This window comes from Falco peregrinus, chromosome Z, assembly GCF_023634155.1.
Source record: "Falco peregrinus isolate bFalPer1 chromosome Z, bFalPer1.pri, whole genome shotgun sequence".
Taxonomy (NCBI): domain Eukaryota; kingdom Metazoa; phylum Chordata; class Aves; order Falconiformes; family Falconidae; genus Falco; species Falco peregrinus.
In genome coordinates this window covers 55,906,500-56,194,857 of record NC_073739.1, presented here as the reverse complement: position 1 = coordinate 56,194,857, position 288,358 = coordinate 55,906,500, and the positions used below count along the sequence as shown (strand labels likewise).

Below are 288,358 nucleotides of genomic sequence, written 5' to 3'. Positions count from 1 at the left end.
CTTATAGAAAACTGGAGCATTACTGCTGATATGATTCTCCCACCTTATACCTTCCCAGTAATTACATAGATGGTGATCTGTCTTTAAAATACACTTTGAGGGATACACAAATAATGAAGTCACCCGACTGACAGCTCTTTTGGTACCTTTATGACATGAAGCAAACATTGTCTTAAGACCATGGTGAAGTTTCATGCTTGCAGTTCGATTTCCAGCAGGGCACATTCCACCTTGAGTTAATTTTCAACCACTTGCCAAAAAAGAAAAATAAGCTGCTGTATTTGGATATGTAGTGTGAAATCACCCGGATGGGAGTAATGTGAGTACACATAATTGCACACCTGTTAGTTATTTCTGGGAAGCTAACCTGTTCATGCTACAATTAGGTACAGTGTAAATCATGAAGACAGAAAACACATTCAATCAGTTGGACATGGTGACAAAAAAAAAAATCAGATTTCATGGCTTGATAGAAAAATCACATTAGAGTCTAAATGAATTATTTCTATGACTCAAATAAATTATCATCCAGGCTTACGTTGGTATTAACAAGATGAACATTTTTTGGAGAGAGACTTACATACGCCAGGGTAAGGTGGGTGTAAATCACTGCAGTCAGTTGGTACAGGGGTTTAGCTAGGGTATGCACTGGGAGTGCTTCTAGAGGGGAGGCCAATGAGAAATATCCCTGATGTGAATGGTACCATATCTGGTGCATTTTCCAGACATAAGACCACAAAACTTCCATTTGCAGTGTCAAAAGGTGATTTGCTGGCATCACATCAGCAGCCCTGTGCTTTGAAGATAAATGTAAGCCAAGGCTGTGGCAGCCGCCTTCAGCACCATGTCAATAACACAGAAGGAGTTTGCACTGCAGTGTTTTTGTGCAATAGAGAAACGAGCAAGCCTCAAGCAGTGCCATGGAGTTTAAAACTTGACCATTCATTATTGACAACACCAAACACCACTGGCCTAGTGCCACTCTGATGCTGGCAGCTTGTCATCATGCCATTCCCATTCTTGGTGGCTGCTGTCTCACAGAATTCACTGGCCTGCTGTTGTGTGATGGATTGTGTGTCAGGGTAAGGCACCTGCATGCATGTGCTTGCAAAATATACAGTACCTCTACAAGAAGCTGTCTCACTCACTCAACATTTTTGCTCAAATAAGAATACATATAGTATGGCAAGCAACTGGTTTTGCAGGTTTCTGCAGCCTTAAAAAAATAATAATCACAGCTTACCCACATACTTTTAAAACGCTAACAATCTCCCATGGAGTCTCAAAATTTTTACATGAGAGTAGTAAAGAAGCTTGTATGTGTGAATACATAGCCATCACATGAAATATTCATTCTGTATTGCTGCCTGTCCTGAAATAATGGCCTGCATCAACATCGTATTGCTGTATGTGCTGAAATAATGACCTGCATTGACAGCAAGTGTTACGTTACAGCAAACATTACTAAATAATATTTTTACATACAACCTTTAGCTCAGCAAGCCCTGGGCTTTACTTTGACCACATAGCCCTTACTTCAAAGCCCCCTGAAGGTAGCAGGAGTCCTTCATTGTCTGCAGTAGCCTTGGATGGAGCATATAACTTTCTGAGTGTGCTTTCAGTCACAGTTTCTGTAACAGCTAGTCAGGTGCAAGGCCAATGAAGTCCATGGTAGTGCAGCTATGCCAAATGCGTAGGAGAAGAGCACAGGAGCAAGGACATGCAGCAGCTCTTATGAAATCATGGATCATTTAATTAATCCTAACAAATTTAAGTTTACTTTGATTTGGAACTGTTCCAAATGGAAAGACAATGGCACAGAGCCAACAACTTAAATATCACTTAAGACCATAAATATGATCCTCAGTCTTCACATATATCCACTATTAGTGTCAATTCCACTTAGACATGCCTTCAAGAAGCAGTAGATGGTCCAGATAAATATTCTCCTCTATTACATTTTCAGAGTACAGCATTTGGACTCCTGTGGAAACAGGTCTCTCTTTGACACAATAGGTGCATGTTTATGTATCAGCAAGGGTCAACTTTATCATTTATAAATCTTGCATAATCACTTCCTGATCCAGGCAGTATTGGGTGGCATCTTTGTTATGATAAATGAGAATAAACCAGTGAATGCAAAAGAGATCATCACAGCAGAACTGGTCACTGGGTAACTTTGGAGCTTTATTATGCCATGCTCACTAAGCATGTTCTAAATATTCAAGGTATTAAGCAAATTAGATTTAATTATGCTTTATCAGAATATTAAAAGATAACTTATTTATTAAAGTAAGGCTTTTAAATGACATCTTAATGTGCTGTAAGTTAAGACAGAGGATGGTCAGCATTAATTCTACTACAGCTAAGAAGGAAAGGTAAGGGAGAGTCAGATCAGACGACCTCTGGACCTTGTGCTGCTAGTCTTCTAACAAGAGGAACTGCCTGTCTGCAGAAGGAAAAGGGTGGAATGGTGGATTGGTGTGGCTGAGCTGGGGTTTACAGAGTCTATCTAGAATAAAAACTAATGGTACAACGATTCTGCTTAAAAAGAGAATGTTTACATCCCATATATGCTGAGGCTAGCTCTGTGATGCCAGTCTCTGTCAATGGAATATGCCTCAGCATTGGCCATCCTTGATCTGAGGGGCAGCAAGATGTTGGCCACCTCAGTGCAGCTGGGGCTGTGCCTTTTTCTGTCTCAAGCTAACTACTGTGCTTTGGGCAGCTGGCTACAATAATAAACTCTGAGGTGGATGGTGGGAGTGGTGAAGCAATCAGCTGCACTTTCTGCTAACTTCATTTTGAGGTTCAGTGCAGACTCAGTATTTTTGGTTTTGTCTTAATGCTGAAATCACAACTCCAGCAAACCTGGGAATTGTGAGCCAGATGAAATAAGTGTTAATTTGGTAAATTCTTGTACAAGATCCTCTTTCATGATTAGTAACTGAGGTGTGGACACAGGGCCTGCTTGAAGGGGTGCGTCTGTCACCATTAACAAGATTAGAGCACCCAGGCTTTGAAATGGAGGAAAGCTGATCTCCTAGTGTAGCTTGATGCCTTCAACACAATTTCCAGGGAATCAGCACATCTGTAAGCAAAACAGAGCAAGGACATGCCAGCTGAAACAGTGTGCAAAAGAACAGGAGAACAGACAAGGCTCAAAGTGTCTTTCTACCCTGTAGCAATGATCCCCTAGCCAGCTGGAAGGAATGGAGCAGAGGGAAGGATAGCCAGATGAGGCTTTCCCACAGGGAAAAATGTCCTTATGCCCTACAGGGAGACAAGCAACCCAGAGCCTGGAAAAGAAGAGTGAGTTCATAATAATTTTTGCCTTTGGCAACTGCAATAGTCATTGCACAATCTGTTGGACAATACCACACAAATCAGGTAATTGTGTAAGGTACAGTGCTAGTGCTCATGCCTTGCCCTTTGTTCCCAGGAAAGAGAACAGGAGATTGTGTGCTGGGAAAAAAGGCTCCTAGTAACAGAAACTAGCAACAAAACATTAAAATAATGTGGTTACTCCCCGGAAAATCTGAAGGAAGTATGGTTGCATTTCACCTTGTATGGGAGACACTGCTGTGCAGCTTGCCAAACATAGATGGAGACATAGGTGTGGACCTGGTTACCAGAGGTGGCAGAGACAGTGGAGATTTGTTGGTACTGAGAACCCGAGGAGTCCTTTTTGGCTATGCTTCGTTTGTATCTGGGCAGCCACTTCCATTGAACTGGGAGTCTGCAAGTTGTTCTTACACTGTCAGTGTCTCTGTGGTAAATATAAGATGTCAAAAGAAAAAAAAAAAAAAAAAGAGGAAAAAAAGTAAAAAGAAAAAAAAAGAAACTGACAATCTTTCAAAGCTCTTTTCATTTAAAATACATTTCAGCTTGGATTAAACTGTACATGGTAGAGGCAGAAAAAACTGAATGCAGGAGGATGAAAAGCAGACACCTATGAGATGTCCTGAATGATTCAGTCCTGAAAAAACAAAGTGATTTATAATGCTTACTCCTTGTTTTTTTTTTTAATGCTTTTCTCTCTAAATCTATTTATTGTCAAAGTCCAGCAAGTTCTCAATGTCAGACTGACATAATGATAGCTTTGCTCTGTCAAGAGAGAGAAAACAGTTTGCTACATACTTGCCTGACACTCCTCATTATCATCTGTGCAAAACGAGCACTGAAAGAGAAGAAGAAATAAAAAAAAAACCCTAACTCCCTCTTCCTGGAGTCATTCATCAAGAGCTTTAGTAGCAAATGTTCCCAAACTTGCAACACAACCTCTTGAAACAAGAGCTGACTTCTTGCTAAATTCCAATATTAGTCACAGTTCTGCAGTCACAGCTCTTTGTTTTTAAATAGAAACCTTTCTCATGGCTGTGACAAGTTACTTTGTGGAGGTAAGAAAGGAAGGTAGACTAGCTTAGGCTGCTGTTTACCATCCTCTGTCACAGGTGACCACAGAGGGCAGGGCCGCGAGGTGAGGAACAAAACAAGCTCTCCAGAGGCTGACAGACACAGGCTTTCTGGAGGGTGAACAATGCAGCCAGTGTTACTTGCAAATGGGACCTTTCAACACCCTTGGAAAGGAGAAAACTTAAAAAATCAAACACTGCAGTGGGTTCCTAGTGGCTTACACTCATGGCCAGCTATAGCCAAACAAGCCTTCTTGTATAAGCTTGTTAATGGGGAGAAATACATCTGATTGGTACGGCATTTGAAGATGATTAATGAGAGGGCTTCTGGCAGGATAAACTTTCCTTCCTTTTATGTGTCCTTGGCTTTAGGCAGCACCTGCTCACTTGCAGCGACGCGCTATCTGTAGATCTGTCACAGGAGCTAGCCACGTGCGTCAGCAGGACTTAGAGGGTTCCCACATCAGGCGATGCAGAAGGATGCATTACTGTCCGTAATAGTGGCAGAAAGACTTGGGGGTGCCAGGCTTAGTGCAAAGGTCCCACCAGACATGTAGCCTGGCTCCATGTGACCACGTGGAAGTCACTTAAAGGCTCATGTGAAATGTCTGATCTCAGCCCTGCTCCTGGTGGTCTGTATTCACACCCACCCACCCCTCCTGATCACAGCAGCAAGGCTGCTGACTCATAGGGGCTGGAGACCGAACTGCTCTGTCAGTTAATCCATACTGCAGCCCCATCTGCTCTGCCACTGCTGGTGTCAAATACGTGCAAGGCCCCTACATTTTGACTTTGGTCTCTAACAACCACCTGAACACCTGCCCACGAGTGAATTACTCTCCCTCCTGATGTGGGAGGAGGATGCAGGATTTAGTTACATCCAGGGGTAATAGGGTCTGAAAGGGTTCTTCTGTCTCACGACAAGGCAGGGAAAGGTGAGACCTGGAGAAGCAGAACCATGTCACAGTGTGCGATCAACATCCAAGCTTCCAGAAGATTTTGATCACAGCTCAACAAGTCTGATAGCAATTATTGAAAGCTACTCCCAGAGCCATGCAAAAATCTGTTAGACGTGCAACACAAACATCCCATCTGAGCAAATCTGGCCACCAAAGCAGCCAGGAAAGTACATGTCCTGGACTCCTTTGCTCTCATCCCAGGCGACAGTGCATTCCCCTTTGCCTGCTCATCAACAGGAGAGACCAAAGGCCTCATGCCATCCTCACCTCCCTCCTGGAGGGAATAACATCCTTTCAGACGTGCTCAGCACCAGGACTCCTCTCACAGTGCCCTTCCAGGAGCTCTGGCTGCTGCTGGAAGAGTTACGCTGGCAATGACCTGCTCTACTAGCATGGCCTTTCCCTCTAACATGAATACTACCACCAGTTTGGACCACACCAGCACTGTCTTCTTTTCAAAACACTTCCATAATGTAAGAGAAAAGAAGAGGAAAGCTAACTCAGTAAAACCTGAGTATTTCCAGGATCAGAGGTCTTGTCTTCTTTACCTCTAGTAGCTTTCCACAAGGAACATCAGTAGGTAGCACAATCCCTGTTTTTATTGTCCTTTTCTACCTTGCCAGCACTGCCAGCAGAACTGTACATGAAGAAAGCCTTCAGTGCGTCATAGCTTTGAGGTGAGATCATAGGGCTTTGTACAAAAATTCACAGGTTTGAGGTTCAAACTGTATGTTAAACATGGTCTCTCCCACCTACTGTGGAGGTGTACTGACAGAAAAATCAGCAAAAGCGCAAGAACAAGCATTTGCTAGCACCCACACTCATTCCATATCATTCTTGAAGTTAGCAACAGGGGCACCATCAACTCAGGCATTACTGATTTCAATCTATGGGAATTCACTGCTCAGCTGTAAAAACAAGGCATTTGTATCTCACTGTGTTACACTAATTGTTCCTGGAATGTCAATCCACTAAGAGCTGAGATAAATGTGAATGAGGAATGGTGAATATTGCTTGATTCAAAAGGACAGGACTGGAACTTTCATCAAGAAAAACAGAGAGGCAAATAACCACAAACATGCTTTATTAGCAGCCAGATCTTTCTTTATCTACAGTTGGACTATTAGTAGTGATGCATACACTTAACCTCAAGGCTCTAAAACTAACTAGTTGACCTGGTTTTGGTTGGAGTAGAGTTAATTTTCTTCTTAGTGAACATTGACAACTAGTCTGCAGTCACTATTTTAGACAGAAAACTACCATTTGTCAGTAATGGAATTATCACTGTATTTGTCTTTGAACTTTGGAACATAAAAAAGGTATTTTTTTGCTTATAGGAATGGGAGAATGAAAACCAAACAGCACAACTGAGGGAATGGATGTCAGGAATACTTCTTATCACACACTACTGCTTGCTTCCAAGGGGATGTGGACAAAGGTAGGTGTTATGGGAAATTAAACTGGGCTTTTCCACAAGACTAAAATGACCACGTTGACTCTGGACATTTCACTGCAGTTAGGTTCTGGAGGCAAAGAAAGCCTCTGTAACATTTTAATAACTACTTCTTAGCATACCTAATTTCTAACTAATTATGTATAATATGCCAGTAAAGATAATTAATAACATTATCCTGCCAGCAAGAACAGGGTAGACCCTTCCCTATTTTGTGGGTGACTGGTTCATGATGAGATGCTGGTAAAAAGCACTTAACTATGGCAATGTCTATTTCCAGCATAAAGACAGAAGCGATCACTAGAAACCAGAGTGCACAGCTGGCTTTTTGTATGAGAGATGACAAGATACACCAGCTAGGAAGAAGAGAAATGGTGATACAGGAACATACTCTAAATGCTGCTTCAAGCACACCACCCGGTTAGGCAACATCTGAACTGCTGGTAACGTACCTAGGAGATTACTTCCAAAGGATAGAAGCAGCGAGGCTATCGCTTTGAGGCAGAGGGACTTCTTGAAGAGAGTTTCTATGGTTTGCTGAAGTGCTGTGACTCCCCCAGGGTCAGTCAGGATGAGCACACTGCCCAGAGGGTAACACTCGGGACTGCTTTCAAAAGAACTGAAGATGATTAAAAAAGAATGAGTGCAACAGAGGGTGTTTGGTGGAAATATCTGAGCTGCCATTTCAGCTTTTCATTCTTTCTCATTTGAAGGTATGAAGTCCAGAAGCTGATTGTTATCATCCAGAAGTTAATGATCACACCCCCCCCCACACACACACCCCCCCATACACACACCCACACCAGGATACAGCAGCATGAATCCTTCTTTGGAGTTTTTGGAAAGATAAGAGGGACCATAAGGCACAGGCTGACTTCTCTTCAGCTGGTCCGTGGTAGCTGCAATGGCCTCTCTGGCATGCAGGCTGGGTTCATGGCTGGCTGGCACTGCCATGTCCAGCGTGTGCTGGATGTGCCTGGCAGTCTTTGTGTCCTTACAAATGGGAAAATGGGTGGATTGGCAAGGTGTGTGTGGGTTTGAGAAAGACAGCTTTTCACACTGCTCTTCCCTGCATGACTAGATTGGTGCTTTGCCTGGATTTGAATATTCAAAAATAAACCTGTAAATGGCTACACATTACAGGAAAGGCACAGAGCACATGTGATAAGGTTATCCTAGACCTGAGCTCGCTCTGCACATTGTCGGTCTGGGCTTTTGCATTGTGCTGCAGTGATTATACTTTGAAAAGCCAGTTGAAGAGAGGAGGCTGAGTCAAAAAACAGTAATAGCCCTTAGACTGGGCGTAGGAAGTGAGAGCAGAAATACTGTGATTAATTTTAAAAAATCCAGGAAGCCTCTGTACTCTGTAATGTATCTTCTCTGCCTCAATGTCTCACATGCACTGGTAGTTGCTGGAGTATTATAAAATAGTACTTTGATCATTGAGATGAAGCAATGGACTTTCTTTGTCCAAGAGGAGTTCCAGTAATTGTAGGTGCAAAGGATTTAGTATAACAGATCAGGCTTAACATAGAGCCATGTAACAACCTGGTTCAAAGAAGAAAATCTTTTATAGACACTGGAAAGTTAGAATCGTTTCCAGACACAGTATTTGTACAATAATCCTGGTTCACCAATTCGAGTTCTGCAGCAACAGCAACACAGACACACAGTTAATGCAAAGCTCTGGAAAAAAAAAAAAAGAATACTGGGTTCCCTGGATAGTTCTTTAGACATTAAGTAGGTACATACATTATTGCAATTACTGATGAATAGTACTTATAACAAAAAGATCTGTAAGTTATCAGTGTCTGATAACTATTTTCTTCTGAATGAGAGTGAGGGAGCACTTTATGTTTCATAGGCTGCGAACGCGTAACCTATGGCATCGTTACAGTGGTAAAGTGCAAAGATCAAGGAAACAGCTTGGAAAATGCCTGTTTGAAAGAGGAACTGAATAATCGTTGGGTGTGAGACTATTACAATTTTTCTGGCTTAAAAAGAAGTAAATAACACCTTTGCAAAGCAGCTCTAGGAGTTCTCTACACCTTTTCTTCATGTTAATTTCTGCCTCCTATAAAGCCAGCTTGTAGAAAAAAGACCTCCATAAAATGCAGTACCTTCATTATCACTGGGCAACTTTCAGTTCTAGACTTTTTTTAAGTTCTCAAAGCTAACTCCAAGCAAGGAAAAAGCCATTTATTCAAGTAAACAATAAACATAGAAAAAAACCCTAATTTTTTTCTATGTACTAAGCAATGTACATAAACCACTTCCACCCCACCAAAGGTAAAATCTGTAGCAAGATAGAGAGGGCAAAATCTTTAGGGAAAAAAAAGAAAAAGTATGTTAGACCCATTGTTAACAAACATTAGGATGTGAACTTAGAACAAAACAATTGGAAGAAATCCTACACACTTTCAAGACCACTTGCTAATAAAGAAGTGCTGATCACATTAGTGTAGACTCTGTGATTCCTTGTCTTCTTTTAAGTGTTAAACATTTAATATTGCAATTCTACTCATGAAAGAACTTCACATTTTAGACTTCTGTGATGAGGTGCTAGTATGTTTCCAACTCCATTTCACTGTCAAGGTTTGTGTTGCATATCATAAAGGATATGGTAGCAGTTACCTTGAAAAGTGCTAATGCTGCCAGCAAGAGGTCTTTTATGCAAAGACAGTCATGGGCTTCCTTAAACACCACCCACCTACCTTCAAGATACAACAGAAGGAGCAAAGTAGAAAAAAAATCTGCCCTGGACACAGCTGGAGAGTCAGCCACCCAGGAGACTGGAGGTAAATGCTGTGAGTGAAGCAGTCTCCCTGGGTGCACGCATGAGGATGTGGGATGCTGACCCCATCGCTGCTGTGGGGGCTTTCTGCAGAACCCTGACTTGGATTGCTGCATCCATGGCAGGCACTGCTCAGCTGGATGTGGCTCACCTGGCAAGAATTTTACAGCAGGCTGATTGATGTAGGCAGATTTCTTAGCTGGTTTACAGCCAATACTTTAGCTGCCCATAAGAGGCACACCAGCATATGATATCATCTTAAACAGAGTACACTAGCAAAAACTGAAAAACAAGCCATATTTTTTACCTTGATCATCCACTTGGTTCATGACCTCAGGAGATCCAGACACAATTTCTGCTAGCCCAGCATAGTCTCTGGTGTACTGATAAACCTAAAGAAGGTGACAGATCAGAACAGAGTCTCAAAGGTCTATTGTCCTAGTACTGCAAAGACTTTCTGTACTCTCAGATGACAGGAAACTTTTTGGGTTTTTCTACATATTTGCTTAAAATAAAGACATCAACTGTACTTTAGGTGTCCATGTAACAAAAGCAACCCTCACTGTTAGTGAGGAGAATTATGATCTTCCATATTTAAAGGCTAAAACCAAACATACCTGTTGTCAAATCTGATGAGAAATTTCCTGAAGTGTAATTCCTCTGCAGAGCAATGATGTCCTGCTCTGAAAGGCTGAGATTTGTGTCAGAAAGAACCCCACCAATCTAATGAAGAAAATGAAAGGTAGGATCTGATTTCTGTATCTAAACCCTTTCTCTTGTAACGGGAGCTGGGAGTGTTGCTGTGAGCTTCCTGGAAATGATTGAAAATGTGTGAAATGGAACTAGACCAGCCTACGGTCCATGAGAGGTCAGAAATGTCCATCTGCATGCAGGCATCACATTGCAGATGAACTAAGGAGCAGTGGCTCTGTGGTGACAGCCTAGTTTTAGTGTGGAAAGATCTAGTCATCCTACGGATTATCATGAGGGACTACAGTAGTCCCCTGTGTTCCTTTTGGGGATAAAGCTTGAAACTTGGTGATTTATGGGCTTAGGGCATCAGTTCAATAGCAGACATTTTAGAGGCCTCCAAATCCATGAACCTGAAGTTATTTTATTCTTAACTTAGAAACAAATTGCAGGCTATAAGATTAGGACAAAAGATCCAACCAGAGGCAATGACAAACTATGTCAGTTCTCTGTTGACACCCATTGCATGAAGACTCATAGTTGTCCTAACTGCTGTGTGTTTGCAGCTGGACAGAAACATGAGAATAGCAATCTCTGACCAAACAAAAATATCCACCTATCACAGCATCTGATAGTGACAAAACACAGATTCTGGGAAAGGAATGAGTTACAAGAACAAGCTTGTAGTGATATTCCCACAAAATAATTAATCAGCCTCCAATGAATTGTTCAGGTAATTTTTGAGTCAGAGGTGGTACCTTTGTATTTTATATACCTTGATGGATTTCTCATCTGCTTGCCTGTCCAGTTGTTTTTAGAGCTTGTTTAAATTTTTAACATCCGTATTGTCCCATTGCAATCTGTTTTACAGAACAGTCTGTATGGAAACCAGCTTCTCTTTTTTTGTTTGGAGCCTGACATATATTAGTTTGATTTGATACCCATAGATCTTGTGTAAAGACAGTATTATTTCATACCATTTAGAAAGTTATGAAAGAAAACTGCTTTACACTTAACAAAAAATACCTCCAACTACTTGAGGCTGACTTTAGAATATGTTCAGATTTATTTTTTTTGAACTGTCGGTTTAATAGCTTTCTAAGATATTATCACTGAATGATAATCTCCACATAACAGCAACGAAGAAGGAAGGGAAACAGAAGGAATGCATACCATGTTTTAATACTGAAGCTGCAAGGGAGCAAGCCTTTAAAAAATAGTCCATTAAGAGAACTCCAGTTCTGCAGAAACAAAGGTATTACTTTCTTCTTGCCCTGTTCCAGAAGATGGCATCCTGTGAATTTAATGGGAACAAGGTGAAGACACATAGAAGGCAGAAACATTACTGTACAAAGCAGACTACTGATACAAGATTTATTCACTTAATAAAAAGAAATATGTAAATATCTATAATGAAAAACAAGAAAGAATTTGAAAAACAGAGGATGTTAGTTAATACTTACAAATAGTTAAGAGACATGGCCTCGGGAGAAGGAATAGACACCAGAAATAGATGAAGCTAAGAAATAACAGTGTAAGGTCAAGGAGAGCTACATGGTTCATGAGACCAAAGAGAAAATTACTTGAACCGCGTGTGGAGTACCCCAGAGAGCATGCTAAAAGGTCCACCCCCGAGCAAAGAGAGCCCCCTGCTAACGAAGCCCCCTCCTCACAGCAGTCGCCTGTGAAAAGAAAGCACACTGTGCCTTTCGAGGGGGACGATGCTCGTGAGAGCCAGTGAGACTCACCGGTGCCCGAACCTGCCCGAGCACAGCTGTGCGGGGTGTCCCGGCACGCGCTGGGAGGTGCGGGGCTGTGCGGACCCACCGCCTCACCCCCCCTGCGCAGCCGTGCCGTGAGCGGCTGTCCCGGCCCGCGGCTGGGGCCGCTCCCGCGCACCGGGCTCAGGGCTCAGGCGCGGGGTAACGCTACCAGCCTGTGAAGTTCATCGTTCCAAGAAATCAAGAAGGCAGCTTGTTTTCACAGGGTGGGTGACTTTATAAGCAAAATAGCACATACTGCTATAGTAACCATGGCAACAAAATTCTGAGAAGATTGAGACTGCTCCTACAGACCAGAAGGGAAAACTCTTTGGTGCATCACAGTTATCATTATCTTGTTTTCCTTTTCCCTGTATGTTTTTCTATACTTATGAGAAAACGGCAACATCTGTGAAGTTGTTTTTGGGATTAGAATGTCCATGCAGAACCCATGAAAACAGTTGCAGTTCAGGAAAATAAGATTCTCACAGAAATCGCTGGAAACATGACAGAGGGAGAAGCAGAGGATGGTAGCTAAAGTGGAGCACAAGTGATTCTTAAACACTCAGATACTCCCCATACTTTATAAGCATCAGTGAGGTAAAACCACCTAACCTCAACTGGACGGGTATTAGAAGAAAGCCTTACGGAAGCTAATGATAATTAGGAAATACATACTTTCTATAATGATCAGTGAGGGCAGGCTGCTTTAAACATCACTGTTGCTGGCACACTTTGAATGCTGAGAATATGCTTTAAAAAGTGCCAAAACTGAACAGCAAGCTCCTGGACCAAAAGGTTTCTTCCTTACAGGTTGCCTGTGATCTACTGGCACACATACTTCCCAGCCTCCTTAAAACTAGGTCTTGCTTAAGCCCCTGCGCAGCAGAAATCTCTCTTCCATACCCTGAGCTTACATCAAAGCTCTGAAATAGTTAAACAGGCCAAGTGACACATGGGTATTTGCCTCAGTTTTGAAGTTTAAAGGAAGGCAGAAAACCTCCAACACTTGCAAATCCTAAGCAAGTTCCTGCAGGCACAGCATAAGGCAAAAAGGCCCTTCCACATCTGTGTTTATTATGACAAATACCATTTAATCTACCGGCCTGCATTGCAACTGCTGGTTATTTTTAACAGTATAACAACAAAGGGGGGAAAATGGAAGGTGTGTCCCACCCTCCACCCCTATGCCATTAACCGAACTGCTACTTTGAGCAAATTAACTGTTCTGGGTTATCTGTCAGCTCTCCACTGTCAATGTCAAACTAAAAAGAAAGACCGGAGACTAGCCCTGTGCTTTTTACATCTGAATAAGTAAATGCTTTCCCAGATATGTCAGCACAGGGATGAGAGAAGTCAACTGTTAATAGATAAACTCACTCATAGAGAAAGAACAAAGTAACAAGCAGGTTAACTTAAGCCTTAATTACAGGATTTCGTCTGTTGCATTTTCTCTGCTCAGAAATACAGGAGAAAACTCAGATGGAAAAGGGAGACTTGAAAATACTTCACTTTTTCTCAGAGTCCTCCTGCATCAGCTATGGGTACAACGAACAGGCAGCCATAGCCAAAAGAATCAGGAGGCATGGGGAGAAATTGTATAAAACTTTGCATAGTGCGGACAGCTATATGCTGGAACGGTTTAAGTGGGAATTTGGACAAAAATAATTACTGTGTGAAAACCTTTTTCTGTGGTATATTGTGCTATATTGTTTCTATGGAATCTGTTATGCACAGACCAGGTGTTTTTCTCCATCTCATTATGAAAGACTAGAATAACTGTTGCTTGAGTATCACTACAAGTCTGCACTCCTGTCTGTTCCATAGGTGTCTCCCCTAGTCAATACCCAAAGGCTCACTTTAAGACTCTTAGGGACTTGGTGTCTTTCAATAAACTCACTAGAAAATTAGATAATGGCTTTCCTCATTGCAATTTGGATAATTACTATATTTGTTTATTTTTTTAGCTTCAGTGGCTATCTGGAGCTCCTTGGTTTGTTTTAGAGTTATAGTATTTTACAATTAAAGCTACCCCTACCAGTTTGCTTGGAAAAAGGAAAGTAAATTTTTCTTTTCAAACTCCTAGTTAAATTACTTTATATTTAAAAGTTGCCTGGTGGTTTAACAAGAACATTTTTAAGTGTTCAGAGCAGGCTGAACCAATTTTGTGGAAGAACACTGAACTGGAAAGAAATTGAAACAGAATATCTTTCTCACACTAAACCACAGGAAAAGTAAGCTTATCAGTAATAGTTTTTCGCAGGTTCTGGGTACACGGGTAACTTCAGTCAGTAAAATACCTAAATTGCATGACAGAAAAGTCTATCTCTTTTTCTACTCTTGGGTTTAGACAAAAAGCACTGAATATTTCTTCATTTTCTATGAACCAGAATTTTTTTCCTTTTCCCTTGCCTTGCCTTGCCTTCCCTGCCCTTCCCTTCCCTTCCCTTCCCTTCCCTTCCCTTCCCTTCCCTTCCCTTCCCTTCCCTTCCCTTCCCTTCCCTTCCCTTCCCTTCCCTTCCCTTCCCTTCCCTTCCCTTCCCTTCCCTTCCCTTCCCTTCCCTTCCCTTCCCTTCCCTTCCCTTCCCTTCCCTTCCCTTCCCTTCCCTGCCCTGCCCTGCCCTTCCCTTCCCTTCCCTTCCCTTCCCTTCCCTTCCCTTCCCTTCCCTTCCCTTCCCTTCCCTTCCCTTCCCTTCCCTTCCCTTCCCTTCCCTTCCCTTCCCTTCCCTTCCCTTCCCTTCCCTTCCCTTCCCTGCCCTTCCCTTCCCTTCCCTTCCCTTCCCTTCCCTTCCCTGCCCTTCCCTTCCCTTCCCTTCCCTTCCCTTCCCTTCCCTTCCCTTCCCTTCCCTTCCCTTCCCTTCCCTTCCCTGCCCCGCCCCGCCCTTCCCTTCCCTTCCCTTCCCTTCCCTTCCCTTCCCTTCCCTTCCCTTCCCTTCCCTTCCCTTCCCTTCCCTTCCCTTCCCTTCCCTTCCCTTCCCTTCCCTTCCCTTCCCTTCCCTTCCCTTCCCTTCCCTTCCCTTCCCTTCCCTTCCCTTCCCTTCCCTTCCCTTCCCTTCCCTGCCCTTCCCTTCCCTTCCCTTCCCTTCCCTTCCCTTCCCTTCCCTTCCCTTCCCTTCCCTGCCCTTCCCTTCCCTTCCCTTCCCTTCCCTTCCCTTCCCTGCCCTGCCCTTCCCTTCCCTGCCCTGCCCTGCCCTGCCCTGCCCTGCCCTGCCCTTCCCTGCCTTGCCTTGCCTTGCCTTGCCCCTTGCCTTTCCCTTTCCCTTTCCCCTTCCCTTTCCCTTTCCCTTTCCCTTTCCCTGTAGTCTTTTTCTTGTTTTTCTATTCCTTTTCCTTTCCAGCCGTATGATTCAATTGCATTGGCTGCATTAAGCAAAGAGCAAGGCTGTTCTGAGATGGCATGCAGGAAATACCTCATCAAAAGAGAGTGCAACACTCTAAACATTAAGCAAGCTGGGCTTCCAAGCGCTCAGCTGGACACCGGTGTGGAACACCATGTGACCAGCAAGCAGAGTAAAGAAGCAAAAGGTCACAGGGCAGAGGCAATGGTAGAACTGAAAAGTGTTTTGAGGTCTTAAAGGGGGCTGGGCTTTCTCATTTTTACAACACCTTCACAAAAGCCTTCTTGGAAAGTAGAGTATCTTCACCTAAGTGGTACGGATTCTTGTGCTAACACGGTTTACAAAGATAAAATTGTTTGATCCATAAAATGATTAATATGGCCAGCCTGAGCATGACTGAGTGACTGTCTAGACCACTAAATCAAGTGCCTGGCCATAATGACATTGCTAGAACAAGTCTCACTGACTCCATCAAGGCTCAGGCTTTATCAACAGGTTTTTGGTTTAAAGGTTTTGCCAGATCAAAAGAGAGAAAAGTAATAGTAACCTTTGGGAAATTTTGATGAATACCCTGTGCCTTCTAGCGATGTGCAAGTGTCACTAATGAGCAAATCATTATGAAAAGGAAAATCTAAGACATTTTTCCTGGACCTGGTTATGTGTCTCTGGCTTAGAAAGTTACATGAATATCAATGGTACCTAAATACTATCCCAGGCATGCATGGTGGAGGGGAACACTCTGAATGCTGCTTCCTGAGTCAGCAATTGAGAGGACACTGGGATAATCCTCTTGCTGGCGGAGTTCCTGTCAAACACATTTGCTTACACATAGATGCAAGATACGGAAGAGAAGCCTTGCTAGCTAGCTACTTTCACTGCTGCATTTTTCTGTTGGCATATTTCACTGTTACAATGCAGCTGAAGGAGTGTTGCAGACACGTTAAACACTGACGTATCTGAAGACCTGCTACTTAAGAAATAATGAACTTCTACAAGAGTTTTTGTTTTTTAAAGAAACACTGTTTAATTATTGTTAACTGTTGTTCTGAAACTAATTAAAACACTTGCTGTGACAATATTTCCTGTTACTGTAGCTGAGTTCCAGTATTCAAAAATGTAGAAAGCTAGTTCTGTACATAATAATACTGCAACATGGGCTCTTGGGCAAAAGACTCGTACCAGGGTCCTTGCTCCCATTTGGAAGAGTACTTCAACTCTTCTCTACTGCTTCTCCCCAACTTTCTCATCTGCAGCACTATTAAACCCTCCAGAACAAGACAATTATGAGGTTTATTGTAAGCCATGTGGGCTCTGGGAGAGAAGAATTGTGCACGCCGAGTGTTTTGCTAAGCCCCTGAGAGAAGAACAATGAAACAGGAATCTTGTAAAGGATTTATGATGCCTGGGATTAAGGAAATGTGTGAATGCTCTTGCTTAACTAGTTTGAGATAAGGGAAACATATGGAACACTTCAGTGCAGCATTACAAATGTTTCAGTGCAGGTGCTAAATAAAACAAATACTTTTATCAAAGCTCTTGTTCCAGACATCAAATAAACAAACAGAGTAAAACATGTAATTCAGAAGTGATCTTAGGAAACTGTTTCAGTGGCTATAAACACAACGGCACTTGCTAGTCTGTTATGAGGATATAGGCTGCATTCCCATTCATGACTAAAGCTGACCTCATTTGCAGTCACAGGAATCCCATCCCAGCAGTCTTTGGACTGAAGTTTTCATCAAAGGGTGAAGGACCAGAGGCATCTATCACTGAACAGCTCACCAGAAGATGGATTCTGGTGTTGATCTCTTAGCTCTGAATCTATTATGTTTAAATTCTTGCTATATCTTAAACTTTCTGGAAGACCTCACAGAGGTTGTTTTGGGTTTATGCCCTGTCCCCTGAGCCACAAAATGACCATAATAACACTCCATGGAGTTGTATCTTTTTGAGTAGGAAGGCATCAACAGACCATTTAGCTTGTTATCAGGAATGACAAGGACCACAGAACATTTCCCTGTCCCTCTTACACCATCTCACCATCAAAGCAGTTTTTTTGGATTATATATAAAATTGTTGTCTTAATTGCAGAGATCTAGATATTTGACAGTATGGCATAAACATGGAGATGTCTATTGCACTTGTAAAGATATTTGCTGTATCAGAGACAAGAGCAGTAGCTTCTTGCTCACCCTCAGGTCTGCAGTCATCAGACAGAACTTGCAGGTTTCTCTTATCAGATTCTTATTATTTTGTTTTCTGTAGGTGCTGAACAATAATAGCAGCATTGCCCCTGCTTTATCAATGAATTTCTGTTCATTACTAGCAGTTACATATTTCTGATGTTATTGTTTTGTACCCTTGCTTTTAAGCCAAAAGATACACCTCTCTGCTATGTATACCATATGAAGGTATGGCAGAGCTAAATCAGTACCTACAGTCAGGTCACAGCTACTGGAAAGGTCACTGTTCTTGAGTGTGATTAAAAGACAGCTAAGGCATCTGCAACTGTAATTTACAAATGCAAATGCATGCCAAGAAAGATGAAGGCATTTCTACAGCCTGAGGTTACGCAGCTTCCTGCACCTCCACTCTTGCTCCTCCCTAGCCACCATTTCACTCTAAGCCTTCTCCTTCCTGTACACATCAGCTGTGCTGCACTACTCCTAAGTGATGGAGGTATGAACTTTTACAGGCCTGAAACAAATGATCCGACTGAGCTGACAAAATGCTGGCCTGGCATGTCTTTATTAGGCAGCAGAATCAGAGGCAGTTTCGTAAGTTATTGTTTCTGAACTACTGGAAGAAATGTGTGTACTACAGTATCCTTGACACTATCTGCATCTCTGATATGCTGTGCATGATGCAATACCTACACATGTACGTGCCTTTTCAGAGTAAATCGATTTACACACAGGTAATTATGAAATTGTCCTTCTAGGTAATGTTAAAAAAGACTCTTTCAAAGGAGGGGATGTCTGGGATAATGTAAGAGGTACCATCTGCTCAGGTTCTGTCCTGAAAAACAGAAGTGATAGTCTGATCAAAATGCTACTCATAAACTTTCCACCATCTGGCTATAGTAACTGTTGTTGAACACAAGTGGTCTACAGAGCCATGAACATCTTGGTTGATAAAAGCAACAAGATGTCACAAAAGCAGTAAAACTGACATTTCTGCAAATGCAGCTGCACTAAGATGGGGCACATACCTGGGAAAGAAACAGCTAAAGTTCCTTCACATTCCTAGTCCTTGAAGTTAGAAAATGTGTTATTATCTTGTGACAGAAAGAAGTGTTACAACAGACACCTCTTTTCAGTCCTTACAGTGATTTTATGGCATTGAAGGAACTAGATAGTATTTGATTATTTTTTTTTTTACCGTGGGAGCCCATCCCTCTGAAAGCTAATCACCTAGTTTTATTTACTGAGTGGAGAATAATGGCTTTCTGGGCAAAACTGACAAGTTTTGTTTCTGGCTGATCATCTGATACTCACCCCTTTTAAACTGAAAAGTGATATGTGATTTCAACTTGCTAACAATGGCTCTCGCAATAATGATGGGATGTGTCTGACACGGTGTCTGATGCATAGCATTTTGGGATTTGCTTTGTAAGGCAGTATCCCAGATCAAAAATGTAGTCTTTGGATTTTTACTAGTAATTTGTACTCAATAGACAGTATTTTACTTGCCTCCCTCCCATCTTCCTTGCATGCTTATTAGACATTATTACCAAAAAAGAGGCATAAAAAAATATCAGAATAGCTGTTCCAAGTGAACTCTGAGAAAGTATCCAACAAAACTATAAACTAAAGTCTCAATTTGAGATGGACACACTGTGTTCTGAATCTGGCTGGGAGGCCTGGAAAAAGAACTATTTGCTGTGTTAGGCTCTGGGAGCTTCAGAGCTGCTTCTCCCAAGTTATCAAATACCTGCCGTTACAAAGCCTCCTTAGCTGTTATTATAAAATAGTTCCTGGCTGCACTATGGTACCACATAGAAACTCCAGACAAAGATCTGCGCTCTGGACAGATACTGTCTGATGTTCCTCTTGCCTTGCATACGCTGTTATTTTCAGAAAGCCGTTTAAAAATTTTTTGTAATGGTAAATGTTAAAACATTAGATTTTGCTCTTTTATGTCTTTTCTGGGTACTGGAGCTTCTGATGTTGCAGTTGCCAAGGGGAGGGGCAGTGTGTCTTTCTCTTCCCCCTAAAGCAGATCCTATTAATTAAGTGTGAAGTCTGCTTTCAGCCTAGAGTCCCTCTTTCTAGTCTCTTGTTTCCTCACCCTTATGTCCCTCTCTTTTCTCCCGTGCATTCTTTTGAATCCGTGCTACACTCACCTGTCCTTCCTGGGCAAGCAGCCCATTTCCCAAAGCACTTTGGATCCCCAGTGTTAATGTGCATCTCTCTTGTTCCTACTGCCAAATAGGGGTTGCCTTTATATATACATACATATATAATGCATGTATTTTTTTATAAATATATAAAATGGCCTAGTTAGATGGTTAGTCCCCAAATGATGAAGAACAGGGAGATAGAGGTGGGAAAAGAAGGTTAGACATCTTCTATGTTTTACATATGTTGCAGGCTCTCCCACCACTCATTTCCACTCATGTGGCACCGAGTTTTTAAACTGTCTTTGAAACGAAGAATCTCCTGCTGTTCCCTTCCCATCAAATGAAATGGATTAAGCTATCTTCAGTCACAAACTTCAAAGACAAAATCAACAGATTAAGTCTCAGGTAGGATATTGATGCCAGTGGGTCTACTGGGATTGATGACTGGTACTGTTTGGAGGAAGGCATACAAACAGTGGTCTCTGAGAGATAAAAGAAGAAAATTATCATACAAAAACACGATACGGAGACACTTCCTTGAGACCAGTCTGGAGACATTCTCTGTGTTGAGAACAAAGACTACAGGACTGGATCTATAGCAGGATAGCTATAGCACCAGTTCCACAAAATGCTAAATTCTCTGCCACTCAGGCAGCTTGAACCAACATTTCCTTCCTCCCTAAAGCTGGACATGTTAAGTTCCCTGCATATGTAATAGTCCGCTTCCAGCAGTGCCTTCAACAGTGCCAACCAGCTAGGAAAATACTTCAAACTTGCTCCACTCCAAAATTACAAACTGACACAAGGAAGGACTTGAAGGGAAGCTTCTTATAGTCAATGAGACTGCACTAACTAGTACATAAAAATGGGTGCCATCAAGTTCTGCCATTGAGTCTGAAAAAGTAATGTGCACCAAAATAAAAAAAAAATCAACCCCACCAAAAAATATCTTTGCCCACCAGAGCTGACACGTCCTTGTCTTTGGCCTCTGGATCTGCTACCTCCTGCTTCTGAAAGGTGAAAATTTATGTGGTCCTGACCTGAGTGAAGGGTTTGGCATGTTTAGAGCAATAATGTTGTCTTGTATTTTTTCTCCTACATTGAAAGGTTATATTCTCCCCACAGGGAAAGGGATTTATTTAGTGAAAAGGTCAGATCTAGGCCATAGTAGTCTAAAAACCAGATGACTCTACCTTCACTTCTTATTCTCACAGAATCTTTGGGAAACAAATTTTCCTTGTTTGACTTTCCTAGACCACTTTCCTGACAGGCAGTACTCTAATTGTACAATAACCCTCTAAATTAGAAGCTGAGTGAGCTGATGAAGCAACTTTGCACCTGACAGTTTTATTTGGGTTCCTAAACAATTGTCGTTTTTCCCATAAAGCACACATGATGATTGCACAGAAGAGCTATTTTTCTCTCTTGATCTTTTTATTAACCTGTCCAATGTATTTCCTGAGGAAGTATTTATGTCAAAAGAGATTTGAATTGTTTCTCTCCTCAAATGCTTTAAGGAGATTTCTTTTCTTAATCACTCTGCTCTAATGAAAGATAAACTGTAATCCCAATTAACTACAAGAGTGAAAGTGACCCTGACAAAGCATGTTCTTAAGTACTTGGCTGAACTGGAGCCAAATAATCAATAGCTTCTGTCAGGAATCTCTCAAAAATGAATCATTCTGTTCCCAGATCATTTATGTTAATTTGTATTGAAAGTTTCATAGGTAATGTCTAGATTATAGCAATACAACATACCGCAGAAATGGCTGTTTATGCTTATCCGTATGAATAAAAAGAAAAAAAAGCAAGATATAGGCAGGCTCAATCCTCAGATCCCAATAATCACTAAAAGTGTGTGTGTGGTGTGGGGAGGAAAGCATTAAAAGAAAGCCACAAAAAACTACTTGCAGTAAACAAACTTTACTTGTGCCTACAGCTGTCATACACCTAAGAGTCAGGTGAAGTATACACTATCCATACACAGGAATAGGTTCAGAACACAGTATAGCTTAAAACCTTTTCAGGAGCAAAGGCATTAATTTGAATTTGATGTGATGCCTTTGCACTTTATTACTTCTAGTCAATGCATATGTGTTTTTTTCCAAAAGTAATTCCTTTTTTTTTTTTTTTGTGATAAAAATATTGACTTTCTGTTGTGTAGCTTTTGTATGGTTTATTGAGTGGTTGCCAAAGATCAAACACTGTTCAGTGAGGAAACGTTATTTAGTTTTGCTTTTTGCTAAAGGAAAGTTCTCATCCTTTCCCTTGTCATACACAACCCGCAAATGTAATCAAATCATCTGAGCACTGCCAAATGATACAGGTGTTTTTTCCACCCAAAACCCAGCAAGAATGAATGTGAACTTCTCAGGCCAGCTAGGAGTGTTATTTGAGTCCCCATGGCTCAAGAAGGACTCCAAATTCCTTTCTGAAAACATTATTGGTTGATGACCTTGCTTGAATGGGGTCTGGCATTTCTCTGATCTTTCTCCATGTGGTCTATCTGCAGTCTCACTAATTTAATTCCTTTGGTAGGCCAAAGCATCTGTATTGTGAGACTTTCTCATGCATTAAGTACTTTTCTAAGATAAATCTAGAAATAATTTTACCGTATCCAATACATTTGGTAAAAGAATATTTCTTCCACAAGGGAACAGAACTCTGGTGAATCATTTATTAACATAGTATGTAATAAGCCATTTCTCAGGGTAATACAGTAACAGATTTGTATCAATAACAATTTCCTTATAATTTATTGTTTCTTTTCTTAAAGAGAATATCTTATTAATTACTTCTGTTTGATGTGCTTTCAAAAAAAAAGTCCCTACCCATGGCAAAGGATCTTTAAGGTCTCTTCCAATCCAAACCATTCTATGATTCCATGAAAAGGTTGTAAAAAAAAAAAAAAAACTTTTGCTGCATATTGTATTGCCTCTAAACACTATTCATTTGGATTATTCTTTAATTTCCCTAGTAATTTGTATGGAATTTATCATTTTTCATGACCAGGTTGAAAAGTTATGAAACAGAAGTAGCAACAGTAACAAATAAAAATACATCAAGGTCTACACAAATTATATTTATACTAGGTTGTGAAGACAAAAGAAGAATGTCCTTTTCTACTAGCTTTACATACTGCAGTTGTTACCAAAGTGGAGAAAAATCAGAGCTCGCATACTGGGCAGATGACTCCCAGAAGTATGTGGTGCCCATGGAAAAAAAAATGACTGGTCTTAGGAATGGTTCATACACCAAATATTTGTACACTCGACTACCTTTCACTCCATACTCCCAGAACACCAGCTGATCCAAAAAGCCACCCTCTTTTTTCCTCCTGCTGAGGTTACTTTATAATGTAATTCATCACAATGTGTTAAGTTCAGAATGTGCAAAAAAGGCACCTCCTTGGTTAGCGTGAGAAAGGGAGAAAAGAAGTAAGTCAGTGGATCAAACCATTGATCAGATGGACAAAGCTCCTTTTCACTTCAAGAAGCAGGAGGTTTGTCAACCTGAGTGGTACCCAGCTGTGCACAACAGAACAGGAGCTGGAACAGTCCTTAGCAAGATCACTGGGCCACTGGGTCAGTGTATCTACATTACTCCAGGCTGGATGGCTGGGACTGGATGGCGTGCAAAACTTCAAGACAGCTCAGTACATCTGTGTGACTTTTTTATAGCAGTGATTTCAGTAGAGGACATAACCCATAGACTACTGCTGCATCCAGATGCTTGTGTTCCAAAGTAGCTCTAAGATGCTTTTTGTGTGGGAACAAATGATAAAAGCGCGTCTGTGCAGGTCACGGGACTGATACAAACTACCTTCCCTCCTCAAGTTGCTTCACTTCTCTTTTATAGTTGCAGGGAAAAAAGGAAAAAGCATTGGATTTAAGACACAGATTTTACTTTGTGGCACTTTAAGTTTGAACATGTCATCTGTAACAAAAATGGAGCAAGAATTTTCCACAACAGTGCCACATACACACACACACACACAAAAAAAAAAAAAAAAAAAAATCCCATCTCTGCCAGAGGCATGGTTTGAAACTGTGCCAAAGATTTCAGGCTGGCAAATCAGCAAAGGAGCCAGATAAATCAGAATGAGTGTAACAGATCTCATCTATTTCAGCACAGCTTAGCCTCTTTACTATGTCATTGTCATCAATACCCCAAAATACTTAGTTCCAGGAGTAAAAGTGTCTGGCTAATAAAGCAGAACCATTAAGAAAAAAAAAAAAAAAAAGAAAAAGTAAAGAAAAGCAAAATGAGAAGTATGGTCATAACTGTGTAAAAATAATATTACGGAAGTATTTAGAGGAAAGGAAGAATGTTTTGTATACTGAAAGCAGAAAAAGATTTGTTCCTATTGTATAAAATAATTCTGTTTCCTGGTTGTGATTTACATTTACTGGTAACAGCTGCTTACAGATCAGGTAACATTAGCATTCAAAAAGCAGCCCTAATGAAAGCAACTGTGCAGCTAATATTGGTGTTAATTCTATTTCATGCTCTTGGACTCAACTGCATAGGGAATTGTTTAAAATGGAAATGCCTTGAAAATGCACTCTACAGAATGCACAAATACCCACAATCTGCCATCAAAGCAAAACCTTGAAATGTATTTCTTCTCGCAAAAAATGTACAGTATGTACAGTATATAAACCTCCATCAAAGGCAAGCCTAGTCCTTACTGCTACAGAAAGTCTGGGCACAGCTGAGACATTGTATCTCAGCATTGTGGGAAATGTGCCATACAGAGCGCCCTTGTGCAGAATCTGCAAACATCTGCTGAGTCCTCTGTGCAGGGTTAGAGCTGGGTAACTCAGGGGAAATGATGCAGACTGAGGCTATGGTCAGGAAGCTTGTGTATCTGTTGGTCCACACACTGGGTAGACAGGGCCACAGCCTTTTATTCCCGCTCTATGCTCTAGTGCTCGACATGTGATTGTTGAGCTATGAGTCCTGCTTTTACCCTTTGCGCAAATGCATGCAAGTGTCTCCTCATCATCTGACCTGTGTCCTCTTGAATATCAAAACAAAAATTCCAAGTACCACCACTCCCCCAGGAGCAGACCTGCTTGGTGTAAGATGTGTGGAGACTGAGAGTGTATGTGATTTAAGAAAGCGATCGAATAGATTAATGGGACACAACACTGCAGGAGGGTTGGAATAAAGAAGATACAACCTGGGATCAGGATCGTACAGGAGTCTAATGAGTACAGACAGGGAAAATATCCTACTGTGTTCTTGCCTTGCTCTTACCCTATTCCTTGGCCATCTGCTGTTGGACACTGCCAGAGACAGACTACAGTGTTAGGCAGACCTTTTGGCTGGCCCACAACAGGCAGTTTATCCTCCTGTGTGCACCCACTGGGCTTTAAAGATGTGTATGGAGGGTAGAATCACCTTTTGTAGGACACGATATAACACTTCAAGCAGCTTTCAGATGACACACCATTTCTTTAATAAACCCCTGTGATCACAGGGTGCAGTCTCACCGGTCTGTCCTGTATAGCAGTTACTATATCCTTTAATCCCATACCCAGGCTGTGGATTGCGGATGACACTGTCTGCTGGAAGGTTGTTGGCTACAGTTCCTGTCAGAGAAACAACACCCACACTGTCATTCTGTGTGCAGGGAGAAGGCTCTGGGGCCAGTGGGGAGCCAAGGCCTTCTGAGAGGCTTCTACGACTTGTTCTGATCGGACACACAAGGCTGCCCCTTAATCCCAGCGCCACTCTGTCCTGTAAGGAGTGTCTTGATTCCCATGCTGCATGACCTCCCAGCACCCTGGCTCCTCTGTCACAGCTGGGCAGACAACAGCAGGCAGCAAAAATGGGTCATGAAAAATCAGCATAAAGGGAATGAAACTCAGTTCAGTTAAACATCATCAAGATGTTCTGAACTTGTGTTCAAGGTAAAAGCATGTGCTAGTTGCCATAGTAATGTGAGTAAGCTAATGAGGGGAATGAAATTGAATTAAGATGTGATCGACATCATCAAAAACTGAAAACCAACTAGTTCATGTAAATGCCTCCCAAGGATTGTTTTTCTATAGGTGAACACTGTCAATAACTCAGTCCTGCACTTTTTTCAACAAGATATACTTCCAAAAACACCAGCTGTTTTCACAGATGACTGTACCACTGGACAGTGTTTAGAAAATAAATATTATTTCCCTTGCTTTTATCTAAGTCAGTAGTGGCCCCTTAAACACTACAAAGTCTTTGCAGCTCTGCAATGGAGCCAGCAAACATTAAATTGGCTTAAGCTGTGTTTACACAGATACGGTATACTTTAGCAGTAGTCTTCCAGTTGGTGTAGTTACATACCTCTCCGTACTACATGGAGTAACTTAATAGAAACCCCTTGCTCAGACTAGCTAGGTCTCCCCAAGGGTGTGTGCCAGGCTAGAGTGTGAATTTTCACATACATCTCTTCTCCTGCATCTCCACAAAAATGAGAACAAGAAACCAATCCACAAGTTGAAATGAGGTACCCTCCTAGAAACCTCGCTGAAAGCTTTTGAGGCACTTGGAACATAGGGTAACTGAAACCCCCATGTAACCGAGGGCACATCTCCATTGCACATTAGAGCATGGTGCCAGCCGCAATGATGCAAACAGGTCAGGTCTGGCAGCTGGAGGCCCAGGAGACCTGGACGAAGGCACAGTGTAGCCACTTCACTGTGGTGCTTCAGCCACCCCTTCAACTGGTAGATTGGGCTTTGGTGTTTCTGCTAAAAATTCTCCATTTGGCTTTGAAGAAGCAAGTCTAATTGAACTGAATTCTCTGTGGCCATGAAAGGGGTAATTCAGTAAGGAAAGGCATTAATGGAGTTTAAGATTACTTTATTAGCAGCTTCCCAGTAAAGATGGACAGAAATCATTATAGTGCGCAGTAAGATATGTGTAATGAGTAACGCTGTCTTCCAAAACCTGGATTGTTGTGCTAAGAAGGCTACTGGTCATTAGGAAGCTAAACGGGTTGGGGCACTAAATAGGATGGGGCACTCAGTGAAGAGAAAACCTCTTCATAGTGCATATGTGTGATATTTGGGAGCTGTATGTTTCTCCTGTGAAGTTAAACCCACTTACACTGATTTTAGCTGCATTTTTAGAGCTGGAAGCGTGCACTGAGGCTCCATCCAGCTCTGACAGAGATGACAATTCAAGTGCCCAACTAGAAGGTGTGGCCTTTCAAGCATTTTTCTTTACGTGACAGTGCTAGAGTTTAATGAATGGTTTTACATAACAGAAAAGTCATTGCAATGCAGCAGACTCAGGCCCTTTTTTGTTATTCTTGGCATCCGGCAATGATTGCACTTCCAAAGTGAGGCAGCTTATTTTTTACCTGAGCTCATCAGTATCTTAAAAATCCTTTCATGACAGTCTTGCAAGACAGACTATCTGGAGTTCAGTTTTGATCTAGCACGAAGTTTGCACTAGCACAATCACAGTGACATTGGCAGAATTAAGCCTGCTTTGCACCTATAGACATGAAAGGAGAATTAGGGCCTCACTTTCCTTTGCTAATGGAATGGGAAGATGACAGGATAATTTCTCTGCAGAAGAGCATACTTGTTCACATGGAGTCCCTTTACCTTTTTACGTCTCAGCGATTTTCAGCTTATGATCTGTAACCTGAGGCAGGAGTCCATGAACTTCTCAGAGGACTGCGGCAGCAGAAGCAGCCAGCCTATTGCCAGCGGGCTTGTATCTGCTGACATCAGTTCATTGGAAAAGTTGAAGTGATAGAAGGGCAATGCCGGATGCCGTCCCTGCAGCAGCGCCCTGCGTCTTGCCGGACTCAGGGAAAATAAATGGGTCGAACCCCAGTTTCTGTCCTAGATCGTAACGGCGGAGGTGGCGCTACGGAAAGCAGCTGGACAGCACGTGCGTGTGTGCAGTTAGTAAAACAGCAGATGCGTGCAGCGGGACAGCGACCGGAGTCACTCGCGGGGGCGGCGGCGGGGCGGCGCGGCGCGAGGCGCAGTGCGCACCGCCACCTCGTGGCGGCGGCGGGGATCGTCCCGGGCCGCGCGTGCCCGCCCCGCGCGAGGCCGAGCCCGCCCCGGCCCGCCGGCGCCGACGGCCGCCTCCTGCGCCCGGCTGCTACCGGGTGTCGCTCTGGCAGCCTGTACCGTGTGCCTCAGAAACGCCCAGCGCCAGCCGGCAGCGAGGAACGCTGGGGACACGATGCTCGGCAGAGCGGGGGTACCCGCAGGCGGCGCCGCACAGCGCGTCTCTTTGCCTGCCCGTGGGAAAACCTTACGTCGTTTTGTGGGTTTGCCAGTTGATCTGTTTCTGCAAAAGCCTGCTAGCGTTACTAGCAACTACAAAAGCAAGGGCCAGAATACTGGGTTTTGACCATAAAGTTTTTCAAGCTATCTTCCAGGTGAAGCCGGATCTGGTATTTGAAAGGTAATTGGTTTGATAAGGAAAACTTGCATGAGGAAACACATACTTCTACATTCACAAACAACCTGCTTTCTCCATCCCCATTTTCACCCTGCTCATATGAAACAAACCCATTCATGACATCTTGGTTAGAAAAGGGCACATCAGTTTGAAAAGAACAATAAATGGCTGAAACCTGCACCACACATTTGAATTTGGCATTTTCTGAAGCTTCATAAGATTTGAATGTTTTGGTGCTGGCTTTTATGTTCACCTGCCTTTTCTCTGGTGTCATGAACACTGAAAGAATCGACACGCACTAAAAAAAAATAATCTTTGATACATCTACATGGTCGATATGAAGTAGACTAGAATGTCCCATTAAAACTCAGCATTTCAATGCTTCTGGTTTGCTGCTTCAGACGATGTCAATCCATTAGACTTGCTTGGTGTACTTCGCAGTTTGTCGTATAAGTAGAAAGTACCATTTGCAGGAAAAGAACTCACACCAATTCTTGAACCTGGGTCCAAGCCTGATTTGTACCTTCAGCATGGTTAAGATGCAACTACTAAACAAATAAAAATGGCAATGAGTCAGTCTTCGGAAAATGCTAGAAGTCTGGCTTATGATGTTTTATTGCTATTGGGTTTTCTTCTTCACTAAATAGATTAGGAAAGAAATCTTCAAGACATGTTAATCACCCAAGGACATGAAGAGAAACTCTCTGGTGGACATGGTTAGTGGTAGGTTTGGCAGTCCTGGGTTAATGGTTAGACTCAATGATCTTAAAGTTCCTTCCCAGTCTAAATAATTCTGTTCTATTCAGAGGTTAACCTTATTCTCCTGAATTGAGTCGAATCAGGACAGCCTTGTAGATAAGCAGATGTGAATACATAAGTTGCACATTTCAAGAACACACTTTCTTTAAAGTACTGGAGAGGGCAGCAAGTTCCTTTGCCCTGGGGCTGCTCTGAGGTCACCCTGACACTTTTCTGTCTATTTTCTGGGAACACATTAGTTGTGAAGTACTTTTGAATAAAACCAAAAATGTATCCCTTCAGTATCAGTGAAGCATTTGTAGGAGACTTATTCTCTTTTTTTTTTGAACCTTTTCAGAATGCACTCAGCTTGTTGTTGATCAGTTCAACAGCTTGTTACACATTTTAAAAGAATTCAGAAAGGCAAGCCTTGCATCAAGGATCCAAGCCAAGAACAGCTTAAAAGGTATCACTCCCAAGTACACTCCGCTTCTCTTGTTTCAATTATCTAGAAATCAGAGACATGCAACAAAGAACAGGAAAAGAAACCTTTTATCTGTGAGAGAGCCCCAAGTGACACACAACTTCAAATTAGTAGAGAACACGGGTTCACAGACAATTTGCTAGAACCATGCAGTGAGCTGATTTGAAACATATTTTTGCTTTCTTTACATTCAAAGTATTTGGCCTAGGGAACAGACATAAATATTGAGCTTGGTCTTTGCAGCAGTGACTTCATCATTTTGGTTTAATTTTTCAAAGAGCTTAAGAAACGTTGTGCTAGAAAGCAAGTGTTAAACTGTGAGTAACTTCCCCCTCCCCTTTGTCTCTAAATGTTGATATTTGCCATACATATCAACTGATCATGCTATTGGCTTTCTTTTATTGGTTTTATCTGAGGGTAAATTTAGTGACCTTGTCTTACAGGCTGTTATGAAGACATAAAATGCTATGTGAAGACTAGACATTTCAAAAAGCAGCGGGAGATTGAGTTGGCTGGTCCCTGTCTGTGTGTAACTTTGGTGCTTGCTGTTCGTTACCATATCCAAGGGACTATCTGATCTGGGAAATACAGTGTGTGTTGCCTGAACTGTGCTGCCTGGAAGGAAACGCTCAGGCTGTGAAATTGTTGACGTAGTACCTCTCTTGGTGCCATGTAGGAGGTAGGTGCTAAAATACAGCTGAAGATCTGGGTCTAACTCATGACAGCTGCAACCTCTGTTGCCACTGTAGGGCTGAATAATGAGGCATGGATCCAGTCACAGAAGTGACTTTGTCTCATGTGATTTTCGGTGTATTTCAGCATGACATAAAAGTTCAGTTGGAAACTCCCAAAACGTCATTCAGCATCCTAAAGTTTTCACCTGTAATCTACCTACGTAGGTGGAAAAGAGTTCTTTAAAGTGTTCAAAAGCTATTTCAGATCCATTAACATCAGAAGTATTCTTAAAGTAGACAGGTTTTTCTAAAAGCACATTATGCTTCGTATGGTAATTTCTTGAAAGACATTTTCGAGAATGTCTTAACATCTTAATCATAGCCATTTATAATATGATCACAAAACACACCTGTTTTTTGAAGTAATCAGATTTGCCTCTCTCACAGTGATGGATATGGGATAGGTGGATAGAGTTACTTTTACTGCTCTGTAACCCACTTCTAAGCAGAACACTTCGCTGCTTCTTTATTTCTGTGGCATGTCATATATTAGTGTTACTACTATCGCATAATATGCCTGTGTGTAGGTTTTTAATATATGCACTTAAAACAAACATCATCAGTTCATGAATACACATATTGATGAAATATTTCAAAATTATGTGTGCTTGTATGTCTGTATGTATGCACATCAATTTTTTAGTATTTAGTTGCTTTACAAACTTTGGAGACTTTTAAAGGAATACAACATTATTTATTTATTTAGGATGCTTTAATTAAAACTAAATGTTGCTCCAAGGTTGAAACTTCAATTTCCATGATTATTTGACACCAAATTTGATGTACTGCACAGTAAACATGTTTCCACACCTGAGAACAAAGATAGGAAAGACAGAGAGGGGTGGATTATTTCCAGTGAATTAAAAAAAAAAAAAAAAGAGAGAGAGAAAAAAGGGTATCAGAATTCCAGTATCTCTCTTCAGGAAAACTGAAACCATCATCCAACAGGAATAAATGTAGAAAGACCCTTTGGACATTTGCCCTGTTTATGCCTGCTGCCAGTTGCTGACCTAGTAGGAAAGGCTCAGGAGCCTTTTATCTCCCTGACACAAGGAATTAATTATTCCAGAGACAGCTGGGTAGCCCAAACAGTAAATTCCCAGATGTTCAGAAAGGGATTAATTTCTGCGCTAGTGTCAGGACCAGAACCAACACAAAATAGGGGAGGCTTAGTAGTTGCCCATCATAGGCTGCTCAGGATTTTAAGCTCTATGTCCATTTGCTCCCACCAAAGAGGTTGGTGTAGCAGGAATCACCTGTGCAAATTCTGACACCTCTACCACATTCCCAGCTCTGATACACCTTCCTCTCCTCCCCATGATCCCCAGTCTCCACCAGTAAACACTTCCAATATGAATGTGTTTCATACACCCTTTCACTAACAAATACCTTCCTTTTACTTACTTGTTGACTCTTACAAGTCATACGTAGGATCCTCCTCATGGTGCTCAGGACAGGCCCACTGACTTCAGCAACTGAAGTGGTGATTCTGGGAGCCCTTCCACCTAAAGTCTCCACCAACTGTCCATTGCAGCTGAGAAGCAATGAGTTGACTGCAGCCTTTCTGTTTCCATGACTTGCTGAGCTGAAAAGCATGTGGCCTGTTCCCTGAGACTGGTGACTGAAGAACAGTGCTGCACAGCGCTGCTTTCCAGCAGCTGACACATAGAAGGTCCAAGTCTTCGCTGTAGGATCAGCTCATCCCTACACGTAGTTCAGCCACGGTCTTCCACTCAGGGCATACCCATCTATCTGGTTTAGAGGCCCCAAACAACAACCACCCAGATATTAAAACTTGACCCTATACTTGAGAAGGGTTTTTCTAGGGCAATCAATGGCCATTCTGAGTTTCTTAATCACATTCATACCTATGGCACCTCTTAATGCTGCTTGAGCACCTGTGTGGCAAAATGAGCCTGATAGAGATAAATGAAGAAGCAGCTTGCTCTTTCCAGCTGTGGGAGAGAGAATGGGCTGATGGACAACTTGTTAGTCTCATTTCTGCTGGACAGTGAAAGTTTGTTTTAACTGATGGCAACTGTATGAAACACCAGTGGGAATGTTACTGACAGGTTGGCAATGAAAGAAAGGTCCTGGTAGCTGAGAATAAATCATTGCCCTCTCCTTTTGCAGTTGCCCAGCATTTCCTTATTTGCAGAACCCCATGACTTTCTTCACAGGGAGCTTTATAAGGGATCTGGAAATAAACAGTGCCTGGAAAGTATCCAGGAGGGTCTTATGGACTGTGGGAAGTAGAGGTCGGGGGGCAAGAGTTAGCATCAGAGATATGAATATTGTCTGAAAGATGTTTGAGGAATCCAGGTGACTCTTCAGGTCACTACCCTGTCAGGAACATTTGGCATAGGTAGCAATGGGTGTTTCTTGGATGCTCTTTCACTCTCGGCAATTTCTGCTCTGGAAACCTTGTGAGAATGAGCTAACATGAGACACAGAGTCTCTCACAGTCTGGACAGGAAATGTTCTTGCAGGGTTTTGGCTTCTTTCATTGTGCCCAGATGACATGCAGGAATGTGTGACAATGAAAAACGATGGAGCAGAGGTGGGGATAAACATGTTAATGAATGACAGTATTGTGTGTCTTAGAAGCTTTTTGTGTCTTAAAGGGAACCTTTTCTCAGGTTCAGATGAAGGAACATGAAAAAACTTCTTGAATTGTTCCCATATTGTTGGCTTGCGTTCACCTGCCCCTGCTAGGCGCGATCTGTAAGCAAAAGTCTGTGAGAAGAGAGATGCCTTTAAAAATAGGACAGCCCTCTGAAAGCAGACAACTATGCCAAGGCAGGAAATACGCTGCAGAACAAGCAATGTCCTGAAGAGTTGCTCTTGTGGTCAGCCTGCACTTTCAGCTACTTTTCAACATAAACTCCACATTGCAAACTTCGTCAGTTTGATCATACAAGCTTTCAGAAGTGGGAAAGCTTGTTATTTAAGGTAGCATACTGTGTCTTTGCAGCGCTGGAAAAAATATGAGAAATGCTGAGGGAATAAGCTTTCTCTTCCCTCTTGGACCCCTATGCAAAGATTTCAAGCTTAAGGTAATCTTCCCAGCATTAGTCACTGGAAATTAGTAGGTCCTCCCCAGCTGTTGCTTCTAGATGCTAGGCCAGACTGTAAAAACTAAAGAGACTTCAGTGGAATGCCTAAAATTCGTTTTCTCACTCAGAAGCTTTCATCTCACTCATTTCATTGTGTTTACAGGCTGGCAGGTTTCCTGAGGGCAGCCATGATTTAGATTTACAGTTCCCTGGCCAGTCTGATTCTGAAGAAAAGTTATAACACCTGTAATGTAATACTGTTTCTGAAAAGAGTGAAAAATGTTGTGGTCTGAAAAGGAAGCCTCTAAACTCCAATAATCACAGCATATCACATATCTCTGCACCCCGTTGAGGCAGCCGAGGTTGCTATTACTTCAAAACAGTTTCAATTCCCTTTTCCCTGTCTCCACCCACCCATTTTAAAGAAACCAAACCTGTCTCATCATGCTGGAGACTTGGCTTTGAAAATATCTCTGGGATTTCTCCTTTCTCCTATCCAGGTTAGGCTGGGGAAACTCTGTGATCTTTGGGAGGGAAGGAAAACAATTGTGTGATGGTGCAGTGCTTCTTCCCTGCTGCTTAAAATGGCTGGACATCCTTGCCATGTGCTGCTAAGTACTGGACAGCCAGGTTTTCACTCTTTCACATTTACAGGCTCCCATATGTGCGCTGAGGGACATCAAAATATGGTACAAACTTCACTGAGAATGATGCAAGACTTAAACTTCAAGCTGCCAAGAGCATGTCATCAGAATTATCACCCAAGGGTCACTTTCACAGACGACATTCAGAGGACAGATGTGCCAAAGAAAGAAAGGGCAAGTCAGCAACAAGCCAAACACCCCCGTTTTCCTCTGAGCAGGCTGCTATGGTGTCTTTTGTTTTATCATCATATTTACAAACTGTTCAATGGAATAATGACTGTTCTTATCCTCACACTCAAAGATCAGCTCCCTCAAGATTAGTTTGGATAATATCCTTTCAAGAATATGAGCATTTATATTTCCTGCAGCTTTTTAGCTTCCTCCTTTTCAGTTTTCCAATGCTTCTGCAATTCTTGTTACTAGACTGTTTGAGAGCAGGAAGTTCTCAGTATGTCTTAGAAAATGCTTTTGTTGCAAGATTGGCCACTGAAATGTAAAGATTCTGTGTTGCATGTCTCTTTTGGGTGAATCAGAGTTGTAAATAAACTTATACTGGTAAGTAAGATAAAAGAAATAGGCCCAAGCATAACCACCTGGTTCTGAATAATCACCTGGAATTTCAGATATAGATATAAATCTTTTTATTTGGGGATAGTCTGTCTTTGTCAATGGCAAACTACTTTTCAGCTTTCTAAGAAGGTATTCAGTAATAATAATTCCAGAGGATAGAAATAGAAATTACTGCTATTAAAAAGATACTTTGAGACTCAAATATGATGTTATTTCAGATCTGACTGTTCTCACTGCTTACTGTACACTCACTGGCTGCTTAAGAATCACAGACAACTGTGTGAAGTCTTAACCAAATGCCTTTTAACTTTTATTGAACAAAAGAGCTGCTTCCAAAAAAAGCAAGCCAACAGATTACTTTAATCCTCCACCCATGCCATTTTCCTGAGTAACCCCAAAACTATCTTTCCGTATCAAGCCTTAAGCTCATTTAGATTAGCTTCAGATCTGCAGCTATGCTGGGAAGCAACATATCATGTATCATAGCCCTTCAGAAGGGGAGAAAAGAAAGGGACAGCCATGTCACAAATGACTTCAATCACTGCAGTGCATGGGGAGCTCAGGCCAAGCCAAGGTCTGATCTACTTCTTTACGGCTGGTTCTTCTTAGCAGCTACAGCTGATGCCTAGGGAATATGTGGGCAGCTCTCGCCTGTAAGCTGGTAAACCCTGTCACATTCGTCTGTTTCTAACATAGGGCTGACAGGTTTAAACACTGCCTCCATCCTGTGTGAAGCATGTCATTTGAACACTGTCTTTGGTGTTCTGTGTGCTTTAAATAATGCAAAGTAAAGTAGTCCTGCTTTGAGCAGGAGGTTGAACCAGATGACCTCCTGATGTCCCTTCCAGCCTAAATTACCCTGTCACATCTAAGTCTTGGACATTGTGTGGTGCAAGAAGACAAGGTCAGCTAGGAAAACACCTGGATTTGTTATCTGGCTCTCTGCCTGTGTGAGTTCGAATCTATGTGTGAGACACTGAAAAAAATCACAGTTTGCCCTTTGTGTCTGCTGTAAAATACTGGCCAAAACTTGTGGGGAGTGAGAGCTGTAGCACCCAATATTCCGAGACACAAAATTGCCGTGGCACTGCAGATGTTTGGTGTCTCCTCTGTCCTGTGGCACATGCAGTGGTGGCATGATTTCTCTCCCTCTGTTCCCCTAACCGCAGCAGGATGAGCACCCTGTGTAAGGTAAGGATCAGGAGTCCATGAAGTCTTAGCCCTGCCAGTGTTCACCAAATGCTCAACCCACACGTGGTTTCTCAAGTGTCCTAGCCCTGTTTGAGGAGCAGAAAGCTCAAGGGAGATCTGAGACAGAGCAGAAGTGACAATGTAAATGAAGGTAGCACATGCTCCACAAATCTAAGCTTCAATGGAAATCAATAATATGCAAATCTGATTTTCTTCTGTATTTATGGGTTTGGGGATCCACTCCAAAAAAGAATCAGTGGGATGCCACCCTAGTTCACAGAATTTCATCTCTCAGATACCAGGCTGCTCTGCCTTTGTCTTACTTCATTTAGAGCATGCTTGCACATGCAGAACATTTGGCCTTGACAATACAGTTCTAGCTTAGGAATCCACAAAACCTGAAATAACCTCTCCTAGAGTATAAAAGAAAGAGATGGATAATATGCTGCAGTCTTCTGTGAAATATAATCCTTATTATTCCTACAGTAAAGAGAATAACCCTGTAACTCAGACAAGGCTGGGAAGAGACAATGTTTTTTCAGCTGACCTTTTATTTCAATAAATTATTTTATTTTTTATATCAACAGAAGTGCAATGTTTGAAAAGTTCATGCTGTTGAAAGTGATTAACAAGCACTTGCGACTTAGTATTGTGTAAACATATTAAAAGTTGGAGGAAGAGCAATACCTGCTTTAATTTGTACCGTTTAACAAGCATCTCTAAAGAGTTCCTCCCGAACAGCACTCCTTTCACAACAGGACTGTTAGCGAGTGGGGAGGGCAAAGTCTGGGAGCCTACACTGAGATGCAGCGTTCCTCTGTTGTGTTACTCTGTTTTCAGGTATCTTGTGCTTATGTGGTGTCAAATGGAATTGCTAGCAAGTGCTGGTAGGCAGTCATTCTAAAACTTGTATGTTTTTCCTGTAGACAGGAGATGTACAGTAGCATTCAAGGGAGGAGGAGACTTCTGATTACAGGAAAAGCTGGGGTACGATCAATCCTGTTATGGTTACTCAGTTGCCAATAAAGCCAAAGCCTGGCAAAGTTGACCATATGTAATTCCACTTCCCAGGTCACAGCTGAGGCTGCCACGACCCTAAGGGCACCTCAGATGGGGTGTAGAGAATATAGATGTAACCAGGACATTCATGAATCCCTCTGGGCACTGATTGGTATTGAAAATCACAGAATCACAGTATGGCTGAGGCTGGAGAAGACCTCTGGAAGTCATGTGGCCCAATCTCCCTGCTCAAGCTGGGTCACCTAGAGCCAGTTGCCCAGGAGCATATCCAGATGGCTTTTGAATATCTCCAAGGAGGGAAATGCCACAAGCTCCCTGGGCAATGCGTGCCAGTGCTTGGTCACCCAGTCACACAGTAAAAAAAGTGTCTCCTGATGTTCAGAGGGAATCTCCTGTGTTTCAGTTTGTGCCTGTTGTCACTTCTTGCCTTGCTGGGCACCACTGAAAAGAGTCTGCCCTCCCCTTGTTTGCTATCATTGAGTGCCCAAGCTGGGCTTGGCTAGGGAGAAAGGAGCAAGCCCCCACCAACCTCCATCTGGGTGAGGGCTGTCCATCAGGAAGTTAACTTGCTTAGGCTTCACTACTAGTAAATAAAATTTTTACAAATGGTGTATCTGTGCCAGTTCATGACATAGCTTGAACAGAAATTATGCAAACTTCTTAATTTTCTGATAGAATCAGGATTAGCCACGGTTATTATTTTCTTATTCCTAGCGGGCTGTAGGAACACAGCTGATGTTTACAAGCTCTGTTGTATTTTACCAGTTAAGGAGATGGATACCTTGTTTAGAAGTGGGAGATGACAGGGACTTCCCTGTTCACTTGTCTGCTACAGGGTCGACCTGACCTGGGGTCCAGACTTGGGACAAGTTGCAATGATGGTCTTAGCACCTCCTCATGACTTGATTCTTCTCTTTGCATGGAGTCAGACAGCCAAGATACCTGTGCCAAAATAGTCCCCTGCTATCATCTGCTATCAACTTACATGGGAGCCTGTAGTCAATTGACCTCAGCAGCCAAACACTTATCCAGTTGCTTCCTCAGTTCCCTCCAGCAAGTGTGGGAGAGAACTGGAAGGACAGAAGTGACAAAAACTCGTAATCGATTGAAATAAAGACAGATTAATATGTGAAGGAAAAACCCAAAACAATGCCAATTAATGCAAAGGCAATCACTCACCACCTCCCACCAGCAAGCACACTGGTGCCCAGCCACTTTCAGAGCTGGAGAAACTTTTCATCCCTGTTTTATTGCTGAGTGTGACATTACATGACATGAAATTAGTTAATTCAGGTCAGCTTTCCTGGCTGAGTCCCTCCTGACCACTCACCCACCCTAGCCTACTCACTGAGAGGACAGAGAAAGAAATAGAGAAAGCTTTCATGCTACACAAGCACTGCTCAGCAATACTTAAAATATCACTGTGTTATATCACTGTTACAAGCATCGTTTTGGTTACAAATCCAAAACACACCACCTTGCCAGCTACTGTGAAGAAAGTGAACTCCACCCCAACCAGACCCAGTATAGAACCACACAAACTACCTAAGGCACTGGAATCACAGTTTGGCTCTGTGTATCTTCAAGAGGTCAGTAGCATGGCATCAACAACACGGTAAGACAGGAATCTTTATTAAACTCCTGGTCTGTGTGGAAGTAATGTCACTGCAGATAACTTGCTGTGTATTTGTAATTACTATCTTCAATGCCACTGTAAATGACATTCCAGAAAAGAGTGTATACTGGAGTATCATCACTAAAATTCATCCATGCCTATTTCCAATTTATTGCATAATGTTCCATTAAGGCAAACATTACCCTTTGGTCTGCTGCTTCTCTGACATCTGCACCAGCACTCACTATTACTATCTGGAGTCATCAGTCAGCACCACGCTAGTGAAAAGAACCTTTTAAATGAGAAGAGTAATAGACAACTTACCATTTCCTTTGAAAGAAAGGTAGCAGAAATTGTGATTCAACTATGGCAAGTGATGTTCAGTATACCGTTTATAAAAGGCCAGTTGTAAAATCCCAGGTTTTGCCTTTGACAACTTAAGCCAGTTGTTAACCCACCATGCTGCTGCAGGAATGAGTTGGGCCTCAATGACAAAAGTACCCAGCTTGCCACTGGGGAAAATGCTGTAGAAGACAAAATAAAGCATAATAATGCTAGTTAGTGAAAAAAACAAAAAAATAAAAAAAAAGAAACCACAACAAAACCCCAAACCAGAAAATGATCAGTAATCCACACTTTACAGATTAAGAGTTGCGGAATTAAGGCATTTCTGCATTTCTTTAACTGCACAGATTCTAAGATCAGAGAAGTTTATTTCAGCTGGCCATCTCCACTCCATATACTGAAGCCAGTATAAACCAGTGTCATTTCACTGCAGAGTATCTTCTAGGGAGGTGGGTGGAAAACCCACCACTTGATTTGATAGCTTTCCCCAGCAGCTAAAGATCACAAAAAGCTCTGAGTCTTCTTTCTCATTTTCATATTTCTGGCTTTAACCAGCCACTGGTTCTTGCTGTGCATTTCTGCTGAATTAAAGGGGGGTTGAGTGTTTTATGTCCATAGAGGTATTTGTACACTGTAATTAATCTATACCATGATTTTTACTTTTTCTTTATAACTTAAAATGATTGAAGACTAAGAAAGGATCTCTAAATCCTTGCTGTAAGATACTTCCTCCACCCCATCAGATGATTTTATGGATCTTTTCTGTACCCTCTTCCTGTCTAATGTTTGTGTGTGGGGGCGTGTCTGAGAGTTGGCTGTGTGAACTTCAAAACAGTACACATGCGAAGCACACATAGTCATCAGCGTCACACTCAGAAGGAAAATCATACTTTTGGCTTCTACCCATTTTTCTTCTTTATCCACCCAAGAACTATAGCAATCCACTCTGCCTCTGCATTGACAGATGATGTCCCGTTAGGCTGTCTCCTACTTCTCACACCAACACCCACACTGCAGCCCATGCATTTGTTGCCATGACATTCAGCCCTTCCTTTTATGACCATGACCATGCACTAAATGGTCACGTTAAAGCATATTTTGCATAAGTGGTTTCAATTTTCCAGGTGTTCCAGACTGCAGAAACAAATATGCATGCATATTTCTGTATCTGTATACATAAACCTAATATATATATTATATAAACATACTATGAATTTATGTATGTTGTAGATACTACATGTTATATATTTTATACATATGTGATACTACACCCACTGAGTCCTCATGATTATTTGCCACCTTGTCAGTCTGTGTCATCCACATCTGTGCTTAGGGATCTCTGCCAGAGCTACAGCCTGATCATCTGTCACAGGCAGCTATCCACATCTATCCACAGGAGTTAAGGACCTACTGGAAGAGCTGCGCTGTCATAACAGAGAGCAGACAGAGGAAGTAGCAGGAGGTGAAAGAGTCCTTAATTTTGGTAAAAATGGAATCTTATTGTACTTTAACTCTTAGAATGTGTCAAACATGCAGACTTAGCTATTTTAAAGTCAAAAAGCTTAGCAGAAGTGGCACTCACACATTGAAGCTTTTGCACATTGTCTCCTTCATCATTTGTCTAGGCTGCAGTTCTAAAAGGATGGAAATGAACATATTGTAAATGTTTAATTCCCCACAGCCTGTTCAAAGCAACACTGCGAAAACCATCTCCTTAACACTGTGCTGTTCTGCCTGACTTATTTTGCTCACTCACTTTCAAGTCTTCACATCCAGCATTAGGTTTTCATCTTCACCTTCTAGAGTCTGCAAAAATCTGCTATGGCCTTCATTTTAACTATTCCCTCTTACCTTGTGCCAGCTGGGATTGGAACGCATACCTGCAGCCCTGCAGATATTTTTGCTTGAACAGCTCCATTAGCTTGTATCCACACACACACACACACACACACACCCTCTATACATGGTCCAGCCGCTAGAGGGGACAGAGCCTTACATTGGTGTAAAAGCGCCTTAGATGAGACTTTGCACAATGCCTGTTTCTGAAGTGAGGCTTGTCCTCTGGGAGAAAAGCAGGTCAGACAGGTGACTGGAAAACAAACCCTTTTTTTTAGAAGATTTTTAGGGTGATGGCACAACAGCTTGCCAGGACAGGCAGGTTTGTGTGCCAGGGTGTTATTCCCCTCCACAAAGCATTATTTATCTCCCAGGGTACTCTGCTAGGAATGGAAATAATTATGCTCACTTTGGTGAAGCACTTTGAGATGAGGCAAAGGAGTGTTACACAGAAAGCGTTGGTATTAATACTCAGCACTCCCACACTCCACTCCCTGTCTTTTGAAGGGCTGCAGATGCTTAACATGCTGCAGTAGCCAAACCCCTTCCTGGCTCTTTAGCTCAGTTTGGTTTGCTTTCTTTCTCTAACAAACTCATAAGCTTTGTACACAACCGATGTAAGGTAGGCAGAAAATTTTAATGAACTTAGTGAGAACTTCTTATGGATGTAAAATAATTAATGTCTCCTGTACTGTGTCTCTTACTGTTGGTTGGTTGCTCACACTCTGTGTGCTTTGGTTGTGATGCTCTACAGCCTTCCTGGCTAAATTTAGCTGGAAGGAAACAAGTACATTCTGTCATTTATGAATTGGCTGGAGGACATCTGGGAGTTTTGTAACTGAGTAAAATAAATCTTAAACTAGAAAACTTGAACAGTTTAGCCTGTGGTTTGAAGGCATTAAATGGGAACTCCAGGGGATGCAACAGCTTCTGTAACGGCTGTTGAAATGCTGCTTTGGGGGAACATGTCAGGTCATGCAGACAGCTGCACTTCAGTTGGAAACCATGAAAACTAATAGTACTGCATTTAAATTAATGAATATTTGGCAGTATTGGTGTGACTATGCTCCTGTGGGGATCTGAAACTACAGGGGAATAAAGAAGCTTTAACCAATCAAGATAATTCACTTTCCAGTTTTGTCATTCATTTAGATCAAGAGATCATGGTGAGGCTTTCTATGGTGCTGAGAGACTGATTAGACTTTCTGTGGTGCTGAGAGTGAACTGATCCCCAGGTTAGTAAAACATATTATTATCTGGTTAGTAACTTCTTGAATATATGACTCATAAAGCTGTACCGCTGTGTCTTAAAAGACTTGGTGAGATAAAAATAGTGTTTAAGCTTGAAGCTAGCAATGCTTTAATTCAGGTATGCAATAGAAATATTTATTAAGAGACCTTAATGGAATAATGATAAAAAATGACCCAAACTCCTTTTCCTTTTTTGCACAAAACACCCCTATAGCTGGTCTTTGGAGGTAAGGTGCTGTTAAACCAGAAGATGGAGGGGAAGGGGGGGTGTAGGAACAAGGACAAGTACTTCTGCATACACTGTGGGGAAAAAAAACCATGTTGCCTAAAGCAATTGTTGGAAGTTGCTCCTATAATCATTAGCCATGGAAGAAGAAAAGACACAGATCTAAAACTCTCCAGGACATGCCAGCCTTAAAGGGCACTGCAGGGACTGATCAGTAAGAATCACAGGCAACTGGCAGCACTGCAGTAGCCAAGGAAAGTCTTCATCATTAAATATAAACTTAGCAACGAACTTGATATTTGATCTTTTGATAAGTTTTTTCCATTATTGTGAATCTACACCTCTTAAGTGTTCTCTTATTTGCAAATCTTAAATAGTGTTAGGGCTGAAAAACTGATCTGACACAAGGCATTCCATTCCCAGGGGGATGGATGTCTTACAAACCCCAGCTGGAGACCATTGTCATAGACACCAGTATATCCTAGCTGCCCAAAGGCCAAAGGATACACCTAGTTGGAGATAGGAATAGGAGGGTTTCTGCATGAAGAGGTTTTTATGTTGATCATCAGAAGATGATGTGATTCAAGGTCATGGATTAAAGGTCAATGCCTCAGGAACCAGACTGTGATGGGTGAAACACCAAAGGTCGCAATCGCGTAAGCTTTAATCTGCCCACATGAACAATTGCAATGCATCCAGCAGTACTATGCGGAGAAGGCATTGATAAGCATGGATACATCTGCTGAGGAATGCCCTGTGTTCTTAAGACACAAATCCCCTTTTTATTTCCTCCTTCCCTTGAGTTTTGAGAGGACTACAGCCTGTACAGGAATACTTTGTTCAGTTGCTCAGGTGCTGTAAGTTTCTACTAAATTTTATGCTCGTTACTTCTCTCATAACCTCAGATTTTGGTTGGGTTGCCAGGGAGTAAATCAGTGCACAGTCTAACACAAAGTGTTTAAGAGTGGTTAATGTCTGAGCCTAAATGTTTTCCAACAAGGTACAGAACAGATTGGTCAGTGCGATAGTGCCACAGAGGGCACCCCCCTCTCTGTTACCTATGCCCCCTCCAGGGCTTGGCGGCTCATGCTCCAGGAATCTGAGGCACAGCTCTGCTCCCACCTGGCTGTATAATCTTGTCTCAGACTGCTGGTGACGCTGCTGACCTGCAACAAAGAACTGTGCAGATGTCTGTAGAAAATAAGAAATAAGGGTAACAAATGTAAAATTACCAGCAGGCAATCAAGGTAGCTCAAGAATTTGAGAGGAAAGATACTGACATGAGGAGGAATAAACTTCCAATGGAAAGAAATGGGGAGCTGGTTGCCAAGTTATTTTAGGTGCCCTTGGTATTGATAGAGCTGGTGGAAGATGCTGGTTTGTAATGGCGAGGATTTGCTTTAGGGAGCCACAGCCGTGGCTGCTTTCCTCTGGATGTTGCCCACTGGGCCAAGGCTTCTTGGGGTGGTGAACTCTGTCTTGTAGCTCATAAAATCATAGCTGTCTTGTGTGTGTGTCAGTCAGTAAATACTTCCTGTGTACTTGTAAAGTTGTGCATATCCTCTTTGCACCTGACTACAGACACCTGAGCAAACGGACCTTAAAGAGGGGTGACAGCAGGACCTTCTCCACCAAATGTCACCCCTGAGCCATTTCAGCCCTGGCAGACTGTATGTGAAGCCATCAGTATACATGGAGGAGGTTCTTACACAGACATTGGGGTTTACCTTGCACAGAAAGCCTGGAGTCCCTACCTGAGAGACTTAGATAAGAGCTTTAACTTTTACACCAGATATTCTGTGCCTTGCTTGTTCTGATTTATTAACAATATATATGATGATCCAATATTGGGCCACTGCTTTTAAATCATAGCATTTTCCATTCTAAATTACAACCTTTGCATTTTATTAGTGTGGCTTAGTCTTTAATAAGCCTTTACTATGTCCATATATCTTACCAACACTCTAAGAACAAGCTTTTGTACCTATTATAAATTACCTTGGCAGTAGCATGACCACATCCACTGGCATACTTGAGAATATGATGCTGCTGCCCTGGGTCTTGGCAAGCACACACAGAGGAGGAAGCATTTATATTGCAGTTGCACTGAGAGGGAAAGGTGTGGGCTAGTGGCATGGGTGCAGCCGGGGGTGATGGAGCCTCTTGAGTTCCACAGCCTCTGCTGAGACTGGATCTCTGTAAGCCATGCAAAAGTGTTTAGCTCCTCTTTCTCAATTTTCTCATTCCTGGAAGGAATGTTTTAGTTCCTCGTTCCCTGAAGAGACGCAGGGATTGATTGATTAATTGTAAAATGCCAAACAGACAAGCACTGTGTAAATACCACTGTTGATTATTGCTGTTCAGCCTTTCAAAGGAGCATGAAACTATGTCTAGCCTCTGAGCTCAGCTGGATATTTGAGGTGAAACAGAGAAGTGTATCTTGAGAGCTCAGGAGCTACTGCTTGACAGCCTCTGTACTCACAGCAGGCTAGTGTTTGTTACCCTGAGCTGCCTTTGCCTTACTCCCGATTCTTTTTGCTTTAGCTGGAAATACATCACTAAGTGCTAGTGTTATTACAGAGATTTGAAATGGCTGGTTGATATTACCAATTTGTTGCTAATTTCTATGGATTCCTCCTCCTTCTCCCTTAACTCAAATATCAGATGTCTGAAAAATATGTTTGTAGCCACTCAGAACAATGCATTACAAGTGTGGGCTCCCAGACCACCCCATTTACAGAATTCTCTGTCAGAACTGTGGCTAAATATAGCTGGCTGGTTGGTCCATCTGAGCAAGGACTAGGGAAGGAGACGTTGGTGTCCAAGGAAAGGACAAGACATCATGAATGTGTACTGAGCAAATTCCAGCAGTGATGCTGTGTCATCCCCTGGCAGTGGCAAAGGGCAGCAGACATCTTCATCAACACACAAGACACTAAGACTACTTCTGGTGGCATTTCTGGTAGCTTGTTATACTAATAATTTCTTCTGCCTGTATTGTACAACATTACATGATGGAGAAAATTTTTCATCTTTGAGCCTCAGACCCTAGATATACTGGATGTGGACAGCCTGCAATGTAGATTATCTCACCCAAGACTTGCTCCACTGGAATGACCCCAGTGAAAGCTGTCAAAGTCCAGGGACTGACTAGCTTGAGATAAAGATAGCATGAGTATTGTCCCTACCTAATTATTGTGTTCTTTTGCAATTTAATGTGCCTAGAAAGTTATTAACAGAGAATGAATTGCTTATCCTGCTAGCTGAATGGCACCACAAGGATTCCTAAAGCATGAATGTTGTGACCCAAAGAACCTTTGTGGGAAGAACAAGTCATTACTTAGTTGTGGTTGGGTGCCAGTGCTACTAATGGGGTCCTTCACAGGAGGGGATGGAAAAGTTGAATAGGACTCCATGATTTCAAGGTCACCTCATTTCATGCAACACTCCAGAAAGTTTCTAAGTAGCAGGAAAAGCAGAGTACAAGTCCCTGGAAACCTGCAGTAATCCAAATCCTCCAGGAAAACTCATAGGACATCCACAGACAGAAAGGCAAAGACTGATGCCTTCTGCAGTTCTACAGCCTTCAATCCTGCAATAACTGCAATCCTACCCTGATTCCTCATGTCCACTGAGACTGTGTTTCTGCAGAGGGTGGGCTATCTACTCCTTGCCAAAAGCTCAATCTAATGTCTCTGGCCGTGGGAGAAGCATGTGGTTCCCTAGCAGCCAATATGACAGGCTCAGCTCCTCACATCTCCACAAATGATGCTGTCAAGAGATCTCTCTCAGGCACATATCAGAAGAGGTTCCCCACAATTTGGAGCATGTCCCCCTGCTCCAGCAGCAATCCATAACCTCAGGCTCCCTACCTCCAGCCAGCTGTGCCTCAGTCTCCAATTCTTCTCTCTCTGACCCCAAAAGTCTGCAGGGGAGGGTGCCACTCCTGCATGCCCCAGTTTGGGATTGCATTTCCGACGTGATTACAACAGAGGCTTGATGAGCAACAAACACAAGTGCATGCCACACGTTTCGCTGCTTTTTCTTCCTCTGCCATCCCCTGCAGCATTGTGAAGGTTCATAACCTGTTGTCTTCCCTGAGCGGATTCTCTTCTTCAGCACTCCCAAACCTGGCAGTACAGCTAAAGTTAGACACTTCTGTGGGTTAGCTCCTTTGGTTCTCTGAGAAAAGATTTGTGCCGCTGAACAAACTGTCTCCTGGTTAGGAGCCATCCTCGTGACACTTGACTTCATCCCAGCTGCGTTAAGTACCTGCTTTACCAAAAGCAGGGATATAGCTACTCTACTCACTTTATAAAGGACAGTGGCCCCTGGAAGGGATTGAGGTCTCAGCTGAGCTACTTGACTGTGGAGGTACTTGTTTTACAGCTGTTGTCAGGGGGCTGCAAAACATACAGCAGGGGGCATAGGTGCCTGAAGTTAGGTGGTAATCCTAGGCCTTTTGTGACATGATGCTCTGCATTGCATGAACATACATTCCCATAGCATCCCTATAAAAGGGACTACATCGTTCGAGGCTGGTTTTAAAGAGGTCTATAGCCCATGGCTTGTCTGTAAAAGTAGCAAATAGACATACTACTTATGGAAAGTCTTATTCTAGAAGCAGGTGATTTTACAGCAAATCCAGATGTGGTGTTATAGTGTTCTCTTCAGCTGAAACCACATGTGGAAGAAGTTTCCCAAGACTCAATATTGAACATCAGTGGGTTTAGATAAAAACTGTAAGTAAAACCTGCATGGTTAATGCTGGTAAAACGACAAGTGCCGGAGCAGTTTGGATCATAATCTTTATGTGGGCTAGGTGAAAAAGTCTAGGCTAGTTTCTGCTAGTTGAAGTTTTTAAACTTTACTGTAAAAATTTTCTAATTCTGTGTTTATACATATACTTGATTAAGAAGTCTGAATGCCTGAAATGATCAGAATTATGTCTCTGCTGTTGTTTCATAGGGTAGTTGATATTACCCTACAGGCTCACCGACAAATTATTTATTTGGACTTCAGTTTTTGGTCTTTTTAACATCAGTTTGGATACTTTGTTTTAAGAGTCAAAAAACCTGACTCGGTGTAACTGAGTAAAACGCACCATTTATGGTTCAACTTCAATTTATTAGCAAACATAACACTTATTTTGAATTTGGCTAGTTTCCAAGTCAAAGAGAAATGTTTCATACTAATATCTGTTCAACTTCTACTGATTTGATACCAAACTAGTGCTACTTCAAACTATTGCTACTTCGAAGTATTTCTGGTTTTGTGCTGGTTTTTTGTTGTTGGTTTTGTGGGGTTTTGGTTGGGTTTTTTGGGGTTTTTTTTGTTTTTTGGTTTTTTTGTTTTTACTTTAAACAATCCTCTACTTTTTGTCTACTTTGGAAATGTAATGAGGCCCTTCTATTTTGGTGTTGATACATTATCTGACACTGCACTGCACCATCTGCTCTCTATGGCAAAAAAAAAGTCCTTGTTTACTTTTCTAGAAGTGTTTTCAACTTCATGTGTGGTATCAGATGACATCCCTGACCTTTTATAGCACTCTAAATGATTTGCCAGTATAATGAAAGAATACATTTTCTCTATGATTTATTACTTGTTGTACTTTAATTGATGAAGCAGAGTGGATCTCTGCATCTAGATTCAATTTTTGCAGCCTTCACTGATTTAAAACATAATGTTGATAATGTAGGACAACGCCGTGTTTTAAGTGATTTGCGAGATGGCTACATGGGCAGGGATATAATTTAGATGATTCCTATGCTTCTACATTCCGCCATGTATGTTTTATGAAAGCTCTTTAGTGCATTATCAGTGGATAAAACAATTAGGAAACTTTCAATCAGATCAGTATTTAGTGTTGTCACAGACCAATTCTCTTCTGTCTTTTGCTCCACCAGTTCATGACTTTTTAATTGTGTCAGTTAAATACCAAATCACCACTCAGTGACAAGCCAACTTTCCTTGCTTATGCAAATGTATTCAAACCTCCTTAGGTCTGGAAACAAGCTCTGAGATCTGAGATGAATGAGGTCTTTGGTTAGTTTTACCAGACATAATCCAGAAGGTGCACAGACATGCAAGGCTGCAAAAAAGAAGAAGAGCAAGACAACTTCCATTTTGGGCAGAGGTTCAGGTCAAAGCCCATTCCACCCAAAGCAGTTCACCCTGTCTTCCCCTCTAACCTGTATACAAAAAGGCAAGATTTTGCTTTGGAGGAAGGTTATTGCCCTTTTCATTAATGGTATGTGCTGAGGCAGGGGCCGGGTGGGACCCAGGTGTACATGACTGATGAGCCTTATGGCTTGCTTTGAGTGATTATCACTGCTTGCTCTGCATGTGAGTAACACGACATAGTTATGCAGCAGTATTTACTTGTTCTCTTAATTCTGAGAGAAACCCAACAGCCCCCTTGCCTGCTGACTGCAGTGGGTTCAGCCGCCTGCAGCCACATCAGTCAGGCAAGGTCTTGGCTAGGAGACAGCAACATGCACACTGCACTGCCCAGTGCAAACTGGGAGGGAGGTGCTGCTGCACCGGCAGCCCAATGTCTAGACCTCTCACCCAGCAGCATGCTACTCCCAGATGCCATCAGCCTCAGGGGCTGTGGGAGAATCCACGCTGTCCTCTCCTCAGCCTCAACCAGGGGTGAAACCTAATGCACTTCCATCCTTTCAGCTGTGCACACCATTGTCCCTCTACAGTCCAGGGCTAATTTTGCACCTGTACTAGAACTTAATACTGACCAAAACTTGATGCTAGTTCAAGAACATGTTTATGTACATTTTTGCCTCTCTCTATCATATTGTAACACCTCCTTGAGCACAAAATTAGTCCTGAAAGTATCTGTTATACTGTTGGCAGAACTGCATATCTGCTTTTTTTCTGTAGGACTAGGGACACCTGAAAGCATGGCTTTGTGCCTCAGTTTCCCAAAGCATATTTATCTGTTCTGGGCTGTCTAGCATACAAGTTCCTTATACCAGAATAAGTCTCTTACAATATTATTGAATGCAGTCACGGACAATAAAACACCAGTCTTATTTAAAGAGCTGCTATGGTAGCTCTAATACCAATACTACTACTACTACTTATAACTTCCATCTTATGACATGGAAATATTAGTTATGAGGTCCTTAGGACAGCCTTTCCCTTATGGTCCCAAAAGGAATGGTGACAGTAATGGATATGAAAGGTAGGGTAGCCCACACTGTGTGAAAGAGAGCAGATGAAAAACATCTGAGTGCTTCCCTACCCCCAGGAAGGATGCAACCTGAGATAGGACCATGTGTATGCTGATTTAGAATAACATTTCCTTCCTATGCTAGTCTCTATGAAAATGCAAACAGGTGTTAGACAGCTAGTGTTACATTCTGACAAAATCTACTCCAACAGCAGGCCCTGGCTTGCCCCAGCTCAGGGATGATGGAGAGAGCCAGGAAAGGTGGAACATAACTAGAGGCACTGGGCAGCTCACCCAGGCTTTAGGGCTCACTTTCATTCTTTGATTTGCTCCTCTCCCCCCCGCCCCTGGATAACAGTGTGTGTTGGGTCACAGGGAAAGAAATGAGACTTTGGGCTGTGTCAAGAGCTGCAAGAGTGCCCGCTGCTAAAGCAGAGGCAACAGGCTCCTGCTGGGGCTCTCAGCCTTCCCCTGCTGCCAAGAAAAGGTGCCAGGGAATAATCCCTCAGGTACCTTTACCTGCCCCAGGGGTGAATCATGGTGCAGGCGATGTGTCTGAACAGGAGGGCTGGGGAGTACACTTCATAATGCTCTTGCATCAGCTGTCAGCAAGAGAGTGGAGGAGAGGAGAGGCATCTCTTTGGGCTGGACCCTCCATGCACACAGCGAGGAGTTAACGAGGTGAGGCAGCAGCTCAGCAGACATTTGGGTTGGCAGCCTGTCCTTGTCTAGTGTTAGAGTGGTACCTCTGTGCTCATCAGGGAACAAATGTATGTGGCTCCAGATGTGTCAGGTGTATCTGTCAGGATGGACATGCTGGAAAAAATGCAGTATAACCTACCTGTCTGCTTTCCTAAGCCTTATGTAGGTAATACAACAATATACAGCCCCACACATAAGATAAATGCCCAAAATTTAGCCTGTAGTTCTAATTCTGATATTATTTTTTCTTTGCCTTCCCTAGCGAAGTAGTCTGCTGCCAGAGCCACAAAAAGAGGATAGGAATTCAGCCTGCAGGCTTCTGGTCTTTATCCACACAAAACCTGTGCAGACGCAGCACTGCAAACCTTTCCACACATCACATGAAGTTGAGCAACCCAGTAAGTGCCTGCATCCATGCATTCCATCGTTGGGGGTTAACTTGGTAAAACAGGGAAAATATGTTGCCTTGTGCACAAGACCTGCAGCTCATCACTTAGCAGTTCTACACCTAGACCACTTGCAGCATTCAGTGTTGTTTACAAATATCGGCTTCTGAAAAGTGTTTTTTTCCCTTGCAAACTTGTATCGAGGTATTTTGGGAAAGGAAGGAATAGCATTACTTCCCAAGATCTGAGTTTAAAAGGATCAAAGAGAGGTTACTGGACATGAAGCTGGTGAACATCAGATCTACTAATGGACTTAATACAGCTTTCCATTTACATAATGTAATGGCGAACAGAATTTAGCCTTGTTATTTTATTATATGAAAACTGACTGGAGTCCTGAATGAATGTCTGAATGCTTAAGCCAATTTTCCCCTAATTATCTCTGGCCAAAAAAAAGTGAAAAGGATAGTGCTTTAATAATTTGATTTTTTTACTCTAATTGAAACTTCTTGTGAGTGTAGAGAGAACAGGTGTCTAATTAGAGTGCATGATAATTCTCATACAGATATAATTAAGCAGGAAGATCAATAAAAATCTCTCCTTGCCCGGCTGCTGTTTTGGGGATAGATGTTTAAGTATGTAGAAATAAATGCTTTCCCTGGGAAGTACATGATAGTGTTGTTTTGAAAGGTTTTACTTATCTTTGTAGTGGCCATGTTACTCATGAAGAGTACTAGCCAGTGGTTTAGAAGAAAGAGTTTTGCTGTTACTGGAAAATTGTGTGAGTGAGTGAGCGAGTGTATACAGAGATTTTACCTAAAAGTAAATTCTGTAGGAAATTGTTAGCCATTCCAAGATCTTCTGGAACTTTTTAAAAAGTGTTTTACAGATAATGTATTCATGGGACAACTAGGGATGCCTTAAATGGGTGAGCATGTCTGGTTCTGTCCTAGGCAGGTACTGGCTGGCCAGTGAATCTGGCTACTGTGGAAGTACATGATTAATGCAAAGGAGAGGCACAGAGTATCATCATTCAGTGACAAACTAAAAAAAAAAAGAGAAAAACCCATTGCACTGGGACTTAACTGTGCTGGACACCTCAGTTGGAGGGCACAGCTAACACAAAAAGATTACAGAGATAACCAGTCAATGCAGCAAACCAGGTACTTCTCCTTTCTTTTCAGTATAGTCTGCCTCAATCCTTCATTTTTCTACCCCCATTTTGACAATACTTCAGTGAAAAGAAACCTCAATGTTGAAAGCGTAGTGACAGCAGATATAATGAAAGAAAATGTAATCACAAGATTATATTGGGCCACATCCTCAGAGGTAAAGGTATTTGTTTTTACAGCCAAATTTGGTTCTCTACCTACAATGGCGTATCCCATGTGTGTCTTGGATGACATAAGCCTAAATACATGGTTCACCAGCAGACAAGGCTCTCAGTTGCTAATGTATCTTCTGAAAGTATCTTCTTTGTAAAGTGCTGTAGCACTTCTGGCAATGGCACCAGAGTGTCTGAAAATGCACGGTACCATAATGATCCAGGTAATGAAGGCTGAATTACAGTGAAAATCCTGGAGAAATGTTATGACATCCTTTAGTCATGGCAAGTATGTTCTTCCTGGCTAATGCTCTTACAATAAAACACCATGATGATTAGGCCATTAATGTAAAAAATCCTAAAGTAAAAACCCAGCTGACCAACTGATGCTCTGTGGCATCATTTGCTAAAAGTCTTTTCTTCACTGAAAAGACAACCACAGAAATAGCAGCAGATCTTGTAAACTAAAAGGTTATTATTTCATTAATAAAAGAGAACCTAATGGTGTACATTAGATCCAAAATTACATTATTACTGAAATTGCTTTCTGCTATAAATACGCTTGGCATTGAATACAGTGCTGGTATACATAACATTCTCAAATACCTCATCAAATACTTCTTATTAACTCCTGTCTGTATCTTTTTGCTTAATTTTAATAATGTATTGGCAAGGAACGTAAAAAGAATTTATTTGTAAAATCTGAGATTTATATAAAAAAGATATATACAAACACTGTGAACAACATCACCAGATTTTGTTTCAGCTTGATTCCCTCCTGCTACACTCATATTCAAGGAGTGGTAAATAAGCAGCCTTGAAGGCCTGATCACTTTGCCTACAAATGTTGTGGTAGTGGGGTATCTTTAAATATAGAGATATTTGATTACTATTCTTACAGATTGTTTATGATTTTATCTTTCCTTTAACTTTGCCAGCCTTTGTTATGGGGTGACATAATCATCTTGCTTGTCCTTTATATGTTGTCTAGAAAACCCAAGGAGCTAGCATAGAATCACAGAATCTTAGAATGGTTTGGGTTGGAAGGGACCTTAAAGATCGTCTAGTTCCAACCCCCCAGCCATGGGCAGGGACACCTTCTGCTAGACCAGGTTGCTCAAAGCCCCGTCCAGCCTGGCCTTGAGCACTTCCAGGGATGGGGCATCCACAGCTCCTCTGGGCAACCTGTTCCACTGCCTCACCACCCTCACAGCGAAGAATTTCTTCCTATTATCTAATCTAAATCTACTCTTTTTCAGTTTAAAGCCATTATCCCCTTGTTCCATCAGCACATGCTCTTGTAAAAGTTCCTCTCCAGCTTTCTCATAGACCTGCTTTGGGTACTGAAATGCTGCTATAAGGTCTCTCCAGAGCCTTCTATTCTCTGGGCTGAACAACTTCGACTCTCTCAACCTGTCTTCACAGGAGAGATGCTCCGGTCCTCTGACCACTTTGTGGTCCTCCTCTGGACTTGCTCCAACAGGTCCACATCCTTCTTATGCTGAGGGTTCCAAAGCTGAATGCAACGCTCCAGGTGGGGTCTCATACGAGTGGGGCAGAGAGGGAGAATCACTTTCCTCGATGTGCTGGTCATGTTCCTGTTGATGCAGCCCAGGATTTGGTTGGCTTTCTGGGCTACAAACACACATTGTTGGGCCATGTTGAGCTTTTCATCCACTAGCACCCCCAAGTCCTTCTCCTCAGGGCTGCTCCCAATCCATTTTCCACCTAGCCTGTATTAGTACTGGGGGTTGCCCTGAGCCAGGTGCAGGACCTCGCACTTGGCCTTGTTGAACTTCATGAGATTTGCATGGGCTCACCTCTCAAGCCTGCCAAGGTCCCTTTAGATGGCATGCCTTCCTTCTAGTGTGTTGACAATACCACACAGCTTGGTGTCATCAGCGAATTTGCTGACGGTGCACTCAGTTCCACTACTCGTGTTGCTGACAAAGATGTTGAACAGCACCAGTCTCAGTATAAACCCCTGAGGAATGCCGCTCATCACTGGTCTCCACTTGGACATCAAGCCATTGACCGCAACTCTTTCAGTGCAACCATTCAGCCAATCCACTGTCCATCTGTCAGATCCGTGTCTCTCCAGTGTAAAGACAAGGATGTCATGGGACAGTGTCAAATTCTTTGCCTAAGTCCAGGTAGATGACAACAGTTGCTCTTCCCTCATCCACCAATACTGTAACTGTGTCATAGAAGGCCACTGAATTTGTCAGGCATGATTTTCCATTAGTGAAGCCATGTTGACTGTCACCAATCACCTCCTTATTTTCCATGTACCTTAGCATAGTTTCCAAGATGATCTGCTTCATGATCTTGCTGGACATAGAGGTGAGACTGACCAGCCTGTAGTTTCCTTGGTCTTCCTTATTTCTCTTTTTAAAAATTGGTATTATGTTTCCTATTCTGCAGTCAGCAGGAACTTCACCAGATAACCACAGCTTCTCAAATGTGATGGATAGTGGATGAACCACTTCATCACCAGTTCCCTCAGGACCCACCGATTATTGTCATCAGGTCCCATGGACTTATGTACCTTCAGGTTCCTTAAGTGTTCTCGAAGTTGATCTTCTCTCACAGAAGGCGGTCTGATCTTTAAAGATCCTTAAAATATAAGATCTTATAAATATATATATGTAATTTTATATTATGTATTTCATATTATATATTAAATATATATATTATAAAATACATATTTCTGTGGTAGCTGAAGCTCTGATCGAAAAATAGAAGTCAGTACTTCTTTTCTTACATCATTTCTATCCTCAGTGGGAGAAAGGCTTTTCTCTGGCTGTTGTTCCTTCTTTTGTTCTTGTGTCCTCCTGTTAGCAGATCCACTCAGCAGAGCAGCACATCTATCAAAGTGAATAAAATTCACCTGTCTGAGAGTCCAAGGTAGCCACTGAGCAGTGAATAAAGTCTGTATTGTCCTAATTAAAATGAGGCAAACACCTTTTACCCATATTTGTCCTCAGCTGCATTATTGCTTAGGTGAAGGCTGTCAGAATTTCAGAGGAGGTAATTACCTTCTCCACATCCTTCTCAGCCCAAGCAGATTAAGTTACCTCTGATACCACAAGCAACCCCTTAAGGTACAGAGGAAGAAAAAGAAAGAAGAGTTTGGTAATCTGCACTTCAAGACAAATGAAAGTCACGTTTTGCTGCTTTGCTTTTTAATGCTTCACCAAAATCTCTAAGGGGTATGCTGCTGGCCCTTTTGACGTTTGCTGGCAGATCGCAGCAACCAGAAATTGTGTGCATAGTGAGAATGATCAAGGCTCGTCTCAAAGTTAAGGCTGATGTTGCTGACGAGTAACTGTGTAATACCACCTTTTGGCTGTTACTACAATTGTCTCATGAATACATGAAGAACTGGGTTGCACTATCAGCAGATAAAAAACCAGTGCCTGCATTTGGTCCCTTCTGCTTTTTTTTTTTAAATTATTGTTGGTAACTATTTGACTGAGAGAAGAGGATCATGTAGAGAAAGAAATGTGAAGGGATTAACATGTAGGTAATGACTGCTGTGAGGCTGTTCTTAGCACTGATCATACTTCAGTTTTCTCAGCCAGGCTAGAGACTGTGGAATAATCTGTTTTAATGTTGTTATTGTGGTGTGGGGTTTTTTTCAAGCTGGGTCAGAAACTGTGGGAATGATTCACTTTGACAAGAGTATGAAAACTTGCTTGCTGTCTTTGTGCTGATGTCAGTTGTCTTGTGAGTTCTTTTGGACTCCTGTAGGGTGAAGCACTGGAAATATATTTTGGTCTTTTCCTATGAGTCCTATATGATTATTCTAGTCCCCACTTAAAGTGCTCATGTGTTTTGGGGAAGGAAGTAGTTTGCTTCCTCTTTTAATTTTTTTTCTGCAACCACTTGTTAGAACATACTGAAAATGTGTTCCTCTTGAGGGGAGATCTAAAAAATGAAAACACTGTAAAGATTCAGGTGGAGCTTTTCAGCTGTGATCCTGAGGAAGCATCATTTAGAAACTTCAGAGATGGATCCTGACCAACATAGAGGGTTTCTGTCTGCCTATTTGCAAAATTTAAGTTTTGAGAACTAACTTCTCAAAGTTAAGGAGAATTTGGGAATTAAAGGGTAGGATTAAAAAACCATCTTTTTGCTTGATACTATGTATTTTTATCTTAGTAAAGATTTTTCAGATTCACAGGTTTTATAATCTTACACAAGTGTATAAAGTGTGATGCAGCTCCATGAACAAGGGCCTCCAGACAGGCCAGTGTCCTCTCTGACCTGTGGCTTGTTTGCTCTGAATAATACAACTTAAAGTTGGCTGTGAGCCCAAGGATACATTACCTGGTCTCCTGAGGACAGTCAGTTTAGTCCCACATTTCTCCTTCAGGGGTGACTGGATTTCTACTTATGATGTCCATTTTTCTGGACAAAGCTCCCTAGAAGCTTTCGTTATCCTAATGGTGATTGTGGTCACTCCCAGGACCGTGGCAGCTAGTATGGATCAGAAAATCCCTTTGAACCCTGCCTAAAGGACAGAGAACAGGCACGGAATTTTTTTGATGATGATTTTCCACTGCTGCCTTCTTCTAAGAATGGAGGACAGAAAACAAGGCCACATGGTTCAGAGCTGAAAACATGAAGTTACTGCAACTTAAGTTTCTCCTTTGCTACAACAAGAATGTCCCTTTTCACAGCCCACAGCAACTGGCTCACATCTGCAATCTTTCTGCAGCTGACCTTCCTGAACATAAGCCTTCATCCCTCTCATCTGACTTGTTCTTCTTCACTTCTGGCAATGCCATCCCCAGGTAACCTTGCTGTTTCCAGGAGGAGGAAAGAGTAGTTGATTTGGATCAAAGTTGATCATCAATAAATTGATGGGCTTGCAGAGAGAACTGCAGCCAAAACACTGTGGGGGGTGTTAGACAAAACAGAATTTCATGAAGGGAAACTGGAATTTGACCTTTCAGTCATATTTTCTTAGACTTCATGCAGGCAGATGCGTGTTAGAGCACTATTTGCTTTAATGTCAGTTTGCTGGGTTGTCACCTGTGTCCACACAGAGCTCTGTCACACTCAGCAAAGCTGACAGTGGCCTCTAGAAATATTTGAAGAGTTAAGTTCAAGTGCATGCTTCTTGAGATAAAAGTGAGATAAAAGCATGCTGACAACAGTGGGAACAAGGCCAGTACCTCATGTGATTATTTTCTGCCCTGCCCACATGAAATACAAATGGAAGAACTGGCAAGCACAAAGGCAGATCAACACTGGAAGGTATGTTCAGCCTGGCTGTCATATTTTATTTGCAGAAGGATTACTAAAACCATTTGGAAATACTACTTCGTGGAAAACTGCAGATGAGGAAAGTGTCTTGACAGCTAAAAGAAACTGTGAACTCTTGGGTGCAGGCTCCCAAATATGAAACTGACATTGATACCCAGGCTCAGCCATTTAAATTGCCCCTCCTCTGATGGGGCATAAGCTGCCAGCCTCACCTGATGGCTGCTCATGGCTTGGACAGGTGTACTTTACTCTGAGATGAAAGCTGGCTGGATGGCTGAGCCTAAAGAGTGGTGATTCATCCAGCTGGCAGCTGGTGACTAGTGGTGTTCCCCAGGGCTCAGTGCTGGGGCCAGTCCTGTTTAACACCTTTATCAATGATCTGGATGAGGGGATCGAGTGCACTCTCAGTGAGTTTGCAGACTACATCAAGTTGCGGGGAGAGGGTTGATCTGCTGCAGGGCAGGGAGGCTCTGCAGAGGGGTCTGGACATGCCGGACCGATGGGCCGAGGCCAGCTGGATGAGGTTCAAGAAGGCTCCATGCCGGGTCCTGCACCTGGGTCACACCAGCCCCACACAGCGCTACAGGCTGGGGCAGAGCGGCTGGAATGGGCCTGGTGGGAAAGGGCCTGGGGGTGCTGGTCGGCAGCCGGCTGGGCATGAGCCAGCAGTGTGCCCAGGTGGCCAAGGAGGCCAGCAGCACCCTGGCTTGTGTCAGGAGCAGTGTGGCCAGCAGGGCAAGGGAAGGGACTGTCCCCCTGCACTGGGCACTGGTGAGGCTGCACCTCGAACCCTGTGTTCAGGTTTGGGCCCCTCACTGCAGGAGGGATGTAGAGGGGCTGCAGCCTGTCCAGGGAAGGGCAGCGGGGCTGGGGAAGGGTCTGGAGCACAAGGCTTGCGAGCAGCAGCTGAGGGAACTGTGGCTGTTTAGTCTGGAGAGGAGGAGGCTCGGGAGTGACCTCACTGCTCTCTACCACTGCCTGAAGGGAGGCTGTAGGCAGGTAGTGGTAGGTCTCTTCTCCCAGGTAACAAGGGAGAGGATAAGAGGAAATGGCCTCAAGTTGCACCAGGGGAGGTGTACGTTGGATATTAGGAGAAGTGCCTTCACTGAAAGGGTGGTCAAGCATTGGAACAGCTTGCACAGGGAGGGGTGAAATCACCATCCCCGGAGGTATTTAAAAAATGTGTAGATGCGGTGCTTGGGGACATGGTTGAGCCTGATCTCAAAGGTCTTTTCCAACCTAAATGATTCTATAATTCTGTGATTCTCTATTTAACAGGCTGGCAATGAAGAGCATAAAAGTGAAAATCATGACATAAGGGGCTCATTTGACTTGGTCACCAAAATATTGTCAGTTACTAGGAGCATGTCACTGCAGTTGCAGAATCAGTAATGGCACACTTTGGTAACATAATAACTGGTGCTTTGTTGGTAAAAAGCATTGCTTAAATCAATAAATGTACTTATATACACTGGCTACCATGCATAGCCATTAAAAACTTTGACTACCTTCATGGTATCATGCTTTGAAAATGACCAGTAAGCTGACTGAGGTATTTTACTCAACAAAAAACAAATTAAAATAGCCCTGGCTTCTGAAGGAGAGGAGGCTTGAATGATCACTTTTTCAGCCACCTGAACTCTGACACCTTGAGAATAGACTCAAGAAAATTTGATAGGAAAAAATTTCTCAAAAATGGCTGCGTGTATAGAAGGTTTGTAGCAAATTGAAAGTTGGCTGTAGGAGACATTTTCAACTGGTTTCTCCACTAACAGCAGAGAAAAAGTGAAGTTCAGCCACTATCTTTTTGGCTGTCTATCCACCAGCTGTCATCACATAAGTAACCTGGAATCATGTTGTCTCATTTTAATAGTACAGGGAGTGAAAGACATGTTCCAGGAATGCAGAGGGAATCTCAAGGCAGTGGTAGGCAAAGGGTAGAAGGAAGGAAAGCTAATTATTGTGGACTCATGAGACTGCAGAGGCATAGAACACAATATCAGGCTTATTTCCTTGATTTATGTAACTTCTTTTAAAAGGAAAATAATAGGTATCAGAAGCAAAATAACAGTTCCTCAGATGGTGCTTCATTTTTAAGGCACTACATATTTATTTAATGTGGAAGTTTTGCAGCTTTAGACTTTACCAGCACAGGTTTTTCTCATGTTGTTATGTGTCAGCAGAAGTTGCATTACTATTTTGTGATGTTATATTGACAAGTGTTAACCTTTCTGAGATTAGGAAATGCGATTTTAGGGAAGACGAAATGCTACTAGAAAGCTGGTCACGTTTTTTTTTTTTTTAAGAAAAAAAAATCATACATATTTCATTACACTTAGGCAGCTGAAGTGCATGGTTAACCTTGAATTTAGGTGATCAAAGGCAATATATCTCTTGTGTCAACAGTGTTCTGCTTTCCTTAGATGACTGGGAGCTGGAGATCCAGCATTCCACATCTTTGGAGAAAGGACCAAGCTCCAGCCTGTAGTCACTGCTGACTGCCCTCGCTCTCAGGGAAGACTGGCTGCCTAAACAAAGTGAACTGCCTGCTAAATGAATAATTGAGGAGGAGGCAAGCCTGGAAGCTTAAGCTCCTGTTTCTTGCAAAAAAATTCACATGCTCTGCCTCTTTCTTTTGAAGGGACAGACCCTCCTACTGCTAAGAATTCTGTGTAAGATTTGAATGTTCTGGAATTCTTTTCTGTTAATTTTATGGGATTTTAAAACGGCTTGACTGCTTCCCACGCACAGACAAACTTCTATAGGTATTAAGTGGTCTACTCCACTTGGGCACCAGAGCTGTGGCTAGCACTCAGTAGTCCTGACTGGGGAACCTGCAGAAAAGAGCTGCTCAGATCTAGATGTTCTTTAATTTTGTCAGTTTGACAATGCTTTTGTCATGAAATGTCTTATTGCTTTTACTTGTGCTTGTAAGATTTTTCTTTCAGCTACATCTTGCCTGGGCTGAGCTAGGTGGTCTAGCACATGGACTTGGATTTGAAGGAGGCTTGGATCTGAGTTTTGCAGCTAACCTTCAGCTATGTCTAGAGTGACAAGTGGGAAGTGGTGTTCAGATCCAGTGACATTTACCAAAGATACACAAATATATTTCCTCCTTTGTCTTGGGATTAAATACCCGTGGTTTTCATAATTTTTAAGAGATGGTTTCTAGAATGGAAATGGTGATGCTGGTGCTCAGCTGAGATGTAAGAAAATGCGGGAGTAAGTCTTGTGTTCAGACCAGGCCTTTGAAAATACTGTTGTGAGCTGTAATCTGAAAGTGTGTCCATACAGTATATTCACCTGTCTTCAGTGATTATTCCAGCCTTTCAAATTCACTTTCATAGAGTGATTCACAAATGAGCTCTCAGTCTTCAGGGTTTCTACAACAGAAAACTGAGTCTATCCTACTAATTTTTTGAAGTGCTGTCCCATCCAGTTCTTCAACCAGAATACCTGAAACACTCAAATTCCCTTAGTCTCTTAGCAGTAAACCACACTCACTCAGTAACCAGCTCTACCCTGCAAAACTCAGGCACATAAAACACTTAAAAAATGAGACGTATGAAATAACCTGGCCTAACTTCACTCCTTCGTTCTAGGCAATCAGCACCTGGGACTTTAAGACATTGTGTCCCTGAAAAAATGTAAGAAATGTTCTGTTCCAGAAGGCTAACTCTTCTTGGCAGCACTTACCAATGGACAGCAGAAAACCTCTTGTGTCTCAACCTTGCACTTCTTAACCTTGTATATGCTTTGTACACTTAGAAAATGCAGTATCTCCTGATCCTTTAAATAACAAATTACTTTATTCCTTTTAATGGGGTCATTAAGAACTCTAAGGTTCCAGGTATAAATTCCTGCTACTACTGTGCACCTTAATTTATTATTCATATGTGAATCCCTTTGGGTTCCTAATTACTATCTAGCAACAGCCATTGGCTCTTGAAATTATTCCCGCAGGACTGACTTTGTAAAGGACACTGCCGTTTACATCTTAGTTCCCTAATTAAAGACACAACGCTTGATAAATCTTGAACAACTAGTAATTGGAAACTAGCAGTTAATCTCACTGAATGCCTGTTGACACAAGTTTTGTTGCCTGATAACTGACCGCAAATGGGTCAAGTGAGGAGTGCAGAACGAATATTGAGGTCACACACTAGTGAAACTGAAAAAGTAGGAATCAATTGAAAAGCATCCTGGTGTCAATGGCACCTTAACATACACAGGTTGTTGCAACTCAGTGCACAACATCTGAAACACTACAGGTGCTGTAATTCCAGCTACAGGCTGGGGCATGAAATAGCAGGTGAGATTGGTGGGGGAAGGAAGGATGGGTTTCAAACAACTTGCCATCCTGCTCAGTGTGCTGCTCTCTTCTCTGCGAGTGAAACTTGGCCGTGCAACAGCTCATGTCAGTTTAATAAAAGTCTTAGCCTTGATGGTATTTCAAGATCGCAGAGTTCCTGTCGCCTTTTTTTTCCTTCAGATTCGAGCCCTTTAAAGTTACTAAGAGCATGGCTGGGATTATAATTTATTTGACTGTAGCAATATTCCTTTTCATCAAGTGCAAAGCAAAACATTTTTATCACAATAACCTTCATTCTGCCCTGTATTTAGTACTGTTCCCTCATCAAAACACAAGTGAGGCTCTCTTTGCAAAAAAACACATATAACTTCACAGATGTTCCAACTAATGATACAAATACTGTAAGATTACTAATTATAATGACTGCAGGTGAAAAGCAGTATTGAACAAGGGTCTGAGTTAAGGTTATTGTGCTTTGATGAAATGTGCTTTTTATGATATCAAGTAGGAAAAAAGTTTATGCGGAATTATACCCGAATTGCTATCCTGCTTTTGCTACTTTGTTTGAGAAAGAGCTTTCATAAATTAATCAACATTTAAGTGTCAAGTGAAAACAACAGTAATTTTAAATAATCCATAATTTCGATACTCCACCTATTTTACATCAATCCCTTTACTTCCTGCTGTTAGGTTTGTCATGATAAAAGGACTGTTGTGGTTTAACCCCAGCCAGCAACTAAGTACCACACAGCCACTCAACATAAGAAGGGCTGTGCTGTCTCTAAGGGAGGGCGCATTGAACCCAGCAACCCATCTCCTGCATTTGCCATTAGCAGGTGTCCAGAAAAGCATAAAAACAATGCAAGCATATCCCTTGCCATGTCCCCAGGACTCTCTCATCCTACATCTATTCTCTGCATAGGCCATTTTTTGAGCCTGATGCTATTTACTGGCTACGAAACATTCATTCCATCTGCCTCTGATGGGACACGAATGTTTTGTACCTACAGCTTCCTTTGGGAAGGAGCTTCACAGATATACTGCCTACTGAGTGATGAAACACCTCCTTCCATTTGTTTTAAACTTGATTCCTTGGATAGTCTGCATTTTCTGTACTGAAATAATGTTGTCCTTAGTTTCAAGGGGGACTAGTAACGTGTTTTGCAAGGGTCTGACAGGACATTTAATGGCTCTTGTACACCACCATGTATCCCTTTCTGCAGACATTCACATCTACAGTGTATGTCCTAGCTGGAGGCCTGTCACACATGCACAGCACTGCTGCACTGATACAAGAGCTTACACCAGGGCAGCAGAAAATAGGGCAAACCCAAAAACTCTCTCTGTCACACTTGCTCCTTCTAGCACTCCATCAGTTCTAGATACTGATAGGCTTCAGATGGCTTATCTGTTCGTTACCCTGGGTCCTGGACTGACCACGAGCAGGAATGCAGTGCATTGGCATCATCCTTCCCTGACACCAAAAGCAGTGCATATCCACAAAGTAAGGGCCTGTTCTTAGGTGGATTACCTTGGTTGGTTCAATCTTAAACAGTCAATGAGATGCCATGTCATTTCAGTGCCTAACCACTATGGAGAGGAGTACAGCACTATCATAAGTAAAATCACTAAAATGCTTTTATTCTTTAAACCCCAGAATTAGGCTCTTTAATGAAACTTAAAAGTAGAATGACAAACAGAAATGAAAATACTACACCTCCAGACGGTAATATAGTTCATTCAATTTGAGCACTTGAGGTACAAAATGAAAAATCAAAGATGGATATATTAAAAGATCACTGTAATTCTCTCTTTGCCTCAGAGAGGCTGTTCATTAGAAAGTAAAACAATATACCTTTAATAGCAAAAATAGCAAAACAGCACAAGCATGACATGAGCCAAGTGAGGATTAAATGGAAGTGTGCCAAAAGATCTGCTTTACTTTGTGATTAACTTGCAGAAGGATTAATTGAAAGAACAGTCACAGGAACGTTGCAGCAGACCTTTGTGCTGGGTGGTAGAAGCCACTGACATCAACATGTCTGCTGTCTTTTTGCCCGTTATATTTTTATCTATTTATACTTGATAGGTTGAAAGAATATTTTATCTGTGGTGCAGGAGTGCAGAGCTGGCTTCCTCCACTGTGCTAGGTGCTGTGTACACAGACACACGCACCTCCATGGAGCTTCAAGTCCAAACACCAGAGGGGACAGTAGCAACAGGGACAGCAAACAAAGACAAGGTCAGTAGGTAGTGTATGAAATATATAAGGACTTTTTCCCTGTGTCTCCCAAACAGTGAGGTGTTTGAAAGGAGCACCAAGTGCTGCTAACTATTCATGTGAACAGAAAGTTATTGTGTGGTACTGGAAAAAGGTGAGAAGAAAACTTTTTATAGATTGTAACGAACCTAGGTCTTAGGTCCAGATGTCCAGATACGTCTGGAAAGTCCTGTCTTGTGTGGTGGAGTTCCATTACTGGACAAGCCCGAGTCTGCTCTGACCAGCTGATAAAGGGACAGCTTACCAGACAGAAAACAGCAGGCAAAAAAATGATTCTTCTGGGCCCAGTGTAGATGCAGCTTCTCACATGTTTGCATGGTCCAACTGAACAAACATGTCAGGATGCTGGACTGAGGTCGTCCTGACCTACTCAGAGGAACTGCTGCCCTTGGAAACCTGAGTGACCTGTCAAGCTGGGCTCCAGGACCCCCAGAGGCATGCTGGCAGGACACATTACCTGGTGCTGTGTGTCAGCCACACACCACAACTGTGCTCACAGGGTGCCACACGGCTGCAGCCCATCTGCCAAGAGTGCCACTGCCAGCTCAGAGAGCCTTGTTCCTCCAGGAGGTCAGTCTGGGCCACGTTGTGCTTCAGTGATATGGGTCTTCTGCCTGACTGTCCAGACCCTCAGCCAGGGAGAAATAGCGACTTTGCATAAGCATAAGTGGCTGCTGTATTTTAGTGCATGGTCAGCAGCACAGAGCCACTGCAGAGTTTCTCCTCTTCTCCTGGTCAGGAGAAGGCAGGTCAGTGCTTCAGTCATGGCATGGAGAAAAATAACTATTCTTGCTGAAAAAACCAAACACAAACACAATTGTGTGCTCCTAGGGACCGACAAGGAGACACCTGTCTGCTGGCCACCCAATACAGCAAATGATGCCACTTTTAAATACAGAACAAATCTATTGTCTGGGTTGTCCTGCCAAATGAGCACTTTGGATGTGACTGACTGGAGTAAAGTTGGCTGTGCAGGCTACTTTGCTGAGGGGCTGCGCAGTTTGAATAGTCTGCTGTGTTATGAAGAGTCAAGGACATAACAGCACATGGTTTGACAACTAATCAGCAGTCCAACCTATCAGTGCTGTTCTGCAGCAGCTGAACACAGATCCCAGACAAGAGTTTGCTAACTGCCCACCAGCAATTTTTGAGTGATAACACATGCAGTTCCCCACATGTTTATGCAGATACTCAGATTTATCTGACAGTTTTATACCCAGAAGTATGATACGCAGTAATTAAAATTAAAAATGTTTTGACAGCCAAAACAAATGGCTAAATAAATTAGAAAGCAATCATTTCCAAAAATAAAGATCAATAGATAAATCAGAATGTTGCAACAGAGAACATTTTAATATAAGTGTGTTAATGTAAAACAGCTCTTAAATGTAGGCTCTGGTTCTGACTAGGAGAAGACTAATTTTCAGAACTATAGCCAAGGGAAGCTGTGAGAGATTAAAGGGGAAAAAAATCTTGCTACACAAGAAGTGGAAAGAAAGGACAGAGCCTTGCAGTTGGAGGTAGAACTTCCAGAGAGGTGATGGGGTGGGGAGGTATGCTGCTGTTCAGAGTTTTCTCCTCACTATCTTGCCAAAAGAGGTGGGGTGAGTGTTTTGGCGTCAGGAGAGGGCTGGAGGGTACCTCAACCCTGCATCTTCTGCAGAGGCGAATAAGGACCAGTAAAGTCACACCCTGTCTTGCCATGCTCCTGTAGCCATATGTTGCCCTGTGTTCTGTGCCCCCCAAATCTGAGAACGATGCTGACTCTGGTTCTCACTTGCACAGTTTTGCACCAGAGGGCAGGTGTGGGCAGTCTCCATCTAAATAAAATAAAACACCACAGTAACCAAGCTGTAAACCTCTCAGATAAACCCCTTCACCCTTACTTCTCTGAAGAGTTTGCGGCTACTTGCCACATTGAGTGAGCAAGGGCCTGACCCTGAGCTCTTCAGGCAGACCCTGTGGCACAGGAATAGCTCTGGAGCAGGTCTGCTCTGCTGCTGCTTCACAGCTGACATCAGTCATGCTGCTTGCAGTCCTCTATGTGCAGCTGCCTCTCTGGTCCTTGATGTCAGCCTGGGAGCAATGATCTTTTCAAGGCAGAGAAGTGTCCTAGTAAAGAAGTTTGCAAAGCTGAAAGCAGCATTATCAGCCATTTGAAAGAATATTTTCTCCCACAGTAATATCTGCACTTTTTTCTGTTTCTACCACAAACATGGGACTGTGAGGGCTTGGGATGGTGAGTGGGTTCAGGAATGGCAGCCTAGGAGGTGACTTATTGTCACTGCCTGCTTTAGTGGCATTGCACCCTGAGAAAATTACTTCCCACCAATGCAGATTTCTCTTCCCAAGACGCTTATTGTCTTGTCAAAACATGCTGTCACTCAATGGGCTCATCTCACCTTTACAAGTCGTATTAGAGTTATCTGGGGCTTCACGTGCACGGTTCCGTCCAGTTACAAAGGTAAGGAGAAAGAAGATACACTAAAAAGACATGAGCATGCTCCTATTAGGCAGGAAGGCAGCTAGCTTTCTGTGGCAATTAAAACATCATTATCTGAGATATACTCACTATCCTTCCACCTAGCTGTACAAAACCCATCCCCACCGCTTCCTCAAATGGGCCAAGTTCACTAGGATAGATATGGTGTGTCTCTGGTTTTCCCCATGCTGGAGTAGCTCTGGGTAGCTTCAGCAGGATGACTGGACTTACTCTAGCCACCAGTGAAAACAAAACCCACCACAGGCTATGGAGATCAGAACTGTTTGTGCTGAGCTGCAATCTGGCTGAATAAATAACAGAGGGCAAAGTCTGACTTTCCTAGTTTAGCCTCTCTAACCAGGTGTGGCTCTTGGAAAAAGCACAGCTTTCAGGGAGCAAGGCAGGAGCGCTGTGTGGCCATTCCTGGAGAGGTATACTTGTGCAATGTCTGTGAGGACAGACTTCCGTCCACTGAATAACATATATCTGCTTTGGATTTACCAGGAGAGAGGGCAGGGAATATTCGTCCCTTTTGGGAATGGCCAGCCCAAGATGCATTCATTCCTTTCCAGGCCATGCAAACAAATGACTCAAGCTTTTTAAAAAAATCGAACCCAGTGCTGGTTCTCTGTCTCCTGGAAAATGAACCTCTGAGGCCACAGAATCTCTTAAAACTGTACTGATGCTTTGGAAGTGTAAATTGTGTTTGTTTCTGCATGCTGTCAAACACGTGGGCACTAACTGACTACTGCATTAACTCCATTGGCATTAAGCTGCAATTTCATAGCACTGAGTGGAGCTTCACAGGTGTAACTCTGCAGGACTGCAATGAATATTTGGGTCTTCTGAGCCATGTTAACATGACTTTTTCCTTGTGCTCATAGAAACTATGGTTACTTTTTGCCTTGCACCCACAAATGCTTGATGTTGCAAAGCAAACCTGTATTGCCTTCTCTGCTTCTGAGCTTTTGTTTACTTGCTGGCAACAGGACCTACTCTGTGCTCACTGTTATGCTCATATCCAAGAGCAGCACTTCACTGTTCATTCAGATGTGTTGTGGTGATTGCCTTGAGTTCACCATCTTGTCTTTCACATGAGGCTTTCCAACAGCTGCGGCATTTTGAGTGTACATGATAGGAAACACATGAGGGGGACTTTTTAAATGAAATGACTGAGCAAAACAGGTGACAGTCTGTAGCTCAATGGTCCTGAGAGAAATGCTAATCAAGGTCTTCAGAAGATTCATGCCCAGGGCATGCAGCTTTCTGGTATGTCTATGCAGGCACAATCCGAAGCCCAGGGAGCCCTTTTACCTTCTACCATGTGGTGTCCTGGGTCCATCATTCCACAGGACTGAGCTCCTGTGCTGACAAAGGAGGTGGTGAAACGGCACCTCTTTGTGCCCTTAAGTAACCACCCAGAAATACAACACTAAACCGCCCATGCCAGGCTGCTCTACTCACTGCCCACCCAGAAACACATGTGGCAGGTAAAACAAAAAGTCAGGTCAGGAAAGTGAATAGCAAAGCACAACAGGGAACCTGACTTGGCACCTGTCATATTCAGACTGCAGGAGGAAATGTCTTGATAACACTAAGATTGTTTTCAGATTGTTTTCATTCTTTTCTCCAAAATGGTCCATGGCTTCATGCATTTGGGCCCTCCACTCTCTGAGGACTGTTTAGAAAGGAGCCCAGGTGAAGCTTCAGGGAGTTGGCTGTAATAAAAGCGGAAATGATTCACAGTGTTGGAAGGAGCAGAGTTCAACTGCAGCAACATCCTCAGAGGATGTTTTGAGTTTTAGGGTACTGATGAAGACACCAAACATGCTTCTTCCCTCCTAGTCCTTAACTCATCTCCTTGGGAATCACCTCTGTGTGGTTCTTCTACTAGGTGAGGTCAATATACACAGTTATCTTTGATGAGGCTTAGATAGGTACACACTGGAGAGAACACCTCTCTTCTTACTTTTTGACCAGAGATACATTGTCCCACCTGATCCCATGTCCTGTTACACCCATGCCACTGACCAAATGGCAGAGACCATGCCTAAAGGCATCAGAGCGAAGAAGATGGTCGTGCTTAATCTTACTCATCCTTTCTCCAAGAAAGGAAAACTGCACAGCAATGCTGGGTTGTGCCATTTGGTGGTACTGTCTCATGATGATAAGATACTATTCAGAGGTAATGACTACTGTGGGACAGTTTTTAATTAATAAGGATACGGAGAATGGATATAGACAGACCTCAAAATCCTTTCTTCAACCCTGACGGATAAGAATTTGTTCTGCTTTGCTCCCCAGCAATGCATCTCCCTAACTGCCAGATCTATAACTGAAACATCTGCCACATTTACCTGTGTGCTCAAACCTGCCATTGTTTTTTTATATTGAAATTCTATGAAGCGGCTAAGGTGAATGTGGAAAAATCCTAAAGGGGAATGCAAGAAAGGCTTTTAAAGATAAGGTCTTGATTTTGACATGAAGATTTACAACCTGTATATGCAAGCCTGTTCTTACAGGCTTTTACCTCTCTGAACAGGATTGACCATTGCTGGTCACTGTATCTGAAAAATTTCAGACACACACACCACTGTGGTGTTTTTAAAAAAGTCCCTGTCAAATACCTGCTGTCTTTAACTTCAAAGGAAGATCACATGAAATGCATGTGGTCTTTACCCTAAGCTTGGGTGCCACCAGATCTCCTGTAATAGTTTCAGAGAGTCATTATTTAAACCACTGTTCAAATTATTTCAAGATTAAATTCCAAATGGAAGAGCACTAAAATTGTGATCCCCATCTGCATAATGTTCTTCCAGGAATTACTCTTCCCATTTACAAAATACTTCTACTTAGCAAAAGGGGGTATGTGGGGAAAGGCCAGTTTTTAATTCTCTAGAGAGGGATTGCTTCATATGCACACATCCCAGAAAGTGAGAAACTGGCATTTCAGGCTCTGTAAAGTTAATAATGGGCTGCTGATTCACTTGGCATTAACAAATGTTTATTTATAAGCAAAGCAAATGACTGAAAATAAAAAAAGTGTTGAGTAGTAAGGTATGTGAAAAAGACATACTGGTAAAGTATTGAATTAATGAAATTAATTGGCTTCATTATTATTAATTTTAATTATTGATATGAATTATAAATACTTAATTGTTAATAATTATAATAATGAAATAAAATTAAACTTACTACAATGAAAAAATAAATCAAGGCTTTTTGTTAATGGATGAGTGATTGCTTCTATGTTGCCATGGAAGATTTTCCTTTAACCTGGCAAGATGAAAGGAAGAATTCCATGAATCTGCCACCTGACTTTTTTTTTTTTTTTCCAAAAAGTGCATTTTTCAAAACATTTTAAATACATATAAGAATTTGACTTAAAGCAGGAAGAAATTTCCCACGATAGATTCTGCAGACTCCTGTTAGAAGGAGCAACTATTTGCATGACAGTAACCAACACAGAGGCTAAAATAACCTTGAAAACAGACCTCTCAAAAGACCATTTGCCAATGAATTCTCTTGCAGGTATCTGGTGCCACAGTTGTCTGAGTAACACAATTTTCAAATAGCTGGATCATCTGCAAATTCCATGGGAACTGACAAAATATGTGGGTGTTTAGTACTTCTGAAAACTGGGTTATTTCTACTGCAGAAGCCTTACCCTTAGCTCCTACAGGCCACGTTAAACCCTGAAACTCATGCCTATTGCAGACTGACCAGAATGTTCACTGTGTGCAAATTTTATTACAGGTCTGTGAAACAGAAGCACATCTGAAAACTTTAGTTTAGAGTTCAAAATCACTTCCTTTGAACCCATACAAACAGAGTAACTGCTTGGATCAGTCTTGGCCTACTGAGAAATTATGTCATTTGTGCATTTGTCCTCATACTATTGCAGAGGCTGGAAGTGTTCACATCCAGAGTGTTAAATAAGACCCAGGACTTCCTTGTGGGGAAAATTTTCCTCCTGGGCAACAAATGGAAAACAGAGGTTTCTGCCATAGCTAGTATTTTTCCCTTCCCTTCCCTTCCCTTCCCTTCCCTTCCCTTCCCTTCCCTTCCCTTCCCTTCCCCTGCTGTTTTTTAATGGGTTTTTTGTTTGGGTTTGTTTTTTTTTTTTGAAAGCATGGCACATAGTACTCTTGAGGCTGCTGTTATGGTGGATAGGTACCTTTCTCCTGCTAGCATCCCAGATGTGGAAACTGCGTGCAGCAAAAAGCAGTGACTGGACTTCGGACAGCTCTGTTGACTTAGCAGGGAAGGATAAATGCTGATGCTGGCTCAGGAAGAGGGACCTTTGAAGGCTCAAGAGTAGGCTTCAAAGTGAGCTGATAAAATTCTTATTTCATGGTTTTTCTATTTTGTCCTTGGAAATTAAGAGGACCGGCTTCAGGAAAAGGGTGAACTACATGTGCAACTCCCTGTGCTGGCTGAGTCCCACTGAGCAACATAGGTCCCTCCACAAGGCAGCCTGCACAGCTGGTTCTGGCAAGGCACAGCAGTGTAATGCCTTTTGATGGTCCTGGGGTGGGGTGGTAGGTCTAACTGCAGCTGTCACACAAGCAGAAAAGGGTGACTGAGCAAAGAGCAGGGCAATCACCAGCAGCACACCAACAGCAACCAAAGCCTCCCTGTAGGGGAAAGAGGGATCTGTAGAGAAAGGGCTCTGAAGCCCTTTGAAGAGGGATACCACATGGGCCAAAGTTTGACCAAAGTCTGTTTCAGTGTCACATTGCTCAGCCCCACCAGTGGAGCCAAGCACCTTTGCCTACCATGTGCTACAGAGTGTTCCTCAGCTCCTGAGCCACCTCTAGCCCTAAGTATGCAAACATTTGGGGGTAAATGTTTTAAAAATGCACTCTGCAGTTGCCATATGTGATTGAAAGAACAGAAATTGAGGTGGCATGGAGAGGGTGTTTAATTAAATTGTTAATAAATAGCTACTAATGTTTGCATTATAGTAATTTAAACTCAGTATGTTATCTCTCTTTTGTATCTACTGCATCTGCTCTGATTTTCTGTTTCATTGTAAATGTATACAACACCCTAAGATAAGGCAGCTTGTTCATCATTGACAGGGAGAAATTAAATAGACAGTTGGTATTGTGGTGTGTCATTTTGTTGTTATTAACATAAAATAAAAAGTGGTTGACTGTATAGAGTTTTCACACTTTCCAGGTGCTATGGTAAAGATTCCGCATGGGGGATATTGCACCTTTTCAAGTGTGGTCCATTTCACAATCAGTAGCCAGGGACCACCACATTTGTGTCAGATCTGGAGTGGGGGGGAAGGGCTGTATTGTAATGGCACCTGGAATCTTCAGCTTGCAACAATGCTGTAATAGCAGATACCACTGAAAATGAGAGAGAAAAAAGAGACAGTCTGTTGCAGATAACTTAAAACATACCAGACAGGGATGGCAGCAAGACAGACAGGAAAGAGCAATGAGACACATGATGAGACAGCCTGGAGGAGCAGTGTCAGTAAGCCTGGTAACTTATTCCAGACTTTTAAAATGTGATTTCTAGAACACAATTGTTCTTGTTCTCCTCACACACACACACACACACACACACTCACAAAATAAATAAAGAGTCCACATGACGCTGCAAAAACTTTATTCAGAACTCTGCATGCAAGTTAGTCTGGAGAAATCAGCCTTTGCCTCTTAATGAAAAATTAAAACAAAGAAAGGGAGTATGAAGACATTTTTCAGTCCACCAAAAAATGAAGAGAAGAGGAATAGGAGCTTAAGATACTCCTGAACAATTGCCCTTCTAATCAGGAAACCCTTGAAATAAGCCCCTCCTTGAGTTCCAGTCTAGAAACTGTCAAATGGAGTTTTTCTAAAGATGATGTGTTAGGGTGAGCAAGGAGGACTTGCGAAGGTATGTCATGATACCAGACTCAAAGATCTAAAAGAGTAATTAGGGAGCAGTCAGCAGGGGATGAGGCCTTCACCTCTCTGCAGTGCTGAGTGGAGAGAGAAAATCAGGATGTAACTCACAGCAGCCCGTTGTCCATGCTCTGGATTACACTGACAGTGACCAGCAAAAGGTCTTGGAGGGTGGTGTGGAACCAGTCCCACACATGCATCTGCCAGGGACTTTCAGTGGGCTCCTTGCGACTGCTGCTTGAAGGTATGGTCAGACCCATTATCCACACTTCTGCTGGTCTGGGGCACATGGATTTGGTCCAAATGACTAGTCATCATGCTGATTTTGGGATATTCAGCTCAAGATGCTTTGTAATGACCTGAGTGCTCATCTTCAGAAATCAGGCCGCTAGGGACATTTCAGGCTGAGCAAGCCAGAAACACAAGTCACTTCAGAATCAACATAAAAATCCTGATTAGATACTTCAAAATGCTAACTGCTCATCTAATTTTTAAATTTCCCTTGAATTCATACACCTTGAAGATTTTCAGTTTTTGCCAGTTAAAAGTAGCGTGACAGGAAGATTTCTTCTAGTGTGTGTTTAGACCCCATGTGAGCTTTTACACCTGCATGCAAAACAAAATAAATGTATTTTGTTACTACTTTGAACCATATAGCCACTTCTATTAAAAGCTGCATGCAAATAGCTATCTTTAGTATGCCAGAGATTAGTCATATTTGTTTTCCAAGGAAGATTATAAATAGTGTTTAGGGAGGAAACAGAGTATTTTGCAAATGAACCCAGATGGAAAACTAACAGGTGGTCTAGTACTGTATTTTGTATGCTTAGCCCTACATTTAAATAAAGAATTTTCATAATTAAGATGAAGGTCTGTAACAACACTAGCTACTTTTCCTGTGGCAGCATCATCTATCATATATCACAGGTGTGAACTGCAAACTTTTCATAAAATAGCGGTAAAACATATATACAAATTCTGTTACATAGTTAAAAGAAAGGGAGAGAATAAAATACAATTCATGGAAATTAAAGACAGGGGGAAAGAAAGACCTTCTACACAAAGACAGGGCATATAATAAATATGTCTACCACCATGTGGCCTTTTTCCCTGCAAACTGAACAACCCACAACCTCATTGGAAGGGGAAGAGAAAAAGGATCACATTTTTTATGTGACTTCAGCCAAGGACCAGAAGGCCAGTAGGATTTTCCTATTCCATTGCCTGAATGAAATGGGGTTCTTAAATTTTAATAATTAGAAGATCAGGAGAACACTGTTGATGAACTGTGGCCCTGCACACACATATTCTGAGAATTGCATTAAGTAGTGATTTACATTTTCCTCCCCTACGGTGGCATGTATATATGCATGTAGGTTACTGCCAGAGACTCAGTTGCTAAAGCAAGGGCAGTACCTCGCATGTGGTCTGACAGGGAAGTGGGTACAGCAGGCAGAGCAGGGGCTCTTTTCTCACCATGCAGTCCCAACCTGTGCTCCCCACCACCCACAGATGTGGCATAGGAGAGATGCAACACCTACACACACATGAAACAGTGTCTCTGTATCTCCAACGTTCATTTGATGTCATCTGTGAAAGGGAAGAGGTCCTCCTTGTACAGCAGTCTATAAGCACACTGCATTGAAGTCAATTGCAAGTTTGGGCCGCCCAGGATTCAGGAAGAGTAAAAATGACTTCAAAGAGTTTCTGTCTTCCTGCTGCACTCTCCAAGGTGTTTTCCTCAGTTGTCCCAAGTCAGATGCCAACCATCCACGCATACCCTTGTGGCAAGAGGCTGTACAGGGCACAAACACCACTCAAATATACTTTCCAGGCATTCTTGAATATCAGCAGGGTTCAATAAAAATGACACTGCCAGGAGACCCTAGGCTGCAAGTCAGCAACTCACTGGGCTTACAAATCCGTTCACCGTGGCAGAAAATATGTGCTTTGCTATCAGATAGCTTCTTCTATTGCTCTCACAGTCATAACATTTAAGTGCCTTACCACAGCACATTAAATAGTGTGACTCAGAACTAACATCTGGCTTATGTTCCAGCTCAGCCTGTCCTCATGGAGCGAATTCAATGTACAGCAGAGAGTCTTGTTTTGCTAGGGTAAATACTAGTTTTTCACATATTTCTGTGTATACATCAGCAAAAGAAAGCCTGAACCTGCATGCCTTGTGTTAGAGCAGAGTGGGGGATGCTTGTGACAGTCATTTCCACCTGTGGGAGCTCATACCACAGACACAGGCTAGATCCCAAGATGGCAGAGACAGGCTTGCCCTTTTTAATTACAAAAACAGCTTGAAAAATACGGGCAAAGACACCAAGTGGAGAAACTTACTATTCTTGATCAACCAATCTGATAGCAGAGTTCCTAGGCATTCGTGTTACTATTTCTAAAACCAAGAGGCTGTTTCCTTCCTATGGAGTGCTGCTGTAATGCTGTCAGTCTCTGACTGCTCTTCCACAATTTTCTGTGCAGGTTTGACATTACTAGAAGTAAATCTTTAAGATAAATGCCCACTCAGATTCTCCCTCCCTGCTTTTCCTCATGTGTGTATTGCTGATCAGGTGGCTGCAGAGACATCTGCTGGTTGTTACACATTTTGAGGCTTAATTAATCATAAGGAAGACAGAAAAATCCTCAAATCACATTTAAAGTCTTTCATATCTTTTTGTGTTTCCTGAAATTTGTTGAAATCCGATTTGACTGATTGATGCAAGGGAGGAATAAAGAACTGAACTAGTCTGTTTCTGTGATGAGATTTAAGCTTTTTGAGTTGTAGAAAATACAGTTTGAGCTATAGCTCTGATTTTAGTGATTGGGCTCTTGACATTAGCAGTACCAGGGTTGGGTTTGTTTAGAAGTTTACAGTGCCCCCCACATCCTACGTGACATTTTCTAACATCGTATGTATGCCTCAAATACACTTTTGTCTTTAGTTTTGCATTGCAAGTGCAAATTCTTCCAATAGTATTTTTTATCTATTTGTGCACTGTTTGGAAAGGCCATACTGCCATGAATGTAGACACTACCTTCTACTTCAATAGTTTATATGGCTTATGTTGTGTATGTTTGTGTTTAGCAAGACACGCTTCCAGTTCTTGCAATAAACCACTACTCCCCTGATTCCATCCTGCCCTCCCCATTGACACTGCTAAAGTTTAAACCAATTCCACCTTAAAAGGTTGACTCCACAGTTATCAGCTAATTTACACTGTTCTCTGGTAAGCAAAGGCACTGGAACACCAGTTTGATAATCCAGCAACATGCAATCTAATCTGGGTTTTCAAGGCAGGTGAATTTGACTGTAAATCAGTTCTGCACACAGGTTTGTCTTTTCTGCTCTTAATTAACCCTGTGCAAATCTTTGTTTGTTTACCATTGCCAAATATATTTTGTGGGCTGTTTGCATTCCCAGAAGGCACATTTCCATACTGAACTCTTTTCTGACAATGAAAATGTCTCAGTCATTAGCTCAAATGTGACACACAAAATAGTTAATATTCTCTGTCTGTGTTACCTGAATTTTCAGCCTATAGATCTAAAAAATCTATGTGGCTATAAAAATAGCAGACTTAAAAATCCAGTTGCTTATTAAGGATGAAGGAAAATTAATTTGTTTTCACTTGAGTTTGCTTTGTAAATTTTTACTGTTTTGCTCTTTTTTTCGGTTCCAAAAATCTTCAAGACCTTGCTATTCCCATTAGCCATTGATTTTATCCTCACAAAAAGAAGTCAGTGGGATGTTTCCTCATGCACATTTCCTCAGCTGGGAGAGGACACACAGCAAGCACATGTGTTCAATAGGGCTTTAAAACGAGCTTTATCATCTATGTCACATTGTGTGGAAAGCTTGTAAATAAAAGTCTGGAGTTCAGTGCTATAACTCCTTGGCATGTGAAGGAGCTCCTGACCTAGCCTGAGGGCTCCAACAGTGGTGTGGTCACTGATGGCTGCCAGAAGGCACAAGGGAGACATGGTAAAGTCCAGCTGCCCGAGCCATGCACAGCCCTGCTCTACCCCTCCACAGCATGCTGCATAGTGAGGAACCCAGCTGGCATGTGGGTTTGGTACTGTAATAATATTTCTTAGAGGTACAATCTTTGGAAAATATTCAAGGAATGGATTGCAAGGGCAAATTGCTGAAGGCTGCTGACACATCACAAAATGTAGATAGGAAAGAAAAAAGAAAGGAAATGTCAGAATTTTGTAGCAGTAAGGCAGATGAAGGAATTTGTGATGGGATTTTCACTTAGCTCACGTTAAACTGAAGAACACAACATAAGCACAAAATATCCCAGCAACTCTACACAGTTAGTGTACCAGACCATTGCCAAGGTGACCCGCACAGATTTCTTTCAGGTAAAAATAACAGATTTATCTTTTTCTCTGCCCCATTCTTTATGAAGTATATTCTCTTTGTGACTGCAGGAGTGTGGCATTTCCGTGTTTACTGTCATAAATAAAACTACTCAACACTTCTAATAAAGCCTCAGTTCAAAGGGAGAAAAGTGGTCATCACTGCTAAGATCTAGACCTCAGGTATGTCAGTCCCCTTGGCTGATATCTCTGTAACTTGTATGGTAGCGGAACAGCCATCCCAGAACAGGCTGAAGCAGAGGTTAATAGTTGTGGGGATACCCATGCTGCAGGCACTTGTGCACCTCAGTCTTGAGAGCAGATGCCCGTAACAGCTTTTCCTCAAGAGCTGCTCAGAGCAGGAGTTTGATTTAATGCCTGCCGTGTTAGATGCAAAACACTGTTTTGGGAAATGTGTGCTGGGACATTGTATGGGAAGTCTCCAGCACTGGCTAACAGAAGGGAGGAATTACCAGTTAGTGTCTTTTCCCGAGATAGATTCAGAAATGGCTATTTTAGGACAGGTATGCAAATACTTGTTCTCACGAAGACTCTCCCACTGCCAATGGATCCACTGGGTGGAAAAATGTTGGTGTGATGAATATTGAGGGAAAGGTTGGTGACAGCTGCAGATTTTAGAGTAGTAACCCCTCACAATTGTACATATGGAAGCAGTTATGGAGAGGAGAGACACTGCTATTGCTGTGTGCACAAGTTTAATCACAGGAAAGGCATCAGGCTCATCAGCAGGTGAAGAGGCTTGGAGAAGGACCACTTCCTTAATTTTAGCCTTGGGATGTCCTTTCTCAAAACATTCCCCAGCTCCTTCAATTCACAAATAATGGAATGGTCATTTTCAAGCATGACCCTTTTACTGGAGTTCTCCACAGGAGAAACATTTCAGTGGCAACTAAAATGGGAATTATGACCTTGATCTTGGAAAAGGAGGAAAATGAGGATGAGAGAAGAGTTGCTTGATGACTTGAAGCAAAACAGTAGAGCTGTGAGGCATCTGCCTGACTCCTTTTCCCTTACACTCACATGTCCTCACCAAGCCTCATTGCCGATTTGAGAATGTAAATCTGTCATGATGGTCACTAAGTATTTTTGAGAGGAGAATTTTGTTTACACATGGCAACCGCATGCTGGTAAAGCTTTCTCTTCCCTGAAAAGATTGTTTGTTTTGTCTTGAGCAGGTTTGGGGGCACTTTTAATCATCAGATCTTGGACGTGTGGTTCAAGACTGTGTTACAAGCAATTTAACTACTGACAGATGAGAGGCACAATTCGTAATAAGTGGATTGTTTCATACTATGACACAAAACACAAATTCTAGGGGAACCATGGGGCTACTGCTTTGTATTAGTATATCTAAGAAAAAGAGGGTTGATTTCCAGCACTTGTTCTCTGTATACTGTGATGTCCTCCAGCTAATGTAGAAGTTTCTGCTGCTTGTGGAAAACAACAATTTTTAATTATTTTTTTTTAAATTCCTTTAAAGTGTGGCTCTGTCTGAATCATTTTGGTTTAGGAACTGAAGTCAATAACCTGTCTCTAGCAGGAATTTATACAATACATGACTATGTGCATTTGTCAAGGTTAGCTAAGGTGAGTAGAAGGCTTCCTATCCTGGCCTGAGGGGAGGGTTGTACCTTTGCAGTGGACAGGAATGCCTTTAGTCTTGCAGCTAATCTAAAATTCACCAGGGTTCAACCCTATTGTTGCCTGCTGCAGCCAACTCCAGTTCAATACACAGGTAGGACTGGCCACCAGTTGGTGTTAGAAGCACAGCCTGTGGTCGCAAGCAGGTCCAATAAGGATTCCCTCTCTTGGTGCACCATTTTGTGAGCCTGCAAATACCAAGTGAGGTCAAGGCAGAGAGAAAGACATGCTTGGAAACAGCAGGCTGTGTGACTGATGGGTAAGTGAGTGAGTGTTGTACTCCTAAGCTTTCCCTGTGATTGCAGAGCCCTGGAAAAGAGGGCTGGAGTCTGGTCACAGGGCTTATGATCAGTGCAGGGATCCAAGCAGAGCTTGATCTATAGGCCTGTCCTGTTCAGAAAGGTGAATGTTGCTCAGAGGGAGAGTTTATACCTTGAGCTGTTCTGCTTTGTTATCACACAGACACTGTGGGCATTGCTGACAATGAAAACTTGGTGCCATATCTTGAAGCAAGTCGCTGAAACTGAAACTGCCAAGGCAGTGAGGATAAATGCTGGCTAAGTGCAGCATTTCTAAATGTTCTAGAAATAATGTGGCATGTAAAATTAAGCACAGGAAGATTTACGCATCAAGCATTCTCCTGTTTAACAAGGACACAGTGACACTGTGGTTAGGATTATATGACCTGTTATGATACAAACGGAGCGAAGTTCAGCAGAGGGACTGAGCCGTTTTGTTTCCCTAAGCCGAACAACCAACCACTGGAAATGTGACAGGCCGACTGTGGCCAGGAAATAAGGGTTGCAGAGAAACATTTGTGGACGTGCTTTACAAATCTTTTTCAGTTTCTTAAAGCATTAAGAAACTTCTCCTTCTCTGTTGTTATGGGAGAAAATAAATTCCCTGAGTCAGATCCTGAAGCCCTTTTTGTTTACTGTTTGGAAATCTGCCTGTGGAAAGGCCATGTAAAAAAAGGGGTGTTAAGACAGTAGGATTTTACCCAAGTTTCAGTAAAGGAACGTTGAGGATCATCACAACTATCTGAAAAACTTCTTGCCTACCTTGGTCTACGACAAGCAGCTAAACAAATGGCACAGAATTTATGTCCTCGTTTCAAGGTCCTTGGTGAACATGTACACAATGCTTTTACGCATTTCCTGAAAAAGCGCATTCCTGGGCTGCTGACTAATGGCTCCAGAAAGAGCCCAGGGGTCTCCACAAAATTCACCTGACATGAGGCAGGCTGCATACTTGACCTAGGCTGCTGTCACCTCCTCTGCCTGCAGTGTTCTGCTCCTGCAGCCTGAACTGCCGGTGTAGCCTCAGAGGGCATATCCACGCTTGTCCTATGCTAGACCCACCCAGCTTCTCCTGTTGCATGGTAGGCTGGCTATTTGGCAAAGGCAGTTAAGCAAGGCGACATTGCTGTGAAATAACACTGCTCTAAAGATACCGTATTTCACTCTTGTTTCAAGTCACATTTTCAGTATCGTCCTTGATGCATACAGTTCCACCATTAGGCTTGAAGGGACCTCTGTCCTGACCTCCATCGTAGTGCAAGGCTGTGGGGAATAAACACACAGCATGCTGAATACAATTTCTTAAGGCTAGCACATTGTCAGGGTTACTGGACTCCCCAGTCTTCTGCAGTTAAAGAAAGCAAAAAATGAATGCAGAGTTTGCTGTGGGTTTTGGCTCTATTTCTGCAATAGATGTGTAATAGAATTGTATTCCTGGCATGGTGGGTAACTTCAGCTCTCTGTCATAAAGATGTCTTAAGGTTTTCTAAGTACCTGAGATAGACACCTTAGATAATCTTTCCACAGATATCTCTTAAATCACGCCTGCAGAAATAGTTTTCTATGTCCTGTGTCACAGCAGGGTGCTGGAGTTTGTAATAGGTAGAGGCTAAAGAGACAGGAGCAAGCTGTTACTTTGTCTTTGTTGGGATATTTTCAAAGAGCTGGGATGCTGCCTTTTTAAAAGCTGTCATTTTTTGTTTTTCTTAGAACTGACCTCTCAGCCCACAATAAGGAAAATAGAGATGATCCTCATTCTGCCTTGGGCAGCATCACCTCTCTCCAGGGCTGGGTCCTGCTGGAGGGGGAGTCAGGCAACAACTCGGCATCCCTTAATTTTCCCTTGTCCCCACACAGCATTACGGAGGAACAGCTGCCTGTGAAACACTGCTATTAGAATGCTATAATCAACAGAATGCTCTGAAGCTGGGAAAAAGCAGTCACCTCTGGCTTCCCATTGTTCCTTGGGCCTTGTGCTTTGCCCAATGGGTTACTTTGTGATTTTGCACCATTTCTTGACAAAATGTGCTAAACGCCTTAATAAGGAGCAGCCAGACAATCTCTTTTTGAAGGGCTTTTTTTCCTGCTGTTGTAGGCAGCAGCACAGTATCAAAGTGAAGTTCTTGCTGCTGTCCCTGACAGTGCACTGCAGCTTCACTACAATGCAGTCTGTGTTTTAGGGTAGGAGATACTGACAGAGCATCAGCTGCAGGGGAAAGCAGTGAAAGGACAATATCCTATTCAAAATTAGGTTTGTTTGTACAACTCAAGGAAAAGCCCCATTAAAAAAATAATAAGCACAGCTGGTGTTAAACTGCTCTAGTGTGCATCTTTCTCTCTTTCTTGTGGAAACTGCTTTTTTTAGTGAGCTGCAGTGCAGTCACACTCTGCACTGCTATGCCCTTCTCCTTGTGCAGATGGACACCTATGTTGAGCCCTCACTGCCACCATATAGAAGAACAGAGGCAGCACTGACCTTTGCCTTCTGTCTTGCTGCAGCACTTTGGCTTTCCTTGTTTTTGAGACTTTTGCCCTCATCTTCCACTCTCTTTTTTGTTCTAACACTGCACCCTGTTTCAGGATCTCCTGATTTCAGCTTCCTTGGCTGATTGTTCCTTTAACATTATGCTCTCTGCAGAAAAGGTTGAATTCTGTTTGTCTTGGTTTTAAGACTGCTACCATTCCCTCTTGTCCTGAGAATCACATCTCCCTTCTCTGCTCATCCTTCCTCCTTTATTGTCTTTCAGCATCTTTCCATCAAAGCAGAGTGGCTGTGGCCTCCTCTCTGATTCTCAGTCCCACCACTTTCATTTTCTTCCTGGCATCAGGTTTAAACCACATCTACTAAAGCAAGTGCCTTGGTTTTTTTTTAAATCTAGCCATCTATGCAGAGAAGTCCAACAAAAGGATACAATCATCCTGGTTGTTTCCTCCTCCTCCTCCTCCTTTTCCTGAGGCAGGTGAAAAACTATTTATATAAACTTTTTGCCACAATGAAACCTGGCTTTTTTTCTGAAGGATGTGCCACAGGCTGAGCCCATAGATATGGAAGACAGTCAAGTCCTTAAGGACTTAAACCTGTGAGCCAATCTGACTGAAGCTTTTGATTTCTGGGCCTTTTTTAATTATTATTTTTTTATTGTCTGCGAGTGTTTTGTCTTTATTCCTAAGTGGTAAAGCAATTTTGAAAATCTATCTATCTTTATAGGGAAACAAAAATGCTGATAGATCACATCTACCCTAGCTCTCAAAAGCAAAGTAGCAGTAGTGGAACATGATTATTTTTTAACCCCATCTTTCTGCTGCATTTATAAATCGGAGCAATATTACTGCTTCTGCAGCTAGATAAAGGCATTACAAGATCGTTTTCCTCTCTGCTTTATCACACATCTCAGTGCTTGACAAATTGTGATGAGCAAACTACTGAGTGAAAGCAGTCTTTTCTTCTGTTTGCAAATGCCTTACATTCTGACAGATTGGTTTGCTCATAAGAGTTTGAAACACACTTTGTAGACATGTATGAGTTCATGATTTGCCTGCAAACGGTTTGCTTCAACTGTCTGTAGGCTGATCATCCCTTAGTAGTAGGTCAGCAGTAAAAAGTGTAGGTGAGTAATTTGTTTTCTTACTCAGAAAGCAGGAAGAATAGCAAACCATGCACAGCACTGCTTAAATATCCAGATATTCATGAATACAGCTATGAAACACCTCTTCCAAAAAAAGGTAAGCTATATAGAAAAGTGAATGTGGCAGAATCATTGGGTGATTCAAGATTTAAGAAAATGCTCATAAATAATTACGCCTTCTAATCTTTTTCACCCTACTTTAGTGCACATGACACTATCTTTCCTCTGATCTGCTGCCCATCTCTGATGGACCTCCCTGGTTTGTTATGAAGTAAACCCTGTAGGATGGTGTTCTTGGATGGAGCACAAAAAAAGCTCTCTTTGTATAATAAAAACAATGTGAGGGAGTCATTTATTGGATTGGCATGTTGTTGTTATTGCTGCCTGAATGGCAGATTTATGGGCCTTTGCTGTGTAGGTATTTATTGCTGAGATGGGGGAGGAAACTGAATCATAAACATCTCAGTGACTTTGAATAAAAGCTAAAGAAGTGCGGAGGTCATTCTAGGAGCTTGTGTTTGCAGACTGCAATGGAAGGTGTTCAGCAGAAGACAAATATTTGCCTCATCCAGTTGCGCTAGAAATTAGCTTAATTCCATTATTAGCTATTAGTTTTTTCTATGGATGATGTACAGAAAAACAGTGCTCTTCTGAGTAAGCTACTTTTCCTGCAATTTACTCTTCCCAGAAAGATCTTTGTGATTACAACATTGAAAAAATGTGGTGGCCAAAGTGTAATTGAGACCTCGTCCCATTACCCAGCCAAAAATGTTATTTTCTATAATTAAGTCTCATTTTGAGAGACATAAAAATCCCTACATTAAGTTGCTTACCTTTTCAAATACTAGTGTAGGAGGTGGGATTAGGACAGGAGTGAAAGGAAGCCCACCAAGGTCAGAAGTTGCTCTACACCTTGGGCTTTTGTGTGCTTTCTTGGGACACTCTCCTCAACCACCAAGATGTGTCTCCCGAGAGGCCCTTGGCTGCACAAAAAGGAGAGAACAGACCTTTCTTCCAGTAGGCTGAATGAGGGCACTGAGGAGAAGGCTAAGGATTTTGATGCAGCATTAGCCCTATATAAAATAGAAAAAACTGCTTAGAAAATGTTTTAAAATCTACAAGTAGCTAATACATCAAGGTATTTTGCCAGTAAACATAAACACCTCCAAACACGTCTCTAAGTTTCTACCAGGAAGATCACAAAGTTCATGACTACTTGTTACACTTGGATTCTCAAAGGCTTCATAGTAGAACTCATTATCATCTAATGACAGCAAATGTTAACACCAGAGAAAAAAAATTAAAAATTGTAAGAATGTTCATTTTTGCTTAAACCTTTTTAATTGTGATGCCTTCACATACACACATCTCAACTAGTTTTAGAAAATACTGACAAATACTGTAATGTGATGTCTGAGCTGTGTTTTATATGCTAAGGAGAACAGCCCCCTCTGCAAACACAAGTCAGAAAGATACTTTGGGTAACCTAAGAAATTACTCAAGTTCGTATTTATTTATTCAAAAGTCAGTGTACAGTATACTCATTTTGTATTTACTGTCCGACCAATGTTCACCTGTAGCCCTTCTTCCTCCTGATGTAATCCTGATATAATCCTACGTAGAGATTATGACTTCTGTACATTTGGTATCTTCACTTTTCCATAGCTGCACTACAATAGTGATAACTTAATTTCTGCAGAACACCAGAATTTGATGTATAAAGTCCTTTCCTGAAGAACTGAATCTTCCACTGTTTTTTTCTGAAGGTTCTGTATCCCAGCACTTACCACACTTCTACTGATACAGGAGAGCAAAGACCCCCTTCAAATACAGAATTCTTTTGTGGCTACACTGGAAATGTATTTCTGCCTTTGTCCCATTCCTCTCTGATACTGCAAACTTATCCTTTTCTTGCTGACCTCACTAGGACATGGCAGCCATGTGTCCCCATCACATCGCAAGACTCACATGCCAGAAGCCAATAAGATTCCACAAAGGCAGTATCTTAGAGTTCTCACACTTAATTTCAACTCACCTTAAAATTCTAGTACCTGTGCTGCCTTGACTACTTGTAAAGTAACTGATGGATCCTGATTTGTGAGGCTCACATCCTCTTTTGGTGGCTGAGACCTGATGTGTACAAACTGCCACCTTAGCCAACTCATTCTTTCCAACTGGAGTATCTTTGCAATAGACCTGCTCTGAGCAGGATCTGGACCAGATGACTTCCAAAGGTATCTTCCAGTCGAGAATTTGCATAGCAGTCCAAGGGGAATACCAGGTTCTTGTGATAGGCAGGATTATGGTACCACACTATTCTTCTACCACCTGTGTGTCACCATAGCAGCCTAAACTGACATAGCTACCCTGAAACCAGCAGCAGTAGGGAGTTTTAACCATGTAACTCCAGTGCCCTCTGTTTGCTCTATGAAAGAAATACTTTATTTAGTTCAGTCCTCCTTCCAAGCTGCACCTCACACTGCAGGGACAGGTGTTGGGGGGAAGCTATATCTTTCTGATCAGCAATAGCATCCTTGGCCTTCCTGAAACTAGTATATCTTAAAGGGATGGACCTGTCAAGATTTGCAGGAACTGCCTGTTGTGTGTGATGTGTAATCTGCATTTGCCGTAATGACTTTGAGGAAGCCTGTTAAGCAGCTGCTGTGTGACTGTCATGTAACAGAAGAGAAAGCAAGGAGAGAATTTACCCCATTGCTCCCACCTCTAACCAGCCCTCTCAAATCCCCAACTGTCTAAATCAAGAAAGCATCAACCTGAGTTGCTTTCAGAGCCCAGGGGAAGCCTGCTGGAGAGATCACTTCTTTTCCCCCAGGCAGAATGTATCACTCACACTTCCCATCACAAGTGGTTTTTAAATCTCTTCTTAAGTGAAAAATACACCAATTAGCTCATTTTGTGGTTTACCCAGTCTTAATCCATGAGTGGCGACAGGTAGCTCCATGCCTGTAAAAGCTGATTTGTTACATAAAAAGCTGGATGCTGGACTCAGAGTCATGCAGAAAGTTTAGGAAACATCTCTTGTCCCTACCTCTGACATAAAAATAATCTGGCATAAAAATGACGTAAAAAAAAAATACTGACTCCTGAGGTGTTGTTGAGACTTGAGAAGTCAATTTCTATAAAAGTGCCTCTCTTGACCATGAAGCTTGATGTGCTTAAACCAAACTCCTGACAACCTGAAGAAGGGTGGTGCAGCAATCACTATAAGAAGCCCAAGTGCACCATTACAACATCACATGTGCCCAGCAGGATGGCTCCCAAGAGCAGACAGGTCTTGGACACACAGGTGTGTGTGTCCTGAGCTAAAGCCAACCTAGCACTCCCACACCACACCAGCTGCATGCTGGCACACAGTGATAAGTCACAGTGTTGTGCTGCTGCACCAGGCATAGTGGTTGGGTCTCACTCTGGATTTGTGCCCATAGGGCTCCCAATTCCCACTGCAAGTCCAACTGACCCAGCACTTGAGGGAGTCTGAGGGGTATATATGTTGTTTTCTGTTTGTTTTTTTAATAGTCTGACCTGTCTTGATGCTGGTTTGGTGTCCTGTCTCTGGAAATTTGTCTACGGAAAGCACCAACCTGCAAGGCCCCCACTCCTCTTCAGAAGGACACTCCTGAGAATCTGAAGTTTTGCTGGGAAATTCAATCCAGACATAACTGAGATGACACCTGGTCATTCTCACACTCCAAAAAAGCCTGACAACAGACAAGTTGTAAGCCAGGTATTCTCACTCTGGTATTTCTTGGCCCACTGCTTGTGGATGCTCACCCTCATCCTGCTCTTCCCTTTTCTCCAACACAGAGTGGCTGCCAGCCATACCAACCTGAAACTCCCTAATGCAAACTTCTCACATGGCGACTCATCTGCACAGAAACCCACTGTGCAAGTGCCCTATTGCTACTTCTGTACTGTTGGTCTCCAAAAAAACACAAGAGGAACAAAAGCAGTCCAGAGGATCACTGGGGGAACTGTTTAAGCTGGACTGAAAGGATTCATATAGTTTGTGTCATACATTCTTTTAGGATGGCAGACAGTTACATGGTGGTGAAGTTTCTGCAAATATTTTGTATCATGAGGGTCATGGCTTTCATCTAGAATAAAGGAGGCCATGTTAAATTCCTTCATCTATCAAAAGGGACTTGTAAGAGGTTGGTATAGAGAGTGTAGGTGTATGCTTTAGCTAGATTGCCCTTTCAGAACAAATGTCTCCATTGAGAGAGAGAAGATGGGAAAAGTTATGAAAATCATCATGGGCTTCTGACTTAATGTCAAGGAAAACTAAATGAGGAGGTCACAGGCAGCTGATTAAAACTGAAGAACAAAGCTATGTCTACTAATATTTATGTCCATAGTTATTTTGAAGGGTGTGATCAAAAAAGGTGTTGTTATTCAGTGGTCTATTCAGCAGCATTGCTCCACCTCAGCTACTGCCCATTTGCCCATCTGCAGCAGCAGATCCAGATGTGCCATGAGAACAACCTATGCCATGTCTGTGGCAAACCACTAACCCAGAACACTCAGGGAAAACTGCAGAAGGACAGAATGAGAATGGCCGTGGGAGAATGTTTGTCATGCTATAGCTCTACACAGTGGGTCACACAGACAGGTGTGACTCGTGCAGGGCTAGCCACATGCTACCCATTGATATGGCGTCCTTCAAATGCCCTCTAGTGGCTGTGGCTCTGCCTGGAGGCCTCATCCCCATGGCATAGCTGGGGCAAATCAAGCACTTTGCATGAACATGCAAAGCATCACCTGAAAGCACGTGTGGAAAATACCCAGTGCTCAATGACAGCTCGCAGGTCCCTCACTTCTGGTGGTGCTGTACACAGAGCAGTGCCCAAGAGCGCAGCTTTCTGCTTCGCCAAGCAGAAGAGCCAGGTTGGGAGGGAACCCTGAGACAGCTCAGTCAGAGGTCAATGGGTAAATGTTCCTAACAAATACCTGTGGGATCTGCCACAGACTCAAAAGAGTCTTTGGACGGCGAGGGTCTATTGCTGAAGGTCATAAAGGGTAACTGGGAGATCCTGTGCAAAAGGTGCAACCTGGTGAAGGGATTCAAGGTGCATTGGGAGCTGCAGATTTACTTAAGAGATGGGCAAAGGAATGACCACCCCTTTTTCCCATCATCATGGAGCACAGTGCTGGTTTCTGAGGTCTCTGATATGGCTGTGCAATCTCCACTTTCAGGTAGGGGCTCTGTCTGACCTGCATCTGAAGGCTTTAAAGGGGAAGAGCATCTTGGGTTGGCTTCTGCTGCAGAAGATCACAAGAAGTCAAATTGCTGTGACACTGACAGTCAAAACAATTGACAGGGAAGCCAACCAAAAATCCCCTCACACATCCTCTCTTGATTTTTCAAGACTTTTGTCCTCTTAGTATTACAGAGCTGCTATTTTTATCTTGCAGGCCAGTACTCACCGCTTGCTCTTTGGTTCCCCCCTGCTAGGATAACATTTGGGAACAGCACAGCTCTTGCTTTCGTGAGTCTGTGAATGCTGAGTGATTTTGTAATGCTGGATTTTGTACTGCAGACCTCTCACACCTGCTGCAGACCACCATAAATGATTTTAGTCAAGTCATTTTGAAAAGTTGCACTGCCTGTGTGTGAAGTGGCAGAGCTAGAGAAATACTGTCTCTCGCCCTGGTTCTTTGCAGCTGTATTGAGTGTGTAAACTATGTGGGGTGGAGATCACCTTCTAGGGCATTTGTGCAGCACATAGCATAATGAGGTCTAGGAAACGTAATATTTTCCTGCCCAGAAAAGCAGAGAAGAAAATAAGGCACTGAATCCTTATGTGAAGACTGCCCTGATCTATGCTGTGTGTATGTGTAAATTACAACAGATGATGCACTTAGCAATTATGTTCTTTGCATACATAAGCAGGAACAACAGCTCCCAAACTGCCAATATCTCTCTCAGTTCTCACTGAACGGCTGCGTGTCACATGGTCACACAGCAAGGGGGCTCGAGGAAATGAGAGGAAGGAATGACAGAGGAGGAAGCTTCAAATGGGGAGATGCATCCCTCTCCAACAGGGAAATGAACAACTGCATCTTTTTTTAAAGACTCTGAAATTCACCTGCATTTTAAGCCCTCTCTTGTTTAGGGAGTTTGGTTTGAGCAACAGACATTTCAAACTAGTTTTGAAAGCAGAAAAGTGTCTTCAGCTAACCATGCCTCGGTGTGTGCAGCCTGAGGCTGGCTGTGCAGTGGGCTGCCTTTTGATCAGCTCTGTTTTCTGGCCTTCGCTGTGTGTCTCCTGGATCATCACATAAAAGAAAAACAAAACACCTCCCTCAAAAAAAAACCCCAATGAAAACAGCACAAGCAAGAGCAACTCTTATTTTTCTTTTCTTCTGGTAGACCACCTCTGAGAATTTCTGTGCTTCATCCCCTACACTGAATTGCACATCTCCGTTTACACAAGAACCGTGCAAGACAGTAAGCACTAGTGCCAAAGATGTTACCCCTCCCATCCGTATTGGCTGTCTATCAAGCTCTTCCTACAAGCTCCCAGAAAGTTGGGGAGAGGGTACAGGAGCTTGTGTGTGGCTTAGGACTCCCATGCTGGCTTCTCCTAACAAAGGGTTACTTCAGCCCTTGAAAAGCTTTACACTGACATGCTGATGAAGGACAACTGCTGTTTCTACAAATGTGTTGATATCCAGATAATGTTTTGCATCACCTGACACACAGCCTTTCTGCAATTATGGTGTCTGCTGTCTTTTCATCTTCCCTGCAGGCTTCAGGAGAAAGAAACTCATGGCTTCATCTGCATGTGAAAATAGGTTGAGACCTCCAAATGCAGACATTTGAAAGATGACATAATTTGGCATGAGTCAGCATGATTGGCAGGTCAAAGCATAATGCTGGTTCTTGCAGCTCAAAAGCTCGTAGTAAATTGGTGGAGCTGTGAAGCTTACCGTGCCACAGCCTATGCGGTACATCTCTTGATATTTCCTCTCTACATGTACGCTGAACAGCTTTTTGATAGTTTATGTTATTCAGACCACATCAGGGCTCAGAAAGGGAGAGAGAAGACAGAAACAAAGGTGACCTGAGCATCTGACAGGTAGCCAGTGAAGCAATGACCCCAGGTGTGAAGTCACTTAGGGCAAGCTTTTGAAATGACACAGCCTGTTGGGTGGTTCTGAGCTCTGTTTAAAAACTGGGCTAGAATTATTGCAATGGAAACAGCTGGATACTGAGGGATTTAAAAAATCTGGCTCTTTTTTAGCTGCCTCCATGGGAACTGAGCTAAATTGAAAACCTGGCCTTGACTGGGCATGCTGAGCACTTTAAAATTGGTCCTTCTGCTCTTTGGAAAGTTCAACTGATGTTGTGTTCTGCCAGTATTTGAGATTTCCTTGTTTTCAACGGGAGACTTTCTCAAGTATTACTGCTCTGTTCTACATTTTTTGCTGCTGCTTTCTTTTTCAGCTGACACAAACATCAGTGCCTGTCAATTTCAGAATCTGTTCCAGGCTCTATATGCCAGTGGTTACAGCCTGTTAATTCCTTTGCTTACATACCAAAAGGCAGAAGCAGATATCTGTCACCTTGCTACTTGTTGCCTTTGAATTTTAGCCTGAATGGGTGTCTGCATCTTTCAGCCTGAGTTCAGAATAATGCTAAAATTCAAGTCTTATCTGCAGGAGGAATTCTCTCCAGCAAAAGGCCCAGCCAAATTTGGGGCCCTGTTGTACTCACTGTTGTGCAAACAAAGCCTGTGTGCTTTCTGCAGAGTAAACAGACAATATTGACATGGAGCAGCAGGAGAGACAGAAGGTATGAAGGGTTGAAGCAACTTAGATCACGATGCACAAATCATGGACAGCCAAGATGAGAACAATACTTGTATCAAATTGATATCCTTGTGTTTCACTCACAAACACAGCTGGACAAGTGTGTTTGCTGCTTTCAGCAACCAGTGAAGGGTTATTAACAATTGGCAATAAAAATAAGATGGGGGATTTCAAACATAGGCAGAGAAGCATATGATAAAAGTCTTTTATAGGGCTGCACCCAGTTATTTAGCATGGATGGCTGCCAGTTGACAAGTGAGCTCTTCTAACAGCATGCTGTGATGCTCTTGTGGGAATGTGAGAGGTGTCAGGACAGAATACCTCTATCACTCGTGTCAGCTGCACACTGCTGGGAAATGGTGATCGGTGCTGTGTAGTACATTAGTGCATTTGGATGCTCTTGCCTCCAGCACAGGGATATGAATGTACCAGCAGTGCTGGCTAGATGATTATGATGTGACTTCGGGGCATAGTACAAATTCCATGGAAACAAGCTGTTGACTGTTTTCAGCAGTCTGAATCGAAAGGGCCAAGGCAATGCAGCAGGCAGCAAGCTAAATTTTTTTTCCCATGAAGCTCTGGTCTTTGTATGGGCAAGGAGCCTTTTACTGCTTCTCTGAAGCTGAAGAGCGCTGGTAAATAGAGACCTTATGCCAGATGGAGAGTATGCAGATGTTTGTGCTTTCATAGAAAAGGTACAAGGCTGGTTTGAACCGCTTGACTGTCTGGGTACTAACAGGCTAACTCCCTGTTGGCTTCCTGAATCAAAAACGTCTCCTACTGGGCAGTGAAGTCAAAACTAAGAGTTTGGCAAAAGCAGGAGAGATACTCCTCCCGCCCTCCCTGAATCTGTGAACCTCTTGCTGCACCACTCATGTCTGTTCAGAAGAGAGCAGCCAGCTTCTCCTTCACCCCATACCTCAACAGACTTCATTCCTGTGGTAACACCATCTTCGCATTTGCATGCAAAATATTGTTTAAGCTACACTCTATGTTATTTAGGTTGGCCATTAGTGATAAAATCATTCTGGTGGGGTGGGGGGCTATGGGAGGGAAACCCCATCTTGTTTTGCTTCTTCTGAGTCCCGAATGGGTTTCTTAAAAAAAATATCTTGACAGAAAGAGGAGAGGGAAGACCAGCATTGATTGCTGCTAGGGAAAAGAGCCTTTTGTTGCATAAACTTCACCATGAATTACACACTTTTCTTCCCATATTAAGGACCATACTGCCTTTTGATCTTGTGCCTGTGACCACAAGCTTGAGTGCAGGAGAGGATGTCTCTCTGTCCTTTGCAAAAGCTGCCTCTCATCTGCAGTCTGTTCTTTCTCCTCTCTCTGGGTGGTAGCAAGGACAGGCTGCACCCTCCACAGGGCAGATGGTGTTTGAGTGTCTTTTTGGGATCTGCACTGTACCCACTGTCAAACCTAGTACTTTAAAATTAGAGCATTTTCTGTATGAGACACTAAATTCACTGTCTTCTTGATATTATAGTCCTACTATATGTCTTGTTGGTGAGTAAATCCTAATAAAAGCCTGGCATAGATTAGAACCTGGGCTCCAATACCAGATACTGCTAGTAGCCCCTTCCTGACTGAAGATTTGCTGTGGGTCACGTGGTTCCAGTTTGAAGGAGATTTTCCCTTCTGTTTCTTCAGCACATCCAGAATGGGGGGAGGAATGTGCTCCCTGATGTGCATTCTTTCCCACTGCTATTTCTGGCTGTGCACAGTCCGCTCCTTCACAGTGACTGGACCAGGGCATTTAGTTACTGAATAGTCTGTTATGGGAGACTGAACAGATTTCCCTACAGTGAGAGAACAATAATCTTGTGATCATTCAGTGGTTGTTTGGGTTTTGGTGGTGGTGTTGGGGTTTTATTTGGTTGGTTTTTATATGTGTGTTTTGTTGTTTGGTTGTTGTTTTGTTTTTTTTTTTATCCTGAATAGTTACATGCTACTAGAGTTACATGTATCTTAAGCAAACAGAGATCCATAAACGTGCTTCTGGTTTTGTGCAAATTTTTTGTTACAGCAAGAGGTCCATTTGTGAAAAGGGAAATACAGAGATTTGCTGCATACGCTGCAGCGAAACATGAGAATGTGACATGAAACCCAGCATCCAAGCTAAGGGGGAGAAATATCTCGGGCACAAACATCAGCCTCATGCTTCATCTTCATGCCTTCCTGTATTTAGGTGGTAGCCATTAGATATTTACACATGCAACCTAACAGCTTTCATTAGGATAGATGCAAGAATGAGCCTTGGAGGTCTGAGAGATAGCAAACCTCCCCCAGAAATGACAAGAAGACATGAAACAAAGTATGGAAAAGTTAATTCCTTCATCTTGAGAAGATTTACCACTCCCACCCTTGTGGTGGCTGGCAATGGAATTTTGTTTGTCCCCCTCACTTTGCTTTTCCACCCACAGTTTTGTGCATGTGAAAAAAATGGCCATCTGAACATCCTCAGAGGCACAGCAATCTCTGCAGTGAACCCTCCCACCGACGCACTAAATAAGGCGCCTCCTGCTCCTGGGACAAGGAAGGCAGCAGGGCGTGCATGTCCCTTCAGCCTGCATGCTGCTGACAGAGCATGCTGTTGAACAACACATGAGCAGCAAGCACCAGTGTGAGGGTGGAGGCCTGTACCACAGAAGCTCCAGAGGCTTCTTTCGTGCTCCCTCCCCAAGGTGTCCTCATGCACAAACACAGTGCTGCTGTTTCACCCAAATGAAACAGGCACCAGTACTGTAAAGCCAGGCTCAAACGGTCAGTGAGGAGGATGACTCATGGATGATGGTAGGTCTGTAATTTAAAAGCATAATTAAAAAAATAGTTGTTAAAACAGTTCTTAACCAGCTGCAAAAGCATCCTCATGAGGAGTGTGGCAATTAGGAATTATCTTTGTTTGAAACAGGGAATATTTTCCAGCAATGCATAAAAACCTGGATGTAAACTAGGCAGTAGGTGGAGAGATTTATTTTAATGACCTCACCTCTCTGTTTGCTCTTCTCAGTATACAGGTGGCACCAAAGAAAATCATTAATCCATGAATCGGCCAAGTCAGTGCTATTACAGAAATTAAAATCTTCTATCCCTATGGTGCAAACAAATTAGGCGGTGAAGTGCATAATCTAGCGTCTTCACCCCACATTGTATAAGGTACACGTGACACACAAGAACAGTCACCACAGTAGATCTCTCAGATTAATAATCTTTCTGTGCCTAACTGATACGCAATATAACAGCAAGAACATAGCTTCATGGATAAATAAAATGGTAAAAAATATGTCCATGCAATGAATTAACAGGGAAAATGAGGTGTGCACATATGCAGTAAAGTAGGCATATGTTGCAAATCTATCTCTCTTCACTCTGTTACTGCCCAGAGAAGTGTACTTATATTTAATCCAGCTCTGGTGCACATGACAGGAAATCTGCAGCTGTCAGTGGTGTTATGTACTGCAAACTCCACACATCCATTGTAAAACTGTGCTCATTATAAGAAGTAAAATACAGTACCTGAATCTTAACCGAGGTATTAATAATGAAAATGGATTACATGCATCCTGTTTGCTGAGCAATTATTCCAGGGAATGAATTGATTTTAGCTTTTGCCTTACTGACTGAATGGCAGAACATGTATTTGCATGCAGTTTCTCTGATCTGGAGAAAATGTCAGAAACTTTATAAACTTTAAGGAGAAATTGAAAGGGGCTGGGTTTTTTGCTTTAGCTATGTGCAAGTAAAACATCTGTGTTATTAATCAGGGAAAGAAAGTTCATAAATATTTACTATAATATAACATTTAATCAGAAGTCTGCATAATCATAAGATTTTATACACTGGACTGTAATACATTTCCAAATGTGTATCATTGAGGCTTTGTTGACAGGGCCGTTAATAAGAACCCTGATATTGTGTAATGGACACACATTTAGGTGATGCAGTAGGTTTCATTTTACTGCAAACTTCAGTTGTAGACTACTTGAACTGCTTAAAAAAGCTTTTGGTTCCTGCTGAGCTGTTATATGTGCAGAAAATATATGAAATACTTCACTCTTACCAGTGTGCCATTCTGGGCCTTCACCTGTGTCCAAGCTATTGGCTGTGCACAGGGCAAGCTCTGTGCACATCCCAGTGCAGGCAGCCTGATTCTTTCAACCTCTCCTCTGAAGAGCCCTCTTGCCTAGACAGGAATATTGAAATGGTGCATGGGAATTGGGCTCAGTCAGGACAAGGACCATCTTTGCTATACAGTTTCAAGGGGAACTTACCCTTGAAAGTTATCCCTTTGAAGGAAACTAGCCTACTTTAAAGAGCAGGAAATACAAAAGCCTGAAACTGTCAAGACAATAGTTGATTGCAAGGATCCTCTTGCTCTCCACAAGAGCCAGAATCTACCTGAATTCACTGGTGACATTTCTTGTTGTGGAGGGTGTTCTGGATTTTTTCTAAACAACCCCAAATGTGGTTTGAAACAGAATCATTTCACCCAGGGTCAAGACTACATGTGAGAACTTGCCTTCTGTTTGCACTTTCATGGTCTGAAGCGGCAGCTGCAGAGCAGCAGCATGCTCTTTGAAAAGGACAATTTGCACCTGAAAGAGCGTTTGAACCAAAAACCTCTGAAAGCAGGATGGAGAAGCACCTTTCTAGTACTCGCTGCCTCACAAGCAAGCAGGACAGGGCCGGCAGCAGAGGGTAGGACTGTCCCTTCTATGGTCAGTGCCTCGGGATGCATCTCATCACGCCTGCAACCAGGCTGCGGTATGCATGGCAATGAGTGGTTCAGCTGCTAACTTTTCAACACATAAAAAAGGGAATTACAGTATTTCATACTTAATGTAATGACTGTCTGGTTGAACACTTATAGCCAATAAATAATAGGCTTGGGGTCAGGTATTCCTTGGCAGCTAATGGCCACCTGTGCTAAAAGCTGACGGCTGCTGCAGTAATTCATTAAGCAATGGGAAATGGCCTTTACATCAGTCATTATGGCACCAAAAGAAAAGTTTTGTTTCAAATGTAATCAGCTTTATGACAGTATTGACACTTCTAAGTGAAAATGGGAGTAGGCTAATACACAGAGAAATGTGGTGGACACACAGCCAAACTTGTGCTCTTGCAGGGAAGAGACCCAGCTTGCATGAAGTGTGTTAATGTCTTGGTGCCAAAAGCAGAAGATTGGAAGGGAGAACTAGTATTATCTTTCTAGATAGAAAGCACTACATCCTTTACAACTTACACAGAAATCAGTGGTAATTTTATCCCTAATGCCAGCGGCCTAGGATGCTACCAGTGGCCCCCACCTGCACAGCATAATATTTATCATTGGTATGCATATGTGAAAGGAAGAAGGAGGTCCAGCACAGGTGAGTCATGAAGGACCAAGAAGACAATCACATCGGCACTATTATTTGACCTCAGGCTTCTTTCTCTAATTCTATTACCTTTTTAATCATTTGAATCCATGGAAAGGCTTTCACCACTGTTGCCAAGAAAGGGATGATCATAGGAGAAAGATAAGCAGCAGAATAATGAGGTAGCCACAACGGCAAATGGAAAAGAGCAGGTAATTTGAAATTTGAAACAGGGCAAAATAAAAGATTGAACTTGCAAACAGAAGCCAATGGAATGACAGTGTAGAAAGAATTAGAGCAAAATTAAAAGACAGAGGTGGAAGGTGGTAAAATATTGCTTTCATGTCCCAGTGCAAAATGTGTATTAATGTTTCAATAAAGGACAAAGGGTGGAATCATTACATCATACCATAACCTTAAATGAATCAGGGAACTCTTGCAGCAAATTATTATATATTTTGTGTGTGTGTATATGTAAAAAATATGTGTAAATTCACCCTCACTGCAGAAACTCCTGTCCAATTTCTCCACTTCTGCAGAATTGTTTCGAAGTCTGTCTCATCTTTACTAACAATGGTTTTAGTGCTCATGGTTTCTGAGGTGAAAATGAAAAGTTGAACAGTATGTGAGTCTTTCAAAGTTTGCTGACAGCCTGAAGAAACACTGAAAAAGTATGGACTTCCTGAATTCTGATATCTGAAGTTAATAGTCTGCATCTTATTAAAAATAAAGACAATATAAAATTCTATATAATACCCCATTAATATGAGATTTACTGAATGCATAATTACTCTACTGAAGTATTTCTGTATCTTCCACAGTGTTTTGCAAATTCCAGAAGATCCTCTATGAAGACAGAATTGGCTGCAAGTGGAGTAAAACTTTGAGACCTGGCTGTTTAGCAGACAACTGTTGGCAATTTTTGTCACTGTGCAATGCAGTGCCTTGGTATATTTACACCCACTGAAAACTGTGACTTTGAGAAGACATGATCACATGCATCTGCACACTCATGCTCCTTGTCTCCTTCAAGAAGATGCACCAGATACTTTTGCAGGAAGACTTTAAAATATAGAGAAAACCTATTCAGACTGGAAATTTGTTTTTATTTCCTTAAAAAAAAAAAAGGGTACTTAAAAGGTCATCTAATGGAGGCACATGTCATCCCATCAACAAAGAAAATGACTGAAGTAAATTATAACAGTTATTACAAAAGTATGAGGTCAAGTGCCAATGTTGTGGAAATGACTTATGCAAGAGTCATTCAAAGGGAAAATTTTGACCAAAAAGGAACTATGGAAGGAACATAAAATGTCAGATTTTTGAAAATCTTATGACCTATTTGTTTTTAAGCACAGATTAGGATAAATTTTTTATAACTACAAGAAGATATACATAGTTTTCTTCTCCTGTTCAAGGGAAACCACTGAAAAATAAGGTAGAAATTGATTTTAAAGCAAGATGGTGCTCCACACAAACTCAGAATATGGAACCATACCTTTTTCTAAGTGGTTTTATCCAGCTCTGAAACAGACAAAGCTCAGGCCATGCAGAAGTCCTTCTCATGAACATCCTACAAATTAATATAGCCAAGGAGAAGAAAATGAGAGCATCTGCAAAAAGTGATTATTGCAGGTGAGGAGGCATTTGGTTTAATTCTATGTGAAGACAAGAGTGGTGGGGCCATCTGTGTTGTACTAACAATAATTAATCCTAAAGAAAATGAATCCTCCAGCACCTTTAAAAATACAAGGTTTTTTCATGTTTTGGAGACCAAAACTGGACTCAAGCTGTATTACCTAATGGGCATTATGCACTACCTAATAGGCAAGAATACTAATAAGTCTGAGGTCCCTCCAGTCACTGTGCAGTGTTTTTAGTGGCAAGAACATCCTCCCTCTCTCATATCACTGATAGCACCAATTTCACAAAGAAAAGTAAGTAACGAGTAATTTTGAACAGCAGGTAATGACAGTACTGGTCTTTATTCTTACTTGTGCCAAAACCCCTTTTACACCAATTTGAGAGACTAGAGAGTCCTAAAAGCAGCACTTTACCACGTGTTGAGCAACCATAATGAACAGGAAAATCAAACCCATTACTTGAGAGAGGGTATGATAAAATGCCTGGCTGCCAATAACCCACACATGGGTGTCTCACTCACTGGGAGACTAAGGAAGAAACACATCAAAGTAACTAGGAAGAGAAATTATTCCATTAGCTGCAGAAGTGAGGGAAAACCACTTCCAAGTAAGGTGGCATTGTGTCTCTGGAAGGACAGAGAGCTTCTCTGCCACTCTCAAGCTGGTTTTGCAGACAGTAAAAGGTGGTGGGAATAAGAAAAAAGGAAAGAACAGGTTTTTCTAAAGCTAGAACACTGGTCATCTGAAGAATCTACTAACTCTGCAAGATAGGGCACTGTGCAGACAGACGCAGCTAAAGATGCCTGGAGAGACAGGAAAGAAAAGACAAAAGAGAAGACAAAAACTGAGAAAATATCACTAGGGGAAACTTAGAGGGGGGAAAGAGTCAAAAGCAAAAGGGAGAAAAATGAGAAGGAAAAAACCAAAACCACCAAACCTCAAACAGATGTTTCTAATAGGAGTCTGGGATGCCAATACAGCACAAGTCCGAGCCTAAGAGAAAACACAAAACAAGACATAAGAGGATAATTTTTCTTCCAATTTGTCCTTGTTTGTTACGTGTCCTGATTCCACTTCTAAAAAGGGAAACTCTCTGGCTAAGAAAAAGTCTTACCCTTTCTCTGCTGTTGCTGCTTACTTTCTCATCTGCCACCCCCATTATTGGAATTTTTTTCACTATGACTATTGACATTTTCTCTATCAACAAGCAGCTGCATTGAGGTACAATGTGATACACCTGGGCAGAGTGGGATTTGGGGGATGACACTGGGGAGAAAAGGGTGGTAGTGACACTCAAAGCCCACAGTGGTCTCAGAGAGATATTTCCCATGAGAAAGGCATGCAGGCATCATGCACCCACATGATGGCTGCTAAAGAACAGGGTTATAAGAGGTGTTGATTTCAGTTGCAATGAAACATTTCACAGATGTGCCCTATACGCAGGGCACAGAGACATTAACCTCAGGTAACTTCAGCAATGCTTTAGTAACCTGGTGCAGCATGGCACCCCTGAAGCTCTGCTGCTCTCTGCAGCCCCTGTGGTACCAAGCCTGGCCCCAGCGCTTCAATATCCAGCTCCACCACTCTGCTCTATCCACAGAGGGCAAGGGGAGTTCAGTCTTGCAGAGTGTTCCAGGTTGCGTGTCCCCAGCCTCTGTCACCAGAAACCCTCTGAGTCTGACCTTGGAAAATGTGCAGAACTATTCTCTACAGTTTTCCTAGCTGTGGGGGTGGCCTGAGGCCGCAGTTTTCACTGTGTGAGTGATATCCCCCACACTTGTAAAAGACAAGCATTTAATGGACCATCTGTCTATAGTCTCCTCATGGTCTACCGTGTTCCTGGCAAAACGGTGTTCCTGGCAAAACGGTGACTCCCATTATGTTTTGAGCTCCCATTCCCTCAGATTCATTAAATCACTACGTGTGCGAAGGTAAAATCTTGATGCAATAGGATGGGATAGAAACGGCTGAGAATTGAAGGGGAATTATAAATAATTCTGAAATGGTAGCAGCTATTGCTTTGCATAATGCCTACCCAACCCCAAATTGATGTGGCAGATGGAGGCAGAGAAAACAGGTTACATGCCTGCAGTGTCAGTGTACTGACAGGCTTTACTCTGCCAAGTAGCTCAATGACTTGCCATGCCTCTGTTAGAGTGGTTTCTAAGAGGACATGAAATTGCAGTTTAGATTGGGATTTATGACTGCTTTTCATGTCAGAAGAGTGTGTTGAAGCACAAATTTACCTGCAAGTATCAGCCCTCGGGTTAGAAAAGAACTACTTTGTAGAAGGCAAGATGTTTATTATTTGCATATAGAGAGCAAATAGTAAGCTTCAGTCTAAATCTTCTAATAAGAAGCACCCTGAAAAATTCCATTATAATCATGTTATTTTTCACTCTGACTTTAAGACAAAGAAAATTCAAATAAAAACTGCTCACTTTTATTTGCCTCCAAATTCATGTTGCTTTTTGCTGCTTTACTACTTCATTACTTTATTACTGTTCTGTTCTGTTCACACCAGTACACACAAGACCGGGCTATCTTAATTTTGCTAACTACACACTTAAAATCAGAACTTGGAACCTAGGAAGCTAGGTGTGGAGTTCCTCTCAATACCTGCCCCGAAAGGACTGTCCTGGGAGCACTGTATCATTTGTCTGAACAGTCAGCAGTCAATGATGTTTTCAGTCCTACTATAAATACTGGGCTGTGTTTGAAGAAACACCATTTCAGAGCTGCATAGTTTGCTACCAAAGCCAGATTTTTCTATAACCTATGCATGACCCATGGATCTGTACCTATGTTTCACCACAGGCTGCACATAAAAATAATTTCTGCAGTATTTTGATGAAAAAGTATATTTCACATTAAACAGTGATAATTACTTCAGCAGACTTTAATTTCAAAGGCAGGTATGAGATAGGATAGCTGAGGGCTGAAGCAATGTGAAACAGGCTGACATTCAGCGTGTACAGAATACTGGCCTAATATATGCTGGTTTATACCTGACAGAGTCTGTAACTAAGCACATACAACTAACACAGTTTATAGGTGTGAGGGTCTGACTATCCAGGAGCCAAGCTGTTTTCAAATTGTCTTGCTAATGTATTTTCTAAAGAAAAACACACCTGCATTCAAACCTAAATAAGTCTATGTACAGCTAATTTAGGCAAGGAGGAAAAAAATGCTTTTGTACCACCTTGAATTTCTGCTTCCCAAGAATTGGTTTCTTTCCAGTGTCCTGGACACTAACCACACCTACCCGCTCCATCCCAGGGCTATGAAACCTGTAGTCGCCGACAACCGACAACCGCAATGCACTATCAGGCAGGGGGTGCCAGGTCGCTGTGGCAGTGTGCTCCACACCCCTCATCCTGACCTGACAATGAACAACCGTATTCAGCTCCAGCTGGAGCCGGGCGTTTGACTGGAGCAGCACGCCTGTCTCACAGAACACATAACGGGTGCAGCCCAACAAGCAAAACAACTGAGTGACGGCCGGGCTGCGGCGGGGGCCTCTCAGCCTGGTGTTGCTTCTGTGAGGGCCAGGAAGACCCCGCACAGCTGTGACCATCAATCTGGGTCCGCACCCAATCCTCCCCGCTCCGCGCTGAACCATCGGGCCCAACCGACCTTCCCGAACTGACACCTTGCTAAGGGCCAGTCGGCACACAGTGACTGACAGCCCCACCTCACCACGAGTGTAAAATCTGGCAAGTTGGAAATTTTTTCCCCCCAGGGACAAGAACTCTAACTACGGGGTGGGTGGATGGGCCTGGACCTCTCTCCTCCCCAAGCAGGGATGCCTCCTTGGCAAGGTTTGCACCTCCGACTACGGTGGACGTTACCCGGGATAATACTACTAACAGCAGCGCTGTACTTTCAATTCAAGCTCAAATTTTGCAGTAAGTGTATTTATCAATGGCAATTCTGAACTTGTTCCATTTGTTGCCTTAATGAAACATCTGGGTTTTTTTCAACTTTGCCAAACAGTTTCAGTGAGAGTCCTTAAACTGGGCTCTGACAGGCAAACGTTAACTGGTGAGTGGCTGTATGCAGTTAGACTTAAACTCGCTGACCAAGTGTGAGACTAGGATTGGATCTAGCAGCACCTAGACTCCCCTCTGAGGAGAAATTTAGAAAGGAAGGGGACCCTCTCCGAACCTAATGGCCCAACAGGATATCTGTCCTTCCTTGCCCACCCCCTGCCACAGCCGTTCATCAGACTCAATGTGACAGACCCCATCGAAGTGGTGGGACCTCAGGCACAGGGGTGCAGCTGCAGGGCCTGGGAAAACTTTTGAGACCCTAGATGCATGTCCTGGTGAGCTGTCTATCTCTTGGGGGATGCCATCATCCCATACCACCATGGTTTTCACAGAAAAGACTAAGACAAGAGAGCCTGAAAGGAAACATCTGTTCAGATGTGGTCAATAAAGGATCAGGCCTTTAAGGTTCTTTGGGGTATGTACCCAGTACCCACCATCCAGTGCAGATGTGCCCAGAGAGACTAAACACATGCTGGCTCCACACAGTGCAGACGTGTTCAGATTAGCTCCAACCCCTGCTATCATACCTGTCTGTTACGGCTCAGAACAAGGATGTGCAAGCTCCATGATGAACATGATGAGGCTCCTTGTCTGAGTTAATAAGATTTGTCCTGCTTCTGATGGTGAAAGAGGCGTAACAGGTAAAGGGGCTCCACATCCCATCCCAAGACATGCACATCAGCACGTTCACACAGGAGCTGTGGGATGGAGCAAAGAACTGAAGGTTGGTTCAACTTGTCCCCATAAGTTTCACTTATTCTGGTGCATTTTGGATGTAGCAGAACTGCTTGTGCCTCTCTGACCTGTACCTGAAGTAATCTGCCATTCATTTAAATGGTACAGCTCTGTTGTGAGATGATTTGAACCAGCATTACAAAGAAGCCTGTGCTTGCCTGGGTCCATAAATCACTCACTAGTACTGGAATGGGTTTTCCGTAGGTGCCACTGCCTGCCTCACAGCTGTATGCCCACAACAGCCTCCCCACAACACAACGACTCAAGGACTGGGTGCTTTCCTGCCTGCTTACTATGGTCAGAAACCCACAATCACCATTTCCTTCTCCAGCGTTTCTAGATGTCTGTTGCTGCTCCACACAACTTGACAGCAAAGATGACGAACTGTCACTGTGGAATCAAGGTTCAGGCATTTCATCCAGGGTGGTAATATATCACGGCTCTCCCCAATTTCTGGTATTTCCCTCTCATTACTGTTGCCTTCACTGATCCTTTCCATGTCTGCCCTCTTATCTGTGTCACTGTCAGCCTTGAGTGACATGGTACCAGGTGCAGTCCCTCACAAAGACAGTGCACCAGCTCACTCCAATCTTTCCTGTCTTGATGTACTCTTTGTGCTTGTCAGGGACTTTAAATTCAAATTAAGTATACTTTCATCATCTTTCCCACCTTTCAGGGGATACTAGCAAGTGCTGTGGCACCAGCTTGGGGGCAGGTAGACAATTATGAGAAAGTTCATCTTAACTGATCCCTTGGAAACACTGCTTCTTTTTGCATTGTGTGTCACATTTAGCTCCTTTGTGTGTGTTTTGAAGATCTCCTCCTAAATTAAACAAATAAACCCTCTGGGATTAAAGTATCCTGTTTTTGCAGACCTCCAGCTGCTTACTGCCACTGCAAAAGGGTAGGTCACACTTCTTTATTCCTACACATCAACTTAGCAGCCACAATGGAGCCAAATGAAGTTTTTTTACTCATTTGGTTTCTGTGGTCTAATACCTGCCAAGTGTTTCACCACAGATCTTTGTCTTGCATCTAACAGCCTCCATGATCCTGAGCTGGCTTGCACCCAGCTACTAGCTGAGCCTGCAACAGCTTAGCTGCTGTGGGCAGCGCAGGCAGTGTGCATTTGGTTCACTGAGGCCACAAGCACATTACATTCAGGCTGGATCTCCACCTCTCAACAGGTCTTGGAGGAAAAAGAAATCCATTTGGGGATTGGTTTGCTTTTGCAGAAATAAGTAACAGCTCTTTTTTTTCATTTCTGTTGCTTTTCCCACATAATAATGAATTAATTAGTTTAGGGACATTTATAAAAACACTGGCATACTTCAAGGTGCTTTTGGAAACTGGGAGACCTAGCAGAGATCGTTTAAAAGGCACACCAAGGCACCAAATGTATTGAACTATGAAAGAGTAAAATTTTTTAAACTGATTTTAAATAGTTTCCAAGTCAATGGAGCATACTGCAAACAAAAATATGAAAGCAACAGAGCAAGAATGGACTTTTATGTTGCAGGGTCCAGTGGTTTCTTGGCTGCATCCACATCAGCCCTTTAGTTTGGATCAGAAGTGCATAGTTCTCCATCACCCCCACTTTTGTTTACACCACAGAGCATGGATCAGACTCCTCTTTTATGAAGCCAAATTGGAAGCTGCACACCAAGATTGCGCCTAATGCACTCCTGACTCAAATGTATGTTCAGTCTGGGGGATCAGAGCAAAATAAGTCTAAAGCAAAAAAAAAATATCTACCACCCTGAAACATACATATTGTGTACGTGCCTCCTTGGCATCAGCTGTTTCACATTGTAGAATCTCTCCTAGAGCAGTAGAATCATTCCATACCACTTTGTAATGCAAACACAGCCTATCACAACCTCTTCTGTTAAACGGAAAGCTGAAAGTATATACTGAGCTGTGCAGGAGTAACCCTTAGCATCTGCTATCCATGTGGCAAGATACAGCCAGCTCACCACTGTCATTCCAGTATTACTACTACCATGTATTTAAGTAGCACCTAGAAGCCCTTGACAAGGATTAGATCACAATTATAGGCACTGCTCAGACTTAATGAAGTAGTCCCTACCCCAAACAACATGAATAGAAAAAATATACTGAGCTACAGTCTAGCTGTAAGGGGAGCAAGACAGAGAAGTTAACTGCTGCAGCTATACAGTTCTCTAGACTAGGCATAAATGGGGTCACAAGTGAAAAATTACTTTGGTCTCATCCTTACCTAGATTTGAGCTCACCACTAAAATGCAAATAATCTGGCAGAATTAGTCAGCTTGTTTCAGCTGAGGCCAGCCCTGAGAACACAGAAAAGCCAGAGATCAGCAGTGAGGTGGGATGGCCAAACTGGGCAGGGAAACCTCCTGCAGCCTCTCTTTGCCAGCTGCTGGCTCTGAAAGCCTCTGCTGAGACCTGTGCCTTCCTAAGCATGAAATCCACCCCTGACAGCAACTGAATGTCTTTGATTTGTATGAATAAATTCCAACATGTCCTATGATTACAGCTTCGTAATATTCTGGAAGCAGATGGCAGGCACAGCTGACAGTGACAGCAGTTGTAAGTGCAAATAGGAGGTGGCGGAGAGGAGGGGGGAGATATGGAGTTGTCTTAGGAAAACTGTAAGAAAAGCAGCTCTTATTTTGAAGATGCAACTAAATGATGAAAGCAGGTAGGGAGGATTCAATTGCACTGGGAGAAAAACATCCAGCTCTGCTTCTTGACCATAGTACAGCATGTGCTTAAATGTCTTACTAAATAGACAAGACAGGGACAGAAAGACATTAATATATTCAACTGCATTTGACCCTTAGGAGTGCTGCTCTGCTCTCCTAGGAAATTAACAGTGGTAGACATTTCAGAAAGTAACACTCAGCACCTGGATAAACACACACAATAAATCCCAGCTCCCCCAGGACACCTCCTTACTTCTGGACCAGGTGAAAAAGTTCACTAGTCTGAGATAAAGCTCTTTTTGAAATCATGTTAGGAAACTAAGTAGCTGGCATTTATCAGCTGATCCTACCAATGCTTTAAAAATCATTACACCCTCACTGCAACCCATGAGGTGGTACTTGCTTCATTAAGATGCAAGAGGGAATGCGAAACCATCCATGGTGCTAAATGAAGTTCTTAAGTGGCTTTTCAGAATATTTCCATTGTCACTCCAGGCAGCAAGGAGAGATTATTTCCTTCTTTCTATCATCCAAAAAGTTAAGCAATAGAGAGGAAACCCGAAGGAAGACAGTCAGTGTGTCTTTTTCCTCTTCCCTCCCCTCTGGCTTTTTCTTAAACATAGGATACATCAAAGTAAAAACTGACACGCGGTGCCCTGAAGCTCTCTGCAGCATGCTTTTAGGTTTTGGAAATTTCATTTTCTACCTTATGATGATTACATGAGAGACTATGAAATGCTTGCTTTGAGGTTCATCTTAGACAGAGATGTAATAAACATTGTGGCTTTCCAGTGCGATGGAACAAATTCTTCTGTAGATGGGAGGCAGGGGGAGTATGTGGTTAGTTTATACTTGAGCACTTGGATATGGGTGGAGATGCCATATGGGGAGTATTTGGAAGAGCTTAAAGGGGGAGAAAGAGAAGAAAAAGAGGGATTGGTGGCTTAGCCAGTGAAGTACTTGCTTTTGCTCTAAATGCAGTCCACCCTAGTTTCTCAGTCCCCACTGAAATGCAGCTGTCCATACACACAGACACATACACACAGACACACACACAAATCCCAATGCTATAATAAAGAATCCATCATATTTTATAGTCTCTCCTCAGCTAGGTTCCACGAGTGAGACACCACGAAGACTGAGTTACATTTGCCTTGTAACAAAAAGGTTGTCCCTTCAGGTACACAAGACAAGATAGAGTTCATTTTAATCATGCCATGCTGTGCTGGATTACTTGTTTGCTTTCTGTCTTTGTGGGATGCTGTTGTTCAGAAGGAACCACACTGAGGCTGATAAATTCACCTTACTTCCAGCTGCTAAGTATGAAAAAATAGCCTTGTGTTGCCCTGATGTTCTTCCATGAAGCTTATAAAAACTGCTAAGGGCATCCATACCTAAAAAAGCGAAGGCCATCTGATCAAAACCTCTGACTTAAGACATGTTTTCACACTGATCCCTGAGTGAAGAATCCTGCTCAGTTTTATGTATCAACAATGTCCAGTGCTTTGCTTCTCCTTTAAAAATGTGTTTCAAATGTCTCTGCTGTCTTGATATGTAGGTCCCCCATCAGTGCCTGAATAGCCTTCCTCTGCCCCAGAGTGGGGAGGCATTAACCCCAGAGATGCTGGGGCATAGCCTGTCTGAGAACACAGGGTGGTCTGGGACAGGGCTGGGACCAAGACACTCTTCTGGTCTGGGATAGGTCTGAGACCAGGACACTCCACTCCTGGTCAGTGTCACTCGTTACCATCCGTCACACTCCTCACCCGCTCTGACTTACCCTGTATAGCCCAGTTAACTGATAAAAAAGTTACTAGACCACTAAAAGTGCAGAAAACAGGTATCTGAAGTACATATGCACCAAATGCGCTGAAGATCAGAGCAGATCAATCTGCTGTCAGACAGCAGCGTGCAAACTAAGGGACAGAGCAGAGTAAGGCTAGGCAGGGCAACTCTTAACACCTTGTTAGAGTTATAATGGTAATTGACAAAGTAAACAGCCTCTTCCATTCAGTTTTCTCTGTTTGCCACAGCAGCACAGCAGTATCACTATCATGCATGCCCTATACATTGTGTAAGGCAATGGTAGGCTAACAGGAAGGAAATAATGACCAACAATTTCATGCTTCATTAGAGGACTATCTGCCTTGAATGACCAATAAAGTAGAATGGAAGCTCTTATCTGAAATCTTATCTCTGCCAGGAATAAATGAATAAACAAAACAACTTTTGCAGAAGCACCTTCAACACCAAGAGAAACATCAGGGTGTTCACTGTACAAATATTTTACGGGGTATCAAAAATTAATCCAGAGTCTTTATTCAAAGTTATAACATATTAGGGCTCTGTGTAATATATCAGATAATGTCTTTGCTTGTCAGTGAAGTGAATCCTCCAGTGCATCCTTCTTACTCTTTACCACATTATATTCTCCTATATGCATATGTACACTCACCCATGTGTGCTTTGAACTGCCTGGTTTACATTATTTTCTTGATCTTCTGATTGTTAACAGAAGAGCCAGCTTTTTTTTCATGTTTTCTGGTGACACCATGTGTCTGTCTTACAATGTTCTTTTGTTGAAAGGAGTTCTTACTCACAAAACTGGGCTTATGAGTTTTTCTGCTGCCCTTCCTGTGTAGTACTCCTGTGTCTAACAGCCAGAACTTAATCATGGGCTTTTACGTCCAGATAAGAAAACCACAAAGAGCTGGGCTAAGACGAGTAAAGTCAAGTTCAACCATTTTTTCTGATTCCTACTAGACAGACTAGGCCTTAGCCTTGAGTTCTATCACCTCAGTGGCATAAGTACAGTCTGAAAAAGAGATTATTATAAGGATATATAACATATTCCCCATGCAGATGCATTATTTTTGTGTTCTGTTTCTTTGGAGCCCCACAAAGCCAAAACTACATTAAAAATATATTGGACTGAAATGATAGAAATATGAATAAATACCAGAGCCCTGGTCTATTTAAATAGAAAATCATGTTAGTTTTAAAATAGAGGGGGAATCTATCACTTAGGATATTTTGCAGTGTCACTTCCTATTTTGTCACAAGCTCTCACTGGAGTCACCAATAAAAAAGATCTCTTAAAAAGACACCTCCTACACCAAAGAAGCCATGCCAACAAACCAACAGCCTTGAAGCACAGTCCTTTCAGGAACTATCTTTGGACTGTGCAGCTGACCACAATGAGTAACACTGATCTTGTACAAAAAGGGAATGCTCTCAGCTTCCTCATTTAAAAGCAAGCTGTAGCTGTGGAAAACTGAAGGAGGAGCAGCTCATTTCAGATGTCTGTCTGTGGAGAGCAATTTAGCATCAGCACCTCAAAAACATCTGACTTAGGCCATATATAAATTGGTCCTGTAGAAAAAGTGACAGTAATAAAAAAAAAAAAAAAAGGTCAGGAATGTAATTTTCTTATTTCTTTCTTAATAGGAGTTTCCATGCCTTTTTATTTCAAATTCAGAAAGAAACATCTTGAGCTGTCATATTCCTCCCAAAATGATGTGGGCTCCCAGGAATAATCCACACTCCTTTGCAGAAGTTTTCAAAACATTCACCTTTAACACCTAGGCAATGTGGCCTGAGTGGCTTCCTCCATGCATTGTGCCCACAAGAAGGAAATAATCACCAATGCATTCACTGCTGAAGTGCTCTTTATGAATGAAGTCCTTATCTGTCATTGTGAGTGTGCATGCTGTTTCCAGAGATAAAAGAGACACAAGCCCTTACCCCCAACATCTTTACTACCTGACTTCAACTTACCTGCAGTGTTTCAAAATCTCGATAGCTCACTCAGGTAGTTGAGGGCACTCAGCATACCCATAGCTGTGCAAAACATACTGAACAGAGATGGCCATCACCAGTTTGGTAATTATTCCCCTATTTTGTCATTTCAATAAGCCTCTGATGTTGCATGGAAAGCTCTGCTTCTCAACTATATTTATGAGTATTCTCAGATGTTTGCAGTTATTGTGTAGCTCTGTTTAATACTTCCTCCTCTCTGACACAGAAGGAGCTGCATTCTAATACTGTCTTTATTATTTTCCATCAGATTCCACGCTTCTGCATTAAAAAAAAAAAAGTGTAAATCAAGGAAGTAGTGTTGGAGGTCCATAAAATGTGAGACCATGAAAATGTCATCACTGTACATTTTATTTTCCTGTCTACTCTGAATCTCCCAAATGTTGTTAGTTTATTTATGGCTGCATTGTTCATTTGGGATACCTTACTCTTCAGAGCTAGTCTGGCCCAGTCCTCCAGCTCCACTTTCATGGTTTAGGTTGTATTTGGAATGGTTATTTCAGCTTCCCTCTTCATATGCAAGCTCATGTCCATCTGTCAGTCCCTGTGCTAAGCTTAAAGCATGCATTGGGTGTTGTTAATTGCATTTTCCCCAAGTCTAGCAAAATCATCTTACCTTGGTCACACTGTTTCCATGTATTTTAATTTTCTTCAATGGCCTGTTTCCTTTGACCAGAGCAGGCAGTTACAGGCTTCATAGAAGACCTTGGCAATGAAAATCACATTGTACAACTGATTTCAGTCCAGCCTTGTGTGAATGATTTGTATGACTCAGTCTGCCTTGCAAAAAGATGTAGCAGCTACCACCTGGGTCTTTATTTTCTTTTATAATAAAATTTGTATCAGTCAACAGCCAGGAATTTTAGTCTTCCCTCAACAGGAAGTTGCAGCCTACTTCTACATTGGCCTTCTCTTGAATAACAGTGCAATCAGTAGAAGCATCACTTTCGGTTCAGCCTGCAAAAAATAATGGAAGTTATATCTGTGCATTTCAGTAATGAAATAATTGCTTTTTCTCTTATTCTATGGTCCTTAGCTTAATAACAGCCTATAGGACTCATAATTTCTGGTTGTGAGTTCTTTATAGGCTGAAGGAAATAATCCAGATCAATTTCAACAGTTTTGTGATGCCTCCATGACTAAAATGCTGCTTCCAGTATTATGACAAAAAGTTTTGCATGTGTGCTACTGGGTACTTCAAGGTAGTAACTCACCTTCTTTAACAGGAGTTGCCACAGGTTTGTTAGAACTTACCTGAAGGGAGGAAAGTGTTCTTTGTCCATCAGCTGAGGAGTACTCTGTGTGTGTGTGTATGTAAAAAGTCCTTTTCTATATTTCTGTAACAACTGTTGCTGGAGGGGAGCGTGATGGGAACAATTAAATCAGACAGAAGGTAATTCCATCAGGTTGCTCTTCAAGAGGTGGACAGAGCCATTGACAAACCATTGTGAGTGACTCTTCCAAATGCATTCATTGTGATAGCCAAGACAGGTATCACAGCTTACATCTAACATCTGAAATGTGAGGCCAAATAAAATGATGGATTAGTAAGGGCATGGGCATAACAGTAGAGAGAAACTGAAATATGATAATGCCAGAGCCTATCCAGGTTGCAGAAAATGAAACTGGAATGGAAATAGCAAGAAAGCTTATCACACATCCCCCAAATGGGGGAAAAAAAGATTAATCCTGCTGTTTAACCTTAGTGTATTAGTGTTTCATCAGTTCTTTGTTGGTGAATGCAGGGCTTACCTACACTGTTATCTTCATACAATTTGAGCTTTCTTTTGTTACCTGTACTGTAACTTGTATTTTGGGAATAACCCATGAAACAACAAACAATGTACTATGCACCAATATAACTACAGGTAGTAATATTCAGCACACAAATATTTTCCTTTCCTGTGGTAGATACGGTAAAGTTAATCCAGTACGTTCTACATGAACTGCTGTAACACATAAAGCAAAAGTGTAATACATTCTCAAGCATAAGTATGCTGATAGAAAATCTAGCATGGCAGACAATTTATCAGAATATGTCACCTGGTGGGTGATGTAAATACAGAAGGAATTGTCACAAAGGCACTTGTCACACTGTCAGTGATGTCTGATCCAACACATTACCTCTTGAAATGTGGTGAGTGTACAGTAATGATGAGTCACCCTGTGTAATGTGTAATAAAAAAGGATATCACCAGAAAAGGTTATATTATTACCATTTAAAAAAAAAAAAAATGTCTTATTCACACTGCATCTTTGAACCCTATCTTGACTATTTACAATGCATGATGCAAGAATGACGAAGGAGCAAGAAGTAGTGATTAAAACAAAAATCACAAGGCAGGGACCAGGTAATATTCAGATGCAGAGGATGGGAGGAGGATGTGCAGAGGGCGAGAATGCCCATGAGCCAGCCCCGACGCTTCACCCACCCTGGAAGGAGAAGCACAGGCTAGACAGCAGACACAAGCAGTTCTCTTTCCAGGAACAATGCTGTTGCTCAGCCTGGCAAAAACTCAAGACTCCAAGACACACTGTTGTCTGAAAGATTAAAGCTTTGTACAGCTTTAGGTGGACTGGCCTGCAGAACAAACATGTTCATTCCAGATCATGTAAAAGAAACAAGTCACTTAGGCTAATGCATGGTGCAGGCTCACACTTTTTCCTTCCAGTATTGTGGAGGTTCATCCAAATCGGCATCTTAGCTCTGCCTTACAAATGAAATGCATTTGCTAAGCATGCCTGGGCAAAAAGAATAATGAAGTCTATGCTTAATTCATAGCATGGACATACCTTAGCCCGAAGTGCATAATGCTACTCCCTTTTCAGTGCCAGCTTTCAGTGCCTGAAGCCAATTATTCTCCAGTTACATTTGAAGCAATGATGAAAACAAGTGTATTTCATCTTGTTCTTTCAGTAGCAGCTTGCATGGAGGAGGAAGTACCTTCTTTGTGGTGGTGCCATGGTCACAAGTATGCAACATTGCTTCAAAACCCTGAAGAAATCTGACAGACATTGATCCTCTTTCCTGGTAATTCAAGTTCTTCCATTGGACTCCCTTATACTCTTACCAGACTTGCCAACAGACTAACCTTGTCCATGAACATCTACTGAAATGCCAAAAAAAAATGGAAAACATTTCTAGTGCAATTCTCCACATCTCTTTCATGCATCCTAACAATAAATAAACAAACAAATATAAAAATAGCCTGGAAAGGCAAGTTCTCTTTTTGCATCTACAAGCACAGCAAGGGGGGAAATACCTGCTTTTTAAGATTATATCCTTGAAGTTGTTGCCATCTCAGCTTCTATCGCATCATCAGTTTAGTAGCTTTCTTGAAGGTTGTTAGAATTAGCAATAGAGGCCTCAGCTCAAATGAGCACATGCTCCAAGTCTCACTGAGTGATTGGGGATTTAAGCACATACTTAGAGTTAAACACATGCTTATGTCTTTTCACAGTGCCACATCCATCACTTCTGTAAGCAGGTATGTCTCCATTAGAAAAAAATAGATTTGCTTTCAACAGAGAGGGTTTGAAGCTGCTCTTCTGAGTTTTTATACCAGCATTGATTTCCAGCTCAAGCTGTTTTATCATGAGTGACTGGTAAAAGCATCATATGTCACAACTGAGTGGGAGGGGAGAGAAATAGTAAGCAAGTAATCAGGAAGATGTGATTTTATAGATTTACAGGCCACTGACAGGGAAATGAGACCAAGGCCGAAAACTCTTTGTCAGCATCTCCACCTCTTATGAACTGGAGCAGATTGAATATAACTTTGTCAGCTAAGCTCAGCTGACATAGGAAGGCACAGAAGAAGATGCATCTTCCAGGTGAGAGGCCATGGATCATTTTTATCTTGGTAAGTCAAGACAGAAAACTCTAACCATCACAAGTTCGTAACCAAGTTCAGTTCTGAACCCCTGATTAAAACCAGCACAAGATCTGCTGAACAACATCCACCTTGGTCTTGATTGCTTTTGCATAGTCTGATCTTGATTGCAATCACAAAACCTATGCAGCATCACTGGTTTATGCTATAATTCATTTACCTGCGATTTAACTGTGCCATTGTCCCAAGATTATATCTAATACTGTCTGACAAGTAGCAGGTTTGTCCAAGTAACTCCAATTCACCATATGGAAGTAATCACTGATATTAACAGATCTGTGACTGCCACTCCAGAGAGGTATTTCCCATGCTTACTATCCGTAGTCTTTGGTAAACTGTTTATATCCTATCTCTTCTTGATAGCATCAAAATGTTTATTTACTGACATATATATGCCAGTGTTATCTGCATTCAAATGCTAGTTTGGCAGAATGTTGGCTAGAGCACACACTAATTCAAGCAGAATAAGGGTAAGGTGATATCTCAGCTTTCCCAAGTAGGAAATATTTACATTTAAGAATTTTCTGTGATAGGGCACCCAAGGTTAAAGTATTAGAGGCTGTGTAACACATTAATGTAAGCAGTTACTAAGAAATGCTTCTTATACAGTGCTATACTACAGCAGTATCGCAGTGTAGATATTGCTGACTTCTCTACAGAACTAGAAAAAAGCAGTTAAATTCCAGTATTTCCCTCCTAAGTTCAACTTCTAAGTTTTCTAACAAATTATAGTGAAAATCTTTTTTTGAAATCCAAGTTAGTTCTGTCCATTGTTGTTGATACATGTTTTTTCTGTCCAGGAGAAATAAAATATTACAAGTCTTTAACAATATAGATGTCTTGGTGCCTTTTAAGATATCAGTCCTTGAGACTCACAGTTGTTATCATTACAGAGACACTGGTCACACAACTCAACAACAAAGGTTTCGAATAAGACTTTTCTGGGGAGAAAAGAGTGAAATCATTACTGGCAGATGGCTGAATGAAACCTGTATCAGAAATCACCTGTATAGAAATAGTTCTGTAGATACACAAGCTAAGATTTGCCAGTTGCCACAAAATTGTTTTGGCTAAATGTTGTAGGACTCCTCCATGCCATCTTCTCTCTCAGAAGGCTCAGTGCCTCTTTTCTGTTTTGGGGCCTCTTTCAATGAACACTTTTGCCATTAGTAACTTCATGTGTGTGAATGAAGATCAGCTTGTGTGTGAGTTCTGTCTGGCAGGTGTCACAGATTACTAGTATTTTAGGTAGAACATGTGTTGTGGGTTAACCCTGGTCAGCAGCTCAAGTTCCCACAGCCACTTAATCACCCCCATTACCACAGTGGGACAGGGGAGAGAATAGGAAGAACAAAAGCAAGAAAACTTAAGAGATTGAGATAAAACTAGTGTAATAAATGAAGGAAAGAGGAAGAAGTAAGAAAATGACAGACAAATCCTGCAAGCAGACTGATAACCAGCTAGCCTCCAAGCAATGGCCACTTCCAAAAAAACCCAACCAACCCTTCCATTTTTATTGCTAATCATGATATTGTATGGCATGGGACATGTCTTTGGTCAGTTTGGGTCGGCTGTTCTGGTTATATCCTCTCTCAACTTTTTATGCTCCCTCAACCTACTTGTTGGGGAGGCAGAGCTGGGAAGATAGGAAGCCCTGACCCCTTGCAAGTACTGCGCAGCAACAGCCACGATGCTGGTGTATTATCATCACCACTGCTTTAGTTACAAATAAAAAACAAGGCATCATCTACAAGAAAAGTAACTCCATCCTGCCTGACCCAGTATAGTATGTTTATCTTAGTATCTATGCTTCACATATTTAATCCTTTGCAAGCATGGGACCTGACCCCACAGTCAGATCATGCAGAGTGGACCTGCACTGGCTTCAAGGAAAGCACATCAGACAGCTTCTTCATGCAAGATCAGATCCTTGGAGAGTGAACATAATATAAACAATGTTTCCTACTTCCTTAACCAGCTTTTTATGGGCATGGCACTTCCCACTGGAAATAAACCCATCTAAAGCACTGTCCTGAAAACTAGTATTTGCATGAATTACACTAAAACACTATTTTGGGTTAACCCCAGCAGGAAACTAAGCATCACACAGACACTTGCTCGCTTCCCCACCACTAACCCCAGTGGTATGGGGAAAGATAAAAAGGAAGAGTAAACCCAAGAAAACTCATGGGTCAAGGTAAAAACAGTTAAACAGGTAAATGAGAAGAAATAAAAGAAGCAAAACAAAGCAAGTGATGCATGCTAGACCAATGCCCCACCAGTTCCTGAGCGAAAGACAGCCAGCCTACCTCAACCTTGCTCCCCTCTGTTTTGTTGCTGAACATGACACTGTATGGCATTGAAAATCTCTTTGCTAAGTTTGGGCCGTCTGCCTGGTGTGTCCCCTCCCACCTTCTTGTGCACACCAGCCTTTTTGCTGGGGGGCAGACTGTGCGGAGGCGGCTTTGACACGGTGCAAACGCTGTTCAGCAGGACCTAGAACACTGGTGTATTATCAGCACCAGAGGAGCTTCTACGGAGAAAATGCTCTCATCCCAGCCAGACCCAGTACAAATGCTTTAAATCGGTAGCTGACCACTGGCAGATGATCCTGACTCTGGCCTACCTGGCAAATGCACGAGTCCTTTCAGTCTGCCCGTTGGCAGCCCCAAGCTTTTCACTGTTATGATATGTTACATTTTCAAAACAAAGACAAATGCCTCTCATCCCTCCATGTATGCAGCGGGTCTAAGACAAATTGCTTTTGCAATGAACAAATGTAAATTGCTTGAAATTAGTTTTTCTAATATGGCCTGGTCCTGCTCTCCTGGATGGGATCATCTGTTTCTATGGAAGCTCTCTATAGGGATTTACCTGTAGTGGAGACATTTCCAACTTTCGTATCTTAATAAAACACTAAAATTTGATTGATTTCCCATCTTCAGTTCGCTTATCATTGCTATGACAAATAGGTTTAAATTGTCCAGTGAAGTTCCACCCAAAAGCTTCTGCAAGCAATTTGCACTTGATGGGTATTACTTTAATGACACTGAAATAGTAACTTCCATGAGGGTGACAGTGGGACAAACGCCTCTGAAGTCACTGGAGTTGCTATTGGTCACATCAGGCTTAGTGCAATCCCTAATGTTTACAGGAAAGCTTAAGTAGCTCTGGGCAACAGGATGGCTCAGCGTCTTGGGGTGCTATCTGTCTATTTATAAAGTAACAGCTGCCATGGTACACTGGAAAGGCAGCTTGTTGCTGCAGGCCTGCAAACAGCATCCAACCTAGCTGAGGTCTTAAAAGTATTATGTCAGGGCTGTTCAACAGCATGTATATACTGGCCCAAAATTAAAACGAGTTAATTTGAACTTGGGTTCTCTGGAAGCAGTGATTTTGAACTTCCTGAAAATGCTGAAAACCAGGAAGCCCCGTTCCTTGTTTGCTGGGCAAATACTGTTGGGAGAAAAAAAAAAAAAAAAAAAGTTACCTCAACTGCCAGCCATGTTTAAGAATGAAAATGACCACAGCCACTCTCTTTTGGGGTGATTTATTGACAGCAATATACATTCAGGTGTATGATGCATCCCTTTGGAGTTGTAGGAACAGCATCACTTATTGAAGAACCTCTAAACAGGCTCAGGCACGACCTGGAAAGCAGAGTGCTCAGACCTGCCAAACCAGCTGCAGCCTAGGCATGGACAGGTACCTAGAATGCCTTACAACAAAACCTCAGATGCCTATGTGCTTGGGTGGGTCTATGTACAAAATGGACATATGGGAGTCCACCACAAAGGGGGGCTACGCACAGCGGGGCTGAACAGCTGCAGAGCAGCTTGTCAGAAAAGGTGCTAGAGATCCTAGCAGACAACAAGTTGACTATGAGCGAGCAATGTGCCTTTGTGGAAAAAAAAGTCAATGGTACATTGGGTTGCACTAGGAAAAGTATTGCCAGTGCGTCAAGGGACATGATCCTTCCTCTCTGGTCAGCACTGGTGAATGCACATGCAGATGCTTGGTCCAGGTCTAGGACACCATGAACATCCTGGAGTGAGTCTAATGACAGGCCACACATGTGATGAAGGGACAGGAGCACCGTTCATAGAAAGAGAAGCTGAGAGAGCTGGGACTGTTCTGACTGGACAAAAGAAGGGTGTGTGTTGTGGTGGTTATAAATATACATAAATACCCAATGGGAGAGAATAAAGAAGATGGAGTCAGGCTCTTCTCAGTAATATTCCATGAAGAGAGAAGAGGCAGTGGTCACAAACCAAAACAAAAGACATTCCATTTAACCACAAGAAAAAAAAATACTGTGAGGGTGATCAAACACTGGAACAGATTGTCCAGAGGTGATGTGTAGTCTCCATCCTTGGAGATACTCAAAACCAACCAATCACAACCCTGAGCGAACTGCTGCACCTGACTCTACTGTAAGTGCCTACCAGCCACAGTGACGCTGGTTCTGTTACCCTCACGGTTTGCATGCTTTCATTTAGTTTCTAGGTGCTTAAACTTTGACATTACAAGACTTAGCCATTCTATCCTGACTGCCTACCTGCAAAACAAGGGCAATACTTGCTTATTTTAAAAAAATCACGATGAAAAGAGGAAAAAACCCTAGTTGATATCATATTTATCCCAATCTGTGAGTGAAATTTTACTATGAAACAAAAGTTAATATTAAGGTTGAACATTTTCAAAAGTTAATTAAATACCTGCCTAGCTTGCAAAACAAGGTGTAGCACACACACTATGTCATGTGATCAGAGAGACACTGTAAGTTGGATATACTTTCTATAAGGAAACTTCACAATAGAAAAAAATTGAACAGTACATGAAGCAATTTCTCACTTTTCAAAGTGTGTGTGTGTGGGGGGGTGGGGGTGGGTGTGTGTGTGCAAAAATAATCCCAGCAGTGGTGAAGAATTTCTAGGGAAGGAGAAATGGCTTGGTTTCACCTAAATTTAGTGAACATGTTTCAATTAACCCAACCTAAAGAACCTATTGAAAGTGCCCGTTAAAACATTCTATTGCATTTTCCCTGGGTACAAGCTAATCTTCAGAGAAAGTGTAAGTCCAGCACCTGTATCACTTCTCCTTTGAAAAAACTTAGACTTCTTGTGCAAATCTTTGAGATGAGCATCTGCAAGGATTGGTTTTCTCTGTTGAGGAAGCACTTCAGCATGATGAATGCCCAATTTTCAGCACTTGCAGAGTTGCCAGTGTTTTACCTTAGAGCTTGTTTATACATGCACCTTCCTCGAAGCACCACCCAATCTGCCATAAAACAATGGAACTAAGATGAAAGCCTATTTGTCTACTTCTACACAGTTTGCCAACTCAATTTAAATCACTCTGTGGGAGGGAAACCTTAATCAGTGAAAATGGAAACATCTGAGTTCTGGTCAGCTTTGAACTTGCACCCAGAGCTTCTCAATAAACTGTGCTTCTAAGCCTAGGTACCTCCCTCATGGATGAAGAGGTGAAATGAGCCATTTGAAAGATTTGTCAGCATCTATGAATGGATCACTTACGGAAACATTATAAATAATGTAACTGGAGCTGTAAAAATTCTGGTTAACAATGCAACTGCAAGTGAGTTTGAGTGTTATTACCACTGGTAAGTTGTGGATAGGTATCCCATGTTTAAAATTAGGTTTTGCCTCATTAGGTTGCTTCTCTGGAAATGAGAAATTTGCTTTAACTACATTGTTTTGAATTGCTGGGGGAAGAACCTGTCAGCCACAAGGTGCCCTTCTGCTGAACTCAGCCAAAAATACGTTAATAATCCAGCAGACGTTTCTGCTTTTTAGGCAATAGGGCTCCCTTTCTCCCACCACTCTCTTTTTTCAAAAGTAGACACCAAAATGACTGAATTCCAGATTCCTCCACAGCTACTGCTAAAGCAAAATCCATTGTTAGCCAGTCAGTAGTGATAAAAGTTCTGTGCACAAAGTCAGTGTTAGAGAAAAATTTGGTCTCAGTACATTTACTCTGGTGAGCACTGTTAGTGTAGCCAAGAACACTTTCCTTGTGAAAAAGATTCTAAGATTAGGCCCTGTATTTCCATGACTAATAGTTTGCACTTTTAAAAATATTGACCTTGGTTATCAGTATTAAGAATCTGGCCTAATTTATGTAGTCATTGTCTATTGTTGAGCACATGGACACTCATTCAACAACTTTCTCACAAAAGAGAATGGACCCCATTAGATTCTGAGCACAATATTTCTTCCTTTTTTCTTACTTCCAGATGTTTTTTCATGCTCTGGCCTTCAGGGTTCTGCAGTATTTAAAATATATTTTATAAACACTACTACATTTATGCTGTACTTAAGCAAGCCTTGGCACTCAAGCGTGCAGACACTTATTACCAGCATCTTAATACTGTTGTGAACCTGAAATCTTAAAACTAAATGTCTGTTCCATGCTTTTTCTAATGAGAAGGAAAAGTGATGAAAGAAAGATCTTTGTTTCCTTCTTCTTGGAGTACAGAACTTAACAGACATTCTTAAGGCAAGATGTAGTGGCCAAGGAAAGAGAGGTGTCAACATATTAATGGAAAAAATATATCGCATCCTTCACATCCATGAAGAAGGAATCAGTGTCTGGATGTTTCAAGAAGTGCAAAACAGAAGACTGATTCCTGATGCAGTATGCATTCTGCTGTTACTTATTTAAAAAACAACAATGGCCTGGGCTCAGTAGCACATCATCATTCATTAACTGTACTACTTGGACACCAAAGTGCTCATTTTATAGTATCCCGTCAGAAGTTTGATTATCTACCATACTGATTTTCAAACCTATGATCTTTAACTAAGTAAGGTCCACTAATCTATCAGAAAAGATACTAACCCACAGAGGAATACTTCTGGTAGTTGAAACTGTGGGAGCAGTAGCCTCAGTCTTGTAAAATGACTGTTGCCTTTTTTCAGAGATTTTCGCTGAACAACTTGTATTCAGATGGTGCTCAATGTCATTAACACTCAAACTCGTGCTGATTAGCATTCTTTGCTGTAGTCATAACAGGTTACATTTCCAATCATAAAGCCTAAAAAGGAAAAAAAACCCTGTGCACTGCTATAATCCTGTGCACTGGCAGGCGTATCAGAAAAAGCTAAATGGTATAGCGGATCAAAACCTACTGTTTCAGGCATATTCAGTTCTCTCCTTCATTCATAATGCTTAGGGAAATGTTACAGGAAAAATGCTAAGAAATGACAGAGATTAGGGAAAAATAGCATAGATCACGTTCTGATTATATCTGGAAGTACAGTTATAGCTGGAAGCTGAAAAATAGTTTTTTTCTAAAGACATCTTCAAGCTTTGAGAAACACACAGCACAACATCATATAATTACTTTTAGAAGACTGCAAATCCAACTTTTGGAGAAAAAGCAATTACAGTTCCTGGACAAAATGTGAACCTGTTATGGGCTGTTACACCAGCTGTGAAGCATTATCGTTATTTACATTAAAGAACTACTTCCATGTCATTGAGGGAAAAGCAGTAGCCTTATTGTGTCAGTACACTACCTAATTACACCACTTCAGTGATACACAAAATATGCCGGACCACCAAAATTGTAACGCAGTCTAAAGAGGTAACTTCTGCCTGCAACCAAACCTGCCATAAGGTGAAGAAACCAGAAATACCAAAGGGTTTGTAGCTCAGCTATTAATATTTAATATATAAATTCAGTTCCTGGACAGTTTAAAAAGCTGTATGAAAACCTGTGATATATCAGAAACATCTTTGACTTCCTACTTGCATTTAAAACGTGCTTTGCTCTCTTCTCTTACTTCAAACCATGGTGAAGGCTAAAACAGGCAGATTTCAGCACTTCTTTTAAACTCCAACTGCTTCCAGTATTTGCAGCACGTTACCTAGGAATGTCTGAAATACCAGAAGTTACAGGTATGGCTAAGTGACTGGATTGAAGAACTATCAATGAATCAAATAATTTTAATGTGCAAGAAAGTATAAATTACATTTAGAATTTATTATTTTATGCTAATATTGTTATTAACATAATATCAACGCTGGCATCGGTTCCCACAACATGTTACACAAGTGCAGTTCCTAAAATTGTATAGCATCTAGGCAAGTTAAAACAATGTTGTGCTTTGATTCAAGCTATAGAGACTTCTTTTTACATCAGCCTGGTTTACAAAAGAATAAGAAACAAGCAGCCCTTCCATAACTTTAGCAAGAAATCATGGGAATTTTACCAAGCAATTTCACATCTGTTGCCTGACTGTGGTTTGTAAGCTAGCACAAAGAACATTCTTGCCTGGGGAGAGGATCATGTCTTTCCTATTACTTCTATGAACTAGAAAGATGGGTCTGAAGTATCCATTTCTTCACTCTTATTCTTAGAGAATTTGTGAGACAATACTGTACAAGCAGATGAATGAAAGAAGAATACTATGAACAACTGGACTACCCTTTTGGAGAACAGCAGGCATTGCCTGCATAAAAATACTTGTTTGGATGGTGCTAAATTCCATTTTTCTAACAAGTGAAACACAATTTTAGCCTCAGAGAAATATATATATATAGGTATACATACTTCAAGTTCATTAGATATCATCCTTCATTGCAGAATGCGGAGCAGAAACGTTTTTGTTAGGGATTTTAGAGCCTCTTCTCTTTACTACGTATGATGCAAGGAACTTATCTGCATGTATTCTGTAATGTGCACTCAATCGATCTGCTACAAATTGCAGGAGCCTCACTACTATGATGTCAGTGGTACCATGATCACTGCTCTCATTCATATCAAAGGCGTCATCTCATTTCCTAACAACCTTATATGTCCTCATTATTCCTGGCTGCAATCTGCATATCAGGAGAATCTTCTCAAATAAGCAGCATATAAAATGGATGTTAATAACAGACTGGAAAGTATTTCTCAAAGCACTTATCTGAAACCAGACCATTTGAGAGTTATGGCCCCACATCATTAACATGCATCTTCTTAAGCATTCCTTTGTATTAACAAATGCTGGCAATTTATGGGTGAAACTGTAGACTCAGCTTTGAAATATGATTATTTTTATTTGGAATCAGGTGAAGAAGAATCTGGTTTGGGCAAACCAGATTGAAGCAGAATGGGCTTCAGCTCCAGGCTAGCAGCTATGAGGACTGTAAAACAGGAGAGGATGAACTGCTGAGAGGGAAGCAAGGAGGAGGTGTGCTGCATATGATCACCCCATGATGCTTTCTTCCAGAAAAATGGATAATGCTCTCTTGGCAATGAATAGACTTTTCATTTGAGACTTAATAAAGAAAAGCTAATCAAGCTTGAAAGGAAGGAAACTTTGTAATCACATCCTGGATTTCACCTACATTCCCCAGTGAGTATACAACCGAGTATACAACAAAGAGCTGATCACTGTTCCTAGGAGGATCACTGTGGGGAGGTTCTTCACTAGTGGACCAGTAGAGAAGCTGTCTTGGTAAGAAGTTGACTGGCTGCATGTATGGCACACTGGAGTTTATACTAGCACTTGGTGCAAATTTCTGTCCCTAACGGTTGTACTCGGATGAGTTTTCAGACAGTTATACCAGAAAGACATGGAGCGCAACTCAGCTCCAGCTGCTGTAAAGGGAAAAAATACTTACTTCTACTGAAGAAACGTTAAGTACAGTAGCGGTAGTGAAAAGCAAAATGAGATTATATTTATTTTTCAAAAATAATAGCATTAAGGTATTTTGCAAATTTACTACAGCAAGACAACTCACATTCTAAAATTTCTTCAACTTTGGAACTGAGTTGCAAAACACTACAGGTGTTTCCTAAATTTATACATAAGTATTTGCTGAATAACACAACTTGGCTTCTATGACAGAGAATTGTACAACCCTGTTGACTCCCTTAGTGACTCTTCTTAATAGGCATCTATTCCCACTGAAGCTTCTTCCAATTTAAGAGAGAACGACCTCATCCAGCAGTATTAAAACATGGAATCTGTATCTTACATGGAGAGTTACATTCTACACATTCAGATGAGTTTTTGAAAAGCTCAGTCAGCTGAGTTAATTCTCTAATCACACACCTGCTTCATTTAGGCTTCAGGCTAGAAATCTGTAAATGTGATGAGTGTTTCATACTGCAAGTAATCCTAATCTGAGGCCATAAAACTGCTTCCACTTGCAAATTTGGGTGGTTAGTGCAATCTAGGATAAGAGAATTCAAACTGCAACAGAAACATCTAGAAATAAGAATTGCAAATATCTTTTAAATGGAAACTGTTGACTTTGGATGATGTTTTTGTTTCTTGGGGCCATGGTAGGTCCATGGTTTTAATATGCAGTACCTGTTTTAGTTACATCTAAGAGTGTCACTAATTGGAAGTATGATTTTCTTTGCTCTTTTTGTGGAAGGTTATTTTTCAACCTTGACAAAGTTTGTCAGCTTCAAGCCAAATACAGACTCCTTTAAATTCACACTTACAAAAAAATTCCAGCAAAAAGTACTTTCTAATGCAACAGTCAGAAAACCAATATAGCACATGCTGTTGCTAGATCAGGCCAAGTGTCTGTACAACAGGAGCAGGAAGCAATGCCTCCTTTCCCTTAGTTCAGGGGGATGTTCCAGACACAGCACTTCTGAAAATCAGACTGCTATTCAAATAATGGATGAAGACTTCCAAAGCCTTATTTTAGAGAATTATGTCCTTTTCAGTGAAAGGCAGTAACTGAAATGTATTTCTAATATTGAATTACATTAGCTCTAGCTGTATCTAGACACATGTAACCACCTATTGGATCTGCCTTAGTTTTGTGACTGCAGGTCCACCTACCCAGAAACATTTTCCTGGGGCAAATGTTTGTAAAATGGAAGAATTTGGAATAGAGTCATTATAAGCAAATAATTCATTAAAAATATTTTTTTTAGGTTGGAGAGCATTTGGAGGTAGATGAGGCATTCGTTGTGCATACATTCTGTTCTTTATTTTGGAAGATGAAAAACTACTTTCAGAACAAATGGTCTAGTGAAATTACTAAAAAATCCTTGCACCAAACATAACATTTATTTTCATCTATTTTGACTTGCCAATAGAGTTCCAAGAGACGAGCATTTTCAAAGGAAAATATTTTAGGAAGGGTAGTTTTCTGTGGGTTTGTTTGGGACTTTTTTGAGGAGAAAGTGTTCTAAAATGTAGTTGAATTTTGAGAAATAAAAAATAAATAAATAAAGGCTTGTTGGTATTTACCTAGCTTTAGAGCACCAGCAAGTTAAGCAATCTTAGAAATATGTAGAACATTATAAGAAAGTAGCTCTTAAGTGTAAGGAAGTTTGTTACTATAGGATTTCACCTGAAGCATGAGCAGATTTAAACCTTTTCCTCTTTGTTAGACCTGTGCATGTTGCTCTTCAGATGGATCTGCAGCCAAGTGTGCCACCAGTAAAAATCACTGCTGGAGCTGCTTATGACAGACAAGCCAGTCTCTTGGAAAGATTTTATTAATTTTGTGCTTTTGGCTGAGTAAGAGGCATTACAAGTGTTAAAGCAGAGCAGTCATTAAAATTACAGTTGAGACATGATTAATTATTCCCTCTCTGTCACCTCTGCTTGTCTGTCACTTTTGCTTCTGACCTGTTTCTATTCTTACTTGCCCAGCACACTGTGGACCAGATTCTCACTGGTGACATCAGTGATGCTGAGATCAGAAATTGGCTCCTTGCCTCTATTTTTCCCTTGCCTTCCCTCCAAATACTCTTTGCTGCAACTCCCAGTGCTTTGCAGGTATCCTTGACTACAGCTTGCAATCCCCAATCTCTGGCCAGCTGGAGCAGCTCCCTGGTATGATATAATCCAGATCAAAGGCATGTGGCCAATCAGCAAATGAGCTACTGGTTGGCACAAACAAAAATGACTCAGCCACTATTTTGTCCCCTCTTTTCAGTCTTCAGTTTGACCAAAAAGTAGTTGTGGGCGGTGGATCTTGAAGACAGTGGATTGCAAGTAATGGTGAGCTGTACCAATTAAAAAGAAAAAATGTCTCTTCTAGAACTGGATGTAGTCACAGACTTACCCAATCAGGAATCCAGCTGCAAGGCAAAACCAGCACAGTCCAATGCTGCAGCAGATTTGTAATGCACTTTTTGGAGACAGCACCAAAATAACTTTGTAATGCAAAAATCTGTGATTGGATGGATAGCAGAATTTCTATGGGATTGGAAAGAAAACTGGGAAGTATCTTAACAAACCTTTGAAGATGTTGGTTGATTGCATAATAATGTCACTGCAACATTGTACTACTTTGTACAGGTTTGTACTCCATTTATATATAACCCATCTGGAGTAGGTTCTAGGCACAAACAAAGCCACTGTGTGCAGAGTTTTACAAAGCCCTGCTTGTATTTGAAATCAAAGTACACCCCCCTACAAACATTTTCACCCCATGAAGTTACTCAGCAAGTTGTTACAAGGATAAGTCACTATTTATTTGCACTATCTATTCTTGGAAGGCTTGTTTTTAAAATAATTTTTCACTAAATGGAAACCAAATTTCAAACCATAAGTTTTTAAACCTACCTGTCGTAATTCTTGTTAACTGTGGCTGTTTTGCAAAATGCCTTCAAAATATCCCTTTTCTTCCCATCAAGTAATTAATGCAGTCTATTGAGCTGCAAGGGGAAATTCACCATGCTAAAGATTCAGCATTTCTACCAGTTAGACCACAGGATAAAGAGTTGACCTTTGTGTGCTGTCCATATCTCTGCCACTAGTTTATTTTTTCTTTCAGGGAAATTGCATGCTGCGTTTGTGCTTTCAAAATGGGGATTTTCTAGCTTGCAAGAATTTGGGTGCTTGGCCAAATTACATTTGCAGCACAAGAATATTATTCTCCACAGTGTACTTGCAGACATAAGGAAACACTGGGGGAGAAAATTCACCACTGTGGCATGCTGAGTCATGCCAGGAATATATAGTAAGAAGGCTGGTGTTAGAGGTCTGAACAGGAGTGTTGGTACAGCTTACTCAGTTTAGCATCCAGTGCAAATTAATGTGCTTTCTTTAGCCCAAGGTACAAAAGAAATGAAAGCAGTATTTCTCAGGAAGAGAAAAATGGGGTAGCTATGCACAGTAAGGTTCCAGAATGCTTTGGCAGCAATTCATTTGCTGGTATTTAACTTAAAAATGAAGGAATTTCCAAAAAGGGACAAACCCAGATCACACATGCACATTCAGAAACAAGGGAGGAAAGGTTTCACATCTACACTAATATAATCTCCAGTTTTTGAAATCATTGCTTTGTTTTTCCGAAGGTTTTCTGTCAAAGCCTGGTCATCAGATACAAACCCAAATATAGCTGTAGATCTTCATTCCTGAGTGGGTTGTACTGGTCGCTTGCAGAGCTTGTGGTAACTATCACAGTCCTTTCAACAACAAATCCTCTGCTCATCAGTGCCTGCTAATAACCAGAATGTTTCTTAAGTAAAATTATCCAAGAATGTAAGAGAAACAACCCACCTACACATTAAATAACCCTGCCTGGGAAATGGCACTTTTGTAATGATGGAAATTTGAGACCTTCTCTGAAGGTAGACTTTCTCACTCCTCAGCTCAGCAGTAACCTCTCCACAATCACAGCAGTATTAAGGTATTTATTCCTAAAATTATTTACCACAGCCTTAACTAGAAAATAACAAAGTCTATATGAGACAAGACAGCATGTTAAGAGGAGTATTATATCTACAAAGTCTACTTTATCCCTGAGATCATCCCTAACCAACTACAATCGTAACTGCTTCCATATGAATTTGCTTAGCCAGGATGTTCCAAAAACACCTATCAGATGGAACAGTACATAGGATTTACTTTTGAAGTTATACACCAGCTACTAGCAAAAGCTGTATCAGTCATGAGGAGGCAAAAGAACTGGCTCAGTCAAATGTGCTTCCCAAATGAACTTAGAAGGAGCAACATCTTCTATTGGGATCCTTCATTCTTCAGAATGGCCAAAATGTTGCTTCTTTGGTGGTGAAAGACCAGGGAGCGGTGAACAGCTATGGATATATTAACAATTCCGGTAATGGAGCCGCATCTCTAGATTTGGTAGAGTAATATGGTATCACACTGTGAATGTTATTCTCTGTGGTTGCCTACCACACAGCAGTGATACCCACTGTCTGCAGTGTATTTGGGTAATTCCTCAACAGTCCATGTGTTTTGATAACAACTTTACTGTCAAGTTGCCCATGGGCTGAAATGAGATCTTGCTGCTGTTGGCCTTATGCATGCATATGGTCCAATCCCTTTCTTCCAAAATTCATAATGTGGTGACAAACACAGGTTTACAGGTCTGCTGTGCAGGCCAACTTGCCAGGCAACATGAATAGCTAAAAGTCTGTCCAGCCACAGAATTGTCAGGGTTGAAAGGGATCTCTGGATATCATCTAGTCCAACCCCTTACTAAAGCAGGTTCTCCTAGATGAAAACTCCACAGCCTCTCTGGGCAGCCTGTTGCAGCGCTCTGTCACCTTCAAAGTAAACAAGTTCTTCCTCATATTCACTTTTTGTGTTTCAGTTTGTGGCCATTGCCCCTTATCCTGTTGCTTGGCACTACTGAAAAGAGCCTGGCCCCATCCTCTGGACACTCACCCTGAAGATATTTGTAGACACTGATAAGGTCCCCTCTCAGTCTTCTCTGCTCCAGGCTAAAGAGGCCCAGCTGTCTCAGCCTTTCCTCATCAGGGAAACACTCCAGTCCCCTCATCATCTTTGTAGCCTCTGCTGGACCCTCTCCAGTAGTTCCCTGTCTGTCTTGAACTGGGCTGCCCAGAACTGGCCTCACCAGGGCAGAGCAGAGAGGGAGGATAACCTCCCTGGACCCACTGGCCACACTCCTAATGCACAGGATGATAACAGTCTTGGCCACCAGGGCACACTGCTGGTTCATGGGCAACTTGCTGTTCACTAGAACTCCCAGATCCTTCTCCACAGAGCTGCCTTCCTGCAGGTCAACCTCTAGCCTCTACTTGGTGCATGAGGTTGTTCCTCCCCAGGTGCAGGACCCTACACTTGCCCTTGTTGAACTTCATTAGGTTCCTCTCCACCCAGCTCCCCAGCCTGTCCCGGTCCTGCTGAATGGCAGCGCAGCCTGCTGGGGTATCAGCCACTGCTCCCAGTTTAGTATCATCAGCAAACTGGCTGAGGCTGCACTCTGTGCCTGTGTCCAGGTCACTGATGAATAAGTTGAATGGCAAATTGGTTTCAAGTGGATAATTCCCATCTAACTTCTGGGACGGTTTCAGAACTTAATATACTACCGATACCTTTAGGGTTAGCCTTCCAGTTTGGATCTGTCCTGTTTAAGGAGTTCTGCCACACCTTTGCTCTTGGGCTGTTTGGGAAAGTACCTGGTGTAGTGGCTTCAGAAGCAGCCATGGTTATGCAACATCTATTTGGATTACTCTGAATTTAGCTCTTTCCTAGGTTTTAAAATGCAGCCTGTTGAGAATCTTGCATGTGAGAAGGACTACCTTTTGGCCCAGACAAAGTAGGCAGAGACTTGGAACAGCAGACTACCTGCTAGGTCTGGGCTGACATAGCAACGACCAGTTGCTTCAGCAGCCCATACAACCTGAAGAGTCACTTTTACCTCCTACTTACATAATGTTGGCTTCTAAGGAAAAAGCTGGGTGATACAAAGCAGCAGTGGAAACAAAGATGAGCAACAAAAGTATCAAGTCCACCTTTGCCTGTCCTATGCCATGACAGAAGTAGTGAGCGTAGTCCCTTCTTAGAAACATAATAGTCAGGACAGTACCTGGCTGTAGAAGGAGGGATGTGGGAAGAGCAGCTGAAAGAAGGATGAGAGATACACCTCTCATAATTACTTCAAATCAATTTTTCCTTTTGCAAGGATCTCAAAGAAAAGAAGGTTGTGATCACAAATCCCAATTTATTAACAATAATGTAGCACTTTTCCAAGTACAAACAAAACAGTTTTGTTCACTGTGGTGCCACATAATGAAAGCCTTACAAGAGATTTCTAGAGATTGCCACATCTTTCATATCTGTTTGAGGCCTTACACAACTGCATCTCCAATTACACTGGTGCTAGCTTGCTTTATTTTGTTAAAAGTAGGGATATATCAGCATATTGTTGGTAACATTGTATTTGTTTACTTGCTCTTGGGGCTCTTACACAACAGTCCTGTACTGGTTTCCATACCTTTTAAATGTGACCTTATGCTGTTACCGTGGGCATGGTTTTCTATTATTTTTCTATCTCAGACTGTTTGCATATACCCAGTCACAAATTTGCTTTCTTCCTTGCTAATCACTCTCAATGCATCCAGTCTTAGTGGAGGTTCAGAAGTTCACCAGAAAAAAGGCAGCTTCTCTGTACTTTTTGAAAGGCTTCTGACCAAGTTTAATACAATCATGCATCTGTGCTGCTTACCAGTCCGTATACTACATATAGTTACTATGTGTAGCATACAGCTTTAAATGCTGCTAACACAGGAACTGAAACAGCAGCATACACTTATATCCAGGTGTAATTTTTCATAAACATCTTAGTAGCTTCCACAACACCCAGACTGCAAGCTTCCTCTGCTCAATGATTTGTTCACAGCACTGGGTCCAGTGAGAAGGCAGATGGCAGTCAGGGGCAAAAGGTGCGCAGCTATAGTCCCTAATGTTATTGTGAGTACATATCAGAACAGAGGAAGGCAATACTGAGGCAAGGGACTGTGTCCTTGACATCCCTTGAAAAATACATTTGTCCTGCTAAATAGGAGGTAAACAAAGGGCCAATAAATAGTACAGAAAATAGTTAACATAGTTATGTTACTATTACCTTGTCAATAATGCTCAAATCTACGCAGTTTCATCCTCCAAGATACTAATATCAGCCTCTTTGTAATTAAGGAACATAAGTTTATCTAGGTCATTGGCTTCCCTGGAGCGGGATCACTGTACTTTCAAAAGCTTCTAAATAGAGATAAATTTTAAAGCACCTCTTTTTATATTTACTGAAATTAGCAAGTGTACTAAAGTTAAAACCCTGTTAGACAAACGCCTCTCCAGTACAAATCCAGTCATCTGATGGTCTATTTTCCTTGATATTTGTTCAGGATTAAAGTAAGTTCTGAGCTTTTAAACTTACCTACTGTCACCCAGATACTAGCATGTAAAGATTCTACGGCATCTATCTCCTCAACATCTTATGGTAATATTTTTTAAGTACTTTCAGGTACTCTTTATGAACCCCTAAAGAAGCAACTACCTTCGATAACAAATGGTAATTGACTTTTTCCTACATTTCTCTGCCCTGCCCCAGGGAGTGACCTGACATCTAAAAGTCTTTGTTTTATTTTGTTATTGCATGTAGCACATCATTCTATACTAGTTTTACAGAGGAAAAAGTCATCAATAGACTAATTTCACTGAAAAGTCCCAGGCATTTTTAGGAAGTGGTAAACTGTCAGAAAATAAGGAGGGTTGGTAATTAATTGCATATGTTTTACACAGTCTAGAGGAAGCGAAAGGAAGAAAATAACTTCTGTTTCCTGGCAGTTGCTAACAGTCAAGAAAAGTATTTGAAAACCATTGATATCAGGCTGTTACACAGAAATTAACTCCTCTTGACTATCTTCTTATCAGAAATGGGTTGTTTTCATATTGTTCAAGACCAGTATCCAATTCTGCTCTTTTAGACACAAAAAGCATTAAAAAAAATATGTAACCTAACGGGGTGTTTTGTTTCGTTTTTTTTTTTTTTTTTTCATTAAAATTACTTCTGTTTATTCTGTCTTAAAAAAAAATCATGAGGCTACTTAAATCTATGTTTGAGACAGTTACAAGCTTTCAGACTGATAAAGGCTTTTAGAAGTCCTAAAAATCAAACAGGTGGACCAGAATGCAACAGTTTGAATGTGATAATGGTCTCTCACATATATTACATTCCACCTGAGCGTTAAAGAGTGCCTGGAAAGAGATGTAGGGGGCTCTGACTGTAAGCACTGCAGCACACGATGCAGCTGTTACAGACATTACTAACACAGAGACTGTTCTGCCTTCCACCAGTCAGGACAATGGACTGTCCCAGTCACCATGATTAAAGTCTCTTCAGTGGACTTCATTTTCAGTACAACAAAAGAGCAGGGCGACTTCATGAAATAGGTAGTAAAAGAATCTCTGTTCTCCTTTGGGTCAGACACCACTACCCTTTAGCATTCTAAGGAACAACTTTGCCTTTTAAGCTTGCATGTGCACCGATTTTCCTTTTTTAAGTCTTTTAAAAGCATATACACCCAGTTCCATCCTACGCCTTCTCAACTGGAAAGCTATTTAACTCCGTGAAGTCAGATCCCCAACCTATCCTGAGAACAAGGTGCTCTTCCACATCTTTGCAAAAGCACTGCAACCTGTTCCACATCCCTAGATATCCACAAAGCCCCACAGCAAAAATCACTACTTTATGGTTCTGGCTCAGAAGCAGCACCATGTCCACACCTCTGCTATCACAAGTTACACCGGAACAGCACAGTCAAGCCTCTGCCAGCAGTTTATCTCCACAAATATTTAAGAACCTAGCAGACCAATTCCAGGAACATGCTCTTTTCTCCTGGCCCTATGTCAAGGGTTGGTAATGTGGCTGATGGGAGAGGAAGCCTACCCATGGGGTATTGTCCTATTAAAATATTTTCTAGGAATCTATTAGAATTTGTGTCAAAGCTGTAATAAGAGGAACACTATTTCGTCTAGTGGAACCTAGCAGAACTTAGTAATTTCTCATAGGATGTCTCTAGCAAATCCAGGGAGAACAGTCTTCATTGCCAAGTCCTACTAGATTTCACCTACTGCCACTTTTTTCCTGCATTTATTCCTAATTTCTGAGATTAATAAACACTAGATTTTTTGAGGTACTAAGACAGTATGTAGCTATGGCTGTTCTGAGAACTTTCTTTGCCTGAGGCTAACTGCCCTTAGCTATTACAGCTATCTAACTTAACATTTGTTGCAGAAGATGAACTTTACAGTATCATTATCACTATCACACCCTGAAACTTTCAAGCACATCATTGTGACTGCCACAAGCACATGACTCAGGTTGATTAAAACATCTTGCATTAAAACAACATTTCATAAATGTTTTTAAGTTTAATACATACAAGTCACTGAACAAGATGGCAAAGGGTGAACAGGCTCTAATTCTCAGACAGCAGGCAAAGTCAGTGCAACAATTAACACAAAACCTTGCAAGCTAAGGTAGCAGAATTTGTATGTGATACAGTAGGAAACATGTATAAAGGCTGAACAACTCGTTAGGGTTTCTGAAAGCAGCACACACATCTTTTTGACACAGAGATGTCCCTGACAACTTAGAACAAGTGAATTTAAAATCATTTAACTTAATTGTTAAACATTTGCATGAATGAAAAATGAATTTATGGATGATGTCCTTTACTGGATTCAGCTATTTTGCCTTCACCTATCATGACATTTCTTGCAAAGAATTAAATTCTCTGTATGTTGAAAACACAGACTGTAGCACATTACTTGGGCAAAATCTGATGGGTTGGCTCACACTATTTACCTTAACCTGAATTTCTCATATTAGACAGCAGTCATGTGAACTGCCATGTCAGTAGATCACTGGAAGCAGTCAGTATTGTAAACAGCAGTCATAGACAGCTGACTACATCTTCTATTGGCATAGCTGAATATAGGTGTGTCCTGTACACTGTCTCATGGTGAATGATTTAGTCAAGATCAATTGACCAAAACTAAGCAGAAGCAAACTATTCTAATACCCTAACCAGAATGTGAACACTACACTAGAAATAGTCTGCATATTGACAAGGTCAGTATATTCTAGCCAACATGAAAACCACACCTTAAATCACATACCTTCCTTATCAAGCAGCCATATTTCATATTCATTCACCTAATTCAGTGATGAAAAAGTATAAATATAAAATAAAAGTATCTCCGGAGTCCTACTTATCTATAACTGTTAGCAACAAACTCTTAAGTAAGCATGAACAGAACAACCTTAAGGCTGTATCCTACCATTATTCTACAAGTTGAATGGCAGCAGAGATGGCCCCAACGGCCCCAGGCATTCGATAGCCTCTGGAGAAGGTTACATACCCCCGGGCTGCTATTTGCCTTTGGCCTTTCTGATCAAACTGTATAAGTGAGCAGATGGCTATCACTCAGAGAAATTGTGTTAAAGTACACATGACAAAACTGCCCTAGCACACAAAATTTATTTTAGAAAATACTGAAACAATTCTTTCTTAACTGACAATTCCCCGCCCTTTTTTAATGTTGTGTTACTTCTTGCCATCATACCCACTGGGCTGATTTTTGAGAAAGATACATTTCTGAGATACAAAGGCTAATGAAAAGCTCTTGGACTTGTCTCAAAAGTTCCACCTTCAGGTAGGAGGTAATCTCAACATATTCTGCTACTTGATACAAAATAGGCTTTTGCTTGTTTGACTTAGAACATATTGTTAAGTTTTATAATTTCATTTGATAGCTGCTATTGTATTAGGGGGAAAAAGCGCCATGATTCATGAATTGCAAATATCTTCTACTGATGAAGGAAAAAAAGGAATTGTATTGATATAACCTGTCCTTTTCTTGTGGATTCACAACTTTTTAGTCTCAAACCTGAACACACATGAAACAGGCAACAGCACCTCAAAGTAATCCCGTGAAAACAGAAAAAAAACATCCCACTTTTTTCTCTCAAAGAGTGAGACTCAGAGTTACCTTTTAGTCTGTGGGTGGTTTTTTTGGTTTTGGGTTTTTTTTTTCCCTGATTGCCAGAACAAAGATAACTTCATAGCACAAAAGATGGGACAAGTATGAAAAACCCCATGTATTTAGGAAGGATGAGTCCCATGATAGCAGCAATGTAGGCCAAATTCAGCCTTATTGTGATCCCACCTGGACAAAGTCAAGTCTGTATTTCAGGAATTGGAGACAGTACTCATAAATGGTTCTCACATTTTGTATTATGGTGAGCAGTAGCTTATTTAAAGGAGTATTCCTTAGGTAGTATAATTCCACCTTGTAGTCACCATGTGTAACACTGGCATAAACAACACTGATGAAGGAAAAAATGAACTGGAAAAAAGCATAACAAATGAAAAAAGTAGATAACTATAAAAATGCAGAAGCTGCAAAGTGAAAAGTTAAATACTTGTGAGTAAAAAGAAAGGAGCACAGCTCAAAAATTGGACTAGGGGAAATAAAAGTACATGGAGCAGAAAAGAGCAAGCTATGGCAAATTCCACTAATCTGAGGATCCAGGTTATTGTGATTGTGTTTTTGTGACCATCATGTTTGGAACACAGAACAGCTGTAAGATCTCCCTGGTACATAACTGTGACTTATCCAGAATTCAACTTCAAGTCACACTTTCCAAAGGCCCTGGTATTCATTGCCTAAATAGATTTCCTTCACACTGCAAGCTAGAATGGATCCTATAATATATGTAATTCTTTGAGTAGTAGCCTGGCTCTAGTTGAATGTTACCGGAAGAAGTCAAAATGGTCCTCTACACTTGTTTTTCACTTTGCCTAAATTGAATCACCATAGTTTTCATAATCATACAACAATTTTTTTCCCAGTCTAGTACATTCACAACCTTTGGTGCTTATAGGATCAAACTTCTACAGTGGTTTTCCTTATGTATTCCCCCACTGTCCTGTAATGAGCAGAAGTCTAGTACCAGGAACACTAGAATAAGCAAGTCACCATACGTTTCACTTCTGTTTCTTGTACTTATATACTCTTTAAAGTTGAGTAAATTCACATTTGCAGTAGAGGCACTATTAACCACAGGAAAACTGGCAAAAGGGACTCTTCAAGAACTACTGGCACTGGTTCAGAATTCTGGGTTTGCCCCACTGAGCAAAAGTTGTTTGACCACTTCCAATAGGCAGTTTAACAGGCCAGGAGTAGCCAAAACTATGAAAAGAATTACCTTACCAAAAACATACAAAAAGATAACTGGCTGCCAGAACAGGTTAGCACCCAAGAATGAATGCTTAATAACTGAGGAAACCTCAGAGAAATCTGTTCTGGGCATGGTTCTATTTAATATTCTTTTTATATTGCTTCAGTGATTAGTTTGTTTATAAAATGGGCAGCTGACAAAAAGCTAGTGGGATTTGGTGAGCACCTTAGAAGAAAGGATTAAAACTGAAAATATTGTTGAGAAATTGCAGAGAAGCTCAGAAACTGTTATGACAAAATTTAATAAAATGAAGGGTGAAGCAATACTCTTGCAAAAACACAAACACAAAACTGGGACCACCTAGTTAGGAAGCAAAATGACAGCCTGAAAAAAACAAGGAGACAGTGTGGTTCTCCTCTCCCTTAAAATATGACATCAAACCAAATTCTGGAATTTTGAGGACTGCAAAATAAGTAAGAACACTAACACATTGCCACTGCAAGCCAACCCGCCTTTCTCATAGACTTCATTTTGGAATGGATTCAGAAAGCTCTTTAGTCAAAAGAGATAATTACTCCCCTCCACTCAACCTTGAGAAGATCTCAACCAAATACTATCTTTTCAACATCAGTCACAAACACACCTTGAGAGCAAATGAAGCTACTTTGAAAGAGGCTGTATCTTGTAAACCTGTGAAGACAGCTAGATCAGCATGTATGACTCCATAAAAAATGCTGAGGGGAAAGTGCACAAGTACCAAGCACATTCATGAAAGTTGCATTAGAACAGAAATGTTAAATTAGAAAGCAATTACATCTTCCATAAAAGAAGGAAAAACTCTAACCAGCTCCAATAATTACTTTGTGGAAGTGGTACATCTCAGCCTGGCATGACTGGCAACAGAGTACGGCATAGTACTACACATTGCAGATCAATAGATGGGTAAAGAGTATTCCTCCCTCTAGTATTCACGTACTTCTGGAAAAGTACTGTTCTCAATATATAATGGATAGGGCATGAGAAGACTTTTGCAGAGATTACCAGCAAAACAGACAGTTTCCAGGGTTTCTTATCTCAGTGATTCACTTTATCATCACAGGGTTTGTCTTCACTGATTAAAAAGAAAAAAATAATTTTCCCCTGTGTTATTTACCCAAGATGCATGAATTATCTTGGTGTAAAGGACATACACTTCCACCTTATTGCAGCAGACTCATGGAGGCCAGTCTTCTTTCCCAGTCTGATGATGATCTCAATGAGTATAACTCACTGTAAAGCAGAAGTATCATGCCTTCACCCATTTTCACCTTTAAAGGCTTTGATTAAAGTTCAAACAAACAAGCTTTTTCTCTTGGCTTTTTTTGGGGCGAATACTATCCACCAAAGCAGTAGACACAAGCAAAAACATTACACATTTCTGTAAGACAAGTCTTAAGTTTACTTATTTATGACTTCTCTGCACACTTAAAATATTTTTATTCTGTTTTGGTATTTATATAGAAACCTGAGCACAAAGCTATTCTCATGGAATGTTCTAATTTAAACCCATTTTCACTGGCTACCTAAACTAGAGCAGCTGGACTTTGCTATGAACTGGCTGAAGCACTTAAGAAAAGAGCCATTTTTGCTGCTGTGGCTGCAACCAACCTCTGGCAGAGATTTGGTAGCTGAGATAAACCACCACAAACTCTTACAGCAGGAGTCTCCATGTGGTAATGGCGAGATTGCTGTAAACATCTGCAACTCCCTGACGGTAATGACCTTCTTATGGTGTGAGAGTGTCCCTGCAAGAGTTCCACTAATACACTGGGCTTCTACACAGTTTTAAATATATTGGCATCATTCCTCACATAAACAATGTTCTCAATGTTCTTTAGTTCTACAACATGACATCTAGCAAGTCAAAATGGTACCTCTTCTAACTGTGGTACTTTATCTAGTCTGAAAATTTTATGCACAATTTTACTGTTGTCAGCATCATCCAAAGCATTAATTCAGTTAAGAGTACTCATATTTTTTTCTTTTTGCTAAGCTAGACAAACCGGGGGGGTGGGGGTGGGGGGGGTGGGGTTGGCATCCATTAGCACATGCACCATGATTGTATATTCACTATGCATGAAGCTTCAGCCACCCAAGTCTCACATAGTGAGCCCTTAATGATCCTACCAATTTCAGCACTTTCACAGCAGCTGAACATGCCTGCCTTGACAAATAACACTTCTTAGAAACTCTCAGTACAGGTTATAATGAGATTAAATGATACTTCATCAAAATACAAGAGAAAACCTCTTCTGATTGACATCAGCAACATGCCTATTCAACTGGAGTTTTTGTTGCCCCAAAATAAAATTGGCTGCTGCAGTCACTTCCCAAAATAAACATAATTAACTAAACATATGTGCATTTATCCAAAAGCCATGAACATTCTATATTTTGCCTAAAATAAAACATTTGTTTTTCTTTTTCCTTGTCTGCGTGCCTTTTACCAAAAAGAATGGCTTGACCTGGTTTAGAATGGCTGAGTCCAACAAGCAGTTGAGCTGTCTTGCAAGTAAACTTTCCCTCCATTGCTTAAGGCTTGCTTTCTCTTCTAGAAAGAGAAAAGGCAAAAAGCCCTCAGATTTACTCAGGGGAATGGAGCTGGGGGAGCAGGGGGTAAAGACTTCCTAGTGAGAGTTACAGTAGGGTATGAAGAGGGGGGGTAAGAAAAAAAAAAGAAGGAAGAATCTCTTTATCTTTTTAATTTCCATTAGTGTACTTTTCCAAGATTGTTAACTACTTTTATCTTTAAGACACCGGGTTAGAACTCATAGTTTAAGACACAGCTAAAACCAAAATTATAACTAACTCGTGACTCAAAAGTTTTACGTAATGATATTGGCTATTTTGTATACACAGATTTGAACATTTCCATCTCTTTGATTTTGTTCCCAAGTAAGTGTTTTTCACAGACAATGGTGAACTGAAAACATAGCCTTTTAATTTAATTATTTATTGGATATTTAGTGCTGTTCAGTTAGCAGTAATTCTTACACACCCTTCAGCATTTTGGTAGTCATTTTACATAACAAATAAGATGAAGCTAACGATTAAGTAATAACACCTTGGAAAACTACAGAAACAGTAATTAGCACTGCAGAGCCAGCACTGTAACTTGGTGATTACTGCTCCTATTCAACCAATAAAAAAAGCCCCAAGCTAAACACCACGTAAACAATAGCTGTTACTTAATGACAACAAGGTGCATTTGGTGCTCCCAGCGTTACTTCAGGTCCTTAACTACTCCACCCCGCCACAACAGAGGGACTTCACGTTAAACACTGTCACCTAAGCATCTGTAGCAGCTACCGATTTTAATAGTGAGGTTCCTCTTCACGTTTTTTTCTCCGCAGCGCAAAGTGAGATGCACAGTAAGAGTCACACTACCTTCGGAATAGCAAATACCTCCCGTATGACATGATAAAAAAAAAATGATGATTACATATAACACCACGTAAGGGAGTTCGGCTCCTGTCTTGTCTGGGTTTTTTTTAAGGTCGACTCTACAACTGGTGTTCAAAAAAACCTCTCAGACTGGCGGGCCCATTACTTTAACGAAGAACTTGGCCGTTCATTACACAAACAGGCACAGAGTTTCTACAAACAACGTGAGAGCTCTGCAGCGCTTGGCTGCAGATCATGTAAACGATCTACGGCACAGACAAAGAAAAAAATAAAAAAAATTACAACACCAGGCACGGAGCTGAGAAGCGTACTTCTAAGCCAACTGTGGAAAAGCTCAAAGGATAGAGGCAAGCGATACAGAACCAACATAATTGTGCTATTTACCCTTCCTGTCCCTAAGAGGCAAGGGATCCAACTCCGCTCTTCACACAGCCTTAACTGCATCTGCGACCGCTCCGGGAGCCGCCCCCAGACCCGCGGTGGGCAGCGGCTCCCAGCCCCGGCGCTGCCTCCCCGCCCGGCCTCCGAGGCCCGCGCCCGCCTGACAGGCCGCTTCAGCTGGAATGTTCTCGGCAGCCTCCTCTCGTCCAGGACGGCACCCTCCGCCATCGGAAACCGGGAACAGAGGGTGCAAGTTTCGGGATGAATGACAACGCCCGGACATGCCTCCCCCTCTCCCCCCCTTTTTTTTTTTTCAAGGCTGAGAGACACCGACACACCACACACACACACACACCTCCACGCCAACCGCCAGGTAGAGGAGACCCCAACGCCCACCCGACTGTTTCCTCCCTGCCCCACACCTTCTTCTCCTCTCCCCAAACTACTCCCGTGAGTGCCGCCGCCGCCGCCGCCGCGCGGAGGGCGCCCCCGTCCCCCTCCCTCCTCAGCGCAGGCGGGCTGGGGAAGGGGACGCGAAGGAACACCGGCCAGCAGCCCAGGATGCGCGGGGGCGCACGGCAGAGCCCGCAGCGTACGCGCCCGCTCGCACACTCACACCACACTCCCGCACACCTCCTGCCCTCCCCAGCCCCTCGGCTGAGCGACAGTTAGCCGGCGCCAATAGGGCCGCCCCTTCCGCACGGGGGGGTGGGGGGGCGGGCATTCCGTCGCCAACGGACCAATGGGAATGCCGCTTCCTGAGCAGCGGCGTCGTTGAGGGGAGGCGGTGGGAGGGGGCCGGAGGCGGGGCAGGAGTTTAGGGAGAGGAGGGAATGGCTGTCATCAATGAAGTCATGTTCATAATCTAGTCCCTCGCTCCGGTTCCGGACTCGGGTGACTCACCGAGGGGGAAGAGGAGCGACATCCAGCACGGCGCTCCTCCCGGGCGGAAGGTAAATATAACTTACGGCTCGATCCGCCCCCCCCGCCCCGCTCCCTGGCACGGCCGGTGCCTGCGCCGTCCTTTATTGTTGGTGATCGTGCCGACACGCACCGTGCCCACCTCCCCTTCCCCAGGCACGGCCCCGCCGGCCGCGGGCGCCGTCGACCCACCTGCTTCCTCTCCCCACCTTCTACGCGCCCGGCCCTCCCAAATATTTATATCCCCCAGTGGGTGGCGAGAAGAAAGTTTTGAGCCGGTATTTCTGGAATAATCACGATGCAAATCTCCGGGGTGGGAGGGAAAGAACCCCCGAGGCGTCGCTGCTGGCTGACTTGTGAGTCACCGGCAACGGCGGGAGGGACGGCGGGGAGCCCTGCCCGCGCCGTGCGGCCGTTCGTCAGCGGCGCGGCCGGCGGGCCGGCGCGGCGGCAGCCACCAGCCCGTGGCACCCCGTGGCCGTGCCGCCGAGCAGTCGTGTCGCGGGCTGCGGGTGACGCGACCGGCAGAGAAATGGATCCGGGGGAGCGACAGCCTACACGCACCCCTACCGGGGCAGCTCGGCGGGCCGGGGGCGGCCTCTCCCGCCGCCCCAGCTGGCATGGGCCGCCTGGCAGGCTGCCGGTCGGCGGCTGCCGCGGGTCGCGGGGTGAAGTTCACGGTGTCCGGCGGCGGGAGAGCGTGTTGCGGTGGGGTCGTTTCTCCGCCGTGGTGCGCGCTGGCGCAGAATGGGGCGAGGAAGGGGAAGTGGGGAGACAAGACGAGGGAGAAAGATGGTGCGTGGGGGAGCGGTTTTGCCTGTGGGGGTAGCAGCGTTACCCGGCAGAGCTGGGGAGGCCATGATCCGGATAATCTCCCTGCCTGCCTGTCACAAGCGCTACACACACCCGGGAGGGGTGAGGAGGTGGGGGCTGAGGCTTCGCCCGACAGGCTGCGGCTCCTGTTGCTATTCAGACTCTGTTTTCAACTGTGCAGTCAGTCACTCCTGCTGTAAAGGTGTCGCGATTTACTTCCCAAAATAGCTTCTCGTCCCCCCGTCCCGTTTTCCCTGCAGAAATCATGTCTTCCCCCGCCGCCTTGCAGCAGGCGTCGAAACAGAGTAGCACAAAACATGCGCTTGCAATTTTGTAATCGCCTTCCAAGCAAAAAGCATTTTATTTCCGGTGTGCGCGGATTATTTTTTTTTTTCTGTTGGGGTGGGCGGGAGCGAGGATGCATACACACGCGGATGCTCAGGTAGACGCGGCTCGCCTGCCCCGTCGGGAGAGGGGGGCGGCGGTGGTCAGCACCTGGAAAAGTTCTCTCCCCTGCCGGAGGCGGGGGCAGGCGGCGGGCCGGTGCTGCAGCCAGCTCCGGGCGGGGCAGGAGAGCAGCGGAGCCCGTTCCCTGGGCCTCCGCGGGAGAGAGGGAGGCAAGCGCCGGTGGCGGCGGGGGGGGCGGCCTTTCCCGTTCGCTCTGCCTGTGCGAGCAGTGGCGGCGGCGGATCAGGAAGTCACCGCCGCCACACACAGGCGCACAGACATGTTTGGTCGCCGTGACATGGTGGCGGAGGGAAGGAGCGGCGGGGAGACGGGCCCAGCCCAGCCCTGAGGCATGCCCCGGCTGCTCGCCCGGCTGCCGCCGCCGAGGCTCCCCCCCCGCCGCCGTCGAGGTACGGGGCCCTGCGCGGCCCGCCGCCGGGAGCGGCGCAGCCATTGCTTCGGGGGCGGGGGGGGGAGACAGACAGCGGGGCTGGCTCTCCAGGCAGGGGCGTCTTAGAGCCTGTCGGCCGGGGCGAAAACTTTCCCGAAAGGCCGGGGGAGAGAAGAGGGCCCAGCTGGCCGAGCGCGCCCGCCCCGGCGGGACCGGCAGCGCGGCGCCGAGGCCTACGCGCCGCCCGGCCGGCCGGAAGGGTGCGCGGCGCTGCCGAGGCAGGGTGCTGCCGGGGGGCGGCCCGCGGCCGGCCCTGCGCCCCTGCCCCGCCGGCCCTGCGCCCCTGCCCTGCCGGCCCGGCCGGGCGGCCTCCCCTCCCCACCCCGCGACGGCGCTGCGATACCTCCGTGGTGCGTGGAGACGTGGAGTTTTGTGTCTTGTCCTTCCCCCACCTGTAAGTTTGTGATGGAGGAGCAACAATCTGCGCACGGCTGGAAAAGTTACAGTTCTTCTGAACTCCAGCTGAAGTTACAGTTAACTGAGGGGGGGCTCCCCCCCGAGTGTGCGTTATGGTCGAGTAAAGGGAGTGGTTAAATGTCAGCGTGACTGCATAGGTGGCACCGAAGCTGGTTTTCCTTGGTATCTGCTGCTTATGTTTGATATTCAGACTTCCCAAACTTTAGATTAACTCTGTACTTTTTAAGATGTCTTTAGATTAATATTTTAGATAGGTAAATAAATAACAAACTGAAGAACTGAAGCTATAAATTCTATTTATTTATTTACTTAAGTTACCTTTTTTTTTTTTTGGTAAAAAAAAAAAAAATTATATGGGATCTATGACATGGCACTGTTCCGCTTGATTTTTTTTTCTTTCTCTTTTGTTTCGATTTCTTCAGTGTTACTTGGTTTGTAACAAGTAACAAGACCCAGACAATAAACATTGTACAGGAATTTAATTGCTTCAGTAGTATACCAGTTACATGTTCGGGGTGGGGCACTCTCTTCTTGTGTGAGTTAGTATTGTTGTGCAAATAAAGGCACACTTTCTCTTCGGGAACCTAATTGCCTTGTGACTGTCTTTGACTTTGTTTCTTTTGTCCTTTTGTTATGCTAAGGAAAAAGTGGTGTACTAGAAGGATGGGATTGGAGGCAGATTTTTATGGCCATATATATCAGTAATACAAAGCAAAAAGATTGTGTGGATAATAAGCACTTAAAAATAAATTCTAAAGTTAGGTGTATCATATGTAGACTTGACAGAGGTGAGGGTAAAGCTTCATTAAATACAGTATTTCTCTCGTGAGTTGTGTCTCACCTTTAAGACTGGTATTTCTGTGGTGTTTCGTAGAACGTGTGCCAGAAGAGTGTGTTCAAAGCAGCCTTAGATCTTTTCCTTTGTTCAGTTCTGAAGTGGTCTGTGAGAGTTTCTTGTCAAGTTTGAAAAATGCTTTCACCAACACCTGAGGCTTGGGAATTAAGAAGAGAAAAAGTGCTCCAGCTAGCATTCTTATATTAAGTATGTTTTTGACAGAGGCCTATATGAAATTAATATCTGCAGATATATTTTCTAAATTTTTGTTGGACTTTCTAAGTTGAGGTCAGAATGTGCACTGTAGCAACTTTAAAAAATGTCTGCATTTTTACCTTCAGTTTCATGGTCCTGGTTAGTAATATTGCTGTGAACTAGTAATCCTTTTCAGAAGACTTTTCATTCTTCATATGACAGAACATTTTTGTAAATTACTTATTAAAATGCCTATTATATTTTTTGTGGTTTATGCTGCAATTGAATTTCTCTATGTATAAAGAGTGTTTCCTGTACCTTCACCTCTTTAGAACTTTATCAGTTTGATTTTTTTATTTGTTTGATCCTCTAGTGGAGTAGTAAACATAATGTTATGACATGAAGATCACTTGTCATGAAAATGGCAGCAGGGAAAAGCTTACATCTTACTTGCAAGTTAAAATAAGGAAAAAGGAAAACAAGGCTTACTCAAACGCAACTTTGGTAGTTTGCAAATATAGCAGAATAAGACAACTAACACTGAAAATTATTTTATTTGTTTCTGACACATGTAAAAGTCATCACTTAGGTGTAAACATTTTTGTTTGTCTTCACTTGGTAGAGAATATCTACTGCGTATCAGTCCAGGGTTTGATCACCAAGGTGGATCATTTAGAGCTGGGACCTTTAGGGAAAATGTAAACAATGTTTGTTGGCACAGAAACGATATCTCTTTTGTATCTTCACTGATATTTTACCATAAGTGACTTGTATTTAAAACAACCTTACCCCTTTTTCCTACTCTTTTTCCTTGTTTAAGGAAAGAGAAAGCCTGTCAGTAATATGGCAAATTCCTTCTGCATACTTGTAATTATGGCTTGCTTTATTTTATTTTTTTTCCCCCAGAATCTAATGTGAAGATGATGCTCAATAACTGATTAATACCTGTAGTAAAGGTCATGGTATGGAAACTTAATCCGTAACCTATCAGTGCTGTCATGAGTCATCTTTCTGTGCCCAAAGCATGTGGTGGAATCTATGTGGGTAGCAAACATGGACTTGATCTTGGGCATTGCCTGCTGTGGCTGTAGCTATGTGATTAAAGGCAATTAAACCTCTGGCTGCAGCTATCTGGCCTCTTCTCCTGAAGTCCATTGCCTCCTGCAGCAAAACCCTTAGAAAGGATCATATATCTATGCTGTAGCCTGTTCATTGAAAAGTCTGGCAGCATAGCTTACCCTAACTTGTGTGAACTCTTACTTGTGGTGATGCCTTTTGACTGTCTGTAGTATCTTCAACCCTCAGCTGTTAGCCAGTCATTTCTTGGTGCTGATTTTAGTTTTTTGTGAGAGGGTAGACTGTAAGTTAGAGTCGTTTAGAAGTTCCTTTATGAAAACCCATAATACCTACAGAGAAGGAATAAGGATTTCTAGAAGAATGTTTGTAAGGGTTTGAAGGTGGGGAGTATTAGGATTATCACCCTAAAGTGAGCTGTCTTTACATGTGTAAAGGAGCGTTATGCTACATGACTCCACAATGAAGTTTCTGGTGTAAGCATACCACCCATTCTGCTGGCATGCAGACAGTCTTTGGTAGAAGCTAGACAAGCAGCTAAAGCAGTGTCCAGAATTTATTGTCTCTGGCCTGAGTGTCTGGATAAGCAATTAAGGTGCAGCATTGCTGATTCTGTGTTTTTTAGTTTAAACTGCAGATTCCCTTCCAGAAGGTTGTGAAGTTACATGCATGAATATGCAAAGGCAGAACCCCTCAGCTGTTAGTGTGTTTCACTTCTCTTACGTGAACGGAATAACTCTGATTTATGTTAGTTGAAGGTTTGACTCTTACTGATTTTTTGTTACAGGTAAACCCATTTATTGATTGAATCATTGTTTGATGAAATGACAGTAGTTATATCCTGATAAATGTTAATGCAGTGTGTCCTCTGGGGTTGTACAAGACACTGATTTGCTTCTAAGTATTGTAAGTTATTTGGTTTAATTATGATGAGCTGCTGTTATTATTAATCAGTTCTTAAACTTTTGAACATCTTCATTTGATTATGGTTAGCAGATTAAGCAAATAGTACAAATCACTGACAGTATCATTTCATGTAGCGTAACTCCTTTAGCCTGTAGGGTATCACAGTTTCACAGTATATCTTTTCAAAGCCACACGTGAGTCATGACTTCAGCTGGAGATGTGTGGGGCAAAGCAGACTGTAACTATTTTTCTGTGAAGGCAAAGTTACTGTCTGCTTTGCAGTGTGTATGTGGCTGTTGTGTGGGTCCGCATTTCCTTTTCATCACATCTAAGTGGTGCAGTTTCCTTTCTTTCCTCTACCTATCCAAGGCAGGGATCTGGTCAAAACATCCTAGCTGAAGTTGAATTTAGGTTGACTCAGTCATCAAAAGGCAGAAGTTAGAGTGGATGGTGAAGGGAAACAACTGGAGGAACTATGAATACTTACTGTTCCATCTGTTCTTAGAATCATTGTGTGCCCTGTGGCAAAGCAGTCTATAATCTCTGGATCTTTTTGGGTGTCTAGGTGGTCTTGAATTCCAAAGTAATGCCTGTGGTTTGTTACCTGCTGTGTTTTACTTTTGGATCTACTAATATTGCATACTTTCTTCATGTGAAAGAAATTCATGCCTTTATTACCTTTGGGTTTGTAGCAGGTTTATACCAAAACATGTAATATGCTTGGATGCTGTGGGTCCTGAAACAGTGAGCTGATGGAGACCCTATTGTACAATGAATTAGCTACATTTACAGAACCTTCCAGGTGCATATAAAATGATAGTGCAGAAACATTTAGACTTTGGGAATATTCACTCAAATTTTTGTAATGTAGATATTCACTGTCCTAAACCATTTAATCTTGAAATAGTTAAGCAGAGATCCTAAGTCTCTTCAGTTTCAGCTCTTGGTTTTGTGACTTTTCTTGTATTTGCATCTGGCTGTTACTTTGATGATAGATATCTTTTTTTTTTCTTGTATCAACTCTGGCTGTCCAGCAGGGGTTGGAGAGAGATCTCTGAGATTCTCTCCAGGGAGAACTGTGTGACTCACTGCAGCTAATTCAATTGCCACTAGTCCCATTTGGGACTGTTCACAAACGAGATTTGGTGATGTCAATGTAAGTAAAAGCAAAAAGTAATAAGGGATTACGATTCAAGAAGAGGTATGTCTTACCTGAAGTCATGTGAATAACACTACTCCCATGAGTGTTTTGAGGAAATTCTAAGATTAGACACTTGAGAAACAATTAGGCAGCACATAATGCATTTGAGAATCAGGGCCGGCAGCCCTATCATTTGGGACAATGAGATGGAAGTATTTCCTTTCATTTTATTGAAGTCCTTATAATGTTAGAAGCATTTACTTCTTATTTTTCACTCCCTCCCCCTCACTTTGTAATTGTAACAGGCATTACTCCTTGAAAAGCAGTCCAAACACAGGGGTCAACACTAGCTTTGGCGGGGAGTTGGCTTCATTTTGCTTATTTCATTACAGGCACCAGAATTTACCTAAAGTAATACCAATGTTATCTGGTTGGAGCCTAGCTGCTGTTGCACCTGTTGTCTTTGTAGGTTTTTGCTTTGACTTCAATGATGCTTTTATAAGGGCCTAGAGGAATTAAGTATCTAGCTTTTACTGAATTTTAATGAGGGCAGGGCGCCTTTCTGTGTGGTTTTTTTGTACAATACTAAGCTTTTTCGAAAAATGTTAAATCTTAAGTTTTTCAGCAGTTCTGTTCTGTGAACAGATCCTTAGTTGGGAGGGCCATGTGTAATGTGTTTTGGTTTGTGGCAGTGACTTTTTTTTTTTAGTTTCTGTTGACTACTGCTGCCAGAGAAAATTGCTTTGTCTCTTAATACCCCCATGGATGTCTTTGGACAGGATTTATTACTTGGATTCAGGTGGTATTCTCTAATACTTTTATGTTCCCCTGGTATAGATCTTTATAATTTTTTTTATTTATTTATTTTTTTTTTAGCATAGAAGTGTGCTCTTTGACATACAAAAACCTCTGAATACAAATCTCTTTAAAGTAATTCACAATTATTTAAGATTGGGTGATTTATCTGCCCTTAAAGCATGATAATGAAGGGACTTGATATGGTGTAAGGGGTGCAGCATTGCCCTCTGGTAGTTACTGTTTTTCACAGGTTGGGGACTTGCTAGCCCATTTAAAAGAATGTAAAATTTTCCAAATTGGCATACAGGACATGTTTGATGTATATGTAAGGAACAGTGTAACTAGTGGAGTTGAGACTGGAGCCAGTTAATTTTTATGAGAACTGCAAGCTGAATTTGAAATAGTGTTGAATAGAGGGAGAGATTTTGACACCCATTTTAATGCATAGGTGTAGGTTGAAGCCTTTTGTGGAATAGTGTATTTTGGGATAATGTATACTGATAGTAGTTTTGTAATAGATTGTGTTGTGGTTCTGTATAAATTTTCTGGATAGTGATGGTGGTGCTAGGTTCTGCTTTGTTAAATGGACTGAACTTGATTTATAATGTGCAGAGAGAGTCAGCTATGAGAATGTCAACCTTATATTTTGCAGTGTAATGACTGGCTCACATAAACCCCCTTTGCTGTGTGGAAATGTCTGTTGTCCTTCATGCAGCCAAACTGCAGGCCTCTTACAGGAAGCTATGGCACGGTGTATGCTGCTGCGAACATTTGATAACTTGATTCCTTTTGTGGTAATGTCATGGGGTTGTAGGGGACTAATTAGTGACTGTAGTGTTTCGGTTTTGAACTGAGAAGCTTCAGAGGCATACCCCTATTTTACCTTGCAAGGAAACAGGATTCCAAGGTAGCTTATTTCAGGTAAGTGCACTTTATTTTGAACGAGTTGAGCATTGTTCTAATTTGTCTTTAATCAGAAGAGAGTAGTAGCTATTGAAACATCACAAAAGGGAATTTATAAGCAAAAGCTGTTAAGCTGGTTTTGATTCTGACAGAACAGTTAGGTAGCTGGGGGTAAATAAGTGAAAACAGTGTTGATGTAATAGCATTTTATCTTCTGTGTGGGTTCTGATAAGACCTTGCTAGTAAAAGGCGGCAGGCGGTCAGTTCTGTAAGCTTTGAACTCCCTAATTGCGAGCAGTAAGCACCAATCAGCTTCTTTTACAACATGTCTTGCAGGTGGGCCTCCTTTCAGCTTTGTTTGGAATCTTGTAAGGGTACTTTGTTTTTCTTGAGTGTCTCCAGGGTGTTTGCAGTGTTACAGTGTGGCTTTATATAGATAGTGTCATAGCAGGGTTACACCACTTACTCCTGTTAGAAAGTAATTACTGCCAACTATGTATGAATAGTGGTGAGCCCAGATGTGAAAGGTGGAACACTCTTCTGTGATACATTCTGTAAGGACAGAGGCTGGGACAGGGAGTCATCTTAGGTCTTGTAATATACCAATTGCATTGAAATTACCTTGTGATGTACCAAATGATAATGTTTTTTAATAAGACTCATTTTTTGTTGTATTGGCTTTATTATTATGGGACAAGCAAGCATGGGCAGGTAAGCTTACTATAAACCTACATGTAAAGTAAATAAAGGGAACAAGCTAAGCCCATCTAGTCATCAGCTATTTCTAGAAGTGGTGATCCTACTTGCTTCTTTGCACTGGTGCTGGGACTCATTTGTCTTTTCAGGAAGTCAGGTCAGTAACCTAAATCACTAGATGGTTTGGTGGATTTGGTTTGTTGTTTTATTTTGGTGTTTGGGGTTTTTTTAAGTGTAGGGTTACTTTTCTTTTGGCTTTACTTAAATAATGAGATCACTGTGTAGTCAAACACATGCAACATCAAACACATGTTGCAACTGAGGAGTACCAAGAAACATGGCTGATTTCGTTGGCAGCAACTGACCATCAGTTTTGGAAAAATATGGCAGCAGTGTCACTGTGTTACAAAACTCTGACATTGGTAAACAAAAAGTTCCTAACATCAGACATTGATAAAAGTTCTCAGAAAACTGAAGAATGTTTCAAGCCTGTAGCCTGCACCAATTTGTTCTACTAAGAACACAGAAATAAAAATATAGTAATAGTTGGTTTTCCAGCCTATAAAAAGCCTGCCGTTTGTTCTCAGGGCACTTACTGTTTTATAAGCCACTTGAGCTGCACTCTTCTGGTTTGTGACATCAGCAGAACCCCTGAAGTGAACTATAACTCTTCATTGCAAAGTAATTGTCTTTTCTGTTTTTTGGTTTGTTGGTATTTTTTCCTATTACAATTGCATAAAGAGATAACAAAAGAAGGCCAACATTAATATCTAACTTCTTTTTAAAAAGTCGGAAAATAGTCTTAATCCTTTAAATAGTTGTTTTGCTGCCTTACCCTGAATTTTGTAGGTACTAATTTCAGTGCAGTTGCCTGTGTTTAGGGAGAGGGTTTTGAACCACATGTTACAGAGGTGCTCAGCTATCTTCTCTGCCTTTAGCAGTACTGTGTTTGACCCCATGTGATATGTCTGGTGATGGCAAGTCAGTTGAACTATCGTCGTCTCTGGTAGATGTTTCTCATAGCATCAGTTGCTTTGTTCTGTGAGTAACATATAAATATCTAGAAACTGACTGAACTATCAGAATCATTATCCTAGTGGGCTTTTAGAAGGATGGTCAAACTGCTGTGCAACATTAAGGATCATTTAAACATCTGTTGCTGATGACAGCTTGCATGTGTATGTGCATGTGTGTGTAATGATTGCCAGTAGATTTTATTACATTTTTTTCAATGCCCCTAATGTCACATAGAAATTCTGGTTTTGTTTTTGTTTTGTTCTGTTTTTGTTATTAGAGCTATTCTGCTAATTGAAAAGGAGACAGAAAATAGATGTCCACGCCTACAGAGCCTGGCGCCATGCCTCATCCTGGTCCTTCCCCTGGACCAGGACCTTCACCTGGACCGATTCTAGGACCTAGCCCAGGACCAGGGCCATCTCCTGGCTCAGTTCACAGCATGATGGGGCCAAGTCCTGGTCCGCCCAGTGTCCCGCATCCAATGCCAACAATGGGGCCTACTGATTATCCACAGGAAGGCATGCACCAAATGCATAAGGTAATAGTTTATTGCAAGTGAACCTTTTCTTCTTAGTAGTACCCTCCACTGATTAAAAGAACTACTTACACTACATTTAGGCCTGCATAACTGCAATTACACGTCATGTATCACCTGCAAAACTGCAGCTACATTCCTACTTCTGTCCTTATTAATCAGATATATGGATCATCTTCAGTAAACAGTTTCCTGTTCTTAGTAGACTACTGTAGAAATCATCATTTGTAAACTGTATTTTTCAGAAAGACAGGCATTACTAGGGGAAAAAATAATTGAATTATAGTGTTAAAACCTTGGTAGACCCTTCTAACCACCTTTTTTGTTCTCCGCCCCCCCCCCCCCCTTCCCCCCCTGTTTGAACATATCTTGTGTTTTTCTCAGATGGTTTTAAGTTTTGCATGAAATTTGTCTTCTTCTTTTTAATTAGTATTTTTAACTCTTAAAGGGCTTGTGCTTACAAATTTGTTGACTCTTCCATGTTGATGAAAAATGTGGTTTCTAAGTTATTTTATAAAGGCTCCATTTTACTAAGGAATTGAAAACTATGTAGTGTAGAACATGTGAATAATTGGACTTCAGTGGTTGTACTCATACCTTAAAATTACACGCATGCTTAGACTATTATTAATGTATTTTGCTTTGAGGACAAAACTTGCTTGCACGGAATTTCCTCTGTGAGAACAGTCTCTCTATGTATTGTCATTTTTATTTGGTTGTGTACCAGAGATTTAGAGCTTAGGATAATTCCAATTTCACTGATGTTCTACTCTCAGAAATACACAGTCAGAACTTACAGAGCCAAGATACTGAAAACATTTTGGTAACTATGGTTGATTGCACTTGGAATTGTTATATGCACATTAAAAAAAAAATTAGTTTTAAAGTAATATAAACATATTTTAATTTTCCTCATGAATTGACCACTTCTTCATATTGCCATTTTCACATATGGATCAGTTTCATTCATTAAAACAGTGTCCAGTCAATAGGGACATGACACTACTGTCTTTCGCATGAAGAACTTTATCACTAAAACTTCTAGCAGCACAAAAACAGCTGAAGTGAAGGAGGCTATGACCCAGCTGCCCATTTCTACTGAACTGCTGGAATTTCTGAGACGTCAGTACATAGAATCATTTAGGTTTGAAAAAACTTTAAAGATCATCAAGTCTAGGACTTCCAAGTCCAGCCCCTAAACCATGTCCCTAAGCAACACATCTACATGTCTTAAATACCTCCAGGGATGGTGACTCAACCACTTCTCTGGGCAGCCTGTTCCGGTTCTGGACAACCCTTTTGGTGAAGCACTTTTTCCTCATATCCAATCTAAACCTCCCCTGACACAGCCTGAGGACATTTCCTCTCATCTTATCTCATGTTACCTGGGGAAATAGACCAACACCCACCTCTCTACAGTCTCCTTTCAGGTAGTTATAGAGATTGACAAGGTCTCCCCTGAGCCTCCTTTTCTCCAAACAGCCCCAGTTCCCTCAGCTGTTCCTCACAGGACTTGTTCTCTAGACCCTCCACCAGCATCACTGCCCTTCTCTGGACATGTTCCAGTACCTCAATGTCTTTCTTGTAGTGAGGGGCCCAAAAGTGAACGCATTCATAGTGTGACCTCACCAGTGCCTCGTACAGGGGGACAATCACTTCTGTAGTTCTGCTGGCCACATTATTCAGTAACTAACACTTTTGCATTTGAATCTTGGAGCATGTAATTTAGCTGTTAGCCAGATTAGACACTGGCATTTCCTGATTTATGGTGTCAGTTACAGCCCAAGATTCCAGTACTCTGGTGAATGCCCCAAACATCATTTTTTACATCCAGGTTTTTTACATCCTTCAGTTCTCTGTTTTCTTTCTATTTTTAAGAGATTCTGTACCTGCAGAAGAAGAGGGTGGCACCATGAATTTTGCAATAAAACAGTTGAATGCTCCATACATTATGTTTTCAACTATATATCCTGTTTCACCTTGGGTGTTCTTCAGACATTTAATGCTATCTTATCATTAGAAACAAACCAACAAATGTCATCCCACAAAGTTATTTGAGAGACTTTGGAAGCATCTAAGAAGTTCTGTGAGCCAGAGTAGAAATTATCTCATTCAGATGGCAGTGAAATGTTTTAAAGAATGCACCACGAATGTGAAGAATCTGGAAAGCCAATTCAGAGATGACTGTAGTCATTATAGTTACAGTAAAATTGCTTTCCCGTTCCATACCTTGATTCTGATAATGGAACAAAGGCTGTAATTTCACAAGTCTTTATTTTAGTAGCAACAGCCTTGCTGTCCTCTAGGTTGGCACTTCCCAAGTTCCAGCGTTCCTTTGTGTGTGGGTCACTAAGCTGGAAAATGGGTCTGTTGAAGTGATCCAGATAAAAAAATAAAATAAAATAATATCCTTTGTTAATTTTTCAGTCTAGATCAGTTTTCTGGTCTGTTTCCTGTGCAATGCCAGAAATCATGTATCGTGACAGCTGAGGGAAGGGTGTGTTTTAAGAAATGCTGTGAAAGGGTGCATCTAAACTGTTTTGCAAATCCTCCTTGAGTGTTGTTCCATGTAATCGAAAAACTGGTCATCCACCTGCAGTTTGACCAAGTAAACACTTTCTTTCTTCTTAGCATTATGTAAAGAAGTTTGACTTTCAAGTCATAATGTAACATAACACTTTTTTTTTCCCCTAATGAAATGCAGTCACATTGAGACATTACATAAAAAGTGTCTCAATTGCACAACTGCTCGTGAGATACACATCCCCTGTATGCAATGGGATGTGGTTTTTACTTTTAAAATTCACAACCTTAAGTAGTGAAACAACTTAATTCTGTTAGATGTTTGACTAGCTTACAAAGAATGATGTCATGCATAAAAAACCCTCAGAAAATCCAGTGTCCAACAATAAAGAAAACACTGATTGATGCAAATTGATATTGATAAAATGTAACTCCTAAAGTATGGTTTCTTAACAACAGTTAATATGAAAGTTAAAGACTACATATTTACTTATTAACCAGAAAACCCTTCCACAGGAAAATTTACTGTTGATTTACATAATGCAGTTTTGACAGAAACAATGAATTAGCTATCTTGCTACTTTCTTAAGTAATCTTTAGACTGTTAATCAAATCGTCAGGAAAATACAGTTCCAGATTTTACTCAAGTATGTGATGGATGCAAGACAGCTACATTTAAGGAGAAACACTTGAAATTCTGTCTGGGGAGGAATGCTAAACAGACAAACTAAGAGCCTCAGAGAGTCTCATGAGGTGAAAATACTTGGCAGCTGGGAAAGCTTAAAGCAAAGCAGTTACATGGTTGCCCTAATCTTACTTTTCCCTCAGCATCCACAGATGAGCTCCTCTGAAGGCAGAACACAGGGCTGGATGCTTTTATCTGAACTGATACAGCTTTCTGTGTGCTCTTACCAGCTGGGCCATGTGATTTTAACTGTTTAATGCTTAGTTATGACAACAGTATATCTGTGTAACTTGCATGGTTCTTACTTGAGGGACGGGAAGAGTACTGTGAGCTCTTACTTTCTCTTCCATTTAATCATAACCTGATGCATTATCACTTTGTGACTTTGCAATGGTGTGTACTGAAAATGACTACTGGCTGTGGAGGAATTATGATGTCGCTGGCAATATTACTGGTTTTGGTGAGTAAGAGAAAAAGTGAAAGAAAAAATTATTTTCCTACAAAAATGGTATTTTTTACTGAATATTATTTGTTCACTCAGATGGTCCATTATAACGGAAGGCAAATGGTTTCCCATTTCAAATATTGTTGGCTAGCAGATCTGTGCATGTTAGACATTCTGAGATTCTTGAAATTCTGTCATGGCCCTGGAAGTGATGCCTTTTTATCTAGCTGTCATGTTCTGTGCATTACTTTTGTGGTCTGTGTTTACATTAATGAAAAAAAGAAGTGGTGGTGTCAACCTTGAAAAATCAGTAGACATGTCATGTAAAATGATGGTTTCGTGATGTATAAGAGATTAACAGAGTTGTTGGCCAAGTGCTTGCTGCAAGGATGACCACAGTTCGTCTGGTTGTTCATCAGTGATGCATTGACTTATGCTGTGCAGTTTCATCTGCTGGAAGTACAACACAGCAGAGAGGAAACAGTCTGGGGGGTTTCTGGAGTGAAGGTAACTACTTGACACAGCCTTGTGGGTGAGACAGCCAGGGGAGATGCCCCACTGGACCTGCTGTTTAGAAACAGGGGGGGACTGATGGGTGATGTGTTCGGAGGACATCTTGGGTATAGTAATCATGAGGTGATAGAGTTTTCAATTCCTGGAGCAGTAAGGAGGGGCGTCAACTGAATGGCTACCTTGGAATTCCAGAGGACTGACTTTGGCACGTTTAGGACCTTGGTTGACAGAGTCCCTTGGGAAGCAGTCCTGAAGGGCCAAGGAGCCTGGGAAGGCTGGACATTCTTCAGTAAGGAGATCTTAAAGGCACAGGAACAGGCTGTCCCCATGTGCTGGAAGACAAGTCAGCAGGGGAGAAGCCCAGCCTGGCTGAACAGAGAGCTTTGGCTGGAACTCAGGGGAAAAGGAGAGTTTAGCACCTTTGGAAGAAGGGGCAGGCAACTAGGTAGGACTACAAGGATGTCACAAGGTTATGCAGGGAGAAAGTTAGAAAGGCAAAATCCCAGCTAGACCTCAGGCTGGCCACTGCCATAAAAGATAACAAAAAGTGTTTTTACAGATCATTAGAAATTGTTGGGGTTTTACCCCAGCTGGTAATTACATGCCGTGCAGTTGCTCACTCACCCACCTCCTCACCCCCCCACCCCCACCGCCGGGGTTTGGGAAGGAGAGTTAGAAAGGAATGTAAAACTGGAAGGTTAAGATAAGAACGGTTTAACAATTGAGATAAAAACAAAATAATAACAACAATAACAATAATAATAACAGTTATAATGAAAAGGAGTGAGAAGGGGAGGGGAATGAAATCCAAAGGGAAGGAAGATAAGAAAACCACTGACACACAATGTTACTGCTCACCACCTGCTGACTGATGCCCAGCTGCTGCGAATGAAGAGACGGGACGCAGCTTGATGCAAGCAAGATGTCAATTTATTGTACAGAAGCACGAGTTTATATACACTTTCAGAAGCTGCGCGTTTTAAACAGATTGGTTCTTGAAGCTAAGCATTGCAGGCTAGGCAATCCCTGATTGGTGGTTAACTGCCATCAATTAACAGCAAGGTGTTACCTTTCCTTGGTGCCATCCGTTCCTCATTCCCTTAGCTTCTCTCAGCATGACTCACCCTGTTGATTGTTATCTATTCACATTCCTTGTTCTCCCAGGGTTTGTGGCCTACAAGCTCGAGCACATTCCTTTCAGCTAACATGGTCCTGATTTCCAGGCCCCCTCCTGCACTCAGCCAGTCCCTGTGCAACAATCCGCAGCCCCAGCTGAACCCCCCATTTATATAATGAGCATGACATCCTGTAGTGTGGAATACTTCTGTGGCTAGTTCAGTCAGCTGACCTAGCTGTGTCCCCTCCCAACTTCTTGTGCCCCTCCAGCCTTTTTGCTGGCAGGGCCTGAGAAACCAAAAAGTCCCTGACCACACTATTCCCACACCAAGTCCAAAACACAGCACTGCACTAGCCACCAAGAAAATCAGCTCTATCCCAGCTGAAACCAGGACAGAAACAAAAGGAGGACCAAGGATAATCTGCATCCTTTATTGGATGCAGGAGGGAACATTGCCACAAAGGATGAGGACTGAGGCAAAGAAAGCATTAAGTACCTCAGCCTTTTCCTCATCATTTAATAGCAAGACCAGTTACCCTGAGAGTACTCAGCCCCCTGAGCTGGAAGACAGAGAGAAAGAGCAGAATGAAGTCCCCACAGTCCAGGAGGAAACAGTTACTGACCTGCTGCTCCACTTGGGCACACACAAGTCTATGGGGATGGATGGGACCCACCCGAGGGTACTGAAGAAGCTGCTGGAGGAGCTCACCAAGCCACTCTCCATCATTTATCAATAGTCCTGGTTAACAGAAGAGATCCCGGAATTCTGGAAGTTAGCCAGTGTGATGCCCATCTACAGGGTCTGGAAGAAGGATCTGGGGAACTACAGGCTTGTCAGCCTGACTGTGGTGCTGACCAAGGGAAGTTTATGGAGCAGATCATCCTGGGTGCCATCCTGCAGCATGTGCAAGACAACCCAGGGATCAGGCCCAGCCAGCATGGGTTTATGAAAGGCAGGTCCTGTTTTGACAAACCTCATCTCCTTCTACAACAAGATGACCCGCCTAGTGGATGAGGGAAAAACTGTAGATGTTGTCTACTCAGACCTTAGTAAAGTCTCTGACACCATCTCCCACAGCATTCTCCTGGGGAAACTGCTCATGGCTTGGACAGGTGCAACTCTACACTGTGTTAAAAGCTGGATGGCCGAGCCCAAAGTTTGGTGGTGAATGGAGTCACATCCAGCTGGTGGCTGGTCACAAGTGGTGTTCCCCAGGGCTCAGTGCTGGGGCCAGTCCTGTTTAATATATTTATCAATCATGTGGATGAGGGGATTGAGTGCACTCTCAGTAAATTTGCAGACTACATCAAGTTGCGGGGAGAGGGTTGATCTGCTGCAGGGCAGGGAGGCTCTGCAGAGGGGTCTGGACAGGCTGGACTGATGGGCTGAGGCCAGCTGGATGAGGTTCAAGAAGGCTCCGTGCCGGGTCCTGCAGCTGGGTCACACCAGCCCCACACAGCGCTACAGGCTGGGGCAGAGCGGCTGGAACGGGCCTGGTGGGAAAGGGCCTGGGGGTGCTGGTCAGCAGCTGGCTGGGCATGAGCCAGCAGTGTGCCCAGGTGGCCAAGGAGGCCAGCAGCACCCTGGCTTGTGTCAGGAGCAGTGTGGCCAGCAGGGCAAGGGAAGGGACTGTCCCCCTGCACTGGGCACTGGTGAGGCTGCACCTCGAACCCTGTGTTCAGGTTTGGGCCCCTCACTGCAGGAGGGACGTAGAGGGGCTGCAGCGTGTCCAGGGAAGGGCAACGGGGCTGGGGAAGGGTCTGGAGCACAAGGCTTGCGAGCAGCAGCTGAGGGAACTGGGGCTGTTTAGTCTGGAGAGGAGGAGGCTCAGGGGAGACCTTATTATGCTCTGTACAACTTATGTGAAAGTAGGTTATAGTGAGAGTGGGGGTAGGTCTCTTCTCCCAGATAAGACGGGATCAGATGAAAGAAAATGGCCTTAGGTTGTGCCAGGGGAGGTTTAGATTAGATATTAAGGTAAAAGTCTTCACAGAAAGTGTGGTCAAGCACTGGAACAGGCTGCTCAGGTAAGCGGTGAAATCACCATCCCTGGAGGTGTTTAAAATATACATAGATGTGTGCTGAGGGACATGGTTTAGTGGTGGCCTTGGCAGTCCTGTGTTAACTGTTAAACTTGATGATCTCAAAGGTCTTTTCCAACCTAAACAATTCGGTGTTTCTATGTGAGAACACATTCCTGTTTGGTTTATGTAATTTTTCTTGGTATAAAGGAGGCATAGTATAGAAGAAATCTAGCTTGATACTTGATTTTAGTCTCTGATTTCAAGGCTGGTGTTTTGTTTGTTTGCTTTTTTAAGAAGGGGGAAGGAAACAAAAGGAGACACCATAATCTGACAGTTTACCTGGAAATAGGTCAAACTGTGATGCAATGCTGTCTCTGGGAAGACCTTAGTTACTAAATTCAGAGTAAAAGCAGTGTAGGCAAAATGTTCCTTATGTGTTAGGCATTGAAGTCTGTAAGTCTGCCAAGTTTGTAGGTGTGGGCTTACATACAGTTGAAGTTCAGTCCTCATTTTCTGTAAGCACTGTTTATATATCTGGCGTGTTCTGTGGTTGTTCTGACTTATGGGGACCAATGAAAATAGTAAAGTGTACTCAAAGTTGAGTATGTCTCAACCTCCTGTTTCCCTTCTGTCACATTAAAACAATAAAAAAAAAGTATCCCAACATGGTAGTGGTGCCTTGCTTATAGTGTAAGTTACATTTCTCATGCCAACAATGTCGTAGTGGAAGATAATCTTTAGTAATTTATACAGTACTGAAGAATTTACAGAAATTACATTGTGTGTGATCCGTTCTGTAGTTTTTAATCTGTTACATAGATTTTAAGTTATCATCTAACTCTGTAACTATATGATTATTCAAAGAAGTTATGAAGAATAACTGGTTTTCAGTTCTTGTAGTCTGCTGAATTGTCTCACTTACTTTATAGGGTTTTTCCATAGACAGTAGAGGTGCCTTTAGATTAAAAACATTCTTGGAAATACAAGTCTCTTTGCATAAATTAGCAGTACTGTGATCATTAAAACTAATTTTGTCTTGGAAGAAGTTTATGCCATCTTCACCTTTTGTAGCTTTGCTAGTAAAAAACCTGATTAATGAGTTCTACCTTTCCTAATCTGTTTCTAATGAATTTCACTTTTAGTCTTTTCACAGCATAATTTCTGCAAACACACAGAAGCAAACCCCTTTCTTGCTATATTTAGGCTCCCTTCCATTAGACTCGAAGCATTTCAGTTTGCTGCAGGTTTTGGTTTGTTCTTTTAAACACTTATCTTACAAAAACCTGTTCTTTAGATCAATTCTTTCCATAGAAGCATTCCTTCAATTGATGTATTCTTGTATGGTCGTGTCATTACTTTTCTGTTCCTGTTTGATTATTTTTTTTTATTCTCTTTTTGAAAGGCCACATACTTGTTTTCCTACTGACTGCTCTTTGTTAATGCTAGCTCATTTCCCCACCTTCTATATGCTGGTACTTCTGATGCCCAGGGTACGCATGCTGTGTCCCACCTTAGTCCCATCAGAGCTGTCTGCATTCACAGAGGTTTCACGGTTGCCACCCATCAGTGCAGTGACACCCATCCCTGCAGTCACACCACGGATGTGTACAGGTACAGTCCTCTGTTGTGGAAAACAGATCCAATTTCCTGCACAGTCTTCTCCTCCTGGTGGTAGTCCTAAAGATTTAGTCTCCGACACAAACCATGATAAAAGAGGAATGAATCTGGCTTTACAAGTGTTTCGATTTCTGTAGTAGTCAGCTTCTGCAGGCAGAACTCAGTGTTTTCTTCTGCATTGGTTGTCTTTGTAAGCAGGGGTGAAGAAAGAAGGAGGAATGTTCATGCCTCAGAAAAGGGCACTGGGATTTCTTGGTTAGCACAGTGGAACTATTTTTAATGTGTCAGTCATCTATCTCTACATTTCTGCTGCATGTCCCAAGTTCTTGTAGTCAGAAATAACTTCTGGACTAACAGGTATTTTTCTGATATAGGTTGTTTTGACAAATGTTTTTATACTGTTGTGACAACTAAATGATTTGATGAAACATGAAAAAAAATTACTTTTCTGTAACTTCTCTTCTTTTAACCCATAGTTTCTGATAAAGAAAAATGAAATTAAATCCTTCAAAAATTCTAATAAAAAAAGCCACCCGTGTGTTTAAAGAAACTTTCAATCAAATATTATTACTGCAATGGAAAGTGGAAAATTTATATGAACGGTTTACAAATTAAAATTTAGAACTAGGTGTTCCTTTGTACAAAGGGTGACCTGTTTAGTTCTGCTTAAGTTGATTCATGTGCAACAAATGGCTTGAGAAAAAGAAATGTGACAGCACCTTTTTTTTTCCTGTGACTTCATGTAGCTTCTTTCACACTCTTTTTGTTAACTGTCTGTGTTTTCCACTGGAGTAAGCTTTCTTAACTTTTTTTAAAAAGAATTCTCAATAAGTACATGTGCATTTATATAAAACAGACTGTGAGGTCTCCATTCACAGTAGGCTTGCAGTGCTCTAAGTTAGGAGTTAATGAGCATAATCTCTTCCCTAGTTAGGGACCTGATGTAATTTTTGCTTTCACATAAAACTTCTTATTTTTCTTAAGCCGTCTTCCTTCTGATGTAACTTTTCCCATATTTTCACTTCCAGAGTCCTTCAGTTTCTATTATGGAGCCTTTTCCAGTGCCCTGTGTGTACTCAGCATGTTTTTCTGACACCAAGCTGTCTTCTCTTAAATCTCTGAAGAAGGCACTTGGCCCTGTTTTGTGTTTCAAGTACCACAAGAAATGTAGGTTTTGAGTAGCAAATGAGCTGACGGGAACTGTAGGGAGCACAAGTATTTGAGTAGAACTGTTTTCCCTTCCTTGAATGCCTTGTCCCTGTTTTAGCTTGCAAAGAAGAGGTTACCTCCTGCAATGTCATCTCTGTTTTTGAAGAGAAACAGTGTTTAGGTCATTCCAACAGAGTAGTGGCTGAAAGGGCAAGGTTTGGGTTAAAAATAACTCTAGCCAAGCCACAAGCTATATTTTCATAAGTTGGTGTGTGTTACACTGCTTTGTAATATGAGGCCAATAGGGTTCATGTGTTGTATTTGGACAGTTTGCCTCCCTGGCATCGCCAAACAGTTCTTGAGGAGAAAAAACAGCAAAAAGGAAACAGAGGGGATGAGCAGTCTAATGGTATTCTGTGCTTCCCCAAATGTCTGATTGCAGGGGTAAAGGTTCCCATTGTATTTTAAAGTTTGTACTTTTGATGTATTTGTTTTAAAGTTTGAGTTAAAATACTTTGGATTTTCATAGTGGATTTATATACTATATCTGTATAAATCCTTATTTTGTTTTTACAGTCTATTGATGGCTTGCATGAAAAAGGAATGGTTGAAGATGTTCATTGTGGCTCCATGAAGAGTATGCGACCTCCTCACCCTGGAATGGGCCCACCTCAGAGTCCAATGGACCAGCATAGCCAAGGTTTATACATACTTTGCATGCTGTATAATTTTGGGGTCCCTTTGTTCCACAAAGAGTCATTACTTATGTGTAACAGATTTCCAGTATTTCCTTTGAGCTTTTTTTGGAAAGGCTGAACTGATATCACAGGGCAGGGTGAATAATGGAATCCCCTTGCTTTCTGGAGTGTCTATCAGTCATGTATTGGGAAAAAAGCTATGGTCCAGGTTTGCGGCTGGGGTAAGTACCATGTAAGAAATACTGTGCTATGACAGATTTGTTCGCGTCTCTTAAAAATCCCCACCTAGTTCTTGCCTATCTTTTGTAGCTATTTTAAATGTAAATGCATTAGAATATGATTTATTTTAGTCCTGTGGTGAAGGAATGATAAGAGAGAAGAACCCAAGCAAACCTGAAGAAACCTTCTTTAACATTTATAATATTTGATCAAGGGCTGGCTGATCAAAGTTCTTTCCAAAATTTTTTATGCCAGGAAATAGAAACTCTTTTTACCATATTGCTACGTGCCTTCTTTGTGTTCTTTGATTTGCAACATAAGAGGACAAGCATTCTGTAAGTAGCTCAGTATATTGGAGATTTAACTGTTAATATCTACTAGTATTAATTAGTTCAACAGATAAGGCTTTGTATGTTGCCTAGTTAATTGTATTCCAGCAACACCTGAAGAATCCCAACTGGAATTAGGGTCCTGGTTTGACACACTACGTATAAATGTATTAAGAGGTGGTTGCTGTTTGATGTATTTAGCTGTTTCTTACATAGGATAAGAGAAATGCTGGAAGGAGAAAACAGGTACAGATCAGCAATATGACTCTGCCTGAACTGCTTTGTGGCTTTTCGGTGGGCTGTGACTGTAATTTGTCAGCTGAATCCCTGTCTGGGACCTTGAACATTAGAAAGTACTGTTTTTCCATTTACATCTTTTAACATCAGTTAAGTAAAATAGAACTGACTTTACAGAGACTAATGCAGAGACATCAGTTAGAGCTTTTCCACTGATTTCAATGAGATGCAAGCATGGTCATCCGAGAGTGCAAGTTTACCTTTGCATTCAGAGACACTCTTTTGCTTGTTATGAACTTGTTCCTTGTAATGAACAGAGCATAGTCTGAAGATGAAGATGGGCCCAATTCAAACATAATGTGCTCAAAATATAAGAGCATAGGTTGCAAATGCTTCAGGTGAAAGTAGCTCTGAGTTTTCTTCTTTCCTGTGCTGGCTGAGATGAGACTTCAAGGTTGTGTTGCTCTGCGAGAAGATGATTGTATTAGTAGCAACTGTGGCAGGCTAAAGACTACAGATTCCTGCTCTCTTTTTGGTCAAAGTCGGCAACTATTGCAAGGTAAACAGAGAATACTGGAGTTCTGATGTAAGCAGGCTTTTTAAAGAAATGATTAGACACACCCTCTCTCCCCGCCCCATTCTAGTGTTTCAAATACTCTTGATATTATCAAGGAGTGTTTTAGCTTTCATTGCCTCTGTGTGTCCTTCTTTTATTATGCAATTTTTTTTTTTCACAAAAAATGGTGATAGCAGTTAAGGCTATTCTGATACACATTGGGCAAAGTCCCATCTGCTAACCTTGTACTGTCTCCTCATTAGTGTACAAATTCAAGATAGAAAACCAGGTTTCTTAGTAGCCTGTCAACCTATTGGATACTCACAGTCTGATTTACCGTGGTATTAGAGTCGTGTAAGACAGTTGTGTTTCTGCAAGTTTTGTGGAAATAGGCAATGTGTTAAAAGACAGGGAGGTTGCCCACGCCCACACTCATAGTGAGAGGACAGTGTGAGTTCTTTAAGAATTCATGGTAAATCTTCTTATCCTGACAAAATCTTCAGTTGTGTTTAGTATACTATTAGAAACCAAGACTTATGGTAAGGTTCACTTCGTTGTAGAATCTTGGATATCTGATAGTTCAGTTTACCACAATTTTTAGCAATATGCATGTCAAATAGAAATTGCACTTCTTTAGTTCTAGGTCTATTTTTTTCATGGTTTATTGTTTGTAGGCCTCAATATACGCTAGTTAATTTTATTATTTCAGACATTAGGTGGAAAGTAGCTGAAGAAGTTCAAAACCCCAGGGAATGGATGACCCTAAACTCCTGCCATTAGTTTGAAAGCATAAGCAGATTGGTGATGTATCAGTTAAATCTTGTTTAGTGTAGCACTGATTCTAAGTAAAATCAAGGAACATTGTCTTTTAATTCTGTATGGCCTTGTCTGTTATTCAGGCCATTGAGAATAGTTTTGTGGAAAAAACATAGAATCATAGTATGGTTTGAGTGGGAGGGGACTTTCAAATATCATCTAGTTCAACTCTGCAATGAACAGACACATCTTCAACTAGATAAGATTGCTCAGAGCCCTGTCCAACCTTATCTTGAATGTTTTCAGGAATGGAGCATCTAAAACCTTTCTGGGCAACCTGTTCCAGTGTTTCATCACCCTCATTGTAAAAGATGTCATCCTTATATCTAGTCTGAATCTACCCTCTTTTAGTTTAAAACTAATACCCTTTGTCCTATCTCAGCAGGCCCTACTAAAAGTTTGTCCTTATCTTTCTTCTAAGCCCCTGTAAGTATTGAAAGGCTGCAATAAGGTGTCCCTGGAGTCTTCTCTTCTCCAGGCTGAACCAGCCCAACCCTCTCAGCCTTTCCTCATAGGACAGGTGTTCTATCCCTCTGATCATTTTTTTGGCCCCATTCTGGACCCACTGCAACAGGTCCATGTCTTTCTTGTACTGAGGAGCCCAGATCTGGAGGAGTACTCCAGGTGGGCTCTCACCAGAGCAGAGCAGAGGGACAGAATCACTTTCCTCAGCTTGTTGTCCATGCTTCTTTTGATGTAGCCCAGGGTATGGTTGGGTTTTGGGGCTGTGAGTGTGCATTGTTGGCTCATGTGAATTTTTCACCCATCTCTGTTCCCAATTGCTCTGCAGGGCTGGTCTCAACGCTTTAATCCCCCAGCCGGTATTGATGCCAGGGTTTGCCCTGACTCAGGTGCAGGACCTTGCACTAGGCCATGTTGAACCTCTCCAGGTTCATATGGAACCACTTCTTGACCCTGTCCATCTCTTTCTGAAGGTCATAAAGTCAACCTTGTCAAACAAATTTACTGTTCTTTTTGTGGAGATCATAAGCTAAATTGATTTATTAAAGTGTAGACAGGTGTCATACAGCACTTAGTGCAGTACAGTATTTGTAGAGCTGTCAGGCAAATGGATCCCGACCCATGTATGAGGTTTCTTTATGCATTTTTGAAACCAGTGGTAGTAATGATAGACACAGCTTTACTTGATAGAGTTATACAAGGCGCTTGGCTTGTTACTGTATGACATTCTGATTTAGAAGAAAGATAGCACTAAGTAAAATCAATATATTCTATATCAAATATATTAAGCTAGTTAAATGACAGATTATAAAGCTAACTGTAAATAGAAGATAATCATCCAATTGTGGATTTTTCTAGTTAGTCTTGTAGGACACTTTTGGTTCAGTGCAGTTCAGTGTATTTTTCTAGAAAAAAGTGTAAAGTCAGCAGTGATAGAATTTGCAGATAGCACAGGGGTTTAGCAGTAAGTAACAAACAAGTTGGCAGCAAAGGCTGATGGGGACATGCCACAGAATGCTTTTATTTTGCTAGCACAGATTTTAGTACAGCCAACAGTATCGTATGTCTAGGAGCAAAATAGTTTATTGTGTAGGTGGTATGAGACTGTATCATACGAAGCAGAAAAGCTGAAAAGAGTTTGGTTGTTCGGGCAGACTTAAATGTGTATTGCCATATACAGTGTTTGCAACCATGAGATGGAATGTACTACCTGCATACAGAAGCAGCGGCACATTAATAGAAGGGTTGTGTCACCTTCTCTAATGAATTGGCTGAAGGCTGTATCATAGTATTGTATTTCATTCTAGTATCTACAGTTCAGAAAGATGTTGAGAAATGTTTAAGGTAGCATCAAATGTTTGAAGCATCTTTTGTGAGAGGAGATGCTAAGTGAGCTGAAACTGCATAGCCTGGAAGGCTCAGAAATACCTAATGGGACAGAGTGATGAAGAGGGAGGCAGACTCCTTGCAGTGATTAACAATGACAGAAGAGGAAATGACTGGCACAGAATAAACTACATGAAATTCCATTGGAACATAAGACAAGATGCTTTTATTGTAGGTGTGGCTGAACAGTACGGTAGGTTGCCCAGAGAGGTTGTCTTGTTGCCATCCATGGAGATAGTAAAAATTTGACTGGATGTGTTGCTGGGCAGCCTGCTGTAGCTGACACTTTTTGAGCAGTGGGTTGGGCTAGATGACTTTCAGAAGGCCCTTCCAACATTAATGATTCTGTGGTTCTGTAAAATTGTGCTATATTTAGAAGACAAATAAAGGAATTATTTGAAACTTGGAAGATTTTGGGGGCGGTTGTTGCTGTTTTTTGGTTTGGTTTTTTTTGGTTTTTTTTTTTTTTCTTGGAGAATGTTAAACTCCATTTTTCATTCTCTCTGAGACAGAATTAAAAGATGACTTGATCAGTCTTCATATTCCCAGGTGGCTGAAAGGCTTGTAATAGATGGATCCTTTATCTTCAAAAAAACCAACAACCAAACCACAAAAAAAATGAAAAATGCAGTGAATTTTGGTATCTGCAAATTTCAAATAGGTTAATTCAGACTGTATTCATTAACTGCATCTTACTTAATGAAGATAATTAACCTTTGGGACAGGGATTACTTAATACATGTTGTAGGTTTTGTGTCACATGAAATTTAAGTCAACACTGGAAGTCTTTCTCATCTGTTTTGTGGACCAAAGGGAGGAGATTGTTTGGAGGTCTTTGGTTTGTTTTAGACAACTTAGGTAAAATGTTGTAGCTGTAACTGTCCCTTATTGCCAGAAATCTGTGAGCCTGTAAATAGGCTCCAAGATTCTGAGAAGAGCTAGTAAGCTAGTGGAGGAAACAATGTATTTAATTCTTTGAGATGGGAAGATGAATAGTCTTCATAAAATGATGCTGTTCTTAGAGCTCTGAGTGGAACAGTTGTGATAAATGCATAGGCAGTAGTCCTGTATGCAGTTTACAGTTGGAACTGATTACAAAAATAATTTTCATTTCAATGTCAAATGTTCCAATAGCAGTCTCTAGTAATTTTTAGAAGAAGAAGGTCTTGCAAAAGTGTGTCTCAAGTACAAAAGCAGGAATTTCATAAAATATGTGCTTATGAATGTGGGTGATAAATTAGAAATATATTGGCAAGCTGCACATGCAGTTATAGATATAATTTATGTACATCTGTCCTGGTTTCAGCTGGGATAGAGTTAATTCTCTTCTTAGTAACTGGTACAATGCTGTATGTTGGATTTAATATGAGAATAATGTTGATAACACACTGATGCCTTAGTTGTTGCTGAGCAGTGCTTACCCTAAGTCAGGGACTTTGCAGTTTCCCCAGCTCTGCCAGGGAGCAGGTGCACAAGAAGCTGGGAGGGAGCATGGCCAGGAGAGCTGACCCAAACTAGCCAAAGGGATATTCCATACCATGGAACGTCATGCTCAGTATATAAACTGGGGGAGTTGGCCAGGAGGGGTTGAGCGCTGTTCAGGGACTGGCTGGGCATCGGTCAGTGGGTGGTGAGCAGTTGTATTGTGCATCACTTGTGGGTTTTTAACTCTTGGATTTTATTCTTCTCTCTCCCTCCCTCTTCATTACAATTGTTGTTGTTGTTATTATTATTACTCCTTTATTTCAATTACTAAACTGTACTTATCTCAACTCATGGGTTTTACCTTTTTTCAGTTCTCCTCCTCATCTCATGGTGGGATTGGGGTGGAGTGAGTGGCTGCATGATCCTTAGTTGCTGTCTGGAGTTAAACAACGACAAAATCAAATGTGCAGTTGTGAATGAACAATCTTGAAATAGAGACCACTGAACTTACAAAGAACAAATTAATATAGAATTTTGCAAGGTTTGATTCTTACAGTCTGTATTAAGAAATAATTAACTGGCCCTTTATGAGGTGAGGTGACTTACTTTAATGAGCAAACCAAACATTTTTAAGCTAAATCTGCAAGAACTTTGTCATTTTGCTTGTAAATGCTTATTCACTGTTTGAATGGAAGTTCAAGAGATGCTGCTCTGAGATTTTTTTACAGGTTTTTAACTAACAATAATTACTAAAATAAGGTATGCAACTTTATTATTTAGATTCTGGTGGGTTTTTTTCTTGGTGCTCAGTTGGATGCTAGCCATGGAGAAAGAATCTGTTACTAGTTTAGGCAGACTGTCACATTTTTATTGCAGTCATACTGCAATAGGATGGTTTTCAGAAGTCTGATGCCAGTGTATGAGGAAAAATATTCTGACTTGGTATCTTTCTACTCAACAGTTGCTCCTTTCCAGTCTTGCTGCCAAATTGGAGAAAGGGTAACATTCCTGAGTATTTCTGGTGACCAGTTTTCTTTTCTTGAACTTAGGCACAATGATGTCCCTGTTTATTCTTAATACCTTTCTTTTAATGCTGATGGGTTAAATGAAAGGAGAATCCGTTGCTCCAACTTTATATCTAGCTGTTTAGATAGCAATCTTACTACACTTAACTGAATTTGAATTGTGTTAGAAACTGCCTTCAGCCTCTCTGAATGAACTGTGCTGAAAAACCCAGTATTGGTATGAGAAGTATGAAAATTACTGTAAATTGTTAAACTGCTGAACAGAGTTATCCAGAAGATGAAAATTATATTTAGATTTGACTCTGTGAGAGGAATGGGGAGAAACTGCAAAGACAAGCCAAGTATTTATATAAAATTAAATATTTTTTGTTAGAAAGAATTTATAAAAACATATAAATGGGCTGAAATAAAAAAAAAATCTGTGTTTTTCTGGAATTTGGAGCAAATTAAATACAGTTACTTTGATACAGCAGTGAAATGCAGGCCAGTTTCAACACTTTGGGTGTATTTGATGGCTATTTGTAAGTGGAAACATAAGCACTGCAGGCATTTAAGGTTCTGGGACTTGATCTGTATATTTTTTTAATTATCATGCAGTATTTGTTGGACTTGTTACAAAGATACACTGATTAAGTTTAACTTACAGAATTCACCAAATTACTGCTAGTACACAAACAATGTTCATTGCCCTACTGTTGTTAAATTAGCTGCACTTACTTTTCTGATCACTTTCAGCCTTTTAAAGATGAGAAAAGATCTGTCACCTTATCCATCTGCCTGCCAGCATAAGACCTCTCAACAGTTTACTTCTACAGGCCCATTTTTAAATTACTTTGAATTGCGGGGTCTCTCTTTCTCTTTGTGGAGTTTCACAAGAACTGGTGTTAATCCTGGTCACATTACCAACAGGGAAATGTTATATTTCACTTACCTTAAGAAAGTTTGTAGTCTCAGTCTAACATGAACATATTTTCCCCTGTGTTCCAAGACATTATGCTTTCCTACTGTGTATTGTGGCCATGTACTTGATTCCTTATTTTTCTAAAGAATTAACTTTAATTGGTGGTTGAAGTGATAGTTAACATAAATGACTTACACAACTAAATTTCTTCATTCCTACCTATATCTTTCTTATCCAAAAATTCTCTTGCAGTCACATTTTTGAGTAAAAATATACTCTTGCTATCAGTTTTAGCAGGAAGATTTGACATATATGGTTCTCGGACACTTTCATAATTTAGGTCTTCCTGATTTTTAGTGCGGAGTCCAGACCTCTGTGAATATTCCAGTTTTTGAACTAGTAAAACCTTGAAACTTTCTAATGTTAATTTCCAGGATTTAGAATTCATATGAGTTCTGCTCTCTTTTGTTATAGCATTAAAAGCTGACAAAATAATAATCTCCCAATTTTTAGCTGTCTGGATCTTCAGCTTTAAAACAAACGAGGAAGATGTTCTTTTCTTCTTTTAAGTGAAATTAAAAGCAATTAAAGCAGAAACTTTTTATCCAGTCTACCCTCCAGTAATACTTGTGTTTGGTAAAGTGTTAGAATTAGGATTTCTTCCAGTGTCAATACTGTAAAGAATATATATTTTTTATGACATACTGTGATGTATTTCTGTGGAATAAGTTGATACCATAGTGGGATGAAAATAGTGTTGCTAATTATGCAGGCAGTGCTTCTTAACTGCTGAAAATTTGAGAAAGATTTCTGATGTAGCCTTTCTGACAACCCATTGAAGGATTATGGAGAAGACAGAACCAGACTCTTCTCAGAGGTGCATAGCAAAAACAGAAGAAGTAATGATCACAAATTATGTAAGTGAAGTTCTGATGGGACTTAAGGGAAAGAATATTAATCATGAGAGTGATTAAGAGTCGCCATCATTGGAGATTTTCAGAACTTACCTACATAAGACCTGGAGAAACCTCTCATAAAGCTTTGAAGGTACCATGACTTTAAATGGTGGGTTGGGCTGTTTGGCCTCCCTTTCCTGGTGTTGGGTATCCTACTTCATGTATTTTTCAGAACTAAAGGTTATCTGTTGCCCTTTGAAAGCACATAGAACTCTCCTGTTGTGAGTGTTCTACAACTTTATTATTCACTGCTTGTGCCATCTTTCATTTTGAAGGTTAAATTAAACAGAAATGGTTTATGCAGTATAGAAAAAAAATCTGTGGAAATTCTAGAGTAAGGTGTACTCAGCAGTGCAGCAAGTAACAATGAGGTAGGTACTTAAAAACCTGCTGAATACTTACTGTGGAAAAATGCATTTGAAGTGCTTCATAGCAGATGAATGTGTGTTTGCGAAGTTCAAAAAGTGTCTGTCTTTGCCTATATAGTAAAAATTCTTGTGGACCGTGTCTTTAGGGTTTTTTTCCTTTTATGACATATGCAGGTTAAACTCAATATTTGTGATTCTTCATGTGTCCTTATTCAAAACCCATGTGTGCATGCTCACTTGTATGGAAGTATGTGTAATAAGATAGGAAAAATGCAAGTGGTATGGAGATTTTATTAGGACAGCCTTGTGACAGTGTGTATCATCACACCACTAAATCATCTGAAAGTTTTCAAACTTTAAAAGGAAAATTTCCATATAGCATCACAAAATTTTTGTTCTATAAATGCCACGTTTTAGAGCCCTTACAAGAAGTTTGGAAGGCTTTTGTTCTTTCCTGAGATATTTTATTGGAATTTTGTTTTCATTCTTACTCTTGTCAAGCCTAGTTTCCTATTATTGCCAAGAATCCTGATGCATAGGACTTTGGGAGAGAGAAAGTGTAAGTAATATTTAATCTAGAAAGCTCAATATGCCTGCTTCTAAAAACTCTCTGCAAAACATAGTCACAGACTTGCAGCTGGAACTGTCAGCATTGAAAACAAGTGCTCAATATCTTGCACCACAGTTTTAGATTTTTATAGTCCAGATGGATTTCAAGATCCTGGGTCTGACATCCGGCAGTGATTGAGGAATATATAGCTTGGACAATGTAACTTCAGGGGGGAAAGACACCTTTGAAAGACAATTTCGAAACCAATGTAATTCAAAGTAGGTGCTATTTAATGTAAATTCTGAGATTTAGAAATGTGATAGTAATGGATAAACATAAACCCCACTTTACAGCATAAAACAATAGTGCAGTTGTGTATTTTGATTTTTGTTGTGACATATTGGTTGTTCTTTTAAAGCAGTGTGCTCAGCAAGAGGGATTTGTATCTTTCACTCTAAAAAAAAATGAGGCAAAGGTAATTTAGTGGAAGGAGATGAATAATGGAGTGAACTTATGGTTATTTATCATAAATTTTATCACCACCAATGAATGTATAAACAACTTTTATATTGACCTGGTCAATAACTTCAGTAATTTTAACTTTTTAAGGTCTCTTTCTCCTTTTTCCTTGAACTTCTCACCTCACTTCCCTATTTTTCTCTTGAACTGTTTAATTTTTCTTATTCTTGCTAGAGTCTTCTTCCTTTCCTGTCATCATCATCTTTAGTTACAAGATTGACCTCAATGTGTTTGTTTCTGTCTTGTCTGGTCTCTTCGCATCCCAAAACCCTTTTTTCCCTGCTTTACTTCTACCTTATTTTCCTTTTATACAAGAGCTGAAATCCTCTTTTTGTCCTTTTTCTCAGGCATTTACAACCTTTACTTCATTGTAGAATATTTTCATCCCCAGATTTCAGTATTGATGGACTTTGAGTTCTTTAGCTCTCTCATCTACCCACTTGTATAAGTTCTAGTGACTTACAGGTGCTGTCATCTCAGAAGACTTGAGGCTACTTTGACGTATTGCCTATGTTGCCCTTACTGAAGGGTTGATAAGGACAATGAAGCTAAAGAGAGGGCAAAATTACTTGTTTCTGTGATCTGGATAGATGAAATTGACGTAGTTTCACTTCAAAGTGTCAGGAAGAGTGGAGGAAGAGTAGATTTGGTGGCACAGAACTGTGAACTGTGGCATGAACTTTGGAGTTTAGTGATCTGTGGCTTACTAAGAATCTGGAAGCGAGCCAGAAGATTTCTTGATTTTTGTTATGAGGGGTTTTTAGGCTTTTCAAATTGGAGTGGGCATTGTGCTCCACAATGCCAAAGTAAAGCAGGTAGATACGTTTTTCCCTCTTGGTGGACATCTTTGAAATGTAGTTGTTTGTTGTGCATTACCTGAAGGATTGCTTTTCATATTTTTTCTCTGACACAATACATATTCTTGGAAATCTCACCAAAAATCTATGCCATCTCTTTTCATGGATGCATTGTGAAGCTCAAGGAGATATATATGAAGTGTAATTGAACTTCAAACTCTGCATTCACAAGAGCTATAATGAGATACAAGCATTGTTCACTTCAGGACTGTGCTTGCTCTGTTGGAGCTTTATAGAGTAACACAGTCTTCAGCAGCTTCTTCAGAAGGTGATTTTTGTGGTTGCAGTTGATGTTCCAAGTTCTTGAGCATGCTGATGGTAAAAGATATTGAACATTCTTTGTTGGGCTCAAACCTTTATTCTGTATAAATTAAAGAGCAGTTGTACAGAAATACCATCTGTTTCTATTTCTGTATGTTGGTGAGTTTTGGCAATGAGGTTCTTTATCAGTGAATGGGTATTCCTTGATGTGTGTGTGTCAAAATAAATGTACAATATTAAGCTGCAAAATAGGCAGAATTCACTGCATATGTTCCACAAGGAAGTATTTGTCCAACATTGTAGTGAAACAGTACCACATCCTCATGCTTCTGTATTGTATTTCATGTCTTAGTTTGTCTTACTCCAAATTTGAGGGTAATTGTTATTTTTAGGAATTAATGGACTATATAATCATAGTTCTTCTCAAAGAATAGCTCATGAGGCTTTCTTGATATCCCAGGGAACTTCAGATTGTGCTTTTGATCTTGCAGAAAATACTACTGCTATCCTGAGTTCAGAGAGACATTTTTATACTCTATGTACTGTTTAAGAAATTTGATGGAATTTATATTTGACTAACCAGAGAGGTAAGTTTGTGATCCTCTTACCTGTTCTAGGTTATATGTCTCCACACCCATCTCCACTTGGAGCAGCAGAGCATGTGTCCAGTCCAATGTCTGGAGGAGGTCCAACTCCACCCCAGATGACTCCCAGCCAGCCAGGACCCATAATAGCAGGAGACCCACAAGTTATGAATCAACCTAACAGAGGGCCTTCCCCTTTCAGCCCTGTACAGCTGCATCAGTTGCGAGCTCAGATTCTAGCATACAAAATGTTAGCTAGAGGTCAGCCTTTACCAGAAAACCTCCAGCTTGCTGTTCAGGGGAAGAGAACTCTGCCTGGCATTCAACAGCAGCAGCCTCCCAGTGCCTTCAACAGACAGTCTGGTAAGTGCATTTAAGCCTTGTGTCATTGCACAGGGAATTCTCTTTTAGTTCTTTCTTGAACTTTTACTTGTGGAAAATTAAAAAATGCGTGCTGTGCAGGGCTCTAACTTGGGACTGTATTCTGGCATCTAAGTGAACAGCAGCCTTTGTTTTTAAGCCTGAGCAAGTGCATAAAACACATGTATTTATTAATAGGTTATTGTCGAAACTGAAATGAGAGTGATTTCACTGTGCAATACTGCGTCCATCCTGATTTTGACATTTTTTGCATGTTAATTGTACTTTACTGATGGCAATTTTACTGTTTTCCTTGGAGTGAATTTTCAGTCTCCTGTCACTACGCAGAAAAGTAGATAAAAAATCTGCAGCAAGTTGACTGGTTATTTAGGTTGTTTAAAGTAAAACAAACCATGTATAGTGTGCTGTCAAGTGAAAAACATAAGGAAAAGAAAATGTTCTTGTTTTTTCTCCTGGTGAAAATACATATGACAGTGCAATAAGCAAGTGCATTTTGGTCCAAAGAAAACTGTTACGTTAAGCACCCTGCACCTATTAGTTTCTGAACACTTCCATTACTGAGTTTGCATTAGAAATCGAGGGTTAAGATGGCACTATTTTATTTTTAGTAGTGATTTTAATATTTTCACTAGTCACTTCATTTCGGTAGACATGGCTTTGCTGCTGAATAAGGGTTTTTTGGGAGATTATTTTAATATGCTTTATTACATACATTTTTTCACAATAAAATCTACTTAAATCCATATTTAATGAAGAAAAATACTACTTGCCTGAATACGCTAGCATGCTAGAAAGCAAAATAATTTTTGAATACTTGGAAATGCTTTGTAAGTTAGTAAGTTTCTTTCCTCTGTCAAATTGCAGGCATTGGGTTACATACAATGACTGGTGCTGCAACTGGACCAGGGCCTGCTCCAGGGATGCCTGGACATACAGCTGCCATTACCCCTAAAACTTGGACTGAAGGTATAGTGGAGTATAATGCTAATGTCACATACAGAGTTATGGTTAAACGTTGTGGGTAGAGTTTGGGGAAAAGATGCAGGGGGAAAAAAGGGAAGGTAGAAAGGTGTGCAGAAAATTAGCGTAACCTTTACTGTGCCTAGGACTTGAATTGAGGAGAGTCTGACCATTTGTTCATGCATGAATGATTTGACCATGTGAAGTTACTGCAATTGCTAGGCAGCCTGAACATGAAGCACCTTTTTACAATCAGAATGAAATACTTAAGCTGCCTGAGGGACATCCATAAAATCTACTTAATAACTTATGTTCTGAGCCTGCTTAGTTGCAGCAAGCTTGTCTTTCAACCATGGTTTTTGCTACTGTATTTTCAAACCCTGGTAGAGTTAGGTTGCTCTTTTTTTTTTTTTTTTTTTTTTTTTTTTTTTGTATTTGGATTGCTTTGGAAGTTCAGTGTAGTCTTTGAACTCTCATGAACAGTGTAACTTTATTTCCCCCACATGATGACCAGATTTTGAACCAAATCATTCAGATTTTGGTTTACTGGCTGATTTTGTTGTTTGAAAGTAGAGTGGAAGAAGTATTGTACTGAAAAGAATTAGAAATCCCTAGTAATATATATTGTTTGAAGTTTTGTGGTTATTTTTAGAGAGATTTAAAAATAAATACAGTAACACAGGATTACAAATAACAGAGGGTTCTCATACTGTAGAAATGTTATGCCATGTTGTTGTTTGTGGGTAGATCTGGGGAGTTATGACTCTGTGATAATTGAGGCCATAAAAAAATTCCCTGTCATTAGTTACAAATAACAGATTAAATACTAACATATAATCAGATGTAGAATTACTTTTCTTGGAATACTCCCAATGAATACTTAGAATTTGAGCAGGATAAGAATGAGGGGGAAAAGTGTTTCTTGAGAGGTTGTGTATATGAGTTTACCTGACACAGTGCATTCTAGCTTAAACTGCTACTAAAAATGCTGGTAGTTACACAGAATTGCTAGATGGATAGTTTTGTCTAAATAATCCAGTATGCAATAATAATATCTCTGTCCTGTTTAACTCTAAGCATCTTACAGCTTGTCTTTTTTCATTGCTTGTTTTTTTCATAAGAAAAAAATTGTCTGTCCTTACTTTATTTGTTTGGAGGTTTTATTTGATACATTTTTAAAGATTGTACTTATTTCTTTATATTTATTTTTTATTCATTACGCAGTTGTTCATGGTAGTGTTTGTTTTACAATTCAATTTGCATGATTCCCTGAAAACTGAGACTACAGAGAGCCTTTTGGTGGGCTTTGTTTTACGTATTTTTTATAAGCTGAAATGCAGTGTTGCTAAATACAGAATCTACAGCTTGTGCTCAAGTGCCTTTTCTGGACTTTGATGCAGATAGGTGAATGACATATGGTGATCTTTGAAGGAATCTTTTTATATGGATTTTAGGATATTAAGGTTTGAATTAAGGTTCAATTAAGGTTGATGACTAGATTGCAGGTGTACTTTGTAGTTGTTTTTCCTAACATTAAATTACTGTGACTCCTCAGACAATAAAGTAACATCTTTATTGTTGCAATGTTTATTGTCAGTGACAATTTGTGAACATCTGAATGTATGGGTAGCTTGTTGTCATATGGCATGCTGAAATCTATGACCCTTAGTGTCCATCAATGGCAAATACTATTTTCATGTTAACTGAGGTGTTAATTTTTAAGACTATTAGAATGCTGTAAGATAAAACAGTAATTGAATTCCTGGTATTTGAAATACTTAAATACTATTAATAGGGGATCATAGCAAAACAAAGGCTATTCATATATGATAGGTACTTCTGAGTACAGTTGTAGAAATTTTATTACAGCTATCTAGTTCTGATAGAGCTCTAGAAGCAGACCTGCTTGTTCTTGTTGTCAGGTTGTGATTATAGATGACTTTTAAGTGGTGCAAGGGTAGTGAACATGGGAATGAAGTCCTAAACTTGCACAAAATCAGTTCTAGAGCTGTTTTACTTCTAATGCTAGAATTAGAAGTCAGCAGGAATGGGAAAAAAATTACATCCATCGTTAAGTTTCAGGTGTTTTGTTTTTCTTTGCAGGACTTCCTGCAATGTGTGCTATACTTGCATTTTAGTATGTTTTTTTAAAACATGGAGTGCAGTCTGTCTCAGTGTGCTCTTACTGGTGATTTTGAATGTTTGCCTCAGCTTCACATTCTGTCTTTAGAAGCCATCTTGATTTTCTTTCTGTGTTCTGTATTTCAAGTTATGAATAAGTACTTTTTATGATTCAGGCCAAGCCCCAGATGTGAGCGTCTCCAACGCGCAGCAAAAGCTTCCCGCACCCCCCCCTAGCGGGAGGCCTTCTCCTGCCCCCACTGCTGCCCAGCCTGCTGCTGCCATGCCTGGCCCTTCTGTACCACAGCCACCACCTGGACAGCCTTCACCCATCGTTCAGCTGCAACAAAAGCAGAATCGCATCAGCCCTATCCAGAAGCCACAAGGGTTGGATCCTGTTGAAATACTCCAAGAACGTGAATATAGGTAAAAGAGAGTAGCATGAATCAAATGCTTATGCAGCCGGTTGTTTTTCACTTTCTCAGCTGAAACTCCTTGCAATCAGCTACTGCAGTGATAATAGTATAATGTTGAGTCTGCAGAGAAAGACCATATCAAAGCAAAGTACAAAATGTCAAACCAAGTAGTGATTTAGTTCTACCCCAAGTTACGAACTACTAAAATGTACAGGCAGTATCACTGAAAACCAGATAAGTTCAAAACAGGCTCAAGGGCTCTGCTGGGTTAGTGTATTACTTGGATGCTGCAAACAGCGAAAGTTAGGAAAACAAAATCGTTGTATACAGTCTACAGAGAAACCAGTTCTATGCAGGAAGTTTTCAGAATTATAAACAGAAGGGAAGCTAGAAATGGAGGTCAAAAGGCCGATGAGTTAATGGGCACAGCAAAACCAAATTTTATTAGTGATAATGGGGTTGGTTGGACTACCAAAATGTAGAGACAATATTAATGGTGTCACAGACAAGATTTAAAAAGAAGGTTAACAGGAAGAATGATCTCTAAAAGTTGCCTCCTGAGTGCCTTAATTAGGTGGTGAATTATATTCATTACAAAGTATAGAGGATGGCGTTTCTTGTGGTGTTAGAAAGAGACTTCTCCCCTCTTCCCATCAACAAGGCTGTTAAACAGTTGACCGTGAGAATCTGCAGGGCAGAAGGATCTTGACCTGCACCTAAAATATGTTCTTGATCATTATCAGTCAGAGGAAAGAAACTGCACTTAACATATTTGCTTGTTTTGGATTGATGATGCTGTCACATTATGAGTCTGATGAGTAGCTGGGGGTGGTGGGGAGACAGCCCTCCATTGAGTCACAAGGTTCGGAGAGGGTCCCCTTCCTTTCTAAATTTCTCCTCAGAGGGGACTCTAGGTGCTGCTAGATCCAATCCTAGTCTCACACTTGGTCAGCGAGTTTAAGTCTAACTGCATACAGCCACTCACCAGTTAACGTTTGCCTGTCAGAGCCCAGTTTAAGGACTCTCACTGAAACTGTTTGGCAAAGTTGAAAAAAACCCAGATGTTTCATTAAGGCAACAAATGGAACAAGTTCAGAATTGCCATTGATAAATACACTTACTGCAAAATTTGAGCTTGAATTGAAAGTACAGCGCTGCTGTTAGTAGTATTATCCCGGGTAACATCCAGCGTAGTCGGAGGTGCAAACCTTGCCAAGGAGGCATCCCTGCTTGGGGAGGAGAGAGGTCCAGGCCCATCCACCCACCCCGTAGTTAGAGTTCTTGTCCCTGGGGGGAAAAAATTTCCAACTTGCCAGATTTTACACTCGTGGTGAGGTGGGGCTGTCAGTCACTGTGTGCCGACTGGCCCTTAGCAAGGTGTCAGTTCGGGAAGGTCGGTTGGGCCCGATGGTTCAGCGCGGAGCGGGGAGGATTGGGTGCGGACCCAGATTGATGGTCACAGCTGTGCGGGGTCTTCCTGGCCCTCACAGAAGCAACACCAGGCTGAGAGGCCCCCGCCGCAGCCCGGCCGTCACTCAGTTGTTTTGCTTGTTGGGCTGCACCCGTTATGTGTTCTGTGAGACAGGCGTGCTGCTCCAGTCAAACGCCCGGCTCCAGCTGGAGCTGAATACGGTTGTTCATTGTCAGGTCAGGATGGGAGATGGTGGGGCAAGAAGGGAGCATACTGTCACAGATGCATCTTCTAGTTACTGTAACAGTAAGTTTGTAGGGAAAAGTAGCTAAAAGGGATGGTGATCTCACTGAAGACTGGTTTAATGACTTCTGCTTTATGAAAGTAAAACACCAGGAAGTGTTTTAGCATGTGGTGCTGTGTCCAGAGTCAAGGTTTTGATTCCAGAGAAGCTCTTACTTTTTGTGTAAGATAATGCTTAAGTAATGTATTATCATGTTGCTGTGGCATCCTCTCTTACCCTTTTTATCTTAGGACTGAATAGCCATTGAGCAATAACTTGTTTTCTAACCCTTTTTTCAGAAAGCTTGTAGAACCACCATTATATGGTTTTACAGTTGCTCTGAGTGAAGAATTGTAGCACTAACCTGAGCAAGAATCATGTAGCCACTTCAGTATAACCTTCCCTGCATCAGTTAACCTCTAATTGTTACTCCTCCTCTTTCCAGTCCTGCTCCATTTTACAATGTGTTCCAAACTGTTATGTCTTAGTATGCATAAGTAGAGGAAAGTGAGGAGTGACACAAAATAGCAGTGTTGCATTTACTGCTCAGGAGAACCAGTTGCAGATACAGCATGTCCATTAAATTCTAAATAACTTGATCTTGTTGGCAGAGTAAGTGAGGTGGAAGTTTGGTAGGAATTCTGCATCAGAAGGGTTTTATTTTTTATGGTAGCATATAGATAATGATCCAGGCTTCTTTTATCTTTAACACTGCTGGATTTTGTTTTTGCTTTGTGTACCAGAATGCTTAGAAGTTCTGGAAGTCTTTTCATTATGTAGAACGGTGTAAGTAACATCAGACCAAAGCTTTGAAAAAAGCAATTTAACAGCTTTTGTGCTTTGGACAGTACTAGACTTAGCTTTAATATAGGCAAGTTTAATACAAAATTGTGATGTATTCACACTTTCTTCGTAAAAAGGGAGTAGAAAAAACCAATACAAACATTTGTATCTTGAAACCAGTGAAGTTAGCAGAAGCTTTATGAAATGGTTTTCTATTGAGATCTCTCAGTAGTTTACTTCTTTAATAGAGGGGCATTATACTTTGAAATACTTAGAAAACTGAATTACTCGTTTTTGTGAAAAGACAGAATTATCATACAGGTATTTTAGGGAGTCATATTTCAAATGTAAAGTTAGACGCAAAAGAAAATTTTTGTTATACTGCCTTACTGTGAGAAAGTGTAAGCTTTGAATACTTTAGGAATTCTTGAAAACAACAGATTAGGTTTACTCAAGGCATGTACTAGTTTTGGCTGGGATAAAGTTGAATGCTAGGATAGGGCTATGTTTTGGATTTGTGCTGAAAATGTTGTTGATAAGACACTGATGTTTTGGTTGTTGCTGAGTCCTTCTTATGAAGCCTGAAGGCCTTTTCTTCTTCAGACCACCTGGTCAGCAAGTAGGCTGGGGATACATGGAAAGGTGGGAGTGGACACAGTTGGGACATTTGACTCTAACTTACCAAAGGGATACTCAGTACCTGAGCATACCCCTCATTTTATTGCTGAGTGCGTTGGCAGGGAACTGCTGCTTGGGGACTGGCTGCACATTGATAGTTTGATGGTGAGCAATTGTTTTCATTTGCATTGCTTAATCTTTCTTGGGTTTTATTTTCCTCTCTCTTTGTTTTTGTTTTTCTCTATATTCATTAAATTTAAAAAATAATTTCTTTTTAAACTGTTTTTGTCTCAACCCATGAGGCTTTTTTCTCACTTTTACCCTTGTGATTCATCCACCATCCTACTATGGGGGGCATGGGGAGAGAGAGCAAGTGGCTATGTGGTGCTTAGTTGCTGGCAAGGGTTAAACAGCAACAATGACCCAAACGTGGTGTTTCTGGACTAAAGGTGCAAAGTGTGCTGCTGGGGAGACAGTAATTGAGTGCTGATTCATGAGCTACATGATAAAAAGTTAATTGCTAAAGTGTTTGGCCACCTCTCTTGTATACATGCGTCCGAAGTACTAATTGGCAGATTTTTGGGGAGCTTGATTTATGTATTAGAGCATGTCTTACAGAACAATATTTTAAACGTGAAATACTTTAGTTTTGCTGTTAAAACATTCCACTTATTTTTTTTTCCAGTCATAGCATTTTTTTTTCCTTTCTTTGTTACTAGGAAGTTAGATAGTTTGTTTCATCAAACAATTAATCAAATAGGTGCTTAGAAGTACAGTATAATGTTCTCATTCATTAACCATGTGTTAAATAGACCAGTACCGATGGAAAAGCAGTAATACATCTATTAACAGATTGTGGGACCTGAAAAAGGTTTGAATCTAATGAAACACTGGCAGACTGCTTTTTCTCCCTGAAAAGCCTTCATCTGATTATAAAAAAGGCTCCAGTGTATATTAAGAAAGAGAAAGAAAATGGGGAGTTAATGTTACTCTCAAATTCACGGGGTTGTGCTGAGAAGCTATTTGTAACATATGTTGATTTGAGATGAGTTTATATGATAATTGTTGTTAATTTCTTTATAACTAAAGGTGGATAAAAAGAAACTTAGATATGCAAAATTCTTGTCCATATAAGAAATTTAAATTATTCATGTGGAGAGCTGTTAAACTTGTGTTCCTTGAAATCTAGCTAGAATGAAAAATTCATACTGTGCTTTTATAAAACTCTTCTTAACAGTTTCTTAAAAACAAAGTGCTGCATTTGATTTCACTGAATAGATCTCTTAAAGCTACTAATGTGTGTAATTTAAACTTGTTCTATTATGTGGAAGGGCTTTTTTCCATCTTATTGCTAATTAAAAAAAAATAGGCTTGCTAGTGTCCTACAGATAGTCGATGGTTTCTTTCTGTTACCTGCAAAGTCTTTTCTTATGTATCTTCATGGCTTACTGCATGGCATCTGTGCAGTTTTGCATGGATGTTCAAGTGTTCAAGACGTCCAGGTTTGAATGTGCAAGCGTAACCTCTGCTGTAATAAGGAAGAGGTGTGCATCACTTCTTTTGTGAAGAGGTCTCTGTGTAGATGCACTAGCTGCTTTCTGCATGGATGAAGATAAATTGCTAACTGCAAAGATTAGTTAAATATATCTTTAAAACAAATGGTGAGATTATGTCCTTCAAGTGCTTGTAAAAAGCATGTAGGAAACTTTTTTCTTTGGATTCTGTTTACCTAATAGTTATTAGTATGTTTCTATGAAGATAGCAATAGCCCAACAAACTGCAGTCATACTCTTTAAGGATTAGAGGGTGGCTGTGGTGGGAAACACCTCAAGTAGTTATTGCATTCACTTGAGTTGGGATGTCTGTAATAGAGCTTTCTCATATTAGGACATAACCCTTCTTGATTTAATTTTCAGTCTGTATGAAGAGCTTAACTAACCTAATTATGCTTCAATTTTCTGCTGTGTTAAGGACACCAAAGTTAGTCCCTCTGCAGTAATGCACCATCACCTCCTTTTTGTTGTTCCAGGAACTTCAAAAGTCTTTCAGTAATACAAAAAAAATGCATAGTTTTAGGAAGTTTAGAAGTTTTAGGAAGGAGTACTGTTACAGAAGAGATATTGTCTGCAACTGTACAAGTGATTCCATTTGCTTTTCAGGTTATACATAAATCATAATACTTACAGTTACTGTGAGATACTAATATTTTGATTTGTTCTGACTCTGTATCAGGCACAGCCATTTTACTTGATGTGTGATCTACTTTCCAGCTGTGCAGCTGATATGTTGAGTGTATGAGAGTTTATGTCACTGTGCTAATACTGTGGAGTGATGAAGGTGCAAAAGGGCAAGGTGGGAGTAATCACTATATGCAAAGAAGCCATATAGAAAGCATTTTCTTTCTCTCTTTAGGGCAGTTCCAAAGTCCTCATCACAGGAAAACAGCAGCAGACATCTTTTCCTGACATGATCTGATGTTTTGTGCTATGTGACAGTAAAGAAAAGGGAAATTTTGAGGCCTGTGCAATGTAGGAAGATGACATACCTTCCTATTCCTGGGCCTTTAAGTTTTTGATTTTGGGAGAGAGAGGACTCTGGTTTTGGGGGAGAGGGCATGTGTGTGTTTGGTTTTGATTGCATTTTGGAAATGGAGGGCACTGATTCAGTTGAACTTAGATGCAACTTTTGGATAACTTAAAATTTTGGGGTCTGTTGTTTTAATACCTTGGCAAAATTTGCAGTTCCCAGAAATACTTGTAAATAAACCACAAAAATTTGTAATGTTAGCTCTTTGATCTTGGTTTTCAATGTAAAAAATAGCAAAGAAAAAGTTCTGTCTGGCTTGTCCATTATTCTTTCTCTTTCTCTTGAATCTGCAAATGAATGCAAAATTGACTTGTAAAGGAAGAATGAAATAGAATCTGATTTATAATGTAACAGCTATGTATGTTTGAATACTTTACTAATGAACTTTTCATTTGTCAATAAAATAAGGAAGCATAATTCCAGATATTAAAGAAAGTTCTGTCTGTGTCATCACTGACTACACTGTGCATAAAATAGTACCCATGCAAGAAGCTTGAAAGCAGAATCCTGTATAGTATGAATAAAATAAAATTCCCCAAGTTTCTTTTTATATGTATAGTTTTAGTCAAAATTAAAGGAAGGGCCAAGGGGTATATTCAGTTTTTGACAATTTATTTTCAAAGTGGAAAAGGTTACCTAATGTCATGTCTGCAAAAGCCTGTTAGTTCAGAAACAAGTAGTAAAAGTGAAATAAATGCCTGAAATAAATTGCCTATTTTTACTGTATAATTTTGATAACCACTTACAGATTTCCTCTGGTGTCTTATCCTCTTTTCTGTTTACTTAGGCTTCAGGCTCGAATTGCTCACAGAATCCAGGAACTGGAGAACTTGCCTGGTTCTCTGCCCCCTGATCTGCGAACCAAAGCTACTGTGGAGTTGAAGGCACTTAGGCTGCTGAATTTCCAGCGCCAGGTAATGCCTTTTGCTTCAGGAAAATTCTCATAGAGGTCACAGCCAAATGTGTTCATGTAGCAAAGAGTAAATTGGCAAGAGATTTTGCAGTGACACTGAGCCTAAGCAGGAGACTTTGCATGAGAGCAAACTTGACTGATAAGCAAGTCACAAAATGCTCAAGTTTTATTTTGTTTTAGATACAGAATGTTCAACAGAGTTATGTTAACTTTCTGCTTTGTCTACCAGTCTAAAATGTAACATAGAACTGTGTCTTCCCTCATGAACATGGCATTGGTGCAAAGACAAAACAAGAGCTGGACAGATGGCAAGATGATTTTCAACACAAATCCCAACTATATCTTTCTGGATATAGTTCATATAGTTGTCATGTGTCCCTTTGTTTGAGGAAGAGTTGTATGTTGTGTATGCTGTTTCACTGTGATCTGTTTCCAGGATTTCCACTGTGGCACAGAGACTTTGAAAATTAAGTGTAACAAGATCAGACCTAAGATACAAGTTGGATGTTGAACGCATGTATCACCAAATGAATTTTAGAAAAGGAATCACATTGCCAGAGTAATGGGCCTCTTGCCATTGGAAGTGGCAAGAGACTTCAAGCTAGTTTGGAAGAACAAAGATGTGATTTGGCAGGTCAAGCAGAAATACTTCCTGACAGAAGCCTTGGCAGTAGTTGTACCATGATGTCCAAGTCTTCCTTCCCTCTACCCTTGGCATTCCTTTGTAATGAAGTTTTGTCAGAGGTCAGATGAAAACCAGTAGGCTCTCCCTGCTGTACTGCTGGGGACTGTGGCAATACTGTTCTGAGCCCTTGACATTTGTCTCTTCCTGCTGACTCCTGTGCAGCTGACCATGAAATGAGTTGTCAGCTACATTCGGGTCCAGCTCAAGAAAATATGTCATGTATTACTTTGATGGTGTAACATCTTGGGTAGCCCCTTTTGTTGCAGCAGGACAGTCACTGGCAGCATCATTCAGGAATAAATGATTACGAGTGTTTAACACTTGGCCATCATATGGAGACTTAAGATTTGTTTAAGGAGACAGATATAGCTGGTGCAACTGTATAGATGCTGGATCTTTTCAGAACCATAATGGAAAGGGAAGAACAGGCTGGTACATCTTCTGGACTGTTACTGCTTTACTCTGCCATACTAGTGTTTAAAGTTGTTCCTCTGTGTATTAAAAATTACGTATGTTTTTTTTAAGTATTTCTTTTTTCCCAATGGTAGCTAAGACAAGAGGTAGTAGCTTGTATGCGTCGTGACACAACGCTGGAGACAGCACTGAACTCCAAAGCCTACAAACGAAGCAAGCGCCAGACTTTGAGGGAGGCCCGTATGACGGAAAAGCTGGAGAAACAGCAGAAGATAGAACAGGAGAGGAAGCGTAGGCAGAAGCATCAGGTATTTTAACTTACTAGCTTTGTGCCTCATGACAGAAATGCACCTTCCTTTGCTGTGTGTCTTCTCTATTAAATATTTTATTTACCTTTGAAGTTTCTAAGATTAAAAAAACCCTAAATCATGTGATCAGTAATTGGAAAATTGTAAGATTAAAACTTACGTGTTTGTGATTTTAAGTCTTGTGCTTTGCCCAAGCATCTGCACTAACTTGTTTCTCTTCCTAGGAATACCTGAATAGCATACTGCAGCATGCTAAAGATTTTAAAGAGTACCACCGGTCAGTTGCTGGGAAAATTCAGAAACTTTCTAAAGCTGTGGCAACTTGGCATGCCAACACTGAGCGTGAGCAGAAAAAAGAAACTGAGAGAATTGAGAAAGAAAGAATGAGGAGACTAATGGTAAGAAGTAGAGGAAGGAATATGGTTATTTTAGGTAAAATTACATGCTGCTTCCTTTCAATATTTCATATGCCATCTCAGTCACACACATATTTTTTCTTTGAAGAATAAAGCCTCTATAATGCAACAAGTATAAATCTGAAACTGCTACAGCTTGATTACCTGTATTTCTGTTGATGGTAGTGAATGTGACACTTGATTTTCACTTATAGCTACTTCTTTTTTAAAGGTTTTTGATGGGAGTAATTGTTGTTTTCTACCAGCATGAAAACTTAGCACGGCCACTTCTGTATAACATCACTTAATCTCATTAACTACATATACTAACACTGTTATGTAATTGCAGGGGTATTGGTCCATTATATAAATACTGGACTGTGTTTTATTTCTAGGTTTTTAGTGTTGAAGATTCCATATAATTAACATGTTCACGGCATTACACCACATACTTTTTTTACATAAAGCTGATCTCACGTGTGAAAGTACATAACCAATAGCAGTAATGAATATATCTTGAAAATTCATAGCAGCCAGTTCTACCCATTAACACTGCAGGACCATATTCCTTCCTGCAATTTCATAGTTTTCCCTTCTGTGCACCTGCACAGTACTAGTTGTATCACTCTTAGGATGGAGTAGAATGTTTTTTTGTATAACCATGTCTTTTCAGAATGGTGTGGAACCAATCAGTGGGCTGCCTACATTTCAGGAATTGAAATAGTTCTGGAATTTAAAGTGTAGGCAGTTTAATGCATATGTACAAGTATGTTAGCAAATGGGGTTGGAAAAATTTCTTCAAGATATTGGTTAGCTCTTTTTTAACATTTTATTAACACTTTACAAACACAGAATTGAATTAGAATTGCCATGCTTACTTTGAAACATGCTGGCAAAAAACAGTAAGTATCTAATGTGGGTGCAGACATAAGACAAAACTCTAGTTCCTTTCCAGAATCTGTTCCCACCCTGAATAAGGACTGAATTTAAATAAGGACTGATTTAAAAATCACAAAACAAAATGTAGACATAATTAAATATGATTAAAACTTTAAGTGCATTGCATGTAAAATGTAAATGAAGGGCTTGCATAAGAGAATAACAAATGTTTAGGCCCTAGAGCATTTCTTAAAATTACATAGTAATCAGCATTATAGACTTTTTATAATTAATAATTGCCAGCAGTCTAACTAAGCTTTTAAAAATGTTAAGTATTAGAGAAAGAAAGAGCTGGTTTAAAAAAAGCTAAACTTGATATTTTAGAAATATTTTTGTTTGTTGTAATGTTGAGGTTATGTCAGCCCAGCATGTAGTGTAACAAATAATAAAGATCTCCACTGCTGAAACGTACAAAGTAGATTTGAATGTCCAGAAATGGCACAGGATACCAGTGCTTCCAGAATAGCAGTGCTTTGTCCTAAGACTCCTTCATCTAGGCTGTAGTTAGGTGCTGTCATAGATACAGCAATTCATAGGCATTTTCAGTTTGGGGCTTTGTACTCAGAAGTCTTTTCCTCTGCTGCTCTATTAAATCCTTCTGCAAAAGCAAACTGTGTGTTATGTTAGTGGGGTTATTTGGCCCATTTTTAGTCCAGTTGTGATAAATTCTGAACTTGCACATATGTATTAGCGGTTTTTACAAAAATCTTTTACTCTCAGACGTTTGGTGTGGTCTAGGAAAATGTGCTGTGGCTAAAACTCTTTGAATATCTTTTCAGAATGTTGAATTCATTCCACAGAGTGTCCTTTATTGACTGCGATTAGAAATGGTGATTGTGTCACAGCTCATTAATAGTAATATATACCATATGCAGGGATGGGCATCGGGTATGATTTTAAAAGATACTGTCAGGAGAAGCTTGAATGTGTAAAGGCAGTGCCTTGGCTAGATTACGATGACTGCGTATCCACTACTACTGCTACTAGTAGTAGTAGCAGTAGATTGCAATGACTATATTCAGTAGTAGTAGTAATAATAGTAATACTAACAACAACTTAGGTTTTGAGTGTTGTAGTTCTGATGGTTGAGCATTACAACTGAATTTTACAAGCAGTTTTACCAGCTCAGTTTGAACATTACAGCTGTTCTTGTCAACTTTCTGCAGTTCTTATGTCTCTCCACAGAGGCACAAGGGTTTTTTAATCTCCTAGCATGCTGTCTTCTAAAGTTATCATCTTTAAAATGTTTCTGACTCATGTTTGGTTTTTATAAGGCATCATGTACTTTATTTTTTTAGCCAAAATTGACAAAGCTGTCTCTGCTGCTTTTCTTCTGTTCTGACATGCTCAAATGCTGCATTATTATCTTCACAGCACATGAAAGTAGTATTTCCTTGTATGTCTTACCTTTAACATTTAACACAGTGCCATAAGGATGCAGAGTTGCCAAAATGACTCAGAGATATGGCTTATCTGGTGAATCCTGTCTCTGATAGTGACCTGTGTCAAAGATGAAATAACATCAGAGTGGAAAGATAACAGATGATTATCTGCCCAAAAGAAAATTCTCTTCTAACACCTAAAAGAAAAAGATTTGTATTGATATTGGAAAAATGACTAAGTGCAAGTTCACATCCAGCTCCGATGTTCTTCCTCTGGGTATGGGCTACCTGCACTACATGTTCTTGAAAAATCATCTCTGTAGGAGACATCTGTTTGATGTGACTTCCTCCTCCCTTACCTGTCGTAGCTGCTCTAGATTTTCTGATCATTAGGCTGTGAGAGTAGGAGATATTTAGAAACATAGAGTCCCTGAATCCCAGCGTCACTCAGGCTGACAGGGAGTGCTCTAGTCCAACGACCTTCCCAAAGCAGTGTCAGATCGAGTTCAAAGCAGGTTGCTCAAGGCTTTTTTCAGTCAAGTCTTGAAAACCTCTAAGGTCTGAAATGGTACAACTTCTCTGCCTGTTCAGGTCCTTCTGAAGTGTAGCCCAGCCCTTGCGCATATTGACTAGCTTCCCCTAGTTTCATGTCATCTGCAAACTTGACTAGGGTGTCCTCCATCCCTTCCTCTGGGTCACTGATCAAGATGTTAATATGCGCCAGGATTGACCCCTGTGATAATCCCTCTTCTTACTGTCTCCAGATAGTGTAACTCTCAGCCACCCTGGGGAGAAGGACTTGAGGGTATTGGTGGATGAAAAGCCGAATATGAGCCAGCAGTGTGAGCTCGCAACCCAGAAAGCCAATTTTATCCTGGGCTGCATCAAAAGAAGCATGACCAGTAGGCTGAGGGAAGTGATTCTCCCCTTCTGCTTGGCTCTTGTGAGAGCCTTGTGTGTTCAGCTCTGGAGCCCCAGCATAAGAAGCACATAGGCCTGCTTGCGCAGGTCCAGAGGCAGTCCTCGTAGATGATCAGGGGACTGGAGCACGTCTCCAAGGAGGACAGGCTAAGAGAGTTGGGGTTGTTTAGCCTGGAGAAGGGAAGGCTCTAGGAAGACTTTATAGCAGCCTTCCAGTACTTAAAGGGGGGCTACGGGAGAGATGGGGAGGGGCTCTATCAGGGAGCGTAGTGATAGGATGAGGACGTCTGTTTTACATAGAAAGAGGATAGATTTATGTGAGATATAAGGAAGACATTCTTTACTGTGGGGGTGGTGAGGCACTGGAACAGGTTGCCCAGAGAAGTTGTAGATGCCCAGTCCCTGGAGGTGTTCAAGGCCAGGTTGGATGAAGCTTTGAGCAGCCTGATCTAGTGGAAAATGTCCTTGCCAATGTAAGGGGGGTTGGAACAAGATGATCTTTAAGATCCCTTCCAACCCAAACTGTTCTGTAATTCTGAGATTCTGTGAGCTGTTAACATAAATGTATGACCCTGTGAGCCTGATCATATGATCTTTACCCATCTAGTTGTCCCCCGATGCAGATCATAATGACCTAAGATAACACATGATTGTTGATAATGGGAGTAGGTTGGTGTTTCTTTGGAAGCATTTCTGTCATGGTTGGTGTCTATTTTGTATTGCTAGGCTGAAGATGAAGAAGGCTACCGCAAGCTGATTGACCAAAAGAAAGATAGACGCCTGGCCTACCTATTGCAGCAGACAGATGAGTATGTGGCTAACTTGACTAACCTGGTATGGGAGCATAAACAGGCACAAGCAGCCAAAGAGAAGAAGAAGAGAAGGAGAAGAAAGAAGGCAAGTAATTACAGCTGATATTTTTAGGCCATGTCTCCTTCAAGTCCAATTTTAATATTAATAAATGTAGAGATACCCAGTTGACATACACATACCAAAGTATCTAAAGTCATTTACATGGCCAAATTCTTCACACTGAAGGAACTCATCTATCTCCACTGAAATATGTAAGAAATTTGCTATCATTAATTCCAAAGAAGGTGAAAAGGAGGCAGGATTAGAAAATCGTGGGCTGTTAACATTGATTCACTGATAAACTTTCTGTGCTACAGGCAAAATTGGCTGTGACATGTAAATTAGGATTGAAGTACCCAAAAAGGATCCAGTGGATCCAAAACATTGTATGCAGAAGATGGGAAAAGTCTGGTCTGTATAACTGTTTCATACAGAGTAACTTTTTTAAACCTCCACGTTCTACACTTGGCTCAGTCCATTTTGTAGGACCATTGGAAATGACTAGAGGGAAAGAACTTGCGTAGGTTTATTATAGCAAATGGGTATTCTGCCAATAGTATTATTCATAGCGCGTTCTTAACATTTAATTGAAGCTTTTCAAAATTGCCTTTCTTCATATGAAATATCTTACCTTGTGAGAGACTCTCATTGTGGAAACCGAACAGTGCTATTTTCAAAACAGCAATTGTGTGTGTGAAATAATCATTAACTAATGATATGTCATTTTTGTGACCTCTGAGTACCTTTCTTCTCTTGCAAGTTGAATAAGAGGATTTTTATAATGCTTTTCCATGCCTGATTTGCTATTAATTGTTAATGCAAATATAAACTTCATATTTACATGGTTTACAAGCAGCACTCTAAATATGCTAATAAATTCCAGCAAATGAAAAATTCTAATTTTGGAAATTAAAATATGCTCCGTGTTTTCTCCTGTCCCTCTCTAAAACCTCCGTACTTTTTGTTGAGAGCATGTTCTTAACATAGGAACAATCCTTGCCTACAAAGTTAAGACATAACTTAAATGGGGTTGTTGACCTACATTACCAGTGAGAACAGACCTGATTTAATGTATGGAATTTTCAGTAGAGATAATCCTTAATGAGATAGTGTCTGAAGTAAATGCACTGCTCTAATGAGAAATACTAATTCCTTCAGCAATTTCTATGTCAGTTTAGCTGAAGTATGTATGAGGAACACAGAGTCTTTTCTGGCCATGTCAATAAAGACATAATTTTCTGTCACTGAAGTAAAGGGAAATATGCCCCACAAATATTCAGCGCTTATAAATATCCTAGTCTAAAATGTAAAGGAAGATAAGCAGAAAAAAAATCTCAGCTCTGTCTTGATCATCTGTAGATTTTTGTTTGTAATTAAGTTATTTCCACCAAGCTTTTGTTCAGCTGTCAAGGATATAGGAATGTACATAAATATTATTCTTTGTTTTAATTTATAATTCTCTGAATTAGTTGTCCGTGGCTGCAGCACTCATTGAAATTGGTGGGCACTGTGTCTTTTTCCAAGTCATACACTTCTAATACACTTTTATGATTTGCAGTCCATGTAAACACAGTTTAATCTACTAACACACATAATTAAATGTCTTGTACTTAAAAGAGATAGATAAAAGAGTTCTTAGGTTTTTCTCGTAGAAATAACAATGAGGCAGTAGGTGATGAAGAAGTACTTCTTGTCTTTGCCAGGCTCACATTATATAATATCCAAGTGAACCCTACATTCTTACAAGAATAAAATTTCAGCTTAGTCCACTTTTTCTCTGCGATACAGCTTGGGGAATTTTAATGGTAGATTTTCCCTCTTTGCTTTTTTCACATTCCTGTATTTGTGTCTTCTGTCTCCTGCCTCCTATTCAGCTAGTGTTCCACATTCTCACTGCAGTCATGGATAAATAAAAAAATACTCCAGATGAAATTTTCATCTGATAGGATAGTTTAACTTGCATGTTGCTATGCAGCCTTTCACCTTTATACATAGGAGTTTTTCCTGTCACTATACAGAGAATGAAGAAAATGTAGCTTTCTGCTTCCATAAAATTGGTATTTCCTTGTCAAGGATTAAATTGTCAAGATTAAAGACGTGTTTGCATAGCCCAAAATATAAGTGCGAGATATCTGTCATTATTTACATTTATCTCCTTTGTAGCATAGGTTTGTGCTTTCCAAAATGTTTGTTAACTGTAAGTCGTAAAAGTTTCTGCTCTCACAGCAAGATCTGATCTTTGCACAGTGACTAACACTGATGCTTACTGTTCATTTGTGGTGGTGTGTTTGAAACACCACGTAGATGATCAGGGGACTGGAGCACATCTCCAAGGAGGACAGGCTAAGAGAGTTGGGGTTGTTTAGCCTGGAGAAGGGAAGGCTCTAGGAAGACTTTATAGCAGCCTTCCAGTACTTAAAGGGGGGCTACGGGAAAGATGGGGAGGAACTCTATCAGAGAGTGTAATGATAGGATGAGGACATCTGTTTTTTGGTTTGAGTTGTAAAGTCCTTTCCATTGATTGGAACAATTATTGTATGTTAGAGGGCAGTGTCATGTGCAAAAGAATGGACCCCTCTCCTTTTGTTTATCCAAGATAAAAAATACCCTCACTCGATGTAACTTGTTCAGCCAAGACCAGATATGTGGTACCGTAATTTATTCTGCCCCTCTGTTTAAACTCTTCAGTTTTGGTAAAGTTCCTTTCTTTGTCAGCAGACACATCTGCTGCCCAGGAATGCTGAAGAAAGTAGTCTGCAAGCTTATTGCATTGGGCAGGACCAATGACATTTGTGTAGCTCAGTGAAGTATTTATAAGCCTCAACTGCAGGTTATTTTTTGTATATTAAAAAACTTAATACTTCATAAATATTTTAAAAGTTTTAGACTAGAATCAAGCTTAGCCAGATTTCCATTTTTGGTAATACTAGTGAAAGGGTACAACAAAGGTAATTAGGCATGTGTCCAGAAGTAAAAAGGCTATGCAAAACGAATAAAAATAAACTTTTTTAAAATGTAGAATTGACCCATATCTGCTGCTGCATATTCATTTGAAGTTCATGCCTTGGGAAATGGACTTTAATGGCAAAGACAAAGGCTCAAGGCTTGATCTGAAGTGGATATTGAGGATCATCTCCATATTCGGAAGTCAGCTTTTCCTGAAGTATACTTCTTAAAAAAAGAAAAAACTGGATTATCTGAATTTATCACACACATTAATGATACTTGGTGTTGTTTATCTATAAAACACGATTTAAGAGATCTGGTCTTGTTGTTAGTCTGATCTGTTTACATTGGTAACCAAAATAAAACTGTGCCGTAGTACTACAAACCCAGCACTGTGACAGGAGCAGAAGTTGTATTCTATACTTTCTTGCTCATTGTCAGAATTGTTTAGGAAAATTCCAATTCAAAAGCAAACTATGTCTTCCATTTTCAAATACTATCCTGACATTTTTAAGTAGGGTAAATGAGGACAGACTTTGATGAAGTTACTGCTTATTTCTTGCGGGGGTGCCTGGCGAGAAAAAAAAAAAGTATCTAGCTTACTCCAGTTAAGAACTCCAGCATTCTTTTCGTTTGTAATTTGAGTAATTGTGGTCTAGACTTTATTGAGATATAGTGCAAGGAACGCCCAAAATACCCATTCTCGTTAGTTGTCAGACACCCCAAAATTGTGTCCATACTCGAAAGTGCCTACACCAATATACAGTTTGTGATATATGGTAACACCTCTGAAATGGAGATTAAAGCACTTTAGAGGGAATGAATAGTAAATCACATGAAAAATAATTACTATTTTATTTGTATTAGCACAGTCTGTAAGCAACTGAGCTTTAGGTCCAGACCTACCAGGTAGTAGTTCTGAGCCTAGCTCTACCTATATTCACCCATGCCTTAAATTACATGCATCCCAGGCTATTCAGAAATGGAATGAAACGTATTCATGGTCCAAAATGCTTATATTATTTAAAGTGTTCTCTCTATGCTTGTAATCTGACTGTGATATTTTCACTTCTTTATTTGATGTAGAAGGCCGAAGAAAATGCAGAAGGAGTGGCATCTGGTCTTGGTCCTGATGGAGAGGTATGAATTTTACAGCGTAGTTTTTTTGGTTGGTTTTTTAAAACTTTGTAGTGATTGTTCTGTATGCCATTGCTATAGCTTAAAAAAAAAAAATCATGACCACAAATGTTCTAAGAAGAGCTGTTTATGACCAGAAATAAAATTTATCTAGATTAACATTTATACTAGCCTGTTTCTATTCAGAAAGTTGAAGACTAAAAAAAAATATTGTATCTATCACTGAGTATGCTGAAGAATCCCTCTTACCTTTATTAAATGCTTAAGCAGTCTGTGTGTATACATAATTTACTCACTAAAATGAAGTTATAAACACTATATATTCTAGTTTTTCGTTTTTGTGAAATATATTGTTGACATTGCACATAATTACCTTTCAGAGACAGGACAGACTATACTATTGTGATGGCTTAAGAGATCTGAAAGTTCTTTCTTCCTCAGAAGCAAATGGAAATAAGTAATTTTTCTGTGTCATTCTTTGAATAATATTTTTCATTCAGTACCAGAGAATGTGCTGCCTCATGAAGAGCTATTTTGTCAATGTCATTTTTCTGTTCCATCTTATTTTTATATAAAAACTTTAGAATTGTATTTATTGTTTTACTTTTGGTCTTTTTTATACTTGCAAGTAATACTTCTGCTGATTAGTTCAAAATTATAGCAAAATCCTTTAATATAGTTACCGTTGCACAAGGAAAATGCAGCTAATGTTCCTGTAACTTCATTATCTATGGAAATGGAGTACATTTTATACTCTATCAGTCACTGTATTTTTAACTGTTCAGAATTATTTTTTCTTATTCACATATATGTACTAGGAAAAGATTCTTCAGTAGAAGCGGTAGTAGAAGGCAAAATGTTTTTCAAGCAGAAAATCTGTGATTGAACAGGGCAAAGAAATAACAGAAGTAATTATGCTACTCTGGTTTTGTTAGAGCACCAGAATAAGTAAAAGTTTCTGTTATTGCAGATGCTTTATCAGCTTAATTGAAGAAGTGAGGACAGTGAATCTTTAAAATAAGCATTCTTTACTTAAAAAGTTAGCTAAATTGTAACGTCCTTGTTTCTCCATGTAAGAGAAAAAGTCATAAGGTTAGCATATGCTTTCTTGTTACAGATGTGTATTGGTATAAATAACAGAATTAAATGCCTATAAACATACATACCTTGTGTCTTGTTTCACAGAAGCCAACAGTGTATTCTTTTCCATGCTGGTCTTGTTAATTTATTTGTAGTACTGTTATGTATTTGTAGATGTCACATAGACTATGCTACATACAGAAATACTGTGACTCAGCATTTGCTTGATAGCTATGTGAGAAGGTGTGGCTTCTAATAACAAAACTACACTGCTTGTTCAGATCTGGAATTTTGAAGGTGCTATTAGTTCTTTTAATTGTATATGACCAGCATGAAATTCAGTTGCCTTATGTTATAAAATTTCATTTTAATATTTAGCCCATAGATGAAAGCAGTCAGATGAGTGACCTTCCAGTCAAAGTGACTCACACTGAAACAGGCAAAGTTCTTCTTGGACCAGAAGCACCAAAAGCAAGTCAGCTGGATGCCTGGCTGGAAATGAACCCCGGGTAAGTAGTTAGGATACAAGTAGGCTGCTTTTTCTATTTACATTAATATTTTTCATAGGCTTCTCTTAGTTATTCTTTTTCCTTTTTTATCTCCCCTCCCTTCCTTCCCACTCCCCCCTTCATGTATTATGTGTAAACTGAATACGAGATCTAGTGAATCTAATCCCTCCTCTTGTTATCTGTAATTCATAATCTTTCTGTCATCTTTTTACAGCTATGAGGTTGCTCCCAGGTCAGATAGTGAAGATGAGAGTGGCTCTGAATATGAGGAAGAGGTATGTATCTTTAAAAAAAATAATGCGACCAGTCGCACAGTAAAAAAAAATAATTACTTATTCTATGTGATTTTCTCCTCTTTTTTGTAAGGAAGGAAGGGAAACTGGTAGCAGATGTGTAGGTGTTTTAAGAATAATACAAATAGGAAAATAAACTTAATCAAATTCTTTCCAGTTCAGAGCAGTTGCCCTTTTTATATGCCATATATGCCTAACGGGTAATCAGAGTTAGGAAAAATAAATATTTTACTCTGACTGTTAATGATCATTAACCAGAGAATATAAGCAGATTCCAGAAAAGAGTGTTTTGTGGCATTGTGCTGAATGAAGTTAACATCTCTAATGTCTATGTATTGGAGCTTTTATTGGCAATCTTGAATAACACAGTTATTTATTATGTTTATTGAAATGTTTGGGATTATGTCAGGGATTTAGGTTCAGACAGTTCAGGACAAGCTATTTGATTCAGTATTTTAATGGTGATTTAAATACTATTATTACAAAAAATCTAAAAATAATCTTAAAATTAACACACACAAAGATTCCAGCCCTGCAGGATCATAATGTTAGATAATATAAATAATCAATACTGCCACTTGCATAGCATTTTTCAGACAAGTACTTTCTAAAGGAGAGGAAAACTGAGAAATGGAGAAGGACCGTGTTCAGTCAACAGGCTGGTAGCAGACTGAGGTATAGAATTCAGATATAAGTCCAGCAGGCTTTACAATACTAGACCAGTTGACCACTGAAACTGACTGGACTGTATGATGTTAAGGTACATGCCTTTGTAGGACTAATTAGTGGTAATGTAATTCTGCAAGACTTGTAGTATTAAGATAGGAAGGGAGGGTCTGATACCTGTCAGATTCTAGAAGGAATGTTAAAAGAGGTGTGCCCACATTTTTAGCAGACTCTTCAGCAGCAGTGTTTTCTAGGGCTGGCGAGTTCATTCTTAGGAAAATACACTTGCAGAAATCACAGCAGTATTTTTTTTAGCTTCATAAGTGAGATTTTAAATTGTTGGTTATCAGTTGCAACTGTAGCCAGAGGACTTAAAAGTTATTTTTAAAAAAGTGAAAAAGTGGTGTGTTTTTCAAAAATTAAGAACCTAGAACCCTAAACCAGCAGTTCTTGGCAGTTTTTTAAGCTTTATTAAATTATCACACAACTGGAATATGATATAAACATATATATGGTATTGGAATCCTCTTCATGAATGCAGTAAACCCAATAAGGCTTTTAAAAGTAAGATGTGAAAAGGGAAATTGCTTCTTATTTCAAAGTATCATGACTTCCTTTTGGTTAATGCGTGTCAAAATTTACCTTCCTGTTATGCTGCAGTGCAATTCTGTTGCAGAATAGGTGTAAATTGAACTTTGTGCTTCAGGTTTCTGTCATAAAGCATTAACCAATGAAAGCTACCAATATGTGAATGCCAGTTGAAAGTATGACTTAGGACAATGCTGCACTTCCCAGGACCTCTGTTCTTTTTCTGTATTCTGTAGGATGATGAAGAAGAATCAAGCAGGTTAGAAGCAGATGAGAAGATACTCCTGGATCCTAACAGTGAGGAAGTTTCTGAGAAAGATGCAAAGCAAATCATTGAGTGAGTGTTCTTTATATGCTGTTTTCTGTTAGGAATTGTGATTTCTTACAGTGGCATTTCTCAAGAGTAAATTGCTGTAGATTAAAGGGAGTTGTGGTAGCTTCTCTGGCATGAACACCTGCAGGAAAAGGAATATGGTCATTTGGTATTAATTGTGTCCTACTTATAAAGAGCTTGCACCCTTTGGTGTACTTGCCATGGTTGGGGATTTGCACTTTCTTTAGACATACATATGTGAGCTGTGGTCAAAAAAGCTGTTTGTGGGAATTCACTTTAGTTCTTTTTCTGCTTTCTAGGACAGCCAAACAAGATGTGGATGATGAATATAGCATGCAATATAGCGCTAGAGGGTCTCAGTCCTACTACACTGTTGCTCATGCGATCACAGAAAGGGTGGAAAAGCAGTCTTCTCTTCTTATTAATGGCACACTAAAACATTACCAGGTGAGAAATCATTAAAGCATAAAAATATTTAAAATTTAGAATTATGCTCAACATTTCAATGTGGTATTTCAAGTGGCAAACTGAAAATGTGTTAAGAAATCCAAGATCTCTAGTAGGTTAGAATTTGGGAATTACATGGACAAAGCAATGGCCATTACCTATCATAGATAATGTTTCATACACACTGCTTGAATAACAATACCAACTTTCTGTATATACCTGTAACTTTTTTTTCATTGCAGACCAATAATATTTTGGTTTTGCTATCCTCATTGACTGACCTGGAATTTCAGTTCTGTTCCTTGTTTTCATTTGTGGTGTGTTAACAATATTTTTCTTCTTCCAATGTTTAAAAATTTAGCATTTTATTTTTTAAGATCCCAGTATTTCAGTGCAGTGATAGATGAAACTTGGAAACAAAATACTTTACTATGGAAACCGATGTCTCACATTCTTTACAGACATGCATGGATTTAGTAACTAGGAACTTGTGTGCTGACCTAAGCTAGATTCATATATAATTGAACATGTCCTTGGTACATGTTTTCAACATTTCTTCTATTGTACAGCTTTATAGGAAACTCCAAGAACCTGTATCTTTTCTGCAGTCAGAACATTATTTCTACATCCACATACAAGAAAGAATAATACTTACTGAGATGTCATAAAGGTGTATTGTGTATCTGTCTCTACTTCCAGAGAACTAGGAAGAAGACTGTTTCCTAAGTACAAAGCATTACGATTACAGCCCCCAGCTTCCTGTGCTCCTTAGCATTGCCATCTATTACAGTAGCTTGTTTAAATAATACAAAGTTCAAGAGTTAAGGTGGTTTGTCTTTCCAAAGCATTTTAGTATGTTTATATTGGGTTCCTAACTGTGGGACATAGTGGGATAACAAGGCAAATGAACAAATGCTGAAACAAGAGTGTTCATACTGGGTGTACAGAAGAGAACAGGGCTGCTGTAGAGCAGGGCCTTAAGAGGTTTTCATTCACTCACCATATAAAGCCTTGAGCAACCTAGTCCCAAGGCTAGACCTGCTTTGGGCGGGGTATTGGCCTAGAGACTGCCTGAGGTCTATTCCAAACTGAGTAATCCCATGATCCTACTTGTTCACAGCAAAACTCCATCTGAATTTGAATTCTGTTCTGAATCCTTAGCACTTCCAGGTGTCTCACTGTGAGCCCTCAGCAGAGAGGAATATGTCATTCAGGGGCTGATTTTGAATACAATAGGTTAACTAACTTTTCTGGCACGACTGAGGAACATCATGACTAAGACAAGATAGAATCCGACCATATAGAGATATATGCCAGATTGTCAGCTATGATGCCCTCTTTATTTCTGCTGCCTCATTGTCAATATGTTATCCCCCTTGTGCACCCAGTGAAGCAGGGAGCCAACAGACACAGTCAGACACCACCTTTACTGCATAATCATGATTCATTGTCTGGGAAAGTTTACCTGATGTACTAAATGAATAGTGTGTAACAGTACTAATTTGGTGGTCATATTGGCTTAAAGTGCTCATGGATGGGAAATTAAGATTGTGGTAATTCCTTTACTTCCTAAATTGTAATTACTTATGGAGCACAAAAATATTCTTAAATTATGCAGATCCGTGTTTTGCAATGCAATTTCCCTGTGTGCCACAAAGCAAAATAAAATGCAATTACACAGACACTCATACAGGGCATGCCAGTTAAAGCAGGTCCTTTGGCTACTCACTATGATATCTAGCAACTGAATAATTAGATTTGTTCTTTGTGGTGTCTGTTCTATATATAATTGCACCAGAGGTAAGAGGTAGACTTGTTTAAGGAGCTTTATGTCAGGAGCATTGAGGCTTGGCTTTGGTTCTAGCAAGAATGTTCTTAAGGAGACTGTTCTGTGACTCTCTCCTTCACTCCTTGTATTTCCCTGTCCTCTAGATTTTACATACTTCTTCCTTCTCAACTTTTTTTTCTGATTTTCCATGTTTCTTACTGTCAAGTTTGGTCAGATTGTCTCTTCCTTCATAGCGGTATATGTCAGTGGAGAAAGTTCAATGACATAGAAGAGACAGTTTTCTTATTCCCAATTCTTAAACTACTTTGAAAGTGGGACATAAAGGTGCAGAACAAATTCAGAACAAACTCTTGGTGGCCTGAGTATTTCATAACTAAACAGAAATCAGCCAGCAATGTACATAGAGCTAGTAAATTGGCAACATTATTTTGGATACTCTCTTATAGGAGCAACAGGTTACTTCAAGCATATAGTGTTTTCTCTCTGAATTTTCTTAGGCTTCTTAATTTACTTCTCTCTCCACGCGTGGGACACGGCAGAAGTCTGGGTCTTAGAAGCAAACACTTACTTTGCACTTGCATCAGTAATGAGATACACAGATATGTGGAAGTCTGTGTGACAAGGGAATGATCTGAGTCAGTGCTTTCTAGCAGTATTCCTTGGAATGTGAAATTCTGTTATGTAGACATTTCTTAGCTACAGTACTCTGGCTTCCTTCTGGCTCTGGGATTTTCTGCAGAAGGTGTAACTGAACAAAGGGGGCCTACTCTGACATGTGAAGGTCTGGACAGCAGACATAAATGGATGTGCTCCATGAGTTTTAGCATACCAGTGATGCAATTGGCAAGTGTGAAGCTTACATGTTTTGCCCAGACTTGATGGATTTGGTTTTGAAAGATTTTAATTGACACAGGGAAATGCCATGAAATACACACAGAAAGTATTACATGTGTTAGTACTGAAATTGAAGAACAAACTTATGATGTGAAGTGTTTATCAGCCTTACATGTGAGTGCCTGTGTTGCTTTGTATGCAGTACACAAAAACCTCCATCTATGAAATCTGACTTCATATTATGGGCTTTGCTAAACAGGAGTGATGATTTCCATATAGCTGTTACAAGAAATGTAACTTGTTTTGTTTGATTGTTTTTTCTTGTGGTTTGGTTTTGGTGGTTTTTGTTTGGGTTGGTTTTTTGGGGGTTTTTTTTGGGTTTTTTTTATTTTTTTGTGGCGGGAAGGTGTTAAGATAGCTGGGGATCCCTGTGCATATAGTATTTTTAAAGGAAATTGAACATCTAAGTAGGCAGGGACATCAGAACTTTGGTTCTGTAGTACTGGTATTAATTAGTGTGGGGTTTAATAACTGAAACTACTGCTCTTCATTTCAGCTCCAGGGACTGGAATGGATGGTTTCGCTCTATAATAACAATCTGAATGGAATTTTAGCTGATGAAATGGGCCTGGGAAAGACAATACAGACTATTGCACTCATCACTTACCTGATGGAGCACAAAAGACTCAATGGCCCCTATCTCATCATTGTTCCCCTTTCGTAAGTAAAGGTTCCCTCTCTGTTAGTCGTTCTAAGCATTGCAGATGTGTGTTCTCAATACACCAGCTTGTTTTTCAAGTAATGATACTACCAGAGATGCACAGTGGCATTACACTGAGCATGTAGTCAATGTTTACTTTGACATTTCTTCTCACGTAATTCTCTGGCTTTGGAAGGGTGAACAGAAGGCTGATAAAGCGCTTGATGCCGTTAGTTTCTGTCCACTCTTTTCGCAAGCTCGTAGTGAATTTACTGTAATTCACTCTTAAGCCACAAGAGGGGGATATTTTTTTCATATTACAACCATGCGGTTCCCCATACAACTTATAACTGATATTAAAAATCTGTTGCTTAATTCTTTAAACAACTGGCACCTTGATGATACCAAGTAGTCATGCTTTAATGAGGTTGGATGATCTTTTAAGTACTGTTTAAGTAGCCCGGGACGTAGCTTTGGTGAATGATACTCACACTTTGGTCAGGTGTCCAGTTCATGATTGTTTATGGTGCTTCCACCTTTTGCTTTTCCTTAGCTTTCCAAGATGCTGCTTATTTTATACATTTCTCTTAATGCATTTTCCTTTCTCCAAAGGTGAGGTGTGGGTTTTAGTGATTTCTAGTGCTGTGTTTAAAATAAAAACTGTCAGGCATTATAAAACTGATGTAGCATATTGAGGGGTTGTTTGCATATTTTTGTAAGTGACTTGATTGATGTGCAGAAGCTCCCTGGCCTTTTGTTAAATAATTTGTCTGCTAGTTGTGCTGAGCGTGCAAATGTGTTGTAGGACTGGGATAAATTTTATTCGTGGCCATCTCTTTTGATTTCTTTTGAGGTATCTTGTCTTCTGGCTGCAGTAGTAACTGATTGACTAACATAAATACCACAGCTATGCATAATTATATGAATGCAAATTATGAGATCTAGTGTGAAAAGAAGTGATTGGGAGAAGAAGTATCTATACAAGTAATACAAAGTTAAAAATAAGGGGGAAATGTTATTCATGTTTGATTTCACATGGGCACAGTAAAAAAATGTGATTTATTTTAAGTTCTTGGTAATGATTTTTCTTATGTTCTAAAAGAAAGCAGCAGAAATTACTTTCCTGTATGTATTTTAAAAGCAGCCTTTCCCTGCCTTTTCTTAATAGCTGGCACTGTTGTCATCACAGGTCCAGTAAGAGAAATTAAAAGAAAACAAGGCAAGCAACTGAAAAAACTTTGCTGCTATATCATGATAACAACTAGCCTAGCTATTAAAACCTAACTGTTGTGATCAAACAGCAGAAACACTGTGCAAAACCAGACCTGTATAGTGGCACTGGGTGGCATTATGAGTAGTTTTACTTGAGTAGAACACAGATGAACTAATCAACTTCATGAGGCTGTATCTGAAAAATTGTAACATCAGGTTTTGGATGATAGGTAGTATAAAAGAACTTAAAAATCTGATTTTTGTTCCTTTGTTATCATTTTAATATGCTCCAAAATACCAAGATGCATGCAAAATACTACTCTGAATTGCTTTCAAAGAGGCCCCTGAATGTGAGCTGAAAACACTTTTTTCTGTTTACTACCTTCTCAGAGTTGCTTGTATTTTATTACAGTATATAAAAGGCATTTTTGAAAACACACTTGGAAACATTTATAAAGTATTACCTGCCAATGCTGAAATATATTACGTTTTCTTTATTATCTCTATGATAGGACTTTATCCAATTGGACATATGAATTTGACAAATGGGCTCCTTCTGTGGTGAAGATATCTTACAAGGTTTGATTTGCTTTTTATCTGATTATAGAGTTGAAGGAATGAGAATAGAGCCAGTTTTAACACTGCCTCTGCATACATTTCTAAACTGCTAGCGAAGTTTTGTCATGTATATCAGGTACTAAGCAGTATCATAAGACTGTAATAAACTGTAATTACTTTCACATAGTGAAGTGCAGAATCAAATTGTTAATTATCACATTGCAAGGCTTCTGATAAGAGTAATACAAATGATATCTGCTTCACATTTTATACATAGCTGAATACTTTGCTCTTTGCTCACTATAGTAGTGTTATGGCCAAGCAATTTGTAAGGAGGCTAGACTGCTAGCTACATGTTTCCAGTGCCCCATAAACAGAGCTCTACAGTCTAGTAGCTGTTTAGGGAAAGTACTCTGAAGAAGTTTGGAATGCATTGATGTATTGTTTGCAGTACTGTAGGATTACAAGTTCATGTGGTTGCTCTTTATCTGCTAATTCATAAAAATTATATACTTTCTTCATTAGAAGAAAGAATAACTATTCACTTAGCTCTCTCTTCTAGGGTACACCTGCAATGCGCCGCTCACTTGTTCCTCAGCTTCGAAGTGGAAAATTTAATGTTCTTTTAACTACTTATGAGTACATAATAAAGGACAAACATATCCTTGCCAAGGTAATAATGACTGTCATCTCTTAGCAGCAAGACCTTCAAAACATGTTGAAATAGTGCCTGGCACAAAATGCATTTTTGTTTTATAGGGAAGTCCTGAGCTGTTGTTCTGTCCTTCAACAGAAATGAAACCTTTCATTTACTTTTCTATTACTCTGTTTATGCTTGGACTTCTCAGTCACAGCTCTTCTCCCTGTAAACATCAGAATTTCCTTGAATGTGGCCAGGACAGTAATTCCTTTGTGTAATTCTGTCAGTACTATATACCTGCCAGTCCTTGGAAAAACATTGCTTTTCTACCCTCTGCTTAATGGCATTTTACCTAATCTGCAGTCCTGACTTTATTTTTTTTCCCACATTGTTTCTGACTTGAAGCTCACTTTTATTAGAGCCTTTCCCGCTGTGTGGTCACTTTTACCCAAATGACTGTTACCTGTATCATCAGTCTGGTATCCAGAGTCTTTACCACACATGGCCGAGTTCCTAAAGGCTCACAAAGTGTCAACAGGAGTGCCTCAATTGTAATGAATTAATTTGAAATTTGCTGTACTGTAAGACTATGTTATGTGCACACAAAGCAGACTAAAGAGGCATTTTGACACACAGAGAAACCATACGCTCCTACTGTTTCTTTGTTCTTCATTTTCACTTTATTTCACTCTATTACATACTGCATATTTACATTACTCATGTTTCCTCTCTCATGCAAAGGCAGTGCATTTTCTTAGCATAATTCTGAACACCTGAGAACAGTTTGAGACTGCAGAGTTTTCCTTCCCCTATCATTTTTGCCAACTCTTCCTAAAAAGATAGGAAGGACAGCACTATGCCATTCAACCTTTCCTGGGAAATGGAATTAGTTAGCACCTGTGAAAGTACAAACCAAGGCTTTCCTAGTCATATGTCAGTGTGGCACATGTGTTTACTGCCCATGTAGTTAGTACACATGATAACAGAGAGCTTGAGCAACTTCCTTTCAGCATCTGCTGTGACTGAATAAACTGAGTAACTTGAGATGATTGTAATTATGCAGCTTCCTTCTTGAGTAAAAACATAGGATTAGCTGAAACAAAACAAAGTTCAGAGTTGCAGGTTTTTGTGAGAAGTTCTTTTTTCTGGAAATGGTTTTGTCTCCTGTCAAAGTTTGTGTTGGAGATAGGTCATCTGGAGTTCATGTGGTCTCTTTCTTCCCCTGTGAATCATATTCTTGAAGAGCTAGCTAATCACCCTAATCTGTCTCCCAGAAATGGGAGGAATCTGCTGTTTGCTGGAGCAATTCAAATCAGAATTCATCATCAGATCCAGCAAACCTAATGTTTTTTTCTATTTTTGCTGCAAGGGCACTGGTACTTAGCTAATGCTTGATTTGGCTTTTCTCATAAATGAGAATGAGTGATGTCTCAGGCTTCAAGTATTATTGTTCTACGCCTGTTGGGAGGAATTTGACTAAGTCTGACCTGATCTGACTTTGACAATTTTTCTTTTTCTTTTAGATTCGATGGAAATACATGATAGTAGATGAAGGCCATCGAATGAAGAACCATCACTGCAAGCTGACTCAGGTCTTGAATACTCACTATGTGGCCCCTAGGCGAATACTGCTGACTGGGACTCCATTGCAGAACAAATTGCCTGAACTTTGGGCTCTTCTCAATTTCCTCCTCCCAACCATTTTCAAGAGCTGTAGCACCTTTGAACAGTGGTTCAATGCTCCATTTGCCATGACTGGAGAAAGGGTACTGTAGCAGTTTTTTTTAAAACATTAGAAGCAAACTATTTTTGTAAAACAGAAAGGAGCTTATACAGAAGGATTAGTGTTTGAACTCTCCCTGATACTTGGGAAATTAACATAACTAAAAGCCACCTTTTTTATGCCAGAAAATTTTAATATCAGTTTTCTGATATTAAAATATTATGAGTTGGTTTGCTTGTAACATGCAAGCAATTATCAGACATGCTTAACCTGTCATATAAGCAAAGATATTACCTAATATACTGAGTTACCACGTAGTGACTTCTATAAACTTTTGTAGGTGGACTTAAATGAAGAAGAAACAATTTTGATCATCCGTCGTCTCCATAAAGTGCTCCGACCCTTCTTGCTGAGGAGATTGAAGAAAGAGGTTGAGTCTCAACTGCCAGAAAAGGTTTGCAATGAGAGGAGTTGTGGAAGGGGTTTAATAGTTTTTTTAAGCATTATGTAATGTTCCTGTGGTTTGTTTATAACTCTGCAAAGAAAGTTGGCCATTGAGGAAGCCTGAATACCTGAAGTTTCTGCATTCTCAGGATTCCTCACTAGTCTTCCAGCTTTATTTCTGTTTGTAGTCATCCATATAAGGCATGCAACAATTATATTTCCCTAATATCTGGTTTCAAGTTGTGAGCCAGCCATACACTGACGATTAGATTCTGTCTTGTCCCGTCATCCCTGCATTGGGTAGAACCCTTGCTCCCTTAGCTAGTTCACTGAAATTCCTAAAGGACTACTGGACTTTATAAAGCAGGCGGAACTTGATCCTGTGTTGATATTTGTGGAGTTGTGTGAAGTGTCTTGTTGAAATTGCACAGTTTTTTTGTAACTAGTGGCTTTTTAATTTGGAATATAAAATCATTTTCTGATTTGAAAGGTCCTTGTTTTTATCTCTGGCCAGCTCATCTCACCCCACCCTGTTGTCCTCTGCAATCCTGCATCACTTCTCCCATTCACCCTTCCCAGAATAACAATAGCAACTAAACAAACAAGTAAATTTGAAGGTGGTCTAGGGAAAACTTGGTGCTAAGGTCAACTTGGTTAAAACCATGCCAAAATGAAATTTTTGTAAGTTTTGTTATGAGTTGACTAACACTGGCTGCATGAAGAGCTCTGTAGAGATGCTTAATGACAGTATTCAAAGAAAGGCTTTAAAAAAATTCTTTCTCATCTTTATAATGTTGTGAACACTTCTACTGTTGTGACTTTCTGTTCCTTTGAGTGTGAGACTCTCAGTATCCTCAGAAGCATTTATTTCAGAATGAAACATACTTCTAAAAATATTACTGAAATCTTTATTTCTATTCAAATTTCTGCCAGGTAGAGGCACTGTATCTGATAAATCCATTAACAGGCATTGGAAGAGGAGGATTTAGAAGTTGCATAAACACTGGTACTCAGGGGACCATGTTTCTTTTTGTTTCCATTATCTTGTTTATGAAAAAGGCAGTTAGTACAACCATGAGGACTGAACTTGTTGACCAAAGCCTGTTAATCAGTGTAATTTCATCGGATAAATCTTGGTAAAGAAGCCAATGAAGGAATAGTCACTTCTCTCTAATGAGTTCATCCTCCTGTCTTTCTGAGAAGAAAACCTGATAATTTTTATTTGATGTATTTATTAAACATTAGGAAGCTTATGCTTTTTCTTTTCGTCACCACTTGAAAGATTTCTAGCCACTAGTGTGGCTTTGTTATGTGACTTTTTATTTTACATAACTTATTAAAAACATAGTGGCTGTAATCTGGAAATTGAATAACAGGAAAAAATGGGTTAAATTGGGGTATGAAGTCTGTATTACTGGATTTAAAGATAGTGTGCAGTCAAAACCTGCTGTAATAAATAGAGTTTTACAAAGCTGAACAAGAAGTCAAACTGCATGTGAGGATCATACAGTACTTTGTTCCCTGAGGTTTTAGCTAATGTTGAGAAAATGGCATATTTCTATGCCAACCTAGGTAAGGATAATGCTAATTAGATACTGTAAGGGATGCTTATTTACTAGGTATACAATTTTTTTAAAATGATATTTTTATAATGGTTTGCTTGATATTTTTGTAATGCTTTACAGACATAAAGTCCACAGGTTATTAAACATAATTTTATTTTTTTAAATAACAAGTTAAAATGTAAAATAAAACAAAATTGCTTTCTAATTATTTTTTTAAATTGTTAAAATTACAGAATGAGTAAAAAATATATTTGGCAATTCTGCAGTTACGTTCTTAGGATCCAACTGTCTCATAGTGGTTATGATTCTCACAGAGAATCTTTTGAGATACTCATTGCTGTGGTTGCAGTTGGATTGCTGCTCACTGAAATCATATGTGGTGTTAGGGTACAGACGAAAGATGAGTAGTTTTTTTGGTTTCTGTTTTAGGATGACAAGAAACTGCAGTGAGATCCTACTAACATGTCAGTGTGTTTATGGTTGGTTTTTTGTTTTTTTCCCACTAGGTGGAATATGTGATCAAATGTGATATGTCAGCTCTTCAGAAGATCCTGTACCGTCACATGCAAGCCAAGGGAATCCTTCTCACTGATGGTTCTGAAAAAGACAAGAAGGTACAAAAGAAAGACTAAACCATGTAGAAAACAATGTATTATGATTGAACATGTTAATATGATTTCTGTTTTATAGAATAAGTATGTAGACTTATTCTATAAGTCTATAGACAGATACTGCAGGTATCTGTCATGGGAAAAGAAATGTCTATCAGATATGCTTTTATTTTAGAAGACTGCAGCTTGTGCTTTCTGTTCAGAAGGAAAAGATGCTTTTTGTATTCACTGTAGTTACAATGGCATTCTGCAAACAGTCAATGTTTGAAAAAAGCCAGCATTTCCCTTAGCCAAGTTTGATCCAGTAATGTACCTGAATAATTGTGATTGTGGCAATGCAGACTACAGAAGGTTATTCATCTTATCTTTAAGAGCTATTAGTTCAGTGTAAATCTTGTTTCGGCCAGCTAGGGCTTTATGCTTGCATTCATATTGTAAGATCTGTTAATGACAAAGTTATTTAAGAGAACAGTAGGATTCAGAGTCTTGTAGTCAGATTTAGACTACGTGTTAGTAAATTTTGATTATACCATCATGGGACTTGATCCAGTTAATATCAACAAATTGCCATTCATCACCTTGTGTGTATATACTTTCCACATTATAATAAATGTAAAATACCTTGAACAGGCGCTGCAGAACAGTTGGTGTGTCACAGTATGTGTTTGCACCCTGTTATGTGTTGCACTGCAATCATATACTTTCTTTCCATGATCCTTTTGCAGGTTGCATTGGTACAATGGGTTACTTTTTTATTCAGTATCTTGTTTTGTTTTGTTATGTGCAGTCAAATTGTTTCCTTTCCTGGTGCTTTTTCAAACTCCAGGCAAAGCTGATTCTTACTGTTGGATATTAATACTCATCTTCATAGTTTAAGCACTTTGTAAACATTCATTTGTGTTCCTTTGTTGTATTTTTAATGTAATTCTGTAGTTTGATGTCTTTACTTTTGTCCTACAAATCTCATTTTGTAACGGAGTCTTCCGCTTCCTTCTCTTTCTGGTCTCTTTCCTTTCTTTCACCAGCTCACAATCTTCTGTCAATTTTCCCTGACTTGATTCTCAACCCAGCTTTTTGCTTATCCAGTTCAAATTGACTTTGCTGTCTTCTGAACACCTCTTTCTCCTTTCCCTCTCCCCAATCATCTACAATTTTTTTCTTGCTTGCTTTTTTTTCTTTTTTCTTTAACTGCTTCATCAGGCTGTCTTATCCATGCTATCTGTTTTCAGCAGAGGGGCTTGGGTTCATTGATCAAACTACTACTGTGTTACGAACAGTCTTTCTGCAGCTCTAGCCTGGCACCAGCTCAGACTAGAGAGAATTCATTAAGCTGGGAAGCTCTAGGAAGTTACCTAATCTTAGAACAAAATTGAACTGCATTCTAGGCCAAATTAGGGAGATTTTGAAAGGAAAAAAAACCAAGTTTTAGATGTGTGGGGTACCCCCTTCAAAAGTAAAGTCTCTAGATGGAAGTTATGATTTCACTGTTCTTTCCAGGAAAGAGTAGAATGTTACTAGTATATAATACGATCAAACAGTGTACTTTTCCTGTAGTTTTACTATTGGAGATTGCTAGATTGTTTTGGCTGAGATTTTTAAAATAAATCTGAAATAGTCATGCAGTACGCTTGGAATATTGTTGTCACACTGATTACATTTTCATAAAATCATAGCAAAGCAAAATGGCATCTGAAAGCAACAAGTTTTTGTTGATGTTCATATGATATAATATTCTCAAACTTGTATCCACCAGTTTTTAGTCTAGCACAATTGTGTGAAGTCTGTCCTGGTTCTAAAAAACCTTCACTGTAGAGTAGATTTTGAGAATATACTTTGTAAATACTCAAGTAACTCACAGGCTTTGGTTATCTCTAGCTTTTTAGCTGCCTGTGGCCTTGTGTTTTACTTGTCCTGGAAAGAGTAAACCCACATATCCAGTTAACAGATGGGGAGACACTGTAGAATTGAAAGGCATTCATCTAGAATTGTTTCCTGTTAGAGGGTTCAGACCTGATGGAGTTTGTACCGTTTCATAATAAACAGTACAAATAAGCAGTGTGCAGGACAGTAGATGCTCCACTTCCCACTGTGAATACTGCAGGTAGGTACATAATGCACTTTGTGGATTTTTCAGGTCTTTCTTTTTTGTTATGGAGCATCCTTAATGATAGATGAATTTATACAGTAAGAGAACTGCACAGTAGCTTCTGAGGTTTTTTGTTGTTTTAGATTTTGTTTGGTGGGTTTTTTTTATCAGTGATGCGTGTTCAGGCTTGGGATAGAAGCATTTTTATGCCTACATGTAAAATATCTTTCAAAAGCTTCATTAATTAGCTGAGAAATTAGACATATCATTTAATTTGGATTGTTTGTACCCATAGGGAAAAGGTGGGGCAAAAACTCTGATGAACACTATCATGCAATTGAGAAAGATATGCAATCACCCATACATGTTTCAACACATTGAGGTAAGACTGACAGGTTTGATTTTGAGAGTTGTTTTTATGCAGAAGGCCAACATAATAGAAAACTGCAGCTGAAGCTTATGTGTGTGGAAGGGGACATCTCTGTCCACATCATTTTTGCTGAAAAGGACACAGTTGAAAAAGTCATTACGGTCATTGTTTTAGAAACAAATGGACCAACCGCCAATTTTTTGTTGGCAATCTGAAGTCTAGTTTTAAAGCATTTAATCTTATGGAGACATCACCTTTAAAAAATGAAGTTTTTTTTTAACTTAAGACATTCCAGAGCAACTTAATCTCTACTTAGACCTGATCTATGATGTAGAGACTCTAGTTCAAATGTCATGTGCAGGATCTTTGTAATTAGCAGGTTGCTAATCTTTTACAGTATCAGCCAGAATTGTCCTACTATATACACCTTGTTTTTTCAGCAAAAATGTACTTATCTATATAGTATCTCTCATTAGGACTCGAAGTACATAAATGTAATAATATATCTGCAAAGATAGAAAGCATCATAAATATCGGGAGTGTAACTACATTTATGAAAAGAATAATTAAGTACCTACTGTGATGTATTATCATTGTAGTTTTCACTCTTTGTTCTCTTGTGTGCTAACTAATTAAACTGAGTGATTTCCAAATGGATCTTCCAGTAATTAGTATAAATTAATTAGTTTCTACACTGTTTGTAAACTGGTAAATTGTGTGTGATGGAAGTTACTTCTGCAAACCATGAATTTAAAAAAATAGTAGTACAGGAAAATGTTAAGCAGAGCACTGTTGCTACAAGGTAGATTCCAAAAGTGTGAACATAACGGAACTCAAGCCCCAACAGTCATATATTTAATTGATATAAAAATGCATAATTTTGGGTTACTTTGTAGTTCATAATAATCTGTTTATTTCGTATAACTCTGCAGGAGTCCTTCGCTGAACACTTAGGCTACTCAAATGGTGTCATCAATGGGTAACTTTCAGTTTTTCCTCCTGTTCATAATGTTGTATTGGAACTAATGTATCACATTACTTTTTTAGAAGGTACATGCTAAAAATTTACAGGTACACGTACAAGGCACATACCCTTGTACTGGAATAGCTTAGATAGCATCTGAAATTCTTTGGAATGACTCTTCAGAGGTATCAGTTGGGGTTTTCTTCTCTTTCTTGTAATTTTTGCTTTCTGCTTTTACCTCTTTACCATCTTTATTCCAAATTAAAGTAGCATTTCTTCCATTATTTCAAATTACATAGATTTAAATTTTGTCCTTGGCACTTCTTTGTGCAACTGTCTAGAACTTAATGCTTTCTCTAGGAAAGGTGTATATCTGCCATGTGATTCCCTTCTTGTTCAGGTGTTAATGATACTTCTTTTTTTTTTCCTTAACTAGTGTATGAGACCACTTGTCTCCCGAATAGTTTAGTCTTTTGCTGATTACATATGTTTGCATATCAGAAAGCCATGTGTCTTGTGGACTTCAGTGTACTGTTGCTAATGATAAATCATATTTTGAGAGTACAGACTTAAGCTTGGAAAAAAAGTTGTGTGAAAATTATTTTTGTAAAGCATATTGCTGTGATGCTGATTTAGACAACCTGTTTACTTTTCTCAGTTATGAGTTCAGTTTCATTCCTAAGAGTCTTGTTTTGCATAGAAGACAGAAGAGCAGCTAATCAAAGCAACCAAACATTGTTCAGGACTACTAAGGATATATGGCTGAAGAGTAGTATATCCTCTGTCAGACTCTTCCCATTATCTCTGTACATTGGTTAAGTTTGGAATATTTCACTTTCATGTACATAGTAGTTGAGTGGAAAGGGAATTGTTTCTAACGTGCCTGATTAAATACAACTTACAGCTGCAGTAAATGCCAGTTGAAAGCAAAACTAGCAGGTGAATGTCTTAACTGATAAAATGCTTATCTAGCTGAGAAATAATGTCTGTTTAGATAAATAATGAAACAGAATTTAGTTTCATAAAGGAGGGTATTCTGTGTGGCTGAAAGTCCACACAGTTTTCATAATTGAAGAAAAATCCTTTGCAAACAGGAATTCACATAGGTGTTTATTTTTTATTTTAATCAATATAAACAGTTTAAAGAGAGAAAAGTGCTATTAGTTTTATCTTAAGTAAATTCATCTTTCTGTTATACTCTGACATGATAATGATTAAAAACTTTTCTAAATGCAAGCTTATTCTGGCATTTGCTGTGCTTTTTCTCTTCAACAGAGCTGAACTTTATCGGGCCTCAGGGAAGTTTGAGCTACTCGATCGTATTCTACCAAAGTTACGAGCTACTAACCATCGTGTGCTTCTTTTCTGTCAAATGACATCACTTATGACCATTATGGAAGACTACTTTGCCTTTCGAAATTTCCTTTACCTGCGTCTTGATGGTAAGCTAAATGAAAAAAAGGATAAATAATAAGGAGGTAGCATGCTTCAGTAATTTGGGCATGGAAGACCTGGGTTCTCTTCCTAGTGTCTTCCTAGCACAGCAGTGCTGTGATGTGACTATACAAAAGTGTACACATGTTCAAAAAATGATTTGACAGATCCATGAAGGAAGAGTCTGCAAGGGTAGTATCTTGAAGTTATGGCGGTAGACTCTTAAGCTGCAGCTTACTAGAATTTTCCCTGTTCCTACAGAGAAGGTACTGAGGAAGATGTACTTCTGCCTCTCTTGGCAGAGTTGATCTTAATTAATTCTCCATCTCCCTGGCTCTTTGACTGTTTTCTTTCATCTGTTTAACCTGCAAACCATTCAGTGGAGGGATTGTTTTGACATACACTGAGGTCTGTTCCTGGAATGCAGGTTATGTAGAGATTTGATATTTAGGGGCTGATCTCTTTTCTAACAAGGTTTAAAATCCAGGGTTCCAATGAGTTGTCACCATCTAAGTTGCCTGAAAGTATTCGCATGATGAGAGATGATAATGCCAGTGTTCTGCTGAAATTCCAGGGAATTAATTAATTTGTGCCTGTTTAAAGTTCAGCTGCTGTTCTCCACAGGACAGCTGAATTTCAGTGACAGGTAAAGTAGTACCTGTGATTTTCTTCCTGAATTTCACAGGAAGGTCAGTAGCCTCGATTACTTTATGTATAGATATGTTTTATTACCTTTGAATGAAAAAATGTTTTAGAAACATAGTGGGGTAATATTGAAAGGAAAATAACTAAAAATAGCATCTGAGGATTAAACCGGTTTGAAACAAGTTTTCATTTTGCCTTCTTTCATGTTGGTGATCTCTGCCTCATACTGACCTTCTTAAATATTCATTATTTTTACTTAATGTATTTATCTCACACATTATAGTATAACATAGGGCCAGCAGCATTTATCAAAATACAGCTTTTTAATAGAAAAGCATTGATTTAAGAAAAATATAAAGAATGGCATGAATAAAGTGAGAGTTTAAGGTTCTTGAATAAAGTGAGAGTTTAAGGTCCTTTTGGATATCCTTTTTGCAGCATTTTAAGTAGACTTTTTGCTTCATGCTTTATTTGGAAGAAAAAGTAATGATGAGAAGTGTTCTCATCCTTTACTAATATTAATGAACATAGACTTGAAACACTGTTATCCTCAATTGTAATATGGAGTAATGAATCTGAGATGCAAACAAGCTGTCTCACTGCCACAGGATGTCTTTGTCAAAACTGGCTAAAGAACAATAGAACTGTGCTACCCAAACCCTCCTTGCACCTCTGGCCTGCAGATGTTTTAAAGCTTCCATTCAGGAAATATTCATTATATTGCATTTAAAATGTTTTAAATTACCTTATACCATGTATTTTAAAATTAATTCTTTTTCATGCTAGGATGTCTATGGTAATATGCAGTGTAGTAAATACAGTTCCTTGTTTTCTTTAAGGTTTTGCAGGTAATTTCTTAAACTAGTGAGATGAACCCTTTTTTCTTCTTTTTTCAGTTTTTTATCAACAACTTTTTTCTTCTTTTTTTGTGTTTTATCAACACAAAAAAAACCAGTTTTGTGATGATATCTTCCAGTCTGGAATGTAATATGTATGTAGATACTATCCAGCTGTCTGCTTGCATAGAGTGTTTTCTACCCAAGTCATGTGCTTCTGAAGGGAATAGGTTTCTGTGGGCTAGCCATTTGGCTCTGTGACTGTACTGGGTCTGACCGGGATGAAGTTAACTTTCCTCCTGACAGCCCATGTAGTGCTGTGCTTTGCATTTCTGGCTAGGCAGGATTGATAACACTGCAGCATTTTGGCTGTTGTTGAGCCATATTTGCACAGTGTCAAGGCTTTCTCTCCAAACTACCCCTCCACCTTCAAGGCTAGTAGGCTGAGGGTGAGCTGGGACCCAGCCAGGACGGCTGACCCAAACAGACCAAAGGGACATGCTCAGCAGTAAAAGCTGAGGTGAAGGAAGAGGATGCAGGGACATTCCTCATTTCAGCATTTGTCTTCCCAAGCAATCGTTACAGGTGCTGAGGCTTTGCTTTCCAGGACATGGCTGGACATCTGCCTGATGTTGGGAAGTAGTAAATTAATTCCTCTTTTTGCTTTGCTTGCATGCACAGCTTTTACTTTTATTAAACTTCCTCTATCTCAGCCTAGGAGCTTTTCCATCTTATTTTCTCTGCCTGTAGTGTTGAGGATGGGTAGCGTGGGGGGAGAGTCTGGCAGCTGGCTGGGGTCAACCTACCACAGTAACAGAAAAACATCCATCTTCTGTACATCTATCAATACCTTCCTAAACCAGCAGACTTTCTTTGGCTTTCAGTTACAGACAGAAGCGTGAAAAAGGTGAGGAAAACAGTGGACCAGGCTAAGATGATGCATATACTGTTGTCGAAGTACATGAAATTCATCTCATTGTCAGAGTGCACAGGGCTTGGTTTTTACTTAGAACTTTGTCTATGGTTTCACCAGTATTTAATTCCTTGCCTGCCCTCCCTCAGCCATTGTACACTATCACCCTCAAGATTTTAAGAATTTTCAATCCCTTTCATATTAATTATGACTCTGAAGGCTACCACTCACATTTTGATAAATCTGTATTTTAAGTAACTTTTGAAATATTTAGATGCTGTTGTGTCCAGAAGGCATTAATAAAAACTGTAGCTCTCTTCTGTTTGTGTGTAGCAACTTCAGTTGACATTTATGTGAGTTATAAAAAAACAATGTTAGCCAGCATTTTAAAGTCCACTTCTGAAATGTCAGAAGAAATACTTAATAAGAGGTATTTAGAAGTCTGCCTCTTAGATGTGATAGGCAGTTGACCAAAACATTCATGGCCAGTGTTTATTTTGTATTATGGAAAATGTGGCAGATATGGCAAAGAGCAAGTGAGCTAAGATTTCCCTTCTAATACGTACCTTTAGCAGCTGACATTGTATTTACATTATTTTAGTTCACATCTTTATTGTAAGGTTGGGGTTTTTTTATATCCTTTCAGGCACAACAAAATCAGAGGATCGAGCTGCTCTGTTGAAGAAGTTCAACGAACCTGGGTCACAGTACTTTATCTTCTTGCTGAGTACAAGAGCTGGAGGGCTAGGCTTAAATCTCCAGGCTGCTGACACTGTTATAATCTTTGATAGTGACTGGAATCCTCACCAGGTATTTTTATTTACTTACCTTCATGAAATCTGCAAAGAATATCATCATGCTTTTTTGGGTTCCTTTTTAAATTGGGGATTATATCACCTGGGGTGAAAGGAGTAGATCCAGATAAGTCATAAAATGCTGCTTTGAGTGAAGAAAACTGTTACAAAATTAGTGAAGCAAACTGCTACAACCAGGAAACATTTCGGTTGTAATCAGTAATTCTGTGCTTGTATATATACTTTGTCTGAGTCTTGGAATCCTGAGAGCTAGGGGCCTTATAGGCCTGCTTAATTTGTATAATTGTACTCATTCTTTAACTCTTAGGACATAAGTAACTCCACATTTTGAGTCTTCAGCAGATAGGTTGCCCTATTTTAGTAAAGGCTGTGCAGAGCACTGCCTGTCTCAGGAAATTATTAGCCGTATGAGTGCAGCAGTCTTGGCCTGAGACACTGAACTTAAACTGTTGGTGTAGGTGTGTAGGAGTGAGTATAGATGACTAGTAAAAGAGGTTATCAAACTGCTTGGCTTATTTAAAAAATCCAGAAGAGGTAACTGAAATCTTTGTCACTTAGTGCCTTTTTTTTTAATGTACTTAAATATCTCTGAAAGTACTTAGCTATCTGTATGTTTTCAGCTATTGTGCAAATATATGCAAATCACATCGTAGTCAATGGCCACATGTAAAAGTAAGGGAAGTGAGTCTAAAGAGAGTTTTATATAAAAGTTTGAAGGCATTTGAACTCCCATAGATGCCATGGTGACTCATTTAAAGCAAGGCTTAAGAAATTTTTGTTTATATAAGAAATTATATTTAGAGGTTTTGAAAGCAGCGTAGAAAACACTTCATTCTTTGTATTTTTGGTTGTCTTCAGGTCACTTTCACAGACAAGTTTAGTGCAGAGTACTGTATATTTCAACAGTTTGATAGCAATAAATCCTTGCGGTATAGTGAAAATTACAGAATATTTTCTGGAGTGTTCAATTGGCAGATTGCTTAGAATCATTTAGGTTGGAAAAAAATCCCTAAGATCATGTAGTCCAAACATAAACCTAACCCTGTCAAGTCCACCACTAAACCATGTCCCTAAGCACTATGTCTATACATCTTTTAAATACCTGCAGGGATGGTGACTCACTTCCCTGGGCAGCCTGTTCCAGTGGTTATTTTTCCTAATATCCCATCTAAGCTCCCCCTGGAACAATTTGAGGCTGTTTCCGCTTGTCCTATTGCTTGTTACTTGGGAAAAGAGAACCATCCTTGCCTAACTACAACGTCCTTTCAGGTAGCTGTAGAGAGTGATAAGGTCTCCCCTCAACCTTCTTTTCAGTGCATGCAGTTTCTCTTGTCTGGCAGATGGGACTGAGCTGTTCATTTTAATGAGCAGTGTGCTAAAAGGGGATAACTGAGGGGGAAGAGGAGGTGAGGGAGAGGTAGCACTTAAACAGCATATTTCCAGAAATACTTACATTTCCTGGCTTTACCATTTTCCTGTGCTTCTGAGAATAATTATGTAAACAAATTCATATTGTAGCTTCATCTTTACTGTTAATGCGAACTTCAAATACACCTTTAGGTTGCAGCAGCCTCATGGGATGTAGTGCTTGGGAAGGGAATTGTGGGAGGGAAGAGCTAACCGGTGGCAAAAGCAAGGTGCTGGACTGAAACAGGCACACTCATTGCCTGGTTTTTTTCCCTCTACATTAAGAAATTTCTGTGTTGTGTGGTAGCACAAAACTGTGATACATTTTGAGGTTAAATACCCTTTATTATCTGACTATGCTGAAGTAGAAACACATCATTTATAGGAGTTAATGGATTTCTCTTTTCCCCAAAAAAATAGATAAGATTTTGAATTAATAAAAGAAATTCTTTACCTATGACCTGCAGTATACTTTTTATTTTCACCATTTCTTAAGTGCAGTCACCTGACCAAAAAATAGTTATATTGATTCACATTCTTGTATGTATGAACTTTAAATCGGGAAGATCATATTTAAGCTGTTTTAATGCAAATATTCCCAGTTAAAAGCCAATTCAACAGATCAAATAATTTTTAGTTCATGTATTTAAGAATTATCAATGGTCTTTAATAGGTAAGTTTCTGTATGGTTTTTTTCCTAGTAATTAGTTGCTTTCTTTTCCTGCAGACAAGACATGTTTTACTTTAGGGTTCATTTTGGCTTGGAAGGCCATGAGATTTGAATGGAAGGGAAAAAATAAATACATCAGCCGTTCTCAGTCACTGCACATGCTTTCAAGAAGTTTTTGGTTTACTGCATGCACACGGTACAGAGCATGTCCATGTTTTTTCCTTTTATTTTTCCCTTTACCTTGGTCTGATGAAGTTTGATGATGAGGAATGAACCATGTGAATTGTGGTGGACTGTTGTTTGAGTACTTCCTTTGTATAACAAAAAGAATTCAGCATTATAATGTCCTTTAAGCAGAGAACAATTTCTGTAGCAGACTTACATTATAAATCATTCCTTGTATTTTTTTGCCTAATAGGACTTGCAGGCCCAAGACAGAGCTCACCGAATTGGTCAGCAGAATGAAGTTCGAGTCCTGCGACTGTGTACTGTGAACAGTGTGGAAGAGAAGATACTTGCTGCTGCAAAGTATAAGCTGAATGTAGATCAAAAAGTTATTCAGGCTGGAATGTTTGATCAGAAATCTTCAAGCCATGAAAGGAGAGCCTTCCTACAGGCTATATTGGAACATGAAGAAGAAAATGAGGTAAAGTGGTGAGAAGGAATCAGTAAGGGAATGTTCCAGGAAGTACTTTGCCATTTTTTTCCTCAGATCCAAAGTTTGTCCTGTCCTTTGAAATCAGAAATGTCATCATGTTCTTGCCGTCCAGTCAAAGAAACAACTTAATTTTTCTCTCTGGTTTTGTTTTTGTTTTTTTTTTTTTTTTTTGTTTGTTTGTTTTTGGCTCACAGTAATAGGTTATAATGTAATGGTTGTGATGCAATTGTTAGAATTAAATCTTAGTGTAGAATTAGGCATTGTAACTTAAACCCTTTCTGCTGTCTCATAATTTTGGCAAAGAATTTTATTCAAAGATTTTTTCCAAAACAGATTATAAAACAGTTCCTAAATCCAGTTGAGGTGTTAAACTAAGTAATCTGATTTTCAGACATGCTGAGCAACTAGTACTACCTAGGTTCAATCTTGAAAGACTCTGCTTATTGTGCTTCTTTTGGATCCTTTGGATCCAAAGAGTTAAGATCTGCTTTGATATGCTCTAGGGTTAGGGCAAGCCAACAAAATAACTCTCTTTCTGGTGCTGTGTCCAACCTGGACTTCTGATTACCACTTCTTCTTCAAGAAACAATTAGCTGTTAAAAAACCAGCTGTCAAGTCTTTCCTTGTAATAGTGAGAAGTGAAATTATAGAATCACTTGACTGTATGTCCCTGTCTTTTCATTGTATTCTTCTCTGAAATTGTGATTGTGGAATGGTGAGCCCCTTCTTTTGCCTGTCACTGCAGACTCTTCTTTTAATGTGAACAAAATTCAGCATTTGGATGAAAGCCATATTTGGGACAGAGTGTATAAATGTATCAATTACACTGAAGACACAAAAGAATCCCATTCTGCAGTACTTTTTCCCCACCTCAAAAATAACCTGTACTGGTTAAAGACACAGAGATTTAAAGTCTAATTTTGCCTCTGAGTGTGCCTTTTATGTCTGAACAGGGTGGACACTCAAAGGAAAGAAGATTCTATAGTCTGTTTTACAGGCATCCTTCATTATGTGGGGTAAAGTTTCAAAGACCAAGGAGTTTACTTCTTCAATAGTTAAACAATTGTCTAAACTCTTTGTCTTCTGGTGCATTAGAAAAAGCTAGTATATCATTAAGATAGAATTTTGTATTCTTGCATTTGTATTTTTCATAAGAAATGAAGAAGACTGACAAACTGTTTAGCAGTAATTTTCTCTTATTTAGGGTTTGAATGCAGAAACAGGATGTTGTATATGTACCATTTTTGATAAAGTAAAACTGTAGTTCTCAACCAGCCAATACCATCTATATGAGTAGACAGATGAACTTGAAATCAATAGAAGTTTTCCATAAGCCGATTTGTTTTTAAAATTGATGTAAATCTGTTATGTTTTCATAGCTCTAGAAAATATTTTTCTGAAATTGTTTCAGAAGTCAAGACTCTAGTTCAGGCCTACTTGACATGCCTTATTTCATAGATGATTTCAGAGCAATCTGCTTCTTGGGTGTTGTTCAAATACTCTTGGTCTACCATCCTGAAGCAAGCACAAATTTAACCAAGGTTTGCTTGCCATAACTCAGCATCAGTCTTTAAAGCAAACATTGGTGTTGCATTGGCATGGAATGGTGAGCCCCTTCTTTTGCCTGTCACTGCAGACTCTTCTTTTAATGTGAACAAAATTCAACATTTGGATGAAAGCCATATTTGGGACCCCTAACATTCAGACTGAAGCTGAAGCTTTCAAGTAAAATTTCTTTGTAAACAGAGACAATGCAAAACTTCACCCAAACACTGAAACTGCTGAGGGAGTAAGAGGGATTGAATTTGCACCATCCTGCACTGGTCAGCCATTGCTTCTTCATTGCAACATCACTGGAAACAAAATTTGAGTATCAAATGAGACAGTGACAAGAAAAAGTAAATCTTTCAGCTGAAAGTTACTCATCTCAAAACAACTTTGACTTGCACATACACACTAGAACACCTAATAAAGAGATTGTGTAGTGACCACCTAGTTAAATATTCCTATGCTAAGCATGGTTTAAACTTGCATATCAAAGTTTTTTGCACTTGTATGTAGAGCACTATATTCTTATTTGTACCTTCTCAGTAGTTTTCGTAAATTCAGTATCAAAACTCCTCTTATTTTTCTTTCTTCTTTCCTCTCCTATTTGCTCTGTTTTTTCTTTCAGCAGTACTAGATAAAGCAAAGATTTTCTGTGTATTTAGAAAGATACATTGGAATAATAGGAAAGTATGACAGGTGATTAGAAGTAATTTGTTCATGGAGGTATTTTTCATTGGCACTGGTGTTTATAAACTTTTCTTCTGCCAAGGCTGCCTGGTTGCAACAGGATTATTAAGACTAACCACAGATGTTGTGGGCACTGTTGTTACAGCTTCTGCAGTGGGATCCCTTACTGTTTTCAGATCACAAGCTGCTGTCTGAGATGATAGGATGAATATGAAACTTTCATTAAGGGTCACATTCTTCATTGATCATAAAAGAAGGGACATATACTAGTCTGTCTGTGTGTGTAACTATGTTCCTTTTCTTGAACATTAAAGGTGCACTGACTAGAATTGAGAAGAACTAGCTCTCTGTCATTTTCCCAGCTATTTTTTTTCATGTTAAAATGTAAATTACATGTACATTAAGGTACAGAGGTGTTCAGTTTGTTGGGAATTGCATTAATAAGAACTGCATTTTTTTCTGAGATACAGAAATATTGCCAGTGGAGGGTAAATAAGATGTGTGGATAGAGATAAAGACCTTTTCTGTTTGTTTCAGGGGGAAAAAGCTACAGAACATTAGGGTTTTTTGGCTGCTATGTGCGGCATTCTATACTCCCATTTCACTAAGTACAAAACATGAGTTTTCATGAAAAATTCTAGGACTGCAGCATACTGTAATATAGGTTCAGTAAGCCCTGTGTAGGAGCCAGTATGTGGTTTTATTGTTTCGATTGACCTGTTGTCAGATTTGAAATGCCACGTGCTTTAAGAACAATTCAGGAGGGGAACTGAACATTGTGGACTCTGATTGTATTAAAATGGGTATCATAGCTGTTCAGCTTTAACATTTTTAGTTGAATTCTACTGTTCTAAATTGTTTTACCAAGGACTGTTTCTGTGTTTATGGAATAATTAATTTTGTCTGAAGTCAGAGGTTCACATCTCAATTTGTAGGCAGATAATGGTCCAGAGCAAGAGGGATTCAGCAGGGCTTTTTCCCAGTATAATGACTTTTTTCTTCTTTTTTCATTTAACCAGGACTTTTGCACTATCCTTGCTTTGACAGCAAAGACCTCATAATGCACAATGGTATTTCTGAGGGAGTACTGCAGAAGAGCAGAACGGAAATGCATGTATTTTAACTGAAGCACTAACTGTGCTTCTGACCCAGGAAAACCACAACCCCAAATTTCCTGGTTGCATATTTGCTCATTTCCTCATGCTCAGTTTATGAAGGGGGTAATAAGTCCCAGTCACCTCTCTAATGATGTCTATTTTGCATTACTACTTAATTGCTTAACACTTTAAAAGTTTCAGTTTTGAGTGCTTCACGCGTGTTGTGACGGAAGGAGGGTCAGTGCAACACTGACCTGATGGAGGCTGCTACTTCAAGTGGCATGTAGCTTCTTCCTGATACCTTTATTTATCTGTGTAACTAGGAGGAAGATGAAGTTCCTGATGATGAGACTCTGAATCAGATGATTGCCCGACGAGAGGAGGAATTTGATCTCTTTATGGTAAGAATGATATGATCGTAAATGGAGTATTTCTCCAGTGTTTTTAACAAAGGCCTTAGCCTTTTGTTGTTCAAATTTTGGAGAACTTTATTGGAGGAGTAGGCTTTATTTACTTGCATTGTTCACCTGAGCAAAGAAAGATAGTGTACTTAAATACAGAGCTGCTCACGTGACAGAAAGACTTCAGAGGTCCTTGTGGACAGTGCTGTGGGGCAGTGCCGATCTGAAGAAAGGGTCTGGCACGACCTGAGAAATCTGCAGTGTTTGCACAGTTCAGCCTGCTCATTTTACAACATGCTTTTTATTTTTCAACGTTTCTTCTGACTTTTGGGCTGTGATATTGGCAAGGACAACTCCAGGAATGTGGCAAGATTAGCAGGCTGACAGTGCTGTTTCTGTGTGAGTTCACTGGGGTTTGCCGATGGTTCTGTCAGGGGCCTAGTCAGCTGCATCTCTGCTGCTACAGCTGTTGAACAGTCAGTGAAGGAGAGCTAGTGAAGCGGATCAAATGTGAGCAACTAATTTTTATTGGTACTTCCCATTTTTGCTAGTGCTGCTACAGTGCTGGTGGAGTAATTACTAAATTGTCAGCGTAGGCACGTCTCTTGCCTTTTAGTGTGTGTACAACGTGAGGATTGCTGGAGGACCTTTGGGAGCCACTGTCACAGCAACAGGAGAATACTTCAGTAGTGAAAGTAAAGCACGCTGCCCTCTAATCCTACAGCAGCTGTACTAGCAATCCATAGATTGAAAGTAGCTGATGAATTTATGCCTGTTTGCAGGAAAATTCTACAAAGTCACATTTTTGGATTAAGTTTGAAGGCTATTAACAGCCATTCAATAAAACAGTTGAGGGGCCTAGAGTGAAGACAGTTTTAGCACTGTGTGGGCTGAATTTGTGTTTTCTGCATTAATTTACATGAAAGTTGTTAAGGGATAATGAAGAGTTGATAGTAGGTAATAAAAATTTGAAGATGCAAAGCTAACATGCTTCAAAAGCCAGGAGTTTTAAAACACTTGAGATAGAAACAGTAAAGTTAAATATTAATGGCTAAGAAATAATTGTTAATAAAGAAATTGTTTTTCATTTTAGTAAACTGTTTATAAAAGAAAAGTCTAAAAAACAAGTTTGCAGTCAGGTTTTCTGGTCATCTTTTTATTAATATTTTAGCTCTTGCATAGTCAGATACACAGGCATCTATTCTCCTTTCCTCGGTGATACCTATGCCACCTTATTGTCTCTTTTAAGGTTGTGCAGATATAATCAGAATGCAGTAAGCTGCAATAACCAACAAATGTGTTTCGATTTGTTCATTCACTGGCTTAGAGGTGTAAAAGCATGTATTTTGCTTATTTAAAGAGAGCAGTTCCAAAACAATAGGCAAGAGAGCACATAAGTTCCTTAAGCAGCTGTTCTGCTGTCACTTTTCAGGTTAGAAGCATTCCTTGGCATAGATCCTGAGATGTAGCTATAAAACTAACTACACTGTTCAGAAAGAGGATGTGTACAAGTAGACTTTGTTCCCCTGACTTTTAGAGGTTCCATATGTATAACAAGAGATAAAAACTCCAGATAGCCTCAGACTTCACACTGTCCTCCTTTTGTATTCATTGCAAATGATGGCACCTCATCACATAGTAAAAAAGTTTAGGAAATATTCGTAGAAAAGTCAGTGTTTCAGTGTTTTCTGTACAACTCTTGTCATTTTATAATAGTGTGCTTCAAAAAGTGTTACTCTTCCTGGGGAAAAAGAAGTTATGTTTAATGTTATATTTACTTAAATAAAAATTTCTGATGTAAAAAGAGCCTTTCAAGTGGAAAGCTAAATGTGTGCTCATACTCTAGCTGTGCAAATACAGTTTAATTCCTTGAATCCAAAATGGCAATATAGCAGCAACTAAGTATAAATTACTGGTTTTATACTGAGTAGCTTGTATGTTTTTTTTCAGAACAGCTTTAATTATGATTTAGAAAGTTTAAGATAACAATTCATAGTTCAAAGGACAGCAATGCTCTGTGCTTTTTCTAAAATGGAAGTTTTAGGCCTTGAGTGTGCCAACACTTTTAGTTCTCCACTTATGTATAAGCATTGGTTTTTCATTTCCAGCATTTAGGCCTCATTGAGGACAGTCTAAAAACAATTAATTTATTAGTTACAATATAATATGGTATCTGGTTTAGAAGCAGATGTTTTGGCAAGACATGGGAAGATAAGGACAGAGCTTTCCCAGAGATAAAAGTGGTTTGAGTACAAATGGCTGTTTGTATCACTTACATCTCAGATTAACTTAGTGTCTTGTAATTTTCCTTCCCAGGCACATGTATTTCAGAAAACAGCTGTTAAAATATACTACCTTACTGTTCAGTCTTTGCCTTAGAGATGGAAACATGGTCATCAGCAAAACAAATGAAGCTTCTGCATTCACTTCATATACTTAATGTCATTGTAATATGACGTCCCAAACTTTACTGAAGTTCTCTGCTAAATAATAGAGAAATCTACCCTGTCTATCCCATTTGGGCCTTCTCTTAGTGCAGCTTGCTAGTTGCCAAGTTAGCAATAAAACAAGCCACATATCTGACTTCAATGAGACATTTTTTGAAATTAATTCAGACTGAATGAGATGTTCCTTGAAAGGTGAAATCATGAAGTCTGCTATAAAAAAGTAAAGACTATGCAGCCCATTCATCATTGTCTGAGGTAATGAAAGATGGAGAAAACCCACATGTATTTATAGTTGCTTCTTGGATGTAGTTGGACCCGCAGAGTGAAGACACGCATCTTAGGTTCTGCGTTTCACTGAGTTTAGAAATCAGATAGGGCACCAGGTAAGGTGATGTGCCTGAGGAATTATTTTGGAATGCTTGTATTTGAGAAGTGCCAAGATGAGAGAAGATTCCGCATATTCAACAGTGCAGTCAGTAAGCCTCAGTTAGTAATCTGGCTGGATTTGAGCTGCCCCAGTAGGTAGATAATACCTCTGCATTTATGCATGTCTGCATCTTCACTAGGGATGTAAAATGCTGGCATGTCTAGTTGGCATTCTGTATAAGCACAGCATCATGGACACAAGGGAAGGGTTTGTGCATAATTGTCTTTCAAACGTTAACTGGCCAAAGCGGTAGCCTGTTCTGATGCTACAGCCAATTCTGGCGTGAGTCTATTTATGTTAGTTTTTCAAACATGAAAATTAAATGCTTTATGGCCACCTGTTTGTTTTCTTTGCTTAGCAACTGATTACTGAGTGTTTAAGTGCTATATAACTCTTCAAAAGGCCTATTTGAAAAGGCTGTTCATATTACCTGTTTTGGGCTACTTAAAAAAACCCGCACATTAGATTCACAGGACCACAGGAGCATAGGTCAGTGTAGAGTCGAGAGAGGTGGATGCTGGCGATGGGAATGACCTGAATACTCAGGAATGAATCCTAAGTATCCATATCTGTTTTCTGAGGTAATTGTTCACCACACTTGAAATGAATTTATGTGATTATTTCAATTTCAGCTGAAAGTCTTAACATTACCTTCTAATATTCTTAACACTTTACCTAATCTTATTTGGTATTTTTGTATGTGTTCTGATATTTGCATAGTACAGCATTAAGTTCATGGTTTAAGCATGTTGGCTTTCTGGCACTGTGTAGGCAAGCTTTTCTCTGAATTTCTTAACTCTCTGCCTTGATTCCTTTTTTGTCGTACCAGTTTTAAATCTTCTTCTGATATTCAGACTCACAAAACTAGTGTGGTTTTGGTTATTCTTTTTGGTAAGATAATAACAACAACTTAATAAGAAGTTGTCAAGGAATGATTAGAATTTGCAGATCACAGTTATGAATACAAAGAAATTATAAAACCTGTGCAAAAAAGGACGAGAGTTTTTAATTAACACAACCGTGTTCTTGTGATCTGTGTTGTATCACTTAGCTGCTGTGTTGTCTTATTTACTTCAGTAAAAGCTAGTTCTGGAGTAGTGAGCTTGACTGAAAATAAAGTGTAGCCTCTTCTTTTTATAGTTGCATTTTAGAAATACTTAGAAGTGTTGTGGAAGGGAAGTACCTGTGAAAGACTTGTTTTAAAGTTTCAAGTATCATTAGCTAGCCACGAGTTTCCATGGTTCACTTAAAATTTGTCCTTAAAACTGTTTTATCCTTTCCCAACTGCCACTGCAGCGCATGGACATGGACCGTCGCAGGGAGGATGCCAGAAACCCCAAGCGTAAGCCCCGCTTGATGGAGGAGGATGAATTACCATCCTGGATTATTAAGGATGATGCTGAAGTTGAAAGGCTTACGTGTGAAGAAGAAGAAGAGAAAATATTTGGAAGAGGATCCCGTCAGCGCAGGGATGTGGACTACAGTGATGCTCTCACAGAGAAGCAATGGCTGCGGGTAGGTTGTCCCTTTTTTGTTTGTTTCTTGGTTGTTGGGTTTTTAACAGTTGAAAATTATTCATTTGTGGTGTTTTTTTTTTAAAGAGTGCACAGTTGCACCAGGGAGAGCACAATATGGTAGTTAAGGCCAAATATCCCAATCCAGCTTTTGCTGCTGTGTTGAAGGCATAAATAAGTTTTAAGCTGCATTGCTGAAACTTCAATCAGTGTTATTATATGCTGAATCAGGACTGTGATAACCTTCTACTGCAACTATTCTCTTGCTGTGGACCCTGACATATTTCTTATGTCTTTGGACACTTTCTTACGTGTCAGCTTTAGGATACATGAAGAATTCTTTTTGATGGAGAAGACCAGTTATCAGTGTATATTACAGCTTTCTGTGCTGCAGAAGCTTATTTTATTATTTTTTAAAATACCTGAATTTAACCCTTTTAAGAATTTGGAAACTTTCAAGTAAGTCTTCTTACTCTCATGCTGCTTCATTTCCAAGTCCTGAGCATTTCTTTGCTCTACTGAGATCAAAACGGTTAATAAACAGTACAAGAACTTAAGACCTGAAAGTAAAGATTCTAAACTTAATTTACAGCAAATCTATGATTTTGTTGTACTTGAGGATTCTTGATATTCTTCTGTGAAGTACACATCTAATGAACTGTAATGCATGTCCCCTTTTCAGAATGGTAGTAACAGGGGTAGTAAGGAGGTGAGGATTGGTTGTTGGTAAGTCTTTTCAAAACCAGGAAATTTGATAATTTTAAGACTTCCAAAACATATAGATAAAGTATTGTATGTACAAAACTAGTCTACATGGTTTGACAGAGCACGTTTTTACACAGTATAATTACAAACATGAATGTACAGTGTACTTTTTGTGTATAATTCGCTAAAGACAGGTGGAAAACTTACCTGCTTACGTTACAAACATCATGTTTGTGAGAGTGCATTGTGCAATACTGTGCTAAGAGCTAGTCCAGATTCTGCTGCTGGATGTAAAACTTAGGGAAGCAAAGGTTTGGATTATATATCAGCTGTAAATCTAAGCAAGTTTATGAAACTACAGGAGTTTGATACTTGACATTGTCAAGTAGTCAGTGGAGAAGAAAGACCTGGAAACATAAACTGCTGTCTGAATTCTCAAACATTTTCCCTTTCCTATGATGGAAGTGCTTGCAGTGCTTGTCTACTCAAGGTCATTTTAAGCTGATTATTTTAAATGAAGAAATATTCTGGCTATAGCAATGTAAAAGTTAGCTTTGGCTTGTACGTTTTGTGTCTTGAGCTGGCTCTGATATTTGTGTTAAGTGCGTTACTGTCAAAAATGGCAGCCCCAAAAAAATCATCCAATTCATCTTCCTACTCAGGGTGGAATCAGACAGCCCTGTGTCATTTATAATAGATGCTCACCTGGTGTATTCTTCAAAGTCTTCATTAGCAGTGAATTTAGAAGTCCACAGGAGAATGTATTTAACTGTTTGGCTTTCTCTTATATTTTATCTGATTTTTCTTATTGGATTTTAAACCTATTATTTCTTATTCTAATCACTCTGGCTATGCAGAACAAGCTGCTACCTTTCTTTATGCCATAGAAGAGTTGTCTCCCTGTTCAGTTCATTGTTAAGGTTAACAACCACTGCTCATTCAGTCTTTTCCCATAGTTCCTGTTTCCTGGATGTCTTGATTGTTTTCAGTGATTTCCCCGAGCTGTTCTACATGTGACTGACATCTTTCTGCAAGTTTGGTCAAAAGCTAGACATTAAAATTCCAGGCCTCATTTGAATGATGATGAGGAGTTCTTTTGTATAACTTTTACACCTCATGATCCAGTATTTCATTTTCTTAACACTAAAGGTATTGACTCGTGTTAAATCTTTGATCCAGTATAAACCCTTAATCCTTTTCTGTGAATCTACTTCCTAGCCAGTTTTTCAGAATAATGTTTTGTATAATCAATGTTTCCCTCCTAGTAAGAGGATTTAGCAAATATCTATGTTTTCTTTACCAAAATTATTCTGATTTTTAAGCCTGTCCTCAGGTGATCTTCTGATTGGCTTGGTGTTCTTTGAAGGGTTAGTAGACATACTTTCTTTTTAAAGACATTAAAACCACTGAAAAGCACTGAACCATTTGATAAAGAGCCATTAAGGTCGATTCTGAAAACAGTTGATTAGCAGTTCTCCATTTACTTGATAGTCATTTTTTTCATTGTTCCCTTCTGAGACTTGTGTGAGGCTAGGTCAGAAACCTTGCTAGTCAAGATGGTACATATACTACCCCTTTTTCAACATGGCTTGTTACTCTGTGGGGAAAAGTTAGTTTCCCTCTTCCTCCTTATTGACTTGTTAAACATGTTCTCATATTAGCTAAATTAAAACTAAGTCAGATTGCTTTACAGTGAATTGCAGTCACTACTGTGACTCTATTGTATACATCTTTTAACTTACAGGTGAACTGGAGAGTGTGTTGAAACAAATGCAAGTGTAGGAACTACTAATATTTTTTAGACTCTTTACTCAGAGGAATTAAGTGTAACACTGCTTATGCAGGTTCAGAATACAAACTCCTCTCTATTGTGTGGCTACTGAAATCTAAGGCAAGTTTTCTGACTTTTTTCATGATCTTTTCTTCCGTGAGTGTATGTAAGAACAAGTTCTTTGTCACATCCATTGTCTTCCCACAACCATCGCGTCTGTGTATTCTTTCAGAATTTAGGTGTTTGTTTTTTCTGTAATTACTTCTTTGGAAGATTATAGAAAAAGTGATAATAATCTTGTACAAGGTTTTCAGGGGAATCTTTATATAAGCATATAAAATTGTGGTAGATAGTTTATTGATTCGTGTGGCTTTGTCATTGTGACTTGTAACAGTATGGTGCATATTGTATTAAAACTGAATTAATCATTTCATGTTAACTTGGATGCAGTGAACTACTTGTATCAGTAGAACTGGAAAAAATAGAAGAACCAGTAAGTTCTGAATTAAGAATGGTACTTTAATTCATAAGACACACTTTTTCCCATGTGCTGTATCATGCCACCCTTCAAAATAGATACTTCTATTTTATTACAGTGTTAAAGAAGAGTGAGATTTATTTATCAGCAGCAACGGATGCCCCTCATTTCTTCTCTCGCTGTGGTTGGTGTTGCAGCATTATAGCTATCTTCTTATGGGGTTTTCTGGAGTAAAACTTTGCATTTCTGGCTGATAAGTTGGTTTCATAATATCAATATCTAGTCCTCAGCTGTCTCTTTTTCTTTATGTGGCTTGTGGAAGTTGACTAGATCTTTTCCAAGAAGTTTTGCCTCAATCAGCAGCCACAACTTGGACTGTGGAGATCAGCTACCTGCTCCTTTTCAGTTAGACCCTGACCCCTCTGCTGGTACACCCAACACTGAATAGTCAAGATCATAACACATCCCCCAGGATCTGTCATACACCTCACAGTCTGTATGCATGATCAAGTCAGGGTTGGAAGGGACCGCTGGAGGTCATCTAGTCCATTCAAGTATACTGACAAGTACCTGAGTTTGGAAACAGGAGACAAAATAATTACAGAAGCCAAACCTATGGACATACACATTGTTCAGTGAGATTGTGCTGCTGCCGTGATCAATCTGTAATTCAGTAACAGCCTCCCAGGGAAGCTGTGAGACATAAACGGTCTTCATCACTAGCTGTCACTGCAGCCTGCTGTTCTGTAACTGTTGGCATAACAACCATATTTCTTTATAAAAATAAAAAAAACCCCAAACAACCAAACACAAAACAGGAAGGGAGGAGTTTGCTTGCTGATCCTACAAAGCATTTATATTCTGGGAGTATTTCATGCTCTAGCAGATTCTGTCCCTGCACCACTTCTAACAGGACTGCAAATACTTTGCTGGATCCCATGGCAGATTATTTTCTAGAGGGGTCATCTGCTAAGGACTCCATTGCTTAGGGCAAACTTCAAGAATCAGAGGATTTTTTTGAGTAGTTACAAGACTCTTAAGACAGCTGCACCTGGATTCAGCTTCTCATTTGATTTAATTGCTGGCTAGGTGACTTGAATAAAGTTTTATTCCCTATTTGTTCAGTTAATTTGAAATAGTTTTGCATGTTGGGCAGAGAAACATACTTGAGCCCGAAATGAGCAGTGGTTCCTTTACTTCAACACAGACATGCAAAAGTCAACTATTGTGGACTGCTTGTTTTGCTGATCTTAAAATTGTAAGTGAAATTCAAGCATTTAGTCTGTAATTAGTCAATCTTATTTAAATTTAAAAAAAACCAATGCTGGCTTTCATATCTGGTGAATACTGTTTGACATAATCATGACATAAATTTTATTTGCACTTATGTTTACTAAGGTAAATATGTTGTGTAATAAAACAAACTACTTAGCAGCAAAATGTTGTGCATGTTTTCAACTGTTTTCTCATTAGCTGGAACTTTACATAAGTTTTTGATTTTACACACTCTCTAATACTTTGTTAAAAGTTAGGTCTAACATCAATAGTAGTAAAGTTGGGCCAGCTTGTTACTAGAAATTGACATAAATTACCAAAAGTTTTTCAGTTAGTTTTGTGTTTTCTGAGAGCTTCCCTTTCATGTATACAACTTTTAGAATCAGTACTAAGAAGATCTTTTAAGATCTGGTTTCCTAAACTGTGATGGTAAAATTTGATCTTACAGTAGTCTGTTAGATACTAAAATAACTGTGTGGAAAATCAGCATTACATTCAATAAGTGTTTTAGCTTTACTTTTCATCTGCTGATTGTAATTTTTAATTGTAGTGGAGGTTTTTTATATAGTCTATATTGGAGACTGAAGTGAAGGAGGAGGAAAGAAACAACCTTTTACGTAGTGCATAGTTTATGTACATTATAACTCTCCACCCCTGGTTTTCTCTCTTCCTTACTCCTCTATACCATTTCTACTTAGAACTGCAAAGTTTCCTGACTTGCTGTTAAACCTGTTTAGTAAGTGACTGTTTGCCCAGGGCTTCTGATCTAAACTATTCTGTCTATTATTGAATTGCAGATCCAATTGAATTTCTAAAGCTGTAGGGGAAAACAAGTCACATTTAAAAGACTTGGTCACTGGAGGCTTAAAAAGTCCACTGTCCCAGGGTGTTGTTTATTTTGTGACCTGCAATCATCAGGATGCCCAAGTACTTTTTTTGATGTGCAAGATGAGATTGTTAAGTTTCGTGCATGTGGAAGCTGATTTATTGAAGTATTAGGAAATGGGACATGACTTTAAGGCTTCACAAAGCCAAACGTTTTTGTGTTCTCAGTATTACTCTACCCATCATGCACTTTTCAGGAAATTCAGTTCAGAATCTATTCCAGAAAAGGAAAAAAATGCGTACTTCTAAGTTACAGTGAAATTAAAACCAATGAAGCAGTTCAGATGAAAGGGGCTTGTCTTGACTTTTGATTTATGACAAGGAATTTAAATGCACCTACCTAATAGCTTTGGTTCTTTATTTTGGCAAGATGGGTTTGTAAGTTTATAAAGAAAAGAACCTGATTTACACTCTGGGTATCTTTCTCAGAATCTGGAGGCAGGATTGAGCGTATTAGTTTTGGAAACTATCAAAGTACTTTGAAATACCTCTTCAATATTTGAGAGATATTCTCAATAAGGCATTTTTTAGTGTTGAAGAAACAGTTCCGGTGTGAGAAAGACCTCAAGTCAGGAAAGCTGAACAGCTGTTCAGAGTACCTATCAGTAAAATATTTTGCCATGTTTTCATGGGATTCTTTTTTTTAGTCTGTGATTTTGTCCATATAGGTTACATGTAAAGTACCATAACAAATATTAACACAATTTCAATTGGAATTGTACCTATATTGTCCCCTAGAAAATATTAGAATAGTGCTTATAAACACCTTTCTGTATTTAAAAAAAAATAAAATCTTAAGTATTGTTGTTAACATGAGGCTTAAATAAACTGCATTTTCTTTGAAATAGCTATAATTTTCTGACATACCAAGTTTATATAGCCTAGCAACCATGAGTTAAAACTCTGGGTTTCATGCTTAGTTATATTATTACTGTTTCAAGTGCAAAATTTTGCATGAAAAAATTAGGCCCTGTGGTTAAGATGCCCGAAATACTCTTCACATGGAAGTTCAAAACTCAAATCAACTTCCAAAACTGAAACCCAATAACTATTAAATACTTTACAAAATCCACAAAAAAGGTCTGCATTAAAATTTAAAACATTACTGTTGCTAGGGTCATGTGGCAACAGAAAAAGAAGCAGCAAACATTTTAACACTTGGGTCCACTGCATTGCTCTGTTCTCTGACATGCCTTGACAGTAATGATGGTAGGTCACATGCAGTAGATGGCCTTTTGTCACTTATCTAACTTGTGACTAGAGGCAATAAATTTTCTTGTGTTGATTTGCATTTCTGATATGTGTAAATTACCCATACCTTTCCAAGTATACATTGTGGCCAAAGTATTTACTCACTCTGCAAAAAGGGAAGTATTTAATATTTTGCCTTGTTATCAGGGGCAAGGTGAGGGGCAGCAGGCATGGCAGGCAAAAGTAATCATTTTGATGGATCAGTGTATGTATGCAGAGCTCTGCTTCTGCAACTTGTATAAAACCCCACAACTTAAATGAAAGCAATTTGTCTCTTTTTGTATGTAAACATGTGTGGAAGTACTAACTTGAGAAATATGGAAGAACAGAAAAGTTTCAGACTGAACTTGTCAAAAATTGCTCAGCCTATCCTTAGGCATATCGTGAGTGGAAGGCCTTAAGCAGTTGGCTTCCTGGGTCATCTTACCTTGCTTAATGAGTACATCAGTGTATTTCCTTACTCTAACAGTGGAATTTTAACTTTAAAAAAGGACATCCCACAAAAGCTTTCCAGTAATCATAACCTTATAATTTCATCCTGTACTCTGAAATTGTTGAGAATGTTACAAATTAGTTTGATGGATATCCATTATGTACTCTTTTCAGTTGCATCTCACAATGTAATAAAATATTTTTAGCTGGATTTCAAACTCAGAACCATAGGACTTTGTTGCTGCTTACAGCCTTGCTTTAGTTATTTAATAAGTGCCCTTATACTATATTATATGTTATTCTGTTGAGAAATTTAAGCCTAATGGCCTTTCCAGGAATCTTCTTTGTATTCTTCAGTTGGTCTTTACTTAGCTAATAGTTTTTCCTTGTCAGACTGATTTGCATTGCAATGTATCCCAGAAGACCCAAAAGGCCCGCTAGACAGATAGTGTTCACATTAGATTTTTACTTTTATGCTGCGGTATGCATATTGAGGGTCAAGCTGTATTGTAAGTCCTGCCAGTCTGATTAACTGCAGCTTTAGAAGCATCCTGAAAACATGGAACTCACTGCATCACTGCTAGAAGTTAGCCTCACAAAATAGTGTTTTGCTATAAAATACATAAAAGATACATAAAACTTAAGTATTCTCAGCAAGCTGTCCAAAGTTTGACTAGGTTTCATTTCATGCTATCTTCCTCCATATTCTGCAAAGTTACTGAAAAACTCTATTGGATTGTCTTAAAGGGCTAGCTCCCACTGTTTATTCTTCAAACACCATCTATCTCAATGAGTAAATTTTTTTCCTCTGTTGGCATTGAAAGTGAATAGTCAAGTCTGATCTCTTGCCATGCGTTTTCTTATATTATACTCTCTTAGCATTGCATGGTTCCTATTCCTAACTACCTCAGAGTACCTGCATTAATAGTGATAGATCTCTATAACCAATTTCCCATGCTATTAAAAAAATCCTTAAGCTGTTTGCTGTGAATACATAGATACAAGAGATCCTGTGAACATCCCCTTGAAAAATAATGAAACTATAATGGTTTCTGAAAGCTGAGGGTTTTTTCATTTTGTTTGTTTTATGCAATATATTTTATCTGGTTTGTATTGAATTTATTTTTTCCATTTTGCTCCCATTTAGCCATCTTCCACATTTTAAACTTGGAATGAAAAAATGCCTCTTTAAGAATGTGTGGATATACTTGAATGTAAGGGAGAAGGAGGACATATGGAAGAAAGTACTTAATTGTGTGACTACTGGCAGAAGCTGTGTTTACTTTGACATGAATAAAAGTGACAGTTTAAGCTTTGTACTATAAGCTCTCATGCTATAGTATTAAGAACAGTAGTGTTTCAGGGCATGTGCAAAATTTATGCTCACCTGTTAAAAATGGAAGCCTTTTGTTAGTCTGTTGATCACAAAAAAAGAAAACACTTTTAATATTTTCTGAGCAATTAGAAGGCATCACTGGATATCTGTTCACTCGAGAGCCAAATTCACTTACTCTAAGGCTAACGATTTGGCTCAAAATGAGTGATTTCACACTGGAAATCTGCTGATCATACCTTTGTTTTACAGCCCTCAGCTCTGTTGTTTCCACAGTAGAAGAGGCAGCTTGTTCTTCATAGGAAACTTTCTACTATGATATGGTATCCAGCTGTTGGGTGTGTTGCAGAACAAGAGTTGTTCCTGTCCACTTACCTTTGTCCAGTGCTTACTCAAATTTATGTTTATCATAGAAAAGATATTTGTCACTGCAAATGTTAGCAAGGTTCACTGAAAATAAATGTGATCTTGGAAAGAGCCAAAAATGCCATTTCTTTCTGAAGGACTGATCTTGTAAGGGTATAAACCCTTGTTGTGGTTTAACCCCAGCCGGGAACCAAGCACCACACTGCCAGTTGCTCACTCCCCCTTACTCAGAGGGATGGAGAGGAGAATTGGAAAAGTAATGTAAAAGTCAAGGGTTGAGATAACAACAATTTAATAATTTAAACAGAATAAAGAGGTAAGAACAACAATAATACTAACAATAATAGTAATAACAAAATGGAAAGGTGAGGAAAAAGGTAAAGCAAAAGCTGCACATGCAAGCAAAGCAAAAGAAGGAATTCACTCACCACTTCCCATGGGCAGGCAGGTGTTCGGTCATCCCCAGGGCAGCCGGGCTCCATCACACATAATGGTTACCTGGGAAGACAAACGCCATAATGCCAGAGGTCCCCCCCTTCCTTCTTCTTCCCCCAGCTTATATACTCAGCATGAAGCCATATGGTATAGAATACCTCTTTGGCTAGCTTGGGTCACCTGTCCTGGCTGTGTCCCCTCCCAGTTTCCCGTGCCCCTCCAGCCCTCTGGCTGGCAGGGCCCAAGGAACTGAAAAGTCCTTGATTTGGTATAAACGTCACCCAGCAACAACTGAAAAGGTCAGTGTGCTGTCAGCATAGTTCTCACATCAGAGCCAAAACACAGCACTGTACTAACTACTAAGAAGAAAATTAACTCTATCACAGTGGAAGCAGGACAACCCTGTATTTATACCAGGTATCTTTCTGATTTGATTAGTAGGGTCTTAGAAGAAAAGAGAGGCAATGCTCTTTGAATGAAGAATGGCTAAGCCCTGGAAAGTTTTTTAAAATAAATTAAAAAATAAACCATTAATTCCCATTCCAAAGGAATGCCAAGGAAAATAGAATATCTTCTGTTGTAGGACACGAAAGTGTTATGTTGTTGACTAAATTCCATGCTTGTTATTTTAAAGGAATTTAGGAAAAAATGAGAAAAGTAATCTCCCCCACCTCCACCTGGCACATGTCAGAAAAGGGTAATTTTCTCATGCAATTAATTATCCTTGCCCCCTCTCGTAGGGAAGCTAATGTACTTGATCAGGAAAAAAGGGTGACTGGAGTACTGATAATGTCACAATACTGTTGTCAGTATACTGTCATCTACACAGCTGAAATAGGCTTTCCTGGATCATAACTCCAGATAAGTCAGGGAGAAAATGCTGATGAAAATAAAAAAGGAAGAAACCCTTCCCCTTCCACTCTTCCTCATTCAAAAAAGTCACTAAATGATCAAGAATCCTGTCAGTGCAACAAACATATGCATCTCCATCATACTGATCATGATAAAGAGGAAAAAATGAGGCATCTCTGTCATGATAGATTTTACTTCAAGATGGATTGCTTGTGAATCTGAAGCCAGGAAACATGTATCTTCCTTCCATCAGCTGTTTTTCTGTGCTGGTGAGAATTGCATGTCATAGATCATTCACAAATGGAAAGACTGCAGCAGGTACCAAGGAAGACTTGTTGGCAGTCAGAGCCCTCTTTCTTAAACCTTAGGAAATATGAAGGACCTTTCTGTGATTAGTGTGAAATGAAATGCTTCCTTATTTGAGTTCCTGCTAGAGGTTTTCTTGGATTTCCTGATCATCCATTTTACTTCAATAAGGCTTTGGTACCTGCAGTCATCAAAATAACCCAGACTTTTGCTGTCCATATCAAGCTTGTAAGAGGTTCCTATAATTCTTGATCTTTGTTTTTTGATCTGAAGCAGTTTTGGCAAGGAACACTTAAAGAAATCAGATTTCTTCTGTGTCTAGCAGAGGTGTAGCAACTCATGGCTTAATAGTGTTATTTATAAATTTTGTAGATAAAAGCTAATGTACAAAAGTAAATTGCGATTTTTATCCATCTCAATTAAATGAAGTATTATATCCCTGTATGCACATTAAAGAATTGATCATTTTCTCCAATTTTAAAAGCAAGTATGTATAGAAAAATTGTATCATATTAACTTTAAAAAAAAACACGTCATGGCTTAATCATAGTTCCCTGTTTTGTTGTCATTTAGTTATTTGAAGTTAGAATTTCAAACTAAAATTAATTCAACTAAGTCAGTCTTGAAAGATAACTTTGGTCACCTGAAGTTTATTGCTTTACATATGTGAGTTTGTAAAGATTATTATTTTCCTCCCCCATAAATTTGACTGCAGTATTTTCATAAGCAATAGCCTTGCAGTGTCTTTCTAAAGTTAGTTAATCTTACTTATTCTGTAAATCTTACTTCTAATTATACTTCCAAAGATGCCTGTGACTATTTCCTATGCCAGTGTGTCAACAATGTTTATTCTTCAAGTCATCAATATGCTGTAAAGTTCTGAGCCATCCAAACTACAGGGGTTACCATCTAATTCAGAACTGCTATTATAATATCACTTTCAGAATATTTTTTTTTATCATCTGGCAACTTTCACGTGCTACATTTCACAAGTCCGTTATATATTGTCCTCCAGTCTTCAATGACAGCGTTTTTTCACTGTGTTTAGAAACAGGCTATTACTCCCAAGTGACAACAAGTTGTTCAGCAGGTGATCTAGCTCTCTAAAAAGGAGGGGAGAAGATTTGGGGCAAAAAACCCAAAACAACAGAAAAAACCCCATCACAACAAAACAGTTCAGTGATAAAGAGCAAGAGATTGATAGCAATAGTTTCAGATATAGAATTTGTTTGGATTTCCCTTCCCCCCGCCCCTTTCTGCTGCTCCTAAATTAGGCTGGCTTGGTGAAGAGGGTGTTCAAACTAAATCTTCTTAATAAGATATAAAGTACAGCTGTATGTCAGAGGGGAGGGGTAAATCACACTTTACTTTTGAAATCTGCAGGAGACAGTAAGAGATAGTTCTGTATGTCTTTTAATAAAGGTGTGGCTAAGTAGCTGTAAACCATGGAGCAGTGATGATATCTGGTAGTTCCACATTCTAGTCTCTTAATATAGTAAGTATGTACTTTCTCAATGCTCTGATTAGTTACGCAAAGCATCTTTATAGTGAGCATGACACACTTGTTCCATTTTATCACCCAGTTCCTTCCACCTAATGCAGCACTCTCCTTGTGCTCTGTGAGCAGGCTGTGGGTCCTGGTGTCATTGGTAGTCATTGTGTTCTTGAGTTTTTCTGTCGCCAAAGTTCATGAAAAGGTCTTAGGTGCAAAATCAGAGTGGTTCTGTTTAAAATAATTGTTTACTTTTTAGGAGAAGGAAGAATGATACTGATTATTGGTTTGTATTTTTTTACTGGATTGAACAGAAGAAAATTTATATCCTTGCCAACATAGTTCGCTATAACTTGGAGCAAGTTTATCAGTGCTGGCTTTGCATGATGCTTCAGTTAGTGATTGCCACATTAAAGATTAAACTTAAGCATTAAGATATTTTACATTAAAACTAAATATTAGGATAGTTTATCTGAAATATTTTTCTCAGTGCAGATTAAAATTTTGATCCTATAAATATTGTAAATATAAGGTATTTTTTTAATGTTATACTCTGTTGCTTTAGTTGAGGCCATTTCTCTTTAAATTTAAGTAATTTCTTACAAGGTTCTAACAGGTCTTTTTGGCCTCAGTCTAAATAAAAATGTAAGGAAAAACTATTTTTAATTTGTATTATTGTTTTCTTAATGTCTAATTAAAAATAAGCACCTTGAGTTTCTGTGCAAATAATTAAGCAAGTAAGAGATAATTAGTTACAATGTAATGGAACTTGCTTTAAAGAACCAACAAATAAATCCAGTCTGTGGAAATTAGAAACAGTCCCAAACACCAACAGTGTCACTGTTGAGAAACTAAGCAGGAGAACTGGATTTTGAACAGATCTTTTTGAGAAAATGAACTTCAGGTTGGAAAGTTGAAGTCCTCATCAACTGTCAGATATAATCTGAGAACAAAAATGTAAAATCAAGAGGGGCAGGATTTCAAATAGAGCAAGACAGAAGGAGGAAAGGAAGTCGAATTTCCCTTGGACTTCAGTAGAGGACTTGAAGGGTTGTGCCTCAGAGCGAGATTGGTAGGGTGAGGTAGATCAGGTGTTGGTGCTTTCCATGTTTGTTATTAGCCTCCTGTAGGGTTCTTTTACTTCTTTCTTGTCTTCCAAATTGGCAAATGGGAACATTTTGCAAAGCAGTCAACTGTTGTTTGTTACTGTGTTACTGATGTGTTTTTTTTGGTTTAAAGTGCTTAACAGCCCTTTAAGCTTAGTTGCCTCGTGGCCAGTAGGCAGTACAATTCTCAGGGAAGTTATTTGTTGTTCCTGGAAAAGCTCATTCTTTTGGAAATTGCATGATTGAGTTTTTGTTCAGGGAGTAGGGAAGATGACTTTTTTTTCTCTTCATCTCTGTTTTATATGCTTTCTATGGAAACATGGAGTTTAATTAGCATGTTAGCAAATCTGTTCACATGGTGATGTTAGTCAGAAGCTGTCTTCTAACTCAAGTTCAAGTTGGAGAGACACAGGGCACTGATGCCTGAAGGGAAGGGGGCACACTATCTTAATGTTCCTTTTGTTAAGATAAAATCAGAGAGGAACAAAGGAAGAGTTCTTGCGTTATGTGTCCATTTTCGATGTAATCTGAACCTATTTTCAGCATTATTTCAGTAAGTAGACTTACTGTGCATGGCTGCCTACCACTTTTGTTTTGAGTGTACGGTTTCTTTGACTGTAAGTAGTAGCAATAGCTTTCACTATGCCTTAACTTTCTTCTAACAATACTATAGTTATCTCCAATCAAAGGAAAAATAACTGCCTTACAACGTTGTGTCATCTAAATACTAGGGCAGACCTTAGACACCAAAACTGGTTTTATGCTGAGCACCTCCATTGATTCACTGCATGACTACACTTGAGTTACATGATTCCTGTAAAATCTATTTAAAATGAATATAAGACTAACATGATTGTTGACTTGCAGAAGACAGTTGGGAGATGAAAGTCAGAGCTCTTAGTGCTTATTTGGGTCCATAATTCTTAATTGAAATGGTGTTCAATTGTGATGCTGTGTTATGACGTCAAGAAGTAGTTAAGGATACATACATCATATCCTGCTCTTGAAATGGAAAAAGAAGTTTCCATGTCATCTTTACTTTGTTTCTGTGGTGCTTGTGTAGCTATATCCATGTTCACTAAGATTGCTTCTACCTCAAAACAGCTATTTTCCATTTTGAATTATAATACATTTTTGAAATGTAATTATAAGTAGCAATAGGAAGAACAGCTGTCTGGGATGCCTTCTGAAAAATCCACTTTTAGCTTTTTTGGGTGAGGAGTGGGATGCTTCTTTTTGGAGAAAGGCAGTTTGGTTTATTTAATCCATGGTCAGTATGTTCTTTCTTAAAATTCTGGTGCCCTGAGAAGGCTGTGTACTCTTAGCTCTTTAGCAAGGAAATTGTTGTGTACATGGACCAGGATACAGCAGTATGATTCAGAAAAGCAGGATGATTTTGTCAGTACTGTGCTTAACATTGGGTCCTCACACTTCCACTGGTATCTCTGCTTTCCATGAAGTACCCAGCCCTTTGCAAAACTGACATCAAATTTTCACAGCTTTCGTTCAAAAAAATGAAGTCTTCAAACTTTATTGTACTCTTTTGTGCAGTTTCCTTAAGGGAAGAAAAGTGTTAAATTTTTATTTTTGTACTATTTTCCTTCACACCCTTGCTGTTCACCTCACTAATCTAGAGGCGTTTGAGCATGGGAGATGTGTGTGTGCTATCTTGTACTCTCACATAGCCCATCATCTGTCAGGAACTGGAGATTTGTGTCTGGGATTTGTATCATTATCGTACTGGTAAAGGTTTGGAAGGGCATTCTTTTCAGTATGGCACTTCAGCCCTAGAATAGTAAAGCTTTTTAAACAAAGAGCTCAGAAAAAATTAGTTTAATAAATATTTTGTTGCTCATATACACATGCATGGATCATATGTGTGGATGTACATACAGAGCATTAATATCTCTGATAATTGTGTGATACAGTTTTAAGCCATCTTTAGAGGTGGCATAGTTCATATAGGTTTAGTTTTAAATATTACTGTTTATATACAAAATAAAAAATTTCCATTTGAGAACTAATGTTAGCAGTCACAATAACAACATTTTTGGACTGCTGGTGTTGTCACACTGATTTTCAAGTGGTGTCACTGAAGTCTTAGATTAAGGAAAACTGTCCGAGTTTACATTAATGTGTATAAATTTTTGAAAGCGGAGTATAGTAATCAATTGATACTAGCTAAGCAGAGAGTTTAATATTTGTTTGCTATAGTATGCTAGGAATTAATGTGCTATCTGCTTGTCACTGATTTTTAGAGTGCAAGAGGCTATGTTATTTTACTTGGGTTTTTATTTTTTGTCTTTACTACAATGCTATATGTAATATATATATAAAAACCCCTTTTTACTTACCTTTTCTCTTTGTGCTGATATCCTTTTCCAAAACTTTGCCTACTCCAAGCACAAATTTTATGCAGAATTCTAAAATTAGATGTTAGTAAACTGTGATGACAACGCCACTGTTATTTTTTTGGTGGTAGAAAATTTGTCAAGCAAGCAAAAATATAAATAAATTTTAGTTAAGTGAATAGCAGTTTTCTGAAGGACAACAAAATGTTACCAAAGTTAACAAGATGATAACTTGGTTTGGTTCTTTAATTTCTTGTGAATCAGAATAGATATTTTTTTTGCCAGTTTCAATAGCCAAAACCAGATCTATTCACTGCAGAGCAATAGGAATACATTTTCTGTAATAAATGCATCTTTAAAATGCATGCAACCTATTGCAGTTTTAAAATCATACATTAAATTGTCTAATTGTGATATTATAATTAAAATGCTAACAATAAGCAGTAACTGCCCAGCTAAAAATCTCATTTGGATGCCTAGAATAATAAGGGGAGAAATATGATAAGTAGTTGTCAATATTAAAGCAGTCTGAAGGAGGAAGGCTTCAGGCCTTGTAGTAGGTAGAATGAAACAGCAGATTTGAGTATCCACAATCCTTTCAGTATTAAATTTTCAGTAAAATAAAATTACTTGTATATGAAAACATAGCCTTTCCCCAGCTCTCTTTTTTTTCCTGATCAGCTGATGAAGAGACTAGCAGCTCGCTGCTTTGCTGGCTTGTTAATTTTATCCCCACTAACTGTGATTTCCGATAGCCGGCCTGCTGATAGTGGTAAGGTAAATATCCTTTTTCATTGCCGTCTTGAAGATTCAGTAGAACGACATCACAGGCATGTGTAGGTGTGTAACACATCAGAAGTCGGTGTTCTCCGTATTTCAATGTACAACTGAGTGCTTAAGGAGAGCAATGACATTAACTGTTGACAGCCTTGCATGCTGTATTTATTATTAGCTTTTCTAGCTTCCAAGATATGCAGAGAAATTTCCTTTTCTTCGTTAGCTGCAGTGGTTTATAGTGGGTGTCCTGCTTTAGCCAAATGAATATTAATGAATTTGTGTGCAGATTATTATTTTCCTTCTCGTTTCTTCCTAACTCATCAGATCTCAAGCCTCCTTCATAGTGGTTATCTGAACGCTGTGGAAGCATGATGTAAATTGTCTTTTGATTATTAAGGCCTAGTTTCAGGCTGTCCCTCAGGATTCTGCGTTTGTGTTTGTTCTGTGGATTTGCACATCGGAGTGTGCATAGGAAACAGATTTTGAAATCCCACTGGTGTTTTTAACATGTCAGGTTGTTTTGTTGTGCATCAGGTTTTGTTCACAAAACGTTTTTCAAGAGACATTGTACACAATTGAGAAAAATTATGTCTGGGCTATGATCACTCTTTTTATATTGATGGTTATGCTCACATGATCATAAATATTAGCCATGTTTGGTGCTGTGGAGAAATGAAGGTAATTGCCTTATGATTAGAGCTCTTTCAGCTACGAGAAAGGATTGATTAGCATTTGCATGTACTTAAGGCAATATTGAGAGGCAAAAGGGACAAATATCAACATCAGTTATGTTCTGAGAAATCATTAATCAGAAAGCATAATCTTAAGATATTTTGTTGCTTTTTAAAAATTATTTTTAATTTCAGTTCTCTTATGACCCAGTATTTTTGTTTCTTTTCTTTTGTTGGCTTTCCCAAATCAAGAAAAGTTCAGCATCTTGCTTTATCACATGGATCTGATAGTCACTATGTGAACAGGTTTCCTTTATTCCTCGTTTGGTTTTTTGTAGAGTTTTTGTTTTTTGTTTTTTTTTTTTATCCCTCTGCATGGTGCTGCTGGGTCTGGTTAAAAGCATACCTCCAGGTAACTGAAACTAGTGTTCATTGTTTGTGACTGTGTGTGCGGTTTGGTGTTTTGGTGTTGGTTTTTTTGTTTGTTTGTTTGGGGACGTTTGGTTGGTGTTTTCCATTTGTGTTTGGTTGTTGGGGTTTTTTTTCATCCCATATTATGAGTGCTTTTCACAGCAAGACACTGTAGTGTCAGTGCTTCTGCCTATGGGTTACTATTCTAGAAGACAATGATACATTTTAGAGGTGGTTTTAACACTTAGGTGATTTGGAAGTTGCTTAAACTATTTGGAAGAGAAGTTGAGACATTACTGCATAAAGTATCTGTGTGTTCTTTTGTGCACAAAGAACTGTGTGGGATCTGGCTTCGGGAACTAAGCATAGTTTGGACTGTCCTGTTTGAAAACATGTGATAATCAGAGTCTGTTTTGCATGGAACTACATAAACCAGAACTGCCGCTGATGTGAACCAATCTATGTTTGTTGTACACTTAACTGACACAGTACCAGAGGCCGTTATTGTGCGTGAAACTGTGAGCGAGAAAGGTGTGGAATTCAAGGTTCAGCTAAACATTCATTTATTTAGATGATAGTGGGATTCTTAGAACAAGTTAATATTTAGTGTCTCTCTGATTGCCAGTAACTCAGTTTCTTGTTTTACTTATAAATGAGCTGAACATTTTGAGTTGAGTTTTCTGCATCCTGTGGGGCTGGTTTTTTGTTTTTACATAGTTTGTTATTTCCCTTTGCAGTATCTCTTTTGTTTAAAACATACTTTTTTTAATCCCTGGTTGTCAGGCAATTGAAGACGGCAATTTGGAAGAAATGGAAGAGGAAGTTCGGCTTAAAAAACGGAAGAGACGCAGAAATGTGGATAAAGATTCTGGGAAGGAGGACGGAGAGAAAGGAAAGAAAAGAAGAGGCAGACCTCCTGCAGAGAAGTTGTCACCCAACCCACCCAAACTGACCAAACAAATGAATGCTATCATTGATACTGTGGTAAACTACAAGGATAGGTGAGTTGGAGACAGTCTCTCTGTGTTGCATGTGCTCTCTCCCTCTTCTGTTGATACACCTCTCTGCATTTCTCAACAGGTTTATTTTTTGGGTTTGGTTTTTAGAAGGATTTGCTAACAAAGCATTTCTGAAAAGTAATTCCATGTAGGGCCTGATCCTTTAAGTCTGACTCTTTGTGGAGGGTTTTTTAAAGTTCATCTGATAGGAAGTTACTGAAATTTGTATTTCAAGTAGGCTTGAAGCTCCTGCTTAGAAATGAAATAATTCTGCTCAGGTGTACTTAAGAACATTTACCTTGAGTGGGATTTTCCTTCAGTTCAGTGGTACAGCATGTTTGAAGCTTAATCTTTTCAAATACATAGCTCCAGATTTATCAATGCGAGTTAACATTAATGGTGAGAACCCATGACCTGAAAGACTGCCCCAAAAATGTAGGGCTCATACCATGTGCCTCTGAGCTGCCACAGGGAAAACTGTAGAAATACTGAGCATAGTATGTTGTCTGCAGCTGAAATTGAAGCCTGTTTATCAAGAAATCCCTATTTTCAATGTAAGAAAATGCTCAATGCCTTAGGAAAAAATATTGCTGCTAATCTGAAATATCATTTGAAGTTTTAAGTTTTGCAGGTTTTTGAACTGAAAATCATCAATGCTTCATGAAGAACAAACAGAGCATTAGTGGCATCTTTGAATTAAACTTGTTTGAGAAAGTTGTATTTTTAAACTCAACTCTATTTACCAAAAATCAGTAAAACTTTCCTTGTACTTACCGCTTTTTTTGCTGTACATTGAATTACTTAAATCATATAAGGAGCAACCATAAGCTAAATTAATATTAAATGCATTCAGAGAAAATCAGGAAGTATTTGCATTGTGACCTGCGTAAGTGTAATGATGTAATTTTTGCATGTTAAACTTTCAGTCTGTGACTTGAAATGGGAAGTTGCACTTCTTTATTTGCAGCTGCTGTTCTGGGTCTGCCTGTACAAGGTTAACCTGGGCAGTACCTGGTGAAGCACACAGAGCTTCGATGCCTGACTTCTTTGGCACATAACTGTTGAAATCAAGCATTCTGTGATCTGTGGGCTCTCTCTAACATCAAAGAGTGTATTGCATCAGAACAGGATTCACAGCAATGAACATGATGAGCAGAAAGCTGACTACAATTTCAGTGTATTCAGCTTGCTGTGACTCTTAACTAATAGAATAACTGAGAATAGAGAAGTGTTTAAGTTCATGTATTTCAGTCAGGGCTGCAAGGAAGCTTCTCTTCATTTTGGACCCCTGGCCTTGAGCCTTCACCTGAAGCTGAGCACTTCTGGTCAGGTTACATACTTCTCATTTTTAAAATAACAAGCAGTGTTACTTCTGCTAGCCTGCAGTACGGGATAGCTACTGATAGTTACTGGGGAAAAGATTTTTTCCTGTCACTTATGCCCCAGGAAGTTTGTATCTGTTCTCTATCAAACAAGTTAACTCTTTTGTGCTATTTAATGCAGTGACAAGGCATACTATTCCCTTTCCCAGGAGCCCACATCTGTGGAAGACAGAATTGGTTCCCACTTTAAAAAGTATATGGAGCTCTATTCTATTAGGAACTAAAAATGCCTGTTAAACTGAAATCTTCAGTGCAATGAGCTATGCTGAAGAGTTCCAAATTCTTGTGTTCTGTTACGTGAGCTAGCATCAAACCACCCAATCCTATGAAAACTGGGACAGAATGGAATTGCAAATTTAGGCATCAGGAAGCTTTAATATCTTAAAATCTTTGGGTTCTAGAGTTAGATGAACACTTTCAAGACTTGCAGCTTTATTGTTGAGTGGGTTTTAGGCATTGGAACCCCTCAGCTTTGTTGGGGCCTCATGTTTATTCAGCTGTGGGCTCCTGTGTGAGTGAACGCAACTGGGGCAAGTATAGAGAGACAGGTTAATTGGAAGAAAAGCAGGCCCTGAGCTTCATCTGGGGAAAAAAAAAAAGGTTTTTCATGTATTTAATATTTGAATGCTTGAAATCATCTTTAGCTTAAATTTTCAGTGCTAATAGGTGCTTCATCTCTACTTCATGAAAGTCCAGAGGGCTGATCTGGACCATAGATGGCTGATTGTGTCCCAAAAGGTGGTCAGGTGATACCCATCGAAAATCTTACTGACTTTGGCCTGAGTTAATTTGTCAAAAATCTTCGGTAAGTTTTGTTGCAGTTAGTAAGCCAACAGGCAAAAAAAAAAAAAAACCCAAATCAAGAGAATGTGTTGCTGAACTAATGAAACTATGTGCTTTATCTCATGTTTCCCCATGCTTTTGAGAAGAGCTCCTTGTAAATACAGAACCACTTCTCTGTTTTTGTTGAAATCTTTCTTTTGGAAAAAAAAAAAAAAAACCAATACATTTTTCCATAGCGCCAACAAAAATCTGGAGTACCAGTTGGCTGCTTTTGTGTGGTGATTCTGTATAATGTTGGTGCAGGGAAGGAGCCTCCAAATACTTTTCTAACTGTCCTGTATTTGGCTTCTGTTGTAGATGTTTGGGGACAAGTTCAGTCTTCTGCTTCCTTATTTAAAAAGCATCTAACAAAATAGGCTGGATTGCTATATCGGCTGGAAAGCTAGAAGCTACAATAATGCAAACAATAAACTTTAGTAAACTGAAGTTTGAGCCACACAATTATTACATAAAGGTCAAAATAAGATTAAAGAGACTAATTAGCAACATTTGAGGTTAATGCTTAGTGTGCAACCTATGATTCTTTGAAAAGGAAATTCAGAGGTAGATAACCAGCTACTGCAAACCCCAGTTAAATAACTCCATGCAAGACAGTGGAAGTTAGCACTGAGGTAAAATTACAATTCATCATTGTCATGTCCTTAGTGCAGTTCAAGCTTTTTATTTAGATTTTCATCTTTTATTGGTTTGGGTTTTTTTTTTTCTTTTAAGAATAAGGAATTTTTATACCAAATGTGAGCCCCAGCTGCTGATTTTGCATCAGGTACATGCAGGCTTAGCCCTCCAGACTTTTTTTTTTTTCCTCTTTAGAAGGTTTTCCTTTATTTTTTATTTCAGAGGAAAATAGGCTGTAAGCTTAGCTTCCCTTTCCTGGTTGTTAAAATTAAGTGGAGAAAAAGAATTATACTTCATACCTTATAATTGTTCAGCTTCCCTACAAATCTACTATCCTCTTCTGTCTTGCATCAGTTTGATGTTTCCTGTATAGATTCCCATTTGATGCCACTGCTAGTTTGCATTAGCTTTGATTAGATAGCAACAGCTGACTTTGAGAGTCCCAGGATGATGCTCTATAGAGTGATTTTCATTTGTGATCTATCTGCTCTCTGCTCTGTTTGTGAGACTTAGAGTAAGGACCTGCATTGTGTGCCAGTTAACTTCACAAAGCTTCCTTCCCATAACAGGTGGCTGTTGACCACAGTTTAATAAGAAACAGCTGCTAAGAAAGTTGGAGAGCAAAGTTGTTGTGCCCTCCCCATGCTTCCTGCTTGGCAAGAGACTTCCCATTTGTGGTGCTTAGCATTTTGATCACTGCATCATTAAAGCAAAAATGTTTAAATTTGTGTCCATAGTATTCTGATTTTGACAGGACATAGCTCAGGGAGAGAGCATTTTCAGTGTATGTGGAATTAATTTTGTTCAGATTATTTCCAGCAGTTTTCTCAAGTTGCTAGTTTTTAGCTGTTGTAAAATGGTGAGTAATGTAATTGGCCATTACTAATCTAACTAGTAATTAATTATGCCAACTGGTACACTTGAATATTCAACACACAAAGCAAATAATTCTTATTTATAGCCAAGCCAAAGTTATGGAGTGTATAACCATACACCAAAACAAAGAATTACATTTTTAAGTACTTTTACCCACTTCCATTTCAGTGATGGGGACAGGTCTACCATGTATTACTGCACTTCCAGAAAGGAAGAACCATTAAATACATTTAATGAAAATGAATCCTCTCCTGCATTCTCCAGCTGGGTTACTGTTGGAAGTTGTTACATACAAAGGAACCACCTTGCTGTGCAAGCCCTTCTAACTCTCCTGGCATACACATACCTTTTTTTAGAGAACTTCCTCCTGAGTTCAGTTCGTTTAGGAGTTGTAATTTGTGCGCTGTGTTTCTGGTTGTGAGCTCTCAGACTAGGGTGAGGACTTTTCATTCCACCCACTCTAAACTGAATTTCAGTATTTGGTGAAAGTGTGAAATATGTCAGAAATATGAGAATGTCTTGCAGTTTCAGCCTCATATTGTGTCTCATTTTGATTCCAAAGGAGAAAGGGTATCAACAGAGGTAGTAGTTTTGACAGGTCAGTAGCAGCTTGCTTCTGGCCACATACCACTAGGGATGTTGTCTCAGAAACGGAGTTCTTCACCCCGTCTTGCACACAGAGCCAGGATACTTGCTTATTGCACATCTGTGCAGAGACGGCTGATAGGTGGTAAATCCACAAAGCTAGCACACCCCTTAAAACATACTAAAACACTTTATACACTCCAGACAACTGTTTACAATTAGATTTAGTCACACTTGAGTCTCATTGTCTCTTACAAGCCTAGTCTCCATTTAAAGGTACAGTGTTCTCTCTCTTTTTTTTTTTTTTTTTTTTTTTTTTTCCACCACGCATGTTTTATGGGGAGGGGGCTTTGTTAGTGGAGAGCTTTCTTTGCTCGAGGGTGGATCTTTTAGTATGCTGATTAGGGTAGCTCACACATAGTTCAAGTAATTTTCTGTTTGGTCTCATTAACCATTTCTTCTCCTGGAGTTTATCTTGTTATGCCCCAGCCTGAGTATTTATGGCATCTGTACCTTCTCCCAAGGCCACGTTTTGTTAAATGTTTGTAACAGCCTCTGTTTTTCAAATACTTTCTGGGTTATTTATCAGCGCTATTTACATACTTTGTCTAAATTTCAAGTCTTGATCTAATACTGAGTGGGTCCGCTACAGGGAGAATAAATAAAAAAGGAGTCTTGTACAAATGAGGCCTAATTGTTCCTGCATTTAATTTCACTGAAGAATACTGACTAAATGGGTGGAAATACATTCTCGTAAGCCATTTGACAAAAATGAGAGAATATCAGAAACATTGAGCACAAATACTTTTTTAAGCAAAAGAAAAGAAACGGTATTTCTTGATGATTTATAACTTGCACAGCATGCAAGCTGTTTTTTTTTTTATGTGTGCACACATAAGACTAGCATGTTGAGCTGATGCGGTAGCAGTGAACTGTCACTCACAGTTCTTTTGCAGTCGGGTCTTTTAATTTATTCCAGTCCTTCTTCCCTTCAGCATGTATCCTGCTAGTTGCTAAGCAACCATAAGTGATTTTTACTGTGCATGATTTTTATGTGGTGGTAGTTGTGGTTATTATTTTCTAATTACAAAAGTGGGGACAGGGATTAAAATCAGAGTTGCATTAGTAATTACTAATTTTCTCCTATTATACCCACAACACAGCCATTTGAGGTTATGTAAGAAAAGACCATTAATTACAGTATAGAAGCACTTATATAAAAGGAGCAGAAGATAATTTTTTTTTGTGAGAGGAGGTTCTATAAAAATGATAGAACAGAGTAAGCTGTTATTGATCTGACTAGACACTAGTCTTATGTCTGTTGCATATTTCATGCCCTTAATGCTATTTCTTTCATGGCCTTAAGTGATTCTCAGTAATTAATTACATCAAGCAAAAGCTTAAAGGTGTTCTGTGGCATTCTTAGTCTAATAGAATGTGTGAACAAATTGTAGTTGGCTAGATTCAGATCTTGAAAATAGGATATTGCTGTTTAATAATTTACTACTGTTATATTTTTCATATAAAATACAGTATGTGGGTGGGTCTATGTAAAAGGAGGGAAAAAAATTATATAGCCATGAGATGAAAACCTCTATAATGATCACAAGCTTTTTTAATAGGACAAATATGCTAAACATGTTTTAAAATTTGATTAAAATCAATTTTTATTAGACATTTCCTTTATACTTAAATCATTCTATTTGTTGTTAGACTTTGAAGCATAGTTGAGGGAACACTAGCATCAGTAGTTAAATAATTTTTCTCAAATAGATATTTCTGTTAAAAAAAAAAACAACAAACCACCAACACAGCTGCTGAAGTTGAAAACACAGCAATAACTCAGTCCTTCTGCATACCAAATCCAGATTCGTAGGTTTTTTGAAAGATTTGAAAGAAAGAAAAAAAAACAACCAAACTTTTTAAAGGATTAACTTACATCTCTATCCTATGTTGGTATACTGGACAGATTTATTAAAATAACTTAAGCATAGAGAAAAATAGGATATAAGACAAAAAAGGTTTGAACCTAATGTGATTCCATCAGGAAGGTACATTACAGTATGCTGTGTAATGGTGCAGCAGTGTACTGCTTTGCTTTGCTTTTCTACAGCACCAGTGCCTTGGATATACTGATCACTTAATGAATGGCTGAATACTCCCTGGGCTCCTTTGTAATGCTCATAAGAAGTCTGAATATTTTGCGGATACTGAACTTTTTTTGCAACATTTTAGTCTCATTTTACAAATGAAGAACAGAAACTTAAAATTTAAGACACCAGAGATGTGATTTCTCAGAGTATTTAGTGATGTTCTATTGATTTGGAACAAATTTCCTTGATCCCAGTTGCAGATGTGAGTGCTCAACACTTCTCTTTTTGAACAAAAAACAAATACAGTCCTCAGTTTGTGAAGTATTAGAAACACATGTTAATTTAGTTCTGTAGTGTGTACTTAGTCCATTGCTTTTTCATGTATTGCTTCCAGTTTCTCTTTGAGAGGACTGTCTGAGAGGACGACAAGTTCTGTCATGTGGCATGACATAGTCACTAACATAGATCATTAACAAGATTGTTGCCTTTAAATCCATAATATAAATACCTCCCACTTTGACGGGGGAAGTATGAAAGTAATGAATTTGTCTCTTTGGTGTGAATCAGTACCATAGGAGATGGGAGTTGCCATGGCCTAAGTTTCACAGTTATTTGCTGGTAGGAGAGAAGTAGTAACATTTGGAATGATAATTATCTGGTCATCTTATGATTTCCTCTGTTTTGGTAATAGGTTGCTTCCCAAGTAAATTAGATCTGTTGGGTGAAATTGCCAGTAACTGCCTGGATTTTGAGGAGCAGGTAGTCTGTTGGGGTATCAACCCCAATAGCTGTACACCCCAATGGTGTAGACAGACTTCACTCACCTTCCCTGACAGACATGCACAGTACATCACCTTGTCTCATCAGGCAGTAGCACAACCCAGAAGTGTGTCCATGCATGCACCATAATATTGCTGTAATCTAGAAGGCAGCCTAGCAGTTGCTGCTAAGCAGGCAAGGGGAACAGCTTCTGCTGCTGCAAGTCAGACAAAAGTGTTCAGGATGAGAGAAGCTTTTAGTTTCCAGGTTTGCACTGGATGGAAGAATACACTAGCTGCCAGTTGGCACCCAGGATATTGGCTGAACAACACTGATTAAGCAAGCTGTGATTAGAACATTTATGTTATTGTCCTCTCTGGTGTATGTAAGGATCAGCGGTGTCCCAGGACTAAACTGAGAACAATAAGAAAACTTGGATTAGGTGAGCAACAGCTACTTGGGAAATAAGGAAAATCTGTGTATTCATACTTGTTCGTAGGTCTGTCAGGTCCATAAGGAAATCAGTATCTCCTCAAATTCTGATGCTATTTTAGGCTCTAAGCAATGCCTAAGATATAGTAGGCATTCATGACTTCTGTAAAGGGCAGAGCTGTTCTGTGCTTTTTATCATCCTCTGTAGCAGAGTTGCGTCAGTTAACTTTCGATTCAGTATTAGTTTAATTGGTCAGATAAGATCCCACGCTACTGTGGAAGGTGACTGCAAGAGAGAAGCTTAGGTGGAGGCCAGGACTTGGCAGACTGCTTGCCCAACTCCTGTGAAGGTTTGGTATCCCCGAGTTACCATCCAAAGATGCAAATGAGAAAACAGTGCCTTTTGGAATAGCTGTGAGAGAAGGAAGGAGGTGAATGTGGGCTGGGAAATACTTGTGAATGTTATGTGCAGTGACTTACAGTTCCTTTCAGCAGAGCTTTTTCCTGCTACTTTGTCCGTGAGAAAAATGACATGTACATGGAGCAGGGCCATCAACACATTTCCTCTCCAGGTGACTTATAACCATGTATTATTTGGGAAACCACAAATAAGATTTTTTAAAACCCTCAATTTGGAAGTGTTAAAATAGCTATTAATAAAGGATGAACAATGGGAAATCTGGAAATCCTAGAAATTCTGAACGCCTGTAAGTGATAAGCAATATTCCTAGAGTATGAAAGGTTTTCACATAACCCATCACTTTATTTCAAATGACTGAAGACATACAAGTGGCAGCAGAGATTTTCCATACAGTTACAGCCATCTTCTTAAAAACCTAAGGGTTATTGGTGGTAGTTAATAATTTTTTTGGGGTCTAGTTAGTCTAATAGAAATCAGCATCTAGTATAATGGAAATCATATGAACAAATGTTTTGCTAGACAAGGAGGTATAAAGCGACATAGGAGAAGATAAAAAAGTGGCAGGAGGGACACTTGTTAAAAATTATAAAACAAAATTGAGAAAAGGATAAGACTGTACTTGGCAAACCACTACAGAATTCAGATTCAAATCCTGATTCTGCTTCCATAAAGCCTCTTACACACACATGATCCTATAATGATGGTGATATGTTAGGTCAACAGCAGAAAGGGTATGTTTTAAATTGTAAATTAATTATCTGTATCAAATTAAAAAAATCAGAGCAGGGTTCAATTTCAGATTATTTGAAAGAAAAAATTGTGGTTTTATTTTTCTTTTTTTCTTATGATTAGATTGTATATGTATGTTTTGTGAGAAAGTTGTAGTAATTCTCTGCATTATGGGTTTGTTTTTCTCAACAGTTCAGGAAGGCAGTTAAGTGAAGTTTTCATTCAGCTCCCATCTAGGAAAGAATTACCAGAGTATTATGAATTGATTAGGAAGCCAGTGGACTTCAAAAAGATAAAGGTAAGAACCTTTTTTGGAAGTGGAAATGCCTCCATTTCTTTTTGTTGAACAGAGAGGTGAGTATGAAGTTGTCATTAAAATTACAACATGAATATTGCATGTACCTGTATCTGTGGCTTAGATTTTAAACATTGTTACACACCTTATTAGGAGTTTTGTTTAGCATATATTGCAGTATATCACTGTGATTTCAAAGTCAAATAAAAATGTTAACAGTGTGACATGAATGACGCTTTCAGAGACTACATCTCACTGTCTTTTTGCAAAAGACTTAATTGTGAATCTGAAGCACATCTTTGGTAAAAACATAGTGTTTGCAGTGTTTAATGGCTCTAGGGGAGTATATTCATCCCTAAACTAGCATCACATCTTGAAGCAGCCAGGTCAGATCCAAACACAGTTTTGGCAGATGAGGTTTAGGCAGCTTGTTGCATGTCAGATGATGTCATAACCCTATGACTTTGATTCATGTCATGGCTTACTTTGTTTCTGTGGTAAAAAGAAGAAACTGGAACTCTTTTGGTAAAGAGTTCCATTTCTGTTACTTTTGTCTTTACCAGTTCACACAGCAATTGCTTAATTTTTATTCTATTATCATGGTGTACTTTTTTGAGTAATAATAATATGTTTTAAGACTTTGCTTCTTTTAAACAGGTGCTTAGGTGAAATTTTTAGAGAAAGCTTTTAAAGTGTTGAACTGAAATATTAATTCAGTGTCCTGTCTGCTGTTTTTCTTTCTGCACCACTGTCCATCCATACTTCTCTTCATTTCCTCAACAAATGCAACAGGAAAGAATTCGCAACCATAAGTATCGGAGTCTTGGAGACTTGGAGAAAGATGTCATGTTGCTGTGTCACAATGCGCAGACATTCAATTTGGAGGGATCACAGGTCTGAACCACTTTGAGTTAAACATACAGGTTTCCCCTTCCTAATGTTTTCAGTGCTTGTGGATTATTATATTATGGTATAAACCCTGTGTTTGCATTGTTACTTGGGCTAGAGAAAAATGCCTGAGTTATTAGAATCATCCAGAATTCACTGGACACAGCTGCAGTGTGTGCACACAGAGAAATTGGTTTTTACTCTGATTCTGAGATCAGGTGGTTTTTTTCTGATCTGTGTGTAGCTTAGTGCTACTGTAAGACTTTGAATCTATGGTAAAAGGGAGTGCATGTAGAGTGATACACCAGCCTGGGTTTACTACAGTGAACAAGAGAAGGAGCAGATGTAACGGTACAGCTTAGGATGGGATGTTGGGAAAATACTTTGTAGTGAACTCTTCGGTTCTGCTAATGGAAGATACAAATTCAAGGTTTGTCCAGCAGTAAATCTTTCTGTATGACGTTTAATACTCTCTGAACCCTCTGGTAATTTATTTATTATTTTTTTAATGTCAAACATCAGTGTCCATTTTAAGAGACAGTAATAGTAAATCCCATATGAGTCTTAGGTTTAGAAGGCAAAATCTCTCATCTCAAACAGATGTTTTACACACATGAATGTCCTCAGTGCTGTGAATTCAGAACAGGACACCTACACAGAAGGAAAGACTACAAAAGCTGGATGACAGATAAGAAAGTTGTCTTAGAATACAGTGAAGCATAGTCATGGGTGATGATTTTTATAGATGAGGTGCAAGTGGTGTCATGCAAACACAATATCAAATTGAAACAGAAAACATGAAGGCAACTCCTGTAATGTGCAAGAGGAAAAAAAGAATGCTAGAAGAAGTAAAAGTAAGCTGAAGGCTTATGCTGCCAATAGTAATACATCCTTCAAATTCCTAAACATTACTGATGACTCTTAGTTAAACTAAGGATTTTATATTAAAATTTTAGAATTAAAAATTAAATTGAGCTGTAATCAATTATGCAGGATTGTTGAATGCAGCTCATAAATTTGTGATTTTTTTCACTATATTGAGATATAATATGTTTTCCATACTATGTACGTGCAGTATTTTTATTGTCTGCCATTTAATGGAAACAAACTATAAATAAATGAGCTAAAAAAATATATTTTAATAAGAAAATTAATGATGGTAGGAGGTGTGGGGCAAAATTTTGTTACATGTCCAAATGTAAGTTGCCAGTTTACTGCTTAGTAACATAGCAATAAAACAGCTATAAATATCTAAGAATAAGAAATGCAACAAAAAAAAGTGAAGGAAAGCTAATACCAAAAAGTATCACTGAGACTTCAGAAAATGGTAGGAATTGGTAAAGGAGGTAAAAAGAGGCAAAGAAAAATCAGTAGCTAAATGGGAAAGATAATGAAATTATTCTCATCAAAATGACTTAAGTCGATAATGGGAAACTGGTCTCTTGTTAGCAGAGGTGGTAGAACTGACGGGAATAATCCAGTTTGGGCAGCAGTGTTCAGTACATATCGCTGCTCTGTTTGGAAATAACCCGACCTGTGTTAGACTACCACAGTGCTATTTTCTATTCCAATATACCAGCATGTTGTGGTTTAACCCCAGCTGTCAACTAAGTGCCACACAGCTGCTCACGCGCTACCCCCTGTCCCTCAGTGGAATGGGGAGGAAAACTGGGAAAAAGGGAAAAATGGTGGGCTGAGGTAAGAACAATTTAATAATTGAAATAATAATCATAATCATAAGGAAAAGTAGAAAGAGAAAGAGAGGAATAAAACCCAAAAGAAAAACCAAAAAAACCTAAGTGATGCACAATACAATTGCTCCCCACCTACTGACCCAGCCAGTCCCCGATCACCAGTTGGCCTCTCCTGGCCAGCTCCCCCCAGCTTGTATACTGAGCATCATGCTTTATGGTATGGAATATCCCTTTGGCCAGTTTGGGTCAGCTGTCCTCGTTCTGCTGCCTCCAAATTTCTTGTGCCCCTGTTCACTGGCAGAACAGGGGAAACTTAAAGTCTTTGATTCAGTGTAAGCACTGCTTAGCAACAACTAAAACATTAGTGTGTTAACCTTATTCTCATATTAAATCAAACACAGAGCATTGTACCAGCTATGAAGAAAAAGGTAAACTGTACCCCAGCTAAAATCAGGACACAACATTAATTACCAGAGTTAGTATTACTTTTTATAGCATGAAGCCCAAATAACTTGTATGTAAGAATATTTTTTTTTTTTAGGTTTCTTTCTGGTAAATTTTCATGCCATTCATTTTGATTTCCAGTGAATTGTGGGGTACTTCTGCAGCAGTTCTCCGTTTTTTATTACAAAGAACAGTTCAGGTCCACCTTTGCTCTGAGGTGCCAGTTTACTTCAGTAAACTAATTATTTGTGTGTGCACCCAAAACCAAAAGGCTAATTCAGGCAGTTGTTTAAGTACACAGTGACTTGAAGTAAATTCTACATGTTTGTTCTGTTAGTATGATGCATGCTGCTTTTCCTTGGAGCAAAGCAGTTCCATCTGAGCTGGAACCTTATGAGGGGTTTTCAGGGAGAGACAGACTTTCTGTTCTGAGGCTTTTATCCTCCATGCCACCTCAGCGATTTGAAAAGTTCATGTTATGATCACAAAGGACCAGATGCTCAGCAAGACTAACAAGATTTTTACTCTGTTAGCCTGAGAAATGTGTTACAAGCCAAATGTAGTCCTCATACTCTTGGGAGTCCTCTCATGATTGAGGTTAAAGAGAAAATCAGATGTACCCAAGATACTCAGCAAGCTATGGAATGTTTGAGAACAGGTGCTGAGTTTAGAACAAGCACTGATTCCCCCTCACCTCCCAGCCCCCACACTCTTCAGTCTTTTTAGACCTGAGAGGAAGGGATAAGCTGCTTAGGATAAATTATTTTCCTTGTAACCACTTTATATTTCAGAAAAAACTAAGGATAATTAACATGAGGGTTAGGCATTTGTCATTAGCAACTGTACTGCTAGACTATAACCCATTTTTTAATTAAGGTGCTAACTGCTGAAGTTTGTTGCTTTGACAGGTTTTTTTAAGGCTGTTATGATCTAATGAAAATACACAGTAGTTCCTGTGGTAGTGAAAATAATAAGAAAAACACCCTTATATATTATGAATTGTATTTTTGTGACTTACTATTGACAAACTAGAGCATGAAAAATTCAGGCAGCAAGCGTGGTTGCTCAGTATTTGAAAAGCCTGTATACTCTGGGTTTGCACTGGAAATTAAGGTCTATGCTTGGAATTTTAGATATTGCTTGACCTTACAGTTCTGACATAGGTTTGTGTTCATACTGTAGATCTATGAGGATTCCATTGTTCTTCAGTCTGTGTTCAAAAGTGCACGACAGAAGATTGCCAAAGAAGAAGAAAGCGAGGATGAAAGCAATGATGATGAAGAGGATGATGAAGAAGAAGAATCAGAATCAGAATGTGAGTCCCCTGCTAAATACCAAAAAGAAAGTACATCTTGGGATAGAAGGGGAGGTTTTATAGTTTCTGCATGGAGACTGATTCTAAAGTTCTGGTTTACATTAGTGAAAGTAACTTCTTACTAAGTTTGCTACTTTTGGTGTTAACATTTAGTTTAAGTCTTTTGTCTGTATGTTCTGGCTATACTTCTTCAAGTTTAGTAGACCATTTTTAAGCAAGAAACACACCACAGAGGTGCTTTGTGGAAGCAGATCTGACTGTCCACGAGTGTTTATAAGCCCTTCTAGTGCCATTCATGTTATTTGTAAATAGCGGTGCCTGGAAAGGTTGGAGATAGTGTTTATCCATGGGTGGTCAACCTTCAGGCATGGTGTGACATGTAAAACTCATGACCTGGTTAAGAACCAGAAGATGTTACAAATGTTCTTCAGTGTAAGAAGGACTAAGTGGAATTCCTGATTGTTTCAGAAGCAGGAGGTGACACTCATTCAGTCCCTGCAGACTTGGAAACATGATACAGTGGAAGAGGAGGAATCCCTTCATTCCACTTTCTGCCACCCAGTATGTCCTTACTCTCCAGCTGCCCCATCTGCCAGGTTACAGAAACTGTAGTACTTGGCCCTAAGCTACTCTTACAAGTATGTCAGGTGGGTGTGCAAAGCATGCAACTTCAGCAGTTCATTTGGAAATGAGTGGATATTCTGGAATCAGGAGTTTAACATGTTCTTCAGAAAGATGTCAACTCAAAGTTTGCAGTCACCTCCACCTAGCATTTCTGTGGTTTAAAATAAAAGAACTCTGTTTGTACAAAAGATAAACATATCTGTGCAAGGAAGAAAGTTATTTTTAGATGTGCATCTTCTCACAGGACAGTATGCTACCTGTAGACACCTTGTTTTCCAAGAATGAGAAACAGATGCGTATGGTCAACTTAAAGTTATTCTTTATAGTTTAATACAAATTATTCTTATAACTATGAAGAAGTAGAGAAATAAAAGCAAATACCTCTGCTTCATTGTTTCACAGTCCCAATAAAGGACAGAGGGTAGTATCTTTTCAGGCTGCTACCAGGGGTGAATTTCTGTGAACAGAGACAGGATTTAAAAGTTGGTAAGTGAAAGTTATGTTCATATATGCTGTTAAAAATTTTGCAGCAAAATCAGTTAAAGTCAAAATCAAGCTAAATAAGAAGGATGAAAAAAGTCGGGAGAAAGGAAAAGGCAAGAAGAGGCAAAGCCGAGCAAAAGCCAAGCCTGTCGTGAGTGATGATGATAGTGATGAGGATCAAGATGAAAATGTAAGTTTTGTTCACTGAGACTGTGGAAGTGGTTGCAGTGATTGCGTCTCTACCCTGTCCTGCTTGCTGTCAGAATTCTCAACTATTCATGCTTCAGCATATTTTTAATCTGCATTGATCATCTTGAGAGAATTGGGAGGGGGTGTTAATTGTAACTGGGTGTGCTTATGAGATCTGGTTCCAGTGCTGAAAGACAAGAAGTCTAAGAAGTTTGGAGCTTATTTTTGGAGCTGTTCCTGATTTCATTGAACACTGAAATCTCATGGCCTGTTTGCTTTTGTCCACAGATGAAAACGTCTTAGCTTGGGGTTTTTTTGGGTGTATGTGGGGTTTTTTTGGTTTGGGGTTGTTTTGGGTGTGTTTTGGTGGATGCTTCTACTAGTGCAACAAATGAAAACAGATCTTTTCCCAGTTATGTCTGGGTAGAAGGAAGAGTCTGGTGCTTCCTGACTCCGTGTCTTTCCTTCTCTAAAGAAGTCTACAGCAATTAAGTGAATTGTCATGAAAGACAAGTATTCGATAACATAATACCTTTCTAAAGGTTATCTTCATTTTTCAGTTTGTCACCTTTCTTCCTTTTACTTTCTTTTTTTTTCCCCCTTCTTTAACAAATTCCACAGCATAGCTGGCAAAGAATTTCTGACTTGTCTTGTGTCTCTTACCTCTAGGACCAGTCGGAAGCAAGCGGAAGTGATGATGAGTGATCCGTAGGGTTTATTTTCTTGGCAGAACTGACCCCTTCCCCTTCTCTTCTCCCTTCTCCTACTTACACCCAGTGAATTCATTTTGTCAAATAGACCTTGGATTGTTTCTGTATTCTCATTCTCTATAAATTAGCTTTAGGATAGTGCCAGACAAACGTATGATATCATGGTGTAAAAAAGGAAAAAATGTAACATATTGTGACCAAACAGGCCTCAAAAGATTTAAAAACAAAACAACAGCATAAAAAAGCTTTTGATGGAAAATGTGGGTTGATAGTATATTTCTATGGCCTGGTTGTAACTTGGTAATGGTTTGATTGTGCCTGGTTTTATCATTTGACACGATATTTTTCAGTGGCATCAGAAAGGCAAAAAACCAAGTCTTTTGTAGCATTGATAACCAGGAGAAGCCATTAAAAGCCACTGGTTATTTTATTTTTCATCAGGCAGTTTTCAAAGTTTTTATTTGTTCTGTACTAGTTTTTTACACTGTGGTACATATGCAACTTTGTTTAATAGCTTATAAATGTACAGTAGTTAGCCTTCATTCACCTTGTCCCATATACAGTTTTCCACTTTACGCTTGATGATCTTCAGAAAAAATGCTTTTTGAATTGTATCAAATTTATGTCTACAGTAAACTTTGGCTTAATTTTTTTTTCCTCTGTTAAAAAAGTTGGGTTAAAAAAATGCTATTGAATATTGCAATCTATATAGTGTAATGGATGGCTTCTTTCATGAGACTGATCTTCTATGTTACCAGTGTGATTATCACCTTTTCCCTAAAGTGTACTTAATCTTTGCTTTCTTTGCACAATGTCTTTGGTTGCAAATCATAAGCCTGAGGCAAATAAAATTCCAGTAATTTTGAAGAATGTGGTGTTGGTCTTTCATAATAAAGAGATAATATAGCTCAATAGATATGGCCTTGTTTTATGAGTTTCACAAAAATCTTTTCACAGTAGGGACAGAAGGGCAGGAATGGCTCCTGTAGAGAGGTCCACTGTGGTCTGTCCTGAATGTAAGATAAAAACTCATTCAAATACCACAGAAGTATCTTCAGAGATGAAGAAGATCTGAAATGTTAAAATATGTTAAAATAAGTTTAAAAAAATGTTAAAATAAGAATAATAAAAATGAAGTAGCAAAATAATACCTTGGAGTAAAAGTACAGTTCGTTACCTAATAACAATTGAAGTGATTAAGCAATAAAATAAATATTTCTCTTTCTTTCAGGAAATATGTGTCCATAGGCCTCAGTGGGCGTGAATCACATAGAATGGTCAGAGTTGCAAGGGGATCATCTAGTCCAACCTCCCTGCTAAAGCAGATTTTCCTAGAGCAGGTTGCACAGAGTTGCACCAAGGCGGGTTTTTAATGTCTCCAGAGGAGACTCCACAGCCTCTCTGGGCAGCCTGTTGCAGCACTCTGTCACCTTCAAAGTAAACAAGTTCTTCCTCATATTCACTTTTTGTGTTTCAGTTTGTGGCCATTGCCCCTTATCCTGTTGCTTGGCACTACTGAAAAGAGCCTGGCCCCATCCTCTGGACACTCACCCTGAAGATATTTGTAGACACTGATAAGGTCCCCTCTCAGTCTTCTCTGCTCCAGGCTAAAGAGGCGCAGCTGTCTCAGCCTTTCCTCATCAGGGAGACACTCCACTCCCCTCATCATCCTTGCAGCATACCGCTGGGCCCTCTCCAGTAGTTCCCTGTCTCTCTTGAACTGGGGAGCCCAGAACTGGACTCCAGATGTGGCCTCACGGGGGCAGAGCAGAGCGGGAGGATCAGCTTCCTGGACCTGCTGGCCAGACTCCTTCTAATGCACGCCCGGGATGATAGCAGCAGCTTTCTTGGCCACAGGGACACACTGCTGGTTCATGGGCAGCTTGCTGTCCACCAGCACTCCCAGGCCCTTCTCCACAGAGCTGCCTTTCAGCCAGTTAACCCCCAGCCTGTGCTGGTGCATGAGGTTGTTCCGCCCCAGGTGCAGGACCCTACACTTGCCCTTGTTGAACTTCATTAGGTTCCTCTCCACCCAGCTCCCCAGCCTGTCCCGGTCCTGCTGAATGGCAGCGCAGCCTGCTGGGGTATCAGCCACTGCTCCCAGTTTAGTGTCATCAGCAAACTGGCTGAGGGTGCACTCTGTGCCTGCGTCCAGGTCCCTGATGAGCGAGTTGAACAGGACTGGAGCAGCACTGACCCCGGGCACAGCGCTGGCCTCAGCCTCCAGCCAGGCTCTGCGCCGCTGATCACAGCCCCCCGGGCTCTGCCGTCCAGCCAGTTCTCAATCCACCTCTCTGTCCGCTCACCTGACCCACACTCCTGAGCTTACCTGGGAGGCTGTTGTGGGAGACAGTGTCAGAAGCCTTGCTGAGGTCAAGGTAGGCAACATCCACTGCTCTCCCCTCGCCTGCCCAGCCAGTCACTCCATCACAGAAGGGTATCAGGTTGGTCAGGCATGACTTCCCCTTGGTGAATCCATGCTGACTACTCCTGATAGCCTCCTTTTCCTTCACATGCTTAGAGATGATCTCCTGGAGGATGTGTTCCATCACCTTTCCAGGGACGAAGGTGAGACTGACTGGCCTGTAGTTTCCTGGGCCCCCTTTCTGGCCCTTTTTGAAGACTGGAGTGACATTGGCTTTCCTCCAGTCCTCAGGCACCTCTACTGTTCTTCATGGCCTTTCAAAGATGATGGAGAGTGGCTTAGCAATAACATCTGCCAGCTCCTTCAGCGCTTGGGGCTGCAACCCGTCAGGGCCCATGGATTTGTGGATGTCAGGTTTGCTTAAGTGATTTCTAACGTGATCCTTCTTGACCAAGGGAGTCTTCCTTTCTCCAGACTTCCTCTCTTGCCTCCAGGGTCTGGGAAACTGGAGGGCCGGCCTTGGTGGTGAAAGGCAGCATTCAGTAATTCAGTGTTCTCTGTGCTCTTCATCACCAGGGCACCCACCTCATCCAGCAGTGGGCCCACATTTTCCTTAGTCATCCTTCTCCTACTAATGTACTTGAAGATACCCTTCTTGTTGTCCTTGACCTCCCTTACCAGATCTAGTTCCAAACAGACCTTAGACTTTCTTGTTGCCTTCCTGCATGTTCTGACAACATCGCTCTATTCCTCCCAAGTGGCCTGTCCATTTCTCCACATCCTGTAAGCTTCCTTCTTCCATTTGAGGTTTGCCAGAAGCTCCTTGCTCATCCATGCAAGTCTCCTGCCCCCTTTGCTTGATTTCTTACTCATAGGGATGCACCGATCTTGAGCTTGGAGGAAGTGATGCTTGAACATTCACCAGCTGTCTTGGACCTCCCTTACCTTCTAGGGCCCTGACCTAAGGAATTCCTCCAAGCATGTCCTTGAAGAGCTCAAAGTTAACTCTTCTGAAGTCCAGAGTTGCCGTCCTACTTGTTGCCCTGCTTCCTCCATGCAGGATCCTGAACTCCACCATCTCACAGTCACTGCAGCCAAGGCTGGTCCCAGCCATCACATCCCCAACCAGCACTTCTTTGTGAACAGAAGATCTAGGAGCACACATAGCCTCATTTGTTCCTGCACCACTTACATCAAAAGGTTATCATCAGTGCTCTGCAGGAACCTCCTAGACCGTGTGCCTGGCTGTGTTGCCCTTCCAACAGATATCAGGGTGGTTGAAGTACCCTATGAGAACCAGGGACATCACAGGCCCTGAGGCTACCTCCAGTTGTCTGTAGGCAGCTTCATCGACGGCTTCTTCCTGATCAGGTGGCCTGTAATAAACACCCACAATAGTGTCCCCCATGTTGGCCTGCCCCTTAATCTTTACTCATAAGCTCTTGACCTGTTCTGCATCCACCCCTAGGGAGAACTTGATAGATTCCAGTTGCAATTCCATCTCATGTTGCTGGCCTGTCTTTCCTGAAAAGCACACAGCCATCCATGACAGCATTGCAGTCATGCGAGCTATCCCACCATGCCTCTGTAATCGCAATGGGGTCATGGCCCTGTGACCACACACAGATCTCTCATTCTTTCTGTTTATTCCCCATGCTGCGTGCATTGGTGTACAGGCATTTCAGAGAGGTCATCAAGCACGCCTGTTGCCCAGGAGGGGTGCAAGAGGATCCACCACAGCCACACGCACCATTGAGGTGGCTGGCCACCTGGCACTCATCGTGGGAGACAGCTAAGGCACAAATGTTGCTGCTGTGGTTGGGACCGCTTATTCCACAGTTGGATGTGATGGCGTGAGCATTGCCACATTGGACACCAGGTCCTTCAGTATAAAGCCCACCTCATCAAGCTGGCCAGCCTACTGCCTGAGATTCCCATACGTGTTTCTAGAGAGATTGATTCCATCCATCCCTAACATGCTATAGTCAAAGAATGTCCCACTGTCATAGAAACCAGAGCCCTCACGATAGCACCAGCCATGAAGCCAGAAGTTCATATTCATTATATGTCTATTGCTAGCTGCGCCCTTTCTTCTTACTGGTAAAATGGAAGTAAAAATAACTTGAGCACCAAAATTTTTAACTTGCATCCCTGGAGTTTTATAGTCTTCCTTGATTCTGCCCAGGTTCTGGCTTATGGTGTCATTTGTGCCCACGTCAAAGAGTAGCAGAGGACAGCAGTCTGTGCTCTTGACAAGTTGTGGTATGCTCTCAGCAACACCTTGGATCTAAGCTCCTAGAAGGCAGCATACCTCATGTGCTTCCTTGTCAGGCCAGTAAGTGGGTGCCTCAGTGCCCCTTAACAGAGTCACCCACTACAAGCACCCAGTGTTTCTTTTTGCGGTAACTGTGGCGTGCTGCTGGTACAGGTTCTCCACACAGACCTTGCACGGAGACTATAGACCTGTCTATGGCTGCCAAAGCTTCATTCCAGTTCCTGGTTGTAATGCAGGAGAGTGGAGACTGAAGCAGAGTCGATAGTTATGCAGGCAGTCAGCCAACCTATAAGTCAATTTATTTAAGTATTACCTTGAGGTATCAGGGTTGTGATGCACTAAGATGTGGTAGTGTAAACTTTTAAACTACATATTTACAGTTAATGTTGCTACTCTGGAAAATCAAAACTTTGATTTGAACACATTGAGTAAAAAATGTGCAAACCTAGGAGCTGATTTGTAAACAGAACATTTCTTTGTTATCTGAACGGTGTGGTTCTCAGTAAGTGTCTACATCATATCTCTTTGTACTGCCTTGGAGCATGTTAACTGCTTCAGATTTTTCTAGCTCAGTTGAAAAGCTATTTATAAAATTGTCTTGTGTCCATTTGTGTGTATTAGCTCTGCACTGAGTTAAGTCAGCTTTACTTAGTTTTAGCAATTTCAAACATTTCTTTCCCAGTGAATGCCCCGTCTGAATGTCAGACCCTGTATTTCAGAGAGATACCACAGATCTCTGAGGGGCCCATTGAAGCAGCTTTGCAGAAAGTAACCTGGTTGTCCTGATGGACACCAAGTTGAACTTGAACCAAAAATGCACCCTTGTGGCAAAGAAGGTTAACAATATCCTGGACTGCGTTAGGAGGAGCATTGCCAGCAGGTCCAAGGAGGTGATCATTCCCCTCTAGTCAGCACTAGCGAGATACATCTGGAGTGCTTTGTCTGGTAGAAGAGAAACAGACGTACTGGAGCATGTCCAGCAGAGGGCTGCTAAAATGGTTAAAGGACCGGAATATAAGACATATGAAAGGAGGGTGAGAGAGGTGGGACTGTTCAGCCTCAATGAGAGAAGGCTCAAAGGCACCTTATTGATGCAAATTAGCATCTGAAGAGAGAATGCAAAGAAGGCAGAGCCAGGCTTTTCTCAGTGGTGCCCAGTGACAGGAGCAGAGGCAATGGGCACAAAATGAAACACAGGAGGTTCCCTCTGAGCATCAGGAAACGCTTTCACTGTAAGGGTGACTGAGCCCTGACACAGGCTGCCCAGAGAGGTTGTGGAGCCTCCTGCCTTGGAGATACTCAAAAGCCATCTGGACATGGTCCTGAGCAACTGGCTCTGGGTGGCCCTGCTTGAGCAGGGGGGTGGAGCAGATGACTTGCAGTGGTACCTGCCAGCCTCAGTCATTCTGTGATTCTGTGATACAGCATAGTTTGGTTTGCAGAAACCATTCTCTCTTTAGTGACAGTTTCACAAGTCCATATGTAAATGTTATTTTTTCACTGCAAACAAGTCTACCAACCCATTATGCCAGACAAGAAACATCTGGCAGTAGGCTTCAGTCGCTGCTGGCCTATACTGGATTTAAACAGGCAACTTAGGTGTAAAAGGCACAGTATGATGTTACCCATCCCCAGAGTGCCTCATGACTTTCCAGTGACCCAGTTTGATTTATTTTTCAAGAACTCATTATTTACAGATGAGTGTTCAGCTGGAGAAAAAGTATTAACTACAAAGACCAATGTGTCTATTAAAAATGAAAGTAACTTCTTTTTTTTTTTTTAATAAATAGGTATAAACCATATGAGAGTATGTTTGCATGAAGAAACACATTTGAATTCTTAGCAGCAATTTTTGTTTTATCAGGTTTAAGTAATATCAAAATACTTTCAATTTCCCCTCTGAGTTTTGAGAAAAAATGCAATTATTTTTATCGTTAGATTAAAATTGATTTATGACTGTGAATTCATGCCTGTGCCTCTGCTACCATTGGTCCTGTTATTCTGCTTAGGATTTGAATTAGTTTCTGCGCAGAGTAGTTTTCTAATTGTTATCTTGCTCTGTATTATTTTACCGTATTTTTCAAGATTTTTTTTGTCTGGTAATCTCAGCACATCACTATATGAAGAAAAAGGTTCTGGGTAAATTGTCACATGTAAGCTTCCAAAATCTTTACAAAAAAAGAGGAGGAAATCCTTTTTGAAGGTATGTACAAATCCATGTTAAAGGTGGAAGCACACTTTCTCTTATACAGGATTCCCTTCTAGTACAAATTGACATGCAAAGCACTTGGAATACCTTTTGGACAATACACAAAAGCGCAATGCTACAATCAATATTGAGAGAAATTAACTCATTTCCTACCTTAATTTCAGAAAATTGTCTAGTAAATTTGAAACGGTGTAGCCTGAGCACTGGGAAAGATAAGCAAAGTGAAGTAAATAGCGGCAGGTTTTCTTCTTGCATCCGCTTCTTCTGGGAAGTTGGCAGCAGTGTAAATTGGCCAGATGAATAACATTTAACAGCATTTATGCCTTTCAGATGCTATTAATATTCCTTCTGTGCCCCTCACACACCTCCTGGAAGAAACAAAGAAAATGCAAACCCTTTTATTCATTAATATAAATGGCTTCCTGCTTAAATTTGTCTGATCCTTAATGCAAAGTAGTGCGCTGGCTGTTTTCAGACCCACACGTCTTTCTATTTTCCTTGTCATGTATAATGCTTTTTGAACAGAAGTGTCAGGGTGTTTCACCGCCACCTCTCTGGCCCTGGAAGCATACTCTTCACTCACTCAGTTCATGAATAAAGCTGGCTGTTCAGTGATTGTTGAGGCAGACATGGCAGGGTGTGTCATGACAAATACTGCCACAGCTTCTGTGTACTGTAAAACAAAGGCACAGCTGATGCAGCAGTAAGCCTCAGAATAGTGTGCCCTTATGAAGTTGTTGGTACATGCTCAGTCCTGACAACCATCCAAGGAAGGCCTTAATGGCTCTATTAATAATGTACAATCTACTGTCACTTTTTCATTAAAAACAAAAATGCTTGCACAACAGGGTTTACTGAACATATTGTCTGGTCTATAAAACAGGCCATAACATGTTAAAAACAAAATCAGAAATTTTTATAAAGGGGTATTTAGACTAGTGTCATAGTTTCCCCCCTGAAAAACCTCTGAAATATTTTAAAATTCCCGCAAAAGAATCCATTTTCAGTTCTGAATAGGGACTTGAACTGTAAGCTGAAACATGACTGTAAATCAAGTTCTGTAGGTTCACAAAAGAGGCTAGCAAAAGTAGTTATGTGTGTGTGTTGACATAAGGAAAAAGGGGAAGTAAGTTCAGGACAGGCAAAGAGGTGAATGATACACAGTTTTGACCCCTTTGCAGTAGAATTGTATGTTGTTCTAGGAGTCCCTCACCCCTAATCGTGCTGCGCTGAACAAAGGATAGAAGGTAGATGAGACAGAAAATATGCAGAGAATGTGAAAGAAGTTACCAGCCAGCATTTACTTAGTTCTGCTTTATTGAAACTGGACATCCCATTCAGTGGGAACAGAACTTTGTGCTTTGGGACTGTGCAGTTGTAAATTTTAAGTGCTTAAACATCAAGGGACATGTTTATGCTTGGGGTAACTTTGTTAATTAAAATAAAAACCAAAAATGCCATGAAGGATTATCCAGATGCAGCCTTCTTGTTCTGTGTGGGGAAAGTCAATGATTTTATCCAACAACTATTTAAACATGACATGAAACAGAAGTTAACTGGAAGTTGCAGCACCACTCCATTATTTCCCCTTAACAGCTCACCCTCTCCTCAAATGAGAGAAGGTTGGTGCAGGCTGTATCTCCACTTCTTTCTCATGTGGAGGACACCTGCTCTCCAGACACTAGTCCTCTCTCCATTTGCTTTACTTGAGAGTGTTGTGAAAGTGGCAATGTTTACCATACTTCTGACTCTACGTTCACACAGTGAAATGGGTGTGTTGAAGAACATGTTGAACTCTCTGCCTTGATCTGACTCTGAGGTAAAATAGTTTTATTCCTCTGCCTCTGTTATAAGGAGCTTGTATTCCAAGCTGCATGATATTTTACTTCTTCCTTATTTTTATGACCACAGCAGACATAGTAAAAGCAAAATTCTTCTCCAATTAGATGATGACAGCTTGTGTTTTTCTTCCCACAATATGCCAAGTTGCTTTCAAAGGCTGAATCGCAACAAATAACTGCAATATGAAGTCCTTCCTTTTTTGAAGTGACTGGAAGACTTGCATTGGAAACTGTACCTGAGACAAGGACCATTTTCATGACAACTTCCATCTTGGGCAGCTGCTTCCTGAGTTTGTGCTTTGTATTCAGTGTCATATTTTCATGCACAATCCATTGCCGTGGTGACATATACTGATGCTTCATTACATTTACCACTTCTGATGAGATTGACAGTTTTAAGCTATGTATTGTGTCATCTGCCACCTGTGAATACAACCGTTACATAAGCTATTCTCACACCGGGAGATGGAGACAAAAATACAGAGAAGACCCCAATACTGACATAAATTCACTGCAAATGAAAGAGAACTATCTATATGCCAAAAGTAATTTTCTTTCTCTGAAACAGCCATAGTTTCTGGTGAAGGTGAATTTATATCCACTTGTGTTATTTGCATTATTGTTTATATCCCATTTTACTGTAGTAGTATCTATTATGTGCATACTCCCTTTGGGCTTCCAGCATAGCTGCTCTTCTGTCCATCACCTTCCATTGAAATCAATTTTATAGGCACTTGGATGCCTTACAAACTTGAAGCAATTACTGCTTCATTGTGCAGCTTTACTTCCCAACTCCTCCGTCCTTCTAATGTGAAATGGAACAGAGAAGAAGGTGGAAAAAGGCGTTGTCTGACTATTCACTTAGGGCTTCTCATTTTCAGAGATTGGGACGCCTTGTTGCTATTAGTGCTGTTGCCTGCTGGTGCAATGCTAGGGACATGCCAGTGCTTCTGCAGTTCTTGAAGTTTCTTTGAGCAGTTCTTAAGGTCAAGGAACAAAGCAGGGAAGCTGAGCATGTCTGACATTCTGCAGATGCACAAAAGATGGTAAGTATTCAATGTCAGTGCACTTAAATTCTTAGAAGCAGTAATTAAAATAGGTATTTAAAACTTCACAATTAATTTAAACTACATAAGAGGCAATCTTACCAAAATAAGAACATTTTACTTCTGCTTTGGAAACCCTTATTAAACCAACTTCCATTGCTGCACCACTGGATGTAACTTTTTGTGCCATTTCTTCATGGGTCCTTATATTCTACTGTTTCTGTGTGACAAAATCTAAATCTCGATGTGCTTATAGGAAAATCATTTACCCTGCATCATTAATCAAATTTTTCACTACTTCTTGAGAATCTGGAAGGTACAGAGACACTGTGTAGCAGAGCCCATACCAGAATCTAGGTACATGAGGGTGATGATTTCCCTGAGATGGACAGGTTAAAAAAAAAAAAAAGGCTTGCATGCCCTATTTCTGGCGAGTTGATTATTTCTGCTTAGGAGTAAACAAATTGAAAAGGTTATTACTGTATGTTTCTCCTATGTCACTCAAACTCACTTCAAAGCCTCCTTCTGGTTCCCAGAACATAAATGCTGGGTTCAGCCAACATGAGACACAGCCACCAAGCTGTAGGTTAAAGGAAGAAGCTTGAGTTTATTTTTCATAAGCCCTCAAGTGGCATGTTTTTTCTTAGGAGGTGCCATGCAGTTATTCTGTCATCTGCTTTTCCAGATGTGCCAGGTCCTATTGCAAGTTAGCACCTGAGAGACATGGCTGCTACAGTTCCTGAAGTGGATTCAAAGCACCTCTTCTAGGTGAACATGTTTCCCTGGATGGTGCACAGGGGTTAATAAAGGAGGCAAACTTTTGGTAGGCCCAGCTGTGTGAGTGGGCAGCTCATCACCTCTCAGAGCTCAGGTGAGCACAAGCACCTCATCCCTATCTGTGACATCGCTGCTGAATTCAGCAAGTAGCTTTGCTGCCTGTTCTGCCTGGGCCTCTGTTCCTCTGATCACAGAGAGCTGCTTTCTTCCTTCAGACTGCTTCTTTTAATGGACTAGCATCTGCCTGATAATATTTCTGACCTTGGGAAACAATCCCATTACCTCTCTGGTAACAGGCAGTGGTGGCTGGCTTTCTCACCGCTTTCCAAGAGTTCATGGTATTCTCCCTGCAGATGTCCACATTGCTGCTTTCCTCTCCACTTGCTGCTGTAACCTCCTTTCATGTAGCTCTGTGGGATCAACCAGAGCAATATTAGATAGGTAAAGTGAATCACAGACATTAATCCTACAACGTAACAAAGGCAGCCCCCTACACTGTGTAATGGCGTGTCTTTCACCTCCAGCCACCTCACCTGCCTGATGCCCGTTGAGTGGTCTCCCTGGGGCTGCTCAGCCTATGGAGTCATTGAGCAAAAAGTGATCTCTAGTTATTTTCAAACTAAAAGAGCTTGCGCAGCAAAATGGTTTTTAACTTATCTCTGAATTATTTCTGTCCAGACACAGGATAAACAAACACAGTGCCAGACAGTGACAGCTTCATTAAAGGACCATAATTTTAAACTCCAAAATATATCTACCATACATAATTCACACGACTATCTTTTCAAAGAAAAATATTATTCATATGAGGCAACATCACACTTTGCCATTCAAAAAGAGAACAAAAGGTCCCCTGAGAACTTGCCAGAAGACCATCTCCAACATATCATGCCTTCTAACCTCCTGTCATCCTTTCCAGCCATCAGCCCCCACCTCAATCTTACCATATACTTCAGTAATAAGCACTGAGGTGCATCAGATGACAGCCCTGTTTGAGTTAGGCTGGCCTTTATTCGTCTGTCCAGGTTGAACTGCAAGCACAGGGGGCATGCTCTTCAGTGCGCGCAAGGTCTGGCAGTACACCATATGATGTCCCTATTTGACTTGACTACAGCATTCAGTCCTGAAAAATGCTGGAAAGATAAACATGACAATTCAGTACACACTTTTTAGCTTTAGTGATATAGAGAAGTACAGAGAACATTCTTCTGTGGAGACTGCACTCACCGCAGAGGTAAACATTTTCAGTAAGATCACACATGTATTATACTTTTGCATGTCCACTGGTGAGCCTATTTTCCTCTCTAGTTTTGCCAGGAAATACTCTGTCTGACATAAATGTATCGGCTTTCTTCTGACAGGCTTTACACCCAGTAGTTGTTGGCAAGGTTTTCCGCTGGACTCAATTGCATTAAAGGCAGTAACCCACTGACTGTGTACTAAATGATCCTTCTTTGCAAAGGATTGTATTTTGCCTTTAAGATTTTAGCTAGCAAGGCCAATTTGACTTTCTTGAGGGAAAATTTTAAATGAAAATTAAACTCAGTGAGGAATTCTTAGGAAGTTTAAAAAATACCTACTTTCATGATCAATAAAGTAATTCATGAGATCTCTCAGAAGCATCTCTTGTTCTGTAACACAGAAATTAGTTTCAGGCTGATGACAGGTCTTGCAGACATGGCTACAGAGGGCTTTGAGGAACTGCTTTAGTCCATGGAGCCTCTGAAGGCCACCTCTGGCCATGCGGTGTCTCCATTCCAGCAAGGGGCTTCTTCATCGCTGCAGGGGAGCAGGGGGAGGAAAGCCCAGGGAAATTTGCCTTCTCAAGCAATGGATCTCGAACTGGCAGGTCAAGCAGCCCATGCCTGCGGGACTCCAGGCTGGGAGACAGACAGGTAGAAGGAACGCTAAATGAAATCCCCAGTCCTGTTTATATAAGTATTAATGCTTGCAGAGGTTATTACAAAATGGCAACAAAATGTTTGTTGCAGGAGATACACAGCTGAATTTTCATTTTTTGTTTGTAAATGATCAGGTACTCATGAAAATATTTCCAAGTCTAAATGGGATAAACTACTGTTACAGGCTAAAAGGATATCTTGCTCTTTGTGCCCTTCAGTCATGAGTCTTTTCAGATGTCCTGTGCATCTCAGTCACCTCCAGGTTTGCACTGAGGATACCTGTCCAAAGGGAATTTGAGTTAAGTTGTCAGTATTTCTTGTAGAACGTCAAGCAAACGACAAACGGTAGCAGTTCTTGTCTGAATAAATTCAAACTCAACTTTTATTTCCTTCAACCTGAACCAAAATCGAACTGCCAGATCTTACTATTGATCCTTTGAGCTATGTAGTAGCCTGTTTCTGGTTTTAATGAACAATACTTTCTTCTAATTTACATTTACCTGACTGCTCCTACGTTCATGTGAACAGCGATGTAGCATAAGCAGAGTCTAAATTTCCACATCACAATAGGAAATATTTTGGGGCTATCAGCAGTTACAGGGTCTACCTGCAAGTGTGCAGTGAGCGGAAAGCAGACTGTTTTTAATGCTCTGGAGGAAAGAAAGAAAAGTCAAGCTCACTCAGATTTTGTCTGAAATTCATGTTCTTCTGTAAAACCCACTGTGATAGGCTTCCATTAAAGAGAATAAACAGTATAAGGCATGAAAGGAATAGAAGTACTCCTGTATCTCTATGCATTTGTATCTCTATATGTCTGACTTGCAATTTTCTGTTAAACCGCTAAACCTGCAGATCAGGATTCACAGTGGTCATGAACAAACACTTCAGTAAAGCCATCCCTCAGCCTGGCCCTCACTGAAATGCTGATGCAGAGAGGAGCGAATTGCAGCTAACTTGAAGAGAATCTTAGGTATAACATTCTTCACTTTTGTCTTTTCTCTGCGTTGTCTGTGGGCCCATACAACAGCTTTGGAAGGCGACTGTCTACAGTGAGGTTTTAAGTTTGGTTTGGGCTTGGGACATACTCTGTCCCAAGGCAGGTGAGCGCTGTGCTTTTGCTAGTGCTCATTCTTCAGCAGAGTTCCACTGGATCCCAAAATCCCTGTCTGAAATATCCCAAGATTTGAAGTATGTCAAAGATATAGGAGAAATAGGGGGAAAGGTAGTTCGTATGAAAAATACTAGAAAAAGACAGCTTTTAGAATCTTTACTGAAAGACATGAAAAATATATGTTGCTATAATTGGAAATGACAATATTTACTGTATAAACCCCATTACAGAATCATCCTGTTCCACTCTGGATACCAAATTTACATCCATTCCTTCCATTCCCTCTGTTTATGTGTTGGCTAAATGCCATGTGATTTGATTTCCCTTCTCAGGCTGCTATGAACATTTACAGACCTCAGAATATTGACTGATCTTACTCCTTGACCTCCTTTCCTCCCAAAGCATCAGAAGGCAGTTGTAGCATGATGCTGGTTCAATATGTCAGGCTTCCCTAAGTGCCAGAAGTCCTTTCCTGCTCCAACTCCAGACTTCAGATATTCTGATACAACACAGACTTCCGCCCCCCCAAAAAACAGAAATAAAACTGTGAAACTGACTTACTCTGTAATATACATGCGGGGGGGGGCGGGGGGGGGGAGGGGAACAAACAGAAAACAACAAACAAACAAAACCCCTAAATCCAAATCAACAAAAAACAAACAAAAACAGCAAAACAAAAGAATTATAGAATTGCCAGAAACATGAAGACAATGACCATGAGGGCATGCAAAATAAGACACAGGTGGCACCACTAGACACTAGAAAAGATACTTACCTTTTGCTTTAGAAACACTCCAATGAAATTTTAAAAAAGTAGTTTAAAAGCCTGTTTGCTCAGTTGTTACCTTCAATGTTTTGTTTATGTTTTATTGCTTTCCACTGTCGTTAGAACAGAACAGCATTGAAGAGAAAAGAGAAAAGAAGAAAAAAGAAGAAAAGAAGAAAAGAAAAAGAATAGAATAGTTGAATAGAATAGACCTACAACAATCGTCTAGCCCAACTGCCTGATCACCAAAAGTTAAGGCACGTTGTTAAAGGCATTGTCCAAATGTGTCTTAAACACTGACAGGCTTGGGGCACTGACCACCTCTCTAGGAAGCCTGTTCCAGGGTTTGACCACCCCCTCGGTAAAGCAATGCATCTATTTCTTCTCCAGACTTTAGTAGACTATGGAAAAGGAAACATTTCTCCAAGAATCTCTGTACAGTTACAGTCCTAGTGTATCTCAAGCCTGACGGGAATCTTTGGGTTATATCAAAATGCAATTCTCACCAAAGAAAATTAATTTAAGCAAACAGGAAAAAAAACCCCAAACTTTGGGGATGTTAGGTATTTAGCTTTCTTGGGTTTCAGTGGGAGAATGATGCTTTGCACTAATACTTCCTTAAGCAATCCATCAGCTTCTTGATTTTATGACATAAGTGATCCTGAGTGTAAACATATATGTAGCAATGGAGTATTTTCATGCCATCTCAGCATGCTGGAAACACATCCCAGGCTTTGGTATGTTGGAAGAACTGAAATAATTCGCAAACTTAAAACAAGTTTATGTAAAACAATGAATACTGCACAAGGAACACATTTCATTAATAACCAGGTACTTCAGGCGTCTTAATTACTTTTTTCTTCTTGTAAATTAATGCAACTGTGACGTATTACAAGTAGAAATCAAGGCATAATTTGAAGCTCCCAGGACAGATGTTTCTGAGCACAGGAACAATCTGTCAGGGAGGGAAAACGAAGAGCAGGGCAAGGGCAGGAGAGCTGGGAGCTGTGGGTGGCAGCAGGACAGGTCCATGGCAATGACCAGGGCATGGCCATGTGGTCAGGGAGATGGCCAAGGTCATGCTCGGACATCAGCCTGCAGGTTACCCTAGCTCAGTGGGGCCCATGGCCAGGCAGGGCCTGCTGGTGCTACAGCTCAGGCAGGGACCAAAAGCAAGATCCTAGCTTAAAAGCATTTCCCAGGGCGGGTGAAGGGGTCCCCATCACTGAGGCTTCGACAGCTCAGGGTCTTCCAGTTTACCAAGCTTTAGGGTTGGTTGGTTTCTTTTTCCCCTTTGCAAACAGAAAAGAAGTAATTGCTCAAGTTTTTTCACCTTATCCAGAGGACCAGAAAAGATGCCAGCAGGGCTTCACTGTGTGAAAAACAAACCATGATGAGAGAGCACCAACCAGTCCCTTCTGCCCTGACAAGTGCTGCCTCGACACCATCATCACACAGGATGGAGTGGCGTGAAGGTGCATGTGATGCTCAAGCTCCTGCCTATCAAGAGGCAAGGAAGGTGGCATCACTTTCCCAGGGCTTGGAGGGAGCCTTGGCTGTGGGTGAAAGTTTGTGATTTGCTTCTAGCACCACATAGCAGAAGGGAGAAATTAAATCCAAGGTTGCCTTCTCTATCTTCACCTTCCATGCTTTGTCACTACTGAAATATTTTTCAGTATGTACCAATACTGGTACAAAACCATTCACAACATCTCATCTTGAACTCTCTCAGTCACAGCCCCATCCCCATCTGCTTAGGATGATTATAATCAGAAGCCTAATGTGAAGGAAAACAACAATGTTTAACAAATTAAACTGAAACTGGGAGAGAATAATCTAAATTTCTGAAGAGCTCTACCCTGCAAACTCATGCACTGACCATTTAATGTCAATAATTTTTACTGATGAAGCATTGAAGTGAAATGCAATTGTGCATTCTCTGAACTGACACCCTCTGGCTGGTCACACTTCAAGGTAGTACAATCTCCTTTACAGCCAGCTGAGAATAGCCTTTTTGAAACAAACCCTTCTGCGAGTAGCAGATGAGTGTACCACCAGGCTAATTGCTGCAATCCAAAATTTTACACCTCTGTGGGCAGATGGACCGTGTAGATGCGGTTTGCTGTTCAACTAGTACCTTTCTGTATAAGCAGGTACGAATTGCTGAATTCTTTTTAAATGTTAGTTTTTAGAACCTGCTTCCTTGTTTTCATTAATACAGTGTCTGTTTCCATGGAAATAAATGTTTAGCAGAAAGCAAAAGCCAGAAGTATCAAAAACCTAATCAGCAGAGAAGTGCACAAGTCTCTGAGGTCAATGTATGGCTCAAATCAAATTTAAGGCCTCTGGTTTGCAAACCTTTCAGCCTGTGTTAGTCTTGGGCTGTTCTTGGTTACTTTCTTCTCTGTTATTTGTCTTCAGATCTGGAAGGAGAAGGTTTTTCTTGTTGCAGTCTTCTTTTTAACCAGCAGGACAGCAATGGTAATCACAATGCAAAAGCCAGCCTATGAAATATATTTAATTCTTAACCAAGAAAATAATGTCAGAGAACTGTGACTTCTCATTGGAGCAGACTTCTTCCTTTTAACTGGTAGCACACAGAATGTAAACCTCAACTCCATTTCAAAGAAACTCAAAGCCACTTCACTATATCAACCTGAAGAAATAAAAAGTAATTTCTTTCCTTACTTCCAGGTCAAAACATGCTGAAATATTCCTTCCATGATAGAATTGCAGCTTGTGGTAGATCAAGGAATAGCACAGCAGAGCTGACCATCGTAACCTACAGAGCTTTTGAATCTTTTAATGGTAAAGAAATATGAAATCTCAGAAAAGAAAGCAGAAGGCAGCCTTTCTAGGTTTCTGCTTTTTCTGCTTAATTTCTCTACAGAATGTAAAAAGATAAAATCCCCAAGAACATCCCTGCCCAGGACCAGCAGCCCACATGTGGGTGTGGGTCACCACCAGCCCTGGAGTCTCACCCCACATGACTTCCCATCTGACTTGGTACAGCCTGTTGAATCCTGTGATGGGATCCTGCTGCTTGAGGAAAACTTCATCCTGCCTGTGTCTTAATTAGTTGGCATAATAAAGTTGCTGACATTCAGATCTTGGAAGAGCCTGCTCAGGCTGAAAAAAGTTCCTTCCTGTCCAATTGACCTCGAGTCTGGGAAGAAGTAGATCTCCTGTTTCCTTTTTCTTTTCTGGCTGCAGCAAGTCACTGAAATGCTTTGTTTATGGCAGTGTTTTTGTCCCTTACTGCCAACTAAAGTCTTTCTGGGAGGTCCGTAAGTTTTCTTCTGTATAAAGTTGGCTTTCTTGAATATGTTTAGAGCTCTACATATAAACTAATTAAGAAAATAAATTAAGCCTATGCAAACCAGTTCTGTTAGGAGCCATAATACCGAGAAATTTTACTATGTGTTTCTGCCCCAAGTTTGGTCAGAGGGCTTGGTTTTCTTTTTTGTCAGTGTTCAGCTGAGTTGTTTAATCAAGCATTACAACAGGTGTCTTTCTCTCTCCTTTCCCTCCCCTTATGCCTTCTTTCAGCCTACCATTTCTCCTGCTCTGACCTCTTCTCCCAGTTTCCTATGAAGTGGCTTTGGGGATTAACTCATTTAGTTTGGCATCTTTGGTCAGCATCACAGCCTGGGGCCAAGCAGGCTTAGTGCTGAGTCCTTGGAGCATATGCTAAACATCACCGCCAGACTGTGACCCATTGAAAGGCATCGTTGCGTAGAGGCCCCTTGTTGGTCCTACAAGAGGGAATTGTAGCTCTAATGCAGCAAATTATCAGACAGCCTTGCTTTTGCCATATCCCTATGTTTAGACATTTTCATTTGTAGCACAGATCTTGCAGTTTTCCTTCTTTGCTGTACAGAGGAACTGACAGTGCCTGAAAAAGTGTTTTTTAGCAGCTAAAGAATGGAACGGCAGGAGTATCCAGCCCATACTTCCTTCCTGGCACTTCACCCAGCTTTTCTGTACCTATTCAATTCAGTTGAATAAAGAATCTCATTCCCACTAGAATTGTATATGATGGTTCAGTAACCTACAGCATCCTGTTGAGCTTCTGTTTTCTATGTCTGATAAGGCCTTCTTTAAGGAAGTGGCAGCTCTTTCCTGCTGATGAAGGCGTGCAAGTTAGAGGAAGGATTACTGCTAAAGAAATTCCACCTTCAAGTTAAGTAATATTTTTAGTCAGTTGAAAAAATTTAAGCTAAGATTTAACCCCTGTGTCAGAGCACCTGACTGAGCAGATGTCATGCTTTATATGCACATTCTGACAACTGGTGTATATCTTACATTACTGTTTGCACAGATCCTGACATTGTCTTCCAGACTTCAGTGCCACTACTACTCACATGAAGAAGCACTGACCAAATTCTCTTCCTGTACCTTCTGGACATCCTAAAATTTCTCCTCAGTTTTCCTGACTCTCCTGACTCATTTGTTAAAGCTATCATTCCTTTTTTTTGTTTTGTTTTGTTTTGTTTTGTTTTGTAGGTGTCTCTGTACTACAGTTCAGTCCAAATGCCATATGGATGCCTTAATTCTTCTGACTACTCTGTATCTGTAATGCATTTTTGTATCAGATATATTGGTTCATCTAGTTTGCAGCCAATCAGACTGAATTAAACCCCTGAGTTTATTATGGGATGTGCTTTCAAAAGAACCTACACTATCTCTATGGCAAAATTAAGCCAAATAAATCCTAGAGTTGTTGTTTACAACACAGATGAGAGAGGTTCAGAATTGTAGCTGCTGTGTTACAAGAGTGGCATGAAGAGATTGGCTTTTAGGGAAAATGGGTGACAGAATGTCATCCTATAGCTGATGAAGAGCTTGGATGGTGACAAATGCAGCTAACAGGGGGAGCCAACAGAAAGCAGCAGTTTGTGCAGAAGAGTGCACAAGATAGTCCAAGAGCTTTTTCCAGAACAGCATAGCTGTGTCACTACAGTGGCAGGGACACCGACATGAGTCTCACGCAGGAAGCAACAAGCTATTGTTTCCAAAAGGATTAGTTCTTTACCTACTGTGTTTTTGCAGCAACAGACTTGATGTTCAAGACATTTCCAATCCAAGAATAAACAGCTTCCCAATGCAGGTGATCAAGGAGCCAAGGAGCAGAGGTGCTCTGCTGGACCTGATACTCACAAACCAGGAAGAATATGTCAGGGATATGAGGATGTGGGGCAAGCCTGCCTGCAGGGACCATGACAGTGGAGATTAGGATCCTGAGAGGTTGGAATGGGACAAACAGCAGGACCACAACCCTGGACCTCCGGAGAGCAGAGTATGTCCTGTTTAGAGATCTGCTTGGAAGAACCCCATGGGAGACAGCTCTGGAGAGAAGAGGAGTCCAGAAGAGCTGATAGAAATTCAAAGGTCACCTCCTCCAAGCTCGAGAATGGTCCATGCCAACAAGCAGAAACCAAGCAAAGGGGCAGGAAGCCTGCATGAATGAGGAAGGAGCTCCCCACTAAACTTTGGCATAAAAAGGAGGTGGACAGGAGGTGGAAGGAAGGACAGGTGGCCCAGAAGGAATACAGAGATGGCATCTGACCATGGAGGGATGGTTCAGGAAAGTCAAAGTTCATCTGCAGTTTAATCTGGCAAGAGATGTGAACAGCAACAAGGAAGGTTTCCACTGGGACATCAACAGCAAAAGAAAGACTAGGAAAAACATGGCCCCACTATAAACTGGGCAGGAGGCCTTGTGACAAAGGACACAGAGATGGCTGAAGTACTCAATATCTTCTTCACTTCTGTGTTTACTGGTAAGAATTGCCCTCAATCTCAGGAACCAGTGGGAAAGTCCAGGGCAAAATAGACTTACTCTCAGTGGAGGACGATCATGTTAGGGAACATATAAATAAACTGGACCTACAGACATCCATGGGCCTGATGCAATGCACCCACAAGTGCTGGGAGAGCTGTCCTGTGTCATTACAGGCTGCTTGCATCACCTTTAAAGGGTGTGGAGGAGAAGGGCATGATTGGGCAGGGATCCCGAGGACTGGAAGGAAGCAAATGTCTCCTGACTCCAAGAAGGGGAATGAAGATCAGATGAACTACAGGCTGCTCAGCCTCATCTTGATCCCTAGGAAGCTGGTGGAGCAGCTAATCCTGGAAACCATTATCAGATATTTGCGTGACAAAAAGGATACTGCAAGTAGTCAGCATGGACTTGTGAAGGGGAAACCACGCCTGACCAACCTGATGGCCTTCCACTCATTGTGACTGGCCTAGTGTATGTTTGTACAGTTGAAAAGAAGGACTGGAAATAATCACTCAGAGCAACGACCAGAGAAAAACTAGGTTTCTGCTGTATGCAATAGATTCAAGAAACATTCATGTAGCATAAATTTGGATGCCTGTCTGTTGGGTAATTTTGATACTAGTGCTGACAGCTGCTTGCTGAAGCAGATAAAAGTACAGTGCTGCTGCCCTCTTTGTGTTTCTTTCTTATTCTGGTGCCGAGTCTCCATTAGCATTTCTGGAGGAGTAAATACGTTGATTGGGAAAAGATGGCTTTCTTTTAAATATTTGACATGGGAGCACTACTGAGACATCAAGAGGAAAATGCAAAGATAAAGGAGGTGCTGTTTTGTCAGTGTCTTAGTCTTCAAACGCCCACCACTACAAGCAAACCTGCTTTATTTTTAGGAAGAACCACAACAGAGCTGACTGCTACCAAGTGATGTCTCTTTTATGAGTGGACTGTTTTGAGCAACTGAGGTGCCTTTCTGTAAGAGCTGAGGAAATGTTCCTCACCTTTGACCACCTTCTTTTCCTCTTTGGTCCCTGTCCCTGTCTAACAAAGGCAAAACATGACTCAAAACTACTAAGCTAGCCACAAACAGCCAGAGAGGGTTGGACCTGTTCTGCTTCTGTCTCTGTTTCTGACTGAAGAGAACATGCAAGAAAACATGTTGCTAATTTCTCTGCCCAAAGGGGAGGCTTTTTATTATTTTTATCATTCTTATGGTGATGGCACAATGATTTTTTGGATTGTAATTAGTCTTCACCAGCCTCCTGTAGCACTACACCATGCTGCCAATATCTGTTATTCAGTGCTTCCATAATCATCTTAAATTATTGTTGTCACTTCTAATTTGTGGCAAAGGGTTCCATATGGACTTGTTACATGCATTAAATTGTTTCCTGGTATTGATCTGAAATGCTTTGCTTTTCAGCTTGTCCCCATTCTACTACTACAAAGACCAAATAAATAGGGAACTTTCCTCACGTTTTTCATTAATATTTAACCTTTGTGCAGATCCCTCTTGCTCATCATGGTTGAAATCCTGCCTGGGGAGAACACTACAGTGACTTCTTTGGGCCAAAACCACATAAGTTTTCCTTGGATTCTTGAGCTTTCTTCTTGGAAAGAAACTTTGCTTAACATCCCATTGGTCTGTCACTCCTTTTGTTCTTGTATTACTGCTGTATCTGTCTTGAGCTACAGTGAGCAAAATCAGATGGTTTTTGTAGAGTGTATCATCACCATGGTTAACTTATTATTTGCCTGAAATAGAAAAAACTGAGTGTGCCTGAGTGGGAAGAAAAAAAAAGATAGACTATCAGGTGACATATATTAGGAAGTATCTTAAAAGACTAGCACTTTCAAGTTCAGCTTTTGATTTTCAGTGGATTTCTGAGGTTTTAACTTCACATGCACTTAACAGTGCAGAGGGGAACTTTCTGTGATTACTTTCGAAAGTTTAGTCTGTGCAGAGGCCCAGCAAGGTCAGGCATTTCTGAGAAGTCTCAGTAGGTGTGGGTCTTCATTACAGGTGCCCAGGTGACCTGTGTTGTTTCTGGCTTACCGGTGAACAACACCAAAGGTGCAAATGCTGGTGGTGCTCTGAGAGCTTCTGGTGCCTCACATTTTAGAAAGTCATACCACAGCTTTTCTAGTCAGGCCACAGAAACAGAGGGATCAGTGAACCAACAGCCTTTGCCTGGAAATATGCTGTTAAAAGATGTTCTCAGGAGTCGTTTTTTGTTGCTGTTGCCTTTGTGAAATGGTAAAAACATGTTCCTCATTCATACCAAACTCCCACGTGACTGGTGCTGATCTTTCTCTCACCGATGTTTTCATGATTAAGGACACCTGACATGGCAAAACCATGCTAAACTGAAATGTTTTGTCTTTGTAGGTGGTTTTGATCCAATTAACAAAGTAGGTTAATTCAGATTCTGCTGAATGCATTTATCTGGTGATGCATCCAGGCAACCTAAATAGGACAAGGAAACACTTCAGTCATTACATGCTTACCTACCGCTATCTATTCAAGCAGTAACAACATGTCTGACATTCACCGAACACCCAAAAAATACCATTTCTGGTGTGACTAACTTGAAATCTTCAAAACAGACACAGATAAAACTCACAGGATGACCTAGGGATGACTTTTTACACAGTGTGGAGGACAACCATTTTTTATGATCTGTATTTTTTTAATGCTGTGTTCCTCAGGCTACAAGCTGAAGAAACAAGAGGCTATAGGGAAGGACAGCCTGTGTACGCACTGCTTGAGTAGCCCCTGTGCTGTTTGATGTGAGTAATGCTCTGTTTGTTCTGATGATGATAATCTAATGAGGACGGAACAGGAGCACAGTGTTCTAGGATTAGAAGTTATGCGTTGTAATGGGGATGTTGATGTGGGGGTAAGTGTAGAGAAAAAGATAGCAGGGCAGTAAAAGAACAACGATTAGGCAGTGCAGGTAGTTTGCCAAGTGTCTGGTAAGAACTTCTGGCTGTAATACTGTCATATAAGGAGTGGAGTAAAGGCCTGAATAAAACAAAATGAAAGCCACTGCCACATGTCCTGTGTCGATGAGCTTATGAATTTCCTTTTGCATGAAACTTCAGGTGACACCATTCCAGGGTAAATGTGTATGATCTGAAAGCATTAGGCTGTATTCACTCTTGGAATATAGCTCTGCTGAAACCCGCTGAGCAATGTTGTTAATGTAATAACCTCACAGACACACACCGCCTCATCTCTTGTCAGAACAAGGTATACCCAGAGCTTTAATTCACACTAATCCAGTTTGGCACAGCTGTGCAATAGTCCTTAGATGTTGCCCAGTCAATCAGACTGTCATTAGCTTTGTTTCTACAGCATAACCTTGTTGATTAAACTCCCAGTTTGTATTAGCACATATCCAATGTAAACATCTAGTGATTTTGCCTTTAGAAAATTGATCTGCTGATGCATCTGTACCAGTTGAAAACCAAGTCTTTCCCTTCTGATGTGTGGGGGCAAGGAGGGGGAGAAAAGGTAATAGAAATAAGATCCCTCAGAAAAATTATTAACATGTACAAAAAACAATGGTGGAGAAATAAAGTTAAACAAAACACAGCATTATCACAGGCCTCATGTCTCGTGCACTGCAGATAAACATTACAACTTTCCTTCTGTACTAATCTAAGAACGGGGAACTTTTGTTGTGTGCCAACAGCCTGTTGTGTTAACATTCTCCCCAATTACGTCCACAAACACTCATGACAATATGCCAATCGCAGAAAAGTATTGTGCGATGTTTTGACTTCATTTCAGCTGTTTAGGGTTAGACTCACTTTTTAGATTAAGGCAGGTAGACCAGTCCTGCTATCATTAAGCTTAACGATAATTTAAACATTGATTGCAAAGGAAGCAGCACTGAGCTTCCATGGAACATGAAATCTAAGACAAAAAATGGTGAAGTAAGGCTCTCATTCTGTCCTGACAGTCTGTGCAGTGCATGTATGAGTAGAAGGTAGATTATAGTACATTGTCACTATGGAGAGAAAATAATGCATATCCACTTTCTGGTTTGATTTCACATACACCCTTTATAACATTGTTTTATGATGCATGAAAAGATCCCTGACCACATCCTCTGCTTTATGTAATAAGCTTAAACTCCATGACTTCCAAAGAACTGTTCTAGCACAGTATTTTCCAGGTGAGGATACAGGCTGAGAGGTGTGTTGCACTACAGACAAATAAGCATTGTTGTCCTTACAAGTAACAAGCTGTGTGCTTTTTTAATGTAGGATTAATTTTGTTGGAAGAATACAGCTTTTCACAGAGTCACAGAATGGCTGAGGCTGCAAGGGACCTCTGGAGGTCATCTGGTTCAACCCCTCTGCTCAAGCAGGACCACCTGGAGCTGGCTGCCCAGGACCTGGTTCAGGCAGATTTGCTCCCTTCAGGTATTTACACACACTGATAAGACGCCTTTAGCCGTGTGTGCTTCACTGAACAGCTGACTGTGCAGATGATGTGTGATGCTTTTGTCGTTTTGTATTGCCTGGCAAGCCAGTGCTAACACCTACTGATACAGACTTAATAATTAAATTAGAAAAACATTAAATAAGCTGTGGGTTGTAACTTGGAACGTCCCTCACGCAGATGTTTCAAAACTGCAATCTGAGTAAAAAGACTGATTTGCAGGATGTCCTCCACAGACAAATTCTGAACTGCTACCATCCTTTGTGATGAATTCACTGTCAATTTTTGCCATCTTATTTTAAGCCCAGAATAAGCAAACTGATCCATTCCTTGCTTTTCTCACAGCAATTCTGTTTAAGCTAAATGTTCATATAAGAGCCAAGCCTTGATTTATGTGCTAATTGCTATTATGACAAAGAGAGATGCACTATCTGAGGGTCCAGTCCTACTTTCCAACATATGAATGAAACTTTTGAGTCAAGATACTGCTTTTTGGATGCCTGTCTATGAGCAGGCTCAGAGACATTGCCCTTTCCAAGGGATTTTCCAGAAGGAAAGATGCTGCAAATGACATGGGGATTTTACAGCGGTTTTCCTAAATGCCTAAAACTGGTTCTCATATCTCCATCCTACCTCTAAGACAGCATCTCAAACAGATGCCTTGTACTTGAGTTCTGACAGCAGAGTGAACCAAGGCCAAGTGGTGTAAAATGTTCCCAGGATTCTTTCCTGGCCTCTGTCTCGTCTGTCAGTCCCGTTAGACTAGATTGCCTGGAAATGTTGAAGTGATGCAAGCTTGGCAAATCCCCACCACCTTGGCAAACAACCTCTCCAATTGCTGTTAGAGCTCTCAGAGGTCCCCTTTCCAGGCACAAGTATTCAGTTAATTAGTTGGAGAGATTTAAATACACGATCGGACTGCATGAAGGGGAAAGCCCGCAGGAGAACGCAGGGGTGGGTACAGCTTGTGAATGGAGCCCAGGTAATTCAGTTCTTCAGGGCAATCACTGCTGTAGTGTAACCCCTTGCTAGTATGGATGGGCTGAGAACTGTTCCCAAAGCTTTAAAGTGCAAACAGTTAATGTAAAGCAAGGCTAAAACTGGCAGAGAAACCTCCTTTTCTCGAGCTGAGCAGCTGCTCCACTGCTGCTGCACTGGGTCCAGCCTCTGGCACTTTCTGCTCCCACCATCCATCCATTGCCCATCCCGGTGTTCCCATGGGCTTTGTGGCTCTCAGTCCCAAAGAGGGCACCAAAGAACATCACATCTGGGTAGCTGTTGGGCCTGCTCACCCCAGCTGAAAACATAATTGGCATTTTATCGGAAGAGAACTGTTATGGACGGGGAAGTGTTCAAAGTGCAGTCACAGGTACTTGAAAAGAAGAAACAAGCTAAACCCTGAATTGCTAATGCCTGCTGAAGTCTTTCCTAAATACCAGACAGCAAGCGTGGCAAGGAGCCTTTGGGGGCCACAGGTTTTATCCCAGGAAACATTAATTATCGTAAGAAGAAATTAAGTGGGGGCAGGGGCCACATAGGCACATAGTGTGTCCACCTTTTAGATGAGAGTGAATGCCAGATCCTGGAATCACCGCTTCTAACTCATTTTCAGCACATAACAGTGTTAAGCCCCATTTGTTGTCCTGCCCTCCGCAGGATGCCATTGGATATTCTCTTTCAGTTATTGTCCAGAAACACGGTACATTTCTGTCGACTGCTTCTGTGTGTCGTTTCCTGAGGTATTGGTACTCTGTTGGAGTTATGATATAAAAATCTAATCTTTACCACAACTCTCTCATAAATCAATAATATTTTTGCTGGCTAACCAGGGTCAGTGTATGATGTAATATCCTTGGGTTCGTAATACTTTTGGCTACCACAGCTGAAAGCTGCTAGGAGGTCTTATTGCATTACAAATCCTGTGGATTCTACAATAAGCATAGTGCATATTAAAATACAATAGTTTTCTTCATAAACTACTAGATACAGAGAGATTGAATGCAGGAAGTTGATGACTACCTTAGGTAATCAACTAATATTTTTTCAATAACTACTGTTTTGTGAGTTATTCTCTATGTCATTTTAGTGATCTATTTCCATTTTTATTATAAGCCCCTGTATTTGGCTCTAAGCTCTTCACTGACATTGTTGTAACAGGCAAGAAAGAAATTACAGGAATCTGTAGACATCTTTAAAATCCTGAGCACCAGCAACTGAAGGCAAAATCTAATTATTTTGGATGTGACCACAACTCTGTTATCACTAAGGTTTCTTTGGAATAATTTGCATCAAAGGTTAAAAGAACTCCTGTGTGTAGGTATAAAAACCTCTGACTGCCTATGCAGAAAAAATGCCCTTTTTTTCTTATCAAATGTCATCTAAATTCCACTTGTACTGTAGTCTACTGCAAGTCTTTCTGCATTTCACTTTAAATCAAATAAAAAATAAATGGTGTGGCTTCTAACCTGCACCAAAGAAGGAAACAGAGCTGCTTCAGTGAATATTTGATTCAATATAAGAATGGAGCCAGTCTCAAGAATTTACTTATCCTGGGCCTGCTGCTAACAGCTAGGGAAGCTTTCTATTTGCTGTCACGGTCACCTGCAAACCTATTCAAAACCAAACAAGGCAGATTAGTTTTACTGCTCTTGTTATCAAAGTTGCTCTGTTACATTGTGGAAACAAAAAGAGAGTAGTGCAACAGGAGGATGTTACTTCTTGCATTTTCTGGTGCAAAGACACCAACCGGACTGTCTGAGGCATAGTGATGTGATTGTAAAACAAATTGCCACCGTTAGGTTTTGAAATCTCTACATGAAACAGTCTTAGCACCTGCCTCTAGCAGTATGTTTCTCTTTGATGCCAAAGGGCCAAACCTGCAAGGCTGAGCAACAGCAATGATTTGTGTGCGGCTGCAGACTCCCAGCCAGCAATGCAGGGAGCCTGTCCCTTGTGCCTGCTGCCTTTGTGCTGGTGCAGCTCCACTGCCAGAAGCACCCTTTCCCTTCTCTGTGCCAGCAGGAGCCAGTGAACACTCAGGCCTGGCGCACCTACTGCCTCACATGCCAGGCAGAATAGTGTTCATTACATTGATCAAAGAATCCTCTTGGAGCATAAGATGATGTTTTGACATTGTGGAGATGATGCAGCTACTTAACATTCAGGCTGCCATCCCACAGTCCTTCCCTACCCACAGAAATCCTTGAGTGTGAGCTTCAGTTTGAACACATACTATGTTGCATGGACTTATGTGTTCTGCTGTGCAGACAATTAAGTTTATGTTTAAACAGGATGGGTTTGTTTGATCTCCCCTGCTTAGTCATACTAGCCTCTGAAGTCAAAGACCTGCCTATGCAAGCAATCTGCAGGGAGTGGGAAGAGGTGCAGGCAGCTCTCACAGCCCATTCAGTTTGTTGGCAATAGGCTAGTTTCTGTACCCCTTCAGATGCAGATTTTTTTATACTCCTCTCCTGAACTCTGGTATTATGATGGTCACAGTTTCCTGCTGAAAGCTACAGCACAGCAAAGGCTGATGGAGCTGTCTCTGCATCTAGACATGACTGACCTAATTATTTCAGACATTTGTGCATCTTGAAGCTCTGCCGGTCACAAGTGGTTAGTAACATAGTGTGCAAGTGAAAAAGGCTGCCCGTCCCCTCACTGTTTTTGCAGACAGCTCTTACCACAGCATCTCCACTATCTCACCCTCTTCCCTAGCACGCACCCCAGTCTGTGGCTGCCATACTCATTCTCATCCTGTATTTTGGTGCTTTCTTATTGTACGGGTACTTTTAAAATGCTTATAAACACCGAGCAAATTCCCCCTCCATCTTAGTCTTTTCACTGTCTGGTGCTCTGTTAAAATAACTGTATTGTGAAAGCCACTCTCCTGAGCTGTGGGATTTGAGGAAAGTTTTTTCAGTGAATAATGCATTTTTGCACATTGCAATACAGTTTGCATAAGGGGGTCAGACACAGGATGGTGGGCAACAGGCACATCACCAATGAAATAGTTTCTCTTATCCAGGGCTGCACTTGCCTAGGGTGTGTGAGACCGAGGTTCAGCATCTTCTTCTGATCCAGAAGATTGCTACAGAACTTCTGTGATAAAATCACCAAGATATTGGTGGAGCTGGGATGCGAACCCTCATGTTTTATCTCTGCAGCTAGTGTCCTAACCACTGGCACATTGCTGCTTCATAAGTGACTAAAGGTGCCACCCAAAATGGCAGGACTTCCAGTGGGGGTGAAGAGCCCCACTGACACTGCAAGATCCCTGCCTCAAAACCAGAAAAGTATGCAGAGGTGCACAAAAGTAGAGCACTGAACTTGGATCCCTTGTCCTTAGCAGTTAGAAAGGGGACCTTGCTTCTCTGCTGTTCTGTGCACCCTTGAGCTTAGTTCTGTTTCCTCTGCTTTTGCTACAGGGGCTGCAAAATCCAACATTTTTGTTTGGCTGGAATGAAAAGTATTTTTGGTACAAAAGGGAATTTTTCAGATTTTCACTTCACTGGTAAGAATAAATGACCAAGTGAAGAATGAGATGTTGGGACTGGCTACCAAGTTAAGGGTGGCAACCGCAGTGTCCTTTCAGCAGTCTGACTCCTCACACTGACTCCTGCCTTGAACTCTGCTGCGGAACCATTCTCCAGTCAGTGGTGGCCACCTCTCCCTATTCATCTTCCCTGTTGTCCTAGCCTGTGGAAATGTGCTATTGCATCAGCTGCCATTGCACAGTCCCTCCCTCTCTCGCCCTGTGTCGGTTCTCTGTCTCTTGGTTTGCTGCACTATTAGCCTCAACTCACTTTCACATATTGTTTTTATTGCTAGAAAGGTCTGTTGCCAGACCCCCTTGAAGGTGAGCTCTGGGAGCAAAATGGGGGATATAGGACAAGTCAGCCACCTGGTTCACTCCTTTCTACCTCCATAAGAAACAAATGTAAAGCAGCTGCAGACTAAAGCTAGGAATTACCTTTTTGCTTTGTGATTTTTCTGTGATTGCTTTGTGGTCAGTATTTGCTTTGTGATTTGATTTTTTCCTTTGGTATCATTTCCTAACACCAACAGTTGCCACACCTTTTCTGCATCTGGCATGTTAAACATTCTTCTGGAAAAACACTGGGAGAATCCACATAACCATTTAACCACTTGCTTCATGGATTTCACTTTTTTAAAAAAAGTATTTTTATCATTTTATCATTCTAGCTTGTTTCTTACCCAATACACACCACTTGTGACCACCTTCCCAACATGGCAGTTGCCAGGTCTCACCACACTATGCCTTCAAGCTTTTGGGTTCTGAAAGTGGCAATACACAGAGCTAAGAAATCACAGAACTTTGGGGGTTTGTCTGTTTATTCATGCAACTACTATGTTTCTGGCACACATGCTACAGGGAAAGCACTGAAGTCCTCACCTAGGCTAAGACTCAAAACCAAAAAAACCCTAAGTTTAAAGTAACGGAAAATAGACACCTGTATTTAAAAAAAAAAAAAAAAAAAAACTAATGAAAAATGTGTCATTTTAGGATCTGACTTAAGTTTTGTACCAGAGTCTAGCAGTGTTATATAAAACAAGCAGATCCTTTGTTCTTCCCCATTACTATATCATCCTTTTCTTTATTTAGACATTTTGAACTGAAACTGAACTAATCTGAAGAATGTGATATGAAGAATAAGGTAAGCTTCCTAGGATATCATTAACAAATACCATGGAGTCACCATATACATCTCAAAAGTTTCTGGATTCATTCTGTCCTTTTCTTCTCTTTTCTTTGCTTGTGTCCCAGAGGCAGATAACTGCAAATTGAGATTTTCAAAGCAATGCAGAGCATTGATATTAATGGCAGATGCATGACTAATCCCATGCAATGCTTTCTGATCTCAGCCTCCCACTTTCTCAGTAACTGGCTGGAAAAGGTCTGTGGAGTTAATCTGGGAGCTAATGCACATGTCTGTCAAGCTTTTCTTTTCAGCACAGACATCTGGGAAATGTGTACTTGTGGCCCAGGAGGGCTCCTGGGGATCTATTAGACATGACTCTTCTGCAAGTCTGGCTGCAGCATCACTGCACCCCTCTGCAAAGTGCTTTGACTGGGGCTGGGGAAAGCCCTGTCTCCAGGCTCCCCAGCTTTGAGGCTGGGATGGCACACTCCCCAAATCGATGTGTGTGCATCGGTGCAGTCATGGTCCCTGGACATAACTGTAGTTTCTGTTAAAGGAGGGTCTGTGATGGGCCTCATCAGGGTCCCAAAGCACCTGTATCAACCTGAGTCATCAGAGAGCTCCTTTTTTTCCCACCATAGAGATCTGCACTGGGCTGCTCACCCAGTACG

At 40.5% G+C, this 288,358-nt stretch overlaps 1 protein-coding gene and 1 long non-coding RNA gene across 10 annotated transcripts; one reads left to right on the top strand and one right to left on the bottom strand.

Annotated features, from left to right (window-relative positions):
• Positions 1 to 71,443: 71,443 nt before the first annotated feature.
• On the bottom strand, positions 71,444 to 138,163 carry LOC129782680 (uncharacterized). Of its 5 annotated transcripts, none has more exons than XR_008744712.1 (4): positions 137,498 to 138,163; positions 107,787 to 109,339; positions 97,473 to 97,528; positions 71,444 to 72,344 (listed from the first exon to the last, which is right to left on the bottom strand). It is a non-coding gene; the product is annotated as an uncharacterized LOC129782680 (long non-coding RNA). The 5 variants fall into 5 exon arrangements; XR_008744711.1 differs by lacking the exon at positions 71,444 to 72,344 and adding an exon at positions 93,600 to 96,465; XR_008744709.1 differs by lacking the exon at positions 71,444 to 72,344 and having other exon boundaries at positions 93,600 to 97,528; positions 107,787 to 108,086; positions 108,442 to 109,339.
• A 147-nt stretch (positions 138,164 to 138,310) lies between these two features.
• Positions 138,311 to 258,371, top strand: SMARCA2 (SWI/SNF related, matrix associated, actin dependent regulator of chromatin, subfamily a, member 2). 5 transcript variants are annotated; one of them, XM_055790258.1, is made up of 34 exons: positions 138,311 to 138,447; positions 148,386 to 148,646; positions 159,294 to 159,417; positions 170,900 to 171,229; positions 172,112 to 172,213; positions 174,505 to 174,754; positions 181,213 to 181,339; positions 182,572 to 182,745; positions 182,970 to 183,143; positions 187,109 to 187,279; positions 191,267 to 191,320; positions 192,776 to 192,906; positions 193,121 to 193,181; positions 194,690 to 194,790; positions 195,087 to 195,234; positions 198,414 to 198,577; positions 200,282 to 200,348; positions 200,890 to 201,000; positions 202,491 to 202,733; positions 203,031 to 203,144; positions 205,206 to 205,313; positions 207,692 to 207,778; positions 208,699 to 208,745; positions 210,006 to 210,172; positions 213,205 to 213,368; positions 215,869 to 216,096; positions 219,764 to 219,841; positions 224,012 to 224,230; positions 241,910 to 242,127; positions 251,052 to 251,157; positions 251,947 to 252,048; positions 255,363 to 255,495; positions 256,650 to 256,792; positions 257,461 to 258,371. In XM_055790258.1, exons 2-34 carry the CDS (start codon positions 148,422 to 148,424, stop codon positions 257,494 to 257,496), a joined length of 4,707 nt encoding a protein of 1,568 aa, XP_055646233.1. In that variant the 5' UTR covers positions 138,311 to 138,447; positions 148,386 to 148,421; the 3' UTR covers positions 257,497 to 258,371. The 5 variants fall into 5 exon arrangements, with proteins under 5 accessions (XP_055646233.1, XP_055646238.1, XP_055646234.1 ...); XM_055790259.1 differs by lacking the exon at positions 138,311 to 138,447 and adding an exon at positions 138,648 to 138,771; XM_055790261.1 differs by lacking the exon at positions 138,311 to 138,447 and adding an exon at positions 139,654 to 139,670.
• The last annotated feature ends 29,987 nt before the right edge of the window (positions 258,372 to 288,358 follow it).

What these genes read in the sequence shown, in the direction of transcription:
- SMARCA2 (XM_055790258.1), top strand. Translation starts at nt 148,422, where the DNA reads ATGTCCACGCCTACAGAGCCTGGCGCCATGCCTCATCCTGGTCCTTCC. An exon ending in AGAGAAGGAGAAGAAAGAAG is followed by an intron (nt 187,280 to 191,266) that starts GCAAGTAATTAC and finishes TATTTGATGTAG; the next exon opens with AAGGCCGAAGAAAATGCAGA. An exon ending in TGGTGAAGATATCTTACAAG is followed by an intron (nt 200,349 to 200,889) that starts GTTTGATTTGCT and finishes TCTCTCTTCTAG; the next exon opens with GGTACACCTGCAATGCGCCG.